General features: G+C 39.9%; 1 protein-coding gene across 2 annotated transcripts; it reads right to left on the bottom strand.

Annotated features, from left to right (window-relative positions):
- Positions 1-77,202: 77,202 nt before the first annotated feature.
- On the bottom strand, positions 77,203-226,492 carry LOC149266226 (zinc finger CCCH domain-containing protein 8-like). Of its 2 annotated transcripts, none has more exons than XM_089430174.1 (11): positions 226,311-226,492; positions 163,769-163,878; positions 144,878-144,928; positions 143,084-143,200; positions 142,528-142,845; positions 79,366-79,629; positions 78,831-79,181; positions 78,316-78,657; positions 77,844-78,120; positions 77,602-77,675; positions 77,203-77,489 (listed from the first exon to the last, which is right to left on the bottom strand). In XM_089430174.1, exons 1-9 carry the CDS (start codon positions 226,396-226,398, stop codon positions 77,902-77,904), a joined length of 1,860 nt encoding a protein of 619 aa, XP_089286300.1. In that variant the 5' UTR covers positions 226,399-226,492; the 3' UTR covers positions 77,203-77,489; positions 77,602-77,675; positions 77,844-77,901. The 2 variants fall into 2 exon arrangements, with proteins under 2 accessions (XP_089286300.1, XP_089286297.1); XM_089430171.1 differs by having other exon boundaries at positions 163,769-163,938; positions 226,311-226,491.
- Between the last annotated feature and the right edge of the window lie 61,866 nt (positions 226,493-288,358).

Below are 288,358 nucleotides of genomic sequence, written 5' to 3'. Positions count from 1 at the left end.
ATGAGATCAGTGAACAGCAACCTTATTCATGACAAGAATCACGTACAGCATGTGAAAAAAACATTATCAAAGAGATATAAACGCATGACTAACTCCTACCAATCCATCCTAAACATAAAAAGCTACTTCAACCATCAAAAGCAACCTAAGTAACAAAGCACGAATTAAATCTAAAGAGCAGATTTTATTTTAAGAATGCAGCGAACACACATAAAGATAAACAAGGGAGGTACTGGGCGCTTGAGATGGGCCCAACCCCAAGAGCTACAGCCTCCCAAGAGAGATTTAGAGCTGGTGCAAAGCTGGATTCATCTTTATTAATCAAGAATGAAGAGTTACATCAAAACTGTCCACAAGGAGAGCTTGAGAATGAGCTAAAAGAAAAGCTAATCTATTGCCTACAAATCGAATTACAAAATGACTACAACAAGGCTATGAAATGACTAACTACTAGCTACTATCTACTGGCTAACTAGCTAACATCCACTGGCTAACCAAAATGAGGCCCTAAGCCTTCTTATTTATACAAATTGAGGACCCAACAGTCCTCCTAAACTTTAGGGACTCGGCTGCCCAAAACTTGGAGTTAACAGCAGTCCTACTTGACTTGCTTGGCTGCCCTTGTGCTGATTGATTCGGTGGCCCTTGAACTCCGAGCTGATGGTGGAGAATTCGAGGTAAGGGCCCATAAATGAAGGGGACACCTTCCTACAAATCCTCTAGCTTGTTCTCCCACGAATTTGGCTGCCAAGTGCTCATTAAGACCTTCAATTTTGTCTCCAAGTTGACCAAAAAGGCTACACAAAGCACCCATTAGACTTGTTGGCATAATGACTAACCAAATTCACTCTATTAACATAAATATAATCAAAAACATGCAATAAACTAATGAGAATGGTGGATTAAGTCAAATTAGGAGGTTGAATGAGCCCAAATAATTGTCCATTTTTGGGGCTCATCAATGGAGAAGACACGATATATTATTGAACTCCTTTTAAATAATGTATCGAGCCCGGATATTGGAAGTGAGTGGATTATTGGAATTCAAAAGTCAGAGGGGTATGATTATCAAAGATTGGAAGGATTGGTTATCAGAAAATTGGCAGAGTGCCATATCAGAATATCGATGGGATATGAAAATCACTTATCAAAGATCAGATTTTTTAAAAGCTTGTTGAGTTGAAAATCTCAGATCACCGATACTCGGGAGCAGAAGTAATGATGTGGCAGGTGGGTCCTCCCATCAGCTATCTTATAATAAGGTTGGGCTTTGGATTATATGAATTTCAAACCACTTAATAATTTCAATTTTAATATGGTTTGGACTTTGGTCATTTGTTTTATTAAACTCCTCTACAAAATGGCTCGGACTTTAATCTCGAGGATTCTCAAAGGGATTCTTTCGATATCAAAATCCTAATCCCCCATAGCTCTGATATATGGTATTAATATATATGCCACTTGTTTTATGATTTAGGCTTAAAGCCTAGGTATGATTCTTGGTCTCGGGGGCTATGTAAGGGATAAAAATAAAAATACTATTTACAAATATAAATAAATATTTTACAAATAAAAGTAAAAATAAAGAAATAAAACCTATAAAACAAAAAGGTAAAATACATTATATACATATCATTAGGCCAAGGTAGTGAAAAATATTCAATCGACAATTAGACGCCATTTACAAACCAAATGTCCAAATGAGATCAAATGAGTTATAATATGAAGATAAGAACAGATCAAACTCATTGAAGCAATCTAAAATCTCAAAATCAAACAGTAATATGACCAACCATTCAATTAAAGGGTACCCATAATGAGAATTAAGTGAAAAATGGAGGAGTTGTGTTTTTACCACAACAAAAAGTTGTAGCTATTAAAGCTAAGATTGAAAAGCTACTTAAGGCGGGTTTCATATACCCCGTTCCTCTAATTGAATGGGTCTCGAATCCAGTCCCTGTTGATAAAGACAAAGGAACGATTTGAGTATGCATTGACTTGAATAATGCCTGTCCTAAAGATAATTTCCCCACTCGATTTATCGATCAGATCATTGATGAGTGTGCTGGAAATGACGTGTTTTCCTTCATGGACAATTTTTTGGGATATAATTAAATAACTATAGGTTCTGAGGATCAACCCAAGACAACATTTGTTTTCCCTTGGGGTACGTTTGTGTACAAGAAGATGCCTATTGGCCTCAAAAAGTTTGGAGCTACTTTCCAGCGGGTCATGTCTTATGCTTTCCAAGACATCAAGCACATAATAGAAACATATTTGGATGACCTAGCTGCTCATTCTCAAAAGATAATCGATCATCCAAAACACCTTTGTTTGGTTTTTGAAAGATGTCATCACTATAAGATCTGGTTGAACCCTAATAAATGCATTTTCGTTGTCACATCTGATCGTTTATTGGGATTCATTATGACCAATGAAGGGATTCGTGTTGATCCCTTCAAGGTTGAGGCAATACTTCAGTTGCCTCGCCTGTCGACAATTCGTCAAATTCAGAGTCTCCAAGGAAAAGGTAATTTATTAAGGAGATTTATCGTAAATTACGCCGATATTATGAAAGGATTTATGCGATTAATAAAGAAAGGACTTCCATATGTTTGAGATGATTTCACTCAGTGCTCCTTCGATGCTTTGAAAAATCCATTTCATTGACCTTTGCTCCCGTTTTGAGTCCACCCAATTATAGAAAGGATTTCCTCTTGTATCTCGTTGTGGAAAAATCAATCATTGGTATGGTTTTGGTTCAAGAAGACGATGCTCTTAAATAGCATGTTATTTATTATTTGAGTCGAGGATTAGTCGGTCCTAAACTTAGGTATTCTCATAAAGAGAAATTGGCTTTGGAAGTAGTTCACGTTGTCCAGCGGCACCGTCATTATATTCTACCTAGAAAATATTTTTTGTTGGCTGACGTCAACCCATTTCAGTTTGTCCCTAGTAGGTGATTTATTTGGGGAAAGTATAATAAATGGATTGTCATCTTATAGGAATTCGATCTCAATTTTATGTCAGCCAAGTCTAAAAAATATTTAGTATTCGCGGAATTGATTTTAGAGTTTCCTTGTGAAGAGGATGTTGTTTATGAAGAGTCATTTCCTGATGAACATCTCTTCCTAATCTCTTCACAGGATCCTTGGTATGGATACATCATAGTATATCTCCAGAATTTGAAGTTCCCTCAAACTTTTTCGACAGATGAACGTAGAAAATTGTGTCACCTAGATAAAAATTATATTATTATCGGTGACACTTTGTATCATTATGGGATTGACTCAATCCTTAGGTGTTGTTTAACCCTAGAGGAAGTTGATTTTGTTCTTAATGATTGCCACAATGGAGCTTATGGAGGTCATCTATCTAGGCTTGCTACAGCACAAAAAATCTTGCGTACAGGCTATTTTTTCCCCTCGATTTTTAAAGATGGCGTGGAAGCAGTCAAGAAATGTCATCCTTATCATGTATATACTCAAAAAATGTGTGCTCATCCAGCTCCACTTTTCCCTATCATCATTGTCGGTCCTTTCACCAAGTGGGGTATTGAGTTTACAACTTGTAACCTGGCCTCAGTTAAGGGTCATAAGTACATTATCGTAGTCATAGACTACTTTACAAAGTGGCTCGAAGTTATGCCTAATTTCAATAATGATGGTGAGACAACAGCTCTTTTCCTATTCAACCAAATCATTTCATGTTTCGGTATTCCAAAGGAGATTTCCACTGATCATGGTAGTCATTTTCAGAATAAGATGATGTCTGAGTTGGCTTTAAAATTGGGATTTTGGCAGTATCATTCGTCTTCGTAATATCCTCAAGCTAATGGACAGGTTGAAGCCATAAAAAAATCCCTCAAAACTATATTGTAAAGGACAATCAATAAATCTAAATCAAGTTGGCACATCATGCTATATCCTATGATTTGGGCATGCGGGATGTTTGTTAAAACCGCCATGGGTTTTACTCCTTTTCAACTAGTTTATGGTTTGGAATCAATATTCCCTATGGAATGTGAGATCCCATCTCTTAAATTAGCAGTTGAACTTCTTCCAAACACATATGGTCTTGAATAATGCCTTATTCATTTGGAACACCTTGATGAGCAGCATCAAGATGTAGCCACAATGAATGAAGCTCATAAAAAAAGAGTAAAGGCCCTATATGACAAGACTTTGCATCCTACGATTTTCTCTGAAGCTGACCTTGTCTTGGTCTATGACCAAGATAAGGTGTTCTTGGGGGCTGGCAAGTTCAAACCCATGTGGTACAGTTGTTTTATCATCAAAAAGGTCTTGAAGAAAGGTGCATATGATTTGGTTGACTTTGATGGAAATGTGTTTTCGGAGCCCAGGAATGGGCTCTATCTTAAGAAGTATTATGCATAATTTGTTGCCTATCATTTGCTTTGTTTTGTAAATATTGTACGTAGTTGTTTGTTTCTATCTATGGGTCCTATGGTGATGTTGGTAAAAACCCCCATACTTTAATTCAAAAAGAGTCAAGGGATCTCTACTTGAATGGTTCATGAGGCACAATACTTGCTAAGGTTTTGCAAATGGGGTAGCAAGCTAAGTGGGCTTGATTGTGGGGAAAAACTCCACAGTTAAGCGCGCTTGAGCCAGAGGAGTTCTGGGATGGGTGACCTCCTGGGAAGTCCTGGTTACCGGGTGCAAGCCCCGGAAGTGATGATTGATGCTATGTGATTCGTTCTCCACATTTCACTAGTTTCAATCCCACTTCTTCACCCCTGTGAGCATCACCCGATGCAATGAGTGCTAAGTGAACTATTCATTAGTCAGTTACGACTACCTCTCATGGAAATGGTCATACGTGAATGATCTTACTTAACGCAGTTGAATCCCAAAATGATATCTAATATAATGCACTGCGTAAAACCCCCATACTTTAATTTTTTATATTCTTTGGTAGGTTTCGATGGGTGATCTGGTGTATCTAGGATTCGCCGATGGTGCTAGTAGACATACTCGAAACTTAACTTCCGCCACTCAGGTAATATATTATCCATCTGGTCATTTGTTAGTCTCAAGACGCATATGTATCGGTCCTGCATCCAACAATATGGATGAATACAGTGTTTACATTAATTTACTAACTAAAGAAATATATTTTGGTATTGAATCGTTAGTGGTTTATTTGGATTCACAGTTGGTGGTGTCTCAATTAAATAGCATATATCATGTGAGAGGTCCTTTATTACATCGCCAATTTCTAAGAGTGAGATTATTAGAAATTTCGTTTGATGTTATTAATTTTATTCATATTCCATGATCATAAAATTCATTTGTTGATTCTATAGCTAATCAAGCATCAAATTGGCACATTAATCATTCATAAACTTTAAAATCCAAAAATATCATAAAATCATCTGTATATATGATCAAATCATCGCAAAACAATTTGTACATAGATAGGAAAAATATGTCCAAAATATTACAAAATGTGGAAAATTTTCTACAAAATTAGGGCTTCAACCCGATCATGTCCATATAAAGATAATCCATCTAATCTAAGTCTGTGGGCCCTGCCCTGGATGAGCATCACGGAAAAAGACGATGGCATTTTCCATCTGTCGAAAGAGTCGCACCCACTCTCGTGGTACTGCTACCACTTGTCTCTGAATGGCCTCAGGGAGATCTTCTATGGCTGTCATGGGAACCTAGCGAGTCAAACTCTCCAAGTTCCTCTAAACTGCATGAAGGACTCTCTCGATCTTTATTGTTTCTCTCTCCATGTCTCTTCCACGATGCCTATGCCTAGGTAGACCCTCAGTTCTCACTAATCCGACATCTGCATCATGATCAAATAAACTTGTAATATTTTTGTTTCACAGAAAAATAATTTTAACTTCTTAAGATCATATTTAAAATCCAAAAAAATCAAATAATGTAAAATTTTTAAAAAATTGCCCATGTCACCCCATGCAATGCCCTCGGGAAGTGCCAAATCCAGGTCCTCTCGATAATCTATACTTGCATAAGGGTAGCCATTTATAGCTACGACTTGTTGCTCCCACTAGAGGAAGAACTCATCGTTAAATGTTGCACGAGTGACTTCTCCTCCACCAAGTCGCTTGATCAAGTCTGCCCATCTAGCCATCCTCAGATCCCTAGGATTGCTAATGGTTGTAGACACTCTGGGTCAAAGTGCTAGTACTCTCTCAAAGAAAAAGGAACAAGGTATGCTCCCATAGCCAAAATGTGTCGTTTTCCCTTATCTCACTAAAGGGAGTTGCTTCTTCATGTAGGCCAAGAGCCCTGTGCACCAATCAAATACTTTCGGACAAAGTAACTCTACTGCCAAGAACATGGCAGTTCAAGAGGCTTGATGTAATGTTGTCGAGCCTGGTACCCTGAAAATGGTAAAGAGGATAATTTTAATTCGCAGGTTCCTTATATTTTTTATTGGAATTTGTGTGCAGTAGACATCTATGTAATCTGAAACATTCAAGCCTCCTTGGGCCCTCTCTTTCAGATCAACTGCATCCCCTCTTCGGGAAAGTACTATGATGAAGTAAATATCTTCCACATCAATCTGTAAGGGAATTATATCAATCATAAAATTCTCTTGCTCTGAATACCAGTACTGAACAAGCATTTCTAACAATTGAGTTTTGGTTTTCATATTTGACATCATAAACTTGAGCAATCCACGTCCTCTCAATGCATCCAATGCCATTGGATGAGTTAAAACCTCATTGTCAACATCATTGTGCTCCCTCTCTTTCTAAATAATTTCCATCCTACAAATTTAACAAAATTGATCCATTAGAAATCATATTTTTTTCACTCTTCTCTGCGTGTATGTGACTTTATTAAACAATAGTCGTGTATATACGCAGCTTTTCTTTTTGGAAACTCATGTATAAGGCTTTCTATACATAGTTTCCAAATAGCCAACCCATGTACATGTAGAGGCAAATTTTGAAAACAAAATTCCTACGGTAAAAATCGATTGAATTCATTCAAAATGCAATAAAATGGATGAGATTACGGATTTAGAATTACCTGGAAGCCTTCGGTTGAAAATTTGGTTGAGGAAATCGTGAAATGGAGTTGCCCAAGTTTTCTCCCAAGTTCTCAACACTTGCAAGTTAAAATTAATTTTTGGTGAGTTGAAATGTCTTTTTATATTAAAACTTTAAAACCCACTTTTATAAAGTTCATAATTTTTAACTTTATTATTTCATGAACTTTTTAACTTTTGGCTTGAAGTGTTGGGGGAGGTTGTTTTCCAGGGTAAATGAATACTTTGTGACATTTTTTCAACACTTCGACTCCACGATCGCAGACCTATTGTGGCAGGTATCATTTTCATCACTGGCATATAGGTTAGGACATATCACTTTTTTCGTTGCATTATGCATCTTAACCTCATACTGCGATATTTTTCCATAGGGTCGACCCCATTATGTTGCGGTTTTCAAACCACTTTCACTCGCCATCTTATAAAATCATAACATAGTGGTAGAGCCATTCCTTCCATGGGCTTCCTAGTTAGATCCTCACTAGCATATGTTTCCCATGCTGCAATAATTGTTTAGGCTCAAGAGTCCTCTTTAGTCCCACCATGACTTTGCGATGAAGCCTCATTCCTCTTATTCTTCGCTATCATTATGGATTTATACCCTAGAGGCTCCCATGTGTTAAGTTATATTTTTGCATTGCATATTGACTACTTGTACCATTTTGGCCTTAAGCCGGCTTCACTTGGACTCATGTATAAGCAACTTTTTACCATGACCTTTCTGCAAGTTCAAACCATGCATTCATTAGCCTCTATGACTAGACACCTTTTATTCGTGGAAAGAACCTGCCTTTGAGTGTTGACGACCAGTATTCGCCACCTTGCATTGAGCATAAAAATGTTCCAGTCCCAAGAACTAGTGAATCTTCCTTTAACCCTCATTCTTTCTGGTGTACTATTGGCATTCTTTTATTTTTTTCAGGCTTTAAATATGAAAAAGAAAAAAAAATTATGTATTCCAAAAAAGAACGGGAATGGGACATTTACTTCCATATTTGATGGCAGTAAGAGTCAGTTATGTCACCCTTGAACAAAGCACTCAAATTAAGTCTTTCCTCCAATGGGATGGGACTTAGTTTGACTCTAGGAGAGCCATAACCTTGTTCTTGAGCAATCCTCCTCCGGTTGGCTATATTTTCCAATCATATGGAGAGTTTGTTAATGCCTCCTGCATTGAAAACTTATACAAAGTTATTTTATGTTTCCATAGAGTCACATATGATTCATGCTCTTGTTCAAGGGAATTCAACCTATGTCGACCATTTTGTGGTGTCTCTTGACTCATTTTCAATCGGTCATACCCAGTCTGTCAAGTTATCTTCAGTATGACATCAATTATTTGGTCCCTCGCTCGTGCTAGCTATGAAAGTCTCTATTGAATTCTTGTTGGTGAATCTACTCTTATCGACTCCGACAAATTTCTCTGAGAGTAAGCCTAGAGCGTCACCCTGGCCCTATTTACATCATTGATAGGTGACCTTCTTCTCAGCATCGATCAGTATCATGGGTCTTTTACTGAGTGGTTTCCCTTGTGTTCGATGCCAGCTTACATTATCACACATTGGGATTCGTGTAGAACCTTGTTTTCCATTTTACCCTATTGGTGGATTCCTCGCCTCTATGTGAGTTGTCATTATTGGTAGGTTCAAAGGGTTTTTGTCGTGTGCTAGCCACATCTTGTGTACACCAAAAACATACTTTGGAATGGTGACTTCATCTCTATTCATCTGAGTTCTTCCAAATTATTGGCCTACGGGTTACACTCACGCTGGTTGATGTGGGACTTCAAGCAAATCTTTTCCCATCAACTCCAACTCATTGCTCTGGGAACAAGATCTAGAGTCCTTTTTCAGTACCATAGGGTTTTCAGTCGTCAGTGGCAGACTCCTTTACTATCGATAGTGAGAATATATCAATTTCTCCTTATTAATAGATTCTCTCAAGTGTTTGACTTCAACATATTTATTCGCATTTGTTAGATTGTACTAGGGTACCTTGACTCTCATCATCATTATCGGTGAGTTGTACCGTCTTTGTTAATGGTATACATCAATGATCGGTAATCAAACAATTTCTCACATGATAGACTTTAGCTCATTTATTCCCATGGTGTAGAAATGTACCATCTGCGGTAGGTTAAGACCTCAAGTTGTGTCAACATCTTGGTTCACTTGTCAGCTCCTTCAGTTTCCTGCCAGTGTTACCAGCCACCCTTAGATGTTGTAGTTCATCACAGCATAATCATGTATGTTCACACCCGATTTTATGTAGTACCACTATTCCACCTATATGATTTCGTACTATTATGAGGATCAGTTATGCAGCATCAATGATCACACATTCTTCGAGCATCATTGATCAGATTTTCTTCTATATGTGATATTGAAACATAGCTTCGTTGTGTTCTTTTGTGGCTATGATCAGATGATCCACTATGTATTCTTCAGTCTTCTCTATATACTTATGTATACATGATGGATCCACTTTATACCAGATCAGCAGACATGCTTTAATATTTATGAGCATGGGTATGCCTTGCCTCAGACATGAGTATTCGTTCAAATTCCTTCTATAGGTATTTAGTGAGCTGGAATATGGTGATCTCCTCTCAAGTCCTCAAATGATCTCTCTTTATACTTAATACATTTCAACCATCATGTACCCCTTCTGACCTCATATATTAGGGGGCATCTGTTATAGCATCATTTAGCACTCTTTAGTTCTAATGCTCTGATATGGCCTTGGGTAGCCCTTTCCTATGCAGATTTGATCATTTATTAAAAAATAATATTTTGAATTCCATACATGACTCAACCATTCAAAATCACATACACACCCTAGTACCATAATAAAAAACCCATGTATATGATTTAAAATATGAAAAAAATAAAAATATATCCTATTTTTCAGGTGGGGTTTACGGGTTTCACCAAAAGCCCACCTACAGGAGCCTGTGGCCTAACTGAATCAACTGATCTCTGGTGGTATTTATACACCTCATGGGAAAGCCTAATCATAGAAGGAGGTAGGACATCGACATTATAGTCATTTTTGTCCCCAGATCAAGTCCGATTTGTTGGAAAATCAAAAAGGAAGTAAATATTTTCTCAATCTTGATAATTACTTGTGATGTTACTTATTATTACGATTCTTTATATATTATTTCTTTAGTTCATCAAGTAATTACACAAAGCAGCATCACATAAAACAATGAACACAAGATGTATGCACATGAAAGGGCAAAACCCCCCTCAAGGGGAAAACCCACTCAAAGTAATTCTTCCTTTCAATAGTATTCTTTGAGACTCTTCACCCTAGACCTTGTCGAGACCTTCCCTCCACACCAAGTCAGCCTCCAAAAGATTGAACTCTTTCCAGCAACTTCTACAATGCAGCAACTTGCGACATCTCATGGATTTCGGCAGCAGTCCAACTTGGGAGACTTCATTCTCCCAATCCATAACACAAAATAGAGAGATACCACCACCAAAATTTCGATTTTCCTTGACTCCTTAGACTCCCCCAAACTCGCATTCACTTTGGCTTCCCAACAGCAAGCTTTCCCCACCTCCTACTTCGCACTTCTACCTGGAAAATGGATTTTCACACTTCTGCCCAGGAGAGAATGAGAAGTGATACTCCAAATGAATTCATAGTCCTTCCTTTTATAGGCTTCTTGTGGGGTAGAATGGGTCCTTAGGCCGACTTGATCTTCTCTTAGGCCAACATGGTGTGGAGGTTCCATAATTCATATTTGACTCAATACTAAACCAATTTACATGATTCAAAAGCCCAAGAAGGGTCTCTTTAAATGTACAATAATTCTATAAACTCATAATAAATCCTAGAATTCCTCAATGGGGAATTTGACCTAAAACATGGTGACCCAAGCATGAAACCCATGCTTTAATAAGTCACAACAATAATAATAATTATTATTTTCTTTATTCTTTTGACAAGTACATTACATGATGACTCAAGTACATTATTGAAGACCGAACATAGTTACTTTTTCCAACATGATTTTCCCTATGCCTCCTGCACTCCCAGCCATACGAAACCCTTGTTTACTTACATAGATCCTCATTCTTCATTATATGGCATCCTTTTGCACATGCTTGAGAGGTGATATTTGAAGCTTGGGCTGGATGGATCCAGAGGAAGGTTTAGTTGGTGTTGTGGTCGAATCAGGTTTATCTATCCACTACTATTTATTGATATCAATAAAGAAGATTTGTCTTGTTCCTAATATGTTATGATCTCATGTTTTTTACGATTCATGCGTAATATATCATAATTTATATGTTTATGCTTGATGATCTGACATGTTTATTATGCACACACTTTGAACTATTTTCTATGGATATGCTTCTCTGGATTGTGTTGCAAGTCTGATCACTTTGGAGGAAATAGAGGGTTTTGACCCTACGAGATCAACATCAAACGTAGGACCTACAGGTACTCCTCTTAACCCCAACTTTAGCAGTTTATATATTTTGCTTGCTTGAATGTATGCTTCTTGTTGATAGTCTGCCATCAATCTGTTGAGGTTGTCAACCCTTACCTTAGGTAATTTTTTCCCGCCAACACTAAGTTAATGGAGGATCTGTGTTATAGACAATTTTGTGCCTTACAGCAATAAGCATGAATTGTCAATAATCCAAGGGATCCAAAGTTCCCTAAACATGATGTTCCTACCCCTAGAGGAACAAGGTCAGCAAACCAACAGCTCTCAGATCAGTTCTCCACCTGAAAACACTCAAAAACAAGCAATCCTGAAATCAAAGCAGGTGCTCCACTAGGCTTCTGCGCTGAAACACAACTGCTCCATGGTGTACCTGCGTTGCAAAGCAGGTAGAACAAAGCCCACCTGCGTTGGGCGAGTTTGGACATGTGGCACAGTGAGTCATTGCTTTGGAATCTTCCAAAAATGACACTTGGGTCAGGTATTTCGCCTTGTGATGAGTCAGAGGCTTTGTTTCTCCAAGTGGAAGCAAGGTTCACCAAGTGGACTCAAGAACTGAAGATCAACTGAAGATTAACTGAAGAGAGAGAGGACACAAGGCAGCTACACATCAGTTGCAAGCTGACTCATCCTTTCTCAATTCATCTATATATTGAGCTCTCTCCTATGAGCTCAGGAGGCTGGAATTTGGTGCAAAGTAATGATATGCTGTTGGTTTCATTCTTGAGTTATTGGGTGATTGTTTGAGAGAGGTGAAGAAGAGCAATTCTTTCTGCTGGGAGGTGTTGTTGGGTTGGAGCCTGCAATGGTTGTAATCCTCTCAGAACCTTTATTTCTTCATTAATAAAAGCTATTGAGGTTCTTCTACGTGCTCTTGTTTCAGTTATATATTGTGATGATTGCATGTTTGGTTTACACTAATCCATGAACCAGTTATGATTGCATGCCTCTTGTAGTTTCCTTCTTTGTCATTGTGCAGGATCTCATTGTAGCTGGGCGAGCAGAAGGACAAAGAGCTAGGAACAAGCGGCCAAAGAGGAGAGTTTGGATTCGACATTAAGCGCAAGGCAACGGTTAGTGCTTTCTCCATCCTCTTTTTGCTTTCATAAAGAAGTAAACCTTCAGTAGTTTGTTTTACAGTTGTTGCTAAGGAACTGTCACCCTTAGAGTGGGTTAGGGTCATCCGAGTCGGATACTTTTCCCTACAACAAACTGGCGACTCCACTGGGGATCGTATCCATTTGATTGTGTTTGTAGTATTTCTCTATTCATTTCCTGAACAAAAGAGTACCAAATCGAAAAGCTTTTGACTATATCAAAAGCGAAGTAGAGGGCAGCTACTCTTGCTCATTTTCTGAGCAAATTCATGATTTGAAGAGCTGATCTACAAGGATCCTTGTAAGCTCTTAGTGATAGCTTTGCACCTTCCTAATCATCCCTTTGAGTGTGCTTGACTGATTGCTTCTGATTTGAGCAAAAACCGTGCATTTTTGAGAAAATTATGACCCGGAAACTATGAAAACGCAATTCTCGTTTTCCAAAGCAGGTAGTACACAGGCTACCTGCTTTGCAACGCAGGTCCCGAAGGGGCTACCTGCGCTGAGAGCCAGTTTGGCTGTGCAGAGCCTGCGTTGGCCCAAATTTGCCTAGTGCATTTGGGGTTTCCTCCTTTCTCTTGCCTGTTTTCACTTAGTTTTTGCTGCTAGGTGTCAGTCTTGTGCCTGTTTTGAAAACAATATTACTTGCCATCATTCTGCCTCTGTTATATAACGAAATTGTACTTGTTCTTTGTATTTCTTACTCATTTACAATTTCCCATAACGAAAAGTAAACTAGTCATGCTTTTGGCCTTTTAGATCTGAACCTGTATTAGGCATTTTGCTGGTCTAAAGAGTTAGCTTGTTTGCTGTCCATAGCTGATTAGTCTTTTTACTTTCGTCATTATGGTTTGATTTCATGTATTTCCAGTGATTAAACAAGTAAATCTTAAGGTGTCTTTTGATTTTGGACAAGCTTGTTTGTTTTCGCTTTAAATCGAAATCAAAGTTAAATAACAACTTTCTTTTTGTAATCCATCCACATTAAGAAAGGGAAAAGAAAATACATGCATTGTGCATTTTGCATTTGAAAAAGTTTGCATGATGATTTAGGAGAAAGTGCATTAGTTTGTGCTGTATGAACTGTGTGAAAAGATATGCCTTTCTTCTCCCTCAGTAGTTAAGATTTTCATCAGTCAAAAAGATTTGAAAAAGCTTGCTTCTCATCTTAGACTGCATTTAGGAATTTGTATCAAACATCTCGTGGTGATCCTTAAAGGCAAACTGCTAAACAAGATCAACATTAAAATAAATTCAATTTACATAACAACGCTTTGTAACATAACGCAAACACATAGAGGTCTAGGTAGAGACGTGTTCCGGCGTCGTTAAACATAGTGACTGTCGATCTCTACGAAGGTGGGTGATTCCTCCTGAGAGTCGGTGGCACTAATACGGACTTGTGCTCCCACGTACCGTCGCGTATATATTGGGAGACCCCTATAGGCAATTATCCTTTATCCATAGGAAGCCGTGTCGCCCGCCCTACTGATCGCGATGCAGTGAACACAGCATTCACGAAGATCGACCACCCGTACCGTAAAACGTATTCTGTGGTTTCGCGAAAAGTTTGGCACACCCTCTGCCTAGAACTCCAGAGAAGTTTCTTTTGGCCTTTTTCAAACTCTATAACTGAAAAAGTCCACCCGAGCATTTGTCACTTCGGGCTCGTTAAAACATCGAAGGAGACTAGAGTCATCTTTAGCTTTTTCTCGACTCTTAAAACATGAAAAAGCAAAGTTGTGTCTAAAGCGTCGTTAATAAAATTCATTTTAAACGGAACATAATCACCTCCTATTCCTGCGTTGATCTTCGAAGTTAGTCTTTTGGCATCGTAAGTTCTTGTAGAATCGCTAAAATCTTTTGGATAGACTCAAAATGTCTGAAAAACCGTCAACATCTAGGACTGTGTCATCCGACACAGCAACAGCAGAGCCTCCTGCTGCTACTCCAACGATGTTCGCTAGTATACCATCTGTCCCGGCAAATTGTCAACAACAAGCCGGAGTCCCATCAGGGACAACAATATGGTTAGTTCCTATTTCTTCATCCGGATTATCATCTGGTACTTCTTATGTTGAAACTCAACAAATTGATCCAATGTGTCTTCAAAGGCCAATTTACCCTTTAAGCACTGGATTTCCACCATGTGGAGGGCAGTATGCTCTTTCATTGTTCCCTCCCGGAGAACAACCAGGTGGGAGTTTACAACAAAGTTTAGGTCAAACTGGAATTACATCCAGCGGTTGGGTACCAATACTGCCTCAACGATCAGGAATTGCATATTCAGTGCAACCAGTACACCCTGTGTCGAATATTACCACTACTCCTACTATGGTGAATGTGTTGCATCAATCACAATCTCAGGGTAGTGCCTCCTTATCTGGAGCGACTCAGGCTCAAACAAGTACTGTGACTCCTAATCTTGGTCAATCATCCAGTATTGGTCAACAGCAAATGGTCCAACAACCAGAGCTGGTCCAATCTCAACAACCGCCATTCCATCAATCATATCAAGGACCTAAGCAACAAGTCTTTGTAAGTAATGGGCAACCATGCTATAATGGTTACGCCCATCAACCTTGTCAAAGTTGTCAGCATTATGCTGGTCTGCAAAGACCCATTGCTCAGGCGATACCATCTTATCCTGGATATGCTCCGCCTAATCTGAACCATCAGTTACCTTTTGTAGCAACTGTAGAATTACCAGATCTAAACCGGCTGACGAATGATCCAATTGCTTATGCCCCTTGGTGGCCAGCGATTCCGCATAAACTTCCATCGGACATTCCTAAATTCAATGGAAATCCAGGTGAAGACCCGTCGAATCACGTCATGACTTTTCATCTGTGGTGTTCATCGAACACTCTAAATGATGATTCGATAAGACTTCGCCTCTTCCAGAGGACATTGACAGGTCCAGCGGCTAAATGGTATATTGAATTTCCAAGAGCCTCTTTCGACAATTTCAGCTCCTTAGCCACGACTTTCTTAACCCATTTTCAGTTACCGATAAGGTATGAAACGGGAACAGAACTCCTTACCAACTTCAAACAGACAACGGCCACTCACATATCTGATCATATACATGAGTGGCAACGTCGTCGTAGGATGGTGAAAACTTACGTTCCCGATCAGCTGTTAGCTGAATGGTTTATAAAGTCGTTACTTCCGGCTATAACGGAAGATGTGGCCAAGGGGGGGGTCGTAACAGAGGAGCAGGTCATTGCTCGTGCTCAATATCTGGATTTAGTATATACTCAGTTTGGCACGCTCTACGAAAAAATACCTAACGCCCCCAGACCTGAATTTTCAATTCCTCCCCCTCCTAAATCGAATACTAACTCTCACGCCAGTAATGGCGTGACTGGCAAACGCAAAATTTCTAGTCAAAATGCAAATGAGGAACTTCTTGCCTCAGAAGTAAATGCCATGTCGACCGACAAGGGCAAACGACTGAAGCAACCAGGGGGCAAGAAGATAAAGAAAAGGAAAGGGAGACCCCCGACAGGGTGTCATATATGCGATGAGGATCATTGGACGAAAGATTGTCCACATATACCTGAAGTTAAGAAACTCTTCAAGAGTTCAAAAACCCCAGCAGTATTGACTGATCCGTTCCCTAATCCAAGCCAAAATCTGGTTGCCAATCAAAATGCTTCCCGATCCCAAGTGCTTATGTTGTCCACCTCAAAGCAGCAGAATAATGCTTTGACAAGGAATAAAGATTACCGACATCCAAAGCGGTCGAATAACAAGGCCGATAAACAACCTAGTAGTTCAACAGCAACTTCGACCGAAGTTGTGCCACCCATCGTTCCTGAACCAATGACAAAGTCGCCAAAGGGATTAGTACACAAATCGACATTTAATCCTCGTGCAAAAATAGCACAGAATTATAATATAGTAGAGGACCTGGCCCAATCGCCGTCCGCTATGTCGACACTTGAGGTACCGCAAAATTGCCCCTCCCAAGAGCAAGCTTTACTATCAGCGATAAGTGGGATTGGCCCAATGGATTCCAATCTTGTGGCCTTTGATCATAAAGGATATGACCCTCAGTTACCAGCTCAACTAGCTTTCCTTATTCAAGTGAAAGCCCTCAACAAAACTGTTCATCGAACAATTATTGATGAGGGGGCATCTACATGTCTTATGTCGATGAGTTGCTGGAAAAATTTAGGCTCACCACCCTTGTCAAAATCATCAACGACATTAAAAGCATTTGATGGACGATCATACACTCCATACGGGATCTTAAGTAACTTGCAAGTTGAACTGGGGGGCAAAACAGTAGAAGTTGATGTTGAAGTAATCGATGGAAATCTTGATTACAACATCCTACTGGGAAGGCCCTGGATATACGCCATGGCTGCAGTGGTGTCGACCTACTTCAGGAGGATTGTATTTCCTTTTCAAGGAAAAATTACAATCGTCGACCAACAAACATTTCTCCCCAACAGTTCTCAAGTTACGGGAAGCAGCACAATGATCCATGAAAGTAATCAATCGCTCCAAAATATTGGAGTAGGTCTCCTAAAAGACCCTGCCTTAATGGGTACTTTTGCCCTACCGCCGGCGGGTAATCTGGCGGAAGTAGCCGCAGTGGAAACCTACAATATGAAATCTTCTATATCCAACGGATTCGGAAGATTCCTAAATATTTTGTCAGCATGGATCATCGCCCTAATGGAAATAATGTAAATACAGTGGGCCCCGAGGACGGTTCTTATCTCATGTCAACCTCATTAAAAAATGAAACAAGGAGCCGCGAGGATGGTTCTTATTGTGTCAACCTCATTAAAAAATGAAACGAATCCCCTTTCCAAAATTCAAAGGTAAACCTTCATTCCAACCACCAAGTTGAATGCAATGAAGCTTGGGGGGCACCCTCCTTTGACATGCGTTATTAAGATGCTGGGGGCATGCAAAATCGAGCAGTTTTAGCAATGTTCATGCTCGTTAAAAAATAAACGCAAGAATTCGAGCAGTTTTTGTACAGAGTTCATGCTCGTTAAAAAAAAAATAAACATCAATCTTTCCCTACAGTTCAAGCTCATCCAGAAAAAATGAACCGGTAAATAACCTTGAGAAATGTAACCTTTGACTGCCATGTTAAAAGCCCTTGGTCGTGTTTATATGCCATCACCTCCATCCGTTCATTTGGCCAATCGTTCATCTCCATATGTTTGTTTACCCATTTTGAGGAACAGCTGCGAAGAGTGATTTCACTTAGCCATCCTTGTGACACTGCCGTGATTGGAAAATTCCAACCTGTACCTGGAATCTGCTGCTATCCCTGTTTATCACTCGTTCCTCAAAAGATGAGTCTTCTTTGAGCTCTTTTCACTGACTCGTAAAATATGAAAAGTTTGCCGAGTTTTGGCCTTCCAGCTCGTTAAAAGGACCGGAAGAGCTATCCCTCCTCTAGATTTTAATCTTTTTGGACCTGAGGGATTATTTCACAAAAAGATCGAGCGCTTGTTTTGTTCGGCGCGTTAAAGAAATCGAAGATTCATCCCTTTTGTATTGTTTTATACTTTTTCGGACTTAAGGGATTAGATGACGAAAAAGGAATTTTGGAGTTAACTTTCCGTACCTTTTCAGACTCTCTAAAAATGAAAAGGACCGAGTTTTCCTTGTCGTTAGACTCGTTAAAATGATTAAATAGCGACAAACTTGTCTTTAGACGAGAACGAGTTTCCCTATCGCTAGGCTCGTTAAAACATAGCGATGGGCTTGCCCGAAGGGCAGGTTATAGAACAAGCATATGTTATCCTCCTCAAGCTTGACAAAAATAAAGAGGTACTGGTCAGCAATGACTGGGGAAAAATTGGGAGAACCTCACAGCATTAATGGTAGCAAGTCGCTCTTGAACATGACACTTTGTCCTCCGTATCACATCGGGTTGGGTTGTTTCATTCACCGGTCTCATAACCATGGTCCTCGCCACACCATCCACAATTGGGGTAATGCTACCAATCCATCACATCAGTGTCGTTATATGTTCAAGAGATGTGGTTCTGCAAAGAGTCAACCGTGTCCCATCCACTGCCATACATTGTCCTTCATCCATTTCATGACCGCCACCCTGAATCATACATCACAGTTTGTTTTCACCTCATCACAATCACTAGCTCCGTTCCGTGTCACTGATGTGGGATTCATTAAGGCCCTCCTTTGACGGATCGCTCCTTGTCGACATCAGCTCATTATCCAAGGAGTTGATCGAGGAACACCCCCTTCAGTACTTTGAAGCTTGCATGCCTCAATGGCAAGTTTCTCACTTCCGGCGACAGGTATACATCAATGACCTTCGACCAGAAGATTTTGCATGGTGGTCGACGCCAAGTCCTTTATTCCCACCATGTGAATTGTACTGCCGTACCTTGAGGGTCATCATCCTTATCGGTGATTCCTCTCGCGTTTGTTAACGGTTTACATCATTGACCGGTAATCAAGCGATGTCTTTCCATGTTCGACTTCAAGAAATTCTCACATGGATCGACTTGTACATCGAGTGAAGATCGGAAGAGACTGAAGACCCCGGATCTAGTTTCATCCATCCGGGCTGCGATATATATTCAGGACATAAAGACATTTGATATGTACATCATTGCAACAGATGATCATCCTTTTCAAAGGATGATAATTTCGGCAGAGGAATATCAGTCTACATCAGACGATCGTCTGTTCTATGTACCAAAATGTATTCATAAAGCTGAGCATGGGAATGCCCGCCTCAGCTAGATCATGAAAAATGTATGAAAAATAATGTATTGTATTGTATCTTATTACAGGACACTTCTCAGCAGATTGAATGAACTTCGGATCCTCTCAATAAAGCATTTCGCCCGATAAACGACCTCATACTTTAGGGGGCATCTGTTATAGACAATTTTGTGCCTTACAGCAATAAGCATGAATTGTCAATAATCCAAGGGATCCAAAGTTCCCTAAACATGATGTTCCTACCCCTAGAGGAACAAGGTCAGCAAACCAACAGCTCTCAGATCAGTTCTCCACCTGAAAACACTCAAAAACAAGCAATCCTGAAATCAAAGCAGGTGCTCCACTAGGCTTCTGCGCTGAAACACAACTGCTCCATGGTGTACCTGCGTTGCAAAGCAGGTAGAACAAAGCCCACCTGCGTTGGGCGAGTTTGGACATGTGGCACAGTGAGTCATTGCTTTGGAATCTTCCAAAAATGACACTTGGGTCAGGTATTTCGCCTTGTGATGAGTCAGAGGCTTTGTTTCTCCAAGTGGAAGCAAGGTTCACCAAGTGGACTCAAGAACTGAAGATCAACTGAAGATTAACTGAAGAGAGAGAGGACACAAGGCAGCTACACATCAGTTGCAAGCTGACTCATCCTTTCTCAATTCATCTATATATTGAGCTCTCTCCTATGAGCTCAGGAGGCTGGAATTTGGTGCAAAGTAATGATATGTTGTTGGTTTCATTCTTGAGTTATTGGGTGATTGTTTGAGAGAGGTGAAGAAGAGCAATTCTTTCTGCTGGGAGGTGTTGCTGGGTTGGAGCCTGCAATGGTTGTAATCCTCTCAGAACCTTTATTTCTTCATTAATAAAAGCTATTGAGGTTCTTCTACGTGCTCTTGTTTCAGTTATATATTGTGATGATTGCATGTTTGGTTTACACTAATCCATGAACCAGTTATGATTGCATGCCTCTTGTAGTTTCCTTCTTTGTCATTGTGCAGGATCTCATTGTAGCTGGGCGAGCAGAAGGACAAAGAGCTAGGAACAAGCGGCCAAAGAGGAGAGTTTGGATTCGACATTAAGCGCAAGGCAACGGTTAGTGCTTTCTCCATCCTCTTTTTGCTTTCATAAAGAAGTAAACCTTCAGTAGTTTGTTTTACAGTTGTTGCTAAGGAACTGTCACCCTTAGAGTGGGTTAGGGTCATCCAAGTCGGATACTTTTCCCTACAACAATCTGTTATGATGATTTTGGGCTTAACTTATTCTACATCTTTGTGATATTCTATGCATCAAGGATAAGTTGAAATCTAAGCATGGAGGAGGGTCGAGGCCCTAGTTTGAGGTGGAATATTAGGCTAAATGAGCTTTGAGCCCCCTCAAGGAGCAGCGAATAGGCCTGTTTAGGGAGGTTTTTATAGTGTTTCGTGTAACTATGGAGTAGCAGAGCTATTCCTTTAACTATGTCAATGGCAAAATATGAGCATGCAAGAGGATTGATTTCTCTTGGGAATATTTCTGCATATTCTAAAGCTTGTTACAGGAGGGTTGAGCCCTAAATTAGATTAGGTCCTAGGTCATTCAATGTTGGAACAAACCTATGACATAAGACTAAATATGCCAGTGAAACTATAGGAAACAAGATCAATTTGCAAGTGGTAGAAAGGATAGAATTGGAGTTGTAGCATCAACTACAATTTAGAGGAAGTAGACTTTCAAATTAAATGCAACAGAGGGACGAGATGTTGTGAGCAATATGTCCTTCATGAAAGGACCATTCTAGATGATAAAGATGTTTCAGTGTCAAATCCTTCCATGAATATGCTCTCAAAGGGAGAGGACTATGATGAGATACTAGCACCTATTTCTAAATGCTCTATTATCACATATATTTGAAGTTGGCTTCCTACATGATGTATTTAAGGTAAATCATATTTGGAGCTACCTCAAGGAATTAAGGTGCACGAGTAGGAGACTCGTGATTGTGGATTGAAGCAAGTCCTTTGGGCTTGGTATATTTGGATTGTTGAACATATTATGTGAACACTAACCTCTCTTCAAGTTGGATTTTATATGCTAATAATTTATTTATAATAGGATCAAATCACATCATCGTTCAATGCCAAAGGGAGTTGACCTCTGAGCCTAAGGTGATCCATGTCTTAAGACTAGAAGTGTAATAGTGATATGATGAGCACTTTTTTGTCAAGGGGATTAGGTTTTTGGAGACTTGTCATGATGGATTACACTTAAGCATTTGAGAGACTCCTCTTTAGATTTAGATTGGGTGGATACCATGATGAGCAGGTAGCTATATGGATCCTTTCTTTATAGTGTGTACCCTGAGACAGATAGAGCCTTGAAATGTATATTGGGATGCTACAAAGCTGGTATTGAGTTGAGGTAGTGTTGTGACTGTAGAGATATGCCAATTCCATGAGAACCAGAAGTGGTGTTAACATGAAGAACACATTGAGGTGTTTCTTAATTATGGGTCTTACCTTAATTTCGTGGATGAGCAGGTAGAAAACTTCTTTGCACTTAATTCAAGCAGTGTGGCTTCAAAATCTATCCACGGGATTGATGAGGCTATAACACACAAGGAGTGATGATGCTCTAGCATAGAGGGAGCAGTGAGGTTCTAACATTGACTTGTTGGAGAATAGAAGCAGTGAGGCTTCAACAAATGAACTGGTTTCATACATTATTTAGAGAGAATCTTGGAATGCAAGAGAATGTATCATTCACAAATCATATGCCTTCCCCCATATTCATGTTTATCCATGGACTTGGTGAAGGGGGATGTGCAACGAGGTTGTCCCTCCCAAGATGGAACATTGTTGATCGAGAACATCGAGCTACACTTAGGCTCCTAGTCTTTTGACTAGCCATGGACTTGGAGAGGGGAGAAGAGCAAGAGAGCTCCTATGTGTGAGGGTACTCCTTAAATCCATGGACTTGGCTAAGTACATGCCCTAGTTTTCATCCTACTCACAATTCACCCTTATAAAGGGGTCATGGACTTGATTAAGCTTGTCAGGATTGTCTCCCATCTTGTCCACATGATAGACAATACTTACGTGTGTGTGTTATTTACCTAATGGAAGATACACCTACCTCGGACTTGGTTATGGTAAACTAATCTCCCTGATGTATTGGATACAAGCGTTCTACCACTTGATCGATGAGGATCAAATAGGGAGAGGGTCAGTCAGTGGACATAGGGTTTGGATGATCTCTACCAAGTTCATTTGTGACTTCCATGGACTTGGTTACGGTAGCTTGGTCTCCCTTGTTGTCATTGTGGATCATTATTCTTCGTATATGGAATAATTCATCATTGTTTAGCTAATATGATACAATGGAGCTTGACCTGAAGACATGTAGAGTGTGTGATCTTTACCAAGGTCAAACGTGACTATCATGGACTTGGTTGTGTTAAATCGATCTCATATACCATTAGTTATGGATTATTCTTTTTCTATGAGATGATATGAGCATCTCTTATGTTGAGACATGTACATCCGAGATGAGACACCTGGTACAGCCAGAAATTCCTCCCTAGCTAAGAGGGAGTGTTGAAATTTGGGGAAACTTTGGGATAAATTCCCCTAAGAAGATCCCTACTACCCCAAGAAGAAACCATCTTTCACCAAGAAAGAATTCAAATTGGTTAAAAGAAATATTATTATTGATGTGTTTAGCACTCATCTCTTTATTATTTGATGTGACAAACTTAATTTGGGCAAGTAACCAGTAAAGCATGTGGTATACTTATATTTAATATTATTAAAGAGAAATTAAAGTGGGTTTCCTTAAAGTTGGCTCCACTTAATGTAGGGTCATAAGGGACCCCTTGGAATGTCCAACACTTAATATAAATAGAATACCTTTGGAATTCATTTATTATCACATCAAGTTCTATCTTCAATGGAGCAAGACCTATGATTTGGCCACAATATAGAGGAGTGAAGGATGGCCAAGTTTCTTCGTTCTCTTTTGCATTTAGTCTAGGCCGAAATGAGCAGCTAAATATCCAAGTTAATGGATGATTTTTTATGATGATTTTGGGCTTAACTTGTTCCACATCTCTATGATAATCTCTACATCAAGGATAAGTTGAAATCTAAGCATGAAGGATGGTAGAGGCCTTAATTTGTGGTGGAAGATTAGGCTAGATGAGTATCAAGTCCCCTCAAGGATCAGCGATGGAATAATAGGTCTATTTAGGGAGGTTTCATAATGTTTAATGTAACCATGGAGCACCAGAGGTATTCCCTTAACTATGTCAATGGAAGATTCTAAGCATGCAAGAGGACTGATTTCTCTTGGTAATAAGACCAAATATTCTAAAGCTTGTTACAGGAGCGTCGAGCCTTAAATTGGATCAGGTCCTAGTTCATTCAATGTTGGAACATACCTATGACTTAGGACCAAATATGCTAGTGAAATTGTAGGAAAATATGTCAATTTGAAAGTGGTGTAAAGGATAGAACTGGAGTTGTAGCATCAACTACAACTCAGAGGAAGTAGACTTTCAAATTAAATGCAACAGTGAGATGAGATGTTTGGAGCAATATGTCCTTCATGCAAGGACCATTCTAGATGAAAAAGATGTTGTAGTGCATGATCCTTCCATGAATATGCTCTCAAAGGGAGAGGACTATGATGAGATACTATCACATGTTTTTAAATTCTCTATTATCATATATATGTGAATTTGGCTTCCTACATGAAGTGTTTAAGGTAAAATCATATTTGGAGCTACCTCAAGGAATTGAGGTGCGTGAGTAGGAGACTCATGATTGTGGATTGAAGCAAGCAAGTCCTTTGGGCTTGGAATACTTGGATTTATGAACATCTTATGTGGACATCAACCTCTCTTCAAGATTGAAGGCATGTCTTTGATATTTGATTTTATATGCTAATAAATTATTTCTAATAGTATAAAATCATATCATTGTTCAATTCCAAGGGGAGTTCACCTTTGAGCCCAAGGTGATCCACTTCTTGAGACTAGAAGTGTAATAGTGAGATGATGAGCACTTCTTTGTCGAGAGAAGTATGTTGTCAGAGACTTGGCATGATGGATTACACTTAAGCATTTGAGAGACTCCTCTTTAGATTCATATTGGGTGGATACCACGATGAGCAGACAGCTAGATGGATCCTTTCTTTACAGTGTGTACTCTGATATAGATAGAGCCTAGAAATGTAAATTGGGATGCTACAAAGCTGGTATTGAGATGAGACAGTGTTGTGACTGTAAAGATAAGCCAATGCCATGAGAACCAGAAGTGAGGTTAACATGAAGAACACATTGAAGTGTTTCTCCAGTATGGGTCTTGCCTTAATTTCCTAGATGAGAAGGTAGAAAACTTATTTGCAATCAATTCAAGCTAGGTGGCTTCAAAATTTATCCACAAGATTGTCATGCTGCCAAAGAGGAAGTGATTAGGCTCTAAAAAAGAGGGAGCATTGAGGCTCTAGCATATAGGAACCAGTGAGGCTCTAAAAATGACTTGTTGAAGAACATAGTTAGGCTTTGGCAGATGAGTTGGTTGCAGACATCATTCAAAGAGAATCTTTGAGTGAAAGAGAATGTCTCCTTCACAAAGCATATTTCTTCCCCCATATTTATGTCTATCCATGGACTTGGTGAAGGGGGGTGTGCAACGATGTTGTCCCTCGCTAAGAGGGAACACAGTTGATTGAGAACATCGAGATACACTTAGTCTCCCAATCTTTTGACTGGTCATGGACTTACTGAGGGGAGAAGAGAAAGTGAGCTCTTGGGTGTGATGGTACTCGTTAAATCCATGGACTTGGCTAAGTACATGCCCTAGATTGCATCCTACTCACAATTCACTATTATAAAGGGCTCATGGACTCGATTAAGCTTGTCGAGATTTCCTCCCATGTTGGCCACATGGGAGAGGAGACTTAGGTGTGTGTGATCCTTACCTAATGGTGGATGCACCTACCGTGGGCATGGTTATGGAAAATTGATATCCCCTATGTATTGGATGTAGGTGTTATACCACTTGATCGATGAGGATCAAGTAGGGAGAGTGTCATTTAGTGGACATAGGGTTTGAATAATCTTTACCAAGGTCATTTATGACTGTAATGGACTTGGTTATTGTAGATTTATCTCCCCTATTGTCATTGTGGATCATTCTTCTTCTTATGTGGATCGAGTCATCATTGTTTAGTTAAGATGATATCATGGAGCTTGGCCTAGAGACTTGTATGTTGAATTGTGTAGCTTGGGAGGTACTCCAAGCCCTAGGGTTCAGGGTTTGGAGGAAAAAGTGCCACAAGGGAAGCTTGTGTGCTTGGAACCCAAGTATGGGGTTTTGGCACCCATCATGTTTTTAGGGAAAAACCATGATATATTCATGAAATGTGATGGATGAGGATGATAGTGCTCAGAAAGATGATTCTAATGCATCGAAAATACTCTTAATCTAAGTTGTCATTAGAGAGATATGAATTTTTGAAGTTGACATAATTAATTTGGTTGTCAAGTAGGCCGACTTGATAAGTGTCACTTCAAGTGAGATGTTGAGCCATTATATGTGTATAAATACAAGGCATATTGAGGTCATTTAGAGCATCCATCTTTGGCAACACATCCTCTAAAGAATACTCTGTGAAGAGATAAGCCTAACTACAATAGAAAAGGAGAAAGATCAGCGTAAAGAAGTCTGCCCTAAATAATGTAGGAGTTGTAGGTGACAGTGTTTGGTTCAGGTTGTTCTTGGGCTAAGATGGATCTATATGGGCTGTTTCTAGGTGCGGTTTAGTGCGGGAAAGGAAATCAGTCAAGCCAAGGAGAATAGAAGCATAACAGAGTTGTTTAGGTCTGTTTGGAGGAGCTTTTGACGGGACTAAAGGCCTAAAATAGTTGTTGTACTAGGCCGCAGGCCATAGTGGGCAGCTAGGCTGTCTCATTGGCTGCATTTGGGGTCAAAAAGGAGCAGTGTAGGTTAGAGGGGTATTCTCTTGAAGGACCACATCCCTAAAGAGATTTGTTTTTATGATTGCGTGGAAGGTTGAGGGCTGAAGTTGTGACCTAACTAGAATTGCAAAAGTAGTAGTGCAGCATGGTGTAACAGCGATGTTTAGGAGGAGAGTTGGGTCACGATTTTTTGACTAGAATTGGATCAGACTTTAGAAGCCTATGGGAGCCAATTTGGAGGCGAGATTGGGTAATCGTGAAGCCTTCATCGGTGTAGATTCTACAGTGACAGTATTATGTGCCATAGTATTGTTGGAGGGCAGCGAATTGGCTACCCAAAGTAGCCCTAGACGAGCTATCTTGAAGGATGAAGAGAAGTCAAAGGTTGGGTGAAAGACGATGCCAAAGTGCAACACTTTGATGGCCTAAATTTGTTACTAGCATGGAAAATTGGAGCTCGGGAATCGACCAATCCAGAGAGAAATTGATGAGCCCATGTTCATTGTAGCAGATGTAGAAATTTTGAATAATTTAACACATATTCAATGGAGATTATCCTGATCATGTACTATTGCGGAATACATACACAATACATAAGCTCCTCTACGTTGATCATCAATATAGCAGCATCAATAACAATAAAACATCAAGAGCATTCACACATTAACACAGTATGTAACCCGGGGAAAGCATCTTGCTAAAAACCCCACACTATTTGTATATTAATGATTGAGATCATGTAACATTAAAAAGTACAATGCTTATCACAAGCAATCCAGTACCAGCTCCACCTGTTACACACAATACAGCTAAGATCTGATCTCCAAATCTATTCCACTGCTTGCCTGCCTCTCCAGCTCAATACCTGCTCAAGAACTGATGAGAATGGCTTACCAAACTCGTATTTGACCTCCAAAGAATCACTCACAATGTGTAAGACGTGAGAAAAAGCTACAAACTGGGAAAATACATGAGCACACTCATTGGCATACTCAATCCCTTGATTTTGAAAGATCTGATGCACAACTATAGTCACAACTGATAGCAATCTGATTCTCTAACACCTGTCCCTGCTGAACTGAACATGCACTGACATGCAACTGAGTTAACTGATGTATTCTATAGTTGTATTATGAGTTAATAATTAGTTTAACAACTCATCATTAGTCTATTTTCAGTTAGACTAACTACAACTAGTTTAACCAAGTCAAACTGAACACAACTCCATCAACTCCACAGTCAACTCCACCGAACTCAACTGATTGAGTTCTAACTGAAGTCATGCATGCAACAACTCAACTGACTCATAAGAAAAGCGTACTTCCTTCTGACAGCTGCATGGGCCACATCTGTAGCTCAAACTGAAGTGCTCCAAGAGAATAAGATCAAGTTTATAGTCCAAATATTATTATGAGACAATAATATTTGACTTTTCTATTTTTGACAACCAGTCTAAAAATAGACTTTGATCACCCACACTGTGGTCACCCACACTTTGGTCACCCACATTGTGATCACTCACACTGTGATCACTCACACTGTGGTCACCCACACTGTGATCATCCACATTGTGATCAAAAATAGAACTTGCGCCATAATTTGCCTGCGGGCCCACTTAGTGAAGGCAAATCTTTTCACTAAGCTCCATCATCTTGTTGCAATCTCAACACTCCCTCTCAAAAAGATATGGATTATCAGCAACCCCTATCCTGCCTCGGTGGTACTCGAATTTGCTCCTGGTGAGAGCCTTCGTCAGAATATCAGCATCCTGATCCTCCGTTGGAATGTATGAAAGCAACATGATCCTCCGCTGCACACAATCTCTGATATGATGGTACCTGATGTCAATATGCTTAGATCTATCATGAAATACAGGATTAGCCGAGAGTTTAATGCAACTCTGGTTATCACAGTAAATCACAATAGGATCCAAATGAGAATCGAACAAACCAACCAGGATCTTCCTCATCCATATAGCCTTGTACTTCTCCACACTCCCATCAGCTGCCTGCTTGACCTTGTAGATCCATCTCGAACCCACCACTGATTTCCCTTCCGGTGTAGGAACAATCTTCCATCCACTGTTTCTGACAATAGAATCATACTCTTCCACCATGGCCTCTACCCATGCGGGATCCTCCACAGCTTCCTCGAAAGAGGATGGCTCAGTCACAACACACTTGCTCATCAGAGCCATGTATCCAGTGTACCGATCAGGTGACTGTCTCTGCCTACGTTGGGCTGTAGGTGGTCCTACAACTTTCTCTGCATCTTGAGCCAGTCGCTCAGCTTTTGTCAAGCGCTTTCGCCCTCTGATGGTTGGCGCTGCATGAGTGGTCTCTTCCACTCCATGAACCTCGTCCTGTGGCTGATCCACGTCCTGAAGCTCATCCTTAGGAACTAATAGCTCCTCATCTGCATGCAAGTGTAGCTCCCTCTCAAGCGAACACTTCATGGCTTTCTCCTCCTGAAATTTTATATCCCGTCGCACAACAGTTTTACCATTGTCTGGCAAATACACACGATAGTTGTGGGGCGTATCAGTGTACCCCACAAATATCCCAACTTCTGTGGTCGGCTCTAACTTCATCCTGGCATCCTTCGTCACATGCATGTAAACGTTAGCACCAAAAACCTCAAATGAGAAAGATCAGGCTTCTTACCAGAATAAGCCTCCTCGGGTGTACTCATGCCAAGTATCCTATGAGGACAACGCTTCTGCACATAAACTGTTGTATTGCATGCTTCCGCCCACAAGTGAAGGGGTAGGCCCTGATCATGCAACATTGACCGTGCAGCACCCACAATCGTTCTATTCTTCCGCTCAGCTACCCCGTTCTGTTGTGGGTTATGGGGAGCTATGAGCTCTCTACGAATCCCTTCTGCCTTGCAGAAATCCTTGAACTCATCCGAGATGTATTCACCACCATTATCATTCCTAAGAGCCTTCACCTTCTTCTCCGACTCCTTCTCGACCAGTGCTTTGAATTCACAGAACTTTGAATATGTCTCGCTCTTCTTCTGCATGAAGAAGATCCAGCACTTACGAGAGAAATCATCAACAAAAATCACATAATACCTGTGTTTTGTTGTCGAAGCAACTGAGAAAGGTCCACACATGTCTGTGTGAATTCTCTCAAGGATCGTCGTGGTGCAACTATCCTTCTCGTGAAAGGTGGCTTTCACAAACTTCCCCAAAGTACACCCCTTGCACTGATTTGACTGCGCAAGTGTGCCTTTAGGAAGCCCTGTAGTGATCTGCTGCAGTATCTTCAAGGCTCCATGGTGAAGGTGACCCAATCTCCTGTACCACAACTCGCCATCATCCCGGCTCACCAATCCTTCTGCCTTGCCCACCATTGTTGCGCATCCATCTACATGCAACTGATAAAGGTTCCTCACTCGAACCCCTATCTTCCGGGTCTCACCAATTGTCTTGCTGCGCAAGAAAGCCTTTCCCTCGCTGAAAACAACATCATACCCCTTGTCTTCTAACATCGCCACTGAGATGAGATTCTTCGTCAATCCTGGAACATGCATGACTTCCTTCAATACGAAGGGTTTACTAGACTCCCTCTCAAAGGAAATGGTACCGATACCGGTCGCACTGTATCTACCATCATTTCCCATCTCGATGTGCACTCCAAGATCTTTTTCCTCCAAATCAGAGAACAAATCTCTATCTCCTGTCATGTGAAAAGACGCACCACTGTCCATGAACCACACTGATCCCATCACACTTGAAACCAAACATGCGATCAATGAAAAATCAAGCTCAAACTGTGAGGCTAGAGCCTCTCCTGCTGAAGATCCAGCAGCCTGCTTGTTCTTCTTCTTCTGCGGACAATTAGTGGCATAGTGTCCGTGCTGGTGACAGTGAAAACACTTCACCTTGGACATGTCCTGCTTCTTGCCTTTCGCACCGGAATGAGAAGCTTTCTTGTTCTTCCCCTTCTTTGCTTTGGCAGCCAAAGCGCAATTCTCTTCATCAGATACCTTTGATGAAGATCCATTCTCACCTTTATTGTTTCTGAGTTTATCCTTGAGCGCCAGGTTGCTCTTGCTTTGGAATAACATTTGCAATCTGTTGAAAGACATTTCAACAATACTTCTACAAATTCGAATTTCCACCAGCTCCCAACTCAACCACCTCAGATCTAAGATTCGTGAGAACACAATATTTCTCGTACAGAGATTTACTATATGGGCATTCACCGGATATCTCATCTTCCAAAGGAAGGATGAATCCAGAGGCTACCTGGCCCGATTACAGACTCTGCCTGAAGAAATAGAATGTAAACACTTCTTGAATAGTAGATCTGATGATCAACAGCTCCGGTACCATGTAGAAATTTTGAATAATTTAACACATATTCAATGGAGATTATCCTGATCATGTACTATTGCGGAATACATACACAATACATAAGCTCCTCTACGTTGATCATCAATATAGCAGCATCAATAACAATAAAACATCAAGAGCATTCACACATTAACACAGTATGTAACCCGGGGAAAGCATCTCGCTAAAAACCCCACACTATCTGTATATTAATGATTGAGACCATGTAACATTACAAAGTACAATGCTTATCACAAGCAATCCAGTACCAGCTCCACCTGTTACACACAATACAGCTAATATCTGATCTCCAAATCTATTCCACTGCTTGCCTGCCTCTCCAGCTCAATACCTACTCAAGAACTGATGAGAATGGCTTACCAAACTCGTATTTGACCTCCAAAGAATCACTCACAATGTGTAAGACATGAGCAAAAGCTACAAACTGGGAAAATACATGAGCAAACTCATTGGCATACTCAATCCCTTGATTGTGCAAGATTTGATGCACAACTATAGTCACAACTGATAGCAATCTGATTCTCTAACACCTGTCCCTGCTGAACTGAACATGCACTGACATGCAACTGAGTTAACTGATGTATTCTATAGTTGTATTATGAGTTAATAATTAGTTTAACAACTCATCATTAGTCTATTTGCAGTTAGACTAACTACAACTAGTTTAACCAAGTCAAATTGAACACAACTCCATCAACTCCACAATCAACTCCACCAAACTCAACTGATTGAGTTCTAACTGAAGTCATGCATGCAACAACTCAACTGACTCATAAGAAAAGCGTACTTCCTTCTGACAGCTGCATGGGCCACATCTGTAGCTCAAACTGAAGTGCTCCAAGAGAATAAGATCAATTTTATAGTCCAAATATTATTATGAGACAATAATATTTGACTTTTCTATTTTTGACAGCCAGTCTAAAAATAGACTTTGATCACCCACACTGTGGTCACCCACACTTTGGTCACCCACATTGTGATCACTCACACTGTGATCACTCACACTGTGGTCACCCACACTGTGATCATCCACATTTGATCAAAAATAGAACTTGCGCCATAATTTTCCTGCGGGCCCACTTAGTGAAGGCGACTCTTTTCACTAAGCTCCATCATCTTGTTGCAATCTCAACAGCAGACATGACTTGCAGTAGTGATAGGAGGTATCCCTCTTGGAGTCTCGATGTGTAGTGGCCTTGATGGACTAAGGCACTACTATTGAGAAATACAGGTGCAATGGACTGGCAAGACAAGATAAGACATAGAAGTGTTGTAGCCAGGTTTTTCATTATGTCTTGTAACCATAGACTATTGTGTTTATCATATTTGGATTAATATAACGAAGATTGGTGATTGTACATTATTTTGCAATTTTGTTTAAATCTGTGTATATTGTGCATATGTGATTTACTGCTTTATATTTCCGTTGTGCAAAGTAATTTATGGTTGAGATTCTTGGTTTGGTAGCGTTAGTGATTTTAAGACTCTGACCTAGAGCCAAGGTCATGGAAATTCAACATGGTATCAGAGCGTGTCTAAGCTACTCTAGAAGTAAGTAAATCATAGTTGTGTGCAGCGAAGTATAGCGTGAGAGGGAGTTGGTCACATTGTGAGTGAAGGGTTCACTACAATGTCGAAGTTGTAGGTAGGTATCTGATATGAGGAAAGGTTGGAGGGGTTTTCCAACTATAGTCCATAGGAGGAAAGGATCAAGTTGACCTTGTAGGTCAACAAGATCTGGGATTTTGTCAAGAAATAGATCAAGAAGCGAACCGACCCTAAGGAGCTGGAAATATGAGAAGATTTGGATGCGAGGGTGAGACTGATCATCCTAGATGGTGTGAGGAATGATATAATACCTCATTTTTCCGAGAAAAACACCGCACATGAGATCTGGGTGTCTCTTCAAAATTTGTTCCAGAATAAGAACAAGAACTGGGTATTGGAATTGGAGGATAAGTTGAAGTCCACCAAGATGTTAAAGGGTGAAAGTGTGACCTCGTATCTGACGAGATTGTCTCAAGTCAAGGATGAGCTTGCTTGCATCAGTGTGACTATCTCGGATGGAGATATGGTAAGGATTTCCTTGAAAGGGTTCACTGTGGAATGGAAACCCTTCATCAAAATAATTGTTGCCAGGGAGAAGCTGCCAAACTAAGATAGGTTGTAGGATGACTTCATTCAGGAAGAGTGTTGAGACGAGGATATTCAGCCGAAGCAGAAAGCTTCAGATGATGACATGGCACTTGTATCACAAAGGAAGGGTAAGCGAAAGGACTTGGGTAAAATCAAGTGTTTCAACTGTGGCGAGATGGGTCATTTTTTGTCGAGATGTCCGAAGAAGAAGAAGGGAGATTATAAGAAAAGAAAAGGTAAGTAGGCCACCCTTATTGCCAATAAAGTAGAGATGGATGATCTCACTAGAGGATTGGAAAATGAAGATGAGGATTTTGATATGATTTCTCATTTCTCGTAGAGTACTATCAAAGAGGATGGATGGTAGGTGGATAGTGGTGCAACGAAGCATATGACAGGGTCACAAGATATTTTTGAGACTCTAGATGGATGGGACTCAAAGTTGCACATGGTGTCGGGCGACAAGAGTTAGTTGGAGATCCAAGGATTGGGTGTTGTGCCATTCAGAATGGAGACAGGATGTATGATGCGGGTTCAAGATGTATTGTTTGAACCAAGACTCAGATATAATTTGCTCTCTGTCTTGATGATGGAGAAGAAGGGGTTTGAGATATTATTCCAAGATGGGAAGGAAAGACTCAGGCTCAGAGGCTCTAAGTCCGATGGGATTGTACTTGGAGTTAGAGAGCATGGTCTCTACAGGTTGACTGCCAAGCCTAAGGATCATGGAAAGAAGCAGGGACAGGTGCAGGTTCCAGAGAAGCAGGAGCAAGTGCAGGTGCAGGTGCAGGCTTCAGAGGAGAAGGCACAGGTTCCCGAGAAGAAGGTACACTTTTCTGAGAAGGTACAAGTTCCAGAGACTCAGAAGCAGTCTAGTTCGAGAGGAAGCTTGCAGATTCAGAGGGAGACTCTGTAGTCCAAGAAGAGCGTGTGGTCAATGGTGAGCAAGGGTGCTCCTACAACTGTCAAGAAGGAATCATGGAAAGAGTTGAAGGCATTACAAGATAAGAAGAAGAATCAGGTTTCTTCTAGTAATGACAACGACACTTTCGAGAAGGGCACAGTTCACCGTATAAGGATTGTTGTAATTGTGAGCACCAAGAGATGGGCAAGTGTTGCAAGCAGTGATGATGATGGCGAGATACTTCCTAGTCTTGGAAGTACCTCCCTCGCTAAGAGGGAGTGTTGAATTACATATCTTGGGAGGTACTCCAAGCCCTAGGTTTCAGGGTTTGGAGGACAAAGCACCACAAGGGCTGCTTGTGGGCTTGGAACCCAAGTATGGGTTTTTGGCACCCATCATGTTTTTGGGGCAAAACCATGATGGATTCATGGCATGTGATGGATGAGGATGATATTTCTTGAAAAGACAATTCCAACACATCAGAAATTGTCCGAATCCGAGTTTTCATTAGAGAGATACGAATTTTTGAAGTTGACATAATTAATTTGGTTGTCAAGTAGGCCGACTTGATATGTGTCACTTCAAGTGAGACGTTGAGCCATTGTATGTGTATACAAACAACATGTATTAAGGTCATTTATATCATCCATCTTGGGCAACACGTCTTCTAAAAAATACTCCATGGAGAGAGAATCATCTCCGTAGCAGAAAAGGAGAAATATCAGAGTAAAGGAGTCTGCCCTAGACAGCATAGGAGGAGTTGTAGGTGATAGCGTTTGGTTAAGCTTGTTCTTGGGCTAAGATAGATCTGTATGGGTTGTTTCTAGGTGTGTTTTAATGCAGGAAATGCAGGAAGCCAGGTTGAGGAGAATAGGAGCATAACGCAGTTGTTTAGGGTATGTTTGTGTTGAAAAGTGTGCAACAAGAAATTCTTGTTGAGATTGCAACAAGATGATGGAGCTTAGTGAAAAGAGTCGCCTTCACTAAGTGGGCCCGCAGGCTATTTTTGGCGCAAGTCTATTTTTAGACTATGTCTATTTTTAGACATATGGATCATGTCTATGTTTATGGATGATTGATCAAGTTGGGAAAAATAGATGGACTTCTATTTTTGATGAAAGTGTGAGTGATCACAGTGTGAGTGATCAAAGTCTATTTTTAGACTGGCTGTCAAAAATAGAAAAGTCAAATATTATTATCTCACAATAATATTTGGACTATAAACTTGATCTTATTCTCTTGGAGCACTTCAGTTTGAGCTACAGAGGTGGCACATGCAGCTGTCAGAAGGAAATACGCTTTTCTTATGAGTCAGTTGAGTTTTTGCATGCATGACTTCAGTTAGAACTCAAGTGAGTTGAGTTTAGTGGACTGGAGGTACAGTTGATGGAGTTGTGTTCAGTTTGACTTAGTTAAACTAGTTGTAGTTAGTCTAACTGCAGATAGACTAATGATGAGTTGTTAAACTAATTATTAACTCATAATACAACTAAAGAATACATCAGTTAACTCAGTTGCATGTCAGTGCATGTTCAGTTCAACAGGGACAAGTGGTAGAGAATCAGATTGCTATCAGTTGTGACTATAGTTGTGCATCAGATCTTGCACAATCAAAGGATTGAGTATGCCAATGAGTTTGCTCACGTATTTGGCCCACATTTTAGCCTTTTCTCACGTCCACAAAGAGTGAGTGACTATTTTGCAGGTGAAAAACGAGTTTGGGAAGCTATTCTCATCAGTTCTTGAGCAGGTATTGAGCAGTGGAGGCAGGCAAGCAGCGGGGGAGATTTGGAGATCAAATCTGAGCTGTATTGTGTGTAACAGGTGGAGATACTTGTGAGAAGTATTATGCTTTGTAATTTTACATGATTCAATCAATATAATATACAGATAGTGTGGGGTTTTTAGCGAGATGCTTTCCCCGGGATACATACTGTGTTTATGAGTTTGATTGATGCTTCTATGTGCGCCTGTGAATGTTTCTGCTTCTGTAAATTGATGATCAACGTAGAGGAGATTATGTATTATACATGTTCTGCTTATAATTGTATGATCAGGATAATCTCTGTGAATATGTGTTAAATTATTCAAAATTTCTACATGGTATCAGAGCTGCTTGATTTGTAGAAGAGATTTTACAGGATATCAAGCGAGGATTGATCATCAGATCTATTATTCAGAAAGTGTTTACAATTTATTTCTTCAAGCAGAGTCTATAATCGGGCCAGGTAGCCTCTGGATTCATCCTTATTTTGGAAGGTGAGATATCTGGTGAATGCCCATACAGTCGATCTCTGTACAAGAAATACTTTGTTCTCACGAATTCTAGATCGGAAGCGGTTGAGTTTTGAGCTGGTGGAATTCGAATTTAATTCCAAAGTAAGAGATAAAACTTAGAAACATTCAGTGCGAGAATGGAGATAGTATGCCCTAGTATCTCATGAAGTTCACCCAATGCCGGGATGAGCTGGGAAGTGTGGGGGTGACTGTCGGATGAGGATGGTGAGTCTAGGACTCCTTGACCTTCCTAAGAGTTGGCATAGCTACCAGGACTCGGTGAATGGAAGGGAGAAACTGCCAAATTGGGAACGACTATGGTCGGATTTGATGCAGGAGGAGATTAGACGGCGCACCAGAGACAGTTCTTCATCCATGCAGGATGAGGAGAACTGTGCCTTAGCGAGTAAGGCGAAGAAGGGGAAGGAGAAGGTTTCTCTTTTCGAATCTTGTTCTTCCAGTGATGGGAAGAAGGTTGACAAGTCGAAGGTGAGATGCTTTCGTTGTCATGAGATTGGTTCATGGGTCAGGAACCTGTATGGTCTTGAGATTCAAGATGCATGCAAAGCCTTGAGAAGCGAGGCAACTGATGGAGACTTGGTGGTTGAGAGGGAGCGTATATTACCTCTCAACATGCAGAGCCAGAAGAAGTCTCAGACGATTGTGGAGGAGCCACGATTGGTGCAACAGCTTCAGGAGGTTGTGGAGGAGCCACAACAGGGGAAGCTGAGAGGAGATCGAGTAGAGACATCTACTCATCCAGAGACCTCCAGTAGGGGGAAACTTCAAGCCAGGTGGGCTGAGGGATCGTATGCAGCCATACCTCCAGGCAGGAGGTGGGGTGATGTGGATTGATTGTCCCAAGGAGGAGGGGCAAGATCCTTGAGGTACCCAACCTCTTGGATGAGACCTTGCTACGGGAGCCCCGATGTGTAGTAGCAGGAACTGACTGATTGGGTAGAGACAGATGCGGATGGAGCGGCAGAGAGAACGACAGTGCAGGGAATCCCAGGACAGCGCATAGCTAGCAGGCTGTAGCAATGCGAGAGGCACAAGTGTTTTGCACAGTGCTAGGTGGCACAGAGAGGTGTGCAATGGTGCGAGATGCATGGAGATGTTGCAGTAGCGCAGATGTCAGAGAGGGAGCACTTGTCAGCAGCAGGTAGAGCTTCAGCATCAGAGGATGTTTCTATCCCAACAGGGAGGTCAGTTGGGAGGTGCAGTGTGGATGCAATGCTGGGAGATAGAACCAGCAGCAGCACGGATGCAGTCAGAGATCAAAGTGACAGAGGCTAGAGCAGTCAGATACTGAAGAGCACAGAGATGCAGAGTTTCAGTCGACAGAGGCAATAGCAGTCAGAGACTTTGATGACAGAGCAAGTGGACCGGCCAGATGTGTTGCATGGAGAACATTCCAGAGTTACAGGATCGGGTTTGAGAGGAAGCCTTTCTTGTTGAGAGGGAGTGTTGAAAAGTGTGCAACAAGAAATTCTTGTTGAGATTGCAACAAGATGATGGAGCTTAGTGAAAAGAGTCGCCTTCACTAAGTGGGCCCGCAGGCTATTTTTGGCGCAAGTCTATTTTTAGACTATGTCTATTTTTAGACATATGGATCATGTCTATGTTTATGGATGATTGATCAAGTTGGGAAAAATAGATGGACTTCTATTTTTGATGAAAGTGTGAGTGATCAAATTCTATTTTTAGACTGGCTGTCAAAAATAGAAAAGTCAAATATTATTATCTCACAATAATATTTGGACTATAAACTTGATCTTATTCTCTTGGAGCACTTCAGTTTGAGCTACAGAGGTGGCACATGCAGCTGTCAAAAGGAAATACGCTTTTCTTATGAGTCAGTTGAGTTGTTGCATGCATGACTTCAGTTAGAACTCAAGTGAGTTGAGTTTAGTGGACTGGAGGTACAGTTGATGGAGTTGTGTTCAGTTTGACTTAGTTAAACTAGTTGTAGTTAGTCTAACTGCAGATAAACTAATGATGAGTTGTTAAACTAATTATTAACTCATAATACAACTAAAGAATACATCAGTTAACTCAGTTGCATGTCAGTGCATGTTCAGTTCAACAGGGACAAGTGGTAGAGAATCAGATTGCTATCAGTTGTGACTATAGTTGTGCATCAGATCTTGCACAATCAAAGGATTGAGTATGCCAATGAGTTTGCTCACGTATTTGGCCCACATTTTAGCCTTTTCTCACGTCCACAAAGAGTGAGTGACTATTTTGCAGGTGAAAAACGAGTTTGGGAAGCTATTCTCATCAGTTCTTGAGCAGGTATTGAGCAGTGGAGGCAGGCAAGCAGCGAGGGAGATTTGGAGATCAAATCTGAGCTGTATTGTGTGTAACAGGTGGAGATACTTGTGAGAAGTATTATGCTTTGTAATGTTACATGATTCAATCAATATAATATACAGATAGTGTGGGGTTTTTAGCGAGATGCTTTCCCCGGGATACATACTGTGTTTATGAGTTTGATTGATGCTTCTATGTGCGCCTGTGAATGTTTCTGCTTCTGTAAATTGATGATCAACGTAGAGGAGATTATGTATTATACATGTTCCGCTTATAATTGTATGATCAAGATAATCTCTGTGAATATGTGTTAAATTATTCAAAATTTCTACAGTTTGGAGGAGATTTTGAGGGGACCAAAGGCCTACAACAGTTGTTGTGCTAGGCCACAGGCTATAGCCAGCAGTTAGGATGTCTCATTGGCTACGTTTGGGGTCAAAAAGGAGAATCGTAGGTTGGAGGGGTATTCTCTTAGAGGACTGCAGCCCTAAAGAGGTTTGTTTTGTTGATTGCATGGAAGGTTGAGGGGTGAAGTTTGTGCCCTAACCAGAATTGCAAAATCAGCAATGTAGCATGGTGTAACAACAACATTTAGGAGTGTTGGGTCATGGTTTGTTGACCAAAATTTGATCAAAGTTGAGAAGCCTGTGGGATCCAATTTGGAGGCAAGATTAGGTAATTGTGAAGCCTTCACGGGTGCAGATTCTGTAGTGACAATATTGGGTGCCATAGGAATGTTGGAGGGAAGTGTGTTGGCTACCCAAAGTAGCCCTGGATGAGCTCTCTTGAAGGACAAAGAGCATCTGAAGGTTCGGTGAAGGACGGTGTCGAAGTGAAACACTTTGATGGACTAAAGTTGTTGCCGACTTGGTAGATTGGATCTTGGGAATCGACAAATCCAGGGAGCAGTTGATGAGCTCGTGTTCATTGTAGAAGACGTGACTTATAGCAGTGATAGGAGGCAACCCTCCTAGAGTCTCGATGTGTAGTGGCCTTGAGGGACTAAGGCACTACTAGTGAGAAATATGGGTGCGATGGACCAACAGGAAAAGATACGACATAGAAGTGTTGCAGACAAGTTTTTCATTGTGTCTTGTAACCATAGATTATTGTATTTATCAGATTTGGATTAATATATCAAAGATTGGTGATTGTACATTATTGTACAATTTTGTTTAAAACTGTGTATATTGTGCATATGTGATTTGATGCTTTATATTTCTATCGTGAAAAGTAGTTTATGGTTAAGATTCTTGGTTTGGTAGCATCAGTGATTTTAAGACTCTAACCTATAGCCAAGGTCATGTAAATTTAATATTGTAGAGTGTGTGATTTTTACCAAGGTCAAATGTGACTACCGTGGACTTGGTTGTGGTAAATCAATCTCCTGTACCATTAATTATGGATTATTCTTTTTCTATAAGATGAGATGAGCTTCTCTCATGTCGAGACATGTACATCTGAGATGAGACACCTGGTATAGCCATAAATTCCTCCCTTGCTAAGAGGAAGTGTTGAAATTCAAGGCAACTTCAGGATGAATTTCCCTAAGAAAAACCCAACCACCCCGAGAAGAAACCATCTTGCCCCAAGAAAGAATTCAAATTGGTTAAAAGAAATATTATTAATGATGTGTTTAGCACTCATATTTTTATTATTTGATGTGACAAACTTAACTTGGGCAAGTAATCATTAAAGCATGTGGTAATTATATTTAATATTATTAAAGAGAAAATTAAAGTGGGTTTTCTTAAAGTGGATTCACTTAATGTAGGGTCATAAGGAGCCCCTTGGAACCTCCAACACTTAATATAAATAGAATACCTTTGGAGTTCATTTATGATCACATCAAGTGCTACCTTCAATGGAGCAAGTCCTCTGATCTTACCACAATCTAGAGGAGTGAAGGATGGTCAAGTTTCTTGGTTCTCTTTTGTGTTTGGTCTAGGCTGACATGAGTAGCTAGCTAGCCGAGTTAATGGAGGATTTTTTATGATGATTTTGGGCTTAACTTGTTCTACATCTCTATGATAATATCTACATCAAGGATAATTTGAAATCTAAGCATGAAGGAGGGTTGAAGCCCTAGTTTGTGGTGGAATATTAGGCTAAATGAGCATTGATTCCCCTTAAGGAGCAACGATAGCATAATAGGTCTGTTTAGGGAGGTTTTTATAGTGTTTCATGTGACTGTGGTAACCCTAACCATGGAGCAGCAGAGGTATTCCTTTAACTATGTAAATGGCAGATTTTGAGCATGCAAGAGGATTGATTTCTCTTGGGAATAAGGTTGCATATTTTGAAGCTTGTTATAGGAGGGTCGAACACTAAATTGGATCAGATCCTAGGTCATTCAATGTTGGAATAGACCTATGACTTAGGACCTAATATGTCAGTGAAACGGTAGGAAATAAGCTCAGTTTTCAAGTGGTAGAAAGGCTAAAATTGCAGTTGTAGCATCAACTACAAGAAGCCCTAACTGAGGGCTGAATCCTCAGAAGAAAAGAGGCACAAGACCAAGTTATTAAGTAAACTAGAAGAAGTATTGAAGGGGTATATATGACTGTTGATTTACGTAAAGTTAGTTTAGATAATGTAGCATGGAAAGATTGGTTTTGGAGCAGATTAAGAGTAGTATGTTTGGATTGTTAATGGTTGAACTAAAGAACCCTAGTTTTGTGCCATCTGAGGAGGTCTAATTGTAGAATGTTATGAATAAAATATATATACAAATAGTAAAAAATAATATAACTAATAATATATATTATTATTATTGTCTCCAATGCAATTTGTCATTTTCATTCTTCATTGATATTTTCTCCCAACTCTCTATATAATAGAGCCATGGGCTCTCATATTGTATCATGTAATGAGCTATTGGGCTTGAGGAAAGTTTTCCATTTTGTACTTGCATATTTTCTTAATACAATCAGAACTTTGGGGCTATCTGGCTGGTGTTCTCTTGGCGTTATGAGGTGATGTCCTTTCATACTACTACTATTGTGTTTAATTTATGTTGCATGTTGAATTAATATTAGTTTATGCTTGTCGTCTTCCTTGGATTGAAGTGTGCAAACTATCTTGCACATATCATTGATTTAGAGTAGTATTCTAGGGATAAGCTTGCCAATTCATTTTAGGAGGAATGCTTGGTTTATTTTATAAATTATATTGGTTTATACATTAAAAAAAAAAAAAAAAAACTTATTAATTAACTAATAATTAGTAGGGAAGAGCCATGTCTCTATAGACATAACCGTTTGTGAAAGGGTACTTACCTGGCTATATATGCAAGACTTTCACTCTCAATTGTATCATCATATATATATATAGGACCCTCACTCTCAATCGTATCATTATATGTATATACAGGACCCTCACTCTCAATTGTATCATCAATCTTATTCATACATTTAATATATATTATTGTATCTCAATGGAAATATTTATATTCCAAGTCTTCTTGAGTATTTAACTTGAAGAACGAACTTTGTTCGTTCCATTTGGTATCAGAGCCATGTTGACAGATCACGGCCTTTGGCCATCAACTCTTCGTTAACCTTGTTGTCATCACAATTCAAGCATTTCACTACACCAAATTTGGAGTTTCTCTATTTCGCTAGGCCTTTGGCCATTAAGATTAAAAGAAGAATATATATATATATATATATAAAATAAGGTAGAAGAAAAAAAAGAGTTATATTAAAAAAATTAATTTAAAAAAAAATACATTAAGAAAATATTAGAAGAAAAAAATTATAAAAAATAAAAAACAAAAAATTATAAATCAACTAATATTAAAAAGTGAAAGCACCTTACCTACTGCTACGACTGCCGCATCCAATAGTCGCCCAAGCAATTGACTGCAGCCACTGCTGCAACTCGACACCCTACTATCATTGTCATCAATAAACCGAGTCAACCAAACCACAGTGCACCCATATGCATCCGAACTTGCCTTCGCTTCCATTTGGTATACAAAAAATAAAAATAAATAAAAAGGATTGTCATCGCTATATGCAACCAATAGGCTTGCTGATGCAGAGAAGAAGTTGACACTCAGCGTCGTTTTTCCTTCGTCGCCCATCGATAACATTCACGTCACCACACCGACATCGGGACCATAGTCACCCATCATACCTCCACCCCCGCTTGCAACCTTCGACGCATTGTTCTGTTATGTTGTCATGCGAGCCCTATAATCATGCTCCCTCCATCAGATAACCATTTGACCGGCAAAAATCAGTCGTGCATTTCGACTCAACATGTTCACAGTTGATGAAATTAAGTTTAAATGCTCCATAGTTTAGTTGCTTTCATTGTTTGCACGCTAAAATATTATACAATATTATTGGTACACTTCAGCGACTATACAGTTTTGTCAATAAATCCCTTGCTTCCCATTCTTCGTACAACCCTCTCCATCATCATACATTTTACCAACCATCAAAGGGTGAGTTGTCCTCTCAAAGTGTTGCAACCATTCTTAATTCTTAAGTCATTTCAAAGGGTGAGGGCATAGTTCAAAAAATATAAACATACTAGGTTAAGTATATTGAAGGGTCTATAAGGGCATCTTGGTGTTTAAGGTAGTTTTATGAAGATATAAGGGTTATTAAGGTCCAAATAAAATTAAAAAAATTCAAAAGGAAATTATAAAGTTAATGGAAATAATAATAATAATATATTTAATTAAATTAAAAAAATATATATATATATATATATATATATATATATATATATATAACGATTGGAGAAAAGAATTCAAGAAAGGAACAGAAGATGAGTTCCACACAATAAGCATTATTTTGGACTAAATGTCTGTTTTGTATAACCAGCGACCCTTATATGTTGTAGTTCATCACAACAGAATCATGTATGTTCACACCCGATTTTATGCAGTAACACTATTCCACCTATATGATTTGGTATTATTATGAGGATCAGATATGCAGCGTCAGTGGTCACACATTCTTTGAGCATCATTGATCAAATTTTCTTTTGAGACAAAGCTTTGTTTTGTTCTTTTGTGGCTATGATCAGATGATCCACTATGTATTCTTCAGTCTTCTCTGTACACTTATGTATACATGATCGATCCGCTTTATACTTGATCAGAAGACATGCTTTACTATATATGAGCATTGGTATGCCTTGCCTCAGACATGAATCTTCTTTCTGATTCCTTTTACAGGTATTCAGTGGGCCAGAATCTGGTGATTTCCTCTCAAGTCCTCAAATGATCTCTCTTTGTACTTAATACATTTCAGCCATCATGTACCCCTTCTAACCTCATATATTAGGGGGCATTTGTTATAGCATCATTTAGCACTCTTGTAGTTCTAATGATCTGGTATGGCCTTAGGTAGCCCTTTCTTATGTAGACTTGATCATTTATTAAAAAACAATATTTTGAATTCCATACGTGACTCAACCATTCAAAAGCACATACACACATGGGTACCATAATAAAAAAAAAACCCACGTATATGATTTAAAATATGAAAAAAATAAAAATATATCCTATTTTTTGGGTGGGGTTTACAGGTTTCACCGAAATCCCACCTACATGAGCATGTGCCCTAACTAACTCAACTGATTTCTGGTGGTATTTATACACCTCATGGGAAAGCCTAATCATAGAAGGAGATAGGATATCGACATTATAACCCTTTTTGTCCCCAAATCAAGTCTGATTTGTTGGAAAATCATAAAGGTAGTAAAGATTTTCTCGATCTTGATAATTACTTGTGATGTGACTTATTATTACGATTATTTATATCTTCTTTCTTTAGTTCATCAGGTAGTTACACAAAACAGCGACACATAAAATAATGAACACAAGATGTAGGCACATGCTAGGGAAAAACCCTTGTCAAGTGGAAAACCCAATCAAATTAATTTTTCCTTTCAATAATATTCTTTGAGACTCTGCACCCTAGACCTTGTCGAGACCTTCCCTCCACACCAAGTCAGCCTCCAGAAGATTGATCTCTTTCCAGCAACTTCTACTATGTAGCAACTTACGACATCTCATGGATTTCGGCACCAATCCAACTTGGGAGACTTCATTCTCCCAATCCAAAACACGAAACAAAAAGAAACCACCACCAAAATTTCGATTTTCCTTGACTCCCCCAAACTCGCATTCACTTCGGCTTCCCGACAGCAGGCTTTCCCCGCCTCCTACTTCGCACTTCTTCCCGGCAAACTGATTTTCGCACTTCTGCCCAGAAGAGAGAGAATGAGAAGAGATACTCCAAATGAATTTGTATTCCTCAATTTTATAGGCTTTGTGTGGTGTAGAATGGGTCCTTAGTCCAACTTGATCTTCTCTTAGGCCGACATGGTGTGGAGGTTCCATAATTCATATTTGACTCAATACTAAACCAATTTACATCATTCAAAAGCCCAAGAAGGGTCTCTTTAAATGTACAATAATTATATAGACTCAAAATAAATCTTAGAAGTCCTCAATGGGGACTTTGACCTAAAACATGGTGACCCAAGTGTGAAACCCACGCTTTAATAAGTCACAACAACAATAATAATAAGTATTTCTTTATTCATTTGAAAATTACATTACATGATGACTCAAGTGCATTATTGAAGATCGAACATAGTTACTTTTTCCAACATGATTTTCCATGTGCTTCTGCACTCCCAGCCATAGGAAACCCTTGTTTCCTTACATAGATGCTCATTCTTCATTATATGAAATCCTTTTGCACATGCTTGAGAGGTGATCTTTGAAGCTTGGGCTGGACAGATCCAGAGGAAGGTTTCGTTAGTGTCGTGGTCAGATCAAGTTGTATCTATCCACTATTATTTATTGATATCGATAAAGAAGCTTTATCTTGTTCCTGATATGTTATGTTCTCATGTTTTTTACGTCTAATGTGTAATATATCATAATTTATAATTTTATGCTTGATGATCTAACATATTTATTATGCATGCACTTTGAACTATTTTCTATGTATATGCTTCTCTGAACTATGTTACAGGCCTGATCACTGTGGAGGAAACAGAGGGTTTGGACCCTACGAGATCAACATCAAACATAGGACCTACATGTACTCCTCTCAACCCAAACTTTGGTAGTTTATTTATTTTGATTGCTTGAATGTATGCTTCTTGTTGATAGTCTGACTTCGATCTTTTGAGGTTGTCAACCCTTACCTTAGGGAATTTTTTCCTGCCAACACTAAGTTAATGGAGAATTTTTTATGATGATTTTTGGCTTAACTTGTTCTACATCTTTTTGATAATCTATACATCAAGGATAAGTTGAAATCTAAGCATGGAGGAGGGTCGAGGCCCTTGTTTGTGGTGGAAGATTAGGCTAAATGAGCTTCGATCACCCTCAAGGAGAAGTGATGGCATTATAGGTCTATTTAGGGAGGTTTTTATAGTGTTTCATGTAACCGTGGAGCAGCAGAGCTATTCCTTTAACTATGTCAATGGCAGAATCTAAGCATGCAAGAGGATTGATTTTTCTTGTGAATATTTCTGCATATTCTAAAGCTTGTTACAGGAGGGTTGAGCCCCAAATTAGATCACATCCTAGGTCATTCAATGTTGGAACAAACCTATCAGATAGGACTAAATATGCCAATGAAATTGTAGGAAACAAGGTCAATTTCCAAGTGGTAGAAAGGTTAGAATTGGAGTTGTAGCATCAGCTACAACTCAGAGGAAGTAGACTTTCAAATTAAATGCAACAGAGAGATGAGATGTTGGGATAAATATTTCCTTCATGCAAGGACTATTCAAGATTATGAAGATGTTGCAGTGTCAAATCCTTCCATGAAAATGCTCTCGAAGGGGAAGGACTATGATGAGATACTAGCACCTGTTTCTAAATGCTCTATTATCATATATATTTGAAGTTGGCTTCCTACATGATGTATTTATAATGTAAAATCATATTTGGAGCTACCTCAAGGAATTAAGGTGCAAGAGTAGGAGACTCGTGATTGTGGATTGAAGCAAGTCCTTTGGGTTTGGTATACTTGGATTGTTGAAAATCTTATGCGGATACCAACCTCTCTTCAAGATGGATTTTATATGCTAATAATTTATTTATAATAGGATCAAATCATATAATCGGTCAATGCCAAAGGGATTTGACCTATGAACCCAAGATTATCCACGTATTGAGACTAGAAGTGTAATAGTGATATGATGAGCACTTTTTTGTCAAGAGAAGTATGTTGTCGGGGACTTGTCATGATGGATTACACTTAATAATTTGAGAGACTCCTCTTTAGATTTATATTGGATACCATGATGAGCAGGAAGCTGTATGGATCCTTTCTTTATAGTGTGTACCCTGAGACAGATAGATCCTGGAAATGTATATTGGGATGCTACAAGGCTGGTATTGAGTTGAGGTAGTGTTGTGACTCTAGAGATATGCCAATTCCATGAGAACCGGGAGTGATGTTAACATTAATAACAATTTGAGGTGTTTCTTTAGTATGGGTCTTACCTTAATTTCTTGGATGAGCAAGTAGAAAACTTCTTTGCACTCAATTCAAGCAGTGTGGCTTCAAAATCTATCCATGGGATTGATGAGGCTATAACACACAGGGAGTGATGAGGCTCTAGCACAGAGGGAGCAGTGAGGTTCTAAAAATGATTTGTTGGATAATAGAAGTAGTGAGGCTTCAGCAAATGAGCTGATTGCATACATTATTTAGAGAGAATCTTGGAGTGCAATAGAATGTATCCTTCACAGATCATATTCCTTCCCCCATATTCATGTTTATCCATGGACTTGGTGAAGGGGGATGTGCAACGAGGTTGTCCCTGCCCAAGAGGGAACATTTTTGATTGAGAACATCAAGCTACACTTAGGCTCCCAGTCTTTTGGCTAGCCATGGACTTGGTGAGGGGAGAAGAGAAAGAGAGCTCCTAAGTGTGAGGGTACTCCTTAAATCCATGGACTTGACTAAGTACATGCCCTAGTTTTCATCCTACTCACAATTCACCCTTATAAAGGGGTCATGGACTTGATTAAGCTTGTTGGGATTGCCTCCCATCTTGTCCAAATGGCAAAGGATACTTATGTGTGTGTGTTATTTACCTAATGGAAGATTCACCTACCATGGACTTGGTTATGGTAAATTGATCTTCCTGATGTATTGGATGCAGCCGTTCTACCACTTGATCGCTGAGGATCAAGTCGAGGGAGGGTCAGTCAGTGGACATAGGGTTTGGATGATCTCTACCAAGTTCATTTATGAATTCCATGGACTTGGTTATGGTAGATTGATCTTCCTTTTTGTCATTGTGGATCATTATTATCCTTATATGGAACAATTCATCATTTTTTAGCTAAGATGAGATCATGGAGCTTGACCTGGAGACTTGTAGAGTGTGTGATCTTAACCAAGGTAAAATGTGACTATCATGGACTTGGCTGTGGTAAATCGATCTCTTGTACCATTAATTATGGATTATTATTTTTCTATGAGATGAGATGAGTATCTCTTATGTCAAGACATGTACATCCAGGATCAGACACTTGGTACAGCCAGAAATTCCTCCGTAGCTAAGAGTGAGTGTTGAAATTTGGGGCAACTTCAAGATGAATTTCCCTAAGAAAAGCCCAACTACCCCAAGAAAAAACCATCTTGCCCCATGAAAACATTCAAATTGGTTAAAAGAAATATTATTATTGATGTGTTTAGCACTCATCTATTTATTATTTGATGTGACAAACTTAATTTGGGAAAGTAATCAGTAAAGCATGTGGTAATTATATTTAATATAATAAAGAGAAAATTAAAGTGGGTTTCCTTAAATTTGGCTTCACTTAATGTAGGGTCATAAGGGACCCCTTGGAACCTCCAACACTTAATATAAATAGAATACCTTTTGAATTCATTTATGATCAATAAAGTGTTATCTTCAATGGAGCAAGGCCTCTGATTTGGCCACAATCTAGAGGAGTGAAGGATGGTCAAGTTTCTTGATTCTATTTTGCATTTAGTCTAGTCCAAAATGAGCAACTAAATAGCCATGTTAATGGAGGATTTTTTATGATGATTTTTGGCTTAACTTGTTCCATGTCTCTATGATAATCTCTACATCAAGGATAAGTTGAAATATAAGCATGAAGGAGGGTAAAGGCCCTAGTTTGTGGTGGAAGATTAGGCTAGATGAGTATTGAGTCCCCTCAAGGAGCAGCGATGGCATAATAGGTCTATTTAGGGAGGTTTTATAGTGTTTAATGTAACCATGGAGCACCAGAGGTATTCCCTTATCTATGTCAATGGCAGATTTTGAGCATGCAAGAGGACTGATTTCTCTTGGGAATAAGACCGCATATTCTAAAGCTTGTTACAGGAGGGTCGAGACTTAAATTGGATCAGGTCCTAGTTCATTCAATGTTGGAACAGACCTATGACTTAGGACCGAATATGCCAGTGAAACTATAGGAAACTAGGTCAATTTGCAAATGGGAGAAAGGATATAATTGGAGTTGTAGCATCAACTACAACTCAAAGGAAGTAGACTTTGAAATTAAATGAAAAAGTGAGACGAGATGTTGGGAGCAATATGTTCTTCATGCAAGGACCATTCTAGATGACAAATATGTTGTATTGTCAGATCCTTTCATGAATATGCTCTCAAAGGGAGAGGACTATGATGAGATAGTAGCACATGTTTCTAAATGATCTATGATGATATATATGTGAATTTGGCTTCCTACATGATGTGTTTAAGGTAAAATCATATTTGGAGCTACCTCAAGGAATTGAGGTGCATGAGTAGGAGACTCATGATTATGGATTGAAGCAAGTCCTTTGGGCTTACTATACTTGGGTTGATGAACATCTTATCTGGACACCAACTTCTCTTCAGGATTGAAGGCATGTCTTTGATATTTGATTTTATATGCTAATAATTTATTTCTAATAAGATCAAGTCATATCATCGTTCAATTCCAAGGAGAGTTGACCTCTGAGCCCAAGGTGATCCACTTCTTGAGACTAGAAGTGTAATAGTGAGATGATGAGCACTTCTTTGTCAAGAGAAGTATGTTGTCAGAGAATTGGCATGATGGATTATGCTTAAGCATTTGAGATACTCCTCTTTAGATTCATATTGGGTGGATACCACAATGAGCAGACATCTAGATGGATCCTTGCTTTATAGTGTGTATTATGAGATAGATAGAGCCTCAAAATGTATATTGGGATGCTACAAATTTGGTATTAAGTTGAGACAGTGTTGTGACTGTAGAGATAAGCCAATGCCATGAGAACCAGGAGTGATGGTAACATGAATAACACATTAAAGTGTTTCTCCAGTATGGGTCTTGCCTTAATTTCTTGGATGAGAAGGTAGAAAACTTATTTGCACTCAATTCAAGAAGTGTGGCTTCAAAAGTTATCCACAAGATTGTCATGCTACCATAGAGGGAGTGATGAGGCTCTAACAAAGAGGGAGCGATGAGGCTCTAACAAAGAGGGAGCAGTGTGGCTCCAACAATGACTTGTTGAAGAACAGAAGCAGTTAGGCTTCAATAGATAGTTGGTTGCAAACATCATTCAGAGAGAATCTCTGAGTGAAAGAGAATGTATCCTTCACAGAGCATATGCCTTTCCCCATATTTATGTCTAGCCATGGACTTGGTGAAGGGGGATGTGCAGCGAGGTTATCCCTCCCTAAGAGGGAACACAGTTGATCGAGAACATCAAGCTACACTCAGGCTCCCAGTCTTTTGACTAGTCATGGACTTGGTGAGAGGAGAAGAGAATGTGAGCTCATTAAATCCATGGACTTGGCTAAGTACATGCCCTAGATTGCATCCTACTCACAATTCACTCTTATAAAGGGCTCATGGACTCAGTTAATCTTGTCGGGATTGCCTCCCATGTTGATCACATGGGAGAGGAGACTTAGGTGTGTGTGATCCTTACCTAATGGTGGATGCATCTACCATGGACTTGGTTCTGGAAAATTTATATCTCGTATGTACTAGATGTAGGTGTTCTACAACTTGATCGATGAGGATCAGGTAGGGAGAGTGTCATTCAGTGGACACAGGGTTTGGATGATCTCTACCAAGGTAATTTATGACTGTAATGTACTTGGTTATGGTAGATTGATCTCCCCTATTGTCATTGTGGATCATTCATCTTCTTATATGGATCGAGTCATCGTTGTTTAGTTAAGATGAGATCATGGAGCTTGACCTAGAGACTTATATGTTGAATTGTGTAGCTTGGGAGGTACTCCAAGCCCTAGGTTTCAAGGTTTGGAAGACAAAGCGCCACAAGGGTAGCTTGTGGGCTTGGAACCCAAGTATGGGGTTTTGGAACCCATTGTGTTTTTAGGGGAAAACCATGATGTATTCACGGCATGTGATGGATGAGGATGATAGTGCTCGGAAAGATGATTCCAACGCATCAAAAACCGTCTAAATATGAATTGTTGTCAGAGAGATATGAACTTTTGAAGTTGACATAATTAATTTGGTTGTCAAGTAGGCCGACTTGATAAGTGTCACTTCAAGTGAGACATTAAGCCATTGTATGTCTATAAATACAAGGCATATTGAGGTCATTTATAGCATCCATCTTTGGCAAGACATCATCTAAATAATACTCAGTGGAGAGAGAATCCTAGTCGCAGCAGAAAAGGAGAAAGATCATCGTAAAGGAGTCTTCCCTAAACAATGTAGGAGGAGTTGTAGGGAACAGTGTTTAGTTAAGGTTGTTCTTGGGCTAAGATGGATCCGTATGGGCTGTTTTTAGGTGTGGTATAGTGAAGGAAAGGCAAGCAGTTAGGCAAGAAGAATAGAAGTTGTTTAGGGTCTGCTTGGAGGATCTTTTGAGTAGACCGAAGGCCTAGAACAGCTGTTGTGCTAGGTTGCAGGCCATAGCCAGTAGCTAGGCTATCTCATTGGGTACGTTTGGAATCAAAAAGGAGAAGTGTAGGTTTGAGGGGTATTCTCTTAGAGAACCGCATCCTAAAGAGGTATGTTTTGTTGATTGTGTGGAAGGTTGAGGGCTGAATTTTGTGCCCTAACCAGAATTGCAAAATCAGCAGTGCAGCATGGTGTAACAGTAGCATTTAAGAGGAGTTTTAGTTCACAATTTGTTGACCATAATTGGATCAGACTTGATAAGCCTGTGGTATCCAATTTGGAGGCAAGATTGGGTAATCGTGAAGCCTTCATTGGTGCAGATTTTGTAGTGACAGTATTGGGTTCCATAGTGACAGTTGGAGGGCAGTGAGTTGGCTACCCAAAGTAGCCCTAGACGAGCTATCTTGAAGGATGAAGAGCAGTTGAAGGTTAGGTGAAGGAAAATGCCGAAGTGCAACACTTTGATGGACTAAAGTTGTTGCTAGCATGGAAAATTGGAGCTCGGGGATCAGCCAATACAGAGAGAAATTGATGAGCCTATGTTCATTGTAACAGACGTGACTTGCAACAGTGATAGGAGGCAGCCCTCCTCGAGTCTCGATGTGTAGTGGCCTTGATGGACTAAGGCACTACTAGTGAGAAATATGGGTGTAACAGACCAACAGGACAAGATACAACATAGAAGTGTTGCAGCCAAGTTTTTCATTGTGTCTTGTAACCATAGATTGTTGTGTTATCATATTTGGATTAATATAACAAAGATTGATGATTGTACATTATTGTACAATTTTGTTTAAATCTGTGTATATTGTGCATATGTGATTTACTACTTTATATTTCCACTGTGCAAAGTAGTTTATGGTTGAGATTCTTAGTTTGGTAGCGTTAGTGATTTTAAGACTCTAACCTAGAGCCAAGGTCATGGAAATTCAACATGGTATCAAAGCGTTTCTGAGCTACTTTAGAAGTAAGTAAATCAGAGTTGTGCACAACAAAGTACAGCGTGAGAGGGAGTTGGTCACATTGTGAGTGAAGGGTTCACTACAATGTTGAAGTTGCAGGCAGGTATCCAATATGAGGACAGGTTGGAGGGGTTGTCCAACTATAGTCCATGGGAAGAAAGGATCAAGTTGATCTTGTAAGTTAATAAGATCTGGGATTTTGTCTAGAAAGAGATCAAGAAGAGAACCGACCCTAAGGAGCTGGATATATGAGAAGATTTGGATGCGAGGGCGAGACTGATCATCCTAGATGGTGTGAGGGATGCCCTAATACCTCATTTGTCGAGGAAAAACACCACACATGAGATGTGGGTGTCTCCTCAAAATTTGTTCCAGAATAAGAACAAGAACCGGGTATTGGTATTGGAGGATAAGTTGAAGTCCACCAAGATGTTAAAGAGTGAAAGTGTGACCTCATATCTAACAAGATTGTCTCAAGTCAAGGATGAGCTTGCTTGCATCGGTGTGATTGTCACAGATGGAGATATGGTAAGGATTTCCTTGACAGGGTTCACCGAGGAATGGAAACCCTTCATCAAAGGAATTGTTGCCAAGGAGAAGCTGCCAAACTGGGATAGGTTGTGGGATGACTTCATTCAGGAAGAGCAGTAAGACAAGGATCTTCAGCCAAAGCAGAAAGCTTCAGATGATGATGTGGCACTTGCATCATGAATGAAAGGTAAGAAAAAGGACTTGATTAAACTCAAGTGTTTCAACTGTGACGAGATGGGTCATTTTTCATTGAGATGTCTGAAGAAGAAGAAGGGAGATTATGAGAAAAGAAAAAGTAAGCATGCCACCCTTATTGCCAATAAAGCACAGATGGATAAGCTCGTTAGAAGATTGGAAGATGAAGAGGAGGATTTTTCTATTATTTCTCATTTCTCATAGAGTACTATCAAAGAGGATGGATGGTACGTCGACAATGGTGTGACGAAGCATATGACAAGGTCACAAGATATATTTGAGAATCTAGATGGATGGGACTCGAAGTTGTACATGGTGTTGGGCAACAAGAGTCAGTTGGAGATCCGGGGATTGGGTGTTGTTCCATTCAGAATGGAGACAGGACGTATGATGCGGGTCCAGGATGTATGTTTGTACCAGGACTCATATATAATGTGATCTCCATCTCGATGATGGAGAAGAAGGGGCTTGAAATCTCATTCCAGGATGGGAAGGCAAGACTCAGGCTCAGAGGCTCTAAGTCCTATGGGATTGTACGCGGAATTAGAGAGCATGGTCTCTACAGGTTGACTACCAAGCCTAAGGATCATGGAAAGAAGCAGGGAGAGGTGTAGTTTCTAGAGAAGCAGGAGCAAGTGTAGGTGCAAGTGCAGGCTTCAGAGGAGAAGGCATAGGTTCCCAAGAAGAAGGTACACTTTTCCGAGAAGGTCCAGGTTCAAGAGACTCAAAAGCAGTCTAGTTCGAGAGGGAGCTTGCAGATTCAGAGGGAGACTCTGCAGTGCAAGAAGAGCGTGTGGTTAATGGTGAGAAAGGGTGCTTCTACAACTCCCAAGAAGGAATCATGGAAAGAGTTGAAGAAGTTATAGGATAAGAAGAAGAAGCAAGTTGCTTCCAGAAGTGACAACGACACTTGTGAGAAGGGCGTAGTTCACCATACAGGGATTGTTGCAATTGTGAGCACCAAGAGTTGGGAAAGTGTTGCGAGTAGTGATGATGATCACGAGATACTTCCTAGTCTTGGAAGTACCTCCCTCGCTAAGAGGGAGTGTTGAATTACATAGATTGGGAAGTACTCCAAGCCATAGGGTTCAGGGTTTGGAGGAAAAAGCGCCACAAGGGCAGCTTGTGGGCTTGGAACCCAAGTATGGGGTTTTGGCACTCATCGCGTTTTTGGGGAAAAACCATGATGGATTCACGGCATGTGATGGATGAGGATGATAGTGCTCGGAAATGCAATTCTAACACATTGAAAATTGTCCAAATCTGAGTTGTCATTAGAGAGATATGAATTTTTGAATTTGACATAATTAATTTGGTTGTCAAGTAGGACGACTTGGTAAGTGTCACTTCAAGTGAGATGCTAAGCCATTGTATGTGTATAAATACAAGGTGTATTAAGGTCATTTAGAGCATCCACCTTGGGCAACACATCCTCTAAAGAATACTCAATGGAGAGAGAATCATATCCGCAGCAGAAAAGGATAAAGATCATAGTAAAGGAGTCTGCCCTAGACAGCGTAGGAGGAGTTGTAGGTGACAACGTTTGGTTAAGTTTGTTCTTGGGCTAAGAGAGATCCGTATGTATCATTTCTAAGTGTGTTTTAGTGCAGGAAAGGAAGACAACCAGGCTAAGGAGAATAGGAGCATAACGCAATTGTTTTGGGTATGTCTGGAGGAGATTTTGAGGGGACCGAAGGCCTACAATAGCTGTTGTGCTAGGCCACAGGCCATAGCTAGCTGCTAGGATGTCTCATGGACTGTGTTTGGGGTTAAAAGGGAGAAGCGTAGGTTGGAGGGGTATTCTCTTGGAGGACCACAGCCCTAAAGAGGTTTGGTTTGTTGATTGTGTGGAAGGTTAAGGGGTGAATTTTGTGCCCTAACAAGAATTGCAAAAGTAGCAATGTAGCATGGTGTAACAGCAGCATTGAGGAGGAGTGTTGGGTCACGATTTGTTGACCAGAATTGGATCAGACTTGAGAAGCCTGTGGGAGCCAATTTGGAGGCTAGATTAGGTAATCATGAAGCCTTCATTGGTGAAAATTCTGCAGTGACAGTATTGGGCGCCATAGGAATGTTGGAGAGCATCATGTTGGCTACCCAAAGTAGCCCTAGATGAGCTATCTTGAAGGACGAAGAGCAACTGAAGGTTGGGTGAAGGACGATGTCGAAGTGAAACACTTTGATGGACTAAATTTGTTGCCAGCGTGACAGATTGGAGCTCGGGAATCGGCAAATCCAGAGAGTAGTTGATGAGCTCGTGTTCATTGTAGAAAACGTGACTTACAGCAGTGATAAGAGGTAGCCCTCTTGGAGTCTCATTGTGTAGTGGCCTTGATGGACTAAGGCACTACTAGTGAGCAGTACAAGTGCAATGGATCGACAAGACAAGATACGACGTAAAAGTGTTGTAGCCAAGTTTTTCATTGTGTCTTGTAACCATAGACTATTGTATTTATCAAATTTGGATTAATATAACAAATATTGGTGATTGTACATTATTGTACACTTTTGTTTAAAATTGTGTATATTGTGCATATGTGATTTATTGCTTTATATTTCTGTTGTGCGAAGTAGTTTATGGTTGACATTTTTGGTTTGGTAGCGACAATGATTTTAAGACTCTAATATAGAGCCAAGTTCATGGAAATTAAACATTGTAGAGTGTGTGATCTTTACTAAGGTCAAATGTGACTACCATGGGCTTGGTTGTGGTAAATCGATCTCCCGGACCATTAATTGTGGATTGTTATTTTTCTATGAGATGAGATGAGCTTCTCTTATGTCGAGACATGTACATCTGAGATGAAACACCTGGTACAGCTAGAAATTCCTCCCTTGCTAAGAGGGAGTGTTGAAATTCGAGGTAACTTTGGGATGAATTTCCCTACGATAAACCCAACCACCCCGAGAAGAAACCATCTTGCCCCAAGAAAGAATTCAAATTGGTTAAGAGAAATATTATTATTGATGTGTTTAGGACTCATCTCTTTATTATTTGATCTGACAAACTTAATTTGGGCAATTAATCATTAAAGCATGTAGTAATTATATTTAATATTATTAAAGAGAAAATTAAAGTGGGTTTTCATAAGGTTGGCTTCACTTAATGTAGGGTCATAAGGGGCCCCTCAGAACCTCCAACACTTAATATAAATAGAATACCTTTGAAGTTCATTTATGATCACATCAAGTGCTATCTTCAATGGAGCAAGGCCTCTGATCTGGCCACAATCTAGAGGAGTGAAGGATGGTCAAGTTTCTTGGTTCCCTTTTGTGTTTGGTCTAGGCTAACATGAGTAGCTAACTAGCCAAGTTAATGGAGGATTTTTTATGATGATTTTTGGGCTTAACTTGTTCTACATCTTTGTGATAATCTCTGCATCAAGGATAAGTTGAAATCTAAGCATGAAGGAGGGTCGAGGCCCTAGTTTATGGTGGAAGATTAGGCTAAATGAGCATAGATTCCCCTTAAGGAGTAGCGATAGCATAATAGGTCTGTTTAGAGAGGTTTTTATAGTGTTTCATGTGACTCTGGTAACCCTAAATGTGGAGCAGCAGAGGTATTCCTTTAACTATGTCAATGGTAGATTTCGAGCGTACAAGAGGACGGATTTCTCTTGGGAATAATGCTGCATATTTTGAAGCTTATTACAGGAGGGTCGAGCACTAAATTGGTTCATGTCCTAGGTCATTTAATGTTGGAACAGACCTATGACTTAGGACCAAATATGTCAATGAAACTGTAGGAAACAAGCTCAGTTTACAAGTGGTAGAAAGGCTAAAATTGGAGTTGTAGCATCAACTACAAGAAGCCCTAACTGAGGGTTGAATCCTCGGAAAAAAAGAGGCAAAAGACCGAGTTATCAAGTCAACTAGAAGAAGTATTGAAGGGGTATGTATGACTGTTGATTTACGTAAAGTTTTTGTAGATAATGTAGTATGTAAATATTGGTTTTGGAGCAGATTAAGAGTAGTATGTTTGGATTGTTAATGGTTGAACTAAACAGCCCTAGTTTTGTGTCATCTGAGGAGGTCTAATTGTAGAATGTTATAAATAAAATATATATACAAATAGCAAAAAATAATATAAATAATAATATACATTATTATTATTGGCTCCAATGCCATTTGTCATTGTCATTCTTCATTGAGATTTGCTCCCAACTCTCTATATAATAGAGTCATGGGCTCTCATATTGTATCATGTAATGAGTTATTGGGCTTGAGGAAACTCTGTCATTTTGTACTTGCATACTTTCTTAATATAATCAAGACTTTGGGGCTATATGGATGGTGTTCTCTTGGCGTTATGATAGGATGTCCTTTCATACTACTGCTATTGTGTTTAATTTCTTTCACATGTTGAATTAATATTAGTTTATGCTTGCCATCATGCTTGGATTGACGTGTGCAAGCTATCTTGCACATATCATTGATTTAGAGTAGTATTTTAGAGATAAGCTTTCCAATTCATTTTAGGAGGAATGCTTGGTTTATTTTATAAATTATATTGGTCTATACAGAAAAAATTATTAATTAACTAATAATTAATAGGGAAGAGGCAGGACTCTATAGACATGACCGTTCGTGAAAGGGTACTTACCTAGCTATATATACAGGACCCTCACTCTCAATTGTATCATCATATAAATACATGACCCTCACTCTCAATTGTATCATCAATCTTATTCATACATTTTATATATATTCTTGTATCTCAATGGAAATCTTTATATTCCAAGTCTTCTAGAGTATTTGACTTGAAGAACGAACTTTGTTCATTCCATTTGGTATCAGAGCCATGTTGGCAAATCTCGACCTTTGGTCATCAACTCTTCATCAACCTTATTTTCATCACAATTCAAGCATTTCACTACACCAAATTTGGAGTTTCTTTGTTTCGCTAAGCCTTTGGCCATTAAGATTAAAATATATATATAACAAAAAAAGTTATAAAATTATATATATATATTGAAAAAAAAATTGGTAAAAAAAAAAATTATAAAAAATAAAGTTGAAGAAAAGAAAGAGAGTTATATTAAAAAAATTAATTTTAAAAAAATACATTAAGAAATTATATTAGAAAAAAAAAATTATAAAAAATAAAAAACAAAAAATTATATATCAAATAATATTAAAGAGTAAAAGCACCTTACCTACTGTTGCAACTGCCGCATCCAATAGTCGACAGAGCAGCTGACCGCAGCCACCGCTGAAACTCGACACCCTACTATATCGTTGTCGTCGACAAACCGAGTCAACCAAACCACAGTGCACCTGTATGCATCCGACCTCACCTTCGTTTCCATTTAGTATACAAAAAATATAAATAAATAAAAAGTAGTGTCATCGCTATATGCAGCCAATAGGTTTGCTGATACAGACGAGAAGTTGACACTCAGCATCGTTTTCCCTTCGTCGCCCCTTGATAACATTCGCGTCACCATGCCAACGTCAAGACTACAATCGCCCATCGTACCTCCACCCCCTCTTGCAACCTTCGACACATTGTTCTGTTATGTTGTCACGTGGGCCCTATACTTATACTCCCTCCGTCAGACAACCATTTAACCGACAACAATCAGTCATGCATTTCGACTCAACATGTTCACAGTTGATGCAATTAATTTTAAATGCTCCATAGTTCAGTTATTTTCGTTTATTGCACACTACAATATTATTGGTACACTTCAACGACCATACAGTTCTGTCAATAAGGCCCTTGCTTGCCATTCTTTGTACAACCCTCTCCATCATCATACATTTTACCGACCATCAAAGGGTAAGTTGTCCTTCAAAGTGTTGCAACCATTCTTAATTCTTAAGTCATTTCAAAGGGTGAGAGCATAGTTCACAAAATATAAACATACTAGGTTAAGTATATTGACGGGTCTATAAGGGCATCTTGGTATTTAAAGTAATTTTATGAAGATATAAGGGTTATTAAGGTGCAAAGAAAATTTAAAAAAAATTCAAAAGGAAATTATAAAGTTAATGGACATAATAATAATAATATATTTAATTAAATAAATAAAAAAACATTAAAAAAAAATTTATATATATATATAAAAAAACACTTAATAAAATGATTGGAGAAAAGAATTCAAGAAAGGAATAGAAGATGAGTCCACACAATAAGCATTATTTTGGACTAAATGTCTGTTTTGTATAACATACATTGAATATCCATGGATTCATAAAAATTGTGAATTACGTTGTTCAACATGTGAAAAATTATTTAATGCGGAAGAATGTCAAGATGATGTATTGATGCAAATGACAGAACGAGAGAAAAAAATTGCAAAATTGGAACAAAAATTAACAGAAAATGATGAAGAAATTTTGTGTCTAAGGGACCATATCCAAAAATTACTTGTGAAGGTCAAAAACTCCAAAGAAAGAAAGAAAAAATACAAGAAGAAAAGGGACGTGTCGAAAAGAAATTCAACGAGATTATATCAGAGAAGGATGAAGAAAATTTGCGCTTAAAAGACCTGAATCAAAAGTTATTGGAACAAATCAAAGATCTAAAGGATGAGAAGCTTAAAAGTCAAAACATTAAAAATAAAGTTGATGAATCAGAAACCAAAGAACTCTTACGTCTGAGAAACCATAATCAAAGTCTACTCACTCAAATTAAGAAACTTAAGGATGATAAAAAATCATTAAAAGACAAGTTAGAACAACTTCCTCAAGAAGAAGTATCGAAATTTCCAGTCGTAATTGTCCAAGTTAAAGATAAGGGAACGAATACCGATTTAGTGAATATCACAACTCAAGAAGAGGATAAAGCAACTAAAGTGAAGATGTACTAGAAGTTGCAGTTCAAACATTAGAGATTTCAAGTGAAGATTCTATAAGTACATCAGTGCCTAACGTAAATCAGGGAATTACCACACACATGTTAAAGGAAGATCAAACAAAAAGAGCTCCTTATCTACATTTGAATCATAAGAACAAATATCTCAATCAATCTATGAATTTGTATCACTCAGAACATGAACAACAAACCTATTTTCTGAAAGCTACTAATGTCAATACAATTCAGTCTTGTGATAGCAATTCACACGAAGTATCCAGTAACCACAAGATTCCACAGCAGATTAATTTAGGATAGTCAAATCCATTCTCAATGCGACAATTTTGTTTATCACTTAGAGCATCATATCGTCTTGTTTTGACGAAGATGAGAGTTCCGAGACAAGAAAACATTCGAAACAGAAAAAAGAGATCAAGCCTTTCATTAGTAAGCTTTGAGGACAAAGATTTTTGAGGAGGAAGGCAATGTTATGAATAAAATATATATAAAAATAGTAAAAATAATATAAATAATAATAGACATAAACAATGATTAATTAACTAATAATTAGTAGGGAAGAGGCATGTCTCTATAGACATGACCATTTGTGAAAAGGTACTTACTTGGAGATATATATATATATATAGGACCCTCACTCTCAATTGTATCAGCGTTCTTATTCATACATTTAATATATATTCTTATATCTCAGTGGAGATTTTTATATTCCAAATCTTCTGGAGTATTTAAACTTGAAAAACGAACTTTGTTCACTCCATAGAAGTACGAGCTATGGATCATGCCCTAGATTAATTATTTATGTAGATTATGTAAAGGACAAATTTGGGTACCCTTGTTAATGAAATGCAAAGGTTATCTTTTGTGTTTAGATTGTTATGTATGACAATGATGTATGCAGTACACCTATGACAACATGATATATATAGCAGTGATATGACATTGATGAATGGCAACATCTTAATGACAATAATATGATAGTGTATGGTAGTGATACTTATCATGATGTATGACAGTGGTATGGCAGTGTATGGCAATGATACTTGTCCTTGTTTATGACAATGATATGATATTTTAGACAGAGGTACTTATGATTGTGATGATATGGTCATGACAGAGATATATGTTACCTTCAGTCTTGTATTGGACTCCCTGACAGACTTGTGAACTGCCATCTTATGAGGATAATATATGATCCTATGTTGACCCTGAAAGGCCTAATGTGTTTGATGTTGAAAGGCTTGTGTCTCATTATTATTGTACTTTGTATCTCATCTTAACATTTGATGAATATATAGTAGAAGAAGAAGAATTGATTATGGGTTTTCCCCCTTGTGGGGTTTTCCCTTGGTCTCTAACCTAAATCTTGATGTCTCTATTGTGTATGTTTTACTTTTGGTGTTTCTTAGTGTTCCATTGCAATGTTGATGTTATTGTTCTCTGTATATAATTGCTTATGATGATATGGGGTGAATGTAATGTGCATATTGTTGAAAAAGTTTTAAAATGTGATTATCTACAACAGAGAATAATCTAACCATAAAATTAACAACAAGATGAGGACGTACTTGAAAGTTTAGTGGTGTATTTAAATTAATATATGGGAACTTGATCATTTTGATACAATGACTATACATACCTCTTAATTTGTTGACTTGTTTGATGAAATAAGAAAAAGGTATTATGGGAAAGTAATCGGTATCTTGATGAGAACATGGCACTCAAAGTATTGATGATCTAAAACAAATCCTAGAAGGAAATTAAATGTAATAGTTGGTATTCATTGTTTATGCAGGCTAATGAATTTGATTTTACTAATGAATACTAATAAGAACTCTCATGAGGTTTTGTTGGTTTACATGTGATATGTGATTATAATTTTTATGAAGTTACGTTGTAATGTCAAGTTAACATGTGGTTCTAGTTATTGATGTAATGTCATATCTTTTGATAAATATATGTTGATGTTATAATAATATTATGATAGTTCATGATACAATGGCATGCAAATTCTTTAATGATAACATGCTCATGCATGTGGCACCTTCCTATTCAATATGTTGTGATATCAATGGTGTAGTATTCACATGATGGCATGCGAAGAATTAGCATGTGGATTATTTTCTATAAGATGGTGTTATTATGGTTATAATTAATGCATTTGGTTGGATGTTGTGAAGTGGTAATTGACACAATTCTATCAATGGGCCACAAGGGCTAGTTTATTTGATCTCATGGAAGCTCATGCCTATGAGGGAAAATATGTAACATCTTATGGACTAGGGACCAACTTAGACAAGCTATTTATGTCAACGTTTCTTTTGTCTTGTATAATTCTTGATGGGATATGGGACCATTTTAAAAATACCAAGTGCCTAATATTGGGGTTGTGATACACAAGTTAAAAAATGAATGAAGTTGTGTGTGAAACTTTGAAGCTTAGGGTTGTACCTTAGTGAGTTGTAGTAGGAGTAGGTCAACCTTTGCAAATGTTTGGGATATGTGAATACCAAACTAGACACTTGCCTTGGGGCAAATGAGGTCGCAAACCTTGGGACTCCAGATAAACAAAGAGGATTCTAGATAAACAAAGATTATTAACTCCTAGCTTTAGAAGTTGGGAAATCTGAGCTTGAGACTACTCATGATTTCCTTGAGGTTGTGATGTGACTTTCAATCCCTACTTTGGTCATTTCGGTGGTCCTTATACTAGTTACAATAGAGGGTATTGTGTAGAAGATATGAGAAAATAAATAAATGGATTATAAATTACATGATCAAAGTTAACTTTTAGTGAAAAGTTACTTGAAGAGGAAATTATAGCATACCCTATATTATTAATAAATAATAGTAATAAAAAAAATCATAATAAAAAAATAAAAAAACAAATTTAAAGATAATTTAGGAAAAAGTTAATCAAAGCTAAATAAAAAAATAGGTCCAAATGAGAATAAAAATGCATCATAGCAAGTGGAGCATGTGCATGATGTATTTCCTTCCATTTTTAAACAATCGATTTTTATTTAATGGAAGAAAAGAAGTGGGGCGTATTTCTTCTAGAGAATTGTTGGGAAGTAAGAATCAATCACTGGTCAAGGTAGTTGATTGAGGGTGTAGGGGTGACTAGCTATAGAAAGATATGGTGCAACTGAAACTATGGTTGGTTGATGAGTCATCCTCCACACATTGGTTTCGGTTCACTTGATCATAATTGGAATGCAACAATTTCAAATCACTGCATTATTAGTAAATTGTTTTCTTCATGTCACAGGTAAAGCCTCTCACAGCTTGTTGCTCTTTTAGATTATGTACTTATTAACAAAATTTTCTTTATGTTTATCAATCAATGTTTGGAACTTTGATTTACAATTATTTTCTATTTGATCTAGAAGTTTAGGCTATTACACTTTCAGTTCTGAACCCTCGTTTTTTTGTAATTATTTTTCTATCATTTCATTCTAATAATAGGTTTACTATACTTCCAAGGGTAGTTGCATACTATCTTAAGGTATGTTGCATTCAATTTTTCTTCATTTGATGTATATTTTTAGTGAATTGTACTACTATATTGTCAATTTGATCACCATCATTTCTCCACATCTTTCCTAATAACTAACGTCTTCTTTACTTTATTGGGTTACCTCAGCTAGTTTGACATATTATGTGATTGTATATTACTCCATGGTTGATGGCTTCTTCTTACTTTCCATAGTCAAACCTCTAAGTTTATACTATCAGGCACTTAATTTGCATCATTAATCTTATCCCACACATACCAATGTATGTTAACATAATTCTATTTCTTCTTTATATGATTATGAGCACTACATGTTATAGAAAAAGCAATACCTTCATATTGTATTGTTCTTGGTTATATTATGACTGTAATTTTAATGATACCTTCATATTGTGTCAAGCCTTCTATCCAAGGGCATAAGCAACATCTGTTATAATCTATATTGTCCTACATTCCCTGTCAATATTTCAAAACCATTCATACATTTTATGAGTTTTGGGATTTTCTTATCCAAACTTAAGTCTCATGGTATAACTTTTAGGTGCATATGACAATCAACCACCCATATTAATAATTATCCATATATGCAATAATCAATCTTTAACATTAATTTTTGGTGAAGTCTAATTGTTCTATATTTTGACCTTTTTGTTGAAATTCAATGATACAATGTTTAACGAGATCATAATTTTTCATTGTTTAAGTTGCATTTTAATGCATAAGGAATTCAATGCCCTGAAAACCCTTGGGGCACACAAACTATGCAAACTAAATATCTCAAATTTGCAATTCCAACAAATCCTTGCTGCATTTTAAGAAAAATTGACTAAAAAATATGCTTTAAAAGTGTCAAAATGTATAATAATTAGGCTACGCTTTAAATTTTTATTTTAATTTATAGAAATAAACTCATTGATGTTTATGAACCCAATATGCTTATAAAATAAATCTAAACAAAGATGACACTATTTGCTTATAATTAAATCATCTTATTATACTATTTTTCGTTCTTTTGGTCTTGGGACTTAACATCCAAGGAAAATCAACAAAATAACCATTAAATTACTCACAAATTATCCATCTTACAAAATTTACATTATTCATATCTTATTATTGTTAAATTGTCATTTCATTAAAAACTTACAAGTCATAGTCAATTATTGTTAAAATGGTGTTTCATTAATTATTTCTTCTCATAACTATTCGAGAAATCAAATGCCACAATAAAGGGAAAAGGGATTTGAAAATAACATTAATCAATATAAGTAGAAATGATACCCTATCACGAAATTATAACTTCAACATTTATTTTTAACTATATATCCAATCTTTATAATTTACATTATAATAAATATAAACTAAAAAGAAAAAGTATATATCATACCAAAATTTATTACACTATATCATAATCATATAATCATACTTCCATGTTCTTTAACTTTTAAGTTTAGTTTCACATTAAAGGAGTATCAAATTAATCATATTTCCATGTTCTTTAACTTTTAAGTTTAGTTTCACACTAAAGGAGTCAATTGCCTTATTTATTATACTAGGCAAAGATTTAATTTTACAGTTTTATTTTTAAAACTAAATATATATTCATGTATGATTATGATTTTATATAGATGAAAATGGATTACATATATACACCAAAGACTTAATTTTACATTGTATGATTATGATTTTATATAGATGAAAATGGATTACATATATACACCAAAGACTTAATTTTACATTGTTATTTTTAAAACTAAATATATATCTATGTATAATTATGATTTTATATAGATGAAAATGGATTATACAAAACATCCTCTAAAGAAATTAAAGTCAATTGCAAAAGTATCACAAATTTCCATTTCAATCTTGAAATTTCTATGCCTTTTTTTGTAATTTTTTCTCATAATAATATTCTACAAAGCAAGCTTACCACAAATTTCCTTCCAATAATATCCACTATGACAAGCTTACCTTCTTCCCAAAATGGATTGTTAAATTAATGCAATAAATTTTACACACCGTCCTGTTTTTACATCATGAATTTTTCATCTATATTTTCTATTTTCATTTCTTTTAATCATTTCCTAATCTAGTACATCAAACTAAATTCCAGCCACCTAACACAATATATATAAATCGCAACAAAGAATATCAATACTTACATATATCCTTGCATCCTTGATAACAAAAATGTATTTAGAAAGAAATTATATATTAAATTGTATTTCTCAAAACCACCCACCTAACACAATATATATAAATCGGATTTTAAAAAAAAAAAAAAAATCAATACTTAAATATATCGTTGCATCCTTGATAACAAAAATGTATTTAGAAAAAAATGATATATTAAATTATATTTCTCAAAACCCGATATATTGTATCACAAAACAAAGTTGAATTCATTAGTAGGTCACAAAATATCTATGAAAATATGTCTTCAGGAAAGTTTAATATATTGAATTGTATTTCTTCCGAAAAGCTAAAAAAAAACATGTAACAAAGCAACCCACTCTTAGCCTGTAGGTAAGGGCAAAGATATCAATAGCAGCCTGTAGGTAGGGCCAAAGATATCTATAGAACTCAAAATCATGACAATAACGTGATATGAGCTCAACTTTTCCCTTATAAGAATTTAAATTAGGTGGTGAAAATAACTAACAATCATTCCTCCGAACTACATGAAATAAACTCAATTAACAAATTTACTATGCCACAAAAATTAAATTTATTATGTTCTTAAAAAAAATATTACATATATATTAAAATAATAAAACAATAGGTAGTTTAGTTTTAATATACAGAACTTTAGACACTCTACATATTCCAAACTTTACAAAGAAAAGTTATTGCATAAATGTTAAAATAATAAATAATTTCGTTATAACATACAGAGCTTCAGACGTTGTACAGATTCCAAACTTTACAATATATATTCCGAAGCTTTCATTTTCAACTTTCCCATACAGGTTTGGCATAATACACTATTTTTTTATGGTGCCTAAAACAATTCAAATATAATATTATATTTAAAAATATGGATTCAAACATAATATTGATATTTAAAAATGCGAGCTCACTACTCATGGATCGGGGTCCCAATACCATTAATGGCATTACCCATGTTCCGAAGTTCGTATGATCAACAATACGAAATACAAACACATAATTAACCAATCCCATAAAGCATCACCACCCTTCCACAATCCAAATTTCACTTGCACAATGGATCACATCCTCTTTTATAAATAAGCGTTGAAAGAGAAAATAAGTGCACTGTAGAAGAATAAGTGGGTATCACAGTGAAAAACAAGCTGACTCACATAAAAAGCATACTAATTATGCTGGGAATAATCTACTGATGTGGAGTTTAGGTACCAGCATCTTGAAAGGCCAACATAAACTCCTTCAGTAATAGTCACCATCAACTTCACACAAATATTATTATCCCCCTATCTGTTTGATCCCCCTATTCAATTTTGGGTGGGATCAAAATCATCAAGAAAAATAACTCCAAATATAGAGTGTTTGGCCTTTAAAGTTTAAACACCTCCAAATTGATGTGAAAATGAGCTTATTGTAAAGCCACCCTTTCTAGTTTTTGAAATTGAGCCTTGGAATTGCAATGGACTCAATTTTGTCATCATGTAGAGACATTAATGGATGCATGACCATCCAATTAATAATTTCAATCAACTTTGACTCAAAAAAAATTCAAGACCTTACAAAATAACTATTGAAAGAGTTGTCTTCCTTATTTTGGGCTAATTTCTCTAAATTTGTCAATGATGATTAAAAGAATGCTCTACATCCCTGACGTTTTGTCAGCTTATGTATGTGTGCTTATTTCCAAAAAGAGCACTATAATAATGCACCAATAGTCACCACGGTGCACACAAAATATCCTAAGACCCCCTTGTTCAATCTCAGATGGCTCTACAACACTGTCCAGAAGGAATTTAAGATTGTATTATGGTTCTAGATCCATCCGTCTAGTTTTTTCAAGCGAGATGTCCTTATATCTCTAAAAACACCTTATATGCTCAAGCTCTATTATGCAAAATCTTATAACTAGAAGTACAAATTTTGAGATGTACATGTCCCTTTAATCAAGTTGAGGGGTTCTTTCAAATAAAACAAGGCATTTGAAAGCATAAAATCCTTGTAGCTTGTAATTAATGTCTAACATACAAAATAGCTTATATCACTATTGAAAAATACAATGAATTCCTAGCCAATCTGACTATTTCTAAAGAATACAAAGCTCCGATCTATGTTATCATCCAAATACTAGTCAACTGTTTTGCATCAACGACACATTTCGTCAAATGTTTTATGTATAAACAATAATTGGAAATAGCATAAATGAAATTAGCAAATAATGGGGTATAGCTTTGCACATTAACCCCAAAACATTTGAATAAGACATCATCGGATGTGTTACACAAATGAATTGCTCAAATGTGCGTAACCTCAACCCAGATCTTTCATGTGTTGCCTCTTGTTTCTCCCTTGGTCAATATCTACACAATAACATGTACACAACCTTTAACACCCAACAATGTTAGCTTCATATCACTTGAACCTGCCAAGAAACTTGCACCAATTTGAAGGTACAAATCAACCTTTAACACCCAACAATGCTAGCTTCAAAGTTTCAAACACTTCAAGAAACTTACACCAATTTCAAGCTACAAATCAATAGAAACAGCATTTTTGCAATGTGGGCTCCGCAACTAATACGCAACGTCAATGAAAACAACAACATTATTATGTGAATCTCCAACTTCTTCTGCCTAAGGTCCCTAGTGAAATTGTGTGTGAGAGGGGTGATGAGGGTAGATGTTAAAATTGTCAACTAGGGCCAAACTCCATGGGGGACTACTTATTCATGGCAGCTGATATTTTTCTTGGATTCCTCTCGTCGAGAGGTATAGGATTGATCTAAAGATCATCCGATTCCGACATGTATTCATGGAGATATGAATTTTTTTTGTGCTATGCGACAATTCGTCAAGGTCGGCCAGCAACCAAATTGCCCCCTCTTGTGCTCAATGTTTTAGTATAAAAAGAGGTGGCTTGCTAGTCATTTGCTCACACACTCTTCTTGTGATCTCTTCCTCTCCACTTGTCTTCGGGTTTTGGTGGGAGGTGAGATCTTAAGAGACAACGCTGCCCTAATGAAGAGATTCCCTAGATCTGAATGCTGCCATGGGAAAGAAGGAGCTACACAGCCCTAAAAGAAGATGACCTAGCTTCTAACGCTGCCCTAATAAACGCAGTTAATGGAGGAAGTCTCAACGCTGTCTTAGAAGAGAGTTCATGCCCTAAATGCAGACCCTAAGACACTGCCATACGCTGTCATACAAGGATTCCCTAGACTCTAACACAGTCATGGTGAAGAAGGATTTAATGCAGAAGAGAAGGCATCTATATCGTTGGTCTAGAACAGACCCTAAGCTGTCCTAAACGCAGGTCTAAGAGACCCTATGACGCTGATCTATGAGACCCTAAATTTGTTGTCAATGTGCCCTAGCTGCAGGCTTGTGAGAAGATTTATTAACAGAAAGAGGAGACATATATACAGCCTATCTAACGCTGAAAGCAGGTCTAATAAGAGACCTTAAGACGCTGTCAAAAGGAAGGCTATTCGTTGTCCTAGTTATCTACAGCAATCCTATATACAATCTCTCAGAGGAATGACTTCAGACGAGGACAGTATATGGATCTGCCTTCTTGCAATGTATATCAGTTATATATATGTGTGTGTGTGTGTGTGTGTGTGTCTGCACTCCTTCATGGTTTGATGAAAGTAAAGTTCGAAGACATTCTCTTCAGCATTGCTATGTGCTAGGCCGCAGGCCATAGCATCATAGCTAGGACTACCTTGGTGCTGCTATCTTAGTTTGAAGACAGCATGATGATGAATGCTGCAACATGATGTAAAGGGGTGCAGCATGATGTGATGGATGCAGCAGCATGGTATATTGCAGCAACATGGTGCAGTAAGGTACATGGAGCAACATGTTTAGATGCAGCAGTTGGATGCAGCATGGTGTTGGTTACAGCAGTATGATGGTGCAGCATAGTGCACAGTGATGGAATGGTGCAGCATAGTGCACAATGATCAGTACAGCAGTATGATGGTGCAGCATAGTGCACAGTGATGGCATGGTGCAGCATAGTGAACAGTGATGGAATGGTGCAGCATAGTGCACAATGATGGGTACAGCAGTATGACGCACCATGGGTACAGCAGTATATGCAAGATGGGTACATGTGCAAGATGTACCGAAGGAAAATCTTACAAGGGGACCATTCCCCTCATGTAGCAAGTCCACAATTTTGGAACAACCTGAGGGGTTTGAAATTCATGACCAGGAATCTCATGTATGCAGGTTGAACAAAGCTCTCTATAATTTAGAGCTAACACCTCAAGCTTGGTATGAGAGAATTGACAGCTATCTGATGAAGCTGAGATTCACTAGGAGTGAAGCCGATCCAAACCATTGCTTTAAGGTTGTGTATGATAGACCTCTCATACTAGTACCTTATGAGGACGACCTCTTTTTGATAGGTGCAGACCCTCTCATTTGCAAAAGTAAGAGGGAGTTGGATTCCTGATTTGGAATGGTGAACTGCAAGCCTGTGACTACCTCGATGAAGCCTAACTTTAAGAAGTTATGCGGTAGTGATGCCAAACTGACTTGGGAAATGCCTCCAAGTTTCATAAACTCATGCTAGCATTGATGTTCTTGGTGAACTCTCGTCTGAATATATGTTTTACAGTTAGCAGGTTGAGCTCATATATGGTTGAGCCTCACTGGATTGGTGCCAAGAATCATTTGAGATATCTTCAGGGAACAATCTCTCATGGATCGAGATACACTGTTGGAAATGTGAAGTTGCATGATTATTTTGATGTTGATTAGGCAGGCAATGTGGAGGATCGCAAGAGCACTTCTGAGTGTTGGTTCTCTTTGGGTTCTGCTTCGATATCCTGGATGAGCAAGAAGCAAAAGTCGGTTGCTTTGAGCACCAATAAGGCTGGATACATAGCTGTGAGTATGGTCTCCTGTGAAGTTGTCTGGTTGTGCAAGCTCTTCAGTGAACTGTTTGGACACATGTTGGATACCATCGTGATCTTCTGTCACAACAAGAGGGGGATTTGATAGTTGAGGAATCCCATGTTCTATGATCGCTCCAAGCATATAGACATCAGGTACCACTTTATCTCAGATATGGTACATCGAGGAGCAAGAAGGCTCCATTGCATTGCGACTGATGTGGAGGTCGCCAATATTCTATCGAAACCCCTGGGAAAAGTCAAATTCTTGACTTTTCAAGAACAAATAGCAGTCGTGGAGAGACTCTCTCCTAAGGGTCCTCTATGATATGGACATTGAGCTCTAGGAGCTCTGAGGGGCTTGGGGGTACATCTTAGAGCGATGAGCAACCATAGGGTGAATGGTTCAGCCCTCCCCTAATGGTCTGCTATGTAGGCAGGATGAGAGGTTCATCCTTCTCCTACCGAGACACAGTCATAGGGTGAGTGGTTCAGCCTTCCCCTAGTGATTTGTTGTGTACAGGGTAAGTGGCTCAGCCTTCCCCTGAGATACCCCTGGCGACATGTAGGCAGGATGAGTGGTTCATCCTTCCCCTGCTGAGACATCCTACCCATGCAGTCAGGGACTCATGGGAAGTTACCTCTCATCTGGCCAAAGAGTAGGGAAATGAGAATAGGGACCATAGTAGTACTGATGGACGCATCGTGTTACTACCGTACTCCCTATGCTAGGATGATATTGATCTGGGATCAATTGGAACTAATTTCGGGTCAATAAGAGTGATATAACTCACTCTCTTTTGGAACTGATTTCAAATCACTAAGATGGTATGATACACTCTCTTTATTTGGAACTGATTTCGGATCAATAAGAGTGGTATGACACACTCTCCTCATTGGGACTGACTTCGGGTCAGTAAGAGTGGTATGAGACACTCTCCTTTATATGGGACTGACTTCGGGTCAGTAAAGGATGGTATGATACATTCTCGATCACTTCTTCGTCTTCTTAGTTCAACAGAGCAGTGTAGGGCACTGATGGCAGAGATAGTACAGTCTGGCAGATGGATTAACAGATGGAGTTCTCCCTAGTTGAGAGGGAGTGTTAAAAATGGCAACTAGGGCCAAATTCCATGTGGGTCTACTTATTCATTGCAACTGATATTTTTCTTGGATTTCTCTCGTCGAGAGGTGTAGGATTGATCTAAATGTCATCCGATTCTGACATGTATTCATGGAGATATGAATTTATTTGTGTTATGGGACAGTTTGTCAAGGTCGGCTAGCAACCAAATTGCCCCCTCTTGTGCTCAACATTTTAGTATAAAAAGAGGTGGCTTGCTAGTCATTTGCTCACACACTCTTCTTGTGAGCTCTTCCTCTCCACTTGTCTTTGGGTTTTGGTGGGAGGAGAGATCCTAAGAGACAATGCTACCCTAATGAAGAGATGCCCTAGATCTGAATGTTGCCATGGGAAACAAATCTACGCAGCCCTAAAAGAAGATGACCTAGCTTCTAACACTGCCCTAATAAATGTAGTTAATGGAGGAAGTCTCCACGATGTCTTAGAAGAGAGTTCATACCCTAAACATAGACCCTAAGACGCTGCCATAGTGTTAAAATTGGCAACTAGGGCCAAACTCCATGTGGGTCATCTTATTAATGGCAGCTGATAATTTTCTTGGATCCCTCTCATCGAGAGGTGTAGGATTGATCTAAAGATCATCCGATTCCGATAAGTATTCATGGAGATATGAATTTATTTGTGTTATGGGACAATTCGTCAAGGTCGGCCAGCAACCAAATAAACCCCTCATGTGCTCCACATTTTTGTATAAATAAAGGTGCCTTGAATCATTTGAGAACACAACTCTCATGATCTCCCTCTCTCCACTTGTTTTGGGTTTGTCTTCTCTCAAGGAAGACGCAGTGGAGAGGGTCATCTAAAAGAGCCCTAGACGTAGTCATCTAGGAGAGCCCTAGACGCAGTCATCTAGGAGAGCCCTACCCGCAGTCTTGGAGGAGAACTCACTGCAGATCTAAGAAGCTCTAGCTGCAGGCAATAGGAGTTCTAATGCGCAGTAAGGGAGCCCTAATCCGCAACAAAGGGAAGGCTCTAATCCACAGCAAAGGGAGCCCTAATCCGCAGCAAAGGGAAGGCTCTAATCCACAACAAAGGGAGCCCTAATCCACAGCAAAGGGAAGGCTATAATCCGTTGCAAAGGGAGCTCGAACCGCAGCAAAGGGAAGGCCCTTATCCGTAGCTAATGGGAGCCCTAAACCACTGTCAAGAGGAAGCCCTAAACTATTGTCAAGAGGAGCCCTGAGTCAAGGCCTTAGCCGCAGCATAAGGACCTTGGAGAATCAATTGAAGCAGCATGTCTTCCACTGATCTCATGTAGAGATAATATATTAGTCGAAGTATTGACTTATGTTGTAAATGTACTATCTCTCTCTCTCTCTCTGCTGAACTATTGAAGAACATATAAGAAGAATTGATCAAGGGTTTCCCCACATTGGGGTTTGTCCCTGGCTAGCGCCACATCTTGTGTCCTCTTGTCTTGGCTTGTCTTTTGCAATTTATGTTTATGTTCTATCTGCAGTTTACTTTAACGCTGATGTGATTGCTAAAGATATTGAGTTAACTATGAAAATTGAAATAAATTGCTCTAAGCATAGAACATACCTAAACTTAACACATATGTTGTCATATAAGGATGCCCTAGACACTAACACAGTCATGGTGAAGAAGGCTTTAACGCATAAGAGAAGGCATCTATATCGTTGGTCTAAAAGAGACCCTAAGCTGTCCTAAACGCAAGTCTAAGAGACCCTATGACACTGATCTATGAGACCCTAATATATGTTGTCAACATGCCCTAGCCGCAGGCTTGTGAGAAGATTTATTAGCAGAAAGAGGAGACATATATACAGCCTACTCTAACACTGTCCATGTGCCCTAAAAGCAGGTCTAATAAGCGACCTTAAGACGTTGTCAAAAGGAAGGCTATTCACTGTCCTAAGGATGTTATCTACAGCAATCCTATATACAATCCCTCGGCGGAATGACTTCAGACGAGGAAAGTATATGGATCTGCCTTCTTGCAATGTATATATATCATGGTTTGATGAAAGTAAAGTTTTGAAGACATTCTCTTTAGCATTGCTATGTGCTAGGCCGCAGGCCATAGCACCATAGCTAGGACTACCTTGGTGCTGCTATCTTAGTTTGAAGACAGCATGATGATGAATGCTGCAACATGATGTAAAGGGGTGCAGCAACATGATGTAAAGGGGTGATAAGATTTATTAGCACAAAGAGGAGACATATATACCGCCTATCTAACGCTGTCCATGTGCCCTAAAAGCAGGTCTAATAAGAGACCTTAAGACGCCGTCAAAAGGAAGGCTATTCGTTGTCCTAAGGATGTTATCTACAGCAATCCTATATACAATCTCTCGGAGGAATGACCTCAGACGAGGACAGTAAATGGATCTGCCTTCTTGCAATGTATATCAGTAATATATATGTGTGTGTGTGTGTGTGTGTGTCTGCACTCTTTCATGGTTTGATGAAAGTAAAGTTTCGAAGACATTCTCTTCAGCATTGCTATGGGCTAGGCCGCAGGGCATGGCACCATAACTAGGACTACCTTGGTGCTGCTATCTTAGTTTGAAGACAGCATGATGATGAATGCTGCAACATGATGTAAATGGGTGCAGCATGATGTGATGGATGCAGCAGCATGGTGCAGTAAGGTACATAGAGCAACATGTTTAGATGCAGCAGTTGGATGCAGCATGGTGTTGGGTACAGCAGTATGATGTTGCAGCATAGTGCACAGTAATGGAATGGTGCAGCATAGTACACAATGATGGGTACAGCAGTATGATGGTGCAGCATAGTGCACAGTGATGGAAAGGTGCAGCATAGTGCACAATGACAGTGGTGCAGCACAGTGATGCACAGTGCAGTACGATGCATAGTGCATCATGATGATGAAGAGCAGCATGTTGGGCACAGCATGATGAATAGTGCAGCATGATGATGAAGAGAAGCATGTTGGGTACAGCATGATGTGGTACAGCTCAGTGATGGTGCAGCATGGTGCAGGAATGATGATGGACATGGTGATGGTGCAGCACAGTGATGATAGACATGGTATGATGGTGCAGCACAGTGATAGGTACAGCAAGGTGATGGAATCACTTGTGTAGAGATCAGCTACCTCATGTGACATCTTCTTAGAGAAGATCTCTGCTCTTATTTTGATAAGTCAACTGACTTCTGATGTATATATCCTATCTCTCTCTCTCTTGAACTATTGAAGAACATATAAGAAGAATTTATCAGGGGTTTCCCTGCATTGGGGTTTGTCCCTGGCTGGCGCCATATCTTCTGTCCTCTTGTCTTGGCTTGTTTTCTGCGATTTATGTTTATGTTCTATCTGCATTTTACTATCATGCTAAATGTGATTGCTAATCTGGAATTGATATTGAGTTAACATGAAAAATTGAAGTAAATTGCTCTCAGCATAGAACATACCTAAAATTAACAGTAGAACTCAACTGATAAGTCATTGGTGGACTATATGTAATCTTAGAAGGTTACCACAATTCCTGGTTGTAATTTTGGACTTGAAGTCCAAACATGTTGCCTCGATATGCAAACCATTGCCGATTTATACTCTAACGACAATATATATCAGCATAACAGTGCTTTTACTTCACTGCAATTAGCATATTTGTTCAGATACCGAAGGAAAACCAACACTTTAATTTAGATTTAATATTTTGTTGTGCACCAAGATATCCATGTGTTTGTATCTTCATCACCCCACTGGAATCATGTTGTTGATCTTAAAACTCAAAAAATGTGAAGCCCACTAGTTTGTGTTCTTTAAATCCTCGGAGCAACTCAACAATCTTCACAGTGACTCGTTTCCTCAATAATGTGGCAGTTAAGACTTTCAACAGAGGTGCAATAACATTTTGTATCAAAACTAACTCAAGAAAATATGCTCATCTTCTGCCAATGCACATACCATCACCAAAATCAACAAGGGAAAGCACCAAAAGTTCCCACAAACTCTGCAATAGTTTACAAGTTCCCCAACACCTACACAGTACATAGTGCTCTTTGGAATGCTCTCCACAACCATCAACACAATCAGTTTGGAAGTCGATCTTCTTCACAATATACTAGTTGTCATTTAGTTTCCACTAATTGATATGAAGTAATAATATCACACCAATTGTGATCTAACTGTTTTCTTCAACTTTCCCCACTCATACAATCTCTCCTTGAGTCGAATATCTTTGGAGCTCTGATTCTTCAAGTTTTCTTTAAACAAATAACAATTGTTTCCAAAATTGCATAATATACGGAACCTTCAAATTCTGACCCAGATTCTCTTTCTATTTCTCAAAGCGCAATCATAGCACATACGAAAATATTACATAATATCCAAACTATAACGTGGGTTTAAAAACCTCTATGCAAAATCAATGCTTCTTCCAATATTGAGAAACAATAGCGCTAATAAATCACTGCAACTCACACTCAAACAACTATAAAAATTGTATGCTAGGTATTAATGGATGTTAAAGAATGCTCGTATCTTTGGCACAACTCCAAAATTACAATATATCTAGCAATCATATATCGATTCCACTATTCTTTCAATTTACAAGAAACAAACAAGCCTCCATAAATTACACGAGCTGTGTCATTCTCATATGATATATCATATCCCATGAAATTTTAATAATATATTGTGACTCAACTATCATTCTACAACTTTGCCTCATAAATCATCTCACAAATAAACCCGATGAGCAAGAATACTTATCTATTCTTTGTCTTGTTGTGGGAGCCAAAGTCAACAAAATAGCATCCAATGCACAAAGGAATCAACTAACTCAAGCTACCAAAGTAACCCTTCGATGTCACCTCCATCAAAGTGGCCCGTTTACAGCTTCATCCATCCATTTTGGCCTACTATTTCCGTGAACCATTGGAGGCTCCAATATAGCAACAATTCTTCTTAATTTCTTAAGCACGCAAATATGTGTCTTCATCATCATTGATGACCTCCCATGGATCTCAACCATGATGCTATGATATCGATTGAAGGAATATAAATAACAAGAAGATAATTAATGAGACCAAGAAACACGGAAAGCGATAAAAGCCAATCTGCTATATTCAAAAGGTACTACAGTATGTATTACAATCAGGATAACAACCACACAACAGTCAATGGTACCTAGTCAAACAGACTAGACCCATAAGTTATAACCCTAAAACATAACTAGTAACATGTTACCTATGATAAGAAGTATGTCCTAAGCTATACAAGGTGGTCAAGGACTTAGAATTAGAGTGAACCAAAGGCTACCAAACTTCTCGCACTTTGTGAAAAGAGGATGGATTGCTAACATCAGTAAAATGCCCTTCATTCCTGAGATAGGCAATGATAGCTATTTCTTCCTGCTCCCTTTGGATAGAGCTTAGACACTTCTCCTTATGCACTCTCTAGTAATCTTCTTCCAGACGTCCCTTGAATTCACACTAATCACATAAAGGGGTATTTTTCTTCTTCAACATGACATGTCCTTGTTTCAACCACTAAGAGTCGATGTTCTGTTGCACAAACTCGTTGAATGGCTTCTTTATCACACCATCTTCCACAAGCAATTTATTTCCTGCACCGGAATTAGCGCCAACGATGCTAATTGGTTTCTTCCAATTATTCTTTGCCTTATGAAACTTTCCTCATATTGAACCAATCATTAGCTCTGTGTGTGTCCTAAAACCTTCATTTACATTAGTTCACTCACCTTTAATAGCATAATGAAAGTATACAACTAATCAAAAACAGTTCGAGAGAGACTCACATGTAAATAATGAAGGTTTTTCAGTTCTAACACTAAAATATGGAATTAGCCACTTATTATTATGCTCGGTGAAACATGACATAAGTAAGACTTAGCTACAAAAAAATATCCAGCACCACTTGCGCAATCAAGTTTATATTAGACATTATACAGCAATTAGATCTTTAAGCCTATCATAAAAATGACTTCAAAGCGAAAAAAACAGCAGCTCTAATTATCTAGTTCATTGACCATCTCTAATGTTGAAAGGTGCAATCAAGCACCCTAATTATCAACTCTAGTCAACATTGGCGTCGAGTAACTTGTTCCAGACATGCTGTCTGCAGAAAACAAAGTCATTCAAAATTGTCAAAAGACACACAAAGTGTTCCTCATGCAAAAATATATGCTTGCAAAAGGCAAACAAAACACGGGTGTAAATTAAAGCCTTGCCTGAATTCAGTCAGGACTTATTCATCTGACATCCAGAATACAACCATGGTATCAAAAATTTACAAAGAGAAGTCCTGCACAACAAATGAACATACACTTCACAAGCTTCATTACATAGTCTCAGACTCTCACATATATAATGAAGAACTCAAAAAGAGGGGACATGATATTAATTGTCCACTCAGATAATCCTCGGCAAACTTGAATAAAATATCTACTATAATTTGTTAATAAAGATTTACCTGGAGCATATTGTAAACAACCAGTAACTTGATTGAAGCCGCCGGGTTCTTCTGATACCTAAGTTAATCTTTGACATCTTTGCGACGACAATGAAGAAGCAGATGATGCCTGCATATCTGTGGCAGAAGTACAACTGGAATATGGATCCACAGGAAGTTCAGAATTTAAGGGAACTGATCGATTGCTTGTATGACCTGTTATTGGATGATCAAATTTGCACCGTGGTCCAAATTTGCAGATGCCACACCGACTGTAAAACACGCATGTTGGCTTACCCTTTTCATCAAAAAAACAAAATATCAGTGTCTGAAAAATGTGCTAATCCTTTATGCCTGCACTTACATCTCCTCATTTCCCATTTTGTATTGAAGATTTTAAAAGGAAAAATTATTAAATTTTCAAGAGTAAGAACATGGGCTGTCCACCACTGAACAGTGACTGAACATTGAAATTGGAATAGAAAGAACTTACAGGACGCAAGGGAAGCCCCATTTCACTAAGCATGCATTGCTCAATAATTTCCTTGGGATGGTTATATCTGCAAGCTGCACCAAAACTACAATCCCCTGTTTTCAAGTAATGCGCACAATCTGGCTGGCCAGGCCTTTCAGGAAAGGTCTCTTTCTTTGCGGCAAGCTCCCAAGGCTGTGGGGTAGGAATTGCTTTGGCTGCAGAACATATAGGCTCTGCAGACGTAAGAACAGAAGGCAAAGAACCTATAGCTAGATCAGTAGTTTGTTTTGTACCATTTAAAAGGCCTATTCCAGCAGTGTGTTGCTTCTCTTCTGATGATGACATTGGAGCTACATGGACCTGAGCAAAAGCATAGGAAAGTTGAAAAAAAAATTATGAATAACCACGAAAAGCTTTGCAAATAGATGGATCAATCTATAAAGGAAATTTCAAAGGAGCAGCTCAAGATTGAGAATCCAAAGTGTCAATATGGGAAACAAACCAGACATGCGATATTTTATGAAATCACTCACATAATGCACTGGAGGACCGGTTGGATTAAACATGGATTCAGATGACTTTGCAAACCATTCCTTAGGGTGGTTATATTGGCACATAGCACCAAATCTGCATTCTCCTGTTCTCAAAAAATGTGGACATTCGAACTGGCCAGGTCTTTCTGGAAATGTCTGCTTCTGGGGGGCACTTGCCTGAGTTTGCATTATAGGGAGTGGCATTGTTTCAGAGGAGAAAGGAGCAGTTCTGGGGGGAAAAAACTGCTTATTAATCTCAGCTAAATTATTGCATTGCACAGCAGTATTCCTAAAATCAACTCCAGGGTAATATCTTTTCTCTTCCGAAGATGGGAAGGAACGTACAGGACCCTGATCAACAGAATTGAAAATTAATTTATAATAGAAAATAACAATCTATGATATAACTAAAAAATGCACAACAATGAATTTTTCAAGCAGTGCCACCACAAAGTTAAAAATGTCCCAAAATAGAGTTTCCAAATAGCCAATGTAGAACTTGAATCTATTATTATTCCTTTGACAGAACACTTACAGATGGCAAGGGAATCCCCATTTGACCTGGCATGCAACTGGATGGGTGGTCAGTCCTCTTTGGATGATGATATCTGCAAGCTGCACCAAATTTACACTCTCCTGTTCTCAAATAATGTTGACACTCTGGCTGGCCAGGTCGTTCGGGGAACACATCTCTCTTTGTGACAGCTTGCAGACCAGTTAGATCTTCAGTTTGTGTATTCATGAAACTCACTCCAATGGGAAGTTTTCCTTCTGAAGATGACAAGGTATTTGCAGAACCCTGACAAGAACAAATGAAAAGCAATTAGTATAGAAAACAAAATGATATCAAAAAGAACTCAACAAGATCCAAACAGAATTTCAATCTATAAAACACAATATGCAAAGCTCTGAAAATGGAGACAAACATTAAATCTAGGAAATGGACTTCAAAAATAACTCTCCTGTTGCTAATAAAATTTAACTATGGAAACCACAATGTGCAAAACTCTGCAAATAGGGAAGACAATCAATTAATCTAAGTTGCTAGGATGAAGATTTATAAAACAAACAATAATCAAGCAATTACAATAATTTAACAATGAAGCATACTCAGCTCAATCTTATCCATTTTCAAGGCATATATTAATACATGAATGAAAGATATCTCATGAAACAACCAGCCCCTATAATCACTCAACAAATTACCACTTAAAGCACTAACAATAATTGTCTCATTCTCAAATTATTTCTTCAAGATATGAGCACACTAACAACTTCAATGGAGCATACAGCTCAGTAATTGACAGAAACATATATATATATATTCTTGAATTATGAAAATTACATAGAAGGGCCCCTGACTTATATACCGCCTTGGGTGCCTCTTGGTGAAAGGGCACGATCTTTTGATCGTCCCCCTTTGCCTAATTAATCTATAATTACGAATTTATTAATTTTTACATAACATTGCCTTCCTCTCAAAAAGATGCTTTGTCCTCAAAGCATACATAACGACGAGTGTTTGATGAAACGCTTTTGTCTCCCAGAAAGCTTCTTCTTCTAGGTCTTTCCACTTAATCCGGTATTCTTTGATTACTCGTGATCACAACTTATTTTCCCTAGTAGAGATGATACCTTGGTTCTAAAATGATCTTCGCTTCGTCATCTAATGGCGTAAGTGTTGTTTGTGCCATTTTAAGGCAGATCTTGTGAACAAGACTTTTATCAGGAAGGTTCAAACTGTATGCTACTTGGCTGATCTTTTTTTTAATCTAGTACAGTCCATAGAACTTTGGTGCCAATTTGTTTCCTCCCTTTTGTTTTAAGGACAACTTCTTGTAAGGTTGGAGTTTAAGAAATACCTATTCTCCAACTTCAAATTCTCTTTCTATTTTGTTACAGTCATCCTGTTGTTCCATATGATTTCTTGCAATATTTAGATTTTCCTTTAGTGCTTGGAAGAATTTTTGTGTTTTTTCTAACTAATCTTTAACTGTTGGAAACTTTGTCTCAATAATGGCAAGGTCCTTCCATTTAGGAGGTTCGTAACCGTACAAAGCTTGAAATGGAGTCATTTTTGCTGAAGTGTGGTAAGTGGAATTGTACCATCATTCCGCAAGATGTAACCATTGAGCCCACTTATTCTGCGTTTCTGTTGCATGACATCGTAGGTAGGTTTCTAAACATTTATTGACAACTTTTGTTTGATCATTTGTTTGAGGATGGTATGTTGAACTCATGTTGAGGTAGGTTCCTATTCCTAACAATGACCTTGGGAAAACCATGTAGTCTGTAGACATTCTTGCAAAATATCTCGGCGATTTGTTTTGTTGAGTCTAATTTCCTCATTCCTATGAAATGTGCATACTTGATGAATCTATCAACTACTACGAGAATTTTTTCCTTGCCATCAGACACAGGTAATCCTTCAATAACGTCCATTGATATTTCTTCCTACTTCTAATTTGGAATATTTAAGGAATGGACCAATCTGGGGGTCATAATGTTCTCATTTTTTTTCTCTAGCATTTATCGCATTCTGCTACATATATTTTAATATCATTATTCACTCCCTTCCAAAATAATGATTGGAATTCATTATAGTAGGTTTTAAAGAAACTTACATGTCCGGCTGACAATGAATCATGGGGCTCTTTGAGAACTTTGACTTTAAATTTTGAATTTGGACTTAGGTAAATTCTTCCCTTGTACCACAAAATATCATTTTTCCATTCAAATTTTGAATTTTAAGGAGGGTTATTGATTATAACACTTGTTTCTAAATCTACTGCATACTCACTTCAAATTTCATTAAGCCATTCTGGGACAGCAATCGAAATTGCAAGTAATGATGATTCTTCATCTTTCCTGGACAAAGCATCTACTACTACATTGTCTTTCCCCTTCTTATGTAATATATCCATGTCGAAGGCGGCAATTTTTTCAATCCACTTTTGTTGTTCTGTGGATAGTGTTTTCTGTTGGAGGAGGTGTTGAAGACTATTATGGTATGTTTATATTAAGAACTTACTTCCCAAGAGATATTGCCTCCACTTAGCTAATGCATGCATAATGGTGAGAATTTCCTTATTGTATGTAGACTTGAGACATTCTCGCTTGTTGAGCTTCCTGCTTTCAAACGCTATTGGATGACCATCCTGCATCAATATTGCTCCTATGCCAAAACCTGAAGCATCACATTCAATTACAAAAGGCTTTGAAAAATATGGAGTTGCTAATACAGGTGCCTTGGACATGATTTCCTTCAAGTCTTCAGAACATTTTTTCTGCGTTATCATCCCATTGAAAGGAGTTTTTTTTCAAAAAATTTGTTAGGGGTGCAGATACATGAGCATAATTTCGAATAAACCTTTGATAGTATCCAGTCAACCTTAAGAATCCTCTTAATTTGGAGATGTTAATTGGTCTAGGCCATTCTTTTATCACTTTGATCTTATTAGGATCTACTTTTACTCCTTACTTGGATATTATGTGTCTGAGGTACTCTACCTCCTTTTCCAAAGGTGCACTTGGACATCTTTGCATAGAACTGATGTTCTTCTAATATAGTGAGAACTTGCTCCAAATGTTGTAGATGCTCTTTCCATGTTTTACTATAGATTAGAATATCGTCAAAGAACACTAACACAAACTTCCTTAGATATGGACGAAATACCTCATTCATGGTGGCTTGGAAGGTTGTTGGAGCATTAGTTAATCCGAAGGGCATTACCTTAAATTCATAATGACCTTCATGTGTTCAAAAAGCAGTGTTCGCTATGTCCTCTAGCCTTATTCTGATCTGGTAGTATCTCGATCTCAAGTCCAATTTTGAAAAGTATTGGGCTCCATGAAGTTCATCTAGCATTTCATCTATAAAGGGGATCAAAAACTTGTTCTTAATCGTTACCTTGTTCAATCCTCGATAATCTACACAGTCTAAAGGATCCATCCTTCTTTTAGACTAGAACCACTGGAGCAACATAAGGGCTTCTACTCTTTGAGATGATTCCACACTTCAAAAGATCTTGGACTAATCTTTCAATTTCAATTTTTTTATGATGTGGATATCTATACGGCTTCATATTGACATGGTTTGACTCTGATTTGACTTCGATTATGTGCTCGATTTCTCTTTTAGGCAGCATCTTCATAGGGAGATCTTGGAACACCTTTTTGTGTTTTGAATCAATTTTTGAACTTCAGGTGGTAGTTCTTGAACTTCAAATGTTTCTTCGCTAACCAATCTTGCAGCCAGCATCTCCATTTGATGACACTGCACTACATATGCTGGTGCTCCCTTCCGGATCAGCTTCATCATCTGGTATGATGAAACGATTTGATTCTAAAGGGGTTGGAGACCATATAACTTGTATTTCTGCCCCTCCCAACTAAACTTTATAAATTGTTTTGATCGTTGGCAGAGTAAGTGCCTAGAGTTTGTAGCCATTGGATACCTAGGACCACACCCACTCCTAAATTCTAATGGTATAGTGTAGAACAGAGATTCTAAATTGTAGTCCTAACTCTACAATTTGACTTTATGGCATTTCCCTACCTTTTCAATTTTATTTCCGTTAGCTACCATCACTTTCATGTTGGGCATGGGTTATGCGAAAATGTTGAGCCTTTTCGCCATATTTGAGTCCAAAATATTGTGGGTGCTACCGGTATCTATTAGAACCATTACAATGCTCTTTTTGATATGTCCTTTTAACACTAATGTATGGAGCTAAGATATACCTGTCATGGCCAATAATGACACTAGTGGAATATTCTCATTATCTGGTTCTGGAGAAAATTGTGGAGAACCTTCAACTTCTATGTTTGGTTCTTCACTGTCTGAATCATTGGTTGCTTCACATGTATACAGGTTCTTGGTCTCTTTTTCCTTAGCACATTTATGTTTAGAATCTCATTTTTCGCCACAACATTTGCACTTACCTTCTTTCATTCTTTGCATTTCCAAATTAGTCTCCTTCACATAGCTGCGGTGGAACATATTTCGTATTATCCACGTTAGCAGTTTGGGGAAATCTTCGTCTTGAATATACTCTTTCAACTTTTGGCCATTGTATCCCTTCAAGCTTTTTTTTTCTGCAACTTTTGCTTTCTGTCTTGCTTCTTCTATAGAATTGATGTCATGAAGCTTAAGCTCAGCCTGGCAATGTGGTTTAAGTCCCGTGATGTATGATTGAATAAGACAAGTCTCTAACAACCCAGGTACTCGTGTCGCTAGAGTTTCCCATTCTCTAGTGTATTCGTCCACATCTCCTTTTTGTTGCAGCCTGGTGAGTGTTGCGAAGAACTCTTCTTCTTTAACACCTTGGAACCTCTTAAAGAATGCATTTTTGAATTTTTTCCAACTAATAGCATGTGTCATTTTCTTCCACCACATATACCAATTAATTGATTCGCCTTCCATTTGCGCATTTTTTAATTTCTTCCAACTGATAGCATGTGTCATTTTCTTCCACCACATATACCAATTAATTGATTCGCCTTCCATTTGCATGGATGCATGCCTAATCTTTTCATCATCATTGTCAATACTGTAAATCTCGAAGTATTCTTCTGCTTTATTGAACCATGCAACACTATATTTCTCGTTACCGTCAAATTTGGAGAGCTCAAGTTTTGCTCTTCATTGATATGTAGCAATTGGTGGGGTGAAGAAGGGGGTTTTGATTCAAGATCTTCATATTTGAGTATTGATTCCAAAGTTGCATATTTTGAAAATTCGTGTTACTATTTTGTTGATTGGGCATGGAAGATGCTTTTGGAGACTCAGGGGTCTAATGTGAGTCTGATGAGTTTGATGTATCCGAAGAATCTGGATGTTGAGTAGCTTCATTATTTTGGGGTAGTTGATCAGGTGTAATTTTCAACTTTTCACAAATACAATTCAACATCGCCATTGTTTGATTATGAGCTATTAATGTTGCATTATGATTTTGATCCACCTTATTTGAAAGGATTGCATGATCCTTTTTAAATTTGTTATGATTATGCTCGAGTTCATTCTCTATTCTCTTCGTTGTGTCCTCGAGCTCCTTGATTTCTTCAACTTGCCTGGTGACTTTAGTCTCAAGTTCTACCAACTTTTTATTATAACCGTTCATCGTCATTGACAACGACATTGAAGTGTGTGGTGGAGCATATTTATTCAGTTTTAACTCGACATTTATTTATTTTTATAAATATAAAACTCTCTTTTCTTTTTCTTTTTTTTAAAACACTTTATATATAATTAAATATTAATTAACATATATAGTTATTAGATATTAATTAATTATATAATTATAAATCATATAACAAATTAATATTATAACTACATAGTAATTAATATAACTATAAGTATGATGTGTTGAATTGAATTGTTGAATCGACGGAATAGCTTTGAAACCTCTTTAGCATGGGTTCGCAAACCCGGGGGTAGGGTTCGCGAACCTGTCCCGGGTTCCTGTCCCCACAAACCGAGTGCTGGAGCGGGTACTTCCCAGACACACCCTTACAAACCAGGTTCTTCCCATAAGAACCCGGTACTCAATACTTGTGGCCTGGGTTCGTTTGCTTAAACGGGTTCGCCAAACCTTGAAAATGAGTGCGTGCATTACAGGTTCTTATGTGGCGTCAGGCAAGAAAAAAAAAATCCTATCTTAGTAAAGCATTTCAAATTTAAAGTTTTGAGGTCTTAAAGTACCATCATTTTGAAAGAAGTGCAAGCCCCTTTAATTTATTTGCCATGTTCTTTTATCAAAATTCCTATCTTAGTAAAAAACATTTCAAATATAAAGTTCATAGGTCTTAAAGTCCCATCATTTCAAAAGTATACGTTTTTTAAATTTCTTTGCCATGAATTAGTTGCTAGAATTTATTTCTTAATGATATAAGCACTAATTAGTAATGCATACCTCTAATTGAAATACGACATCCTTTTATAGAAATAACATTACGTACAAGTCATTATGTAGAAATACCAATAAGTATAAGTCATTTTAACCCTGAAGGATATATGCACTAAAAAAATATGTTTTTTGCTATCTTAAACATTCACTGATTTCCTTGCTTTTCATCCACTCTGATAAATTTCTCCACAATGTCAATATCCATATAATATAAATGTTTCATCACACTCAACACAACACTTCGATACTAAGTTCTTTATTTATTCAATAGTATCCATATGAGAGGAATATGTTTTTATAGTTTAAAGTTCTTTAAATAGATATATTAATTTTATAATGTAATTTGGTTTTCTTCTTGAAAGGAGTTATTGTCTTCATTTCAATTTGTAAATTGCAATTTCCACTTGATATCAAATTTGAAATTTCAAAGAGAATGTTCATGTTTAAGTCTTTAAATGATTTATTTTTCTTGTTGTGAGTTTGAAGATTTCAAAATTCATATATATTATAATTTATAAAATATATAATATATATAAACTATAAGATACCTCCAACGAACCCACATACCTTGTTTCAAAAAGTGACGCACATACATTGTTTGAAACAAATTCGAAGGAGACAACGCAGTGGTCAACAGTGACGTCGGGTGGAACGCATCAAATGAGAAGGGTGATATGGTAGTCAGGCACGCTAGTGAGCAAGGAAATAAGTTGTCAGGCAAATTCGCAATGGAGGCGTTGACTATCGGGCGTGGACAAGAGTGGGGTAGAAAACAAACAGAAGACCTACGGAGCTAGTTGAGAATGGACGGGGGTGACACGGGGCTCGATGGAATGGGTGTTGGATGACACAAGCGTTGAACAGATACAGGGGTTGGGTTGAACGGGAAAGACACGGAGATGAGCGTTGAGTTAAGGGAGAGAATGATGACTGATATGCGATTTCAGGAGAACGAAGAGCAGTGGACAGTGAACCAATTAATCGGACAATGCAACAATCTTTGACGACCCGGCCAGAGGAATGAACCAGCTCTTATACTAATGTAACAAACAAAGTTCGTATACTCAGAGGAATGCTCTGATACCAATGTAACGAACAAAGTTCGTATACGCAACAATAATCTTCAAAATACTTCGAAGACAAAGACATCCATTGTAGGACAAGTAATTGTATATTGAATATTATATAAAAGAATTGATGAGATGATGTGAATGTTACAAATGAGGCCTGCTTATATACCTAGGAAGGTGCCTCTTCATGAATGGTCATGTCTTTAAGACATGCCTTTTCATTACTAATGACTATTTAGTTAACCTTATTATGATTATTATTGTTTACGTTAATTTTATTATTTTTATATAAGTTATCTTCATAACATTCAACAATTTTCTAATTAGACCAAGGACAATAACAAATGAATCATTAGCCCAACGTTTCTCCCCCATAATATATCATCTGGGGAGATTCAAAGTTCATTTCTGAATTCCTAGAATTTATCCCTTGGTGGTGCCTTGGTGAAAATATGTAGAATTTATCTTCTGTACTGCAATACATACTCTCAAGCGCACCTTGATAAACCAAATCTCGAACAAAATGATACTATATATCTATGTATTTAGTCTTGTTGTGGAAAACTGGATTCTTAGTGATTTGAATAGCACATGATTATCACAAAATCAACTATTGGAAGTCCCTGTTGTTCATGTAGATACTGCAAAATTCTTCTTAACCAAAATGTTTCACATCCTGTTAGAGTTGCTGCTTCTGCTGTGAAGAGTGAAACTATAGGTTGTGTATTAATACTCTAAACAATTGTTGTTGAGCCCATATTGAATGTATAACCTGTAGTAGATTTCCTCTCATCCATACAAGCAACACAATTTGAATCTATTTAACCAATCAATCTGAAATCCGCTGTGGATTTATTGTATGCATGCCAAACAACAACCAACTGTACCACACAGATATCTCAAAATTCTTTTGGCTGATTTACAATGCATCTCCCAAGGATCTGACATAAATCTTGAACCATGCTGATTGCAAAAGCTATAATTAGTCAAGTTGTTGTTAGGTAGATCAAACTTTCATTCTTCATTGATATTTTCTCCCAACTCTCTATATAATAGAGCCATGGGCTCTCATATTGTATCATGTAATGAGCTATTGGGCTTGAGGAAACTTTGCCATGTTGTACTTTCATATTTTCTTAATACAATCAGGACTTTGGGGCTATCTGGCTGGTGTTAGGGAAAAACCCCTGTCAAGTGGAAAACCCAATCAAATTAATTTTTCCTTTCAATAATATTCTTTGAGACTCTTCACCTTGTCGACACCTTCCCTCCACACCAAGTCAGCGTCCAGAAGATTGATCTCTTTCCAGCAACTTCTACTATGTAGAAACTTACGACATCTCATGGATTTCGGCACCAGTCCAACTTGGGAGACTTCATTCTCCCAATCCAAAACACGAAACAAAAAGAAACCACCACCAAAATTTCGATTTTCCTTGACTCCCCCAAACTCGCATTCACTTTGGCTTCCCGACAGCAGGCTTTCCCCGCCTCCTACTTCGCACTTCTTCCCGACAAACTGATTTTCGCACTTCTGCCCAGAAGAGAGAGAATGAGAAGAGATACTCCAAATGAATTTGTATTCCTCAATTTTATAGGCTTCATGTGGTGTAGAATGGGTCCTTATTCCGACTTGATCTTCTCTTAGGCTGACATGGTGTGGAGGTTCCATAATTTATATTTGACTCAATACTAAACCAATTTACATCATCCAAAAGCCCAAGAAGGGTCTGTTTAAATGTACAATAATTCTATAGACTCAAAATAAATCTTAGAAGTCCTCAATGGGGACTTTGACCTAAAACATGGTGACCCAAGTGTGAAACCCACGCTTTAATAAGTCACAACAATAATAATAATAAGTATTTCTTTATTCATTTGAAAATTACATTACATGATGACTCAAGTGCAATATTGAAGATCGAACATAGTTACTTTTTCCAACATGATTTTCCATGTGCTTCCTGCACTCCCAGCCATAGGAAACCCTTGTTTCCTTACATAGATGCTCATTCTTCATTATACGAAATCCTTTTGCACATGCTTGAGAGGTGATCTTTGAAGCTTGGGCTGGACATATCCAGAGGAAGGTTTCGTTAGTGTCGTGGTCAGATCAAGTTGTGTCTATCCACTAGTATTTATTGATATCGATAAAGAAACTTTATCTTGTTCCTGATATGTTATGTTCTCATGTTTTTTACGTCTTATGTGTAATATATCATAATTTATAATTTTATGCTTGATGATCTAACATATTTATTATGCATGCACTTTTAACTATTTTCTATGTATATGCTTCTCTGAACTATGTTTCAGGCCTGATCACTGTGGAGGAAACAGAGGGTTTGGACCCTAAGAGATCAGACCTATAGGTACTCCTCTCAACCCAAACTTTGGTAGTTTATATATTTTGATTGCTTGAATGTATGCTTCTTGTTGATAGTCTGACTTCGATCTTTTGAGGTTGTCAACCCTTACCTTAGGGAATTTTTTCCTGCCAACACTAAGTTAATGGAGAATTTTTTATGATGATTTTGGGTTTAACTTGTTCTACATATTTTTGATAATCTATGCATCAAGGATAAGTTGAAATCTAAGCATGGAGGAGGGTCGAGGCCCTTGTTTGTGGTGGAAGATTAGGCTAAATGAGCTTCGATCACCCTCAAGGAGAAGTGATGGCATTATAGGTCTATTTAGGGAGGTTTTTATAGTGTTTCATGTAACTGTGGAGCAGCAGAGCTATTCCTTTAACTATGTCAATGGCAGAATCTAAGCATGCAAGAGGATTGATTTCTCTTGTGAATATTTCTGCATATTCTGAAGCTTGTTACAGGAGGGTTGAGCCCCAAATTAGATCACATCCTAGGTCATTCAATGTTGGAACAAACCTATCACATAGGACTAAATATGCCAATGAAATTGTAGGAAACAAGGTCAATTTCCAAGTGGTAGAAAGGTTAGAATTGGAGCTGTAGCATCAGCTACAACCCAGAGGAAGTAGACTTTCAAATTAAATGCAACAGAGAGATGAGATGTTGGGATAAATATGTCCTTCATGCAAGGACAATTCTAGATTATGAAGATGTTGCAGTGTCAAATCCTTCCATGAAAATGCTCTCAGAGGGGGAGGACTATGATGAGATACTAGCACCTATTTCTAAATGCTCTATTATCATATATATTTGAAGTTGGCTTCCTACATGATGTATTTAAGGTAAAATCATATTTGGAGCTACCTCAAGGAATTAAGGTGCAAGAGTAGGAGATTCATGATTGTGTATTGAAGCAAGTCCTTTGGGTTTGGTATACTTGGATTGTTGAAAATCTTATGCGGACACCAACCTCTCTTCAAGATGGATTTTATATGCTAATAATTCATTTATAATAGGATCAAATCATATCATCGGTCAATTCCAAAGGGATTTGACCTATGAACCCAAGATTATCCACGTATTGAGACTAGAAGTGTAATAGTGATATGATGAGCACTTTTTTGTCAAGAGAAGTATGTTGTCGGGGACTTGTCATGATGGATTACACTTAATAATTTGAGAGACTCCTCTTTAGATTTATATTGGATTCCATGATGAGCAGGAAGCTGTATGGATCCTTTCTTTATAGTGTGTACCCTGAGATAGATAGAGCCTCGAAATGTATATTGGGATGCTACAAGGCTGGTATTGAGTTGAGGTAGTGTTGTGACTGTAGAGATATGCCAATTCCATGAGAACCAGGAGTGATGTTAACATGAATAACAATTTGAGGTGTTTCTTTAGTATGGGTCTTACCTTAATTTCCTGGATGAGCAAGTAGAAAACTTCTTTGCACTCAATTCAATCAGTGTGGCTTCAAAATCTATCCATGGGATTGATGAGGCTATAACACACAGGGAGTGATGAGGCTCTAGCACAGAGGGAGCAGTGAGGTTCTAAAAATGACTTGTTGGATAATAGAAGCAGTGAGGCTTCAGCAAATGAAAGGGCATGGAGCCCACTACTTTTCAAAATTGGACTTGAGATCGAGATACTACCAGATTAGAATAAGGCTAGAGGACATAGCGAACACTGCTTTTTGAACACTTGAAGGTCATTATGAATTTAAGGTAATGCCCTTCGGATTAACTAATGCCCCAACAACCTTCCTAACCTATATATCAAGGTGGTCCATAATGAACCGGTTATCATACTCTTGTATGTGCATGATCTACAAGTTACAGGTGTAGAGCATCAGATTCAGGAATGAAAGAACCAGTTAATAGTCAAATTCAATATGAAGGATCATGGGATTTTGCATTATTATTTGGGACTAAAAGTATGGCGAAAGCCAATAGAGATTATCTCAGTCAAGGTAAGTATGTGATCAAGATGTTTCAAAAGTATGGCATGATGGATAGTAAGCCTATGATGTCTCCTATGATTACCAATTTAAAGAAGTTGAGGAGTTCTAAATCTAGTCCGGTGGATCCTACTTGCTATAGAGTCTAGACAATTAATTGGGTCCTTGATGTATCTAATAAATGCAAGATTGGACTATATATCACTGCCTCCGGTACACTGGTAATGAAGTCCACTCATGGGATAGACAGATTCAGATTGGGGTGGCAATGAGACAGATGGAACAAGCACGACAGGTGGATGCTTCAGCCTAGGATCTTCCATGTTCTCATGGATGAGCAAAAAACAGGATATAGTTGCTTTGAGTAGTGTTGAAGTTGAATATGTTGTTACAAGCGAGGTTTGTCAGGAAGCAATTTGGCTCAAGAAGTTGCTATCAAACTTGTTTGAAGGACCGCTATATGGATACATTGTGATAATCAGAGTTGCATAAGATTGACAGAAGACCCGGTGTTTCATGCTAAGACGAAGCATATAAACAACAAGTATCAGTGCGCTAGAAGCTTGGTACGAGATGGGTCGTGGTGCTGCACTATCTACCTATAGATGAACATGTAGCAGACATTCTGACTAAAGCGTTACCAAACAAGAAGCTTGAGTACCTAAGAGGTAAGGTTGGTTTGGTGGATATCTCCTCCCTAATTGAGAGGGAGTAATATCAGATAGTTCTTGTCTTTATGGGTCAGGCACTAGACTAGGACTAACAGTTGTAAGTATTAATGAAGGCCATAAAGAAAGAAAGGAGTCTGGAGGATTGGATAAGCATCTAGATTGGAACTTCTTATGGATTGTATAATCTAGGGAGAGAAGTTGTTGACCGATACTCTTTGAGGATGAGGTAGGGCATCCAAGATAAGAGTGGTTGAAGAGGACCGATATTCTTTGAGGATCCAGGTTTGGGAATCCAAGATAAGAATAGTCCTAAAAGGACATACCTTGTAGACATCTGGATGGGGTATGTACCTTGAGAGGTAGTGTGGCAGCTCACGTAAAGCCTCCCAGCATAATGCTCATAATTAAATATGAGCTTGTCCAGTTAAGGCCTTCAGGGATAGTGTTGGTTATGATAAAGATGCTTGACAAAAGATGGCTTATCAATTTGACTCTTCTTATGAGAATGCTTCAAGATTGAGATTCCTTGTACCATGAATACCTCCCTAGTTAAGAGGGAGTGTTGAAAATTGTAACTAGGTTCGGTCTTCATTGTGATGTAATTGTCTTGATTATGTTTATGGATGAATGGAATTAAGCATTTTTTTGTCTGGTCAGGATTATTTTCCCATTCCTTTGTCTTAATTATGTTGAAGGCACTGATCTTCTACCCTCCACTTATTTTATTTCAAAATCTTTTAAACTAATTACCACTCCAATGATCACAAACTTGAATTAAGAGATCTGAATCAAGCCCTGTGGATCCTTCTAGATATAGATAAATGATTGGCTCATTAATGTACTTGGTGAATACTCGTCTGGACATATCTTTTGCAGTAAATATACTTAGTCAATTCCAAGTGAAGCCGAAGCATGACCACTGGATAGCAGCAAAACATATCCTAGGATATCTGCGGGGAACCATCAACTACTGTTTGAAATATGATAGAAGGAATAATGCTCAATTGATTGGTTATACAAATTCTGATTGGGGAGGAAGTGAACAAGATGGAAGAAGCACTATAGGAGGATGTTTTATTTTGGGATCATCTATGGTCTCATGGATGAGCAGAAAACAAAACACCATTGCCCTGAGTAGTGTTGAAGCAGAATATGTTGTAGCATGAGAAGTTAGCTAGGAAGCAGTTTGGTTAAGGAAGTTGTTGTCTGACTTATTTGAAGGACCGATGAACCCTACAGTGATATGTTGTGATAACACAAGTTGTATCATTTGTCTGAGGACCCAATGTTTCATAAGAAGACAAAGCATATCAACAAGAAGTATCACTATATACGAGAGCTAGTGCAAAATGGTGTGGTGCAACTACAATATATTTCTAATGATGAGCAAGTAGTTGACATATTGACAAAATCACTTCCAAACAAGAAGCTTGAATACTTAACAGACAAGCTGGGTTTGGTGGATTTGTCCTCTCGGATTGAGAGAGAGGGATAGACAAGCATTCTTGTCTTCATTTGGGAAGAAAGAATAGAGGGTTGGGTAACCATCTGCCATTAGATACTCTTTGAGAATGTGGTAGGGCATTCAAGACAAGAGTAGTCGTGGACCGATATTCTTTGAGGATTAGCTACCCAAGATAAGAATAGTCCAACGAGAGGTCATACTATGGGAACACCTAGGTGGGGTATGTACCTTGGAGAGACAATGATGTTGGTGTCTACATATCATTGGTCTCGCCAGCATTGTGCTTTGATCTTGTGGAGAGATAGAGCTATTAGTCAAGGCCTTGCTATATAATAAGGTTGGTCATCATGATGCTTGACTGACAGATGGGTTATCGATCTGACTCTTCTTATGAGATCTCTTTAGATTGAGAATGACCATGTACCTTCTATGAATACCTCCCTAGTTAAGAGGGAGTGTTGAAAAATGTGTAACTAGGTTCGGTCTTCATTAGTATGAAATGTATTCTTGTATATAAAATGAAAAAGAAATTATTATTATTATTGGAGCATGGGTTTCATGCTCAAGTTCTTTTATTTTATAAGTCAAGCACCCATTAAATGCATCTAGGGCTTGTCCTAGGTATAAGAGTCATTGACATATATGGAAGATCCTATTGGCACATTGTAAATTGTAAAAGAAATTTTATTTTGTCTCGAAAATGTCAAAATACCTCCAAGATCAAGTCGGCCTACATGAGCTGTCAAGTCGGCTTAAGTGAACAGAGATGTCCACCCTTGAAGGAAAGTTATATATAAGAGGAACTCGTCCTCCATTTGGAACATTCACTCATTGATCTCTCATACGAAGAAGGAAGCAGCAGAAGGACGAAGAAAGAAGTGCGAAGAAGTCGAAGTGTTTTTGGGTCTCTCTGCTTTCATCTGGGCACGCAAAGTTATGATTTCTGCACTGGGGAAGTCTGAAAGTTCGATCATGGAAGCAAGAAGAGCGAGACAGCAAGCGAAGGTCTCTTAGGGTTTCTTATTAGCCCTAAGATTCAAATCAAGGAAAGTGAGGTCAAGGGAAGAGCAACAAGAGGGAGATCGAAGTCTCCTAGTGAAGCAGCAGCAATTGTTGGGATACAATTTCGGATTTTAAAGGGAAGGTCAAAGATATTGCAGCAGGAAGTCAAGGAAGACTTGATCTTGGAGGGTACTTGTCTGAGTCTAGGTCATGGTATTCGTCAATTGAAAAGTGAGGTCAAGGGAGAAGCAGCAAGAGGGAGATCGCAGTTTCCTAGTGAAGCAACAACAGTTGCTGGGATAGAATTTCAGATTTTACTGGGGAGGTCGAAGATATTGCAACAGGAAGTTGAGGAAGACTTGATCTTGGAGGGTACTTGTTTGAGTCTAGATCATGGTATTCATCAAGTGAAAGATCTAAAAGATAAGAAGAGATTTTACAATTTTCCCCTCAAGGGGAAGGGTTTTGGCCTTGGCTTGGAGCCTACATATTGTGTCATTGTTCTTAATGTTTTGGTACTTGTTTGATATATTGCATATTGAACTAACAAAGATCAAAGCTAATAAGTAAAAAGCTAACACAAACAATTATCAAGTTAAGATAATCAACATATGCATTGCCCTACTGAATTCTCAACATGAGGTGCCCATGTTGGAGGAGTCACCTACATGGTTAGAGGAACCATTAGTACAGGAGCAATAAGAGGAGGAGGACTCAGGGGATGAGCAACATGAGGAGGAGGAGGAGGAGGAGGTGGAAGAGACTGTGGGAGCGTCAACGTCAACACCATATGCTATAGATATAGGAAAGCACAACCCCACACCCATTAGTCATTATTTGACATTAGGTGCAGGTTCAGGGTCTTCTATCGCTAGGGGCAAGCCTAACAAACAACCCATCATGTTTTCCCGTAAAAGGGGGAGAGGGCACTGAAATAAGATAGCTAGCTACTAGTTTTATTTGTTTTGCTACATATAACTCATGATGATGAGATACTTTTATATATGTGATGTTCTTTTGTATTGGTTCTCCACATTTGAGTCCTTAATTGGACAATTATCAGGGATCAGCAGGATTTGGTATCGCCTTTGATGTATCATTTTTCTTAACATGCACTACATCATATATATCATTGTTTTCTTCATATTTATGTGCCAATGTGTTTATTTAATGTTATTATTGCTTTATGTGTTTAAAAATCTTAAAAAAAAATGAATCTATCATGCACTTTTTTTATCTTTGCCAATATTTTCCGATATTATGTCAATATTTTCACCGATATTGCCGAAAAGATGTTTTCAGTACCCTCACTGATATTTTGCTAATACCGATATTTTCAACACTACTCCCTACAAACAAAGAGGCACTTGCTGTCATTATATTAGGGTTGGATTATGGGCAAAATCCCTTTGTAAGTCCATTAATGAGCCAATTAATTGTCTGGTCGAGTATTCACCAAGTACATTAAAAATAAAATATGTCATTGCATTTCAAAATAAAATAAGTGGAGGGTAGAAGATCAGTGCCTTATCTTGCCAATATATTTTTGGGGCATATGGAGTTACAAGTTCAACACACTTGAGGAAGATTGGAGTAGATCTCGGTTCAAAAGAATAGGGTAAGCCCACTCACTATCCCCAAAAATTTGAACCAAGGCTTCTCAATCTTCACGGATGATATAAGGGAAACAGCGCACTTGCTCCTTCCTCAAAGACTTAGAAGAAAGTTTGGTTTAACAACGATAATGATAATAAAATGCAATGCCCACTTGCTTAATGCTTAATTCCATTCATCCATAAACATAATCAAGACATATGTCTAGTCAAGTATTCACCAAGTACATTAAGGAGCCAATTAATTGTCTATATATGGAGGGATCCACAGGGCTTGATTCAAAACTTCTTAGTATTTTCAAATTTGTGATCATCAAAGTGATCATAGTTTTACAATACATCAAGTCAAAACTTCTTTAGCATCTCGATGACATACTTTCCCTGACCTAATTAGACTTCATTAGGTTCTTTCCAGAGTTCTAGTCCCATATAGTAATGCATTAGGCCAGATCCTTCATGTCAAATTCTGTCGCCAATTGCTTCTTCCATTCTTCAATTCGACCTTCTACACATGTTAAGAGAAGATAATATACATATAGAAGAATGATTATAGGTTCATTGTTTACAACCTTAATATAGAGGTTTGAGTTAGCAGAACTTTTTGTGAAGCCTAGAATTTGTAGATATGCATCCATTCTTGCATACCATGCCCTTGGTGCTTGCTTGAGGCCATATAATGCTTTCTTTAATTTGCAAACATATCCCTTCCTATCTCTAATTTCGAATCCCAAGGGTTGTTCTATGTAGACTTCTTCATCTATTGTGCCATTCAGAAATGCAGTCTTGACATCCATTTGGTGGATGTTCCATCCCATTGATGTTGTCAGAGAGACTAATGATCGAATTGTTGTGTATCTTGTTGTTGGAGCAAAAGTTTCTTCATAGTCGATGCCTTCAAGTTGAGAGAACCCTCTTACCACAATCTTGCTTTATACTTGTCTATGCTTCCATCGGCTGCATGCTTGATCTTATAGATCCACTTGGAAGTAACTACAAATTTGTCTTCAAGCCTTGGTACGATCTCCCATACTCCATTCTTCATTATAGATTGATATTCTTCATTCATGGCATATTTCCATTCTTGATGTTCTATAGCCTCTTCGAAAGTGGATGGTTCTGCTTCTATTAATTTTTTTCATGCATGCAGCACACCCAGAGTATCTCTTGGGTCTTTTACTTTCTCTAAATGATCCTTGAGTTGCTCCATGACCTTCTGCATCAATTAGTGTAGATTGTTGCCTTAGTTGCATCACCCCATAGAAACTTTGGTAGATCTTGATCATGTATCATTGCTTTTACACTTTCTTCAATGGACCTGTTCTTTCTTTCTGCAGCTCCATTTTGTTCGAGATTGCATGGAACTACCAGCTTCCTCTTAATCACAGATTCCTTACAGAATGTTATGATCTCCTTGGATGCATATTCTCCTCCATTATCAGATCTTAGTATTTTGATCCTTCTTTCTATAAGGTTCTCCACTTCAACTTTCAATTCTTGAAATTTGGTGAATACTTCATCCTTGCTTTTCATTAAGTAAACCCAGGTCTTTCTTGAGTGATCATCTATGAATGTGACATAATAAAGATGTACACCAAGTGATTTTGGAGTCATAGGGCCACATATGTCAGAGTGAGTGAGATCCAAGATTTCTTTCGATCATGAAGCACTGCTTGCAAATGGTTTCTTGGTATTTTTGCCTAATGCACATCCTTTGCAGACACCTTCATGATCCTCCTTTAGACTTGGTATTCCATCTACTATAGAATTTAGGGTTGGAAGAATTTTGAAATGTAGATGAACAAACCTTCTATGCCAAAGTTCACATGGACTAATCTCAGTGTGAACTAGGGCATGATTTACATGAGATATTAATCTGTAGAGTCTTCCTTCTCGGGTACCAATTACTTTAGCTTTTTCTATGCTTGAGTCTTTTGCCCAAACAACTACTTTTCCATCAATGAATGCTACTCTATCTCCTTTATCTTCTAAGCTTGAAATAGAAAGTAGATTTTTGTGCAAACTTGGAACAAACAGTATGTTGTTGAGGTGGATGTTGCTTCCATCTTCTAACTTTATGGATGATGATCCAATGCCTTTTGCAAGATAGCTCTTTCCAACTTTCACTGAGTATGCAGATTTTCCTTTTGATAAGGTCTTCAATTGGTGAGAGTGACCAGTCATGTGCCTTGATGCACCGATATCAATTACCCAGATGTCTTTGTCTTGAAATGTTCCAGAGAGAGCAGAGAAGAGTCCTTCATCTTTTTCTATGATTGGTTCCTTCTTTGAAGAGAATATGAGACTCCATACCTCTTTGATGCTTTTCTTGAAATGGCTTGCAATCCTTTTGATGACCTTCTTCATTGTAGAGGAGATCTTCATGATGCCCTTAGATAACCAAAGCTTTGATCCCATAATAAGAATTCAGTAGGGCAATGTATATGTTAATTCTCTTAACTTGATAACTGTCTGTGTCAACTTTTTACTTATTAGTTTTGATCTTTGTTAGTTCAATATGCAATACATCAAACAGCTACCAAAACAGTAAGAACAATGACACAATATGTAGGCTCCAAGCCAGGGCCAAAACCCCTCCTCTTGAGGGGAAAACCCGTAAAGTCTCTTCTTATCTTTTAGATCTTTCAATTGACAAATACCCTGACCTAGACTCGGACAAGTACCCTTGAAGATCAAGTCTTCCTCGACTCCCTGCTGCAATATCCTTGACCTTCCCAGTAAAATCTGAAATTTTGTCCCAGCAACTGCTGATGCTTCACTAGGAGACTTCGATCTCCCTCTTGTTGCTCTTCCCTTGACCTCGCTTGCCTTGATTTGAGTCTTAGGGCTAATAGGAAACCCTCAAAGACCTTCACTTGCCTTCTTGCTCTTCCTGCTTCCAAGGTCCAACTTCTAGACTTCACCAGTGCAGAAACCCAACTTCGCATTCCCATAAGAAAGTAGAGAGACCCAAAAACACTTTGACTTCTTCGCACTTCTTTCTTCGTCATTATGCTGCTTCCTTCTTCGTATGAGAGATCAGTGAGTGAATGTTCCAAATGGAGGACAAGTTCCTCTTATATATAGGCTTCCTTCAAGGGTGGACATGTCTCTTCACTTAGGCCGACTTGACAACTCATGTAGGCCGACTTGATCTTGGAGGTATTTTGACATTTTCAAGACAAAATAAATTTTCTTTTACAATTTACAATGTGCCCATAGGGTCTTCCATATATGACAATGACTCTTATACCTAGGACAAACCCTAGAAGTACTCAATGGGTGCTTGAAGCCTTGACCTATAAAATAAAAGAGCTTGAGCAAGAAACCCATGCTCCAATAATAATAATACTTTCTTTTTCATTTTATATATACAAGAATAGATTTCATACTAATGAAGACCGAACCTAGTTACGCATTTTTCAACCCCTCTGACTCCACCCTCCACTGAGACAATACATCAATACTCTCTAAGGAAATGGCATATGGATCCATTGGTTTTTCTATTTGCTTCACTCGAAGTCGGAGATTATAATGCACATACACTAAATCATTGAGGTGTGAGAATTCCAGCTTGTAAGAGTGTAAAATAGCTTTTTGAGTTTTGACTCTTGACACTTGAGGGTCATAAATTAAAATTACAATAAATGTAATTGCTCAACTGAAGGCTAAACCTCAAAGTTACTTGTTGCACTTTTTTGAGTGTATTTTCTCAAATACACTCCAATTGCACTCACACCCTAAAAAACTACAAGTTTGACTCAGGATTCTTATCGCCAATTTCTGCAGATTTGTTGAACTTTCAAATAAAACATAATTGAATTTTAAAAATCTAGAATTATAAATAAGCAAATTCTAAATTGAAAAGTCTAATGAGTCATGAATTGTCACTAACGTGACATGAAGACAGTCATTTCCTTAATAGCATCATCAAATCCAAGTAGGCCAACACAATCCCAATAAAACTGTATCTCGCAATTGATTTTGCTACGAAGCTCAAGATCAGGTACCATCCTATGAATAAAAAAATGGAGCCCTTCCATCACCTCGCCATCAAAATCAAAGTCGCATTTGTATGAAAATGCGGTGTTGAGGAAGAGTGTTGTTGCATGAATGGGTCTATGAAGCATCCCTGTCCACCGACTATCAATCACATCCCATAATATCATCTGTCTATTAAGCCCAACAGAACCCTTGTCTGCATAATAAGCACAAATGGCCTCCTTGGCCCTATCCATGGCCTCATACAAATAATCCATTGCAGGCTTCTCCCCATCTGCCAATATCAAAACCTTTACTATAAGTTTACTAACTAAGCACACTTCTTATTTTGCAATGGCTCTCCCATCCTATCTCATGTTGTATCTACAATCACGCCACTCATCATAAACAAACATTTGCTTCAACTCAAACTGGTATTGAAGCAAAGGCTGAAGAGTAATAAAGTTGGTAGAAAAAAGTGTGATTGCAGGACGCCACAACTCCTTGTTTCTAGTGTATCTCCTCATGAGGCTAAGAACAAAAGCATGGATATATATCAACTTGGAGACGCTACTAGCCATATCAATCACCTCCTTGGTGAAGGAGAGTTTCCCCATATCCTCAAGCAACGAATTGATACAATGTGTTGCACATGCAGTCCAGAACAATGTGTGGTGCCTCTCCATAAGTATCCTGCTGACAGACACATAATTAGCTGCATTATTTGTTATGAATTGCACCACATTCTGCACACCAATCTCCCGGATGAACCCATCTAACAACTCACATATCAATGTTGCATCTTTTATATGTGTTGATGCATGCACTGATTTAAAAAACATGGTACCTTTAAGACAATGTACCAAGAAATTTAGAAGGGTCCTACCCTTCCTCTCTGTCCAACCATCAAACATCATTGTGCATCCAGACACCTCCCATGTTCATTTCAACTCCACCATTCTAGAGTTGATGTCCTACTTTTTTGCATGAAGGATTGGCCCCTGCAACTCCTCATATGTAGCACTTTTGTACCCTGGGCCCACAATAGTAATAGCATCACACATTGGTTGTCAAAATGAACTCCTCATATGTAGCACTTTTGTACCCTGGGCCCATAATAGTAATAGCATCACACATTGGTTGTCAAAATGGATTGGTTTAGTGATGTTGAGAGGTAAGTCACTTTAGAAAAGACACCTCCCCATAACTCTATTTGTTTCTTGCTTCTCCATTCTTTTAACAACTGGTTTTATGGAAGGTTGTGCTCCAAGTCCGATTCGTGGAACAAAAAAGCATGACCTCCCACTCCCAATAACATTAACACTAGCAGATGATGTCGTGGAGCCCCTCCTACTACCCTCAACCTCAAAATCAAAAGAAGATATCCCAAAAGATTTACTTGAACATTCAGGCTTGTTTCTTTTTGCCTCACCTTTCTTTCTGTCTTTTTCATCAATTGCTTGAAGAGATTTTTGTATAAGCTCTGCGCTAGATTTCGAACAAAGCCCAACTTCATGTCCAAGTAGTCTAGCCAAATGGTAGTTCAATCGCATAACCCCTCCTGTCATCTTGTCCCCACACAATTTGCATGTTACATATGTCTGCCAGTGTTGTTAAAATCGCGATTTTTTCAAAAAATCGCGATTTAAACCATATGCCGATTGTATCGCGATTTTTATGGGTAAAAATCGCGCCTTTTTTTTATACCGATTTTTATCGAAAAAATCGTGATTTTTAATGAAAAAATCGTGGAGGGCGCGGGCAGCGGGCTTTTATATGGCAAATTCGATTTTTTTTTAATTCATTGTGTTGTCGCCGCGCGGAGGAGGAGGAGAAGAGGTGAGGGAGAGGAGCTGAAGGGTTTCCGTCGGATTTGGGAGCGAATCCAAGCGTTTTTAGGAGGAATCCAAGACAAGATCACCAATTTGTCCATAAAAAAGGTATGTAGATTAATTTTTTTTTGTTTTGCTTCTATAAAAACTTTGTTTTTCATTGTTTTTAAAGAATTTTTTGAAATTTTTCATTGATTTGGGATGGGTAATTTGTTATGACTATGAGAACCAATTTTTTATTTTTATTTTCTCATTTTTTTTAAACATTGTTTATTTTTTTTGAATTTTCATTGTTTTTTCATTTTTGGCATTTGCCATTGGCATTTGGTTGGGTAACTTGGGTTTGGAAATTGGGATTTTGGAAATAATTAACTTGTAATTTTGTAAATGCTAAATTGTAATTTGTATTATGTAATCCTAAATTCCTATTTCCTAATCCTTATTTTTCCATAGGTTTGCAAATTCAAAATTCAAAAACAAACATGCCAAGGAAATTGGATCCTTTCTGGGAATATGGTGAACCTAAAACTCCGAATGATAGACAAAACTTGTATTGCAAGTTGTGTGGAAAGGAGATATTCGGGGGGGTGTACAGGTTGAAGTTCCACCTTGCACAAATCACTGGACGTGATGTGGGGCCCTGTCTAAAAACAAATGCTGAAATTATCCAAAGAGCCATGAGAGCATTGGGAGAATTAGAGCACACTAGAGATGCCAAAGAAGAACTCAAAAGGCAACTAAAAAGGTCAGCTGAAGGAAGTGGGCCAAGTGGCACTGGTTCTACTGCAGCGTTAGTCAATCCGGTAGCTGCATCATCATTTTTTGTTCCTCGAACCACACCTGGTGCACAACCAACTATCGGTTCAATGCTAAAAAGAAATGAAAAAGAACAAGCTGACAAGATGATGACAAAATTTCTCCTCTGGAGTGATATTCCTTTCAGCATTGTAAGGAATAATCCATTTTTCCAACCTACTGTTGATGCTATTGCCAGTGTTGGTCCGGGGTACAAAATCCCTTCTCTTCATGATTTCAGAGGCCGGCTTCTTCAAGATGAAAAGCGTGACTGCACCCAAAGATTGGAGGATTTTAGGGCATCATGGGCACAAACAGGATGCACTGTTATGTCAGATGGTTGGACTGACCAAAAGGGGAGAACCCTTATAAACTTCTTGGTTAGTTGTCCCCAGGGGACTATGTTTATCAAATCTGTTGATGCAACTCATCAAATCAAAGATGCAAGAACTTTATGTGATTTGTTGGATGTGTTTATTTTGGAGGTGGGTGCAGAAAATGTTGTCCAAGTCATAACGGACAATGCTGCAAATTATGTTGTTGCTGGTAGAATGCTTATGGACAGGCATCCTACTTTATTTTGGACACCTTGTGCTGCCCATTGTATTGATTTGATGTTAGAGGACATAGGGAAAATTCCCTTTGTCAAAGAGATTGTTGACTCATCAAAAAGCATCACAAAATTTATTTACAATCACACATTTGTGCTTAGCTTGATGAGACAATGCACCAACAACAAAGAGTTGGTGCGCCCCGCCATTACACGGTTTGCGACGAGTTTCATATCTCTTCAATCCCTCTTGAATTCTATGTGGGATTTGAAGAGAATGTTTCTTTCAGAGGAGTGGCGTGCTTCGCCAATGAGCCGCAAACTAGAAGGAGAGGCCGTGTGCAGACTTGTTTCATACCAAGAAGACTTCTGGGCGGGAGTGCAGGAGGTGTGCGCTGTCACTGAACCTTTGGTAAAGGTTCTTCGGTTGGTAGATGGTGCGAAGCCCGCAATGGGCTATTTGTATGAAGCCATGGACAGGGCCAAAGAAGCCATTCGGTCCTACTATGATGACAAGGGAGATGATGGGTTCCAGAGACAAGTCCTTCTATGGGAAGTCATTGATGAGCGATGGAACAACACACTCCATCGTCCCATTCATGCTGCTGGGCTTTTCCTGAACCCTGCATTTTCTTATGCATGTGGGTTTGATTTTGATGCTGAGATCGTGGATGGATTATTAACCTGTGTCCAGAAGATGGTGAGATCTCCAGAACAACGTATAGAGATCTCTAAACAAATTGAGACGTATAAGATGTCAGGTGGCACATTTGGCTTTGAGATGGCTGTCACTGATAGGACGATCAAAATGCCAAGTATTTTTTAGTTTGTAACTTTGTACTTTGTAACTTTGTTTCAAATTTCATTGTCTCTTCAAATTCCATTTTTTTCTTATGTTTATTTAAAATTTTATTTGTAATTTTGTTGTAGACGCATGGTGGAAGATGTATGGTACCAGAGTACCCCTTTTGCAAAAGCTTGCCGTACGCATCCTCAGCCAAACATGCAGCGCCTCGGGATGTGAGCGCAATTGGAGTGTATTTGAAAAAATACACAACAAGAAGCACAATAGGTTAACAACTTAACACTTAAACATTTAAAATATTGCAAATTTCCAAATAAATTTTTGAATTCATTAAACAATATTTTTTTTATAATATTAATTATTAATTATTATTTCATGAACTTTGTACAGGTTGGAGTCCCGTAGACTTAATGACATGGTCTATGTCTACTACAATCTTCGATTGTGGGTGAGGCAACTAGAGAAGACACCTGATATGGATGCCATCTCATTGGATGGGATTGACACCACTGCTGAATGGAGGGTTGAGACCGAGAGGCCTCTCATGGATCCCACTGAGGATTGGTTAGTGCAGGATGAGGGGGAGGAGGAGGGGGAGGAGGAGGAGGAGGAGGAGGAGCAGGAGCAGGAGGAGGAGGAGTTGGAGGAGCAGGAGGAGGAGGTGACACCGCCTACCCGGGCTACCACTACCACCAGTAGAGGACGTGGTCTCCATCTACCTACAGTAGCTGCTACTTCTACTTCTTCAGCTTCTAGAGCACGTCAGACTCCACTGCCAATTCCACCAGCACAGGCACCAGCATCTTCATCTAGGGGGAAAGGGAAAGCAGTGGCATTTTCTCGCAAGAGGGGCAGAGGAAATCAATAGGATTAGAGTCTTAGACTTTCATTTTATTGTATATGACATTATGACATGATGAGATACATTATCATATTTTTTGTTGATATTTTGAGGCTGAGTTGGGACTCAGGACTTACTATTCAGGACATGATTCAATGTTATGTGTGATTTTAGCGCTAGAAATGATATTAAACATCTTATATATTAGTTTTTTTATCATATTTATGTGTCAATGTATTTATTTTATGTTGTAGATGGTTTAGATATTAAAAAAATTGAAAAAAATGAAAAAAAATGAATATTTTTGTGCCAAACGATTTTTTCCCGCTTTTTTCCGCTTTTTTCCCGCTTTTAACGATTTTTTCCGCTTTTTTCCCGGCGCCGATTAAATCCCGCTCGCGCTTTGTGCAACATTGATGCCAGCTTTGTCCCACCATCAAGTACCCCATACTCCCAAAATGGGTCCAAGGGATTTGGCATATTTGTAGTGGAGTAACTCAAACCTAGGGCACCAAGAAAACAAAAAAGTGGCATTAAACCCCCATACACAAAAACTAATAGCCACCTCATTTTACATTACTTGCAATGAAAAATGCCAATAAGAGGGTGCATAAGAAAGTTAAAATAGAAAAATAAAGCTTGTTGTCCAAATATGGAGAAAACCTTTGCATTGGCTCATGGGCATGAAAATCATGGCAAAAGGAAAAAAAAAAAACAAATAAGCAAAATGTTGGTAGGCAAAGAGGCAAGCGAGCATAACCCTAAATCTAGGAAAAAAATCTTTAACATAGAGGATTTTAAGAACATACCTGTTAATGGAAGAAATGAAATTTGTCTCACTATTCTTGAATCTTTAGTCCACAAAAAAAAATTGGTTGGTGATGATAATGGTTGTAGTCTTGGGCTAGCTTGCCCAACAATATTTTAGGTCATCGCATAATATTTTTTCAAGATATTGTCGATATTTTCAAAACATAAAATATCATGATATTTACTCGGTGATATCTCATTTTGCTGAAAATATCACGATATTTCTGAATATCGGCAATATCTCAACGATATTATCAACACTAGTAGGGAGGGGTGCTTATCTTCCTCTAAAATAATAATTTCCTAAGTGAAATCCCCCAATCTAGCCTATGGAGGGGGTAAAATCCCTCTTTCTTAATTAAATAATCTTAAAGAGCACAATTTAGGGGCTTTTCAAGCCACATGTACAAAATCTAAGGGGCATGAGCCCTGAAAGTTGAGATAAATCATCAAAAACTCTTATGCTCGCAGCATCTAGCCTCCAAAGGCCCTTTTAGATCACTTTCTCCATAAATATCCTCCAAGTCCTAGTTTAACACTCTATCCAAAGGGTTTCAAGTCCCAGTAGCACAACCCGTTGAGGATGGCCCTCGTCAGCAAGGCGACCTAGGATCAAACCTCACGGGGGTAGTTGTGTCTGTGCTAGGGGGAGGATACATGCTAAAAAATCCAGTCAGCTTAGGGTTGGTGTGGCCCAGGCCAAGTGCGATCGCCGAGTGACTTTGACAAAGATGCCACTGGGTCGCAGTTTCTCAACCCACAGGTTAAGCCTAGGAGATCAAACTTTATATACAACATTAACATAAACCTCGGGTTTCATTTTCCCAAATATATTACTTTGTTAATATTTTTCCCAAATATTTGGGATTTGCACCATCACATATGCCATACACCATCCATGTGCCACATAAGCTCTGCCAAAAGGTCCATGTGGTAACACCTCTTTGGTCCACGTGGAAACCTCTAGTCAGTCCATGTGGGGCCACATGGTAACATCCATTTGATTCATATGCCAATTCTTGGTGCCTATGTGTCAATATGTGATTGAGCTTGTGTCAACCTATCACCATGCCACCTAAGTCTCCTAACACGAGGACACGGGAAACGCAAGACACGCAAATTTGAGTGTGCTACACAAGCACATAGACCCCCCAGAATAGGCCACGTAGGACATGTTATATATCATTTTATTAAAATAAAAATAGAATAATATATATATATATATATATATAAAAATTAATACTAAATAGATATTTCTTACACAAATTCTCATTCATGATACAAATTCAGACATAGATCTAGATTTTACATTGTAAATTTAAAATTTGTAAGTTGTACAATGTAACATTATGCATACAAATACAATTGTGACAGATTCATCCATGAACCAATAGGAGAAAGACAAAAAACAACAGTTTTCTCATTAAGTCATCAAAATCAAAATGTGTTACATAGGTAGTACCAATGCCAACGGTAAATAGAAATAGAAAATACAAAACAACTACAAGGTAGTAGCTAGCTCATAAATCATCATCATCAAAATCAGCATCATTGTCATGGTCACCACTACTCTCTTCTGTTGCATCCTCCCCCTCTATATCCAATGTAATCTCTACATCTATTGGTTTGGAGGATGACCCCTCAAGAGTATCACCATCATCAAAAGTGACAGACTCTAGCACTGGGTCATTAAGATCCAAGTTGGCCAATGCCAACTCAACGCTATTGTCCAAACCCATATCATCAGGAAAGACATCCCACATCTTTGTCTTCCCTTCAACCACTCATCCCTCTACCTGTAAATAAGACGAAGGTTGGTGTGCACATACACCATTGTCTCTGACCTGCACTGCTCAAGCCTGCTCTTCCTCACACTATAGAAATTCCCATATGTGCTCCAATTCCTCTTGCAACAAGAGGATGAAGTCACCAGAGAGGAGCCTCGTGGCTAACTTTTGTAGAGATGGGCTTGTTGCCCACCAAGAATAGGGCTTCTTAGCCCTCCTGTCTCCAATCACATCATAGCCTACAAATCGCCCAATGCCAGTGGAAAACTCTACAAAGGCATCCTCCACCTCATCAAGGGATGCGCCATCCTGAAATATCTGCCTTAATGCATCCTTCCTCCCCCATGAAATTTTACCATCCATGTGAGGAGGGAATCTGCGAGAAGTTCCACCATTCAGCCACTCATGGTTGTAGTATTTTGGGTTCTGAGCCAAACAATGCAAAGATGCGCAATTCGTGTCCCATCTACTGACAAGAATATCCTGTATGGTGGTGAAGAAGGCCTCTGATGGTGTCTCATACTCAGGGAACTCACTCTGCAAAATAATGGTCATTACGGACTCAATCATGGAATCTTATCCTTCATAAACCTCTCCTAGGATGGGTTGGTCTATATCTACAAATCGTAGCAAAGCAATGATGGGGTCTACGATCTTAATAGTGAGATCTACCCTCAACCACCAAGCATCATCTAACACTATGTCCTTGCCTCTTTTTGAGGCTGCTTGATCTTTATTTCTCCAAAAAGACCAAAACTCTAAAATAACCATGGCCCCAAGAGAGGTCTTGAGCTCCCTCAACCTCTTCAACATGATGAATGATGAGGCAAACCTTGTATCTGCAATCTTCAACAATGATAGATGTATGTACTCCTTGTAGATTGTGAGGGCATTTGTATGATTTTGTACAAAGTTGCGGATATGTCGTGTAGCGTCAATAATACTTCCAATCCAAGGCACGTCAAAAGCAATAGTTTTAAGTGATAAATTCAAGGAATGGACAATGCAAGGAGTCCAAAATACTTGTGGATATTTAGCTTCCACAATCATGCCAGCAGCCTTGCAAACAGGTGCATTCTCTGTAATGATTTGCACACAAGAATCAACACCTACATCTTCAATAACTTTAATGAACAACTCACCAATATATTGTGCATCCTTGTATTGTCCAGGTGCATCCATTGATTTCAAGAAAATTGGTCCATGAAGTTAATGAGTGGGTGGCGTGTTGATCTGTCCATCCATCAGAAACAATACTAACCCCAGATGTTGACCATGTTGATTTAATAGGCTCAAGCATTGTGTTTGCCTCTTTCTTTGCCTTAGTCAACAATGTGGTTCTAAGCTTCTCTGACCCAGGAGGCACATACCTTGATGGAGCCCCTTGAGTTAGATTTCGGCACATCTCAAGAAATAAAGGTGAGTGTGCAACATTATAGTATATGAAGTTCAGATAGAAAAAGAATGCAATGGTGATATCAAGCTCTTCCCATCTTTCTTTCATAAAAATCTTGTCCATTGGACCAAGTGCCACAGCCTTTCTTTTTGTTGCTTGAACCACAACCCCACCAAAACTCTCAATTGGAAATTTGCTATTGTTTTCCTCAAGAATGGAAGGGGATAATCATTCTTGTTTTTTTAGATGATACAGTCTTTTTCCATTTCTTTCCTATTAGCTAAAGACACATGTGCACATGCTCCAATTCTGCAACCTAGTAAGGCCAACAAATGAGCTTTCACACGGTAATAAGTGCTCTTGAAATGATTGTTGCAATAGTTGCATTGCCAAGCAACATTGCCTCCTCCATTCAAAGTGTTGCCTGGCCCTTGATCTCTTGTGAGATACTTCCACAAGGGATATTTACTTTGTAGGGTTGGTTGTCTTTCTAAATTTATTCTGCCCTCAACGTTTGAAGTTGTTGTTGCAGACCCACTTCCAATAGAGGGAACACTTGCAACCCCTGATGAAATTGGAATAGGAGGGGCATCACCAATACAGACATTCTTCCCCTTCCTTTGCCCCTTCCTTGTTCCCCTTGATTGAGCCATGAATGCTGTAAAAAAAATAAAGAAAAAATGAACAAACTTGTAAAAAAAATGGACATGCAAACTATTATAGCAAAAACGGAAAAAAAAAAAAAAAAAACAAAACAAAACAAAAAAAATAGAAGCAAAATTCACTTACCTATTACTTGAATCACCTTAAAATTGCTCCCAAACCCTTTGCTAGTCGCTCCCACACACCCATAGCAAGAAAGACACTCAAGAATGAGTGAGAAATGAGCCCAAATTTGGCTTTAAAGGCCGCGCGGCACAATTTTCAGAGGGACATGTGTCCCAAAATCGAGACGCGCTAGCCTATCAAATCAGACTTGCGTGCCCATCGAATCCCACATGCCAAGGCACAATGGACTCGTGAATTAGTCATGGGTCCTAGAGAATCGCGTTTGATTCGTGGGATTCGGGACACGAGGGGGTGTGAGAACGAATCCGGTTTCTTAGCATGCCACATGTCAACCTATCATCATGTCATTATGCCACACACATCAATATGGAGTGTGTCACGTTTCAATCTATCGCCATGCCACATGTCATCCTGTCACCATCCATGTGCTAATATGGAGTGTGCTAAGTGTGGGTGTGCCACCCTTGTTTTTCCTTCAATTATCGAAACCTGTGAATTTTGCACAATATATGTTTGAGCTCGTTCAAATTGCATCGAAAAGCTCTTGACGAGGTCTTCGACATGGAGACACTTTCATCAACACTCGAGATCATTAATTTGAAATTGTGGAAATCCTCCTAGATCATGTGTTGCATAGAGCTCTCTAACACACTTGCAAACCTCCTAAAGCCCAAAAGTAGCAAAAAATTGAAGTTCTAACACACATGCAAGCAAAAATGACAAATTCCAATTCATACATGGGAATATTGAGGGTGGCCTAGAGGTAAAGCTCTACGTCAAAATTGGTCAAGCAATAGCTCATTGGAACCTCAAAGATGTGGACCACATTCCTCAAGAAAAATGTTTCCCTCATCATGCAACGCGTTCCCTCGAGACAATTAGTGGATTGTCAAAACACCCTCAAAATCCCACATGGGAACCAAGTAATGAGTCAAACTAGTCATTGGAGACTCCTAAGCTGGTCCTTAGGCTATTATTCATCTCATCTAGCTTGGCGAAGGTCAAATCAAGTGACATGAGGGAATCCTCACTAGAACTGACACTTTATATCCTCATCTCTAAGTTAGGGCCCAAAAATTTGTCCCATGAGGTTGATGCGGCTAAAAGAAAGCTAAAACCATATGAAGCCACAAATAAATTGAAGAAAATTGCAAAAGGTGGTTAGGACTTACCAAGCATGTGGAAAAAACCAAAAGGTGGTTAGGACTTACCAAGCGTGTGGGAAAAACCCTCGCATGAGCTCTACCCCCTTCATTAACCATCACCCAATTCCTCAGCATTTCATGCTCTATACTACTTCAAGGAATCTGAAGTAAAGTGATGCTTGTATTTGAAGCATAAAAAATGGTAGCTTGTTGACTTAATGTAAAAATACACAGAAGTATTTGTAATAATAATTTATTATATATATAGAAATGTATAAGTGATGAATGTTACAATGAGGACCCGCATTTATATACCTAAGCAGGTGTCCTTTCGTGAATGGGCATGTCTTTTAGACATGCCTTTTCACTTAACTTAATGACTATTTAACCTAATTAATATTTGATTATTTAATATTTATATTTGTTTTATTTATTTACTTGTTATGAATTATATTAATAACATAGCCCCTTCCTTCATAAGCTTTGTCCTAAAAGCTATATTGTTGGCAATTGTCTTTGCTGTTGTCGTCTCGGCATATGGAAGGTGGAAGGTCTTCGTCACTAGTGACTCCCTAGTAACTCTATTTTGAGTCCAAGGTTGTCTTTTTTCCTTTTTTTTTCCTTTTTTCTTTTTTTTAAGAATTTTTTTTTAAATATATATATTTTTTACAACTCTAATTATTCCCTGAGACCCGCATCTGATCACATCGTACATATGCACGAGAGGACTCTCTATCAACGTTGGCACAGCTACCATGCACACCCGTGGCTCTTGCTGAATAATGAAAACCAGCGTCATGGCTATCCCCCCATTTCCATCTAGTACAACCAGAGTGTAAAAATAACCGTCGCAAAAAATCAATTGATATATTACATGCACATGCGCTAGAAAATGTCCCACGATCCTCCATGATTTTGTAGAGGAATCGTATATTTCAACGCTGGCTATGTTTGTGTCACGGGCAAAGCCGATTATGACCACATTGTAGATCCCCGCTCCATCGATATTGTTGGTAGCCTGGCCTTCAGAGATGTCGCAGATACGGATTGTTACAATGGATAGGGGAGGGGGGAGTTTGAGGAACCTTTCCGCGAAAGGATTAAATACAAAGATGGAAGCACATAATACTCCAGGCCAGAATAACAGTATTCTCCCTCCAGCAGATCCTCCCAGAGACACGTCACCATTTAGGAAGGAAAGGGAGAAACAGAGCTTCCAAGTTTGCGTGTAGAAGCAATAAGCGTAACATAGCTGTGAGTGGCTCTGGTGCAACAAAAGTAGCCACAGGTTCCTATTAATCGGAGCCTTAACCCAAAGCCCACTCAAGAATTTGCTGGATGAAAAGAGGTCATTCCATTCCATGCACACTGTCTGATATACAGTAAGGTATTTTGTAGGCAGCCAAGCCAAATCTTCCTCTTGCAAATCTTGAGGCAACCCATTCCACCACGCATCGTCGGCAGAACCTGAGCAGTCCTCCTCCCGGTTTGCCATTTCAGCTGTCAATACAATTTTGACAAGTTGGGCATCGACAAAGAATAGAGGAATACAATCATTAAAGGCCTCCCCAAGAGGCACTTTGGAAGGAATTAAGTTTGCAAGAGGTTGACCAAGCTTCAAAACACCTTCCTTGAGATTCTCTTTGTCTTCTTCAAAGTCAGTGTTATATTCATGATGGAAATGAAGAAGCTCCTTATCATGTTCTTTTAAAAAATCCAAAAATTTAGGATCTTTTTGTTTAAGTATCACTAACTGTTTCTTGTGCTCATCAATCTTTAACTACAATGTCTTAATTTGGCCTTGCAAAGCATTACAGTATCATCTTCTTTTTTTGAATTATCCTCTGCAAATTCACTTCTAAATATATCTAAGAAGTCATTCTCTTCCGCCCAAGGTAGACCACTCCTTCCTAAATGGGAGTATCATCTTCAGTGCCTTGTTCTTCCATCTTGACTTTTGCCATAGCTGCAGCTTCTTCAACCTTACCTTCTGAAATTTTGGCTCCAGAATCTTCTGCAACACTCTCATCCATATCAAGATTAGCTTCATCGGAATCATTATCTTGATCTAGATCATCCTTGTTATTATTTTCCTTTCGACATGCTTTAACTTCTGCAATTGATTTTTCTAAATGCTAAAATGCTTCTTGAATTTCACTAAACTGTTGAACAAATTCAGGACGTGAACGTAATGGCACATTGTGCGGCAAACAACGTTCAAAGACCCGCATGATTATATTGTGCGCCATGGCTCCGATACCATTGAAGCATAAAAATTGGTAGCTTGTTGACTTAATGTAAAAATACACAGAAGTATTTGTAATAATCATTTATTATATATATATATATATATATATATATAAGTGATGAATGTTACAATGAGGACCCGCATTTATATACCTAAGCAGGTATCCTTTCATGAATGGGCATGTCTTTTAGACATGCCTTTTCACTTAACTTAATGACTATTTAACCTAATTAATATTTGATTATTTAATATTTATAGTAGTTTTATTTATTTACTTGTTATGAATTATATTCATAACAGTATCCTTGGTAAACGGAGCAACACTTCAAGAGCATGTAGAAAGCTCATTGAATCTGCATGTAGCCCCATGCCCATTGCATCTACTTTTAGCAATAAATATATCATGAATTTTATTGATGATTACACCAAGATGTGTTGGGTTTATTTGTTGAAACATAAATCTCAAGCATTTGAATCATTTGAAAAAAATTCAAGTATGGATTGACAATGAAGCACATTCCCATAATGGCACTCTTCATGCCAATAATGGAGAGCAACATACATTTAATGAGGTTGAAAGCTATCTTTGCCAACATGGGATTAAGCATCAAACCACTATTCCATACAATCCTCAGAATGTTGGCCTCAAAATGATGGTGTAGCAAAAATAATAAATAGGAGACTCTAGAATATGGTATGTTCCATGCTATTTTTCAAGGATGTGAAGTTGATGTTTTTGAGTGACGCAGTTTTGCATGTAGTGTATTTGAAAAACAAAAGTCCATCTCATGCTCTTGGGAACAATAATCCTTACGAAAAATGGTATGGCTACATTCCTTTAGTAGGGCATCTCAGGATTTCTAGTTCCACTTGTTATGCCTTAATTCCTAATGCGAAAAGAAATAAACTTAGTGCAAAGAGTCAAAAGTGCATCTTCTTGGGGTACTCAAATACCCCCAAGACATATCACCTTTACAATGAGGTAAATAAAGAATTGGTTCCTTCCAAAGATGTGACTTTTCTTGAATCCACTAAAAAATGACAAGACTATTGAGTAACAGCTTGATCACTTAATAGATTTACCCATGTAAAGACATATCATGAGTTTGAAAATGAGATTCCACATCTTGAAGGGAGGATCCCTATCTTGGATCAATCTCTGGAATCTCTTTTTGAAGTGCCATCTCCCCCTCATATAGAAGATCTAGCCACATCATTAGAATAATAGCTTCAATTGGGATGTTATGATTGAGAGGATTAAAAGGTTGAATCTTAACGAGAATGCAACACCATGTAAATCAGTTACGCAAGTTAGACCATCACAGAAATTTCAAAGTGGTCATGATTCATGAAGACACTTGAGAATGTTCACCCTAATCAGGTTGAAAAGACAGCAATTAAAATTTCAATAGGACAAGCCAATGGAGGTAATGTAGATGATTCAAATTCATGTGATGTCAATGATATGGATGTTGCATATGATTGTGAATTCAATTTATCTACTAACTTTAAACCAAATTCCTTTTAAGAAGTTGTTTCTCATCTTTGAATGGAAAGAAGCTATGCAGAAAGAGTATGATGCTCTCATCAAGAATGGGACATGAAAGATCATGGAATCTCCAATTAACTACAATTTAAAGTCTCCATTTTCAGTTTACCCTACAGTGCAACCGGGATGGATTTCCACGGTAAATGATGGTCAGGTCACAGGAGCAAGATTACATCATCAGAGGTCCCAGAAGGGGTTTTGAGTAGTTTTAAGGGGTTTGACGATGTTCACTTCGCATATTCCATCATCAAGGTCAATTCCGCACAGCTTGTTTTTTGTTCCATTGCATTCTGATAATTCCCATAAAACTAAGCTATTATTGAGCCTAATTTAATTAATTACGCTTAAGGTGGCATTCCGGGAGGAATATCTGATGCGACACCTTAGTGTAATAGCTCATTCAAATCAAAATGAGAAGATCTAAAGGGTGGGGTGATGAGAAGTGACTTCCAGCGGCCAAAGAAAGTATTGTGGGCGATTTACCATTTTCCCAGATTAAAAGTGACTTTAATTAGTCACTTAATTAAATAAAAGAAGGGGAAATGCTTAATTGAATAAAAAAGGCCAAAAGTGACTTAAGTAAAATAAAATTAAATTAAAAATCACTTAGATGAAGTCAAAGGGGAGCTTCTACAATAAATAAAAAAATAATAAAAATAAAAAACTTCTAGAAAATTGGAGATCTATCTATCGAGCCTTTAAAAGGAGAGGGATGAGATCATTTGGGACATCTTGGATTTGTTGTATTTTCTGGCTGGTGAGGTTTAGAGAAACAAGTTATTGGCTTCAGTAGCCTCAAGACGAAAACCCTTCAGTGATTCGGTGAGATTGAACAAAAACCCAACTCATCCCTCGGTGAATTCATCCAGAATTCACAGGTGCACTTATTGATTTCCAAGTTCTATTTTGGAGGCCCGATTCAGTATTGTAGCAATCTTTAAGAGGTCGTCATCTCAATCATTTCCAGTGTTTGTATCAGCATGTAATCTCTGATTCCATAATAATCAAACAAGGCTGAGAATTACTGCATGTTTCTCTTGTCTATTCTGATTTGCAGTCTATGTTTCTTACTTTGTTGTGGATTTTATATTATGATTTATGTAATTTGGTTAATAAATTTTACGGCATAATATTATCTTGAAGAAAAATCCCAAATATTTAACGAAATATCAAAGCGGGATATTACATACAAGTGGGTCTACAAGTTCAAGTACAAATCAGAAGGCATAAGGTGAGGCTTCTTGCGAAAGGATATGCACAAAAAGAAGGCATAGACTTTGAGGAAACTTTTGCCCCCACAGCAAAATGGGCTACGATTTGTGCTTTGTTGTCTTTGGCAACACAAAATAGGTGGACAGTTCATCACGTGGATTTGAAGACATTTTTCTTGAATAGAGATTTGAAAGAGAATGTCTACATGTGTCAACCAAAAGGAATTGTTCTGAAAGGTCAAGAACATAGCATATGCAAGCTCATCAAGTCTTTAAATGGCCTAAAGCAAGCACCTCATGAATGGTATGAGACGTTAACATCGTTGGTCCATGACTTTTTCCAGAGGTTATTTCAATGGATGAAGGTATATGGCAGTTGTAGAGAAATCAAGTGTTTCACGCAGTGTGTTAGGTACCTTCAATGCAACTTTTCTGGCACTCATTCCTAAGAAGGATTAACCTGATTATTTTGCTGATTTTGTCCCATTTCCCCATGTAACTCTATAACAAAGGTGATGGCTCAAAGACTCAAGCCAATTTTGTCTGATGCAATTTCAATGAAACAATTTGGTTTTCTAGAAAATAGACAAATTCATCACATGGTGGGAGTTGCCCAAGAGGACTTATACTCTAGACTCATCAATGGTTACAACGCTTGATCAGTAGTCGGTTGTTTATTCAATTAATTTTAATTCATCCTGGGTTTGGTATCCCATTCATCAATTGGATTGAAGGTTGCTTGAGCTACAAATATGGTAGTAAATATGCAGATATCTTCTGTTTCTTTTAATCGTTTTTCCTTTTTCAAATCTTAAAATTCAGTCAAGGGGGGCTCAAATACTTGGGGTTCACTCTCAAACCCGATATAGAGAAAAAAAATTCAGGTTGCTGTTCAAGATGGTAATCTATGGGGTTCATTTAATTCTCATAAAGTCAGTGTTGGAAGCTAATCCTGTTTATCGGCATTCCTTAGCGTATATTCCAGTTCGGGAAAATCAGAAGAAAATGTTTTAGTTTTCAGTTGAAGGTCTACAAGGAACAAGGGATGACCGTAGTTAAGTGGACAAACATATCAAGCTAAATGGTCTTGGAGACTGGAGCTTAAAAGACATACAGCACTTCAGAAAAGCCTTAGCAGCGATGAGCTTGTGGAGATTGAATAAGACTGCAGGTATGTGGCAGCAGGTCATTGGAACTAAATATTCATCGATCCCGTCTGTACTATGTAGAAGAATGGAATAGGAAGCAAAATAAATCCTATTCTAATGCCTCAATTATGTGGACGGAACTGGTGCCAGATTTCCCTCTTCCAGGGAACACAGTGGCTTGGAAGGCTGGCAATGGTCAAACTATTAGACTAGGGATTGATCCCTGACAGGATGTGACAACGGGCATGTTCTCTCCTAAGGTATCAGAAAAAGGCCGAGTCAGCAGGATATTTATCTTTCTTGCTGATGCTAAAGAGTTGGGCACAAGTACCCTATGGCAGCATGGCTGGAGGACAGATAGAATAAAAGCTTTAAGGGAAAGGAAGCCATCCAATGGAAATCATTGATAGAAAAGCTTGTTGGTATGATCTTGGAACCCAACAGCTGAGTACTTGGCCAGTCTCGGGTACAAAGCTATGCTTCTCGATGCCGATCCAAATAAATGATGGTAGTCGAAGCCACTGTGGAAGTTAAAAGCCCCATTCAAATCAACGATTTTTCTTTCATTAGCTTTGTGTAATCAAGTCCAAACTCAGAATAATTTTCAAAAGAGAACTTGGCATCAACCAGGATTCTATTGTTTATGCAGAATGGACAATGGGACCATCCAACTTATACTTTTGGATTGTCCACTTGCAAAATAAGTTTGGAAAGACGCATAATGTTTATCTGGAGAACCAGGCAATGCCACGGAAATTCTTTGCTCAAATGCTTAAATAACTGCATGAATGATCCTGCTGTTACAGATCATAAAGCCCACCCATGTATTGTTGCTTGGGCACTATGGACCACCCGAAATGCTGTTTTGTTTGAGGGTAAATTTTTCTCTCCTCTGGATATCTCCTGTTGTACCCTCCTCTTCTTTCAGTTATTCTTCATATAACAAAGGGGTAAAGATGCAAAGGATAGCAGAGTTTGGAGCCGTTTTCAGAGCTGCAGATGAGTTCAAAGACCACATAGGACCGACTCGATCAAAAAGTGCTTTGGAAGAGCTTTCCAATGGTATAAAGAAGAATGCAAATGGCCTCCTGAGTCAAAATATAAGGTCAGTCAAAGTTAGGCCCATAAAAGTCAAAATCCCAAAGATCATGTGACCCCGGAATCCCGTAACTCATTAGAAAATCAATTTCAAAAGCTCTAGGGACCAGGAAACCCTTAACTGTTGGAAGTCGAGGCCATCTACTTACAAAACCCGGTAACAGAAATTGGAGACTTAAATCCTATGACCCCAGAGCCCCGGAACCTTTGGTTAAATGAATTTTCGAAGGGGTCGGTATAGAACCATTTACAAAGAAATCAATCGCAAAACAAAGGATCAAGGACCCTTTCCTCTCTCCTCCAACCGGACAAGTGGCAACATGCCATTGGGCAACGGTAACATCAATAACCACCCACTAGGAAGTGGACATGTGGCAAGCAGTTTTGAAGTTTTCGGGTGCCCAAACGGCCCCCATATATTAATGACATGTGGACCAATCATGGGCCGACATGTCGCTTGGCTAATGTCAACATGATGTCATCCCGACAGCATACCCCGGAGGGTCAAAACCCCGTAATAATTTCCAATTGCATTTCAAAAGGAGTCTGGCTTCTGGGACCAGCGAACCAGAGCATGAGGGCATCTGGGTTCCAGCTCAAGGGTGAGGAAGTCCTAGGCAGCACCATTTTCAAGTGCGCAGGAGTCGCCAAGTGGCAGTGAGCCTTCCCCCACTTTCTGAACATAAATGACTAAGTTACAACCACCTATGGGGCAGATCCCCCATCCATCTTGCAACGGCCTCACTCAAGAGAAGCTCTGGCGGGTAAACAAGCGCGACAGTTAAGTCGGCGCTTGCCCTCAGAAAGTCAGAGTCAATAAAGTGGAAATCGCAAATCGATGATTGTGATGAATTTTGGGGGTCGAGCCTTGCCTCCCAATCCGCCCAGGCACCCCGCCAGAGGAGGTAAAATGGCCTTGTCGCTCTTTAGGCTAACGCGGCAACCACATCAACGATCAGGACCGCTATCAAGCGAGCTTGGAAAACGAGTGCGAGATCATTTGATACATCACCCTACTCCCTTGCCCTCCACCCAATCCAATTTCGCCATGTGTCCCCCCCCCCCCCCGCACCATCTCTTCCTTTTTCGTCCTAGAAACCCCTGCGAACTGACCATTGCACCCCCGTGCGCCGACCATTGCAATTTAACTTGCCTATTTTAACCTATTTTGTGTCTAAGTAGCTCCATCTGTTTGCAGCTACCTCTGTCCCACTGTTAGCTAGCACAAGGACATTCGTGCACCCTTTAAGTCCAGTTGCTCCCACTTACCAGGTAATTCACAATCTCCCTGCCCTTAAACAATTATCACCATGCTCAAATTAAAAAGGGCTCATCAAAAACCCCGAAAAAATCAAACCAAACCCTCGGGCCATGAACCCTTCGAGTCAGGACTGTATCACTTAGTCACCCCGACGGTATACCCTTTCCCATAATTCATATCCTGGCTCATGGTCACCTTTGTTAAAGAGAAAAATTGTTGTGTTTCCTCCAATGGGAAGATAATTCTAGAGGTCACCCCTAAATTAATACACAACACCTACCTTTATCTGAAATCCCCAAATTTACAAAATTTTACACAAACCACACTCTTAGATGATTACATTGGGCTCTCTACAACAGAGAAACAAGTCTTTCTCCAACTAATCCGCCCCAAATTCACAATTTCCTGCCAACTCAAAAAAACTTTCAATTTCCTTGTTTTCAGAGTCTATGTAGCCCATCCTATTTGTTATCCTATGGCTATTTGCCATTTGGTGAGGACAAGACAACATCTGTTTCCAAAGCAGCCTTAGATCTTTTACATAAGATAATGAAGCCAGACATTGTCCTTGACATTCCCTCTTTCCTAGCCGAAACCATCAAGTTCCAATGCGATCAATAATACCTTACCTCCTCCTTTAGTTATTATTCCATATTTGTTTACTTGTTCCTTTACACTCATATGAAAGAATTTGAGAAACTAGGCCTCAGCATTATAGACTCCTATAAGCAAAGGAAATTTGGGGTTGACTGGTACAGTTCTCTAAAGAAAAAAACGGACAATGAGTGGTTTTCACACTTCCTCTCTACTTTCATGGTGTCCCCTCCTAGATTCTTACCCCAACAGAGGAGAATCCTTCAACTCAGCAAAGATGCTAGGGTGGGTAACTGGCATTTGTTTGAAGTTTACATCAAAATCAGAGTATATGGGTTTGAACTACCTCCTTACCAGTTCCCTGTATTTATGCCCATGAGAATTTTTGCCTTGGATTTCATTAGGCAAAGCCTAAACACAGACCAAATCCATTTTGTCTCTGCCAAAAAGGGATATATGTTTAAGCTTCCCATGACTGTAGGTCCCTTCGTTGTGAACTCTAGACAAGCTTTCCAGCAAGTGGAACTTATGTTAAAGGAGTTGAACTTTGAAATTAGAGAAGTGTGGCATTATGATCCTCATGGTATTATTTCTAGTAGAAGGAAAGAGATTAATGCCTCTACCTATGAACATGAATCTAGACCAGAGTTAGAATGGAAGGCTAATCTTGATTCATGGCCTATCAATACAGAGATGGAAATTAAGACACCAAGCACAAAGGAAAAATCTCAGAAGAGGAGTATTGATTAGGCAGGAGACACTGAGATGGAGGATGTGTCCTCAACCAAGAAGGCAAAGCTTCAGGAGCAGACAAAGGAGGAGATTGAGGTAAAATTGACCGAGAAGAGCCTAAACCAGCCAAGCTTCCAAGTGCAACTAGAGCATCCCCAACAAGCTACCACCTCTAGTTCAACTGAGGTAGCAATTATGGGTTCAATTGGACGCACATTAGCCGTAGGCCCTAAACGGGAGGAAGGGAAACTAATGAAGGAGAGGAACAAGAAATTTGGAGACAAAATGTCGTCACAGCTAGCCTCTATCTTTGTTCATCTGAGCAGTGATATGTGGAGTGTGTGATTCTATCTTTGTTCATCATTTTCATGTGTTTCTTTCCTCTTAGAAATCGTGTAATTATAGTTGTTGGAACTCAGTCGTGTGTGTCATATTTATCTATGTCATGCTATGGCAAATGGTACCTATAATATGTGAGATTAAAGGCCTTAAATGCGCTCCACAATTTCTCATTTTGTTATCTTTGTCTATTCATGATTCTATTGAAATTTAGTGCATAGGATTCTATCATTAGCCCTCTGCACCATATTTTCTTCTTTTATTCCTTCCCTCATGATCTGAAATGGGGCACTAAACGCTTCTTGTCATGCTTACAAGAACCTCTCCCACTCCAAAGCTTATATATTCCAAAGATCTAGCTTGTTCTTGACAATTTGTGGAATTAAAAGAACTTGAAATAGGTGTATGCTTGTGTTTGTCTTTAACTGTTTATTTGCTTTAAGTTTATTTGCTTAAAACCGATATGTAGCATATAACAGTGAAACAGTGCAGCAAATAAACATCATACACATAGCAACAAGATGCAGCAATTAAACAAACCATAAGACAGCAAGCTTAATATGGAGTTCACCCAAACCTGTTGGGCTACGTCTCCTTGAGCTCTAATCAACTCAATTAGGCTCTTTGGGATTATGGTTGAATTCTTTTACAAGTTCCACACTCAACTCCAATAGGTTACTACTGAACCATTGGGCTTAGAATACCATTTTTATCCCTGGCCGTTTGGCTCTCTAGCTCTAGCTCTCGGCTTTGGCTCTTGCTCTGGCTCTTGGCTCTCGCTCTCGCTCTAGCTCTAGCTCTAGCTCTGGCTCCCGCTCTTGGTTCTTGGCTCTTTGGCTTTGCAACTCTGTTGTGCTCAAGCTCTCCGAAGAAAGACTTTGTTGCACTCGACTCCTGAGGAATCACCCCTTTGCCATCGCCCCAACCTCTGGTGGCTTCTCTGGCTTTCTCGAGCTCTCTGGCTCTATGGCCTTGTGGCTCTCGGCTCTGTCAGCTCTACGAAGGGGGAGAGAGTACTATGCAATTTTGTCTCTGCCCCCAGCTGTGAGTTCCCTCGAGAGAGAACTCACTTCTCTACTGCTACATTTTTGTGAGCCCCCCTTGTGAGAGTCATACTCTCTGGCTTTTGTGGAATCCTCCGACTCTGCGACATCCATCCGTTCCTCTGTGTAATCATTCCTTTGTCTCTTCGACTGGCCCTCTGGCTCTCTGGCTGTGGCTCTGCGACTGGCCATCTGGCTCTGTGGCTCTGTGGCTCTCTGTGTATAACGCATTCCTGTTACAACGCATCATTGTTACAAAATGCCCGCTTACAACGTGGCACAATGATTTTAGAACAGGGATAGTTACAAAGGAATTGGCAGGCATGGGAAACCCGGTCGTTTGGCCTTCCTCCTGTATAATTCCCGCGTTTGAACACATAACGTAATACGCAGGAAAAACCGGCTAAAACACAGACTTCAAATAATATAGAATCGCCCCTATAAATATGTCGGGTCCGTGTTCATCATCGCTCATCGCATATCGGCTCACTCGGGGTTCTGATATCGCATGCAAGCCTACCTCTGATGCGATATATCGAAGATCGCTAATCAGGAGTTCGTTCGGCTTTTGGTCTAAGTCCTCCCTTTTACCTCTTTCGATGCAATTTCCTTAAGGAACGCATATAAAGCCTTAAGCCCATTTTTATAAGAATTTCCTCCTTTTCTAAGGATAATGGGCAATCTTCTTTTTGCAATAACTTCTTCATACAAAGTCCATTTTAGCCCATTCAAATTGCGTTAGATTCAAAATGAAGAGATCTATGCAATGAGACTATTTCCAAGAGCATCCAATGACTTTCATTTTCCTCTGTGAGGAATATTTTTAGACTTAGAAGTCTATTACTAGATCCATTTTGGATCACCTCACCTATACTACAACAGTTAATTTTAGATAACAATGGTATGTTCTATGCTTGAGAGCAATTTACTTCAATTTTCTTATTAGCCCAATATCAATTTCCAGATTAGCAATCACACTAACATGATAGTAAATGCAGATAGAACATAAATAAAAACAGTAGAAGACAAGCCAAGACAAGAGGACACAAGATGTGGCACATGGCAGGAACAAACCCCAATGTGGGGAAACTCTTTGATCAACTCTTCTTATTATTCTTCAAAAGTTTAGCAAAGAGAGAGTACAATATGCAAAATTCATTTGCCCAATCAAAGTCAAATATGTCCAGTCAAACAGCAGCCACATGAAGCCTTAACCAAAAAGTCAATGTTGGTCAACAGAGCAGAATTTCTCCTCCATAACAGCTTTGTCAAACCTAGTCAACTCGGCCTCCAACAATCATCTAAATAGCCCAAAACAGTCCCGAAAAACTCAATCACACTTGATCAACACAGAGTCAAACCTACAGTCAAACCCTCATGCAGTCAACGTTGGTCAAACAGCTACGATTGCCTCGATTTATGTCCCCATAAATGCATCCTGCCCAAACAAAAATATCCTCAAGAAAAACGCGATCAAATCAAGTCAACAGTTTCCCAGTCAACGCTGGTCAACCCCTCCTGCAATTCGATCAATGCCCAAACAGAAAATTACAATCTTCTTCTTCGCACGTGTGGATAGAGAGTCTACCCAGAAATCCATACCCAATCAGATGAGGAGAGAGAGATGTGTGTGAAGATGAGTGAGCAAATGAGGAAGAAGCTCCTTCTATTTATAAGCAACGTTGAGGATGAAAAGACATGTCTTGTGGGCTTGTGAGCCTACATTAATCTGTTGACCGACCTTGACAATTTGTCCATAATAGAAATAAATTCATAATTCCATTTGTACATGTCAGAATGAGATGATCTTTACATCAATCCTACACCTCACGGAAAGAGGAATCCAATAAAAATATCAACTGCGTCATATGAGTTGTCCAAGGTGGAGTTTGGCCCTAGTTGCCAAATTTAACACTGTCTCAACAAGGAAGAACTTCACCTACCAAACCATCTGACAATCTGTACCATCCCTGTCATCCCCACTCTGCTCTGTTGAACCATGAAGAAATAATGAAGAAGAAATGATCGAGAATGTATCATACCATTCTCCACTAATTCGAAGTCAGTGTCCAATAATCGAGAGTGTATCATACTACTCTCCACTGACCCGAAGTCAGTCTCCATTGATCCCAGATCAATATCAAACATCTTAGCATAGGGAGTATGATAGTACACAATGCATCCATCGGTAGTACTACGGTCCCTATCCTCATTTCCCTACTCATTGGCCAGATGAGAGGTACATCCCATGAGTCCCAGAGTGCATGAGTAGGATGTATCAGCAAGAGAAGGTGAACCACTCATCTTGCTCATATACCATAGGAGAAGGTGAACCACTCATCCTATGCATATATCAACATGGGGTATCACAAAGGAAGGTGAACCACTCACCCTGTACATCGCACACCATTAGGGGAAGGTGAACCACTCACCTTATGGTCGCTCATTGCTCCAAGAAGTACCCCAAGCCCCCCGGAGCTCGATATCCAAATCAAACGGGACCCCATAAGAGGGTCTCTCCACGACTCCAAGTCGTTCAAAGAAGGTAAAGAATTTGACCTTCCCCAGGGGTTTCGCAAGAATATCTGCGACCTGATCATCAGTCCCAATCTCTTTTTTTAAACCCGGCCGAATCGACTCCAAAACGGCCAAGTCAGTCTAAGTTGAAGGGTGATCGGTTGACACAGTGGGCAACTTGGTTTGGCCAACCAGGTTGTTACCAAACCGACCGAGTCAGATACCGACTCGGTAACAACCCGGTCGACTCGATGGGAGCAGTCGTAATGCGACTTTTTTTTTAACTTTGGGTTTTGGGGACCCCAAAGCCCATTCTAATGTGCCTTTGGGTTCTTTGGGGTCCATTTCCCTCTCCTAACCCCTATAAAACCTACCCAACCCCTCATTTCCTCACAACAATCTCATTGCATTTGAGTGAGAATTTGTGAGGAGTTTGTGAAGAGATGTGGAGTTTGTTTTTGGAGCAGCAATGACGAGTCTTGGGCAAACATTGGAACAGAAATGAGGAGCTTCTTGGGCAGCCATTGGAGCAGCAATGAGGAGTTGGTTTGTTGGAGCAACTTTGAGGAGGCAATTTGTGCCTAGAGGTATTTTTTTCACTTCTAAAAAATTGTTTTTGCTTTTTTTTTTTTTTGCAAATCTGGAAATTGAAAAGAGTGTTTTTTGTGAAAGAAATGAACAATGAAGCAATGTTATTTTTTTTGTTTTCATTTTCGGACTTTTTCCTTTCATTTCCAAGTCAAAAAATGCCACCTAGAGTGAAAGATGTTGCTTAGGCATATGTTGAAATGGTTGATAGTCAAATGAATTGCAAATTTTTCCATAGAAATTTGAAGATGGTCCTGGGGGCATTAATAGGCTGAAACAACACATGGCAGGGATTAGAGGCCAAATTACTCCATGTGAATCACCACAAATTGGGGAGATTAGGAAGGAGTTGTTAAATAGCTTTGAGAAGTTTAAAGAAAAAAAGGCTAGGCAAGAAGAAATACAGCTGAAATTGGGAGGAAGAGGAGTATACAAAAAATGATGGCTACCGACCCCCATTTTGATTTTGAGCGTTCTTCTTCTATCCCTTGTATTGATGCATCCAACCCCTTCCGATATGTTCCTCCCTCTTTGGAGTCTATTCAAGAAAAGGGTAAGGGTAAAATGAAAAAGAAGGGTGATATGAATATCAAAAGTTATTTCACTGTCACACCCTCCTCTCCATCAGATGCACATGGTCCTGAAGCTAGTAGAACTTTGCACCCAGTTTAGATGACCTTTGGAAGAAAGAATTGAGGGACACTGCTTGTGATTACATATGTAGATGGTGGTATGATGTTGATATCCCCTTCAATGCTTCCCGTTCACCATATTATGAGCCTATGTTTGATTCCATATTTGTTGCTGGAAAAGGCTTCAGAGGCCCTACTATGCATGAGATAACGGGGTATCGTTTGCAGAAAGAAATTTCCTCCATTAATGAGTATTTGAAAGATTTCAAAGACTCATGGGCAAGAACAGGATTTACCATCATGTCACATGCATGGACTGATCAAAGGAACCGTACCATCATAAACTTTCTTATCTTTTGCCCGCAAGGAACCATGTTTCTAAAATCAGTTGATGCCTCTGATAGGGTGAAAGATGGACAATTGTTGTTTCAGCGTTTGGATGAGGTTGTTGAGGAGGTGGGGGTGGCTAATGTTGTTCAAGTCATCACAGATAATGCCTCTAACTATGTTCTTGCGGGTAAATTGTTAGAGGAAAAACACAAAACCATATTTTGGACCCCATGTGCTGCACATTGCATAGACCTCATGCTTGAGGATATTGGCAAAATTAGATTGGGTCAAAAACACTGTAGATCATGCCAAAAGCATAACAAAATTTATCTACAATCATTCATGGATTTTGAGCCTTATGAGGAGACACATAGGGGGCAGGGATATTATTAGGCCTGCCATCACTAGATTTGCTACTCATTTTTTGACATTGCAATCTATGATTTCACAACATAGAAACTTGCAAAATATATTTTCCAGTGATGAATGGAATCAAAGCCAGTGGTCTCTCAAACAAGAAGGCAAAGAATTGAAAAGGAAAGTTAATGAAGAAATATTTTGGAGAAAGGAAGCAGAGATTGTGAAGGTTGTTGAGCCATTGGTTAAGGTGTTGTGGTTGGTCAATGGGGAAAGATTGGCTATGGGCTTCATTTATGAGGCTATGGATCAAGCAAAAGAGCAACTAAAGAGAGCATACTAGGATAAAGTGGCTAACTATGGGCCCATTTCGACAATCATTGATGAAAGATGGAACAATCAACTCCATCGCCCTATACATGCAGCTGGGTATTTTTTGAACCCACGGTATCATCATAAAGCTTTGGCGGCAGGAGCTTTGAGTGGGGAAGTTTGAGAAGGATTCATTGACTGCAATGATCGCATGATCCCATTGGAGTGTGATCAGCTAGAGATACATTGACAGGTCACAACCTTCAGCAAAGCCACAAGTACCTTTGGGAAGAACCTAGCAAAGATTGCAAGGGAAGCAGATGAGCCAGGTAAACAAAAATTTCAATTTTCAAATTCTTAATACTTATTTTGTTAAATTGTTTATAATTTTAAAGTTGGATAAAATTTGTTGAGCTAACTCATTACACTACTATGTTTTTTGCAGCACAATAGTGGGAGGCTTTTGGTAGCCATTGTCCTCAATTGCAGAAGTTTGCAATTCGTATTTTGAGTCAAACTTGAAGTGCTACTAGGTGTGAGCGCAATTGGTCCATCTTTGAGAGGATTCACACAAAGAAGAGAAACCGTTTGGATCAGAAACGGTAAAATGATCTAGTTTATGTCCAATACAACCTCTTGCTCAGACGTAATCAATTGCTGAACAAAAGACCTGATTCAGATCCCATTGTGTTGGAAGACATTGATCCAACATTAGATTGGGTAGTAGAGAGTCATCCAGTAGAGTTTGATTCTGATGAGGATCTTTATTTGGATTTATAGGTGGAGGCATCATTCGAACATAATGTTCAGTTGAATGCAGATCCACTTGTACCAGCCTCAGGGCCAGCCCCAAGTCCTCCAGTTGCAGGCGCTTCCTTTGCTCAGCCACGACGGAAGCACATATCTCGTCTATCTCAGCTTGCAGCTACTGCACAGCCTGCTAGTGCTACCACTTCTATAGTTGCAGTTGAATATGATGATGAGGAGGAGCCATGGGCTTCCCCGTCGGACTCTAATTCAGAGGTTGAGCCAGATGATGTTAGCTCCTCTAGCAGTAGCCAGTAGTATTGGTCAGTGGTCACTAGTGATGTTTCACAATTTACATTTGTTGTAGAGGCCATTTCTAGCCTCCTTGGTTATGTGTTTTTGTTTTGATCTCTATATCATCATCATGTATGTATTGGACAGTGCAATGGGTGCCATTTTGATATAATGGATATATTCATGAGCCTACTTTGATCATATATTGTCTTCTATTTATATTCTAAATCTTTGTGTTTGGAACATTACTGAAAATCTTTAAAATTATGTTTTTTTATAAAAAAATAAACATTTAATGTATTTTTTACAATGACCATGTCATTGAAATCAAACAGGCCAAGTCGATACCGAGTTCGAGTCGACCCTCGGCCGAGTCAGAGTTTTAAAACATTTGTCCCAATATGACAGAGCCTTATTTCTCTGCATTGTACCATATCCCGGATAAAGTGGTACCTAATATCAATATGCTTGGAGTGGCCATGAAACACAGGATTCTCAAAAAGACGAATCCCACTTTGGTTGTCGCAATAGATCATTGTGGTATCCAACACGTCCAAACAGCTCACTAAAGAGCTTCCTCAACCGAATAGCGTCACAGGAGGCCATACTAGTAGCAATGTATTCAGCCTCAACGCTGCTCAAAGCAACTGACTTCTACTTCCTGCTCATCTAGGATATCGAAACAGAACCTAGAGAGAAACAACATCCAGATGTGCTCTTACGATCCACCACACTGCCAGCCTAGTCAACATCAGAATAACCATGGAGCCTCAAATTCCCGGCAATGTATCTCAGTCCATAGGTGATTGTGCCCCAGAGATATCTCGAAAGATTCTTGGCACCAATCCAGTATAGGTGATGAGGCTCGACCATAAACTAACTCAATGTATTCACTGCAAAACATATGTCCCGACGGGAGTTCACCAAGAACATCAAGGCCCCCACAAGTTGACGATACTCAAAAAGATTTCCCAAATTGGGCCCAGTAGCACTTTCACATAACTTCTTCAAGTTAAGTTCCATCAAAGTAGTCACGGCCTTGCAGTCCACCATCCCAAATCTTTCAAGTAGCTTCACAATGTATTTTCCTTGAGAAAGGAAAATCTCACCTGGTTTTTGCTAGAGCTCAACCTTAGGAAATAATGCATCAGTCCTAAGTCCTTCATCTCGAATTCAGAAGCCAACTCCCTCTTACATTGTGATGAATAAGAGGGTCTGCACCTGTCAGAAAGAGATCGTCTACATAAAGTACCAAGATGAGAGGTCTATCATTTTCAACCTTAAAGTAAATGTTTGGATCAACTTCACCTCTTGTAAATCCAAGCTTCATCAGATAGTTGTCGATCCTCTCATACCAAGCGTGGGGAGCTTGCTTCAACCCATAAAGGGCTTTCTTCAACCTACATACATGTGTCTGACAATTTTAAACTTCGAACCCCTTGAGTTGTTCTACATAGACTTCCTCCCTAAATGAACCATGCAAGAAGGCGGTCTTGACATCCATCTGGTGTAGATTCCATCCTTGCGAGGCAGCAAGGGCTATAATCGAACGAATGGTGGTATATCAAGCAACAGGTGCAAATATCTCATCGTAGTCCACACCTTCCTTTTTAGAGAAGCCTCGAGCAACAAATCTAGAATTGAAGTTTTCAGCACTTCCATCAGCTCCATGCTTGATCTTGTAGAGCTATTTCAAGGTGACAACAGATTTTTCCTTGGGTCTAGGGACCACATCCCAGACATCATTCTTGATAATCGACTCAAACTCTTCGTTCATAGCATCCTTCCAAACTTGGTGCTTCACAGCTTCTTCAAATGTGCAAGGCTCAGATTGAACAATGTGTTGATTTTGGGTAGCATCAGATGTGATCTAGCCATGAAAATTGGTGGAGAGGCTACAACACATGAGATATACAAGACCCAGAAATGGTTTGGACAAATTGTACCCGGTTTGGGAGATATTAAAATAATTAATATTTTTAATGGAGCTCCTAAACTTAATAAAAATAAAATATTAATGGGTATTAATATAAAACTGGGTTAGAAGGTTCCAAAAGTCATGGTTCAAGCCAAATCTAATCTTAGCCATTGTTAAAGATTAATCTCGGTCGTTGAGGAACCAACGAGAAAAGTATAAGAAGAGGCTTGAGGGTCAGTTGGAGAAGACACCAAACTGATCAGTCATCCATTTTGCTAGAGCAGAGTTGCTAAGCAAAGTTGAATCAATGATCAGCAACAAGGGGCAGTGAGTATGAGGCAAAGAGGCAAAGACAACACCAAGAGACCAACGCAAAAGCAGAGAGAGCGAGAGCAGCAGCCAATCCAGGCTACGCAGAACCCAGCAAAGATAGCACAGAGGCCAGAGGAACTACGTCACCCATGCAGAGGTTGCTGGAGTGATGCAGAGGGTCCCAGAAGCTACGAAGTGCCTCAGAGGACTGACGCAGAGGGTCAGAAGGCTGACACAGGTCAGCAGGAGGTTGACGCAGAGGCCAGAAGGGCCAAGGCTGAGCTTCAGTTGTGCCGGAGAGGGTTTCGTGGGACAGGTTTTCTAAATACCTGTTTCCGAATATAAAGGTATTGTTGCTGTGTATTTTTCTCTGTTGGGTGAGCCGGTTAGGCACCAAGTTGTACTCAGATAGACTGCATAATAATATAACCATTGAATAGTTGCACCAGTTTTCCCGCATTGGGTTTTTCCAGGGACATTTGTCCAAAAATAACGGTGTCACTTGTGTGCTTGTTTTCTTTTAGTTGATGATCTGTAGATGTTGTGACTGTATTGTGTTTGTTATGGTATTTAAATGTATTAAATAACTTCTTCGAATTTAAACAAGTAGAAGAAATAAAACCAGCAGAATACAGATTAATTTTCTAACAGATAGATTTAGAAAATTCAACATGGCATCAAAGTGTGGTTGCAGATCACATGAGAACTGAAGGCATCAATTGAGTAGAGCATTTACAATAAAATCAGCTGTCCCAAGTGACAGTAGCTGATCCTTGCAAAAGCGACAAAGGAAGGGTTGACACAAAGGGACTGCGTCATCAGTCTGGGCCAGAGAGAGGCCAATGCAGAGGCTGAAGAGGGCAAAAAGAGACTCACGCAGAGCCACGCAGAGGCCAGGAGGCTGACACAGTTGGCTGAGGGAGCTGTTTTGTCGGTGTCGAGATTGCGCAGAGCCAAGAGGCTCAATCCTTCAGTTGCTGGGGTGAAGGAAGGTGTGGGAAGTTTGTGGGGGCGAAGCTAGGGGGGTAATGTGGTTAGAACAGTACCTACTAGGGCAAGACCAGGGTAGAGGGAGTTGTTGCCGAGGCAGGTTTCTAGCCAAGGAATCCAGATCAGTGTTGCAGTTGCACAGACGATCGAAGAGGAGCAACTTGACAATTGGTGGAAGGATTTCCAGGAGGGAAATCAGGACTTAGAGGGAGTCCAGACGAGAACTTCCAGACGGGAAGTAGAGAGACTCGGAGGAATCGAACCAAGAACTTCCAGGCGAGAAGTAGAGAGACTCGGAGGAATCGAACCAAGAACTTCCAGGCGAGAAGTAGAGAGACTCAACAGGAGTCGAACCAAGAACTTTTGGTCGAGAAGTAGAGAGACTCGAAGGAGTCGACAGAAGAGAAATGAGATGGGCCATGAATGGCTGAGAGATCAGGACAGGCTGGACGGAGCATCCAACTTTGTGGTCTGGAAGGCCAGGATCTTGTCCATTCTAGACAGACATCGTATCAAGGGCTTCCCCTTGAGAGTGATGGCTATCCCAGTTGACCCGGTAGCTAATGAAAGGTACGAGGAGGCAATGGCTACGGCAAAGTGTATTATCCTTGATGGGGTCAAGGATCATGTGGTCCCACACATTGCCGAGAAGGAAACGGCAAAGGAGATGTGGGACACTTTGAAGACATTTTACCAACATACTTCCGTGCAGAGGAAGATGCTCCTGCAGAAGGGAGAGCAAATAGATGTCTTCCTCGGTCGGTTGAAGGAGATACGTGACCAACTAACTTCCATAGGGGCCACGTTGGATCAAGAGTTGATGGTAAGGACCACACTTAACACAGTCTTCGAGGATTGGGAGACATTTGTCCAGAGCATACTAGGCAAGACGAGTCTTCCAGATTGGGAAGAACTATGGGTTGCTCTTCGTCAAGAAGAGATCAGAGGGTTGACCAAGACGGGGAGTAGTGGCAAAGGGGTTAAGGAAGAGGGTGCAGCTCTAGCATTTGCGGGAAAGTAGAGAAGAGGAAGAAGAAGGACCTCTCCAAGGTCAAGTGCTTCCATTGTGGGGAACTGGGTCACTATAAGAACCAGTGTCCGAGGAAGAAGAGTAAGGGAGAGGTTGCTGACTCGAAGGCAGCGCCAGCAAGGGTGGAGAAAGAAGTCGAGGAGGATGACGATTATGTCATGAGTGCTCATGTGCCACTTGAGGAAAAGTGGGGAAACATCGAGCTGTAGTCATGAGGACTACAGGCGATGAGGAGCAGGATCCTTGAGGTACCCAATCCCTTGGATTATACCTTGCTACGAGAGCCACGAAGAGGGGTAGCAGGACTAGCGGTTGTAGGTAGAGATGAATGTGGATGAAGCGGCAGAGAGTGCTACAGTGTAGGAGTCCCCGGGCAGCGCGAGGCTGGCAGGTTGCAACAGTGCGAGAGGCACAGGAGTGTTCCACCAATTGAAGATGGCATAGAGAGGTGTGCAGCAGTGCGAGATGCAAGGAGTTATTGCAGTAGCGTAGAGATCAGTAGAGGGAGCACTTGTTAGCAGCAGCTTTAGCATCGGGAGTGTTTCTAGCCTGACAGGGATGTCAGAAGTTGGGTGGATCAGTTACTTACTTCTTAGTAACTGAGTTGCAGTGCAGTAGCAGTATGCAGTAGCACGATGTAGCATGATGAGAGGGGGATGCAATGCAGATGCAATGTTGGGAGGATGGACCAACAGCAACACGGATGCAGAGGGAGCTGCCGTACGGATGCAGCAGTGGTAGTCGCAGGGCCATTAGCATCAATACAGGATGCAGCAGTGCAGAGGATGTTGGGCAGAGAGGCCTAGCATCAGCACAGGGACCGGTGCCGGATAATCAGTGTGATACTCAATGAGGAGTATTACTAGAGCATAGTCCTCGCTAAGAGGGAGTGTTGATTTGGGGTAGCATCGGATGTGCTCTAGCCATGAAAATTACTGAAGAGGCTAAAGCACATGAGATCTCCAAGACCCAAAAATGGTTTGGACATATTGTATGCAGTTTGGGAGATATTAAAATAACTAATATTTTTAATGGAGTTCCTAGGTCTAAAATTAGGAAAAATAAAATATTAATGGGTATTAATATAAAACTAGGTTAGAAGGTTCCAAAAGTCATAGATCAAGCCAAATCTAATCTTAGCCTTTGATTAGAGATTTAATCTCAGTCATTGAAGGACCAACGAGAAAAGTATAAGAAGTGGCTTGAGGGTTAGTTGGAGAAGACACTAGAGTGATCAATCATTCATTTTGCTAGAGTGGGGTTGCTAAGCAAAGTTGAATTAGTGATCAACAATGAGGGGCAGTGAGTACAAGGCAAAGAGGCAAAGACAATACTAAGAGACCAACGCAAAAGAAGAGAGAGCAAGAGCAGCAGCCAGTCCAGGCCATGCAGAGCCCAGCAGAGATAGCGCAGAGGCCAAAGGGACTGCGTCATCCATGCAGAGGCTGCTGGAGTGACGTAGAGGGTCCCAAAGGCTACGCAATGCCTCAGAGGACTAACGCAGAGGGTCAAAGGGCTGATGCAAGTCAGCAGGAGGCTGACGCAGAGGCCAGAAGGGCCAGCGCCAAGCTTCAGTTGTGTCAAAGAGGGTTTCGTGGGACAAGTTTTCTGGATACCTGTTTCCGAATATAGAGTATTGCTACCATGCATTTTTCTATGTTGGGTGAGCCGATTAGGCACCCAATTGTACTCAGATAGACTGCATAATAATATAACCATCTGAATAGTTGCACCGGTTTTCCCGCATTGGGTTTTTCCGGGGACATTTGTCCAAAAATAACGATGTCACTTGTGTGCTTGTTTTCTTTCAGTTGATGATCTATAGATGTTGTGACTGTATTGTGTTTATTTCGGTATTTAAATGTATTAAAAAACTTGTTTGAATTTTAAAAAGTAGAAGAAATAAACTAGCAGAATACAGATTAATTTTCTAACGGATATACTTAGAAAATTCAACACAATGGTGCTCATGGCAATTAAGTACGCTTGATACCTATTTGGCTTCTTACTTTCACGAAATGTCCCCCTTAGTGCAACATGTCTCTCAACATCTTCGAGAGTTTCCCTAAGCCATGAGGATCTCTTTTTCGAGGAGGGCTCATGAGGAGGTGGATCAATGGGATCCATTGGTCCTTCAATGTCGGGCATCGGCTCATCCTGCAACTCTCCCTACTTTCCTGAATTTGCTTCTTTGTCCTTCCTTGGAATAGGAAGATTATTAATCTTCCCAAGGGTAGCATCTTCATCGAAGGTGACATCATGACTTATCACCACTTCTCTTTGACCAAACACATAGATTCTATATGCCTTAGAAGTTTCACTATAGCCCACAAATGTTCATTTCTTCCCAAATGCATCCAATTTGCTTCTTTTTTCTTTCAGCACATAAAAATATACAGGCCTGCCAAAAATTCTAAAGTGAAACATTAGGTTTCTTACTAGTGAAAACTTCTTTGTGAGGTTTGGAGTCCAATGCTTGATGAGGGCATCTATTTTGAAGGTACACGACAATGAGAATCATCCACAAAGATAGCATAATATAAATATCCTCCCAAAGAGTTCACGGGCATCATACCAAATAAATCAAAATGAACCAATTGCAATATGTCGGTAGTCTTGCTATCACTTGAGGGGAATGGTCCCCTTGTATGTTTTCCTTCGACACATACCTGACAAACACCTTCATGTTCTACTTTAAATTCAAGCATACCTATCACCATCTTCCTCACATCAGGTTGAGCTTTATAATGTAGATGAGCAAACCTTCGATGCCATAATTTGGATTGAAGAGATGTGTTGCAAGACATAGCTCCTAATGGACTTCCTCCAACTTGATATAGGCTGTCAACCCTGAATCCAAGAGTAAATGCTTCTTTGAAATTTATTTTCCAGACATGTACCTTTCCATCAATGAATGCCACCTTGAATCCTTTGTCTTCCATTGTCAAGATAGATACCAGGTTCTTCTTTAGATCGGGCACATATAGCACTTCTTGTAGATGAATGGTGTTACCTTGATTCAATTGAAGAGTAACATTCCCAACTCCCATCACGGGATAGGTGGCATTGTCCCCAAGAATGATTTCCAAATTTGTCTCATTTTCTATCAGATTTGAAAGAGCTTCCTTATAACCAGTGAAATGCCTTGAGGCACCACTATCAATCAACCAATTTCCCAAAGTATCCAGAGGAGAGGCATTAGAGAGGGAAGATATAAGATAAAATTCTTTTTGCTTGTTATCAACAACATTAGATTCATCATACCCAGAGTTTCTTGATCTTTTGGGAGGTCAACCATTTCCATGTTGAGTAGTGGGAGCATTCCTTTTTTCTTTGTTGTTGAATCTTCCATTCCTTTGATTGTTGTTGCCCCTGAAATTGTTGTTGTTGTGGTTGTCATCATCATGAGGTGTATCCCTTCTATTAGGACACTCCTTCGCATAGTGGCCAAACTTGTTGCAAATGAGGCATCTTCCCTTCCTTCCATTTTTTTAATCCCGACCTTCCTTGACATTGCTTCTTTGAACCTGCATTGTTCTTCTTTTTAGCATGAGCAGAGAATGTAGTGGAATCATTCATATTTGAAGGCATATCGATTTCCATCATCCTTGTCTCTTCTTGAGAACATCTAGTCAGCAATTCTTCAAAACCTGGAATCCTGTCATTGTTGAGAATAGGAGAGTTGAACACATGCCATCCACGAGGGAGTCCATCAATGAATGCCACCTTGAATCCTTTGTCTTCCATTGTCGAGATAGATACCAGGTTCTTCTTTAGATCGGGCACATATAGCACTTCTTGTAGATGAATGGTGTTACCTTGATTCAATTGAATAGTAACATTCCCAACTCCCATCACGGGATAGGTGGCATTGTCCCCAAGAATGATTTCCAAAGTTGTCTCATTTTCTATCAGATTTCAAAGAGCTTCCTTATAACCAGTGAAATGCCTTGAGGCACCACTATCAATCAACCAATTTCCCAAAGTATCCAGAGGAGAGGCATTAGAGAGGGAAGATATAAGATAAATTCCTTTTGCTTGTTATCAACAACATTAGATTCATCATACCCAAAGTTTCTTGATCTTTTGGAAGGTCGACCATTTCCATGTTGAGTAGTGGGAGCATTCCTTTTTTCTTTGTTGTTGAATCTTCCATTCCTTTGATTGTTGTTGCCCCTGAAATTGTTGTTGTTGTGGTTGTCATCATCATGAGGTGTATCCCTTCTATTAGGACACTCCTTCGCATAGTGGCCAAACTTGTTGCAAATGAGGCATCTTACCTTCCTTCCATTTTTTTAATCCCGACCTTCCTTGACATTGCTTCTTTGAACCTGCATTGTTCTTCTTTTTAGCATGAGCGGAGAATGCAGTGGAATAATTCATATTTGAAGGCATATCCATTTCCATCATCCTTGTCTCTTCTTGAGAACATCTAGTCAGCAATTCTTCAAAACCTGGAATCCTGTCATTGTTGAGAATAGTAGTGTTGAACACATGCCATTCACGAGGGAGTCCTCCAAGGGCAATGAGAGTGAGCTCCCTATCAACAATAGCTTCTCCAATCGAAAGAAGATCATTTTTTATCTCGGTAATCCTCATGAAGTAGGATTGAATATCTTCACCTCTTCCCTTCTTTATGTCCTTCAATTTGTTCTTGAGAAAGAGAACTTGGTTTGCATTGCTAGCTTTGAACATGCCAACCAACCTATCATATATCTCCTTTGATGTGTTCAAATCGAAGACGTAAGCAACTAAATGCTTATGTATAGAATCTCGAATGATCTTCATGGCTTTGACTTCACCTTTCTTGTACTTTTTCTTAGCAACATTCAGTGCATTTGAAGAAGGTTTAGTAATCTTTCTTTGCACATAGTCCATAACATCTTGCTCTTCTAAAGTCAAATCAAGAGACATCTTCCATGCATGATAATCAGACTTATCATGAAGCTTGTCATCAAATTTGAAGTAAGATGTGGAGGCCAATGGCTCTTGTCCTTGTCCAACAAATCTCAGCGATTGCTCTTCCTAGTCATTGCTCTTTTCACTCTTGCTTGGGCTTTGTCTTCACCTCAACTCTGATACCATGTTAATTTTAAATAACAATGGTATGTTCTATGCTTAAGAGCAATTTACTTCAATTTTCTTACTAGCCCAATATCAATTTCCATATTAGCAATCACATTAACCTGACAGTACATGCAGATGGAACATAAATAAAAACAGTAGAAGACAAGCCAAGACAAGAGGACACAAGATGTGGCGCATGCCAGGGACAAACCCCAATGTGGGGAAACCCTTTGATCAATTCGTCTTATTATTCTTCAAAAGTTCAACCAAGAGAAAGAGTACAATATGCAAATTCACTTGCCCAATCAAAGTCAAATCTGTCTAGTCAAACTGCAGCCACAGGAAGCCCTAACCAAAAAGTCAATGTTGGTCAACAGGGCAAAATTTCTCCTCCAAAACAGCTTGGTCAAACCCATTCAACTCGGCCTCCAACAGTCATCTGAATCAACCCAAAATAGTCCCGAAAAACTCAATCAAACTTGATCAATGCAGAATCAAACCTGTGGTCAAACCCTCCTACAGTCAACGTTGGTCAAACCGCTCGAATTGCCTCGATTTCTATGCCCAGAAATGCGGCCTACCCAAACAGAAATGTCCTCAAGAAAACATAGTCAAATCAAGTCAACAGTTGCCTGATCAACGTTGGTAAACCCTCGTGCAATTCAGTCAACGCCCAAACAGACAATTACAGTCTTCTTCTTCGCACATGTGGAGAGAAAGGTTGCCCAGAAATCCATACCCAATCAAATGAGGAGAGAGAGATGTGTGTGAAGATGAGTGAGTAAATGAGGAGGAGGCTCATTCTATTGATATGCAGCGTTGAGGATGAAAAGACATGTCTTGTGGGCTTGTGAGCCTACATTAGTTTGTTGGCTGACCTTGACAATTTGTACATAATAGAAATAAATTCATAATTCCATTTGTACATGTCAGAATGAGATGATCTTTAGATCAATCCTACACCTCTCGGAAAGAGGAATCCAATAAACATATCAGTTGCATCATATGAGTTGTCCAAAGTGGAGTTTGGCCCTAGTTGCCAAATTTAACAACAATAGTCAAAGAAATTTCACTATTTGTGTGTAGGCCACCATGGCTGAACTTGAACTCTTTGGAACGAAATACTACTAATGGGTGTGTTACCCACGACCTGTTGCTAGTGCATATATAAGAGAATTTTCTCCTAGATGCTCCTCAATCAGCAGCCAGCAGCCCCAAGATAACTCAATGTGCCATTTTCTCCGCCACTTAAGCTAGCCATGTGGTCCCTCACCCATATGTTATGAATGTATGTTTGAAAGTGGGCCTCCCGACCCCAAAAGTATGACTTTTCATTGCTTTGGTTGAGTAATTTTGTTTACTTTTCATGGGTACTTTTGGGCATGGATGAGTGGGGAGATTCGGCGAAAAGAGTGGGTTAGGATTGTATTCTTATCTCCACTCCGCTGCCCAATTTCGTGATTACCCTTGTATCCTAGTCCCATGGGATCTTCTTCACTGGCCAGTTGATTTGGGAATGGCACTACATGGGAAATCTCAATTTTGGTTGCGTGGCCCCGCTTCCCGGTACCACCTACGTTACTCCCCTTCCACTCATTTTAGCCCCATTCATCTATTTTCCCATCCGGGTCCACATGTGTCCGTTGGGTCCACATGGGGTTAGCCTCCCCCTCCCATTATCCACTCCTTGGCCCGTACTTGGAGCGATGCCCCAGAGGTTGATTCAACTAAAAAGAAAAGAAAAAGCATAATTTGGCCACTCTCAATAGGAAATGTACCACAAAATGCAAAATATGGTCGGGACATACAAATTTAGCGTGTGGGAAAAAGCCAAACATGAGCTCTACCCCTTATCCATGGCCATCACCTTGGTTCCTATGGGCCCTAGATGAGCCCCCTCTATCATTAAGGAACTCATGATTGTCCCAACCCCTGGTGGGCAATGAACTGCCCCATTGCACATCATGTTCTCATCCCCTGGGACCCCGAGCAGTGATGAAGAAAAATCAATAAGAGGCAAAAGGCATATGAAAAAGGGTGGAAAAACAAAGGTCAAGGTAACCCATGTACCACGATTTGCTCCCTCCCACACTCACATACCCAAGTGTGGGTTTCCCTTATTATAGTTACCCATGAACCTTGACATGTGGTCTAGATGATTCCCTTGATCCCCACTCCATTCCATTATTATATCATTTGCCACCTGCCACTTAAAGGATGTACCATGGACATGTCCCTCGTTGTAGAGGTTGAAACCACCTAATAGGGTCCTTGGTTAACACCCTATTGACTTGGAGACACTTGTACATGCCAAACCCCACTATGGAAGGGCAGGCCACAAAGAAGTGCCCCATTGATCTCATGATTTGTAAGCTTTATTATTTGAGTATTCCAATGACTTATTGTATTGGAGGGCAAGGGGACGCATTGGATCTTATGCAGGATTGCAGGTGGGTCTTCATTTGGGTCTTTGTCTCCCTGTATGGGGTCCTAGCCCTCCAAAGGGCCACATTGGCACTTGTAGGGTGAGCGTTGAGAGCCATGGGTCTCCACCATAGCAAATATTACTTCATGGATCCCCAACATCGATAATTGATTTCTTGTGTTCCACCTTTTTAGATGAAAATGATGCCCCTGGTTCACCATGCCCAGTCAGCTCCACACTTGCACCATACACTTGGCAAATCATCCAGGGTCTAGAGTATGTCTCCTGCTGCAGAGGGAGGGCTTACATCACCATCCTAGCCCTTATAGATGGTCTACAGGCATTTTCGATCCACTTGGAGACCCATGAGGATGTCCTTGTGCCCCCACACCCACTTGGGAGCACCATAAGTTCTTGCAAAGAAAACAACAGACCACCCCCTTGTCCATCATGTTGGGAGTCCATTTCTACACCATGGCACCCCTTGGACTTCATTAGTCCTCCTTAAAATCCCAACGACTCACTTTATTGATCATTTGACCCTCTTAAGAGGCTTATTCATGTATTATTGAGCTATTTGGCGGGCTTGTCACCAAAAGTATTATTATTATGCACATTATTTTATTTTAGGGGCTCAATTAGGCCAATTTAACTAAATCGAATTCATTAGAGAGTGTATAAATAGAAGAGAGATGATTCATTTTGATCATCATCACAAGGATTGGGTTATCTTCTCTTGTGAGATTTTCGCTATCCTTCTTGGAGGACAAGTTTGGATGAATGGATGAATTTTGATGTTTGGAACTCTTTCATTTGGTCTTGGAGCTTCACTATTCGCATATGTTGATGACTGGATATACTCTTTTTTACATATAAGTACTCTTTAAATGTTATACTTGTTATTTTCTCTTGTCACATGCATGTTGCTGGGATTTTTGCTATACTAGGCTGAAATTTACTACTTTTCTAATGCAAAATTGTGGAAATTTGATCTTTTATAGCGTTGCATCATGTCATGGGCCATGTATGAATGAGTGAATATTCCTAGAGATATTTTGTGTCAAAATTTTATCTTGATAAGTCATCAAATATTGCAAATCGAAGTATAAAGACCTTGAAGCAGCTATTCTCATGCCCTAATGCCATGCAAAGTTGTTTCTAAGGCCTCCTTGACTAAGTGAATCCATTCCAAATGTTAAAATCTCCTTGACTCCATCTCTCCCAAAGGACAAGGCACTAATCCTCCATAGGTGATCACTCAAAAGCATATTTTTCCTCACCTCTCTCCCTTTCTTTCTAGGCCTAGCCTCCATAGGTGACCTAGGGCATCAATTTTCTCACAATTCATCCATCCAAAAAGTTTGATCTCTTGCCCACTACTACGTTGTTGTGTCTTCTAGAGGCCCTCCAAATTTGAAGCAATTCCGACAGTGGGATCTTGAGATATTTCAAGCCCTAGCTCTGAGATCGATTCTTGCCCTTGGTTTCCCTTGGCTAGTGACCTCATTGGGATCATTGCATCAAAATTACCAAAAATTTCTCCTTTGATCCCCTTCTCCCCCTCAATTAGGTCAAGCACACCCCTGGTTGATCAATTCCATCCCCTTGACCTAATTTTGGGTCCACTTGGTCCCGTGTGGTCCCACAACCTATTGAAGTTAATTTCATAAAGACCACTTGGAAACCAAGTTTTCAAGACTAGGTATCTTCCTTACAAGTCTTATCCTCAAACCCTAGCCCTTGAAATCCCCTTGGCCCTTCCTAGGGAGCCTTATACCTTGCTTCTCAAGCAAGCAAACCATACAATTGAGTCTCTCTTGTGAATAGGCCTTAGGAATCATTCTTCATCCTTTCACTGGATCATTCATCTAGTGATCCACTTTATATTGGGCCTCCTCCCATCGGTGAAAGTTTGTAAAGAGCAGGGAGCCTTAGCCGAGGTGATAGTGGGCTATCGCTCCAATGTTGCCCTTGACCTAGAAGCTGCCCTTTTAGGATCTCCTCCTAGCACCCTTGTTAGTTTGAGCGGTAACATGGTTAATTGTGGTTTGTTTCTAGGTAAGATAATTGAGCCAGATTTTATCATTTTATACTCAACTCTTGAAAAACATTGATCTATCTTCAAGAGACACTATGATGTCCTGGGCACTGACCCTTCTCCTCAACCCGGGGGTTGTCTCTTTGATGCTGTCAGCCAAGGCAACCATGGTCTATGTGATGCTGAAGGCATTTTGTATTTACCTTACAGGATTTTTTTTCATTCAAGTTGTCCTTACACCATGAAACTAATAATTGGTCTGAGATATTCTACTTTTAGACCTTCTCAAATTGGCATTAGAAAAAAATCTGGACAATTTGCAGGTCATGTAAGAATCCAGATTGTTTATTGAATGTGTCCAAGGGTCTTTCAATCTTCAATACCTCATTCTTGTGCCCTTGCTGGATCAGATACTGCTGCTGAACTATTCATACTTTTAAGCTTCAAATATATCTATTTCCAATAAAGCTCTTAGGCTGATGGTCTATCCAATGCTGCTGTTTCAAATAAAATAGGGTTGCTACAGGTGGAGGAGCTCAGAAAAGGGGGTCACCCAACTACAAGTCGAATGTTGAAAATGCTGTTATTTTTTATGTCTAGATTATCTCTGAAAACAAGTGAATATTTTTTTTAGATATGTTTATGTATTTGGAATAGACTCCCCCTTCATATTTTTGTCAAATGATTTAAGGGTTAAGCCAGTTTTTAATATCAATTTTTTAAGATAGTTCAATGTCTAGCAATACTTTTTCAACTGCCTCGGCACGTGCCTCTCAATAATATAAAAATTTTACAATTTTTCCTCCGGCAAATATATATATATATATATATATATATAGAGAGAGAGAGAGAGAGAGAGATCACGAACATTAAATCAAGAAGCCAAATATGATCAAAATCATCATATATATATATATATAACACGAACATGTGTGTGTGTGTTTCCTTCTTTTAAACTAACTATGACAGACAGGGCAATTAACATCTCAAAAAACTGGAAATCAAGGTACAAACATGGAAATAGACAACATATAGAAAATATATTCAGCAATCCCGATTGCCTCTGTGACCATCAAGCACCGTGAAATGGCAATGATAAAATAAGGACAAAATTCAGAAACTCACATGGTTGTCAATGTTCCACCCTCGCATTGGTGGCATGCCTTGAGGAGGAGACGGATTCATAGTGTGCATGTTAACTGTATGTTCCTGCAGGTGAGCACCCGGAACATGGGGAGTTCTCGGTGAAGGCCTTGACAGATGCACCGGTGAATATGGCATCTCAAATGATGATGCTGAAGAAGATCTTGTAGTTGCATCTATTGGAAAACTTGATACAGGGGAAGCCATTCCTTCCTCTGTAGGCTCTGGATGATTGAATCTGCATGCAACCCCATATTTGCAAGAACCTATACGCATATAAAATGGACACTCTTTCTCTCCCTGTATCACGAGATGCCCATATTATTACAAACTCTTTATTGATTCGATATCCTTACTCCATAATCAAATTAAGCTTCCTATGAAGACATTTATGAAAACACAAAAAAAAGTGAAATTCTCAAACATATTAACCAATAATAGAACACTCCACTATGTCATGGCCATTGGACAATTTTAAAGCTCAAGAATATGCAGTATAAAATGAAATCAATAAAATGATAAACTACAGATAACCAACCTGACGAATGGGAAGGCCCAAAAAGTTAAACTGTGCCTGTCCTGCAGACCCTGCTTTATCATTGCAATGTCTGAATTTGCATGATGTCCCAAACTTACAGGTTCCTTTCAAGTAAAACTGTGCATGGGCTCGCAAAATCAAATTCAACAGTCAATCATGGGATAACAAAACAAGCATTGTAATATGGCAAATTGAACAGAACATGAGCAAGAGACAAATCTCAGTAATTCAGATGGTAGACAACCAGATACTCAATAGGTGCCAAACACAAGTTTGTAATCTGCCAAAGCAAACCACTCTCATTTCAACTACAGGATGCCAACCACTAAAACTGCAGTAACAAAGAAAAATAAGAATTCGGCAACTACAACAGATTGATCTTTTGTGTTCTTATTATAAATTAGACTTGGCCTCAGATATGTAGAGCACTATATAATAATATATGCAACCAATAGACATGACAAAAACGAAAATCATAACCACAAATCCAAAATGTGCCTGTCCTGCAGATCCTGCCTTGTAATTGCAATGATTATATTTGCAGGATGTCCCAAATTTGCAAGTTTCTTTTAAGTAAAACTGTGCACTAACTCTCAAAATTAAATCCAAAAGCAGATCACAAGATAACAAAATAAGCATAACAGCATAGCAAATTGACCGAAAAATGAGAGAGGTAAATCTCAGCCATTCAGATGGAAAACATCCAGACACCTACTAGGTACAGATCATGACTTTGTAATCTGCCAAAGAAAACCAATCTCATTTCAGCTAGAGAGTCCCATCCACTAAATCTGGAGTAACAGAAAAAAAGTCAACCAGTCAACTACCACAAGCTGATCGTTTGTCATTGTCAACTTATTATAAATTAGACGTGGCCTCAGATGTGTCAAGTATTACATATGCAACCAAATGACACAAGAAAAATTAAAATCATAACCACAAATCCATGCCCGTCCTGCAGATCCTGCCTTATCATTGCAATGATTGTATTTGCATCATGCCCAAATTTACAAGTTCCTCTTAAGTAAAACTGTGCAATGATGCTCTAAATCAAATCCAACATCTTAAGATAACAAAATATGCATGATAGAGTAGCACATTGATTGGAACAAAAGCAAGAGACAAATCTCATCAATATAGATGGGAGACAACCAAACTGCTTATTAGGTACAGATCGCAAACTTGTGCTCTGTCAATGGAAACCACTGTCATTTCAACTACAGAATGTCAAACACTAAAGCTGGAGCAACAGATAAAAGTGACAATTGGTCAACTACCACAAGGTGATCTTTTGTCTTCTTATTATAAAGTAGACTTGGACTCAGATGTGTTCGAATACTACATATCCCACCAAATGACATGGAAAAATTAAAATCATAACCATGAATCCAAAATGTGAAGTCCGTTATTCAGTCTTCTTCAGTGTCATGAAGAGTTGACATCTCCACAGATTTTAATTCATATGCACAGCTGGACAAAAAAACATTAGTGAATGAAAGTAGACACTCCCAAAAACTCTCTCTACATAAGCTTACACTAAAGACCCTGTATTAAGGCTTTTTAAGTGATCATATTTTGGACCAACAAATACAAACATGCAAAAACAAGGAAAAATTAAGAATAATGCCTGCAAACTTCGTAGGTGAGAGCATTGCAGAGTTTATCCACAACTAGTGACGTAGAAATTACAAACAAGTAAAAACCTATACTGAAGGTTACCATCACTTGTGTGTGCTTGCATTGTGTCTTTCAAATTTCTCATCAAAATGACCAAATTATCAAGCACAATAATACCTGGCATTCAAGCTGTCCAACCTTCTCAGGTAGCTCACAGGTTTGAGGAACCTGCATAACATAACTTTTTGCTTCAGTAATATCAAGGCACAGGAATTACGCACCTTCTATGAAACCCCAATATCATAAACTGACTAAAGAATAAAGTAGCGGCAAATGTACTAATGTACTATCTTTTCTTATATTTACAATTTTTTTATCTTCTACTTCTTGTCAACTGTTCTAGAAGAATATCAAACATGAAATTTTAAAAGAATTCAAAAGCTGTAATGAAGTTAATAGAATTTAAAAATTGTAGTGATTCTATTGTCAATAACATGTTTACAATCACATAATGTGCATCCCCATTAGCAAACTTGGTACCACACTTTTTACTAGGAAATAATTTTCAAACCCAACTATAAATTAAGCTCACAACTTATTTTACTAATTCGTGAACCCAAGCACACCCAAAATATATTATTGACATAAATAGGAAGCAATAGCATCATGACAGGACCTGTTACCCCTCATTTCAACAGGGGTTCATACAGACATTTTTCACTTTGCATAACCATTGTAAGCCCAAGGATGCAAATTAAAGCCTTGTAGACCATGTGAATCTTTGTATTGAAATGTCCTAGGCTTATTATGGTAGCCATGGCCAGTCCCTTTGGTTCTCGCTCTTAGCTCCTTTCGTCCTATATAGGATTGGAGGACTTGGAGTAGATCACATTAGGGTTCATGGTTTATGAAAGCATCTAGTTTTGTAGGGGCGATCTTAGTTGTAGGGCCGGTCCAACCCATGTCATGCACACCTATGTCTTACCACATGGTCATGTCATATAGAGTCAATATGCATTCTTTCCCTTGATGCAGTATTAATCAACCAGATCTCAACGTGGCAGTCTCATAAAAAATAAAAATTGTTGGGAGCAGTCTTATAATTTTAGCAGATCATGTTTCTCGAGGTAGTGTATGTTTCCCAATGCATTTGGTCCCAAAAGTCAAAAAGTCAACTTGATCTCAAATTGCTCAGACCAAAATGTAGATGACATGCGACATACAAATTTTCCCAAAAAGTGAATGCATCATCCAAAAAAATCCAATCAAAGGTGGTCCAATGACACGTGGGGTCAGGGTTGCGGGGGAGCGTTCCCCCAACCAAGGTTACTTGGGAGCGAGAGCAGAAGCAGGAGTTGGGAGCGACATTTTCAAAAGCTCCCGGTTTGGGAACAAATTTTTATATAATATATATTTTTATATATTTTGATGCATATATGTCAACAAAGGCATGTAAAATGATGAATTAGATATAAAAAGCATAAAAACATGGATTGAACCATATAACATCAATCATCTAGAAGTTATAATCTTCATCAACCACGTCCACAAGTTAGTAACATACCAAATATCGAGTCTCATGATTCATCAATCTTAAAGTTTCAAGCTTTCAAAATTCGATATATAACATTTACCATCAATGATCACAAAAGTTGTAACTTGTACTTGTAACCATTACTATTACCAAGTAACTAAATGATACCAAAGAATGTCTAACTTGAAATGAAATGTTTCAACTTTCAACTTTCACGAAGCATCATATTCAATATTCATTACCAATGAGTTATAAATGCCAACTTCAAACTTCAAACTTCAAACTTAAATTGTCATATATTGTTTACAAAAATACCATAATAAATATGAAAGAGTCAATAGTTATAAAATGTACTAGAAACTAGAAAAGCCAAGTAAATCTATTATCTACTGCTTGACCCTCTTACCATAAGAGATTTCTAATTTCTTGTCTCGTGCTTTATTGAGAATCTCCTATTACATAGTCGAACGACCTTGGTGCACCTGATTAAATACAAGTTCCATACCCTAGTACCCTAGGTGCTCTTGATTATTGGGAGTCTCCCCCTCATAAAGGGCTTTGTGCTCTTGATTAAATACAGATTCCATACCCTAGTACATGACAAAATCCAATGGAAACATTGCAATCCCTCCAATTCTGAAATCCTGAAAAAAATTGTGAAAATTCGAGAATCTCTGAATCACTACTACAGCAACTGATTATATCTCCTATTGAATCAAGTTATTTATAGTATTATACAGTAAACATCGAAATAAATACCACTGCAGCCTTCACAACTTAAATAATATGCGGAAACAAAAATCTGAGCAAGAAAGAAATAACACAAACAAGTGACACCGTTGTTTTTGGACCAATGTCCCTAGAAAAACCCAATGTGGGAAAACTGGTGCCGCAGCTAAGGGTTTGTATTAATTAAAATCTTTGGGTGCCTTACTGGCTATCCAATACAAAGAATCTGACTTACAGAGAGATGAGTGAGAGATACCTCACACTATCACTGGAGATTCAATACTGAACCAGACTCTGGATGGCAAGCCCCACACTACTTCTATGCTACCTCTGCGTCAACCTACGCAGCTCAGCGTCATAGCTACTAGGCTCTACGTCACCCTTCTTGCTAATCGATTTGCCTTTGGAACTTCGACTTTCAGCCTTCCCGGTCCCACACCCCAACTCTTGGCTCTAGAACTTGATCCTCCAACAAATTTCGAATCTCCTCTCAGGCTTTGCGCTGCCTCAGCGTGGCTCTACGCTCCCCAGCGTGGCTCTACGCTGCCTCTTCTGGATCTCTCTCTGCCTCCTCTTTGATGTATCCCCGGATCAAGAAACCTTCCTCGGAAAACTATCCCTGCCCCTCACTGGAAGAAATTACTTCGATCACTCCTCTGGCCACTGTTGTGTTGTTCTCTTCAAAAATCGATCTCTTGATAACTCGACGTTTCTTCCAAATGCCTATTACCTACCACTTTGTGCGTGATATCCCCAAGAGAATTTTTTCTCCAAGATGAGCCTCAACCGGCAGCCAGCAGCCCCTTGATGCCTCCTACTAGCTCGTTGTGCCATTTATCTGCCACCTGAGCCAGCCATGTGGTCCCACACCCACCTGTATTGATCGTATGTTTGAAGGTGGGCCTCCCAAATCTAAAGGTATGTATGTTCATTTGTTAATTGAGAATTGAGTTTACTTATCATGGATACTTCTGGGTATCGATTGATGGGGGGATTTGGCGGAAAGAGTTGACTTACTTTGTGCTCTTGTCCCCTTAATCTCTTTTGGTTGCTACCCTTGGATCTTAGTCCCATGGGATCTCCTTTATTGACCATTTGGTTCTATGGTGGTACTACTTGGGAAACCCTGACATTGGGTGTGTGGTCCCGCTACCTTTCCCGCACATATTACTCCCTTTCCACTTATTATACCCCCATTCATCTTTTCTCCCGCTACCTTTCCCGCACATATTACTCCCTTTCCACTTATTATACCCCCATTCATCTTTTCTCCCGCTTGGGTCCACATTTCCATTTTGGGTCCACATATAGTCTACCTCCCTATCCCCTTGCCCCCACCTTGGGTTGGGCCTAGAATGATGCCTTGAAGGTTGAAGCAATTAAAAGGAAAAGTGAAAAGCATAATTGGCCACATTTAACAGGAAATTGTACCACAAAATGCAAAAGATGTCCGAGACAAAAGTAATTATCACGTGGGAAAAAACCTTTATGTGAGCTCTACCCCAATCCATGGCCATCACCCCGGTTCCATAGGCCCTAGATAAGCCTCCTCTATCATTCAGGAACCCATGATTGTCCCAACCCCTAGAGAGAAATGAACCACCCTACCTAAAGGGAGTAATCACTGCGATATCTTACACATCATGCTCTTGTCCTTTGAGCACAGAGCAGATAATTAAAGAAAATTCATAAAAGGCAAAAGGTATATAAAGAAAGGTGGAAAAAATCAAGGTCGAGGCACCTCATGTACCACGATTGCTCCCTCCTATACATTACATACCCAGGTGTGGGCTTCCCCTTATCTAGCTACCCCTATGCCCCACTATGTGGCCCAGGACTGCCCCTCTCATTCCCTATTCCATCTCACTTATTTGTCACTTGCCACCCCCATTAGAGGGATGTACCTTGGACATACTATCCCCTTTAAGGGTTGAAACCACCTAATAAGGTACTTGGCTAACCCCCTTTGGAGCTTGGAGACACTAGCACATGCCAAAGCCCACTACGGAAGGGCATGCCATTATGAAGTACCCACTTTGTTATCCATGATTTGTAAGCTCTTTTACCTGATTATTTTAATGACTGGTTGTACTGGAAGCCTAGGGGACACATTGGATCTTATGCAGGATTGCAAGTGGTTTCCATTTGGGTTTGGTTTCCCTATATGGGATCCTAACCCCCAGAGGTCTACATTGGCACATGTAGGGTGTGCATAGAGAGCCATGGGCCTCCACAGCAGCAGACAACACTCCACGGATCTTCATAGATGCTTAGAGACTACTAGCGATCCAATTTTGGGATGATATTGATATGTTTGGCACATTATGCCCAAATGGCACCCACAAGAGCCAGACACTCTTGACAGGTGTCCCAAGACTTATACGATGACACAGTAGCATTTGTTCCACCATTTGGACCCTTACAGAGGATCTACAGGCATCTCTGATTCATATGGAGACCCATGGGGTCATTTATGTGCCCTCAGACCCACTTGGAGCACCAAAGGCCTACTACTTGGAGAACAAGGAGCACCCCATGTCCATCATATTCTGAGGAATTTATTCCTCAATATGGCACTTCAGGATATTATTGAAGCCTTTGGAGGGCATTACGACACGTACATATTATTATTTGGCCCCTTGTGAGGCTTATTTTTACACTGGTGAGCTATTTTGGTGGGCTTGGCACCAATAGGGGTTTTATTTGCACATTATTTTATCATTAGCCGCTAATGTAGGTCCATAGGCTAATTCGAACTCCTTAGGAGGCCATATATTGATGTTATATACATTCATTTGGATCATCACTTGATTTGGGATCTCTCTAATCATAGAGAACTTCAAACCTTTTCCTTGGAGGATATTTTTGAGAGATGAATGAATTTTGACGTATGGATTTGGGTTATTTATCTTGTCTTGGAGCTTTGTCTTGTAAACGAAATGTTAGCTGGATATACTCTATAACGTTGTAAGTAAATCTTGATGTTGTTATTCTTGTTGTTGCATATTGCTAAAATTAGGGCTAGTTGTTGCATAATCGAAATGTGGGATTGAGCATGTTTTAGCTAATTTAATGTATGGTCCAATGTTATATGAATGAAATGTCCTAGAGATTATTTGTCTCAATAGGCTCGCATCATTTTCTTTGAAGTATAAATGCTTGAAGATCACTTTTCTTTTCTCTCTCAACATTAGATGAAGTTGACTTTCTGGGCCTCCTTGACTCCATATCCCCAAGTGAATTAGGCATTGATCCCTAAAAAAGGGTGGTCATCTCTATCACCTTTTTCATCTTTTACCACTTTTTCCAAGGTCTAGCCTTCAAAGGTCACCTACGACATCAATTTCCTGGGAATTGACCCAAGGAAAAATTTCAATCTCCTACAGGCTACTGAGCTGGTGAGTCCCCTCCCTCTCCTCCAAATTTGAGGCAATTCTAACAGTGGAATCTCTGGGAATCCCAAGCCCTAGCTCTAGGATCGAATTTTGCCTAGGCATCCCCAAGGCTACCTCAACAGGATCAATCCAACCTTTTGAAGTAAATATTATTGTTTCATCCTTTCCTTCGCCTCGTCTAGGATAGGAACATCATTGGTTGCTACATTCTATCCCCAAACCTAGACTGGGTCCACTTGGCCCCGTGTGGTCCCACTTCTCAAAAAGATTATTTGTCAAGAACCATTTGGGAATCCAAATTTCCCAAGGATTATAGGGATTGAGAACCTCGTCTATAAGCATATTCCTTCTCCCTCAACACTCCAGTCCTCACCCCTTACCCCTGGAGGACCAAGTCCCTTGCTTATAGAGAAAGCAAGTTCCATTCTTCACTCTATCCTTGGGAAAGGGTTTCCAGGGTCACTTTCCACCTATCCATTGACATATACTTTACAAGTGATCCCTACACTACCGGGACTCCTCCCATCGGTGAAATTCTGTAAAGAGCAGGGGGACTTAATTGTGGTGACAGTGGGTTAAACCTCCACCGTTGCCCTTAACCTAGCAATTGCCCTCTTAGGAACCCCTTTTAGGTCCCCTGCTAGTTTGAGTGGTAACATTTCTGGCACCGTTGCCAGGGACACGAAACGTGTGTTTTTTCCCCATACGACATATTGACATATCATTATTGGCGACTCCATTGGAAGAACGAAGCCCTGGTTCTTCATTGAACTTTACCGTCGATGCTTGGAGGTGAAGTAAGCAATTTTCTAGGCATCTTTAATTTCACCTTGGCAACTCCTACATGTATTTCATGTATACCTCAAATAGGTTGTCATTCTTTCATTAATTACCTGCTTTGGACATTGCTAGCATCCCTAGTCATCCTAATCATGTTGTGGGAAGGATGCTACATGGTATGCTCATGTTTGATGGTGATCCACTCTCCACAACTAACCACGTAGAAATTTTTAATGCACATGCTTCAAGAGAGAAGGTTGTCCACCAAGATGTCCTTATGTTGTTGTTCATGGGGTCGCTCGGAGGTCATAACTCATGGTTGCATGATCACAAACCTAGAAGCATTTCATCTATTGAAGAGTTCGTTGAGGGCTTTCTTAGACATTTTCAAGTACACCCTACATTAAGCATTCAAGAGGAAGCTTTCATCGAACATCATCGACATTGAGAATCTGGGTAATGAGCAAGAAAACGAGTCCCCCTTGGGTCCACATAATGAAAATGATGATTTTGAGGACGCATGTGCTGGGAAGGATGAATTTATGGGAAGTGAAATTGAGACCAACCCTACCTTTCTCAAGGATATTACTCTCGACAAATCTTCTTTGGAAAACCTTGAGAGAGATGATCCCATTATCCCCTTGGAAGATGACATTGAAGATTATTTCCACATTGAAAAGGGGAAATCGGAAATTGTTGGTCCTCAAGTTGTTTGTGCTCCCCATTTATGACACCGACAAGGAGGATGAGGATGAGATTGGTCTTCCCTTCCCCTCAGGCACTATTTATGATGACATACCCATTGATACCCTTGGGAAGGGGAATCTTCATTTTCCTTTGCATAAAGAGGGGCAATTGGAAGTGATCAACTTTCCTTTTAAAAAAGACTCGATCTTCGATACTAAGGGAATTGATAAGGTTCCCACTTCTCCTGAGTATGATAATATGTTCAAATCACTTGAGCCTTTAGATTATAACTTTGAGAAAGCACAACTTGTCGAATACAATATTTATTTCTCCCTTTTTCCTATTGGTCATCATATTGAGTCTTCGTCAAGTGATTCCCTCACTTCTGGTCATATGATGTCAAGTAACTGTGAGCCCTTCCCCTTGCCCAAGTACAGTATCAAGGAAAATCCCTTCATCAATTATACTTTTCCTCCTTGGATGCACCCTCAAGTTTTTGATCACTCCATAGTCTCTCCTCTCCAGTGTAATCATCATGTGCAACCTACTTGTGTTCCTCCATCTTGTTGGCCTCCCTTTCCCACTAATCATAACCCAATCAAGGCCATAAGCCATGACGTGAATAATAAGGACAAAGGTGGAAGTGATATGCCAGAGGTTGCCATCCATCAAAATTTTATGAGCTTTGTTGTTGACATCTCTATAGTCTAGTTGCAAGAGAAGATCTCACGGAATAGATCACATCCTCTCCTCACCTCTTCTCAAATAGTCATCCATGTGTGAGCATCATATTTTCCCACCCCCCGCCCACAGTATCCTCCATGTGTTTGGGTTTTCGTTCACTCTGGGATTTGCTACATGAGCAGTCATACTGGCAGGCATATGTATATTGATATGATGATATGTTGTTTGCGATAGCTTTATTATTACACTCAGCATTAGCATTATCACATCCATGTTAGGGTAGGATGCATTACATGATGATTTTTCCATTAGAACTAACTGCATATGATGTTTCTCATGATAGATTAGATTACATATATATACAAATAAAAAATAAAAATTGCATATAATATTGGTTTATGGGCTAACATCAAGCATGGGTGATCATCAGATACTGTGAAAAACATGTTGCCCACATGGCTTTGATCTTTAACATGTGCAGATAATAGGTCTACGGTGACCAAGAGATTGTCGGAGTTCTCGTGCATCCCGTTCGAGTACCCTCGTCCACTTCTTCGAGAGATCACGTCCCGATTGGAGCCAGAAGTTACCCACCACTTTGTGGGTGATATCCCCGAGAGAATTTTTTTCGCCATGATGAGCCTCAGTTGGCAGCCCCTTGATGCCTCCTACTAGCTCATTGTGCCATTTCTCTGCCACCTAAGCCAGCCATGTAGGTCCTTCACCCACCTGTATTGAACGTATGTTTGAAGGTGGGCCTCCCAAATCTAAAAGTATGTCTGATCATTTGGTAATTGAGTATTATGTTTACTTATCATGGATACTTCTGGGTATAGATTGATGGGGGGATTTGGCAGAAAGAGTGGGCTTAGTTTGTGCTCTTGTTCCTTTGATCTCTTTTGGTTGCTACTCTTGGATCTTAGTCCTGTGGGATCTCCTTTATTGACCATTTGGTTCTAGGGTGGTACTACTTGGGAAACCCTGACTTTTGGTACGTGGTCTCGCTCCCTTACCCGCACATATTACTTCCTTTCCACTCACTATACTCCCATTCATCTTTTCTCCCACTTGGGTCCACATTTCCATTTTGGGTCCACATACGTCTAGCCTCCCTATCCCCTTGCCCCCACCTTGGGTCGACCCTAGAATGATGCCCCGGAGGTTGAAGCAATTAAAAGAAAAAGTGAACAGTATAATTGGCCACATATAACAAGAAATTGTACCACAAAATGCAAAAGATGGTCGGGACAAAAATAATTATCACATGGGAAAAAGCCATTACATGAGCTCTACACAAATCCATGGCCATCACCCTGGAGGTCAATGAACTGCCCACTTAAAGTGGGTAATCAATATTATATCTTACACATCAAGCTCTTGTCCTTTGGCCCCCAAGCAATTAATTAACAATAATTCATAAAAGGCAAAAGGTATATAAAGAAGGGTGGAAAAAATCAAGGTCAAGGCACCTCATGTACCACGATTTTTGCCTCCTATACATTACATACCCAGGTGTGGGCTTCCCCTTATCAAGCTACCCCTATGCCCCACTATGTGGCCCAAGGCTACCCCTTTCATTCCCTATTCCATCTCACTTATTTGTCACTTGCCACCCCCATTAGAGGGAAGTACCTTGGAAATACTATCACCTTTAAGGGCTAAAACCACCTAATAAGGTACTTGGCTAACCCCCTTTGGAGCTTAGAGACACTAGCACATGCCAAAGCCCACTACAGAAAGGCATACCATTATGAAGTGTCCACTTTGTTATCCATGATTTGTAAGCTCTTTTACCCGACTATTTTAATGACTGGTTGTACTGGAAGCCTAGGGGACACATTGGATCTTATGCAAGATTGCGGGTGGTTTCTATTTGGGTTTAGTTTCCCTATATGGGATTCTAACCCCAAGACGTCTACATTGGCACATGTAGGGTATGCATAGAGAGTCATTGGCCTCCACAACAGCAAACAACACCCCACGGATCTTCATGGATGCTCATAAACTACTAGAGATCCACTTTTAGGATGATGGTGATATGCTTGGTACATTATGCCCAGATGGCCCCCACAGGAGCCCCACACTCTTGACAGGTGTCCCAGGATTTGTACGATGTCATGGCAGCATTCATTCCACCACTTCGACCCTTGCAGAGGATCTACAGGCATCTCTGATTCATATGGACACCCATGGGGTCATTTATGTGCCCTCAGACCGACTTGGAGCACCACAAGTCTACTACTTGGAGAACAAAGGGTCACCCCCTTATCCATCATATTCCGAGGAATTTATTCCTCAATATGGCACTTCAGGATATTATTGAAGCCCTTGGAGGGTATTACGACACGTACATATTATCATTTGGCCCCTTGTGAGGCTTATTTTTACACTTGTGAGCTAGTTTGGTGGGCTTGTCACCAATAGGGGTTTTATTTGCACATTATTTTATCATTAGAGGTTAATGTAGGTCCATACGCCTAATTTGAACACCTTAGGAGGCTATATATTGATGTTAGATATATTCATTTGGATCATCACTTGATTTGGGCTCTCTCTAATCATAGAGAACTTCGCACCTTTTCCTTGGAGGATATTTTTGGGAGATGGATGAATTTTGACTTATGGATTTGGGCTATTTATCTTTTCTTGGAGCTTTGTCTTGTAAACGAAATGTTGTTTGGATATACTCTATAACGTTGTAAGTAAATCTTGATGTTGTTATTCTTGTTACTGCACATTGCTAAAATTAGGGCTAGTTGTTGCATAATGGAAATGTGGGATTGAGCATGTTTTAGCTAATTTAATGTATAGTCCAATGTTATATGAATGAAATGGCCTAGAGATTATTTGTCTCGATAGGCTTGCATCGTTTTCTTTGAAGTATAAATGCTTGAAGGTCACTTTTCTTTTATTTCTCTCAAAATTGGATGAAGTTGACTTTCTGGGCCCCTTGATCAAGAAACCAAGTTCTTACTCATCATCATCCTTGACTCCATATCCCCAAGTGAATTAGGCATTGATCCCTAAAAAAGGACAGTCATCTCCTTCACACTTTTCACCTTTTACCACTTTTTCAAAGGTCACCTACGACGTCAATTTCCTGGGAATTGACCCAAGGAAAATTTTCAATCTCCTACAGGCTACTGAGCTGGTGAGTCCCCTCCCTCTCCTCCAAATTTGAGGCAATTCTAACGGTGGAATCTCAAGGAATCCCAAGCCCTAGCTCTAGGATCGAATTTTGCCTAAGCATCCCCAAGGCTAGACCTCAACAAGATCAATCCAACCTTTTGAAGTAAATATTCTTGTTTGATCCTTTCCTTCACCTCGTCTAGGATAAGAACATCATTGGTTGCTAGTAGCTACATTCTATCCCCAAACCTGGACTGGGTCCACTTGGCCCCGTGTGGTCCCACTGGAGGACCAAGTCCCTTGCTTATAGAGAAAGCAAGTTCCATTCTTCACTCCATCCTTGGGAAAGAGTTTCCAGGGTCACTTTCCACCTACCCATTGACGTATACTTTACAAGAGACCCCTACACTACCGGGATTCCTCCCATCAGTGAAATTTCGTAAAGACCAAGGAGACTTAACCTAGGGATTCCTCCACCATTTCCCTTAACCTAGCAGTTGCCCTCTTAGGAACCCCTTTTAGGTCCCCTGCTAGTTTGAGTGGTAACATCATCAAGTCCCTATTATAATCTTCTTGGTGAGTAACCAACAACCCAAGTTAGATTTTAATCAACGGCTCAAATCATTTTGGCTTGATCCTCGTCTTCTTCTAGAAGTTTCGCCCTCAATTTTATTAATACCCTTTAATTATTTTAATTTCCTAAGTTTGAACTTGGCATCCATTAAAAATAATTAATTATTTTAATAAAACCTTTTCTGGGTGGAATTTCCCAAAACGATTTCTGGGTATTCTGAAATACATGTGTCCTAGCCTCCCTACAAATTTTGAGGCTTAGAGCACATCTGGTGCTACCAGAAATCAACACTCCCTCTTAGTGAGGAATATGCTCTAGTAATGGCTGATGAAGCATCACCCTTCTCTGTAACATCTCCCTCTGCGCCATTGATGTCTGACATCACTGTCGACCAACTATTGCGCAAATGTTGCATCTGTGTTGCTGCTAGCCTTGCCACTGCCAATATTGTAACCCTCTCCTACTGTTGTTGTTGCTGCAACAATGGAAAAGCATCCCAAATACTTAACCAAAGGTGTTCAGTGTGATGCATCTTCTGCTGGGGTTATGACTGTTGCTAGTCTCTGTGTTGTCACTAAAGCCACTGTATTATTGTTGACTCTACTATGTGCTAACTGCACCGCTGCCAACACTAGCTCTGCGTTGCTCAGACTCTAGCGCTCCTAGCCACTGCAACTGTCACTCTAACACTCCTATGCGCCAACTGACCCTGGTCCATCCTGCTACTTCTGATATGGGCTCCCGTAGCAAGGTATTGATCCAAGAGCTGGACTCCTAAACGATCATGCCCATCTGCAGTTCTTTTGAACTACAATACTAAATCTCCCCACCTCTCCCCTGGAGGTATTCTTACACTTCTATGAATGTCGAGCTATGCTCAGTTGTGCTCAAGTGTTGAAATGTTGTCTATTGACACCACCTCTCTTGGAATACTAGCTCTTTGATCTACCTAATCTCTATTACATAAACAAGCTAGATCATGCTTAGTGTGAAAACCATATTTAGGTTTATACCACTAAGCATTAGAGAGATTACAATAACAAACTTCAATATTATGAATGACTAGTATGTTTGCTGCAATGAAGTTAACCTCTTTATATATGATTGCCCATCAGGGAAATTATTTCCACTTATGAATGTGGGATAGACCGCTTTGCACAAAAAAAAAGCATAAATAATAACCTGAAGTCACAAAGTGACTTTATTACAAACATAAGTCTTATATCTTAACACCCCCTCTTAAGGCTTACAATACTAAAATAAAAATATTCGAATCGAAGATAAAACAGACTAACTAAAAACTACTATATTAAAAACAAACATTCTGCAAAAGTGACTTGAATCTTCTTTGGAAAACTGTTCTTGGACCATATATAGCTCCATCAAGCTACCTCATAACTGTCATAGAGGTGTGGCTCGGGAGTTAACACTTCTCAAGTTCTTGGATTCCACTTCCCTGAACTCCCGAATTACAAATCTTCCAAATTATTGGACAACCATCCATGATGAATCGCATCCAGAATGCTCCATCTACTTATCTCACAACACTCATAAATGTATTATTCCCAAGATACACATAATTCTAAACTATCTAAGGCAGCCATCAATGCTGATCAATATTACATTAGATCCCTTCCTGTCTTCAAAGTACAAGCCTCTTAAAATCGATAAAATGTCACTTCTTCAGTAGGGTCATCACAAATATTTGCATATGGTGGATCTTCCACAATGGCTATATTAGCTACATATGGTTTTTCCTTGAGCCTTCCCTTGAGAACATCATCGAATGGAAATCTACAATTTCAATTCGTGTGACCCATTTTCTTGTGATAATAATATTCCTCTTCCCCTTTATCTTTAATTGATCTGCTAAGACTGTATCTTGAGGATAATTTAGTCTCAAGTTGAAAATCATCCTTTGCTGTCACCTGCAATGGTTCTCTTTACTTCAGCTCAGAAAATAGCAATCATGTCTCCGAGAGTTTGCAAAAACATTTGACTGGGAGTAAAAATAACAGTGTTGTATTTAGAATAACAGTGTTTTAACAAGATGGCATTGGTATCCTCTTCCTCCACCATAGCTTTGACGTCTTCTAGCTATCTGAAGAGAGATCTGATATTGCTTATGTCGTTAGACATTGGACTTCAACAAGCATCTTGAATCTAAATAACTGAAGCTTCAAAGAAAACTTTGCACTCAATGCTTCTGCTCCAAACATCTTATTCCAACTATCCAAGATTTCCTTAGATGATTTTCTAAATCAACGTGATGTAACTTTGAATCTGAAAGGGCAAGGCCAACAAATGACTTTGGCTTTATCATATCTACTTTACCATTCCATCCACTTATTTTTATGTATAGGTGGTTGTCTATTCTCTTTTACTATTTGCCATGGGTTCTTGTTCATTAGTTGCATCCGTATTTTTACTTTCTAGGTATGAAAATTGAGACTAGAATATTTTACTAATGGGATTTCCTTTGAAATCACAAAATTGTGTCAACCCTATGAACAACATAGTCCAAACCAATCAAATATGCTCAAAAACAATGCTACACAGATAATATCAGTGAATAAAATCAGATTTCCGCTCAAAACAATGAGAACTTCTATTGAAATTTGTAACGAACAAAGTTCATATACTCAGAGGAATGATCTAATACCAATGTAACGAACAAGGTTCGTTATAGCAGGTTAAACACTCCAGAAGACTTGGAATATGAAGATCTCCATTGAAGATACAAGCATATATATTAAAACGTATGAATAAAAATGATGTTACAAATGAAATTGAGGGCCTGCTTATATACCCTAGGCAGGTGTCCCTTTATGAACGGTCATGTCCTTAGGGACATACCTCTTCATTAACTAATTAATCATTATTTATGTTGTGTTATTATTATTTATATCTATATTTTATTCATAACATTGTCTTCCTCCTAAAAAACATTGTCCTCAAAGCTTGTTGATGAAAAGGCTTGATCTCTTTTTTCTGTTTCGAATGTCTTCTCGTCTCGGAACCATTTTCTTCGTTGATACAAGTTGATATGATCCTTGGAGTGATAAATAAAATTGTCGAACCTAAGTTGCACGAAACGGGGAAATGGGTACGAGTTTCCGAAACGGGCACAAGTACAAAACGTGACCCCCCCCCCCAAATTTTGAAAATGGGGAAACGCAATATATATATATTAGGACATTTAAGAAATATGTGAAATCATAAAGCATATATGATACATTCTGATTTATTACATTATGATTAAATTGTCAATTCATAAACTATAAGTCTCTAAATTTACATCACATTTACTCATGAATAATCACATAATGAAAATAGCAATATCCAAAATCAGCTACGAGAAATTTCTAATTTCTTGTCTCGTGCTTGATTGGGAGTCTCCTCCTACATAGTCGAACAACCTTAGTGCTCTTGTTTAAATACAAGTTCCATACCCTAGTATCCTACGTGCTCTTAATTATTGGGAGTCTCCCCTGCATAGAGGGCTTGGTTCTCTTGATTAAATACAAGTTCGATACCCTAGTACATGACAAAATCCAATGGAAACATTGTAATCCCCCCAATCCTGAAATCCTGAAAAACAGATAAGTCTGCTAGATTTTGAGTGAGATCTAAAATTCTACTTTCTCCATATAAAATCCAATGAGGGCGAAACCACTCTCAAACATCCTGAGTCATTTCATGGTAATGTTAAAAATTTAAGTAAAGGATGAAAATGAAAAGTAAAGGAGAATGTCACTTTTACTTTAAGAATTTAACATTACCATGAACTGCATATCAACACTAGGGCCATAGGCTTGAACATTAGGCTGCCCCACTCAAAAAAATCCTCTTTTTTATAACTTGAGAGGCATCTAGAAGATATTTTAGTCGCCCAATAAAAAATTAGAAGCGAAAAAATTAAAAAAAAATACAAGAAAAAGTCAATTTAGAAGTGAAAACTCCGTCGTACGACCTAGAAACGTGTTTCCGGTCATACTTGCCATGTTTCCTCCATGAGAAACGGGCCAATACGGCCGGAAACGCGTTTCCAGTCCATATGGTACGAGTTTCCTTGTTTCCGTTTCATTTCCAGCCGGAAACGGGCCCTTCTGCAACGTTTCCTGCAACTTAGTGTCGAACTAAGAAGGGATCTGACCATCCTAAATCAATCTTTTGTGGAATCTTGCAGTCGCTAGATACTTCGTGTGAACTTTTATCACAAGAATGAATGTTTCTGATCTAAGTGATACAAATATGCAGATTGATTGAGTTGTCTGCTCTAGTCATTCAGAGATGTTGATAGAGAGTTCTTGTGCTTTGATTTTCCCTTATCTTGTGTGTGACAATTTCCTGATTTACTTCAAATATTGATGTTGTTGGGTTGGTTATAGAATCTTCATTTGGATTTTTCATCATTTGAACTACAACATTTGAATATGTTTTTCCTTCAACTGGTTTGTCCTCTTTTTGAGTTGTGATATTGACTAGATTAGTATTCGTTCCCTTACCTTCAATTTGGATGGTTACATCTGACGACTTCGATACATCTTTCGTGATGAATTCTTCTAATTTATTTTTCAATGATTGCTTATCATTTTTAAGTTTCTTAATTTAAGTGAGTAATTTCTCGCTATGGTCTTTAATACGAGTAAAGGGTGTGTCCCTTAGGGTAAATGCACCCATGAAAGGGTGTGTCCCTTAGGGTAAATGCACCCATTTGATTTGTATATATACACTTGATGTGACACTTCATTTGACTCACTCACTCATCATCTCTCTTATATAGAAGACACGTGGGAGTAGAAAAAGGATGAAATGGCTAAAGTTTGGACTTGGTTTTTGGCACAAATTTCTAGATATTTTATTGTAAACCTTGTTGAAGAAGAATTTCTCCTAGAAGAGAAGTTGTTGGATTTTCTCCCAAGTTTGGGTTTCCCAGGGAAAATTTGATGTCTCTATTGTGAATGGTTGTTTCTTTGTAATCTTTATTGTTTCTATTGTTTTCGCTACATTACTCTTGAGATTTTTTGTGTATAATTGCTTAATGATATCAGTGGCATAAGAAAAATTAATTGAAGATCATTAGAAGTAATTATCAGATCACAAAAATATTTTTCTATTGTGCATCCTTGTAGAAAATATAACAAAACCTAGGGTTTTCCCCTTGCTCCATGCAAAAATTTGATATCTCTATGGTTTAAATCCCTAAGACTCCATCACCCAAGTAGGGAAAGTCGTTTTGATCCCATTGATGATCAAAACTCTTGAAAACTTTTACTTTTTTCTCTCTCTCACTTTTTCAGCCCTTCAAGGCAAGCTACTAGGGCTAGAGCAAGGGCTGAATTCAAATAGGGCTTAAGCTATTGAAGCGTTGGGGCTGATTTGGCATCATTTCACCTTGTTATACCTCACAAACTCAAAATATAGCTTTGTTCAGCATGGAAATTGCCTCATTAGGGCTGACATCATAAACTCTAGGTAGTTTAGGGCCTCATAAAATCGTAGTTCTGCAAGAGGCTTCAACTTAGGGCTTGTTGAGGGTTCACCATTCCCTATTGCTGATCACACCATTTAAAGTAAACCTTTTCCTTATGCTTGTGTGCCTATATGCTCTCTTATCGAATCATATCTTGAAACCCTAGGCTTATTTTATGGTATGTTATTCCTTAACATAATGAATTGAGCCCTGATCCAAATAAGTACCTTGATCAAGCCTTTCACTTACATCACCTTGAACCTATTGACTTAGAATACCTTTTGGGTGATATACACTGGGAAACCTCCCATGTGGTGAAATTCCAATAAAGAGCAGGAGGAGGGGTGCTAAGGTGATCGTGGCAACCACCTCATTGTTGTATCTTAATCTAGTTCTTGACTTGTGAGGCTTCTCCTGAGGCCTACTAGATTTTGAGGCAACAAGTCCCATTAGACTAGAGTAAAAAACTAACGTCCCAAGTGAAGTATCGGAACAAAAATACAATTGAGATCAATCAATCATTGAGTTTCCCAGGTGATCGATATCAATATGTCCATCACATTAAATGAAAGCACATGATTGCAAGAATGGTTAGAGCACCAGAGATGACCCATCTTCCTTCAAGAAGAAATCCCAGATGGGAGAGAGACCTAACTGGAGCAATGGGTGGAGAACTCTGGCATAGTATTTATGCTGACTATCATGGTGCTGCTAGCTGGCTGGCTGTGAGATGAAGAGAACAATTTTCTCCTATGGGTCACCCACTTTTGGTGGGTAGCAGTCCCCATTATCTTAAGTGACTCATATGTCTATTGCTCAATTCACCCAAGAACTTTGTCATCGAGTTTTGTCAATTAGGCCTTGATTTGACAGGTTTGTCCAGGAAACACATCTAGCCAAAAGTATAAGCCTGGAGCCTAGATACACTTTGATAAAGCATGATAAAACACTCATAATAAGTAGGTGCATATTGAATCAGGGAAGAGGAAGCCCCAGCAATTAAGCTCCAAAGCAGAAATAGAGATGAAAATAAACTAGGATCATGAAGACATTCCCCTTGTATCATCGACAACAGAGGAGCCAAGACATTGTCTAGCAATGTCATCAGGGGGCAGTCCAAGGCTGAGAAAACCTGGCTGTGAAGGCCTGGGAGGGAACTGGAAATAATCTGCCAAGGCTCTCATCATTCACTTGTGGGCACCAAAAAGAAACTGGTGATGACACACTAGTCTCCTTGAGTGGGGGTTTGGGAAAAAGATCTGTGCTGAGAATGAGAACAAACTCCTCAAAAGCCTCACTAGGGCAGGTCTGCCAGCTAAAGGTCTTCTGGTTGAGAATGTGGACAAGAACTACTCAAGAGCCCATTAGGGAATGTCTGTCTGCTGAAAGTCCACTAGAGTAGATTAAAAATACAATATTGAAAAGAGGTATTGAAAGTCTACCAGAAAGTAAGGTAGAATACAAAACAGGAAAATGCAAAATCTGAATCATCTCATTAAGACACTGTAGAAGGGAAAGGAAAATTTAAGGTAAAAGATTGCTATGTTCATGAATGAAAACCTTAAATAAAATACAAAATTTACATGAATCAAATCTAGGTTGCATCTTTCTAGTCAATGTTTTGATGTCAAGTACTAATATGCCATATACATACAGCTCCATCAAGAAATGAAGAAAAGTCGTGGTTATCGAAAAAATGGAGTATTTTCCGACTATGCACTAGAGGTTCATCTGACAATATTTAATTCTAAATCCTTTAACCATTGAGGCCTTCCTTCTAAGATTGTTTGTAGTATCTCAACCTCTTAAATCCTTTTCAAAAGTTGACCCTCTACATTAAGATGGACTGTAGTTGTAATAGCTGCTAGTATGTATACTGGCCAGTAATTAGCGAATTGAGGCCAGATTATGCAGTTAGCAATATTAAGAAAAGCTTTTTGCAATTCTGTGCTACCTGACATTCTATGAATGTATCGACTACAGAGCCACAACAATTTCAATCTAATCATTTACCAAGGCAATCAAGATTTCATTTCACAAATGTATGTTGAAATGTTAGCATATGTTTAAATAGAATCACCTGTTTCCGATTGGGAGGATGATTGAAGTGGCAATTCAAACCAAACGCACAGCTGCCTGTACGGTTATAAAATGCGCAGTCAGCAACACCTGGCCGCTCCGGATAAGGCCCTGAAAAGGCTTCCGACAAATTAGAAGAATCTCTTGCTTGCAACGGCATCTGCATTGCTTCTGCATCAAAAATACGGCCTTGTCAAAAAAAGCATTTCATAAGCAATGTAGAACATCTTTTAGCTTTCTGGTCCCTGATGATGGGTGGAGTGTCCACCCGAAACGTCAGACAGTCAGACAGGGTTAATCTAATACACAGTTTGCTTCTGGAAAATTTCTACAATGTAGAACATAAAAAATACATATAATTTGCGATTCTAAAAAACAAACAAGAAATTGCACCCCACAAATTGCGGTTTTTAGGGAAATGGGAAGAATCACTGTTTTTCCTTCAAAATCATGATATTTCCTCAAAATTGCACGAGGCACAAAAATCACCAAGCAGCAGCAGATCACTCATAAAGTGGCAAAATCCAATCCTTATGGGGTTGTTTGTCTTCAAGGCAGTTGGGAATTGAAAAGGAAGGATTTATCATCATCAACAGTAGATCATAGAGGAACCAAATAATCGTTGTCATCGCCATGAAATATTTTTTTCTTGATATGGGGATTTATTTCTATCTACCTACAGTTTTCAGACTCCAGGGATTTCATAAAATTCCACCCTCTAACTAGTTTTCTTTTCCAGATTTATGCAAGGGTTTTCACAGTGCTTGTTGCTTGCTTTTTACAATCTTTTTCTCATGGCTCATAGACAGATTTAAAGGTCTATTTTTCTTACAAGCCGTATGTGTTTTACGAGCATTCTTTGGTGTTCATTTTATTTTTTTCGTTTGCTTTTGTCTATGTTTGTAGTTCAAAGTTGAATAATGCGCTGCCAATATACCACAAAATTTTAGACCCAGTTTGGCAATATGGAATTTCACTCAGGCTACATGCCCCCTAAAGGTTCTACAACAACACTTCAACTAGGATAAAAATCCAATAATTAGGGTTTCAGGTGGTTGAAGGTATAATTCCAAGAAAGTGAGTTCAAGGGTCCCTATGCTTCAATCTAAATGTTAGGATATTCCAACACATAGGAAATAATTAAGTATAACTTGGTCTAGTGTATAGTTAGGTAAAGTGTGTTTCTTTAGTATGTACTTTTTGTAACTTACAATCTGACGGTCACGATATGTTCTAGACATGAAGTGATCTGATGGTTCATTCTCTACTCGGTATCACCAACACTTGATCCGTGGCTTAACACCCGATTGGTCCATGATCTCTATTTAAAGAGCATGGAGGGTCATTTGTTAGGTGACTGTTCATGAGAGAAGCTTACGTAAATTTTCTTTCTTTTACATTCATAAATTCCCTGAAGTGGCCGTGTTGGCTCAGGGCGTGGACTGTTTCCCTCTTTGAGGGTTTTAACCACGTCAAGAATACGGTGTACTAATCTGTGATCTGTTTGTGAGCGGTGTCCTTTGCTGTTCAATCTATGGAAGCTACCCTGTAAATTCCTACACTAAAGGCTTAGGTGGACCAAGAGAGACTCAGATAAGTTTCTAAACACGTACAATCACGAAATTCTACTTGGTTATCATAAACGAGGGTTTAAAAACTAGAAATTGCAGCAAACAATTAGTTTACAACATCAATAAGAAAAAGCCCTAGAATCTAGGATAAAGATAATAAATTACAGCAATTTTCCATGGTGGAAAACAAATATAACAGCACAATAAACTCTAGACCTCAGCTCTAATTTATGGCTAAAAAACGCATGTAAAATGATATTTTTTATTTTTCAAATAAATGCATACAAATTCTAACCCTAGGTCAGTGATATTGAAGGCAATAATGTTGAAAATTGCTGATTTTTCTATAATTATTAATTAAACCCTAATTTACCTTGGAACAAATAAAAGAAGAAAATATTTAGGGTTTTTTTAAGGATTTGCACAAGAGGTAAGACTAGTGTCTTCCTCAATCTAGAGTTATCGAGTCTAGAACTAAAATCTTTGGAAGAAAAGAGATGGATGTGGATTCAAGGAAATTGAGGGAGACAAACCTCTATCCTTCAACTCTTTAACCCTAGCACCCCTCTATCTTCTTTGGAGATTGAAAGGGAGGGAGCTAAACCTAAGTCACCTCAAGAGAAACTTGATGAAAATCTTGTGGAAGGAGATTTTGGAGCTACAAAACATCAACAAAACCTTGGCAAAAATTTCATTAAACCCTAATTCATCAACAAGAAAAAGATAGCAGAAGATAACTTACATTAACATAGCACATATCATCAAAGAATCACCAATAATCATCCAAGAGAGAGAACCATCCATGCAAAAACCTCCAAGAGAAATTCGCTATACTAATGCTCCATAATAGTGCACAAGAGGTAAATGACTAGTTACTAGTGCAAGATATCCAAGTGTGACAATGAACGAATGAGAGGAATTGACCTCCTATTTATACAAGACTAGTAGGTCAATTTCTTCTGATTTGGCCTTCAGAAACCTTGAAATACAAGTAATCCATGACACAAATGACTAGCTCATTAATCCAACCGCAAAAATAGCCAAAATTACATGATAACATGGAATTATACCTCAAAATAACCCAAACACATGAGCAAAACGTCCTCCAAGGGTGACATCATCCTCCAAAAGGTATGTATCTCCATGCAAAGTGTGATATGTGGGTCCAAAGGGTGCATCTCATCCCAAAAGTCATGTGTCCTCATCAAATGGATGCCTAATCATCAAGCAGGGCCATCCTCAACCCAAAGCCACCCATAAGGGTGCCCATGTCATCCCTTCAAGCATCAAGAAGAGGATGTCATAAGGCTAGAGAATTACATCATCATGGTGAACAATGTATCACCCCCTCCAAAGGCGTCCCATGTCATCATCATCATCATCAAATATACTCAAAAATAGGGCAACATCAACCAAGTAGGTGCAATGCCAACCTAGGGGTGTGACGTGTCCTATCATCTCTGGGGTACATCTGCTCTCAAGGTAAGGTCCTGGCTCTAAAGGACAACGTCCAAGGTCCTAGAGGTAGGTGAGGGTGTCATCAACTGTGTCAAGTCATCCCAAGGTCAATGCTCCCCAATAAGTTCCCAACATCCGCTATCAAAGTGCCCTGTGTCATCATCCAATGGGGTTGGATGTCCTCTCTAAAGTGTTAGAGAAGCATCACACAATCCCTCGAGAGATGGCGGTTGTACATGGGAGCAAATATCTAACACATATTCACAAAATCAAGTGAGATCAACATCATGGGTGCAAGAACCATAAGAGTATCAAAGTGGGCCATATTTAATGTTAAAGGCATCAAAGTACTTCACACAAGCATCATCTTCAAATGTCTTCCTAGGTTATGATTTATATAGAAGCTACCGTGCTTATGCATGGAAAGGTTATTACATGTCTTTATTATGTGCTTCCAACCCTAGTTCCTAGGCCAACCCTTTCTGAAGATAGGTGTTATGGATTGGGGTTTACTTCTTGAAATGGAGTCATAATCTTATGTTAGGTTATATCAAGCCATCCTCCATAATCACCTTTGTAGAGGACGCACCTAGAATTGCTTGAGTTACCTTCCTCGCTTTTGCTTTTCCAAGCCCCCCATATTTGCCTTCTTTTTTTCTTTAGATAGCTTGTTTAATAAGTGTCATTAATTATCATCTAATAATGAGATAATCCCCTCTTGTGATGAGAAGTTTATCGTTTCATCATGACTAAGATGTTCATAGAGAACTCATTTTACTTTGATAGGTGTGATATGTATGGATACTCTTGGGGATGAGTGGCTAAATAAGAGGGGGTGGAGCTCAAGCTATAATTTGGCTTTTTCTTTCTTTACATCCATTGAAATTCATTTCCATTTTAACAATGGCTCATGCTCTTTCTTTTCTTACAGTTGCATCAAACATGAGTATATACAACCCCTTCTTCTCACAGGACAAGGCTAACAATAAACCAGCACAAGAGATTGACAACAAGCAATCAAAAGATAGGGCAACGGAGTATGAGAATGTTGATAAATGTCAAGTATGGATATCATGGAATGTTATCATCATTAGAGCCTCCTATTTGTGCCCCTCCTAGATAATGAAAGTAAGGCCCTAAGGAAGGTCAAACTAGACTAGGGCAAGTGATAACCACCAAGGTGACACAATGGAACAAGTATACAACCAATACCAGTTTGTCATCTAATTCAACCGGTGATCCATACTAGAATTTCCCTTAAACATTAAATGAAATATGTGAATACAAGAATGGTTAATGTACCTCCCAATTGATGACAACCCCCATCGAATGAGAAAGCTAGATGAATGAATGCACTGACTAAAGAGTGGATGAGAGGCATTTGAGGGTGGCTATTTATGCATCATGATAAGAGTTGCTAGCTAGAAAACTACCTTATAGGAAAAAAATTTCTCGTAGGGTTACCTAAACATGTGAGCAAGTAGCAGTACCAATGGACATGAAAAATATATGGTGATCTGGGATTTGATTTATGACCAATGGACCATGAAGCTCCACTACCCCATCATGTAGTAGTGCTTGTCCTCGACATTTGTTTTGCTTGCTCATGATCTTGATTTCGATGGGGTTCCTTACACATCTTTAGAGGATGGTACCTAATTAGGAAGCTCGTGGGACAATTAATCACGAGAGGATATGCCATGAATAGAAGATATTAATGCCAAGTAAGCCATTAGAAATTAGAATCAAAAATGCATGTTTTAATTGAAATTTGAATTATGTTTTCTTTATTTCCTATTTTCTATTGTAATAAAATGTAATTTAAATCATTTTTTTCTTATTTCTTGTACACTTTAGATGGAGCAATTATAATACCACTTTTATGGAAATTTGTTGTTCAAGTGTTGATCCAAACTTGTAGCGCTTCAAGTTGCGAGCACAATTGGAAGCACAAGAAGTTCAACCTTAGCAATTATAATTATTATTATTATTGACCCTTTTAAATATCTATGGCCCTCAAGGCTCATTTAATTTATTATGACCCTCATCCAAGTTATCATTTCAATGTCTAAATGATATGGCCAATGTCCTAAATGATATGATAATGTCTCAATAGATTGTGAAGTACGAGATATCTATCACAAAGCAGGCACCTAAGTGGTAATGAGAGGAGCTATAGCAAAGCCCTACAACATCAAGTAGATGGGGCAAGGAGGAATGACCCACAACCATTATGAGAGAACGACCTTGACAATGAGGATAATGTGCCAATGTTAGCACCACCTTCTATACAATTTGATACATAAACACCCACAACTCACCATTTGAAGCATGACGCAAGACCTTGTAGTTGGAAACAAACCATTACCATTTCTCATAGATGGGGGAAGGGAATTTATAGCTAGCTACTAGATTTCTCATAGGAAATAACTCATGATGATGAGATACAATTATATATATCTAATGTCATTGTGTATTGGTTGTCTAATATTGAGTCCTTGATTAGACATCTATCAAGATTTGGTATTGAATTTCATGTATCATTTGTCATCCATTATATTAGATATATCAATGTTTTTTTCCATATTATGTGCCCATAAGCTTATTTGATGTTGTTTTTGGCTTATATCTTTTAACAAACTAGAAAAATAAATGAATTTATTGTGTTTTTTTAATGCTTCTCACACATTGTTGAATGAAGAAAACTCAAGATAGAATGGTGCCTTATGGGAGAGCTAGGGGAAGATCTGGAGTCTCCGTCGTGCTATGCTCAGAAAGAAGTAACACACCTCTGGTATCCAAGGGACCTTAACTACCTCCTAGTAAGAGATTTGTTTTGGCAATGTCTCTGAGGTCTTTGGGTAAGGGTAATGGTCGCTCAAGTCCACACCAATCTGGAGTCTGAGCCAATGCTACTATTAGTCTATCTCCTGATGCCCCTAGTTGATGGGAGCAATGTAAAGAAGGACATAATTTGCGAAACAAGATCTGGTCCATGAGGAGGCTAGAGAATGTGGGAACAAAGTCTAATGGCCACCTGTATGTAAAGGGCTAAACATCTCTAATCAGAGTATAGGAAGAAACTAGATAGGGTCTAGATCCCCCTTAACAAGCAATGAAATCTCCCACAAATCCCATAATAAATGGGGAAACAAAATATGAAATGCTCCACAATCTCAATCTCTTGGAGATGGCACAACTAGTAAATCTTGTCTGATCGATCATCTGGTGGTCAATCTCGATCTACATTCCATGAGAGCCAAGTTTGAACTATCTTAATGGGATTCGAAGGGCATGCATCCAATGGCAAAATGTGTAATGGGGCCGAATAATGAGTCCATCCCTTATCATCATGAAGTGCTCAACATAAAAATCCATCTTTGGACATAACACACCCAGAGGGTTTGTTCAAGTGACCTGAACATATTTCTTGTAGATATCCTCTCAAATGATTTTATTTATCTCCTGTTTGGTTCATAAGAGATGGTCAAGCAAACACAGGGAGTATCTGAATGGAGGAAGCTAGTCTATTATAATACCAACTAAAGCAAAGAGATCTAAGACTTTGGTGTACAAACATCGATATCAAGCCAAAGGAATAGTCACTGCAATGGACTCAATGAATGACAGACCAAGTATGGATATCAATCATGCCTCTTCACTATATCCACGAAGTTGCGAACACATTGTAGAAGAGTAACAAGACCAAACACTAACTCAAGGAGGACGGGCTAAGCTCCAAACACTACGTGAATGATGCTTGAGGAATTGTATGCTTGCACTGGATTTCTAGTGAACTAGGTCCCCAATCCTCATAACCATATAGAATTGTGGATCGGACAAGAGTTTCCATGAGTGACATCTTGGCAGATGTGCCTTGAAAATGATTCCAGAAACATTGTCTCTCAAGAAGGGCCAATGATCCAGGGTCTTGTGAATAGTACCTATTACCCGGTATCTCAACAAGGGTACATAAAAACTTTTGCAACATTTATCATTACCATTGTAAGCCCAATGTCACATGTTAAAGCATTTTAACAACCATGTGAGGTTTTGGTTTAGCTATCCTAGGCATGTGTCTTGTTCTGGACTCTATATCTTGTTGTCTTGGTCGGACCATGGCTAGTCCCTTGTAGTTCACTTAAGTGTCTCTCTGTAGAATTCTCGTGAAATTCTGTCACTGCTTGAATGACAAATCTGAAAACAATTTCGTTGCACCAAGACACAAAATTTCCCTACTTAAATTTGCAGCAGGATAGAACCAGAAAGAAGGAAGCAGTCACACACAATAAAATAGTAATTTTTCTAGGGAACCCAACTAGGAAAACCCTCTGCTTCGTTGTAGAATTTTATTGACAGAAATTGGACAAATCAATTTCTTTACAAGGCAATATGTTTCAATAGAGAATAGACTTATCTCACTGCTTGGACTATGCTTGAAACCTCCCTGCAAGAAACTCGACCCACCTCCTAAATCCTTGCGTTGTCCAGACCCTATTTCCTTGCATTGGAAATCTCCTATTTCATAGCGCAATAGTGGCTCCTATTCGCTAGGAATTTCCCGTAATTCGTAGCGCACTTCCACAAGGAATTGTCTCAAATCTGTGTATAGGCTACTCCTTGATACGCTCTTCCCACAACAAGCTCTCACACAAAACTCGTGCTCAACAATAATGATTACAAAGGTGCCTTTGTCCACCTTTTATGCAATTTGATCATGCTAAAACTGGTAAGTGTAAATTTAGAACTCGAACTTGTGATTGATTTGTAACTGATTCAAACTGACTCTTCTAACTCGTCCTTCCTCAATTTGAAACTAAAGCTCTCTAACTCGTCCACTTCCAAACTTGAACTAGCACTTGGAGATCGACTCAACTGCCTCTCCGACTTTGCGCATGAGTCAAACTGTCACCATAAACTCGTCCTATCTGCTCGAACTCATGCATGCTAAAGGAAGGACTGCTTGCACAAGTCAAGAAGACCTTTCTCGCTAATATTTTCAACACTCCCTCTTAGCGAGGAAGGGATTTTGTACAACTCCCAACTTATCTCTGAAATGGACAAAACTGCTTCTTGCCAATGCCTTGGTCAAGATATCTGCTATATACTCCTCAGTTGGAATGTACAGTAGTTTTGCGCGATGATTTGAGATGATGATACCTGATCGCGATATGCTTTGCGGGATCATGAAACACTAGGTTCTTAGAGAGTTTGACGTAACTTTGATTATCACAGTGTGTCACAGTAGGCTCCATCCTCTCTTTGAAAAGTCCCACAAGCAACTTCCTCATCCAAATAGCCTTACGCACTGCCAAACTAGCAGCCATGTACTCGAACTCTGTTGAACTGAGTACAACTAATCTTTGCTTCCTGTTGTACCCAGTGTTAATGGAAACGGCCGGTCCGACCGGTTTAGGGGCAAAATTGGTCCAAACCAGTGAATTGAACCGGAAAAGACCAGTTCAATACCGAACCAATCTGGACCGATTCAGAGACTGATTCCACCGGTTCACAAGGCCCACAGGCGGGGGGGCTAGGCATTAAAAAAAAAAAAAAAACTTTTTTTTTAGTTTCTAACGCTACTCTAGCACCCCCTAAAGCTGTTTAAACACCCCCTTCCCCTCTATTTCACTCACACTATTCATTCGATTCTCTTGCAATTCTTGAGCTAAGTTTGATGAGGAGAATTCAGAGAGTATTTTACATGGTTGTTCTAATGGAGAATTTTTGCAGATTTGAAGAGTTGATTGGAGTCTTAGAGAGTTGTTGGAGAGTGTGTTTGAGCGTATACACACTAAGAAGAGGAACCATTTGGAGCAAAAGTGGTTAAATGATACAATTTTTGTTCATTACAACCTTAGGTTGAGGCGAAACCAATTTCTGAATAAAACCCCTAAATCAAGCAACATTGTCTTGGGTGACTTTGATCCAACATCAGAATGGGTTGTGGAGAGTCAAGCACCAACATTTAACAATGAAGACCTTTCTTGGTTGGACTTGGACCCACTTCCACAAGATGCAAAGGCAGATATATCAGAAGCCCCAGTAACAGCTTTAGGGCCAGGGGAATCAAGCCATAATCCCATTGCAGACTTGGATGCTACTCATTCTTCAAATGAGGATGAGAGGAGGATGATCAGGAAACGAATGATGATTGATCATTTGATCATTGATTTGTCGTCGTTGTAGCTTGTAGTTTTGTAGGTTGTAGTATAATATTGTGATCTATCATGTTATTTTGGACTATAAAGGCCTTTTAGAGCCTGCTTCTTGATGTTTGTAACATTTTTGGTTCAACAATGTTTTGCACTAAGTGCTATTTTGGTTATATGCACTATTACTTGCTATATAAATGATAACTTTTGCATATTTGTGTATAATGGTTTGGATTCATATGGATACACATGAATTTATCTGTTTTTTCTTAAAAATACTAAGTTGCAAGAAACGTGGGCAGAGGGTCTGTTTCCGTACAGAAACGAAACGAAAACAGGGAAACCTGTATGGTACGGCCCTGAAACTCATTTCCAGCCGTACTGGCCCGTTTCTCAAGGAGGAAACATGGCCAGTATGGTCAGAAACGAGTTTCCAGGCCGTACGGTGGAGTTTCCCCACGCAGATTGACTTTTTCTTATTTATTTTTTTATTATTTTGTTTTCTATTTTTTAATTGGATGACTAAACTGGCTTCTAGTTGCTTCTAGATGCCACTCTCAAGTTATAAAAGTGACCTTCGCCTCATTCTCTCATCACACAATTGAGCAAGTCGTTTCATTTGGAGACTAGCGATTTTAGCAAAGGAGAAGAGAGGAAGAGAGCAATGGTTTCAGCTACGGTGTTTTCAACAGTGAGCAAAGGAAATTTCAGCAGCAAGAGAAAGAGATTTTAGCAACAAATTTGGAGTGCAGAGTTTCCGACTACAGCATTCTTGGTTTTTTGGCTCACCTACAGCCATATTTCTCGTCTTTTCTCGCATTTTGGGGTAGCTTCAGCTACAGAAAATTAATTTGGGTAAGCAACATTCATTTTCTTAGTTTTTTCCTACTATTTCTTCAATTTTTCAAGGGTTTATGCTGCCAAAAATATGAAAAACGTTTTTTATTTACAGATTTGTTTTTTTAATTTATTTTTGCAGCAATGGCTTCCAACCAAAGTGCAGCTGCAAGTTCAAGCCCTAGGGCCAACCCAAGGGCTGAATATTATCCTCTTTGGAGGCATGTTCAGAAGCTTCAAAAATGTGGAGGTGGTGGCTCATGGGAATGGCGATGTAATCTTTGCAATAATTCATACAAGGGCTCCTACCCAAGAGTGAAGACACATCTTTTGCATGGAGGAGGACAGGGAGTTATGGGTTGCACAAAAACAACAGATCCATTGGCAAGGAGGGCATATCAAAGAGAGCAAGATGAGGCAGATGTTATTAAAAGAAGGCATGATGAGCTTACTCAAGCTACTCCTCAAGCTCCATCTAACCTTGAGCCAAGGATTGTAGTTGAAGCAAGAAAGAGGAGAGTCGGTGCCACTCAACAACATGAACAACCAGCACCCAAAAATACCAGAGGGGCATCCCCTTCAATTCAGGGTAGCAGAATTGCTACATTGGTGATTGTGCAAGCGAGAGAAGAAACTGATTCCAGAGTGGCTAGGTGCATTTATGCATGTGGTATCCCATTCAATGTTGTTCGCTCTCCTTACTGGCAAGATATGATAAGGGCAATTAACAAAGCTCCTCAAGGGTACAAGGAGCCCAACTATGAGAAAGTCAGAACTCAGCTTCTCAAAAATGAGGAGCTTGAGGAGGACATTTTATCCCCAATTCGTTCTTCCTGGAGTAGCTCTGGGGTTACCATAGTCTCAAATGGATGGACAGATACAAGGCACAAACCATTGATAAATATCATTGCCACTTCCCCCAAAGGAGCAATGTTTATCAAGGCAGAAGACTGCTCAGGAGAGGTAAAAGATGCACAGTTCATTGCTGACGTTATTATAAAAGCTATTGAACAAATAGGACCTAACAAGGTGGTGCAAGTTATCATGGATAATGCACCAGTGTGCAAAGCTGCAGGTTTAATTATTGAGGGGAGATATGACCACATCTTTTGGACGCCATGCATTGTCCATAATTTGCATCTGATCATAGAGGAGATCGACAAAAAAGTTTCCTGGATAAAGGAAATCACAGGGGAAGCAAGGGAGATTGTCAAATTCATCACCAACCACCACCAATCTCAGGCCATATTTCGAGAGTACTCCAAACTGGACTTGTTAAAAGTTGTTGAGACAAGATATGCCTCAAACTTCCTGATGTTGGGCCACCTTGTTGAGGTTAGGCATGCATTAGTTTCTATGGTGGTGAGACAACTTTGGATTGAGTAGAGACAAGCAGATTCAGAGCGGGGATATATGGTGCGTAGATTGTGCCTTGATGAGGATTGGTGGAGCAAGGTAGATTTCTTGCTAAAGTCCACAACCTCTACATTTGAGTTTCTTTGGAGCGTTGACACTGACCAACCTTTCTTAGGAGAGATATATGATGGCATGGATTCCATGGTTGAGAAAACTATGCAAATCATTTCGCAAGAGTCTCCACAATTTTTGTTTGTTGATGATCATTTTCCTGGTTTACTCAAGAAAATCATTATTGATAGGTGGAACAATTTCAACACTCCATTGCACACTTTAGCACATGCCTTGAACCCCAAATTTTATGGTGAGGAGCTTATTGCTCAAAGCAATGGGAAGAGGAAGGCACCCCATAAGGATAGAGAGGTGGCTAATGGGGTGAAAAAAGCCCTTATGAGAATGTTTCCTTCTGTTAATTTTTGGTATGTTCTATGCTAGAGCAATTTATTTAAATTTTCACAATTGGCAATCACATCAGCATTATGATAAACTGCAGATAGAACATAAATATAAAACGCAGAAGACAAGCCAAGACAAGAGGACACAAGATATGGCGCAAGCCAGGGACAAACCCCACAATGTGTGGGGAAACCCTTTGATCAAATCTTCTTTTATCTTCAAAGTTCAGCAGAGAGAGAGAGATAGAGTACAATGATTTTAAGTCAATACTTGACTTGCCAAATAGGAGATCAGACATCAGAGATCTTCACCTTGAAGATGACACAATGAGGTTGCAGATCTGATCCCAAGGACTGAAGATATGTAGCAGATGAACAGCTCAGTCAGTTACCCATATTACTTAAGCTTTCCTTCCATGAGACTCTCCTTCCTTTGCTGCTTCACTGATCATGTCAAGGCTGCTAATCTGGTACCTTTCATAAGGACTGGTGCATGGCAGACCTGGTCATTTGTTAGGGCACCCTCTGAGAGCCACAACACCTTAACCATGCCCCACAGTTCACCTGATTACTGCAGCTAGCTTTCATACAATCCTCCAATGATACGCTGCCTTATAGGGCTGCTTACCTTCTGAACGCAGCTACTAGATAAAGGCCTCCAACTGCTGGCTATGGCCTGCGGCCTAGCCCAGCAGTGGACAGTTGGACTGCAACTACGTTCCTTCAAACAGTGATTCAAACAGCCCTTACATAGCAACCTCAATCTCCTCTTTATAACGGATTCTCCTTCCCTTTAAATCGAGCTTAGGAGCAATACTAACATGCTCAAACAGCCTTGCTGTCACCTACAGCAATGTGACATTATCATTGATCCTTCGTGCTGTAATATAGTTACCTTGCTGCGTTTTAGATTCACTTTCCTGCTGCGTCTAAGGGTCCTTTCATACTGTGATAAGGTCTCCTTTAACTACAGCCTTCCTCCTTTATTTGCTGCTGATTATGACCTCCTTTAGGACTGTGACTAGGGCAGCACTAGGGGCTTATTCATGCTGCACATAAGTCTCCTCTTATCTGCATTTAGATCTTCTTATAAGCCTGCGGCTAGGGCATCATCTGCACTGCGGCTAGGGCACAACTGAACTGTGGCTAGGGCATCAGCTACTGCGGCTAGGGCATCAACAAATGTATATTTTAGGTGTCCCTCCTTCTCCAAAAACCCAAGACGTGGAGAGGAGGAGAACACACCAAGAATATGTGTTAAAATGACTTCAAATCCTCACCAATTTATACTAGAACGTAGATGATGAATAGACACGTCTATTGGGCTTCTGAGCCTACTCAAGTTGCTGGTCGGCTTGGTAATAATTATATAAACAAAATAAATTCATATCTCCATAAATACTTATCGGAATCGGATGATCTTTGGATCAATCCTACACCTCTCGACGAGAGGGATCCAATAAAAATATCAGCTGTCATAAATAAGCTGATCCACATGGAGTTTGGCCCTAGTTGCCAATTTAACACTCCCTCTCAACTAGGGAGAACTCCATCCAGTGATCCATAAGTCCAACTGTACAATCTCGGCCATCAGTGCCCTGCACTGCTCTGCCCAACTCTGCTCAGCTCTGCTGGCTCTGCTAACTCTGCTTTGCTCAGCTCTGCTGGCTCTGCTCTGCTCAGCTCTGCTGGCTCTGCTGGCTCTGCTCTGCTGGCTCTGCTAGCTCTGCTCTGCTTAGCTCTGCTGAACTATGAAGAAGAAGAATTGATCGAGAATGTCTCATACCATTCTCCACTGACCCGAAGTCAGTCTCAGAGTGCGTACCACTAGTCCCAAACTAGTCTCAGCCGACCCGAAGTCAGCTTCATAGTAAGTACCACTCCTACCACTGGTCCCAGACTAGTATCGCAGTCTCAGAGAGTGTACCACTGGTCCCAGACCAGTTTCAACCGACCCGAAGTCAATGTCATAGTATGTACCACTCTCACTGGTCCCAGATCAGTACTGCACTGACACAAAGTCAGTCTCGGAGTATGTACCACTGGTCCCAGACCAGTCACAGCTGTCCCGAAGTCAGCGTCATAGTATGTACAACTCCTACCACTGGTCCCAGACCAGTATCATTGATCCCAGGTCAATGGAGGTCATCCTAGCATAGGGAGTACGGTAGATACAACGATGCGTCCATCGGTACTACTATGGTCCCTAACTTCATTTCCCTGCTCATTGATCAGATGAGAGGTACTTCCCATGAGTCCCAGACTGCATGGGTAGGATGCCTCGACAGGAGAACTTAATCAATCCTGTCCTAACAGGAGAACACATCAATCCTGCTACAACCGCCATGGAGAACATATCAATCCAGGCCTCACAGGAGAACTAATCATCCTGCCACAATCGCCATGGAGAACACATCAATCCAGGCCTCACAGGAGAACTAATCAATCCTGCTACACAGGAGAGCGAATCATCCTGTTCCACAAGAGAGCGAATCATCTTGTCCCACAAGAGAGCGAATCATCTTGTTCCAGTGCACACCACCAGGGGAGGGTGAGTCACCCTGTGGTCATATGTTGCTCCAGTAGATTCTGTAAGCCCCCCAGAGCTCCCAGAGCTCAATGTAAACAACATGTAGGACCCTTCTTCAAAGGTCTCTCAACGACTCCAAGTCGTTCAGGAAAATCACAAATTTGATCTTTCCTAGGGGCTCTGTCCTGTGCATCATCCTAATGCGATGGAGCCTCCTTGCTCATCGACTTACCATGATGTCTATCTGCTGGAGCAATCGACGAATACGGGATTCCTCAATAATCGAATCCCACCTCTGGTTGTCACAGAGAATCACAGTGGTACTCATCATGTGAACAAACAACTCACTGAAGAGCTTCAGCAACCAGACTGCCTCACAGAAGGCCATACTAGCAGCAATGTATTCTGCCTTGGTGGTGCTCACAGTCACCGACGTCTGCTTCCTGCTCATCCAGGGTATCGAGGCAGATTCCAAAGAGAAAGAGCACTTAAAAGTGCTTTAGTGATCCTCCACACTGCCTGCCCATTCAGCATTCGAATAATAATGCAATTTCATCTTTTCGGCAGTGTATCTCAATCCATGAGAGATTGTGCCCTGAAGATACCTCAGAAGATTCTTGGCACCAATCCAGTGAGGCTCAACCAAATATGAGCTCACCATGCTAACTGCAACACAGATGTCCGGACAGAGGTTCTCCAAGAACATCAACGCGAATGAGTTTATAAAACTCAAAGGCATTTCCCAAATCAGGTCCGACATCACTACCATATAACTTCTGAAAGTTAAGACCCTTGAGGTAGTCACAGGCTTGCAGCTTATCTTTTCACATTCAGAATCCTACTCCCTCTATCTCCTATAAATGAGAGGGTCTGCACCTGTCAGACATAGGTGCCGGTATGAGAGGTTTATCATCCACAACCTTCGAGTAATGGTTTGGATCAGTTTCACTCCTGGTGAGTCTCAGCTGCATTAGACAGCTATCAATCCTCTCATACTATGCCCGAGGTGTTTTGCTTCAAGCCATAGAGAGCTTTCTTCCACCTGTATACATGAGATTCCCGATCATGAGTCTTAAACTCCTCGGGTTGTTCCAAGCCTGTGGACCTGCTGCATGAAGGGAATGGTCCCCTTATAATATTTTCCTTCGGTACATTTCAGACATGTACCTACATGCTCCTCTTTGAATTCAAGCATCCGAGTCACCATCTGACTCACAGACCTCCAGTGCTGAGTCAACGGACATGGTCCCCAGTGGACTTCCAACAACTTGATACAACCCAGAACTCAAAACATCTTAACAAGATATATTTTCAAACACGTACCTTTCCATTGATAAGTGCCATCTTGTAACCTTTGATTTCCATTTCCGAGATGGTCATCGGGTTCTTCTTGCGATCAGGTACATAAAAGAGATTCAGGGGTTTCTTGCTTTCGTGGAGGAGTCGACCACTTCCTTGATGACCTGCATTACCAGTCATTCCTTTGATTATTGAAGATGTCCCAGGAATGATTGTTATCTTCATCAAGAGATGTGTCCCTGCCATTCGGACACTCCTTCGCATAACCGCCGAACTTATTTCAACAAGGCATCTGCCTTTCCTTTCACCCTTAGAACCGAACTTCCCAATGAAGGGATCATTAGATGGGCCATCAGAAACTTCTGTTGCGTCATTCTGATAACATTCTCTGCTTTGACTTCACCCTAGGTGAATTATGGGGAACCCATTGATCCTTCTGTCTTGTCCCAACTGCCTTTGGTGATTGCTCTTTCACTCTTGCTTGGGCATTGTCTTCACCTCAGCTCTGATACCATGTTAATTTTTGGTATGTTCTATGCTAGAGCAATTTATTTAAATTTTCACAATTGGCAATCACATCAGCATTATGATAAACTGCAGATAGAACATAAATATAAAACGCAGAAGACAAGCCAAGACAAGAGGACACAAGATATGGCGCAAGCCAGGGACAAACCCCACAATGTGTGGGGAAACCCTTTGATCAAATCTTCTTTTATCTTCAAAGTTCAGCAGAGAGAGAGAGATAGAGTACAATGATTTTAAGTCAATACTTGACTTGCCAAATAGGAGATCAGACATCAGAGATCTTCACCTTGAAGATGACACAATGAGGTTGCAGATCTGATCCCAAGGACTGAAGATATGTAGCAGATGAACAGCTCAGTCAGTTACCCATATTACTGAAGCTTTCCTTCCATGAGACTCTCCTTCCTTTGCTGCTTCACTGATCATGTCAAGGCTGCTAATCTGGTACCTTTCATAAGGACTGGTGCATGGCAGACCTGGTCATTTGTTAGGGCACCCTCTGAGAGCCACAACACCTTAACCATGCCCCACAGTTCACCTGATTACTGCAGCTAGCTTTCATACAATCCTTCAATGATACGCTGCCTTATAGGGTTGCTTACCTTCTGAACGCAGCTACTAGATAAAGGCCTCCAACTGCTGGCTATGGCCTGCGGCCTAGCCCAGCAGTGGACAGTTGGACTGCAACTACGTTCCTTCAAACAGTGATTCAAACAGCCCTTACATAGCAGCCTCAATCTCCTCTTTATAACGGATTCTCCTTCCCTTTAAATCGAGCTTAGGAGCAATACTAACATGCTCAAACAGCCTTGCTGTCACCTACAGCAATGTGACATTATCATTGATCCTTCATGCTGTAATATAGTTACCTTGCTGCGTTTTAGATTCACTTTCCTGCTGCGTCTAAGGGTCCTTTCATACTGTGATAAGGTCTCCTTTAACTACAGCCTTCCTCCTTTATTTGCTGCTGATTATGACCTCCTTTAGGACTGTGACTAGGGCAGCACTAGGGGCTTATTCATGCTGCACATAAGTCTCCTCTTATCTGCATTTAGATCTTCTTATAAGCCTGCGGCTAGGGCATCATCTGCACTGCGGCTAGGGCATCATCTGCACTGCGGCTAGGGCACAACTGAACTGTGGCTAGGGCATCAGCTACTGCGGCTAGGGCATCAGCAAATGTATATTTTAGGTGTCCCTCCTTCTCCAAAAACCCAAGACGTGGAGAGGAGGAGAACACACCAAGAATGTGTGTTAAAATGACTTCAAATCCTCACCAATTTATACTAGAACGTAGATGATGAATAGACACGTCTATTGGGCTTCTGAGCCTACTCAAGTTGTTGGTCGGCTTGGTAATAATTATATAAACAAAATAAATTCATATCTCCATAAATACTTATCGGAATCGGATGATCTTTGGATCAATCCTACACCTCTCGACGAGAGGGATCCAATAAAAATATCAGCTGTCATAAATAAGCTGATCCACATGGAGTTTGGCCCTAGTTGCCAATTTAACACCTTCTCATCTACACAAGGAGGTAAAGGAAGAATTTGCCAATTTTGCTACAGGAATAGATGATTATGCAGATATATCAACCTTGGAGGAGAGAGGCACCATGAATCTAGTTAGGTGGTGGATTTGTCATGGAGCAAATGGTGTGCATTTGCAAAACCTTGCCATTCGTATTCTTTCACAAGTGGCAAGCTCTTCATCGGCAAAAAGGAATTGGAGCACTTACGGTTTTATTCATTCTGTGAAGTGCAATAGGTTGGCCTCACAGAAGGCAGAGGATCTTGTTTATGTGCACTCCAACCTTTGCCTTGCATCTCGTAGGGGTCCAGAATACAACAGTGGTCCTTCTAAAGAATGGGATGTGGATGCAGAAAGTCTTGATTTGGATCTCTCTCTTGCTGCCCTGAATATTGAGGTCCAGCCTGGAAGTGGAATTGGCCCATCATCTTCTTCAGCACCACCATCCACTGTTGAGCATTGTTCTGCTTCTATTTTTTGTGGATTATGATGATTAGTCTTTTGTCTCTATAGTTCTTGCAGCCTTATAGTCTTTATTGTACTTGCAGCCTCATATATTACTATATAATAAACGTTGATTTTGAGATTTGGATATATAATAAAGGTTGCTTTTGGATATTCCGATATTTTTATTTTCATTATGTGATCATTCATGAGTAAATGTGATGTAAATTTAATCATAATGTTTAAATGTAATAAATTATAATGTATCATGTATGCTTTATGATTGCACATATATATATATATATATATATATATATCGCGTTTCTCTGTTTCCAAAATTTGGGGAGGTCACATTTCGTACCCGTGCACATTTCCCCGTTTCGTGCAACTTAGTTAAAATATGAACATTTTGTGTTTTTGGTAAACCGATTTTTTCCAACCTTTTTCCGATTCCCGGTCCACGAGGCTTTTCGGTTCAATGATCGGTTCGATTCTAATAACATTGGTTGTACCAAGAAACACTGTTGACCCAATGCTAAAGATTCCACCTGAAGTACTCTTCCAATTTGTGGAGCACCCTGCCCAATCTGCATCTATGAAGCCCTCAAGACTCACTCCATCAACCTGCCTGTACCACAATCCATAATCCATTGTGCATCTGAGATACCTCAAAACCAGTGTTGCACCACTCGCGATTTTATCGTAAAATTGTGGTTTTTTAAAACCGGCGATATTATCGCCCGATAAATACAAACCAACAAAACAAAGGGAACCAACCAACAAACAACAACAACCAAAAAAAAATTAATAATAATAATAATGAGGAGGAGGTGACACAACCTACCCAAGCTACCCCTGTCACCAGTAGAGGATGTGGTCTACCTCCTGTAGCTCCTAGTTCTTCAGCTTCTAGAGCACAACAGAGTCCAATGCCAACTCCACCGACATCTACATCTAGAGGGGCAGAGGAAATCAGTAGTATTAGACTTTAGTTATTTGGTTCATTTCATTGTATATGAAATTATGACTCATGATATGAGATACATTATTATATTTTTTGTTGATATTTTGAGACTGACTTGGGACTCAGGAGTCAAGCTTACTATTCAGGACATGATTCACTATTATGTGACACTGTGATGTAACACTAGAAATGATATTACACATCTTATATATTAGTTCTTTTATCATATTTATGTGTCAATGTATTTATTTTATGTTGTAGATGCTTTAGATATTAAAAAAATTGAAAAAAGATTAATATTTTTGTATATTATGATTTTTTCCCAATTTTTACCGATTTTTCCCTGATTTTTACGATTTTTTCTGATTTTTTCCCCTCGCCGATAATATCCCGATAACGATTAATGCAACATTGCTCAAAAAATGCTTTATAGCAACCCAGTGAACTCTACTCGGTTCCATCATGAACTAACTCAGTTGGTTGACTTCAAAACAAATATCAAGTCGTGTGTTGACCAGATACATGAACGACCCAATGAACTACCTGTATACTGTAGCATCTACTCATTCTGCTCTGCTAGCATCCACCTTCCTCCAGTTTGCAACTAGAGGAGTGGCCATGGGCCTGCAATCCTACATACAAAATCTCCAGAGAAATCTTTGTAGTGTACTTCCCTTGTCCGACAAGGATCTCACCATCACCCCGCCAAACCTCCAATCCAAGGAAATAGTGCATATGCCCCATATCCTTCATCTCAAACTCCCTTGCCAGGTCCTCCTTGCAATCCTAGATCAAGTTGTCTGCTCCAGTCAATATAAGGTCATCAACACAGAGCACTAGAATGAGTGGAAGCCCTCCAACCATGATATAGTACAGGTTGGCATTCGCCTCACTCTTAGTGAAGCCCAATCCTAGAAGGCAGTTGTCAATACAAGTGTACAATGCTCTCGGAGTTGCTTGAGCCCATAACGAGCTCTCTTCAACCTACACACATGTGTATCCCTGTTGAACTACTCAAACACCTTTCGTTGCTCGATATAAATCTCCTCCTCAGCCACTCATTAAGGAATGTTGTCTTCACAAGGTCGTGGAGGCGGCATAGTGGTAAAGTCGGCCTCGTCATGACGGACCGGTCTTGTGTTCGATCCCGAGCAAGGTCGTAGCTCGTCGTGCGAGTAGTAACCGAACCGGGCCAAGCCCACTACCTTTCAAGGTCGTGGAGGCGGCGTAGTGGTAAGGTCGACCTCGTCATGACGGACCGGTCTTGTGTTCGATCCCGAGCAAGGTCGGTGCTCGTCGTGCGAATAGTAACCGAACCGGGCCAAGCCCACTACCTTCAAGGTCGTGGAGGCGGCGTAGTGGTAAGGTCGACCTCGTCATGACAGACCGGTCTTGTGTTCGATCCCGAGCAAGGTCGGTGCTCGTCGTGCGAATAGTAACCGAACCGGGCCAAGCCCACTACCTTTAAAGGTCGTGGAGGCGGCGTAGTGGTAAGGTCGACCTCGTCATGACGGACCGGTCTTGTGTTCGATCCCGAGCAAGGTCGGTGCTCGTCGTGCGAATAGTAACCGAACCGGGCCAAGCCCACTACCTTTTGTTCAAGTAAGTAATGCTGAACAATACATGAGGTGCCTGATCGAGGCGAAAGAGACGAACATGGATAGCGAGCTCCCGCTCCCTGTCGCGCCCCTGACCTCCTGAGCACGCCTGTGCCTGGCAGCCCCGCTGCTGGGCCGCAGCTCTCCGCTCCTGAACCTCTCGTCCAGGGCCTCCCGCCCTCTCTGCGCCCGGGCCTCTGGCCTTTCTTGTCTGATCGGGCCTCCTGCCCTATCCGCTTTCGGGCCTCCTGCCCTTTCCGCGACAGCCCCGAGGCTGGCTGCGGCTTCTTGCTGCTTTCCCTCCTTTACAAGGCCTCCTGCCTTCTTCTCTTTCGGGCCCCTTGGCCTCCTAACGAGCTATCTGCGAGCCCCTGCGAGGAACTATGGAACCGCCTTCTCATGAGCAAGCAGAAATGGAGAAAGCCTTCGCCTCTCTCATTCCAGAGAACAACAAAGAAAGGATCCGCCCTTCAGCCTCAAAGTTTGTCAAGAAGTTGGACGAAATCCCGGAGGTCTCTCTTCCCCCAGCACTGCCAAGAAGAGCTGCTGTGGCTCTAGCAGATCGTGGCTTAGTTGGACAGTTCACGGGGTTATGGCCTTCCCCCCGCACGGTCCAACGTTGGGTGGAAAGAAACTGGAACGCGATGGTCCAAGGAAAAATCGCAATAAGGTTTTGTGGAAGGGGATTCTTTACCTTCCTCTTTGAATCAGTGGAGGATCGCAATCTCATCTTCAGAAACGGCCCTTATTTCATGGACACAAGAGGACTTTATCTTAACCGCTGGACCCCTGACTTCGATCCAGAAATGGACGTCCCCAATGCGGTCCCTGTATGGGTTCGTCTTCCGCACCTACCACTCCACTGTTGGGGAGACGAATCTGTACGGGCTATCGGGAACGCAGTAGGGAAATATGTAGACAGATCGGAGCCAAAGGAGAATATGCATGCTTGTGCAAGGATATGCGTAGAAGTAGATCTGGGCAAAGGCTTACCAGAGGCAATCAAACTCAAAGTAGACCAGTGGACGCACATTCAGCAAGTGGACTACGAGCAACTCCCCTTCAAGTGTAAGGTATGTCATGAATACGGTCATTTTGCTAATAGATGCAGCAAATCTAGAACAGAAGATATTAGCAATAACGAAGCCCCTGAGGAAGCATGGGAAATAGTCAGAAAAAAAAAAAAGGCAAACCCTCCCCCGGAATCAGTTGAGCCATCATCGGAAACACCTTTCCCCTCCATTCATCCATCCAGTTCTGAGCCTCCCATCCCCTCATCTTCTAACCCCTTTGAATCCCTGGCTTCAGAGGATCCTCCATCCCCTCCTCCGTCCCCCAAGGGCCCCAGAACCTCCCCCTCTTCTCCCCGCCCGGCCTCTCCCCCTTCAACAGTGGAGCGAATTCTAACAAGAAATAAAACAAAGGAAAACAACTCAGCCACAGACCCTCCGAGAAAAGTAGGAAGGAAATCAAACAAAGAAATAAGAGATGAGAACGCGGCAAAAGAAATGGCCACTGGGACCCAGCAACCAATGGACACCTATCTTGATAAAAAACAAAGGAAGCGGGGAGAAACTAAAGGAGAAGAGTGGGATCCACAACAAATCAGGTAAATGATGATTTTGGTCTCTTGGAACTGTAGGGGGATGGGCTCCTCCCTAAAAGAAAACGCAGTCCGAGACCTTATCAAAGCAGAACATCCAAACTTCCTCCTACTCCAGGAGACCAAAATCAGTGAACAAGAATTCCAAAACAGCCTAATAAGAATTAGAAAATATGAAGGAATAGCCACAAGTGCAATAGGAACATCAGGAGGAATAGGGGCAATATGGAACAAGAGTACGTGGAAACTCATGGACAACAGGCAAAGCAGATGGTGGATCAGAATGGATATGCAAAGCACCGACAAGAAGGAGGAATACACAATATACAACGTATATGCTCCCACACACTTCAGGGACAAAGCTTCATGTTGGGACTCCCTAACTGAAGATCTTGAGACAGCCCGGGGGAGGAACATTTTCCTAGGCGGGGATCTCAACTTAATAAGAAATGCAGAGGAGAAACTAGGAGGGAAATTTATGATGGACCCCTACAGAGAAAAATTGGAGGAAATTATTCAAACCCACAACCTCATTGACATACCCCCTCAAAATGGCCGTTACACTTGGTCAAACAAAAGAACAGGTAGAAATAACATCAAAGAGAGACTTGACAGAATTTTAGTTCAGGAGAGAACAGTCACCAGCTTCCCGAGGATCCGCAGCACAATAATACAGGGCTTCATCTCAGATCATAAACCAGTGGCGCTGTACTTAGACAAAGGCGAAGACATGGGTCCGTTACCTTTCAAATATAACAGAGCTTGGGATTCCAATGAAGACTTCAAAACCACGATAAAAGAAGCATGGACAACAGAAGTAACAGGCTCCCCCCACTTTGTCTGGGAATCAAAGATCAAGCTACTGCGGATTGCCATAAAAAAGTGGGCAAGAAACCACGTGATCGAGGAAAAAAAAGAAAAAAATGAATTGCAAAGGAACTTAGAGCAGTGGAATCAGGAAAAGGAAGTTGTCCAAGAAACGGAGGAAGATCAGAAGAAAGAAAGCGAGCTGTACAAAGCACTTTACAAACAGCATCGCAAAGAAGAGGAAGAATTTAGGCAGAAGTCGAGATGTTTATGGCTCAATTCGGGGGATAAGAACACTAAGTTTTTCCACAACAGCCTCAAAATGAGGAGGGCAGGAAATAACATAGAAAGGGTAATGTTCGAAGGCAAAGAACTTACGAACCAAGAGGAAATCAAGGGGGCTGCTTCTAAGCACTTCCAATCCCTTCTCACAGATGATCCTCTATATCAAGACAATCCAGATTTCGCCAATATCATAGAGAGAAAGGTCTCAGAAGATCAAAATCGTGAGCTGGACAAAGAAATATCTATAGAGGAGATCGAATGGTCAGTCAATAGTATGCCTCTTGACAAAGCCCCAGGGCCTGATGGTTTTACTGTGAGCTTCTACAAAACCCACTGGGACATCATCAAGAAAGATTATATAAGAATGGTGAAAAATTTCCACTCAAAATGCAAGATGGGTAGCAGTATCAAGTCTTCGCATTTAGCGTTAATCCCAAAAGAGCCCAATCCCAAATCCTTTGACAAGTTCAGACCGATTTCATTATGTAATGTCTCTTACAAAATTATCACCAAGATTCTGGCAAACAGGCTCAAGAAAATTCTTCCCTCTCTTATCTCGGATAACCAAGGAGGATTCCTCCCCAAGAGACATATAACTGATAATGTAATCCTGGTACAGGAGGCGATTCATAGTAGCGTGGCTAGAAACGAGAAGGGCATGATAATCAAGCTGGACATGGCGAATGCCTTTGACAGGGTAAACCACACATTTCTGAGGAATGTCCTTGGGAAGTTCGGTGTCTCAGAGCTATTTATTAACAGGGTAATGGAAAGCATCTCACAAAATTGGACAGCCCCGTTAATCAATGGTAGGCCTTGCAGCGCCTTCAAAAGCACAAGAGGCTTGAGGCAAGGATGCCCTCTTTCTCCTTTCCTCTACATCATCATGGCAGAAACTTTGAGTTTGCATTTGGAAAACAGGCGAAAGCTGAAGGAAATAACAGGAGTGGACATCATCCGAGGAGCAAAAGGGATCAATCACTCCCTATTTGCAGACGACACTTTATTAATTGGGGGTGCATCAAGCCTCATGGCCAGGAGATTCAAGACCATCCTAGACCTTTTCGTTCAAGCCTCGGGGGGCAAATTAAACAACAATAAGTGTATGATATACACCTGGAATGTAACAAGATACATAACTCAACGAATCTCCACAATAATGGAAATTCCAGCCCAATCTAATTGGTCTCACTTCATGTACTTAGGTCTACCTCTTGCTAAAGAGGCTCTCAAGAACGAAGTTTGGATCAAGCTTATTGAGAAGCTCAGAGGGAAGCTGCAAAGCTGGGGGATGTACTGGCTTAACTTGGCGGGTAGATCAATTCTCATTAAAGCCATTCTATCAGCCCTCCCTATCTATCAATTTGCCATCCTCGTCGCCCCTTCAAGCATACATAAACATATGGAACTGATTCTCAGAAGCTTCCTATGGAAGGGTGGAAAGCAAAACTCCAAAAAATTCAGCTTGGTGAATTGGGAAAAGGTCATCCTTCCGATTGAAAAAGGAGGGCTAGGAATTAGAGTACCTAGGCTGGCAAATATGGCAATGGGATTCAAGTTGATATGGAGAATCTTAAAAGAGAAGGGGACATGGTGGACAGAGATCATCAAAAGGAAATATCTGAATGGGATCAACAGCAACATCCTCTCAGAAATAATCACTGATAGACAATGCACCCCTGTCTGGAAGTTAATCAAAAAAACACTTCCCCTCCTCAAGTTTCATATCTCCACAGTCCCAGGCAATGGCAAGCATATCAACGTGTGGAAGGACAGAATAATGGGTACTGAAGCAAAGGAAAACTCCATCAATCTCAGACCTCTACAACAGTGGATGACAGAAGCCAACCTTGAAACTCTGTTCGACATATCACTATGGGATCAAAACAGTTGGAAAGGATGGAAAACTTTGCAACTACCTACTGGTTTGGAGAATTTATGGAAAGACCTCAAGCTCTCTCTCTCAGGTTCAGCTCCCACTTCCAAAGAAAAAGAGGATAACTATGTTTGGGATCCAACCGGAGGCAGTTACACAGTGAAAGAAGGATACAAGGCACTCCAAAACTCAACAGCAAACAATAACTGGCATCTATACAAAGCAGCATGGAGAATTGAAAGCCTTCCTAAGATAAAATTTTTCAATTGGACCTTGCTTCATGGCAAAATCTTGACAGCAGAAAACCTTAGGAAGAAAGGAATTTATGGTCCATCTCTTTGTTACATGTGCAGGGAGGCGGAAGAAACCATCAACCACCTATTCATTGATTGCCCAGTTGCAAGATCCTGCTGGAAACTCATAGCCAGCCCTGTAATTATTGGAGCTCTACCCAATCAGATCTCCCTCCTTCAGAAAGGTTGGGGGAAAACCTTCCCTTACGCCACCAAGAACATGAATTTAGCTAAGAGGATATGGACCAGCATCCCTTCAAATCTCTGCTGGCAGTTATGGTTAGCCAGGAACGAATGCATTTTCAAAAACAAGAAACCTAACATCACTAGCATACTGGCTAAAACAACTGCTCTTATCGCTGAAACAATTGAAGCTAATGGGATTTCTCAGGCAGACCCGGATTACAAAGAGGATAGGGTAAAGGAATGGATAGGGAGATTCAAATGCAAAACAAGAACAAAAAACATAACAAGAATAGGAGCAGGACAGAATGATTGGAAACTCAGAGGGTCAAAGGAGGAAATCCACAGATGGATTCAAAACCAAAAGAGTTTCACGCTCTTCTTCGACGGGGCTTCGAAAAATAACCCAGGCAGAGCTGGAGCTGGGGGAATAATAAAAGACCCTCAAGGGAAAACAATAGTTATTTACGAGTGGGGTTTAGGCAGCATGACGAATAATAAGGCTGAGGCCTATAGCCTCTTGTTGGGGACCTCCATCGCCCTGAAGTTAGGCATTCAAAACCTCTTAGTCGTGGGAGACTCAGCGATCATCATAGCAGCAATGAACTCTGGAAAAGACTTCAGTCAAATTGCCTTAAACAGAATCAGAGGCAGAATAATGGATCAACTCAAGGGCATCAGCAAAGTGACTTACAAACATGTTTTAAGAAACAGCAATGGAGAAGCTGACGAGCAGGCAAACAAAGCCAAGGGAAGACTCACGGGCCAGGTTAAAGAAAATAATGAAATATATGATAGGGATATTCCATAGTAAAGACGCCCTCCCTTTGCACCGGACAACAGGTCACCTCAGGCATTCGTATCAAAGCCGCTGGATCGAGATCACCCTATCTTCATCATTCCATATCCTCCTCGACTGTCAAAACAGGCGATTTGGGACAATGCATCAGTCATCGAACTCGAGGAAGGCAGGCACGACGGGGATCCTTACAAAAACCAATCCAGACAAGATCTCAGGGAATGATCTCGCCCATGCTGGAGACAGGCCTCAAGGACAGCAAAAAAGCAATCACAAAGATCTCTCGGACTTCAAAAACAGATTCACCACTGCTCGACTCAAGCATGAGCGAGCCCTCCTCGTCCCTATAAAAGACAGCGGCTCGTTCAGGACTCTCACAACTCATGGTAAACTGAGACAGAGGCGAAGGGTTTTCTACAGGCGGGTGCTTCAGCTAGAAGGATCACCTCAGGAACAAAAGGGCAGTTCCTTGCTCAAAGACAACACCGAGCTCCTCTCGGTTAGCAATCACGATTTCCAGTTTCTCAGAGATTCCAGCGCTCCTCTAAATCTCAGGAAACGCTTGAAGAAGCTCGACTTGACTTGGAACGCAGCTACTCAACCACTACCCAGGGTAAACGCTTCTTCCCATTACAGTGCTTTTATATATGCTAACAGTCTGGTGTTTGTCTCCAGTTTTGTTCTGAGGCCCTCGGCAAATAATCCAGTGAGCAAGCAGACCAGTGGGATCGCCCTCACGCCCACTGTCATTCCAGAAGTTCCTTGGGATACAGCTGATTTAGATTTCCACTTTAGAATGGCGGACCAGCACAACCAACCTGCTAATCAGCCTCAGGCCAGGAATACAATGGGAAGCATCTTCAACAATAAGGATTGCCACATGTGCAAAGCGCATGTAATCATGATAAATGCACTGAACAAGCAAGTTAAGGAGCTAACCGAGGATTATCATGCTGACAGAAACTCCAAACGAAAGAAATTGGAGAAAAGGAAGAAAGAAATCGAAGATTTAAAGGATCGCTGCATACACATGGAAGCTGCCATAGATCACCTCCGCTCCCTCACCGAAAGCCAGCAGGCTGAAGCCTCAACTAGAGTAAGCAGGAGAGGTCCTCTCCCGGATGACTCTGTTACCCAGCACTCCCCTTGAACCTTATGCATTGTAAATTTCGTTGGTTAGGAGGGTCATATGTCAGGCAATACAGTCGTTTATTTTTAGTTTTGTGGTTAATCTATAGAAGCTACGAGGACTATGGGTCTGCGAACCCAATTTTGAACCTCAGCTCCCGAAATCTCCCTCTTTTGTACCAGATCACTGGACTGTTGGTTTTATAATATATGAGTAGACGACATTGTTAAAAAAAAAGGAATGTTGTCTTCACATCCATTTGGTGGATCTTCAAACCTAACTTGTCAATCAATATGCTCGAATGAGAAATCTGCGGCAATTCCTCCTTAGATTGGCTAGGGTGTATATTTTAAACATCGAAACCAATTTTCCTTAGGATACGGTTTTACCCCTTCATTAAGCCAAAAGTGTTCAAAATCAAATAAGGGAAGTCATCCATCCACCCCTAAAGAATGATCTTGAGCTCCCTTTTATGATCCTTGGCCATCCTGATACCATGGGTAAGTATTCCATGGATACCAATAACATGGGCAAGTATTATGTGGGCACTAATACCGTGGAAACTAAATACATTATAATGTGACTTTATAATGTTCACCTTGTTCTCATAGCCACATTTTAATCTATTTAAGTCAATCGTTTCCCTTGTGGTGATCACTCGAAAAGGAATAGACATCCATGCCACATTGAATTTTTCCAACCAAAGGTGGTAATGACATGTTACAACTTGTTCAACAAGTCAAGCAAGTTTCCAGATGAAAAAATAGGGGCAATGATGGACAAAATGATGCATGCATTATGTCAAAAGTGGTCGACTCAATGAGAGAAACAAAACCCACGCTTCATATTTTCCAAATCCTCAAGGGCGTTGGAGATCCTCAACTTGGGCATGATGATGTCGCAGACCAATTTGCTAGGTGGCATAACAAGGGCAAATTTTGCCAAAAATTGACACACGATATGTCAAAATTCACCTACAAAACGAGAGGAACAAAATCAATGTCTTAGTTTCTAAAAATCCCCAAGGGCGCTAGATATCCAACACACATAATGATGATGTGGCAAATAGTGATCATGTGGCAACACAAAGCATAATTTGTTCAAATGAAGCAAGACCCACGTAAAATCTGTTAAGAAAATTGGTACCAAGAAAGTGTTTCCTAGATATATCCTTTTGGCCTAGGAAAACACATTAATAATCTTTTTGTCTACCAACATTATGACTCTTCTGATTCTGTGTGGTGGATGATATGGGTGGTAATTTAGGGGCATTGATGTTGACGTGTGTGGTGGATGATATTGATGGGAATTTAGTGGCGTTGATGTATGAATACATCATCCCTCTTCAGAATTTCTTCCTCTAAAAAGTTTCCATCATCCTTTGAATCAATATTTTGAACATTCACAATGGGTCTCTTACCATTTCTCTTGTCATTCAAATAAATTTCTAAAAACCCATTTTTCTCAAGATACAATGTCTCTCTGGACCAACAAAACTTCTTTTGTCTTGCCACTTGCAATTAATATTTGCTTCTAATAAATTTTGATTCTTTTCAAGTTGTGTAAGTGGACTAGAGCCAATATTGCCTATATGTGCAACTACTTTTATTGGTGTTGTCTTTATATGTTCTCAAACAAGAGTTTCAGAATGTCTGACCTTTCTTCTTTTATAGATACGGTTGTTTTGTTTATTTGATTTGTCTTCTAATTGATACTTTGCGTTTAGAGAAGTATTCAACTCCATAATTTCCTAGATTGCAATGTCAATTTTTTATCTTCAACAGTTTCCTTATTAATGGTGCTCTTGGACACTTCATTGCTGGTAGAGATGAATGTTTAGGTTACATGGTCCCAGACCTCTGAGATACCTACATTGTTCTGTATATCTTTATTATTTTCTTCTACGCTTCCTTCGCTGGCGATCTCAACTTTATCTTTAAGATAACCCTCATTCTCATCATAATCTGAAATTCCCATAACCTCTTCCTGATCTTCTGCGGAATATGGTGATTTGTCATGAATAATTTTCGTAGTTTCCTTTTTTCATCTTATTCAACAGTCTTATCTATCTCACCTTGAGGAGTTCCTTACCCAACATGTTCAAAATCTTTTTCCATGTTAGAACATTCTTCATTGTTAGTTCCTTTCATCTTAACGTATTCTTCCTTAAACATGCTGAAAAATTCTACAGATAATTTTTTTAATCGCTGAAACGATTCTCAAATTTCACTTAATTGCTCAATGAATTCAAGACATAAACTTAATGGCATATTGTGTGGCAAATAACGTCCAAAGGCTCGCATGGCCCTAATACCACTGAAGCAACAAAACTTATAGATTGTTGACTTTAAATGTAAAATACACTAAGGTATTTGTAAACAATATTTTATTAATAATATGAAATGTACAAGAGATTTTGAATGTTACAATGAGGCCCTGCTTATATACCTAGGCAAGTGTCCTTTCATGATTGGGCATGTCTTTTAGACATGCCTTTTCATTTAACTAACGACTATTTAAGATAATCATTATTTTAATTATTTGTTATTTTTATTTATTTATATTCATTTTATTTTATATAAATTATATTCGTAACACAGAAGCTAAGAAGCACCAAGATGACCAAGACCAACAATGTGACCTCATACCTCACCAAGATCTCACAGGTGAGAGATGAGTTGGTTGTCATGGGAGAGGCTATTCCCAAGAACCAGTTGGTCAGGATTGCACTAGATTGTTTCACCAATTAGTGAGATGGATTCATACATGACATTATGGCCATAGAGTGCTTTCTGGACTGGAGGAGGATGTGGCATGATTCCATCCAGAGGTAGATCAGGAGGAGTATTAAGGCTGGAAGCCAAAGTGGTGGAGTAGTTGAGGAGGAGAATGTTTCCCTTGCGACTTAAGGTCAAGAAGAAGAAGCAAGGGTCCAGCAATGGGGCCAAGCAACAGAAGGAGGAAGTGAAGTCTGAGGACATGAGCAAAGTGTAATGCTTTGCTTGTGGGAAGATGGGTCACTATGCATCCAAGTGTCCCAAGAAGAAGGAGAAGAAGAAGGATGTGGCAGCATCAACCAAGGTGGAGGAATTTGCCTCTAGGTTTGATATAGAGTTTGCGCTGGTGGTGAGCTTAGCCACTAGTCTTATATCCACGAGTGTCTGATTTATAAACAGTGAAGTATCATGTCGAATCACTGGAGTGAGGGAGGACTTTGCGAGTCTTACAAAAGGTGTAGACTTGGATGTGATACTTGGAGATGACATCAAGGTTAGAGCAACAGGAGTGGGGACTATATCCTCTCAAAGGGAGTCATTGCCTTGCACTTCATATAGGATAGATTTTCATTACGCAACAACTGTTCATTCGGTAGTTGGAATTTTAATTCATATTGTTCAAGTAAATTGACTCCTAAGGCACTGGTCTCTAATTGATAATTTCAATAAATCTAATCAAGTGGTGCTTAATAATTATATTTGTCTTTAATTCACCATGTTGCTAGGACATTTAGTTGCGTCTCCTCCACTTGTTGGCTACCAATAAATGGTTCATCTCTTCATCCATATGGACTACCCCCCTTAGTCTGCAATTAGGAGACAACTTAAACAATGAGGACAGGGATCAGAGTGACAGCCCCTGTCCTGAGCGTTGTCAAAATCTAGTGTACAATTCGAGCAACAACACTAGGCGAAGTGACCTCAACATTCTAGCATTTGAGGGTGCTTTGGGGTGTCAATCAACTATCAAGATCATCAAAGTGCCCAACGCTCTTCTATAGAAGGGTGACGCTGCATCTGCAAAGTCATCATGCTCTCCGGAAGTGTAATATGACCTGGGCATCATGTGGAGCATGAGTGGAATAGTGTGCCTTCAAGGCCTCTACTGCTCTATGAAATCCCACCTAGAAAAACCATCTAGCAACCATTCACTAGAGACAAGGACCATAAATGTAACATAGTGAATTATATTTAATTGTTAAGGGCATAGCAAGACTTCAAACTAGGATCACCTTCGAATATCTAACTAAACCAAGTCCTGTAAAAGTGTTCCCTAACTTGTTAGAGGTGGCTAGGTAATCAACGCTATTATGTTTTTTGATCCCCCAAGGGGAGGTGGTATTTCCAAGGTCAACCCTTCAATTCATAGGTGGCAACGAAGGGGAAAGACTTCGCATGGCTAGGTGCCATTGTTAGAGGACCAGTTGATGGAGGCCCACATCCAAGTGTATAGATGTAATTGAGGGAGCAATCATGGGGGCATGAGATACGCATTTTCTCGGTTTTCTTTTTCTACCCCTATGATGCGCCTTTTACTTCTTTTTGATAATGTTTTTATATGGTGCATAGCTTAGAGATCCAAGCTTGCTTTTTATGATTAGGATTTATTTGGCCCTTTAAGATGAGGCATTTGTTCACTCATCAATGTTGGGACATGCAAGGATTCCTTATGATGAGATGGAGCATTAAGTGCTCAAGAACCAGGTGATGGCTAATGATGGGGATAGAGCTCAAGCAAGCCTTTTTCCCACGTGCTAATTGTGTCCCAACAATCTTTTGTATTTTAACTTTTCTTTTTCTTTTGTTGTGGTCATCTTATTCTTTTATCATTCTTGTAGTAGAATCAAACCCCAAGGCAAAGTTTTCCAACCCTACTCAAGGATGTGGATGTGTGAGTGCCAAAACTCAATGAGTCAATGACAACTAACCCCAAGGATGGTTGTGGAATGAAGGAAATGATGAAATATGTTAAGTATGGAATGGTATGGAGACGTTATTTCAATCCAAGTTTCCCAAGTAGTGCCCCTCCTATAACCTTTATGCCATAGAGCAGGTCCCATGGGGTTGAAGACTAAAACCCCTGGTAAGGTGAGAGAACAAGTTTACAGTCAAGATCGATCAATCATCTAGAACACCCCTTTATCCATGTTAGAATGCCCAAATCTTTAGCTAAAAGCACTTGATTGCAAAATGGTTAAAGTACCTGCTGAGTGGTAGCTCGCCTTCATTTAAGAGGAATGTCAGATGGTGAGAGGTGAATGACCCATGTAGACAGTGCAAGAATGTGGCATATCATTATCACTAAGCAATGTGTAGGGCCACTGGCTGATTGTCCACGATTAGGAGAAAAGTTCTCCCATAGGGTTACCCATTTTGGTGGGTAAAACGGATCATTTGAGGTATCTTACAAAATCCTCCCTTGAATTTAGAAGGTTGTCGGGCCTAAGCAATGAGGGCTTAAGCCAAGGTGACAGTGAGCCCTCGTCCTATGTTTGTCCATCTAGCAAGATACCAGACCTTAGCAACCTTGCTAATGGATCGGTAATAGTACCCCCTAGATAGTTATATGAGTTGGTGATCTCAATCTTCTCTCCTTTGAAAAAGAACCGGTCATCAAAGAGGGTCTTCTTTGACATGTTGAAGATCATGACCTTTGTTTTCCCTAGGTTGACCATCCATTGATGAAGATTATAAAGAAGGGTTGGGGAATCTAGTTGTCTTTGCAAGTAGAATCATCAACAAGGGAGATGCATGAAGAACTTCGAAGCGAAGTGGCAGAAATGAGAACTTGAAGAGGGAAACTTGCTTGAAGATTCATGAACAAAGGAGTCAAAGGAGTGTTTTGGTGTGTGATAGAGATTTTTGCTTAATTTGTTACGATGATATTTACTCTGGCCACCCCTTAACACTTGAATCAATTCCTTGTTATCTAGTATGGAATAATACTTGTGCACTAAAATTAAATGATTGACTCATTTGGATTGTTGAATCAACTAAAGGGCTTGTTTGGTTATGTTGCTAAGTAATACCACTACACCTCAACATCTCAATTCCCAGCACTGGTCATTCTTGCATGGTATCTATAATGTGATTGCATCATTGGTTTATTAACCATTGTGTAAAATTCCCACTTGGAAATATTACCAAATGACGAGTAATTTTCCGAGTTTTTAATGAATTTTCTAGTGAGAACTTTTGTCAAACACTTTGTTGGCATAGAACTCTAGATGTAGTTTTCTCTTATTCAACTTAGATAATAAAAAAAAATCTAGTGATAATATAATACCATGACAGTGCTCTGTAATGTTCTTGACTAATTTATAAACTCAGAGAAAAAGGCAACACTGACATAAATGTATTGGACAATGAATTTTTGGCATAATTTAATTTACTATCAAATAATACACAGTGAGCAAGAGATTTAGATAACATGGTAGAACAGTAGCTATCCAAATTTGTGTGTGAATTCCAATCAACTCCAGTATGCTTCCTCCAGTAAATTGATAACTTTCACATCTAATATATAATATAAACATAAGCCCAGAAATGTACAAAGATTGTTCTAGATGATATACCTCATGTGTTTGTACATTAACTCGCCGGTACATCCTCCAAATAGGTGTTGAATGCAAGCACGGCCATCAAGACAACTCGTGGGAGCCTAGAATGATAAACGAGGGTCCTTGTCCATCTCTTGTGCTACTCGTCCCACTAGAAAGTGAACTCTCCCACAACACCCATGTTATACAGAGAATGGTATACGGTCCAGATAACAAATGGCATCGACCTCCTATGAAGAAATAGCAAGCACAGTGAGCAAAGATAAATCACGATCCTTGTGGTGACAGGAAATCGACTCCTCGTTCAAAACTCAGGCAACAATGACATATGCTGCGGATAATGAACCTAGCATTGGTTTCAATCCCCTCTTTAAGGCAATTTGATTTCTCTGTAGCTAAACTAGTCCAAGTTGATATAATAATAATACGGTCACTCGACCCAAATATTTGAGGAACTCGACCAGATTGATGAGTAGGGAGCTAGACTTCCTTATTGTTCGAACCCACTAGCAAATAGGCTAGGGAACTCAACCTCTTTGATGGGTATTCTTCCAATGACACAAAGATTCAATATTTGGACATGGCTTCAAACTGGAAGAAGTTAATGAGAAATGTAAAGTCAAGAAATCAATTGATAACACGTCTTCTAGATTAAATCTCCTGCAAACCATTTTCTCCATGAAAGCACATCGATGAAATCTGAGTGATTTCACTCCTTTAACAAGTTAGAGTGGTATAGTTTCAACACTGAAACCAGCTTTGGTGGCTAGGGTTTCTCAAACCCCAAACTCCTTCAAAACTCTCTAAGAGCTCCTTTTCTCCAAAAGCAAGTGTAAGAATGAGGGGAGTTTCCTAACTTTTCTATTTTATAAAGTTGTAGCCACTTTTGCTGCCATTTTACCCTATAAACTTTTATAAAGTCACTTCATGACATTTTCACTTTCTAAAATTTAAGTGACTTTCACTTGCCTAGGAAGTGTCCCCCTTTTCACCCCTTAGACTTTTATAATGTTTCCCTAGGCGAATTAAGTTCCCTTATTAAATTTTATCTCGCCTTAGCCTACAAGAACTGTGTTAGGCTAGCAGCCTATGTCATATGCTTCCTAAGTGGTTGGGGACATTACAGTCCTCCCCACCAAAGATTGCTTGTCCTCAAGCAATTTTAACTCAAGATGTTTGAGCACCTACTCACCTTCCCAAGTGGCATCCTCCATAGGTAAATCCTTCCATTTACCATGTATTCCTTCATTGTCCTGATTCGCAGCTTCCTCTCCCTGGTTTCTAAGATATTCTCTAGGACCAAGATCAACTCTCTTTCCTCATCCAATGGTGGGAGTTTTGCGGAAGTGACAACATGTTGTCCCAGGGCCTTTTTAAGACACGAGACATGAAAGACGTTGTGAATCTTACATCCTTCAGGAAGCTCAAGCTCATAGGCCACTTCTCCTACTCGTCTCACAATTTTGTATGGCCTGTAGAACCTAGGTTTCAACTTTTTTGCCCCCTTTATTTTCAGTGACGGTTGCTAGTGAGGGTGAAGACAAAGGTACACCGTAGCTCCCACTTCAAAGCTACACTCCACTTTGTGCCTGTCCACGTATAATTTTTGTGGATTTTGAGTCATCTATAGCTTGTCCTTGAGGACCTTCAAAATATCTTGGCTTTCTTGAATCGAATCCTTGGCCAGCGGTGCCCAACTACCCCAAAATATCCTATTTGCAAATGTCGAGGCCCCATACCCATATAACGCTTCGAAGGGTGTCATGCTAATGGACATGTGGAAAGTGGTGTTGTAGCAATGCTCCCCCAAAAGCAACCACTTTACCCATGCCTTGTGGTCAATTACATAATTTCGAAGATAGCCCTCCAGCCATTTGTTGACTATATATGTATGTCCATCAGTTTGTGGATGGTAGTTAGTGTTCAATGCCACCTTCGTCCCCACAAGTCTAAATAGCTCTTGCCAGAAGCACCCATGAACCTACTGTCCATGTCACTAATGATGGTCTTCGACAACCCATGTAATCTGAAGACCTCCTTGAAGAACACCTATGCTACTAAGTATTTTGATGGTATGGCAAAGATATGAGTGAATTTTGTGAGTCGGTCTACTACCACATATATACAGTCTTTGCCCTGCACCAGAGGTAGCCCAATGACAAAGTCCATGGAAATGCTCTCCCACTTCTGCTCCGAGATAGTGAGTGGTTACAGTAAACCTATTGGATGAGCGTGTTATGCTTTGTTTTGTTGGCAAAGTGTTGCATTCCTTCGTGAACCTCAATACATCCATCTTGAGGCCCTTCGAAGTGAACCTCTCCCTAATTTTCCTGTAGGTCTTTATGTACCTTGGGTGCCCCACTAAGGGTGAGTTGTGAGCTGCCTACATAATTTTCTCCTTGAGTTGTGATTTCGACACCAGATAGATCTAGTTTTTGTAGTAAACGATATCATCCACAACCTAGTACCTGTCATCATGAATCAACCTCTCCAAAATCTCACAGACCAATTTATTCTTCGAATACTCTACAAGTAGTAGCAACTTCCAATCATCTACCATCTCTGAGTGAGAGAGTGGGAGGCATCCTCAAAAGAGCATCAGCCACTATAATGTTTTTGCCTTTGACGTACTCTATCTCGAAGTCGTAGGCCTGCAATTTACTAATCCACTTTTGTTGCCTCTCACTCAACTCCTACTGCTCCATGAGGAATCTCAGGCTGTTATGATTTGTCTTTACTTTGAACCTATTCCCCACTAGATATTGCCTGAATTTGGCCAAAGCATGCATAATGGCCAACATTTCTTTATCACAAATCGAATAGTGTCACTCATAATCTCTAAGTTTGTGGCTCTTAAACGCTTTGGGGTGATGATCCTGCATAAGAATTTCCCCTATCCCTATCCCCGAAGCGTTGCATTCTAGCACAAATGGATGGGTGAAAACTGGTGGTGCAAGCACTAGGCACATATTCATCACCTCTTTCATCTTCTCAAATGTTTCACGTGCTTTCCCTAGCCAGTCGAAGGCTCCCTTCTTGGTGAGGTTTGTAAGAGGTGTTGTTAACTGTGAGAACCCCTTAACAAACTTCCTGTAGTAAGTGCAGAGACCAAGGAAGCTATTCAATTTTGTTATGTTCTTTGGGGTGGGCCATTCAATGAATGCCTAGATTTTCTCCTAGTGTACTTGAACCCCATCATGCCCAATCACATGCCCTAAGTCCATGTCATAATGTAAAGAACCCTTCTTGGGAATTATTTGTCAAGAAAGAAATTTATTTTATATTAAAATAAGTATTCTAGGCCTCCTCCACCAAGTAGGCCTCAAAATTGGACAAGTCGGCCTAAAACTAGGTAGCAAAATCACTATATAAAGGCAGCAACTCGACCTCATTTGTCACTCACTTACAACAAGTTTGATCTGCAGTTACTGGGCCAAGAAAAGGTGCGAAATTCAAGGAAGAAGGAGAAGAAGGATTGCGAAGAAGGAGGACTCTTTCAAGCATAAAAGTCGAAATTTTCTCTCTTTCCCACACGTGTGAAGTTGTCCCGCTGCTAGAAGAGGGTCAAAATTATGCAGTCGCTGATAGATCGAAATTCTACTACAAGGGGTCGAAATTTTGCAACCGGAAGTCGAATTGTTGGATTGTTGTTGGGCAGACGCTGGTAGATAAGAAGAAGACTACTACATCATCTTCGAAGGCTGACTTGGTGGAGGAGGAAGGTTTATTAGTCTAGGGTCTTGGTCCATCTCAATTTGAATTACTAAAGGAGGGGTTCTTGACTAGGTTTTCCCCAATGTAAGGATTGTAGCCCTGGTTGAGTGCCTATATCTAGTGTTCTTGATATTTGCATTTTGATTTTGGTAATTGCTTGATGAACTAAGATAAAAAGGGAACATAAGAATGATAATAAGAATTCAAAGATATCACAAGTAATTATCAACTTGAGAAAATCTTTTTGCCTTTCTGATTTTCTAACATGGTATCAAAGCCAAGGTAAAGAAGGAAGAAAAAGACATCCTGGAGATCTACTATAAGGAGAATAAGGAGTTTTAAGAAGTTGAATAAAGGTCATCAAGAAAAGGGATCATATAGAGAGACAAGCCTACTATTTACAGGAATAATGACAAACTCAATGAAGGGAGAAAACAAATTAGAAGGGGCCTCCAACTACACGGCCTGGAAAAAGAGAATAGACCTAATTCTTGAAAAGAACAAAGTTTTAGATCTTGTTCTAGAAGAATCAAGTAGATCTTGTTCGAGAAAAATCAAGTAATGCAGAGAAAGCAAAGTTTAGAGAAACTGAAATCGTGGCTATGAATCTAAAAGTGGATGGAGTTAAAGGCAACCTAATTCCATACATATCCAACATAAATTTCGCACAAGAATTCACAATTCACAATCAAGAATATTGGTCAAATAGCAAACCTCAAGAATGAACTAAGAACTGTTAAGATGACAAATGATGATACCGTCTCATCATACTTTACAAGGATATCTAGAATTAGAGATGAACTCCAAGAAATAGATGAAGTTGTCCCAGAAAAGGAGCTCGTAATTACCACCCTTTTAGGACTACCTAAATCTTGGAGTTCCTTTGCATCAAGACTTAACTGTTGGAAGGATACTCCAACATTTGAGCAAATGTGGAATGCATGTAGTCAAAAAGAAGCCAGAACATCAATGGTAAACAACAAGGAGGATGAAGAAGAAAACACCTCAAACGCCTATAATGCTCATCACAAGAAAAAGGGAACCTTCAAGAAGTTCAAAGTACCAAAGAAGAAAATGGACCTATCCAAAGTCGAATGCTACAATTGCCACAAAATGGGACATTACAAGAGTCATTGTCTTGAAAATCCAAGGAATAAGAAGAGAAATAGGGATCAAGCAAATATCACCGATGAAGCTCCATCTAAGAAGAACAAGAATGAAGAAGAGTTGGAAGTCAAGGACTTATAATACTAAGTCCTCCCTTTCACATATCCTCCCTCCATTAATCTATGGTGGGACCTTTTATGCCGAGATGAGAAAACAGAAATCCACTACACCATTTTAAAATTTAGGCCAACATTTGTAAATCGACTTTTATGACGACCAAAATGGCTGAAAACTTGGTGGATGTGGTTCGGAGTCAACAAGACTGCTATGGATCCTAGATATTTTGAAAATTATACTCAAAGAGATTGCATGACATGTGCTCAAAATTCTCATGATTGTTTCCATTATCCTTGTAAAACCATAGCGGGCCTAAATTGATACTCAAATGACTGGATATTGAAGACCATTATGAGTGGACACTTCCAGTGGATTGTGTTAACCAAGATCAAGCATCAAATTATCTTGGGCAAACCAATGATTGTTAGAAGAATTTACTCAAAGGCTTGGGACACTTGTGGAGCATATGATCATCCAACACTTGGAATATTCCCTGGTACAAACACACTAGGGACATGATTAAATATTCACAGGTTCACGTGGGCTCCTGATATAAAGCATCCACAGTGTACAATAAAGTCTTGTCTCTTGACTATGACAAAGACCGAGTTTTTTCTTGAGATTCCCGACAAAAATCTCCCATATCTGTATAAAGAAATTATAGTTTTGTGGGATTCCCTTAAATCTCCACTTTGTATAGTTGTCTTGTACTATTCCGAGACTCGGAGCACTTCTCCGACTTTTGGTGTGATTTGATCCACATCTCGGAATCATTGTACAAAACACGAGTTGTCAGAAAGTTGTCCCCTTCTCATCCTATATAAGGAGAGGAGTAAGGCTCATTTGGGCATCCGAGTTTGGAGAGAGTTGAGTCTGAGTCTTAGAGAAATTTCTAGCTTTGTGTGTTTTGAGTTTGAGAGCTATCTCCCTGCTCTGCATCTGTGAACACTCTGTTCAATCTGCTTGCATCACAGAGCAAGATCTCTTTAGAGTTGAGTTTGGAAGCCTACGCATCAAGGCCTAAAAACCTTGGTGAGAACCTGAAGTGGCTGAACTCTATAGGTAGAGTCTTTAAATTTTTATATCTTCTTCAAAGACAGAGTCTGTGTCAGGCCAGGAAGCCTCCAAATCTCATCTGCAGAAATTTCTGCTTAACAAATGATATAATTGGTAAATGCCCCCACAGTCAATCTCTGGATTGAAAAAATTGAAGATTTTCAAAATTGTAACCATCTTCTAAAATCAATAGAAAGAAATATTTCTGCATTTGATATACCCATCTGTGTCATAACTCTGAGTAATACTTTTTCTTTATGAGTATTGAGTTGTTTCTGAGTAAAAATCTTCATATTCTGTGAGAGGAGAGGTTCGCCAGAGGTTTGCCAAGTGTCTAGGGACGTTCGCTCGCTGAGGCAAGGAGGCCGTTGAAGAGCATTAATACGTGACGACATAGAGGTTCGTGTATCACGACAGAAGAAAGGAGATTTTGAATCAACAAGCTTCGAGAACTCTGAGGAGGAAGCCCCTGCTAAAAATTGGTATCAAAGCCATAACTTTGGTTCTATCGGGTATTTATCCTTAAAACTTTTTTTGATAAAATGGATTCAGAAAGAAAATCTGTTTCATTCAGAGAACTTCAACAGGAGGCACAAGACGACAACTTTAATATGGCAAATCTTTTTCAATCTGCATCTTCTAGAGAAGTTAACTCTGTAGAATTAGAAATAGTTGAAAGTCAGCCTTCAACCCGATGGGCTTTACCATCTATAAATCCATCCACTGTATATTCAAATCTATCTATCTTTCATCTTAAAGCAGTCACTAGAGTAACTGTAAAAGAATGTGTGTCTCAAATTCAAGAAAATGTTGAGTCTATTCAGACTATTTCTCTCTTAGACCCGAAGAAGCTTCAGGAAGAAGCTAGAAGACATGGCACCCAATATCTACACCTTGGTTGTATAAGAATCGGCATAAATGCCCTCACCCACAGAGGGTTAAATACATATGTGTTGGCCACTATTAGGGATCTCACACATAACAGATATACAGATTCATTAATCGGAGGCATTGTTGCTCCCTTGTCAAACGACCCTGTTTGGTTTGACTGTCATCCAAATTTTTCTGTCTATGTGTTTGATGAATGTATAAAGGATATCCTACAATTGCAAATCAAAACAACTGGTTTTGATATGAAGAGAAAAAGAACAAATATTGCAATTCATACTAGAGGGTGTTTTAGACACACAAACACATTGTATCCGGCAGTACTACATACTCCCAACCAAGAATCCAAATCAAGCACTCTTGTAATTACTGATGCTCATAACCAGAAAATAGAACATCAGACAATCAGATGGGAAGACCTAAGTTTTCCTGAAAATTGGGTCATAGATCTCCCTCAGTCGCCAAAAATCCAAAATATTACGACTACACAAATCCAAGAAGGATCTTCTTCAGCTACCCTATCTTTTCCTCAAAGATCAATTATTAACCATCAAAAATACAAAAAGCTTGCCATGCCATTCAGCCAAAGTCAAGTCTTGACCTTTGTCAACCTTCTACTTCTACATTTGTACATAATTCATATCCAAATTGTTTACATGTCGCTTTATTTTAAGTAGCACAAATTTTGCATTTCTTTGATCTCGAAGTTAAATGTCCTAGATGTTGTTCAGTAGTCTAGGGACATCCGCTCGCTGAGGAAAGGAGGCAGTTGAAGAGCATTAATATGTGACAACATAGAGGTTTGTGACAACAAAATCATAATCCAGCCACATGAGAAGATCCACCAACCACAAAGAAAATTATTTTTGACGTAAATGGGTCATATAAACCCTCCTCCACCAAGTCGACCTGCAAACTTCAATTCGGCCTCAAAAGGAGCTTCAAACCACTATAAATAGGCAGCTACTCAACCTTATTTGCTCATCCATTCAAGCAAGTTCAATTTGCAACTTGAAGAGAAGAAAAAGATACGAAAAAGGCAAGAGAAAAAGGGGAAACTATAAAGCAAAGGAGGAGAAACCCTAGCGAAGGAAGAGGATCAATTTTCTTTTGTTTATGCTCCACACGTGCAAGTTTCTAAATTGTTGGAAGGAACCGAAGTTATAGGACTGTAGTAGGGTCGAAAATTCTTGATGCAAGGGGCCAAAATTTTGACTGATGCAATATTGATGCACTTTGACTTGAGTTGACTTTTGGAGTTTGTCTAATCATCTTGGGAGGCTGAGTTGGTGGATTGAAGGAGGTCTTTGTCTTAGTCAAAATGTCTTGGTTGTCTCATTTGATTTGATTCTAAAAGAAGAGAAGAGAATTTTTGCGTTTTCCCTTGAAGAGGGGCTTTTTCCCTAGCTGAGAGCTGACATCCTAGAACTTGATCTTCATGTTTATGTTTTGGTAGTTGCTTGATGATAAGTGTTGGAATTTCTAAGTCTATCCGTAGAAACCCTTCATGTTTCTGATTTATTCCTACCTACTTGTTCTATTAATTAACAATTTATTTACCATGTAAATATTGGAAATAAAAACAAGCACATGCTCAACACATTACAGATCATCAACTGAAGGAAACAGAAACAAGCACACAAGTGACACCGCTATTTTTGGACTAATGTCCCCGGAAAAGCCCAATGTGGGAAAATCGGTGCAGCAATCTGAGGGTTTGATTTATTAAGCAGTTTCATAATACAATCTGGGTGCCAAATCCGTCTCATCCAATAGAGAAAAATCTCAGCAGTAGTACCTCTCTACTCGGAAGCAGATATTCTAGCTAAAACCCCAGATAAACACTCCAGCAGCTCCATAGCTCCAATCTACCCCACGAAACCCCAGCGTCAACCTCTAGGGATTACGTCAGCCTCCCTCTGGCCCAGCGTCACTCTGGTTTGGCCTGCGTCAGCCTCGAGAGGCACTGCGTCAATCCTCTAGCCCTCTGCATCACCCACGCTAGCCCTCAGAGGCACTACGCAGCTCCTGGCTGCCTCTGTGTGATCCCTGGCTGCCTCTGCAAGAACCCTTGGTTGCTTCTGCGTCCCTCTCTCCAGCTACTACGTTGATCCTCTTGGTGTTCTTTGCCTCTCTGCTTTTGTATTCACTGCCCCTCAGTTGCAACTTTGATCACTCTCTCAACTTTCTCAGCAAACCCAGCCCCAAAAAGTCCAAATCTTGATCTCTTGGTGTGTTCTACAGTGACCCTCAAGCCTCCTCTTATACTTTTCTCGTTGACAAATCAACGGCCAAGATTAAGTCCCTAATCAATGGCTAAGATTAGATCTGGCTTGATCCATGACTTTTGGACGATTCTAACACAGTTTTATATTAATTCACATTAATATTTTATTTTCCCTAAGTTTAGACTTAGGGACTCCATTAAAAATATTAATTATTTTAATATCTCCCAAACTATTTAGAATCTGCCTAAACCCTTTCTGGGTATTGGAGATCTCATGTGCCTTAGCCTCTCCACCAATTTTCATGGCTAGATCACATTCGATGCTACCCAAATCAACAATAAGAAGCCAAAAAAGAACTAAAAGAAGATAACTAAATATCACAAGTAATTATCAAGATAAGAAAATCTTTTTGCCTTTATGATTTTCCAACATGGTATCAGAGCTAAGGTGAAGTAGAAGAAGAAAAAGGTAGCTTGAAGATCACTTAGTAAGGGTTCAAGAAAGGATTTAAGGAGAAAGAAGAAGTTTTGGACTCTTGAAATGTTGAATGAAGGAAGGAAGTCTTGAAAGACCGCAAATCTAGAAGGATGAAGAAAGTATAAGTGTCGAGAAAGCACTCTTTAGGCATCATTTCTCATCATTTCAAGGAATTTGAAAAGAAAAGATAAAATCAAAGATCCTGTGAAGAATATCTTGAAGGAAAAACTAAAGTATAACTTGGGAAGCAGTCACTTTCAAGAAAGGGTAAGTAAGGCTACTACAAGGTACGTATAACATAACATGTTCATTTGTGAAGTTTTTGTTTAAAGGTCTATATATAAATATGCATTAAGGTTTTGCTACACAAGTCTAGGGTTTGTAGTCTTATATTTAAAGATTTTTGAATATCTAGGATTATAAACCTTAGATGGATATTAAATTAGAGATTTCCATTCAAAAACCCTAACCCTACTCAATTTTGTTCCCTCGTAGAAACCTAGCCTTTGGTCTCTGTGGTTTGTAGGTAGTCTAGGGGAAAATAACAATCCCTAGTGAGGGTAGAATTGGATTTGTGATTCAAACTCTAGAGTTGAGGTTTCGAAAGGTAACATCATGAAACTTAGGGTTTGCATCTAGATACCCTAGGAATGAAACCCTATGTGTATATGCTTCTGTATAGTTGAAACCCTAACTTGTTTTAGTTGATTTTATATTAAAGTTTCGATGATTATTTCCAGGCTTTACGACAAAACCCTAGTAGAGTTTGATATAAGATTTTAGGGCATGGTAATGAAACCCTAGATGTAAAATGCTTTCGCTATGATTGAAATTCTAACTTGATTTAGTTGTTTTAGTTTTGATAATGGCATCTACAGTTTGTGGCAAAACCCTGGCAAAAGTTTGTTGTAAGTCTAAGGCATGAAAATGTAACCCTACTTTATTGCTTCTCTTTTGATTGTTATCCTATCTAAGTTTAGAATTTGATATTTAGAGTTCAAGTTCAAAGTTTTGATAACCCTAGATGCTCTCTCTTTGATAATATGATAATCCTAGTTTGACTTTTCATGTTGCTATATATTTGTGCTTGGTTGTACTTGTTGATGAAGATTTGCAAGTACATAGTCTTCAAGATATTGAAGATGCTTACCTACCTCATACTTAATGATGACTTGATGATGATGTTGAGCATGATGGAAAGAGGGAGTTGTAAGAATCTTGATAGCATTGAAGTGTACATTGTTGATTAATAGATGACCTTGTTGCCATGTGAGGATAGAAGGAATGATGTTCTAGAAGGTTGATGTTCTCCAATGATATGATGATAAAGACTGTGTAGCTGAGTTGTTGATGGATTTGTCCTCTAGTAGAGAAGAAGCTCGAATAAACAAAATGTATAACTCCCCAGTTAAGAGGAAGGACATATTGTGACAACTATAGTAAAGATCTTGAAAAAAGAATAAGATCGGAGTAAAGCTAAAGCATTGCACTTGGTTATGCTGATAGCTGGTTGTCATTGATGTCAACCCAAGCAACATTGGGAGCTACCTTGATATTTGTCAGCGAATTTGCCATGGAAATTCGTGGTTTTTCGTCGCCTAATCACTCTAGTTAGATTCTCCTCAAAAAGATCTTTCTGGTGGTATGTGGCACACCACGTAGTTCCTTACAGTTTGTAAGTTATTCACATTTAAAGACGAAGACTCTAATGAGTGGGCTAAAACCCCATGAGGTGGTATCTTGTCACATAATTATTGGTTAGAAATATTAAATATGGGTTATTTAGTATTATTATTGAAATAATGTTATATGTGATAGGGTATTAAAGTTTTTTTATTATAGGAAGTGTTCCTTAGTATTTTTAAATAGCAAAAGGCCTCATTTATTCTCCCTAAAGTCAGTGGCCCTCTTTACTTAATGCAAAAGGCATGTAATTTCTAATGTTCTTGTCTTCAATGTCTATTTTGTGAACCCTCTCCTAACTCTTCAATGGTCACTCTTCTAGATCTATAAAAAGTGCTCCATATACCTCATTTCTTATGCTTTTTCAACGATTAATTTGGAGAAGGCTCTCTAAAATATTTCTGCCCACCTTAAGGAGCTACCAACACAGTATCACAATGATTAGGGTTAGGTTCTTTTATGGTTTGTTAAAGGTATGTTTAGAGAAGGTTCAAGCTTTAAGGCCAACGAGGAAAGTAGAGCCTCCCTTGTGGAATTTGAAATGGTTTGAAAGGCTATCTAGGTTAGGTTCTTTTATGGTTTGTTAAAGGTATGTTTAGAGAAGGTTCAAGCTTTAAGGCCAACGAGGAAAGTAGAGCCTCCCTTGTGGAATTTTGAAATGGTTTGAAAGGCTATCTATACCAAGGATGCTACAGGAGGCCCAATTATTTTTCGAACCTGTGGAGATTGGGTGTTTTTGATATGAATTAGGAGTGTGAGTTAAGAGAAGTAGTTAGGGGCTCCTGCTTAGTCACATAGCATATCTTGTGATTTCTTTGTGAGTGGATTTCAAAACCTTAACTCAGAATTGGATCTATGGTATATAAATTCATTCTCTCTGCGATCCCTTCAAATTTTCAGGCCTAATCAATGTATGTCTCAATATTTATATTATTGTTGATTTGATCTTAAGGCTTAATCTAGTAAAATATTGAAATAATTTTTGACGTTGGTTAGGTCAGTTAAGGCACAATGATATGTCTGGTTAGGGCACAATGTAAGGTTTTTTGTTTTAAGTCTATTAGGTCCGGTTTTAAGTCATTTCAAGACTGTAAAAGTTATGTCTTAGGTCTGGTAGATCACCATCTTAAGGACAGTGTATGGTATTGTTCTAGTTCGAAGTTTTAGATTTGTTAGGTCTATCTAGGGTCTATATTAGGACCAATTTGCACAGGGCATCAAGGCAGTGAGGTTTGGATAAGTCCTGAGCATTCTCAAAGATTTTAGTGACATCAAGAAAGGACCAGGTAAGAATGGTTGTGCTCCTTTTATTGTTGCATTGAAATTTTTTGTATGTCCCTTGTTGTAGGCAGAAGATCTCAGGTATGTTTTATGGTTGTTATTGCAACATCATTATAGCCAACTTTTGCAGGGAAAGGTAAGTGATTTTTCAGGTTAAAGGGTTATTTGCATATATTTTCTTTTGGGTATTGGGATTTGCCTTGGGTATATCTCAAATAGCAAGTACAGACTTTCTCCAAGCATCCTCCAGCAGTGTGAGCACCTACAACAGTGCAGGACAAAATGGCGATCTCAAAGAGCAGCATGAAAGAGAGTTTCTTATAGTGAGGGTAGTACAAAAACACAAGGCACAAGCCATGGACCATTCCTCTAGTGACAAACTGGAGGAAGGTGGACACTAGCAGAGAAAAGCGAGTTGATGCCACACTTTATAGACAGTTGATTGGGTCGTTGATGTATCTTGTGAAGATATGACCTAATATTTGCTATGCAGTGAACCAGTTGAGCCAGTTCATGGTTGAACCTACTAAAGTGCACTAGGTTGCTGCCAAACATGTCCTTAAATACCTCAAAGGCATAGTAGATTACGGGTTGTTGTACAAACATGTTGATGGAGTGAAGTTGGAAGGCTTCACAGATGCAAATTGGGTAGGAGGTTCCACAGACAGAAAGAGTACCTTAGGTTGCACCTTCGATGTTGGGTCAGCAATTATTTCTTGCCTCAACAAGAAGCGGAGATCAATGGCACTGAGCTTAGTCGAGGTTGAAAACATGTCTACCAATCTGGCAACTTGTGAGGCCATCTGGTTGAGGAAGCTACTTGTTGGGCTTTTCAGTTAGAGGTTGGAGCCTATAAACGTATACTATGACAATCAAAGTTGCATTAAGCTCTCTAATAATCTAGCGTTCCATGACCACTCCAAGCACAACAAGATTTGGTACCACCATATCAAAGATTGTGTTCAGAGGGGCGAGAACAGACTTCAGTACATTCCTACAACAGAGCAGACAATAGACATATTGAACAAAGCTTTGCCTAGAGGGAGCTTTGTCTATTTCAGGGACAAACTAGATGTAGTTTGGAACACCTTCCTCTCTAAGAGGGAGTGTTAAGTGGAGTTAGAGGAGGAAGGGTTCTGCTAATTTAGAAAGTGCACTAAATTTGGCAGAGGGACCCACAAGTGGGGCCAAGGTGCATATTTATTTTCTCATCATTTTTTACTAAGGAAATTTTTAATTTTCCTACATTCAAAAAGTGAAATGATCTTAGCCATCCATTGAGATCTAATCTTCGACATTCGTGGAATTGGTGGGGTCGACTTCAAGGAGGGAAAAGAGCACAGACTTGGCTCATTATGCACTAGACAACTTTGGTGTTCTGCTCAGCAAAGAGAATGGTGTTCATTCAACACCTAGGTTTCCAAATCAGCAGATTAGGGCAGAAAGAGAGGTCGAACAACTTCAGATCACTTCCAGCCAGTGCATACTTCAGCTAGAGGCCGCATTTAGTTGCGGTAAGGGGTTTTACAAGCTTGTAAGAGTTTGAACAGTGCGCACGCAGGGAGGCTTAGTTGTAGAGAAGTGTGCAGACCACTTGTGTTGAGGATTAGCTAAGTAAAGGGAAGTTTTCCCTCACATTTGTAAACATTTATTTGAAGACTTTGCTAAGCATAATAAGAACACCAAGATCGCAAGTTTTCCACCAGTTGGGGTTTCCTAGGTAAAATTTGTTGTATACTATTTTATCATGTGTTTGTCTTCAATTACTCCTTATTTTCCATTGCATGCTAGTTAGAAAACTCAAGTAAATTTGTGAAGAGAAATTTCATGCTACAACACCTCGAAATCTGTGCCTCTGCCTCAAAATTCATGCCTATTGTAGTTGTTGTTCCCTCCTCAATTTTCGTGTCTATTGAAAGTTCTCCTTGGGATTCGAGCTCCTCTTCTCTAGCCACAATTTATCTCCTCCTTCATGAAGTTTCTCTTCTCCTCATGCTCTCTCTCAAGTGTGAAGTGAAGAATGAGCCTCCCTTTTCCTCTTTTGTCTCCTTGGAAAAGATTGAATCCCTAAACCTACACCATCCAATGGTTGAGATTTCATCCTCAAATCTCAAGATGTGTGGTCGAGATCAATTCTCCCAAATGCCCCCCTCATACATTAGCCCCGTCACTTAAAAGTTTCCTAGTACCTTTTTCAACTTGAGTACCTTTTCTAATTTTTCTCAGAAAGTGATTTTTCACCTCACTTTAATATTAGAAAAGCACACTGAGTACTTTACACATAAAGTCACTTTATAAAGTACAATTGACTTTAATATTAGAAAAAATACATAGTACAATACTTCTAAGTACCTTTTCCACCCATGACATTAATATAACTCATAAATGTCATCAAGACAAAAGGCATTAATGTGCTCACTAGGCTAAAAGGGATACACTCCTAGTAACACCTCTCCTTGGTACTATTTTCAACATAATGTGTGCTTCAACCCATGAAGGGCCTTGTTCAACCTACTCATCACTATCTCACCCGTGCACCTCAAAACCCCTTCAATGATTAAACCACACCTCCTCTTCAATGACACCATTCAGAAAAATAAACTTTAAATCCATCTGGTATAAAGGCCAGCCAAAAACTAGTGCAATTGTTAAATTTAGATAACAATGGTATGTTCTATGCTTAGCACAATTACTTCAATGTTCCTTTAGCAGTGAAATGACAATTTCAATTTAGTTTTCCAATAGCAATCACATTAACCATTAATCACATTGACAATAATAGTAGATAAAACATGAAACAAAATGTAGAAGAAAAGCCAAGACAAGAGGACACTAGATTTAGCAGATGCCAAGGAAAAACCCCAATGTGGGGAAAACCCTTTGATCAAATCTTCTTATTATTATATCAAATGTTCAATAGAGAGAGAGAGTACAAAAAGTCAAAATTCACTTGCCAATAGAAGATCAAAACAACCCTATCAAAATTCTGCAATACTATCCCAGCCAACAGCAGTGAAATCATCCCTAACCAAAAAGTCAAATATGGTCAACACATGAGTCAAATCAGCCCTAACCAGAAAGTCAAAGATGGTCAACGCATCAGTCAAATCAACGCTAACCAGAAAGTCAAAGATGGTCAACACGACAGTCAAACTTCTCTTTTGAAGCTCAGTCAAAGGTAGTCAAACTCGACCTCCAACAACGGTCAAAGTCATCCCAAAACAATGATAAAATTTGCAGTCAAACTTGGTCAACATGCGGTGAATGCAAGTCAAAGTCCTCCTTTTGCCTTATTTCTTATGCCCAGAAATACGACCTGCAGAGACAAAAATCCACCCTGAAAATTGAAGTCAAAGGATGCCCATAAAGTCAAAGTAAACGCTGGTCAAATTGCAAAATTTTCTGAGATTTTCGGCCCTACAATTATGTGTTGTAATTCGACCTCCTTGTGCCACACGTGGGGGAGAGAGAATGCCCAATGTTGTGCGAACCAATGAGAGAAGGAGAAAGAATGTGTGACTGATGATGATGCCAAATGAAGTGAGACTCTGAGAGGTCACTTGTATTTATAAGAGTAGTTGAAGGTGAAGAGTCATGTCCATTGGGCTTCATGAGCCTACATGATGATGTGGCCGACTTGAACAATTTGCACATGTGTGGGCATAAATTCAAAATCACACTTCTGCTTGTCCAAATGAGATGATCATTATATCAATTTGGTCCTCTCAAAAAGAGGAATTTAATGCAATCATCATCTCCATCAAATGAGCCATCCCAAGGTGAAATTTGGCCCTAGTTGCCAATTTTAACTCTCTCTTAACTAGGGAGAATTCGACCTGCCAATCATCAATCACCATGCCATCCTGTCGTCATGTACCATCTTTGTGTCTCATCTCATCTCTACTCTACTGAACACTGATATGAATAATGAAGAAGAATTGATCGAGAGTGAGTCACAAGACCTTACCACTCTCCATTGACAAATGTCAGTCATGATCCTAGATTAAGTTGTTGAGCACCATGCATCCTAGACATAGGGAGTACGGCAGTACACAATGGATCCATCGATAGTGCTATGGTCCCTATCCACGTTTCCCAACTCGTTGGCCAAATGAGACGTACTTCCCATGAGTCTCGGACTACATGGGTAGGATGCATGCTAGGGCATCAGCAAGAGAAGGTGAACCACTCATCCTACTCATATGCCATAGGAGAAGGTGAACCACTCATCCTATGCATATGCATATGCCAATCATAGGAGAAGGTGAACCACTCACCCTACACAGTCAACCATCATGAAGTATCACAGGGGAAGATGAACCATTCACCATATGGTCATTCATAGCTCTAAGAAGTACCCCAAGCCCTCAGGAGCTCCCAGAGCTTAATGTTTAACTCAAACAGGGCCCTCATAGGAGGGTCTTTCCCCGACTCCAAGTCTCCCTCGGAAGGCTAAGAATTTGACCTTCACTAAGGGCTTCATGAGGATATTTGCGACCTACTCATCAGTCTTGATGTGTTGGAGCCTTATTGCTCCCTATTGTAACATATCCCGGATAAAGTGGTACCTGATATCAATGTGCTTGGAGCAGTGGTGGAACATGAAATTCTCTGAAAGACGAATCCCACTTTGGTTGTTGCAGAAGATCACGGTTGTATCTAGCACGTGCTCATATAGCTCACTAAAGAGCTTCCTCAACCAAATAGCTTCACAACAAGCCATACTAGTTGCAATGTATAAGACCTCGGTGGTGATCAGAGCAACCAATTTTTGCTTCCTATTCATCCAAGAAATTGAAGCAGACCCCAATGAGAAGCAAAATCCAGACGTGCTCTTATGATCCACCACACTGCCAGCCCAATCAGCATCAGTATATCCGTGTAGCCTCAACTTCCCAACAGTGTATTTCAATCCATAGTTGATTGTGCCACAAAGATATCTCAAGATATTCTTAGCAACAATCCAATGTATGTGATGAGGGTCGACCATAAATTGACTCAACATATTCACAGTGAAGCATATGTCGGGACGAGAGTTGACCAAGAACATCAAGCCCCCCACAAGTTGTCTATATTCAGAAGGGTTTGTCAATTCGAGCCTAGCAGCACTTCCACATAGCTTCTTGAAGTTGAAAACCATCGAAGTAGACACAGACTTGCAATCCACCATCCCACATCTCTCGAGCAACTTCACAATGTATTTTCCTTGAGAAAGGAAAATCTCACCTGCCTTTTGCCAGACCTTCAAGCCCAGGAAGTAGTGGATTAGACCTAGAACCTTCATCTCGAACTTGGAAGCCAACTCCCTCTTACATTGATAAATGAGAGGGTCTGCACCTGTCAGAAATAGATCATCCACATAAAGGACCAAAATGAGAGGCATGTCCTTTTCAACCTTGATCAGCATCGCTCCTCGTAAATCCCAGCTTCATAAGATAGCTATCAATCCTCTGATACCAAGCCTTAGGGGCTTGCTTCAACCCATAGAGGGCTTTCTTCAACCCACATATGTGTGTCCTTTAATCTTGTACTTTGAACCCCTGAGGTTGTTCCAAACATACTTCCTCCTTAAGCGAGCCATGCAAGAAAGCAGTTTTAACGTCCATTTGATGTAGGTTCCACCCTTGAGAGTTAGCAAGAGCAATAATCGATCAAATAGTAGTATATCTGGCAACTGGTACAAATATCTCGTCAGACTCCACTCCTTCCTTTTGAGAGAAGCAGTGAGCAACGAACCTGGCCTTATATTTTTCAGCACTCCAAGTATGATTTTCAAATTAGTCTTCTTTTCAACCTAATTTGAGAGGGCCTCCTTGTACCTAGTGAAGTGCCTTAAGGCTCCACTATCAATCAACCAATGATCCAAAGTATCCGGAAGAGAAGCAGTAGATAGAGTGGAAATAAGATCAAATTATTTTTGTTTTCCTACAACATTACTTTCCTCATACTTGGAAATTCTCGTCCTTTTGGGAGGTCGGCCATTTCCATCTCGAGCAGCGGGAGCATTCCTCTTTCCTTTATTGTTGAACATGTTGTTCCTTTGATTGGCATTGCCTTTGTGGTTGTTGTTGTCATCATCACTTGGAGTATCCTTCTTGTGAGGACACTCTCTAGCATAATGGCCAAACCTGTTGCAATTGTAGCACCTTCCTTCTTCCTTCTTTGAATCCTTGCTTGAATCCTTGACCCTATTTTCTTGGGCTAGCATTATTCTTCCTCTTTACATGAACGGAAAAGGCAATGGGAACATTTCCATTTGAGGGCTTGTCTCTCTCCATCATCCTTGTCTCTTCTTGAGTGCATCGGGCCAATAATTCTTCGAAACTCAGAATCCTATCATTATTAAGAATGGTTGTGTTAAACACATCCCATGATCTTGGAAGACCTCCAAGTGCAATGAGGGTGAGCTCCTTGTCAACAATAAATTCTCCAATAGATAGAAGGTCATTCTTGATTTGTGTGATATTCATGAAGTAGGATTGGATACACTCCCCTTTTATCCATCTTGATGTCCTTCAACTTGTTCTTGAGAAAGAGGATTTGATTTGCATTGTTGATTGTTCACTTTGAACATCCCAACCAACTTATCCTACACCTTCTTAGATGTTCCCAAATCAAAAATATAGGCAACCAAATGCTTTTGAATGGAGTCTATAATAATTCTTTTAGCTTTGACCTCACCTTTCTAGTATTTTGTCTTTGCAGCAGCAAGTGCATTTGAAGGAGACTCCACCACTCTTCCCTTCACATAGTCCATGGCATCATGTTCTTCCAAAGTCATCTTCCATGAATGATAGTCAAATTTGTCCTTGAGCTTATCCTCAAATTAAAAGTAAGATGAAGTAGCCATTGAAACTAGACCAATAGTCTCGAGTCTTCACCAATAGATCTTTCTTAGTGATTAGTTTTCTCTCTCTTGCTTAGGCTTTGTCTTCACCTGAGCTCTGATGCCATGTTAAATTTAGATAACAATGGTATGTTCTATGCTTAACACAATTACTTCAATGTTCCTTTAGCAGCCCAATGACAATTTCAATTTAATTTTCCAATAGCAATAACATTAACCATTAATCACATTGACGGTAACAGTAGATAGAACATGGAACAAAAAGCAAAAGACAAGCCAAGACAAGAGGACACCAGATTTGGCAGATGCCAGGGAAAAACCCCAATGTGGGGCAAACCCTTTTATAAATCTTCTTATTATTATATCAAATGTTCAGCAAAGAGAGAGTACAAAAAGTCAAAATTGACTTGCCAATAGAAGATCAAAACAGCACTATTAAAGTTATGCAATATTGTCCCAGTCAACAGCAGTCAAATCAGCCCTAACCAAAAAGTCAAAGATGGTCAAAACAGCAGTCAAACTTCCCCTTTGAAGCTCGATCAAAGGTAGTCAAAATCGGCCTCCAACAACGGTCAAAGTCAATCCAAAACAGTCATAAAATCTGCAATCAAACTTGGTCAACCTGCGGTCAAACAGGCCTGCGGTCAATGCAGGCCAAAGTCCTCATTTTGCCTCGATTCTTATGCCCAAAAATGTGGCCTGCTGAGACTAAAATCCACCTTGAATATCAGAGTCAAAGGATGCCCATAAAGACAAAGTCAACATTGGTCAACGCTGGTCAAACTGCAGAAATTTTTGAGATTTTCGGCCCTGCAATTTTGTCCTATAATTCGACCTCCTTGTGCCACATGTGAGAGAGAGAGAGAATGCCCAATGTTGTACGAACCAATGAGAGAAGGAGAGAGAATGTGTGAGTGATGATGATGCCAAATGAGGTGAGAGGTCACTTGTATTTATACAAGTCGTTGAGGGTGAAGAGTCATGTCCATTGGGCTTCATGAGCCTACATGATGATGTGGCTGACTTGAACAATTTGCACATGTGTGGGCATAAATTCAAAATCACACTTCTACTTGTCCAAATGAGATGATCTTTATATCAATTTTGGTCCTCTCGAAAAGAGGAATTTAATGCAATCATCATCTCCATCAAATGAGTTGTCCCAAGGTGGAATTTGCCCTAGTTGCCAATTTTAACAGCGATAGACATGATAACTTGAACAAAAGAGTAACTACCAACTTGAGCAAGTCTCACAATAGTCAACTTCCACTCTCTAGGAGAATCCTCTCGCCACAAATTTGGACTTCTACTTATCTATGCTTCTCAAAAAGTGGGTGATTTATCTTGAACAGCCACTTGGAATTTATCACAAATTTCCCCACTAGTCTTGGTGATCTTCCAAACATCATTCTTCATGATTGAGTTATACACCATCATGGCATCCTGCCACACTCAATCTGCATTTGCCTCCCCAAAAGCTAGAAAGCTTTGAATCAATGATAGAAGATATCAATGCAACATATGTAAAAAAATTCTTAGGGGGGTGTCTTACTCAAAAAGAAGATTTGATGTTCCAACTTGGCCTTCTGCCTCTTGCAAAGTATGGGTAAACCATATTGGCTTCCTAGCTGAACTAGATGGTAAAGATGCCTCAGTTTGTTCACTAAAACTTTGCTGATCTAAGCCTAATTTCTCTTTTTCTTTCTAATCAATGTTTGGAGAGCAATCTTTTCTCTCTCCTCCATCTTCATGTACATCTACAGCATCTAGGCCTTTTGTACATGATGGCATTGCATTGGTTGATGAAATGGTTGCAATTGTATTTACCATAACAGTTTTGGATCACCAACACATGCATAATGACGAAATTAGCCTAAGAAAGCACATAAACACAAGGGGAAATGTCCACACATTAGGACATCCCATGTCCAAAGTGTTGACTACGATACATGATTGATGTGTTTTATATTCGTAAGCATTGATGTGAGACACTGTTATGAAGTGTGTGCTCTTACATAATAGCTTTGCCCCAGACATACTCCTTTGTTTCGCACTTGAAAACTCATATGAGATGTTGGATTTGGTCAAATCATCAAAGTATATTGCATTGTTATGTTATGGTCTGTTTTTGGGAATACCACTACTACTATAAGTATGTGATATACAGTGCATTGGATTTGATCTCGGGAGAGCACTACGTGTATATATTCATCCTTACATTTGGTTGCTTGGCATTTGAATTAGGCCTTTTGTCTATGTTTATCAGTTTGGTCTTCTCATTCCACAACTATTAACCTACGTCTTGGTTGGTTCTTTGTTAGTCATGGTGGCACTTGCATGTGCTTTATGGTGTACTAACCTAGCAACTAATGACCCTAGCAAATATTGTTTTGACTAGGAATGATTGCAAACTATTCAAAAGTTGTTCCTAAAGTTCTCTCACCCTTAGGATGTTTTTTCATTCCAAGTTAATACTCTCCTTTGTTAAAAAATTTCTTAACTTAAGATGACTGTTGTCCCAGACCTTGAATTACTTCTCAAGATGACTTTTGTTTCAGATCTTGAATTACTTCAATAACAAAATTAAAATTCTGAACTTGAAGCAGTCACATATATAGCTGGAAAATATAAACAACAGAAACAAACTAACTATTAAAATACACATATAATTCTGTTCTTTAAATCAGCTTAGTTTAAATGATCAAAATTCATAAGGACACCTCAAAACCGAGGTTTTCAACCTTATGAACACTCAGATTTGTGCTAGGTCTGCTCGTTGTTCACTTAGATCTGTCAGATCTGTCTGCTTATCACTCAGATTTGCTAGATCAGACTACTGGATATGAATGTGAGTACTTTAAATTCTTTTTCAGCCTTTCGATCTGAATATCAACATGCATAAGTAACTGAAATAAATTGTAAAATACTCAAACACATCAGTACACAAGATTTACCCTGGGAAACCCAATAAGGGAAAAAACCCCAGCAAAGACCTTACCTTATTGCTCTTGAACAAATTTGCAGGTACAAAACCCTTCTTGAGGGTGCTACAATACAGTGCGCTGGGAGAGAAGACAACTGGAGACAAATGAAGCCTTAACTGACTTGAAACTTCTTGCATGCAGGTGCAAATGACTTAGATCAACTCGCCTTGAGCCAAAGATGTCAAATCTGAAGCAACCCGGACTAGATCTGAGCTTGTATGAAGTAGATCTGAAGATTACTTGAGCGTACTGTACTTGAGCGCACTGCAGAAATTTGACAACATTAGTCATGTCACTTTAGCAATGTAGATGTCTGCCTTAAAGTCTGAATCTGACTGAGTGTTCCATGGATCTAGTAACGCCCTCCTCTTAGCTTCCAGATCCAACTGGAATCACCTTGATTGGACCTTTGTAGGTCAAGTTATGCTCACCTTTGTAACTTGCCCCAGAAAACCTGTGTGCCAATGAAAAACTGCAAAAAAAGAACTTGTGTAGCGAATTGCTTTCTCTTGGTCCTTTTATCATTTCTCTTGGCTAGAATGGAGCGCCCAGATCTAATCTTGGATTGACATTGGATAAGCTTCATGATCCTTCTAGAAGACTCCATGGAAGAGGGGTTAACAACTTAAGTTGTTCTCCCTAGACACAAGTGCCCCCCCCTCCCCTTCAAATTTTACATTGACATCTTTAATATAATAATGTATAAACTTAGGCAAACTTAGGCTTTTAGCCTTTTCATCATAACATTACATTATAACATCTAAACTAGTCACTAGGACTAGGAGTTTACATGACTCAAGGCTTTTACATAGACATTTTATCACTCTCTCAACCAGCATGGTCCATTCACCTGCAATTACATTTAAGTACTTATGTTCAAGTTAACAATAAGAAAAAGGTATTTTCAATGTGATCATTAAGTACTACAACTTGGACACTTGTTGGAGTAAAGCCTAGTAGGGGCCAGATCCTAGGTAGTCACATCACAACAAGCCAAGGAGTCCATCACACATGCCAGTACTAGCTCAAAGGACTTCTTCATTCGTCCTGACTCTTGCTAGACTGAGTCTTGACTGTTGCTCAAAGAGCTCACAAGACATTGCCTTGGATTTTGCACATGGCTCACCAGGCATCCACTAGCAGCTCCTTCATCCTAGCTCTTGTCAAAGCGCACAAGGCTTTTCTGCCTTCGACTTGACTTTTGCAGTGACTCACAGGATTTATTGATTCTCCAAATCTTCCCTGGCTAGCCTCAGGGTGGCCATTTAAGGCCTCTCATTGGAGAATGACTTCCGATGCTACTATTTTCAACATCCTTCATTTTGTGTGTCATGAATAATCCCAAGTGGAGAACTATTGTGGTGAGTCTGGTGACCATTCATATTCCCATAATTCGTCCTGACTGGATTGTTACAATCTATGCAAATATTTTCCAAACATGACATTAATTTATTAAGCATCAGGTGTTAGCATTAACCAGTTCAATGAGCTGTAACATTGATCTAATGTCTAGTGTCATGGCATGTTGCCATTGAACTTCCCCATGGCCCACACTAGGTGTCATTTCCTACTTTTACGGGAATTAAGACCAGTTGAAGAAGTTTTTATTTAGTCTATTACTAGCTTCGGATTGTATACTGTAAAAACTATGCGACAGCAATCTTTTCTCCCTCCTCCACCTTCATAGGAGGGTCTTAAGACTAAGTCCATGCATCATCGTCAAGTTTAACAAGTTTGCTTACCACTTATGTTGTTATGGATTATAGATCAAGTAAACCTTGAAAGTGTCACTATAAGCAACAAAAATACACTTGATAGTTGAGGGTTTAATTTTAGTCCTCTTCTTGTCAAACACGTGAACATAAACAAGACAACCAAATGTTGACGTGTGTAGCTTGGGAGGTATTCCACAAGCCAGATCTGGGGTTTATGTGAAGGTTGGTCACAAAAGAGGTTTGTGGGCAAAAGACCCAAGTGAAGGGATTTTAGACCCAGGTGGGGTTTAATTTTAAAATTCTAAAAGGAAATTAAAAACAAAAATTAAATCCTAAGTCTAAGTGGATAAATCCTCTAAGATCTAGAGGGTTCTAAAGAAGGCTTAGGAAATCAATTTAAGGAAGGCCTTAGAACAAGGCTAGATAATCAAGTGAAGAGACCATTTGATCAAGAAAGGAGGTCGAAAATGCAGTTCTACAACTGCCCTAGTTTGAGGGCCGAGAGGACTGCTAAAGGAGGCCTATCCTAGTGCAAGACGTCTCAAGGAAAGAACTCATGAAGCCGCAGAGGAGGAGGGGATGATCCTTAGCAAGTTTGTGGAGTTCTTGAAGGTTTTTGGTAGCCATAGAAGATAAAGGTTTATCACTGGTTGAGGAGAGGCTGCAGGCCTAAATAAGGCAGGGAGGAGAGACCATAAGGCCTAGACTTTGCAACAGGAGAGAGCCACAGCCCTAGTGTCTTTGCTGCCTGTGTGAGAGGGCCACAGAGAAGGTCAGATCTGGCCTAAGAGGAGGTCTGCATGCCTCAAGTTGCCTGCTGGTTGAGGGAAGAAGGTCACAGCCCTGTTAGGACTTCAATACGAGATGGTAGAGAGGCCGAGACCTCTGTGTCATGGACAGACCTGTAAGAGAAGGGGCCGCATATCCTGGGATTGCAGAAATGAGGCCTAAAAGCCAAGGAAGATGCGGCCAGATGTTACCTCCTCAGCATGAAAAGAAAAGAGGCCTGTGTGGCCTAAAAACCAGTCTTGTCTTGAAGGTCGCAGAAGTGTTTAGAGGTGGAAGGTTTTGGGTCCTTGTGACATGGCTGGTAAAGTTGATGGATAGCCAAAGCAGTGAGAAAAGTCTTGCAGAGATGGAGGGCTGTCCAAATTATTTGGACAGAGCATTGATGCCCTAGTTAGGGTTGTTTCCAGCGCATAGAATCAGCCTAAAAGATCTGCTCCTGAGACCTGGTTTAGTGGTCTATACTTATGCAAAAGAGAGAGCCGAGACCCTACAAGTGGAGACATAAATCTTTGTGGTAGACTTGGTAACCTTAGGGTATTTGCACAGGTGCACCGTCAGCAGAAGATGACAGATTGGTGGGTTGATCATGCAAGGAAATGTATGCATCGGATTCCGGAAGCCTGTTCATAGTGTATGGACAGCAGATGGAAAAGGGCCCTAGATGAGGGCAGATCTATGTGCCCAAGTTCTCTGGTTTGGAGTTGAATAAAAAGAGATAACAGCGCTAATTGCAGAGATCCAATGGAGGACTGGAAGAAGCCCTAGAAGAAGGCAGATCCATGAGTATGTTTCAAGGAATGGAGCAGCAGTATGTGGGAGCCCAAGTACAGTGATGAGGAGGCAGCAAAATCACTGTTAGAGGGCAGATCTACAAACCCTAGGTGAGGGTAGTCCTGTGGGTCAAAGATCAGTCAAGCATTGACTGAAGAATGGGCATATCTGGAGATGGAGTTGCAGTGCAGAATTAGTGTCCAGATGAGACAGTTGAATGGCAGCTAAAGAGCAGATTGGAGGACTGCAGAAGTTGTCACATTGGTGCCCTAAGTGCAGTGCTTGAGATGGACATCAAGCCTGCTAGCAGTGGCAGAGAAGTTGAGCTCAAGGTCTGATCAGCCAAGAGAACCAGATTGACATTCCTAAGTTGACTGTTGAAGAAGGATGTTTGACAGTCATAGTGGCCAGCCTCCATGCCCAAAGTTTGTCTTCATTGGAGCAGCGCAGGAAAGCAATAGAGGGAAGAAGACCCAAAGGAGCTGGGGAGCAGCAGTGGGCAGTCTAGAATTATTCACAAACAGAGTTGTGAACAACTCAACAGTCCCTAAGTGTTGAGACATTGAAGGACTAATGTTCAGCTAGAGGGCAGATTGATAAGCCGTGTTCAATGACCTAAAGGAGCAGGACCATTGATAGAGGCAGAGTTGCAGATTGGGAGCAGATGTACCAGCAGATGTGTTCAGGACACATGGACTGAAAGGGCTGCAGGGTGCCACATCAGCAAGTAGGTCAAGGATGTCTTGTTCAGGGTAGATTAGTGGTCAACATGACAGACACCAAGCCCTAGTTGTATGTACTTGTATCAGTGATTGTATGAGGGCCATGATCCCTGGCACAGAAGCACTAGACAATTGTATAAAAGTTTGTTAATATAACGAAGAAGGGTTGAAAATTTTAAAAATTGTCGTGTGTGCTAGTTCATTCACTAATGTGTAATTTTCCACTGTGCAAAGTAGGATGGTTGAGGCACTTGAGTAGGTTTGTGTCAGATTTTAAGACCTAACCCAGATTCTCATGTGCCATGGAAATTCAACACCAAATACATGAAAGTGTGATACCTAGGGCTTCTCACCATTGAAGACTGCTTTTGGCGTCTTGTCCTTTAATATCCTATTAGAATATCTATTCAAAATGTAGAGAGTTCTGTTACATGCTTTGCTCATAGACACATGGACAAATCCAAACAGTGATGTGGTTTCTTGCACATTCTTTCCTTTTCTTTGGTTATAATGATCTTGTTGGCACTTCATGGATGCATATTCACATTGATCATGTCAATAAATGGTGTTGGTTATATTTCTTTCTTTATGTGTTGATGATCATGTATGTCTACAGCATCTACGCCTTTTGTACATGATGGCATTGCATTGGTTGATGAAATGGTTGCCGTTGTATTTACCATAACAGTTTTGGATCACCAACACATGCATAATGACGAAATTAGCCTAAGAAAGCACATAAACACAAGGGGAAATGTCAACAAATTAGGACATGCCATGTCCGAAGTGCTGACTACAATACACGATTAATGCGTTTTATATTCGTAAGCATTGATGTGAGACATTGTTATGAAGTGTGTGCTCTTACATAATAGCTTTGCCCCAGACATACTCCTTTGTTTCGCACTTGAAAACTCATATGAGATGTTGGATTTGGTCAAATCCTCAAAGTATATTGCATTGTTATGTTATGGTTTGCTTTTAGGGGGAAACACTACTAGTGCAAGTATGTGGCATAGAGTGCATTGGATTTGATCTGGGAAGAGCACTACGTGTGTACAATGTATATTAGTCCTCGCATTTGGTTGCTTCGCATTTGAATTAGGCCTTTGTTTATGTTTATCAGTTTGGTCCTCTCATTCCATCACTATTAACCTAGGTCTTGGTTGGTTCTTTGTTAGTCATGGTGTCACTTGTGGTGACCATTCATATTCCCATAATTTGACCTGAGTCGACTGTTACAATTTATGCAAATATTTTCCAAACATGAAATTAAGTTATTAAGCATCGGATGCTAGCAGCAACCAGTACGATGAGCTATAAAATTGATCTAATTATGTCTAGTGTCATGGCATGTTGCCATTGAACAATTTGAACCTCTCCACAGCCCATACTAGGTGTCATTTCCTACTTTTGCAGAAATTAAGACCAGTTGAAGTTTTTCTTTAGTCTATTACTAGCTTCGGATTGAATACTGCAAAAACTATGCAACAGAATTTCCTTTAAAATGCAGCTGATATTCCATTACGAAACAATACAAAAGTACATCAAAAAATATCCATCATGGAGCCAAAGCATGACCATTCAGGTTCCCAATCCCTACATTTGCAGGGAGAGCTAGTATGTCAACTTTGGCTCCAATTTCAAGAGAATCCTTAAAATGCCAATCTTGGCTGCGAACTGTATAGCTAACTCTGATCTAAAGTTTCGACATCTCGCAAATGGATGTAAGGGTATGTTTTTATAGCTAATTAGCCTTCCAGACGATTCTTACGAACGCCCAACAAGGTAATTTATGGTATATATACATACATTGTGAAATTTAATTGCAGAACCTACTAAAAATAATGCGTTACAGAAAAAAAATGAGCTGCATTCTGCACACATATTTACTGTAGTCATTATTATGCTATCAAATAAGGACCACTTCTCACAGTCTGTAATATGCAAATTTCAACTAATAACCATGAAATGATTCGCCTGGCGCGCTATTTCAGAACTTTGTTTAAAGACAAACTAGGAATTCAGGGAAGCAGCCGTTGCAGAGCAACTAAAACCCTGAATTCAGATTAACGGTAATTATAGCAAATTTTAAGGAATCAAGAAATCGAGTTTCTTACCATTGAAGTTCTGGGTTGCAGACGTTACTGCAGGCTGAAACGACCAATTCGGATCAAAAGCTGGTTTGTTTGAAACCTCCGAGCCCATTCTATCGGCTCTGTGATTTTGCAGTTAGTCCACGAATCATCTAGTCGAAATAAAAAGGGGAAATTATATGTAGAGAAGTGCTTTGTGGGTCTCAATAATATTCGGAATACATTTATTTGGCACGTATTGTGGTGGGTTTTTCTAGTAATATTTAAATTTTATTTATGGTAATCCGAACACTATGTGCAATTACAATTACTAACTATAATAGTTCATAATAATAACGCATTTGTTATTACTATTTATTGCATTCCATGATACCACTTGGTGTAGTTAAAAACCTATAATAGTTGATAAAACGACTTATTACTTAGTCCCTTTGCCTTAGTGTTGAAAAAATGGATTTAAAGGGGTAGCCCTTTTGCCCCAAGGTTTTGGAATTGGTTTAAAGAGGATTGAAAGGTCAATTTTCCATGTACATGATGTTAGAGTATTCATTTCCAATGTTTCAAAGGTGATTTTAGCTAGCTCTTTAGATTGTTTGCAGTTGATAGTGTGTGGATTTATTCTATTAAATAAAAAGAATTAATAGTTTTTATTAGTGAGGGTGGCATTATCATTGAACATCGTGAGACACCCTCATTAATAATAATAATAATTTCAGTTATAATGTAAGACTTGAAAGGATCCCAAATAGTGATCAAAATTGAATCCTTCCTAGCCCTTCCAAAGGGGTCTAGTCCTTCCCACAAGTATATTTTCTAAATTATCTTTAAAAAAAAATCCAATGTTGGTTTTAATTAGGGTGTATACTCTGGTCAATCTTCTTTTTCTCGGTACTTGCTAGTGGAGGTTTGCAATGGATTGTTAATCTGGCACTCTTGGCGTGGTGGAAGTATGAAGGACCTAGAGGTTGTTGACTATGACTCAATGAGCCCTTTAGGGGGGCTATTTTTGTCTCTTCTAGTGGTTTTGGCTCCTTTAGGGAGGGTAATAGTTCTTTTGTTGGAAATGTTGAAGGGGTCTTATTTCCTTTTGATGGGCTTTGGACTGGGAACGCACTGTTTCCTGGAGATTCCCTGCTCTTCACTGTGATGTGTCTAGGAATTACACCAATGATTTCACAAGTAAATCTTTTCACCCCATCTAATGATTTTTCACAAATTGGGGGGGGGGGGGTGTGTTGGCCACCCATATTCGGTAATTGTTTGTTAGGGTTTTGGGGGTTTCTTCCAACGGGTTTCCCAAATTTAGGCTTTCCATTTCCCTCAAATGGTGGTTGGTTTTCGTCGTTTTTGGTTTATGGAACAAGAATTTTTTTGTTCATTTATATTCGCAAACAAATTACACATTTGTATGTAAAACAATATATTTTATTATTTAATATTTGATGATGGTTTTACAAGGCTAGGACGATTCTCCTTTATAGGAGTTGACTACCCACGAGCCCAAAGACACGTTCTTTTGAACTAATTTCTCTTCAAACCTAATTGAATAACTTAGCTTAGTTTTAATTTATTTACTAATTATTAATTAATATTTATTTATTATCATTTATATATATATATATATATATATATATATATATATATATATATATATATATATATATATATATATATATATATATATACATGAATATTTAATTCATAACATTGCCTCTCCCTCAAAAATGCTTTGTCCTCAAAGCATAGGCAATGTTGGGTGTTGCTGAAATAAATGTTTTGCCTCCCATGATGAGTCTTCCTCTAGTAGTTTTTTCCAAATGATAAGGTACTCCTTAATAGTTTTGGATCGTAGTACCTTCTCTCTAGTAGCGAGTATGCCTTCAGGTTCTAAGATGATCCTTCCTTCTTCATCAGTCTCAGGTATCTCTATTTGAGTTGTTTTATTTTTCCCTAATACTTTTTTAAGACTTGATACATGGAATGTGTTGTGGATTTGACAATTGTCTAGTAGCTTCAATCCATAAGCCACGCTATGTTTTCTTTTTATTTGGTGTGGTCCATAATATTTAGGAGATAACTTATTTTTCTCTTGTTCGTTTTAATGATAACTGCTTGTAGGGTTGAATTCTAACAAAAACCGAATCTCCTACTTCGAACTCTCTTTCGGTGCGATGTTGGTCAGCTTGTTGCTTCATTCTATTATGTGCCACTGTTAGATTTTATTTTCACAAGTTAATAATTCTTTGGTTTTCTTCTACGTGGTCCTTTACTGCTTGTACCTTAGAATCGAGTAGCACAAAATCCTTCCACCTGGGTGGTTCATAGCCATATAGGGCTTGGAAAGGAGTCATTTTAGTTGAAGTATGATAGGTGGTATTATACCACCATTCTGCCAGGTGTAGCCACTGAGACCATTTGTTTTGTTTGTCGGTGATGAAATAACAGAGATATGTTTCCAAACATTTATTAACTACTTCAGTTTGACCATCTTTCTAGGGGTGATAAGCTGAACTCATGTTGAGAGATATTCCCACTTGGTGGTAGAAATTTTTCCAAAAAGTGTTTTTAAATTTTGTGTCTATATCACTGACAATAACCTTTGGAAAACCATGTATTTGTAAATCTTTTTACAAAACATATTTGCAATTTTCTTAGTTGTGTAAGTTTTTTTTTTTATTGCCATGAAGTGGGCATATTTGGTGAGTCTGTTGACTATGACAAATATCTTGTCCTTACCCTCAAACAGAGGTAGTCCTTCAATGAAATCCATCGAGATTTCCTCCCATTTTTTATTTGGAATGTGTAATGGGTGTAGTAAACCCAGAGTTGGGATATTTTCACTCTTATTTCCCTTACAAAGATCACATTCCTTGACATATTTTTGGATTTCCTTACTCATACCCTTCCAATAGAGTGATTATAGAATGTTGTAGTAAGTTTTGAAGCATCTGACATGCCCAGTTGCAAGAGAACAGTGAGATTCCTTTGGAATTGTTATTCTAAATTTAGATGATGGGATTAGGTAAATTCTACCTTTGTACCATAATATGTCATTTTTCCATTCAAAATTAGCATATTAACTAATATTTTCAATCATAGAACCACAGTCCAAATCCTTGGCATACTCAGTTCATATTTTGTCTAACCAATCAGGAACAACTACCAAGGTGGCGCATGTTGTGTTGTCATCATCCCTACATGATAGTGCATCGGTTACTACATTTTCCTTTCCGTTTTGTGCAGTATTTCTAGGTCGAGTGCTGAAAGTTTCTCCATCCACTTTTGTTGTTATGTTGACAATGTTTTTTTTTGAAGTGGGAATTGAAGACTATTGTGATCAGTTCGAATTGAGAGCTTACTTCTAAGCAGAAATTGTTGTCATTTAGTTAAAGCGTGTATGATGCCAAGCATCTCCTTTTGATAAGTTGATTTCAAGCTTTCCCATTTGTTAAGGTTATTTCTCTCGAAGGCTATAAGATGGTTGTCTTGCATTAATACTGCTCCAATTTCGAACCCTGAAGCATCACATTCGACTATGAATGGTTTGGATAAGTCTGGAGTTGCCAGTACCGGTGTGGTTGACATCACTTCTTTTAGATTTTTGAAGCATTCGTCTGCAAGGTTATTCCATTGAAAAGTGTTCCTTTTTAACAAGTTGGTCAGGGGCGCCGTCAAATATGCATAGTTTTTTATGAATCTTCTATAATACCCAATTAAACCTAGAAATCCTCTTAGTTTCGATATGTTCTTGGGCTTAGGACATTCTTTAATTGGTTTTATTTTGTTGGGGTCCACTTTGACTCCTTCCCTGGATATAACGTGTCCCAGGTATTCAACTTCTCTTTAACCAAAGGTACATTTTGATAACTTGGCGTAAAATTGATTCTTCTCTAATATTGTAAACGAGAATATCATCAAAGAAGACTAATACAAATTTTCACAATTATGGATGGAAGAGTTCATTCATGGTTGCATGGAAGGTGGTTGGCACATTTATTAAACCAAATGGCATTACCTTAAACTCATAATGTCCTTCATGAGTTATGAATCCAGTCCTTTCAATGTCTTCTAATCTCACTCGAATTTGATAGTAACCTAATCTCAAATCTAATTTTGAGAAATATTTTGCGCCATGGAGCTCGTCTAGCATCTTATCAATGAATGGAATCGGAAATTTTTGTTTAATAGTAATTTTATTTAATCCTCTGTAATCTATACACAACCCGAAAGATCCATCTTTCTTCCTGACCAATACTACAGGTGCAGTGTATGGACTTCTACTTTTTATAATGACTCCATGCTTTAATAGATCTTGTATTAATCGTTCTATTTGTGTTTTATGATGATGGGGGTAGCGATATGACTTTACATTTACCAGTGTTGAATCTGTTTTGACTTCAATGATATGTTCATTTTTCCTTTCAAGGAGAAATTCTATTAGTAGATCTTGAAAAACCTTCTCATATTTATGCATTAGGGATGAAACTTCATACTGTTAGTGGGCCCCTTCCATCAATAATAACTTTAACTGTTGACATTGTGCAACAAATACTGGGGCTCCCTTGCGAATAAAATTTTTCATTTGTTGAGCATAAATGACTTGGGTATGTGGGGTGTTGGCTTAAGGGGTCCTAACCCAGGTTTAGAGTTAGTTTCTCCAACAAAACCTCACACTACCCTTTTGGAAACAACCAGCATAGCACAAGCTGCAGTCTCACCCGAAGCAGTATTAGGGGATGCAAGAACCAAGTTTCTGCATCCAAAGACTAGTGTGATGTCTTCCAGTGCCTCGGATCTGCCTCTGCGCAGATCGTTAAACTTCTAGAGCACGTCACTACAACTCAGTAAAATCGGTTTCTAGACCTTCGTGAAGGTCCACGATCAACCCTTGCGGACCTTTAACAGTCGATTTACCTACTTATGTGCATCAAAAAGTAGTCCTAGATTAGAGTTTATGAAGATCTACTTTATTCATCAAAAAACATAAGAGAAATGATCTGAAACTTCACGGAAGTGGCTAAACATTCATTTCATACATTATTAAGACAGATTGAATAAATTTGCGTAACATTCAATCATTATTTCATTAAACATGTCATTCATCAACATCTTATAACATAAACATAAACAAACAGAAATACTCAGTAATTCTTTGGAAAATTGTCTTTATCGATCTTCAATTCAATGATTACAAACTCAAACTACCATGTGCACACAACTGCAAGGGCCTATGCACTCAGTTGCGGACTCTACCCAACCCTCCACGCACTCAGTTGTAGAGCCTTCCCTTCTCTACCTAAGCACAGGAAGCAAAGCCTTCTTGCCTTAGCTCCTGCCCAAAACTCTTCAATGAACCCAATTATCTATCCAAGTTTAACTTTTTTTTCTTTTATAAGACTCGCTAACACTCATCTATTTATACCATTTCTTTATATAATACCATGGTCCATGGACCATGGGAGAATCCAAAAGCCGACCAAAAACAAGGGCCTAAGGCCCCTTTGACTCTATCTAACTATGCGCTCTGCATCCACATTTTGCGAAGACTTTACATATTTTACAAAATTTGTTACAAAAATGACTAATTAATTCCATTCTTCCCCTGGGGACCCCATCCCAATAGGCCCCCAACACAAAGATCACACTCGAGTCACTCAGATGGTTGTTTTACTTTCTGGAAGAGTTCGTTGAATGCCTTGGTCAATGCTTGTAGCTTCGCGGTACTCTGTTTTGCTGCTTGTTACACCTCCTGGACCAGTTTCTCTATGGTTGGTCCCTCTACTACCAGTTGCATAGTCCTCTGTGTCTATTGCATGGCCTTCAGCTTCTCATGAAGGTTCTGTGAAAACTGGCAGGCTTCCTCCATCCAAGGCTTAAGTCAGGTTCTGAGCAAGGACTGCTTCTTCTATAATTCCTAAATCTGTGCCAATTTTGCCTTGCCTTCCTGTAAGCGCGTGAAGTGCTGGACTGGTGCCAATGTTCGCGTTGTTGTGCTAATCTCGTCATACTGCTACTGCGCTTCCCTGATTTTTGTGGTTAGATGTTGCAGCGTAGGATCCTCCTGCAGTGTATCCCATAGGTCCATTGCCTGACTGAAAATCTTGTCGCACCCTTGAACAATGACATCTATCTGAGCCATGGACTCTCTAATCGCTGCACCTCTTTGTTCCCGAACCTCCAGTGGTGTGGTCGGCTGCAACTTCAACTACAACTCAACTATTTGCATCCGTAGGTCGAAAGTCACCTTATCAACCTTCTCCTTTGAAGTGTGCACTGCAACAACCAATTTCCTTACCTTGGATGAAACCTCTGCATCATTGGGTATACCCAACTCAAGTACATATTTGCAGGCTTGTTCAATCGTTGTGACCAGGTTCTGCCGTTGTGTCTGCAACTCCTCATGCTCCTTCAGGGCCTGAGTCTTTTCTACGAACAGAATTGACTGCAACTCACTGACAGATGAGTTTAGCTCATGTTGTTTTCTAATCTTTACATGCTCAGAGACCTCCCTGGTAGTGCAGAGACTCAAGTTCAGCATTCAAGTTCAGCCCCATACCTTTTACTGCATGAATCATCGCGCGATCCTCATTTGATTCCACACGAACTGACCCTTTAGGTAAAGGAAAGACTCTGAGGTCTTGAGGCCATTCAATCTCTGATACTACACTCCTTCCCTATGTTAGGCTTGCTCACGCACCGCCCGCCTTCCCAACATCCGCCTTAACTCTGTTTGTCTGGATCTGTAGCTTGTGCAGATCCTTCTAGATGCTCCCAAGCGTCTGCATGTATTATTGCTTGAATTGTTGCAGTACCTCTATCGTCGTCCCAAAATTTGTCGGCGATCTCATCAAGATCTCCCTCTGTTAGCACCATGGGATCAACATGCGTATGCTTATCAGACTTATGTTTGTTTTGCTACCCACCTTTCTACTCATGTGCATGCTTCTTCAGGTTGAAAGGAGTGGTTTGCTCCTCACCGCCACCTCCTCCTTACTCTGAAAAATCTTTCTCATCAGTGTGGTGGGAAGCAAACTTCTCGTTTTCCTCTACATCCTTATGTTCTCACTCTTCCTGTGCTTTGGCAGCGCGCTTTTCCTCCATACAGACCTTCTCTGCAGCTGTCGTAGCATCCTCCTTCTTCTTTTGCTCAGCCAATGTGCTTGCAGCTTTCTGAGTAGCGTCCTTCCGCTTCTGCACAACAGAGCTTTATGCGCCTATGCTTGTTCCTGCATCTAACTCTGTAGGCGTGCACCATTCCTATGGCCAAAGCCTGACAACTTCCTGTATATTTGTATTTGTTACCATATGAGGCAATGGGTGCCATTTCTGCTCAAGGTCTTTGCGCGCTTTGATCGAGACCCTATGAAAATTGGTTTTGAATTATGCATAGGCCGATAGTTGCGCATACGAGGTGGGAGACAACCTTGGTCGCTAGTTAACCACCATGCCAATATGCATCAAAACCCAAAATATCATTGTCTCATTAACACGCTCTGGATCTTTTGAGGCCCATAACGAGGCAAACTGCACTGCCTTAGACAATTCTTCTTTGTGCGGAGGAAATTGGCTATCCTCCGGTAACCTCCAAGCAACCAAAACAATCGACAATAATAGCCAAGCATAATGAAATGGCTTTCTCTCCTCCTAGGCCTCTCGACAGTTTGCGAGGAACTCCTGACAAAGATACTTGGCCCAGTTGTACTGTACCCCCTTCGCGCACTGAGATGCAAGCTATATGACCGGCGCTGGAACTTCAGCCGCACGACATTTTCTCATTACTTTTCTTGCTAGAATTTGGGCAACCAACTGTACTACCGGGTCTAATATGGACGTGATAGAGTACCCTTGCGACTTTTTGATCAGACTAAACTCCTTCTTCATCTTATTTGCCAACTCTTTTTCTCTGGTTTTTCCTCCAAACTCTTTGGCAGGGTTCGCCCCTTTGTAAGGTAGCTTTGTGATCCTATGGATCAACATGTCAGTGATGGGGATAGGCTCTCCTAGCCATAGGCACCCATCATGCACCAGCGCAAGGAGTTGGCGCACAATGACCATATTAATGGGGGAGCGATGATTACAACACTAACAGCAGTTTGAGCAACCTTGACTGCTCAATACCACTGACCCACTTCATGGGCTCCAAAATTGTAACCCCCTGTGTCATAATAGTATATTTTCTACATATACTTGTGAGTCACCAAGTGCAGAAACTTTGTATGGTCCGCGAGGTCCCAATCTTCCATTTTAAGCAACGGAATGCGCGCCAGCCTAGGACCCTCGAACACAACCTGCTTAGGCAGCAAAGGTGTCGAAACTAAAAATTTCCCTATATTGGGATCCTTCGTGACTTTAGTTTTTCCCTTCTGCGAAGGGATATACTCAGGCAGCCTCGTCATAGGCTCCACCCCTTCGGCATCAACATCCTCGATACCTTGGAATTCTTCCTCTTCTAGGTCCACTACTTTTTCTGGTTGCTTATCCTTTTTCTGCTTCACTTGTGTCTCGGTATGCTTCCTCGGCGATGCACGCACCGGCACTAGCTTCTTTTGTTTTTCCTTCACGACTGGTTGCTTTTCTTTCATAGCAGGCTTCTTTTCTTTCGCCACAGCTTATTTCGGCCTAGACGACTGTGGTGCTGTGGGCACAACAGGCGTAGCCTCCACAGTAGACACTTCTGGTCCTGGAGCGTCGGACACAGCTTCTTCTAAACTAAGGGCTTCGGCAGGGTTAGTGGCAGTCATTCTTTCCATAAATAACTCTCGAGTTGTGGGAGAACAATTCACGGGTGACAGAAACTCTTCCCAGAGCACTTGGCTCCTATGTGACAGACAACAAAATGCACTAGCAAGTCTTAGAGCGCAAAGTGTTCTCTGTTGGACTAGGCAATTTATAGGGGGATTTGAATTCAAATCCGACCGTTACCCTCAAATTCTGATAATAAATGTTGTTTTAGCGGTAGATCTTCAAAGATTTCCACCTTAATTGTCGCCTCCCCGTGCTTCTTAACCGCTTTTTGGCCGTCCCATAATGAATAGTAACTCCAATAGTCATTTTCCTGTTGGGCTGTTCAGTACCATTCCCTCTCGCACAGCATCATCTGGTGTATCCTCGTCAGTCTCTGCACAACCTTGTCGCTGCCTTGTTCTCCAAACCGGGCAATGTAGTTTATAGTCCCACGATCCCTTGCAACTGCCTGGAGCACTAAGACTATCTTGCTACCATATAGTCATTACGCAGGATCCCCCATATATAGCTTCAAACTACTCCCATTCACTTTTCCCCGAAGGGTTCCCCATTCAGCTTCGCAATTTGAATTGCGCCACCATCTGTAATTTCCTTGACAATATATGGCCCTAACCTATGCATCTGGAATTTACCCAGAAATTTAGTGAACTTACTATCATATAACAGTACAAGATCGTTTACCTTGAATGTGTGAAGCTTGATATGGTGATTATGCCATGCTTTTTTGCATTCCTTCTGTGCTTGCTGATGGAATCTTGCCAAAAATCGATCCTCTTCGAGCTCATGAGCTGCGCGAGCCGTTCTTCCAAGGCCTTTCGATCTACCATTACCGTTAAAGCTGTTATGCGCAGACTAGGTACAATGTATTCCATTGACATTATGGCTTCGACCCCATATACTAATCTGAACGACGTTTGTCCTGTTAGCTTCTTACAAGTAGTCCTATAAGCCCATAACACTGCAGGTACACGTACATCCTAATCATTTAGCTGCACGTTACAAATATTTGTCAGCGCGTTCTCCAAAATTTTGTTAAAATCTTTGATAGTCCCATTTGCCTGCGAGTGATATGGTGTACTCTTCTGATGGTAGACCTGGAATTCATTAGGCGACACGCTAATCGTTTCATTCATAAATTACATACCCCTGTCACTCATCAACACTTTCGGGCATCCAAACCTTGTTAAAATCTTCGATAGTCCCATTTGCCTGCGAGTGATATGGTGTACTCTTCTGATGGTAGACCTGGAATTCATTAGGCAACACGCTAATCGTTTCATTCATAAATTACATACCCCTGTCACTCATCAACACTTTTGGGCATCCAAACCATCTGGTTAGATATTTCGTCACAGTGATAATGTAGTGCAACATCGTTTTCTTTCCTGGGGGCTGAATTGGCCTAATAAAATCAACCGCCCATTTCTCAAATTCCTACAAAGATACCTGAGGATGTAGTGGTAGCTCATCCCTTCATGACGGTCTGCCAATTCTTTGACCTGCATCGCATGCCTTAAAGTGTGCCTTGGAATCCTTATGCAATGTTGGCCACAATAGACTTGCGTGCAAAGCCTTCTACGCAGTTGCATTGCTTGCATAATGGCCTCCTGCAACTCCTCCATGAGCCTCGGTGAGAATGTTATCTCGCTCAAAGTCCGGCACATATCTTCGCAATATTTCATTTGCACCCATTTTGTACAAATGCCCTGCAATGACTGAAAAATCGGCTGCGTGCACTACTAATTCTTTCTTCTGTTGATTGGTATACCCTTCCGACGCCATCCCTGTAGTTAAAAAGTGAATAATTTCTGCAAAATGGTCATCAGCTATGCGCACTGCAAAGAGCTGTGTGTTTGGCATCCCTTCCTCCAAGTTACTGGGTTCTTCGCATGTTTCAATTTGTGACAGATGGTCAGGTATAACATTCAACCGCCTTGGCTTCACAACGACTTCAAAGTCATACTTCTGAAATAATAACAACCATCTACAAATCTTCCCCCCCAAACACAAGCTTGTTGACCAGGGATTTTAAGGCAAAATGATCTGTATACATCTTGAAATGCCCTCCTAATAGATAATGCCTGAATTTTTGCAGCGCGTAGACCATGGCCAACCCTTCGTGCTCAGTCATTGAATAATTTTTCTCGGCCTTCGATAACTTCCTACTTGCGAAGGCGATAGGATGGTCCATTTCTCCTTCACTGGCCTGTGTTAGCACTGCACCCAACACAATGCAAGAAGCATCCACATGTACATGAAACTCCTTTTTCCAATCGGGAAATACCAATATTGGCGCAGTTACCATCTTCTCTTTTAACACATCTAAACTACGTTGACATTCTTCATCCCAACAGAATGTCACATCCTTCTTTAGCCATTTTTCCATGGGTGCGATATTTTGAGCGTAAGCTTTGATAACTTTTCTATAGTATCCTGTATGCCCCAACGTTGCGCGCAGTTGCTTGATGCTCCTAGGGGCCTCCAAGTTCACAATTGCCACAATGTTTGCAGGGTCCACCATCAATCCTTGCTTGCACACAACATGACCCAGCAAGATCCTAAAAGGAACACAATATATGCATTTTTCAAATTCAGCGCTATCTGGTATATGCGACATGTATCCAACATAAGGCGCAGACTTGCTACATGGCGCTTCACCAAGCCAAACACCATCCAGTCATCAAAGTACACTTCCAGGAACTTATGAATGAATTCCTAGAATGCTGCTATGAACATGCAGGAAAATATCGCAAGCGCGTTCTTTAATCCAAATGGCATAATAATGTACTGAAAACAGCCCCACTCCATCGTGAAGGTAATTTTGCTTCTATCCTCTAGCGCAATCTTGATTTGATGATACCCGGAAAACCCATTAGTAAAGGAATAGGTCTCCTACCCTCCCACATTGTCTAACACTTCGTTTGTAAATGGCATTGGAAATGGATCATGAACACATGCATCATTAAGCTTCCGTAGATCTACGCAAATCCTTATTTCGCCCTTTTGTTTCTTCTCTTGGACCACCATCAGGCTCACCCAATTAGATTCTTCAATAGGTTCTATGATGCCTACCTCCAACATTTTATCCAGCTCTTGGTGAACCTTTTCCTTATACTTAGGGTTAAGGCGATAAGGCCTCTATTTAACAGGCTTCGCGTCTGGCTTCAACGTGATCTTCATAACACCCAAGTCACCAAGTATGCCTTTCAGATCCAAAAACTTAGTAGGGAAGAGATCCTGATATTCGCGAAGTAATTCAGCAACTTTGTCTACTGTAACGTCATCCCAATAGTCTCCAATATTTACGAACTTCGGTTCCTCTTCAATGCCTATGTTTACTTGCTTTGTTTTCAAAGGTGCGTTGATGTTTGGGTTCTCTATTTGTGGGCCTTCGACTTCACGATGCCCTCTACCTCCAGAATATTGATATTCCTTGGGTCTTCTTCCTCCTCTTCAGTGTCACATTATAGCATTCCAATGTGTGACGCAGCTGGGTGCTCTAGTCTGGTTGGGTCCATTCCATAAGTTCCTTTGGTGTTCTGAAGATAATTGCTTTAATCTCTTGCAGCGCTTCATCGATGCTTGGAAATTAGTCTTCAAAGCTAAAAGTCAATAAGAAACCTTCCTTCAATACATCCCATTCCATAGTGCCATGGTGGAGCTCTGTTTCAAGATACCAACTCATGGGACTTGTATCCAAGGTATGACAAAATATGTGTACCCATTCTGGTTATAGTTTTGTCCCCCATGCCTTAGTCCATTTTGCCAGGTGAACGTGCAGATTATCCTTTCCATTATACTTATTAGTTATTCTGGTATTAACACGCCCAAACCATAGCTTCATCATTCTTCTATAATCTCACCATCCTGCAAAACTATCATTATGTGTACCCCACCATCGTGCAAGCATAGCGCCAGCTCCAATGCTTGAAAGTGATGGTCCTCAAGGACTTCGCATTCAAAGTCATCTAAAAACATATCTACGTCAGTTAAACCATCGTAATAAGGTAACATTCTTACTTCTGACATAACACAACGCAATGACTTTATCATCATATTACATCGCAATGTAGAAACTTCATGTAAGTGATTTTGTCAATGCTCTAGTTCCTCGTTTGAATCAGAGGTGCAGGAACTCCCCCGGTCCCATTCAATCAATCCATCTGCCATTGGATTGATCCAGCCCTGATCTCGCACTATTAGCTTATAAATTTGATCCAGCTTGTCGTCACTTTCTACATAATCTCATACTGGTTCAGTATAGCGCGCTCCTTCTACAAGACCTAGTGGCACTATAACCCTAAGTGGCTTTCTTTCAAACAACATTGTCCTCTTCTTCAGATTAATAACCTCGTTCATGTCAATAGCCCAGTCAATTCTCAGGAGCGCAGGGTAGGGATTACTGTCATTGACAATTTCTATAACTTCAAAGTCCGTTACCGCACCTGCACCGTCAATATCAACCGTTACTCCATATAAGCGTCCCATGGGGATGATTTTTTGTTGAGTCTCCATCCTGAGCTGAATGGGAAACCACTGCAGCGCAGGTCTCCCCATCCTTTCCCATGTTTGTTTCAGTAGAACATTCGCATCGAACCCCAAATCCAAGATGACCTGGTCCATTTCATAATCAGCTATCTACGCTGTTAGCCACATTTCATGCCCCGCTCGCGCCTTATACCTACCAATCTTCCTAATTGTGCGTTGCTCCGAGGGATTCTTTTCCTTATTGGTGCACTTGTCTATTAAGACCTGCAATTCGTCTACAACCTTCCTGTCACACAATAGCTTTATGCAGGTCTCCACAAATGTAGTAAGTACGGAAGGGTCGACTTCTTGGGTCACACTGATTTCCTGTGTCTTGTCTTGGCTTCCTGAGGTGGAGGGCTCAGCGAAGCTTTTCTTGGCTTCCATGAATGTCTCCTTCTTGCGGTTGAAGTCAAATGTGACTTCTTTCTCCGAAGCTTTGCGAACCCATCCATCGTCTTCGGGTTGCTTGCCCTTATCTGCACCAGTCGTCACACCACTTTGTAGTACAATATTAATGCTCTAATCCTCCTCGCAAGGCTCAACCCTCATCATCTGTAAATTTTGTGTAGGCTACCGAGGCTACGTTTTCTTCTCTTACATGTTAGCTATCAACATCGGACATTCTTTGATGGTATAATCAAATTGTCTACAATATTGACACGAAGGGTGTGTTGGATTCGGGCAATCCCGCGTGAAGTACCTCGGTTGTCCGCAGTTGTAGCAAATAATTTGTTTGCGACCTCTACCAAGTCCTCCTCGGCCCTGAAAACCTTCACGTGCTCCTTTGGTGCCTTAATCTAGAGGTCACGTCTCTGCTTGCATACAGTAAGTAAGGGTTATTTCCATCATCAACTCATAGCTTTGACAGTGGCGCTCATCGTGGCCCATAGATTTGCAGAAATTACAGAACAACTATTGAGGTGTTTGAAAAAACCTCTAAAGCGAGTGGCAGTTATGCGTCGCATGTTGCCCAGTGACCTGACAAATGGCACACCATAGCGCGACCCCGTGCTTGGCCCTGCTGGGGCTTTTGGCCTTAGGGGAATTTCCACCCCCCCTTGTAATATAATTAGTGAACATGGGATGATGATCCTTATCGTACCTGTGGCCCTTGCACTCCAAGCACTAAACTTCTGCGTGCACTTCTGGCTTAGTCTCCCTTTCTTTCTTGAAACTCTGTAATTCTAGGTGTAGGCTTGCTAATTGCGAGTGGATCTGTTGTACCCCTAGGTTCGTATCCTGAATAGGCGATGCGTGCAGCCTCATCATGAACTCCAAGGCTTCTATCGGTGTTGCTATCTTCTACTATGATAGGGAAATTCTCAAATGGGGCAAAAGAGACACTATAAACCATTTATGACGCTGGCTATCTGAGATTTGCATGTTAGCTTGTCTGATCTGGCACTTCAACCTCTGATCAAAGTCCCAAGGCGTTTCCTCAACCTTCATCATGATCTCTTTAAATTCAATTGCCGACTGCGTCTCAGATTTAGGCTTACTAAATTCCTTATTCAAAGTTGTCTGAGTCTCTATCAACGAGGCACGAGGGTTATCAGTACAATACTTAATATACTAGGTTAGCATGCGATCCTGCGAGGTAGTAACCAACTGCGCCTTCTTTATATTATCATCGGTGATTTGTTGCATTTTCCACACAACGTTCGCAACAAACCAGAACTATGTTGGATCTTCACTTCCTATGCCCTTGAAGATCAGCATCTTCATTGCGTTCGTCATGTTGAATGGTGGTGGTGAAGGTGGAGGTGTGGGTGAACGTGTATGTGGTGGAGGCAGAGTGGATGGATGATTTGTCCTAGGAATACCCTGAGTTATTAGCTGAACAACACTTCACAGCGTAGTCTACACTGCCCCTTCGTCGTCGCTTGAGGGAGGTCCAACCAATGGGCTATAATCTGGTCTTGATCATGCGCGATTTCTAAAGAATCTTCCACTTCATGTTGCTCCGAACATCAAGGTAATGGAATTACTTGTTTTTCACATAATAGAATTTTAATTCAAGTATTCAATGATCTTAAGAACTTACCTCGCGGTCCTTTGAAGAATCTTCGCTATAGCTGACTGAGGTATCAACTGCAAATTCTATAGCAAATCCTCCCAGAATTCAATCAAGCCAATGATCAACAACTCGCGCGATCTTGCTTTCAGTGGCTTCTAGTCATCACACTAATTCTGGAGTCCACACTATAGGACTATTGAGCTTCCACCTTCCTTGATTGTCTGTCAATTTAGCTAACCACTCGTATAGTTCAGTTGGGAAGGTGCAGAAGAAGATTTCGTGTATCTCTGTATACATATATCTATTTAACCAATCCTCCTTTGACATGCGTGGATTCCTATTTTATTGAGTTGCAAACTCATGAATCTTCTGATGTAACCACTTTTCAATCTCTTTCTTAGTCAAATTCCAATGATGCGACATCACACATCTCTTTAAGAAGATCCTGTCCTGGCGACGGAACCATTTGTTGGCTTAAAGGGTCCTGACCCATGTTCAGAGTTAGTTGCGCCAACCAACAAAACCCTACACTACTAGCCCTTTTGACAACAACCCGCATAGTGCAGGCTGTAGTCTCACATGAAGCATTATTGGGGGATGCAAGAACCAAGTCTATGCATCGAGAGACTAGTGTGATGTCTTTTAGCGCCTCGGATCTTCCTCCGCGTAGATCGATAAACTTCTAGGGCACATCATTACAACTCAGTTAAAGCAGCCTTCAGACCTTCATGAAGGTCCACGATCAGCCCTTGCGAACCTTTAACAATCGATTTACCTACTTACGCACATCAAAAAGTAACCCTAGATTGGAGTTCGCATAGATTTGCTTTATTCATCAGAAAACATAAGAGGAATGATCTGAAACTTCACGGAAATGGATAAACATTAATTTCATACATTATTAAGATAGATTCAATAAATTTGCATAGCATTCAATCACTATTTCATAAAACATGTCATTCATCAACATCATAAGAAAAAAAATAAAAAAAAAACTAAGTAATTCTTTGGAACACTGTCTTCATTGATATTCAATTCACTAATTACAGACTCGAACTACCCTGCGCACACAGCTTCAGGGGTCCATGCACTCAATTGCAGACTCTACCCAGCCCTCCACGCACTCAGCTGCGGAGCCTTCCCTTCTCTACCTAAGCGCAGGAAGTAGAGCCTTCCTGCCTTAGCTCCTGCCCAAAACTCTTCAATGGACCCAATTCTCTATCCAGGCTTAACTTTTTTTCTTTTCTAAGACTCGCTGACTCATTTATTTATACTATTTCTTTATACAATACCACGGTCCACAGACCATGGGAGAATCCAAAAAGTGACCAAAAACAAGGGGCTAAGGCCCCTTTGACTCTATCTAACTGCGCGCTTCGCATCCACATTTTGCGGAGACTACATCTTTTACAAAAAATGTTACCAAAAATAAATAATTAATTCCATTCTTCCCTTGGGGACCCCATCCAAACATCGGGCTTGGGACCCAAACAACTTATACTTCCTTCCATCCATTTTGAACTTAATGAACTATTTTTGGTTACTTGTCAAATACGTCCCTAGTGTTTGCAACCATTTTACTCCTAAGACAACGTCTACTCCTCCTAAAGGGACCATGTAAAAAATGGACTCCATTTCATATTCATTCAGTTGCATTTTAACTTTATGGCACTTTCCTACTCCATCTATTCCTTTTCCATCTGCCACCATAACTTTTAATTCTGCTACGGGGTAGGCAAAAATGTTTAGTCTTTTTGCGACATTGACATCTATAAAGTTGTGCGTACTTCCTGAATATATTAAAACGATAATTGTCCTTTAAGATTTAGTGCTTATGGTTGAGCTATCCATGTGATGGCTGCTAGAGAAATTCGTGGCATATTCTCTTCTTTTGGATCTGGATTAGGGGTCTCATTTTCTTCATTGTTTTCTTCATCGAAGCTATCTTCTGAAGATTCTTCTTCTTGTTCTGTTTCGCAGTTGTAATTTTTTTGCGTAGTGCATATGTGCCCTAGGGCATATTTGTCTATGCATGTCCATCACTTGCCATCCCTTTTTCTTTCAACATTTGACTGTTGTTTTCCTCCATTGAGCATTGGTGGTGGAACGTACTTACCATTGTTTTTTGAAGACAATTTATTTGACTTCCCTTTTGAGTAGTTGTTTTATTTTTCATTACTGGCATATGGCGCTTTATGGAGTTTATATTTTCACTCAATAATTATTGTTGCATGTCTAGCTTCTTCAATGGTTTGGGATTTATATAGTTTTAATTCTTCCTGAATATAATCCTTAAGGCCACATCGATACATTTTTAGCATCTCTTCGTCTAAGAATCCCCTTTGCCTTATAGTTAATACTTCCCACTCATGGGTGTATTCGCTTACTGATCCTTTCTCTTTGAGGTGAATGAATTTTTCGTAAACATCTTCTTCTTCCTTGTCATGAAACCTTTTTAGCAGGGCATTTTTAAATTTTTCCCAATTGAACAAGTGAGCTGCACATTTGTTGGACCACCATAGGAACCAATCATATGATTCCGCTTCCAGGTTGTTGGATGCAGTCATGACCTTCTCTTCTTCACCTATAGGCGGGTTTGCTCCGAAAATGGCATCCATTTTATTTACCCATACAATGACGCCTTTATGGTCCTTACCATCGTACTTAGGTAATTCTCTTTTAATTTTAAGGTAGTCTTTGTCGAGAAACTTTTTATGGTACTGACTTCCTTCGAATTGTATATGTGATACTCGTGGATTTTCGTGCATCGATGGAAATTCAATGTCTTGGACAAATTTTGCCTTCCAGAGTCTTTGAACTTTGCGTGGTTAAGGGATTAAAAAGAGGATTGGCTCCTCCCATAAACTGGCTCATCATGCTCTTCAATTCTTTGATATCATCTGCCATTTGGTCTTGATTACTAACTATATTCTCAACATTACCAAGGCGCTTGCGCATCTTATCGAGTTCTTCTTAGAACTTCTTAGAATTTGCATCGTCACTGCTACTCCCCATTTTGTTCTTCTCTTTCCTAGGAGACCCAAATATATATATTTTAAATAATTTAATTATATAAATTAATTAATAATATTTAATTAAGTTATATAGTTGTAATATAATGTATATATATTAATGGTTAATTCCTTAGATATATATATATATATATATATATATCAGCGTTTACTGGTTTTCATTGGAATTAACAATCATAATGGTTGAATTAGAAGGAAGGTTTGGTTTCGGAGATGGAGCAGGCAGGAGAATACAACTAGTAGTTGCATGTCTGCAGCTCGATGATGCAGCTGGCTGTACTACACAAGTACACGTTCCTCTGCACAAGGTAGACTTACCTTCTATCTTCCTTTACTGTCACCGTAACTAGGTTTTTTTACTGTTTCACTGTGCCCGGTTTTTACCTGCTTCGTGGCAGACGCATAAACCCTTGGCTACCATCACCTATTTCTCCTAGCTACTGTCTCCCTTGACGGTTACCACATGCAATTGGTGTTTTGAGGTAACTGAAAGCGATGGACCTCGATCTGGAGGATTACTCGGAAGAACCGCTGGTGGAGGGTTCTATCTGGACGACCCCTCATATTGTCAAGCTACGTCTGCATTCATATAGCAAAAAGCTGAACGAGACCATTTTCGGTCTCCCCTCTCTCTCAGGCCCATCTGATCACCAGGTGATACCGTCGGATGACCCTCCAACCTGGCCGTCCCTCTCCACTCCTCCATCGTCTCTGTCATCTTTATGGTTTGCAACAGGTTGTCTTAACCCTAACCCTCTTACTCCTAGCCCTAGTCACACCTCCCATCCCCCTCAGTCTGGTTATCCCCCGACACAATCGGTTCCATCTTCCTCAGTGATCCCCCTGATTATGCCGTGCACATCTAACCCCCCCCGGGTAGTCTCACTAATATCCCCCCTTTATCGGATGCCCTCCCTGTCAACCCATCCCTTCCCCCTGTGAACCCCCTGAACCCAAGTACAACTTTGACCGTCGAGAAGACTCTGCCACTGAAGCAAGTCCTCACAAGAAAACCAAATTCTTTAGGACTAAAGTTGTTGAGACCTTTCTCAGGCTCGAAGAGGATATCCAGTTAGGCGACACAATGGATTTTGCAGATAGGGTTTTAGTCGGAAGAATTGGGGGATGGAACTACATGGCAGCTCGCTTAAAATCTTGGGTCTCAGAAGTCTGGGGACATCATTTAGCCGACATACCCACAGTACAGACTTTTGTGAAGGGGTGGTTTACCTTACGTTTCTCCAGGCCAGATCACACGAACTGGGTCCTATTGTCATACTGGCACTTCGAGCATGCCCCTGTCCTCCTGAAGCGATGGTCACCGCTCTTTGACCCGGACACAGAGCAGATAGGCATTGGCCCGATCTGGATTAGATTACCAGGGCTCCCGTTACACTTCTGGTCTGAAGACATTTTCTGCCGCATCGGGAACTCACTTGGCACATACATGGAATTTGATAAATCCTATTTATCCACTGGAAAGATGGCTTTCGCTAGGATTCTGGTGCACATGGACACTAGGGGAGGCTTACATGAATATATTACCATACAATGGAGAACATTTACTTGGAAGAAGCCACTGGAGTATGAAGGTATACCCTACAAATGTCGTAGGTTCCACAAGGTCAGACACGTATACAAGGATTGCCCCCTGATCAATAAGAGGGGCCATTAATCGGCGGAAAAAGACCAGGATGCTCGTACTCATCAGGATCAACCTCAGCCGGCTATGGAAGTGGAAGAACAACCACAACAAATCCAAGCAGATGCAGACAGGGCGCACGAGAAAGAAGCATGGGAAAGCTCCACTCAGGCCTCCCTACCCACCTCTGACAAGAGCTCGGGCGGCTATAGGGGGCACTTATTCCACGGGTACGAATAACTCTCCACTCTCTTTTGCACATTTTGCTTATGTTTCTCTTAGATTGCCTACTTTTCCACTGCAAGACTAGTTTACAGACACTTCGGCTGCTCCCCTCAAAGTCACTCATCAGTTGTCTCACCCTCCCTGGCTCTTCCATCAACCCCCTATCATTCAACACTGCCCCTTAGCCCTCCCCCCTCCCGCTTACTCTTTCCCCTATCCTTCCCTTTCCGATACTCCCTCCGCCACATCTACCATCCACCCCTTCCCTTCAGAATCCCGCTACCCCTTTCGCTCTAGAATGCGCTCACAGGGCCTCGATATCATAGGGTTCAGGATTGATTCTACTCCCTCTCTTCTTAAATCCTGGGGGCACCCCTCCCATCTATCCAAAGCCAAGCATCAGGTAGGGGACGAAATTGCATCAAGAAAACAAAAAACCATTGACGGGTCCTTAGAGCAAAGCAAACCCCAAACATTCCCTCCCCGCTGCTCTCTTTCAATTGTCACGGGATGGCTAACCCGGATAAAAAACAAGCCCTAAAGCGTCTATTTGGTACAGAGCTTGTGGACATTATTTTCCTTCAAGAAACCCTTGGCCCTGCGAGCAACATCACCCCCTTACTCGAGTCTTGGCTACCCCGCTGATATTTCCACTCCCTTGATGCCATGGTTAGATATGGAGGGTTAACCTTGGGCATATGCAAAAGAACCATCAAGACTCTGAGAGTTTAGGGAGGATAGGGGTATTTGGGAGTGGACATCTACTCTCCTACTATCGAAGCAGACTTCAGAATCATTAATGTATATGGTCCCTGTTGTTGGATACCTATAGTAATAGGTTTCATATTTCATGATTGGCAAGAGAAAAGCCAAATATGCTCTGCTCTGGTATCCCAAAGATCCCATATTTCCTAGAAAGCAAGAGCTGGGTAAAGTGTTTCAAGTATTGAGGACCTTATTTCAAATTTTGTGGATGATTCAACAGTCTAATCTGGATCATGCCATGTTTCAATTTTGAGTTGTAGAATAGAGAAAGAGGTCTGTCCAAACAGCTTAATCTTGGCAGACAAGTAGTTCAGGTAGAGAAGCAAAGGTTCCCAAAAGTTTAATCTGGGACCTTGGAAGACATAAGGGTAGAAGTAGATAGAGAGAAAAGGAAAAAGCCAAAGAAAAGAAAAGGCAATTGAGGGTTGCAAGTCCAAGTGCCCCTCCAAGAAGAAACAAAAAATGCTAGGCAAATAGTTGGGTAGGCAGTTGTGGTTGCAGAAAGAATATGATCACCATTACACAGGCATCAATAGGTCTCTTGCCAAGGCAATAAATCTATCAGCAAACAAAGTGGTGAATTCCATGAACTCACAGCAAAGAGCATCACTAACTTCTTTTCTTTCCCTCTCTAGTCTATCACTAACACCCCCTGTCTAATTCCCCTCCTTCATTCATATTAACTCCTAATTCTACTATATAACCTCCCTTATCTTACCCCCACCCCTAATATTATTAACACTAAGGTGTATAAAACCCCAAATCTTATGTATATTCCCTCCCCTAGGCATAATAGCCGTGTATTGTTCAAAAGGGACCAAAATGGCATCTGGCCACTTTGGTGAACCTATTCCACCCTATTTCCCCTTTGCTGCAAGTCAATTTGCCCTCAAATCACCTCTGCACTGATATAACCCCTCTCCAAACCCCTTTGGCATATAAAACCTTTGCAAAGGCTAATACCCGCCTCTGGCACGTTTCCCAATCCTACCGCATGGTTGGTTAATCAAAACATTTGAAAAAACCCATAAAACCCACAAAGTTTGATTTTTCCGCCCGCACTATCAAACGCGCCTTTTTCTCCTCCGCCAGCCGTCGGATCAAGCCCATCAGATCCGACGGCCCACATCAATATCGGAGTGCTTCCTGTGGCGGCACGTTAACCTCCGGGAAAGTGACGTTGCGCCTTGTCACGCCTCCTCCACGCGTCAACCGATGGACCATCTCGGAGCCCGCTCTGACAGCCTCTGCGCCGTACCTAAACCGCCCCGAGAAACCGCGGCGGTTAAGGCCTTAACCGTGACCGCTGCAGTTTGACCGCCACCTACCCGCCGCTGACTCGCCGCCACGTCATTGCCTGCTCGTACCTGCCTCTCGTATGGGTCCACCTCACTGCTGACTGGACTGCCACCTCGCCGCCCCTTGACCAGTCACCCACTGCCACGTCGCCCGATGACGTCAACTGGCGTCACCTCACCATGACCCACCAATGACGTCATGCTGACGTCAGCGGAAAAAAGCGCCAAATTGGTAAAATAACCCATATTTACCAATTTTCCCGTGTTTTTACCATTTTCACTGTGATTTCTGCTGAATGCTCTGCATGACCGTTTGAACTCAAATTTTTGCCAACCAGTCAATTAGCCCGGGCGACCTCCTCAAACAGCAACTGTGCACCTGTGTTTCAACCTCTGCTCGTCGAATTACAGGTATTTAGACCGTCTTGCCCTCCATACGACCTTCATTAAGCTTAAAATTGCTCAGAGGGATAATAGAACCATAAAAACGATATTTGCACCGTTCATTTCCATTTGTTCATCCACCATTGTCATTGTGAGGGCCAAGAAGTACCTGCAGAGCTTTAGAAACCTGCAATCCTCATAAAACCTCTGTAATTCTGCGTTTTCCCGGCAGAGCTCCTAATAGACATAATTCACCCGATTGGAGAGTTCAGTTAGGCCACAGAGAAGTTCTGTCACTAGACTCCAGTAGTATTTCAATTGCTATTGAGAGAATTCCCCTTGAATACTCAAAACCTCAACTGTTTCCACAGAAAACTGCCTCCAGACTGTGTTTTACCATTCCACCTGTCTACCTACAATTATTGCAACTTGAAGAGCTATGGAGACCCCTATTGCACTGAATATTAAGCCCATCAATGCCCCTCACCAGGAATTAGCATGGAAAGCCCTGGGGGACATGGACTACCAAATGCTGGATTGGTTCCCCATGGGAACCAAGTACAATGTGCTAATGTTGAATGAATTAAGAGCCCAGCACCTCAGTGGGGCAGATATCTTGGGGATTTGGGAGTCAAATTTGCCCATATACAACCTTCCCCAAGTCAATCCTATGCCAGAGCTCATTTATAGCTGCCAGGAATGCTATGACCCCAGCCAAAGAGCAGTCATGAGCCCCACAGGCCTAGTCCTGTTCCAGATCACCCCAGAGAGCATAAACCAGATGCTGTGCTTCAATACAACCAAGAAATTGACCCCTCTGTCCATGCAGAATCTGATTAACACAGGGATCAAGCTGTCCAGTGACCAGATTGTCAAAATCAACCAACTGTTTGTCACACCAGGCTCTGAAACAGTCAGAACCCCTCCTATTGGGTACCATTGTCTGAATGAGTTGGGCAGAATGTTGGTGGATCTAATTGGCTATGTCCTAGGATTCAGGGGGCTGGAAGATGTAGATGAAAGCATAATGGCAATGCTGTCCATATTTGCCCCTGGTAAGCCTCCAGCTGTGCAGTATGATTATGCAACTTACATAGCAGAGAAAATCCATGATCAGTTCATGAATTTGAAAAGGGAGAGACTGTTCAGGTACTCCTCCTATATATATCATTTATTCCTTTTCTATCAGCCAGCTACCTTCTCTGTTCCTTTGAGGCCACTCAATGCCCAAGGAAGCCCAAGATCAGTTGTTTTCTGGACCTCTGTTTTTCATTTTACCTCAGTATCACCCTATACATACTGTGAGTTTATTGATTTATTTGTTCATCCGGCCCTAACAGCTCTGCAAGGTACTCCTCCTCCTAGATTAACCGATGAAATGAAGAGGATTCTACATTTGAACAAATCTTACAATATTGGCAACTGGTACTTCTACCAGAACCACACAGTCATTAGGATATATGGCTGTGAATTGAACCCATTTAGATTGCCAAGGTATGTCCCCATGAGGCTTTTTGCCTTAGAGTATTTCAGGCAGTTTGGGAACTCAGATTACCTTCACTTTCAGAGTAGAAACAAGAAGTCACAATTGAAGGTAAGAAGTCAGCTAGGTTCCTTCCTGTATAACAAGAAAGAGGAAGGGTGGAAAGAGGCACACAGCATCCTGGAAGGCCTCAGATTGCAGACCAGTTTTGAATGGATTCCCTATGACCCCAATCATACTATCTCCCTCAGGAGAATTAGATACAAATTGGGCAACTATGCACATAAAAGACAACCTGAAATTGAACAGTATGCCAATGCACTAGATTGGGAAGAGGGTACACTAGTGGAACAAGTCACTGAGGTAGAATTACTTGAGAAAGAAGCTAGGAATGTGCAAAAAGAAGCTGACTTGGAAACTTGTGGACAGGTGCCCCTCTCCTACAGAAAGCAAACTGGAACAGCTGCTAGATCTTCAGCAGCACAGCAGCAAACTACTGACAAGACATCCCAGGCAGCAGGCAAAGACAAAGGTAAACAGGTGGAACAGCCACCTGTATTGACAGAGGAACAAGTTGACACCTTGCTACAGCAGCAAGAAGAAATGGAACAGCAAGAACTGGGGCAGCAACAAGAAAAAGCACAGTCCAGTGAACAGCAGCCCTTGCAGCAGGAAAAGGGGACAGATCAACCTAGTAACACTGAGCAGCAGCCCCAAACAGAGGTGCCTCCCAGCACAGACACCAATGTAGACACCTCAGTCCTCCAAACACCACAGAAGGAGGATGTGACTAGGAAAAGGGAGAGAGAGACCCCCCACACCTCATCCTTCATCAGAGGAGAGAAGAGACAAAGACTGAATGACTCCCAAGAGGAGGACATAGCAGTAAGGCAAGCCATGGGCATGGGCCCACCCAGTGGAGAACTTTCGGCCAGCTCATCTCAGCGTGGACATGACATGACTATGGGTGGAGAGGTCAGCTCCTCCGGTCAACATAGAAAGGGGCAGTCAAGTATAAAGCAGCAATTCATTGACATCAAAAGGAGGAGTGATCCCATAAAAGTGCAGCTGTATGATCACTTGTTAAACTTAGCTCCTAGCAACCAGCAGAGACTCATGTCTGCTTTCGATGTGAGCGAAGGCAAAATGGTAATGAGCCACTTCATGCCCACAACTTTGCAGCCTCAGTCCACCTCGGACTATCTAAGAACCAACATGGAGGTTCTTGCCAAAGACATACACCCCATGGACAAGATTGAATTACATAAGCAAACTGGTGAAATGGTGTATGCCTCCCTGGCAGATGAGACATTGGAGAATTATAAACTAAAGAACAGCCTGGATAACACAGCTTCTCAGCTGGAGTTAGAAAGAGCATCATCACAAGCCAAGGACAATAGGATCAAGTCCTTGGAAGAGGTAATTATAGAGATAGGGCATGATCCTAAAGATGTCAAAGGCATCCAAGAACTTCTGAAGATAAGGGATGCAGATATGGCAGCCCTAAGAAAGAAAATCAAACTCCCGGCCACCATCCATCCACAAACAGATGAAGTTGCCCAGCAAAGGCAAGAGAAGGATGCTACAGATCTGCTGGTATCCCTATACAAAGAGCTGGTTAGGACTCAAGACCAGCTAGGACAAACTGAAGCTGCAAAGGCAGCACTACAAGAAACACTGAAGCAAAGAGAAGGGGACCAACCCTCCCAGCCTCCTCCTGTGATAATAAATCTTGAGGAAATCCCTCCAAAGACCACTCCTCCTCCTCAGCAAACAGAAGCTACAGCACCAACTACAGCGCCATCCACAGCAACAACATCTACAACATCAGAACAGGCTACTAGTTTAGACATGCAAAAGCTGCAAGCTGAGATCCAAGCTATGGAATCTCAAATGAAAGAGCTGGATGAACTTAAGAAAACCTTGACCAAGGTAAATGAAAAGTTTGACAAGAGCAAACAGAATGAAGCAGCCAAGGAGAGAGAGGTAAAAGCTCTTAAGAGGAGAATTGCTGAACTAGAGAAAGAGCTTGCACTAGAAAAAGTGACAGCTGAAATGAAAGCAGTGCTATGGAGCAACATTGGGCGGTCCATCGCCAACCAGTGGCAATATATTGAGACCATGGATGAGCAAATGGTGCTCATCACTAAAGCAAACAGAGAAATACAGAGGGCCAGGGCAAGCCTTGGACACATGCCAGAAGCGGCTACTAGGATAATCAATACTCTGAACTATAAGACTAGCTCTCAATTAGCTGTCATGGGAATCACCAACAGGACAGAAACAATTGCTGTAGCAAAGAGAGTCATAACATTGAGGAACCTGGTTGGAACACTGGAGAGGAGGACACAGGATATGCAAACTGAAATCAACAGATTCCTGGAAAAGTTCGTGGCACTACAAAACAGAGGCCTCCCCAGCATTTTAAGCAGTGTAGGAAGACTGCTCACCCTGGACAATTACAATAAGAGAATTGATGCCCAGGCAGTAGCAGAGATTGCACAACCGCCCAGCACTTCAGCAGGACCATTGACTCACCACAAGCAACAGTCACAATCACAGGTGACAAGTCCAGGATACAGCGTACAAAGCCTTAAAGACAGATCTTCCAGCATTTATTCAAAATATCTCGACCGACTTAGCTGTCTCCAAAGGCTAAAATATCTTCTGACAGAGCATTAAAATGCCTGTACTCTGTAATCAATGCTGCATTAAATTTTGATCATAATATCTTAAGTAGTTGGTAAGAATGTAAAATCTGAGATAACTTAGAACTCAGATATTTTGTAAATGACCGCAAGTATATATTCACCCTTCACAGCAGTTGAATGGGTTGTTGCAATTCTCTTTTGAAGAGCTCTCGCTCATTGTAGTATTTTCAGAGAAGTAATACAAAGGAATAATGGAATTTCCAAGGCTTGGTGTTCTTTGATGTATTGTGGTGAAAGATGAATGTTACAGGATTCCAGGGTGTTGCATAAAACAATAAGTATTCTCAAATCTCTTTGTTATATGTTTTCGAGTCTTTTGTTCTCTTTTGTTGTTCAAATGTTTTACACTTGATAGCAAGGTGAAAGGATAGTTCCAGGATTTAACCATGTTTACCCTGGACTCAAACTGAGCTATTATACATGTTTTCCTCAGATACAGTGACAGAATTGTAATTCTTAATTGCTGCATTTCAAAACTGTGTCTTTTACTGTGACAGGCATTCTCAGGGATTCAATTTTTGCCCCTGAGACCTCCGTCTTTCTCCTCTTAAAGTTGTCTGTTGGAAATATATAGACAATAAGTGAAAATTCTTAAATGCTTTCACTGTTTGTGTTACCTGTTTCCAGTCATTTAATCAAAAATCTGTTCTATTAAACACTCAAATGGCCCTGTAAGTTCCATCTTTCATCTCAAAATTTCAAACACATATAGCCACAGACTCCATTGCCCAATGGTACTCAACCTCTATGAAAACTACATCACTAGAATCTAAAAGGAGTTTCATCAACCAAAACATAAACAAAACCAGTGCATAATAGCTAGCCTAAAACCCTATCGTAAACAGTTACAAATCATAAAGAGAGAGCCCTCTCTGATCACAGTTTGGCTAGAAACAGTGATCCAAAGATTGGTTAGTGGTTACCCCGGCCGTATTCCCTTGGGAGTCATAGGGAACAACCTGGGTGTTAACACCTGTCAGGACAGAGTCGACTTTTGGAGAAAATTGCTTAACTCAACCCTCCTCCAGCAAGATAACATAATCATCGGGGGGGACCTGAACTTCTCCTTGGGATATGCAGAATCTTGGGGCAATCAAGCACAGGTGGATGCGTTGTCTGCTTACTTTGAAAATCTCCTGGAGGACGACAACTTAATTGACATCCCCTTAGCCAAAATACAGTCCACCTGGAGGAACATTAGAACAGGGGACACAAGCTTGACCAGACGGCTTGATAGGTTCCTCGTGAAGGAATATATGATTAACAGGGTATCCCGTATCAGACAATGGGTTGGCTCTGGAGGCCTATCTGATCATAGACCCATCTAGCTAGAGCCGCAGGAGCAAATCGACAAACCAAAGACCCCATTCAAATTTAATTCTGCATGGCTACGGGATGTGGACTACATTAAAATGGTGACTGAATTCTGGAAGGCTAACCCTCCCGGCTTAGCAGGGAACCTCATGCACGATTTCGCGCAAAATATGAAGGAGTTGAAGGCCCTCTCCAAGATCTGGGCTAAGAGGAAAAGGGAAGTGGAGGAGCAGCTCCTCAGAACAGCAGAGGAAGAAATACACTCTTTTGAGGAGGACATGGGAGGATACACAGTATCACAAGAGCAAAAGGAAAAATACACTGCTATTTTGTAGAAGAGGACTCAAATCTTAAAAGATAGAGAAGAGAGCTGGAGACTTCGTAGCCGGGCTATTTGGCTGAAGGAGGGGGACGACAACACTAAATTTTATCATAAACATGCTAACGTGAGGAAGGCCATTAACACAATATGGGAGCTTAAAGATACACAAGGATAATCAGTTCAATCTTTCTGAGGGTTGGAAACACTGGCGTGTACACATTTCAAAGACATCTACAAGGCTCCTTCTAAAACTACCCTGGCTAAAGTGATGCGAATTGCACAGCTCTTTCCCGGTTATGTAGACCAGGAGGCAGAACAATAACTCTCAAGAGAAGTCTCACTAGAAGAGCTAGAAGCTACTTTGAAGTGGCTCAAGAAGGACAAAAGTCCGGGGTCTAATGGATGGACAACGGAATTTTACATAGCCTTCTTCGAAGCTTTAGGGACAAACCTCCTAGGAATCATAGAGGAGAGCAGAAGGAGTGGAAGGATATCAAACGACTCTAAATCCACTTTCATTGCTCTCATACCCAAAGTTGACAAGCCCTCCTCCTTCGATGACTTCAGAACTATATCCTTATGCAACTGCATATATAAAATTATAGCCAAGATCATTGCCAATTGGATAAAGCCTATCTTGTCCCTTCACATATCCCATGAACAATTTTCCTTTTTGCATAATAGACAGATACATGAGGTGATCGGTACAACTCAAGAACTCCTTCACTCTGTACAACCCAGGAAACTAAAAGGTATGATTATGAAGATAGACCTATCTAAAGATTTTGACAAAGTTAACTGGCTATACCTCCGGATCATGTTAACTCAACTGGGATTTCCTTTTAACTTCATCAAGTGGATCATGAGCTGTATTACCAATGTCCCTTATAGTGTCCTCATTAATGGATCAACACCCCCTTCTTTCATGCTGAGCGGGGCCTCAAGTAGGGATGCCCCTTATCCCCCCTTATGTTCCTTCTTATCATTGATCCGAATTGGATCCATAAAGAATGATCAACAGAACCATGGCTATACCAAGTCGGGACAGACTTCAAAGAATTAAGAGCAGTGATCAAAAACACCTCTAAACCAGTGGCAGTTGGCAGCCAACATGGAACGACGAGGAACTTGGTCAAAGCGCACTGACCGAGGCCCATGGAGACTACGCAGGAGGCGAAATTAGCCCCTTGGAAGCCCGGATCGGGAAACGGAGGGAGTTTTTGATGCACGATTAGCGCTGGGCGAAAACCCTCAAAATGGAGGGGCCCCGAGCGCTTGATCACATGGGAGCTGGGAAAACCGTGGGGAAAAAGGCGAAAGGCTAAGGCAAGACCCGCGCTCTTAAAACCAGCGGTATTCATCGGGGGCACCCTTGGGTGGTAAGCAGATTTGGTGAAAACGGAGCGATTCCACTTAGTGCCCGACGCGTGGCAAGCAGAGGAGAGAGAAAACTACCGCTCATCGCACGCTAACGATCGAGCAAGTCAACTGCGCGAAATGAGCGAATGGCGTCGGATCTAAGGGATCCAGATCTAACGGCTGAGATCGCACCCGATGGGAAAACCGGAATTGACAGGGGATTAAGCCGCGACCTATAAGAATTTGAGGTCCGATTTGACCGCCAAGGTGGAAAATGACTCATTCCATGACGTAATTGAAGAAACGAACCGACAAAGCAAGTTGGCGCAGGTCGCAGGAGAACAAGTGGCCACTCCTTGTGAGTCTGAGGACGACGTCGAGACAGGGAACTCCAAGCAAAGCTGTAGCAGGCGATCCGACGGAGTTGGAAGAGGAATCCAACCGCCATGAGCTGGAGTGGCTTTAAAGCCATGCACAGACCAACAGAAGGGACAGACCGACTGATGAGCCCCAAAAATGGATAATTATTTGGGCTCATTCAACCTCCTAATTCGACTTAATCCACCATTCTCATTAGTTTATTGCATGTTTTTGATTATATTTATGCTAATAGAGTGAATTGGGTTAGTCATTATGCCAACAAGTCTAATGTGTGCTTTGTGTAGCCTTTTTGGTCAATTTGGAGACAAAGTCAATGGTTGAAATGAGCACTTGGCAGCCAAATTCGTGGAGAGTAATTTTAGGAAGGTGTTCCCTTCATTTATGGGCCCTTACCTCGAATTCTCCACCATCAGCTCGGAGTTCAAGGGCCACCAAATCAATTAGCATAAGGGCAGCCAAGCAAGTCAAGTAGGACTGTTGTTAACTACAAGTTTTGGGCAGCCGAGTCCCTAAAGTTTAGGAGGACTGTTGGGTCCTCAATTTGTATAAATAAGAAGGCTTAGGGCCTCATTTTGGTTAGCTAGTGGGTAGTCATTTTGTAGCCAATGGTTAGTCATGTTGTAGGCAGAAGTTAGCTAGTTTGTATTTCGATTTTTAGGCAATAGATTAGCTTTGCTTTCAGCTCATTTTCAAGTTCTCCTTGTGGACAGTTTTTGGAATGTAACATTTCTTTTGATCAATAAAGATGAATCTAGCTTTGCACCAGCTCTAAATCTCTCTTAGGAGGCTGTAGCTCTTAGGGTTGGGCCCATCTGAAGCGTCCAATACCTCCTTTGTTTACTTTCATGTGTCTTTGCTGCATTCTTAGAATAAAATCTGCTATTTAGATTTGAATGTTGTGTTGTTGTTAGGTTGCTTTTGATGATTAAAAAGGCTTTTCCTGTTCAGATTTGCTTGATAGGTTAATCATAGGGAAGATCTTCAGAAAAAGGCTACCAAACACCTTGGATCTCACCTCCCCCTCAGTGGAATCATGAACTGGGACCAATGTGACTTTACTGCCAACAAAAACGCTGTTTTGCTTTGCCATTCAATTCTTAGTGTTGTAATCCTCTTTTGTAGATGCTGATATTAGTAGTGTTTAAATGCTTCAGTTGATGATTTCTTAGTGCCATGAGTTAGTTCACGCATTTCATTTCAAATAAACTGTTGTTCATTTCCTTTTGTTGTTACTTAGGTCAGAATAGAATAAAGTAACTAGGTCATAGGTTTTATAAGTGTTTGTTTGTTCAGTTTGAAAAACCACTTGCAGAGTACCTATTACCCATCCTTACCTGCACATACTCCATCCAACCTACCTGTTTCATCCTTCACTCAGAACCCTTACCTTACATTTTCCTCATTCGCTTACTTTGCCATTATTCTCATCTTCTTGTGCAACATCGTTTCATCCCTCCTTGAACAAATCTCACCATCTGTGCCACTCCTCAACTCCATCCTCTAAGTCTTGAATTCCCCTACACCCCTATTTCACCTCCATACTCATTCCTCCACCTTTTTCCCTCCATCCATGCTCCAAAATTCCATTTCTAAACATCCTGTAGAAAAATTACAGAACATCCTGCAGAAATCCCAGAACATCTTGTAGAACCCCTGCAGACTTCCTGTAGAAGCTCACGAATGAGGTTTCTTGATAGCCAAACTCTGTGAAACTCTCTGGAAGGGTGCTAAGGGCCCCTTAGGCCCTCTCTGTACCTTCCCAACCTTTTCCAAGCATTTCTCCTCCTTGATCCACTTCTGCACAGTAAAAAGCTAGTTAAAAGCACATGCACGATAATTCTAATAACTGATTCAAAAATACAAAAAGATGTTTTCTTTAGGTAGAGGTAGTCTAGACACATGTATTTTACCTTCATAGAAGTAACGACATCTCTTTTAGTAGTTTGCATTCTCATCTTTGCATCAGTAGGACTAACTGGTAGAATTAGGGTTTTCTAGGGTTTGCGTTTCTGTTTGGCTTTCAGTTTCTTTCCGCAAGTAGATTAGCTTCCTTTGAGTTAGATTTCATCCATCAATTAAAAAGCTTCTTCTAAGAGCTCATAGAAGTTGGCTTAAGCTCCTAGCGGACTTGTGCCAGCTGACCAAGTGACAATTGCGGCAAGAGCTAGTACTTGTGCATACAACACCGTCGCTTTCAAGTTTGTTACGAACTACCGGGTTGATAAAATTAAAGAAGGGAGTCTCAGGAGTTGCAGCATTATTGCTGCAATACTGGGGCCCACCACCTTTTTGGCACCGTTTTTGGGTTGTGTTATATTCTTTCCACGTAGTTAATAGGGGGTTTGAAGGGCACCCATAACCCCAGAAAATTTTGGTTTTGGACCATATGTTAGGTTGGGCGGACCCACCTATGGTTTTGTGCATGATTTTCGCACATGGTTTTTGGACGCGATGGTTTTCGGTCCATGGTATTGGATGCTTCGGCATGTATAAATATGTATTGTAACATTGAAAGGAACATAATGAAAAATCAAGCTGGTAGTCTCAGTTTTGGGATCCAGGGAAAAATCTCTGTGCGTATGTGTTTTATGGGTTATGCTCTCGCATTGTTTATTTTCTTTGTTTAAGAATTCGTATGCAGGTAATTTCTGTACAGGGTTAAAACCTACATTTGGTATCAGAGCTGTTTTGGCTTCAAGGGGACGCCTTTGTTGCTGAGGGGTTTCACTCGGGCCTGTGGTAGACCCTGTTCAGTGGGAGATCTGCGAGATCGATTCTGGTGGTGAAATAAGATGGCGAGCAGTGGAAAGATAGAGATTGAGAAGTTCAATGGTCAGAATTTTGAGTTGTGGAAACTCAAGATGGAGGATCTGTTGGTGGATAAAGATCAGTGGATCGCGGTAGATCCGAGTACTAAACCATCGGGAGTGACCGATGAAGAATGGAAGAAGTTGGATCGAAGGCAAAGAGCACAATACGATTGTGTGTCTCGGATTCAGTATTGCTGAATGTATCAGGGGAAGCTATGACAAAGGCTTTGTGGGTCAAGTTAGGGACTTTGTACCAATCTAAGTCTCTGGTGAATAAACTATTCCTGCGGAAAAAGCTGTATAACCTGAGGATGAAATATGGAGACTCGGTGACAGAGCATCTGAATGCGTTTAATACTGTGGTAAGTCAGTTATTATCTGTTGATATTAAAATTTCAAATGAAGATAAGTGCATCATTCTGTTGTGTTCTCTACTATATTCGTGGGATAGTCTGGATATTGCAATAGGTAGAAATGCAACTGCTTTGCAGTTTGATGAAATAGTCTCAGCCTTGCTGACGGAGGAGATGAGACGGAAAAATATGGACAACCAAAATGGTGATGCCTTGTCTATACGAGGACGGTCCCAGAACATAAACAAAAATAAGTCATCGAGTGGGAGATCTAAATCTAGAGGAAGATCTAAATCTCCAGGAAAACCTACAAAGGTGGTGTGCTGGAAATGCGGAAAGGAAGGGCACTTCAGAAGGGATTGTAAATCTAAAGCTCCTGATAAAGGAAAGGGATCTGATGATGCTCCTTCTGCAGAGGCGAAAACCACCTCAGATGAAGGTGGGGATGTATACTTGGCTTCTTCAAGTACACATGTAGATCATGAGGCATGGTTGATTGACTCAGGTGCATCCTTTCACTTCACTCCCCATAGAGAGTGGTTCTGCGAGTATGAGAAATATGATGGTGGTGATGTCTTCTTAGGAGATGATAGGAAGGCTAGAATCATTGGTCGGGGAAAAGTAAAGTTGAAGTTGCAAGGTGGAAGGGTTAGAACACTTCCGGGTGTTCTACATATTCCTGCATTGGCCAGAAATCTGATTTCTATAAGCAAGTTGGATGATGCAGGTGTAAAGACGGTGTTCGAGAAAGATACCTACAAGATGATTTGAGGAGCACTAATATTAATGTATGGAGTTCGAATTGGAACTCTGTACAAGCTGCAAGGTAGCACTATTGTTGATGGGTGCAATAGTTCTATAGTTCCTGAAAATGGAGTAGAGAATCTAGTGGTCTCTGGAGAGAAGACCATGTTGTGGCATCAAAGGCTTGGACATATTGGAGAGAAGGGCCTTCGAATACTTCATGGTAAAGGTATGGTAGAAGGTATGAATAATAGCTCTCTGGATTTTGATTTCTGTGAAAATTGTGTATATGGGAAGCGGAATCGGGTGAGTTTCCCCTCTGGTGGTAAGAGGACGAAACAGATACTAGAGCTTGTGCACAATGATGTGTTTGGACCTGTGAAGGTTCCATCACTGGGTAAGTCTGTGTAATATGTATCATTCATAGATGACTTCTCAAGGAATACATGGATATATTTTCTTAAGAAGAAATCTGAAGTTTTTGACAGGTTTAAAGAATTTAAGGCTCTGGTGAAAAATCAGACAGAGAAGAAGATAAAGGTGCTGAGGACAGATAATGGTGGAGAATTTTGCAGCAAGGAATTTGAAGAATTTTGTAAGAAGTGTGGTATAGCACGGCAGAAGACTACTCCATATACACCTCAGCAAAATGGAGTCGCAGAAAGAATGAACAAGACGTTGATGGAAAGGGCAAGAAGCATGCTCAGTGGTGCCGGGTTAGGACAGGAATTCTGGGCAGAGGCAGTGGATACTGCATGTTACCTGATCAACAGATCACCTTCATCAGCGTTGGAGGATAAGACTCCACAAGAAGTATGGACTGGTAAGAAACCCTCTCTTTCACATCTAAGGGTATTTGGATGTGATGCATATGTACATGTTCCAAAGGAGAAACGAACCAAGTTGGATAGTAAATCTGAAAAGTGCATCTTTATTGGGTATAAGGATGGTTTAAAGGGTTATAAGCTTTGGAACCCAGTCACACGGAAGGTTGTGTACAGCCGAGATGTGTTGTTCAGAGAGGTAAAAGATGTTATTCAACATGAAGTCCAACCAAAGGAACCTGAGAAGATAGAGTTTGAGCCAAAGGAGGAAGAATCAGACTCTGCAGCAGAGGAGGAATTAGAAGATGAAGAGCCACAAACTCCGGCTATGAGAAGATCAGTTCGAGAAAGAAGGCAACCAGAAAGGTATAGTCCGTCTGCTTTCAGTTCAAATTTTGCCTTGTCTGTTACTGATAATGATCCCAGAACTGTGAAGGAAGCAGTGGATTCAGAGGATGGAAAACTCTGGAAAGAGGCCATGGTCGATGAAATGGCATCTTTGCACAAAAATGAGGCTTGGGATTTGGTGGAGTTGTCGGCTGGAAGGAAACCCATTGGCAGCAAATGGGTGTTCAAGAAGAAGACAAATGCAGAAGGAAAGGTGGAGAAATACAAAGCTCGGTTGGTAGCAAAAGGTTATTCCCAGGTGCCGGGAATTGATTTTGGTGATATTTTTTCTCCTGTTGCCAAGGTAACTTCTATTAGATTACTTTTATCTATTGATGTTGCTTTTGATTTTGAGGTAGAACAGATGGATGTGAAGACAACATTTCTTCACGGGGATTTGGAAGAGGAAATCTACATGAAGCAACCTGAAGGCTTTGCGGTGAAGGGTAAGAAAGAACTGGTATGCAAGTTAAAGAAGTCTCTGTATGGGTTAAAACAGTCACCAAGGATGTGGTATCAGAAATTTGATACATTTATACGGGGACTTGGCTTCACCAGAAGCAAAGCAGATCATTTTGTGTATTTTAAATTAATTGGTGACCGTATTATTTATCTGGTCTTGTATGTGGATGATATGTTGCTGGTTGGAAATGACAAAGAAATTATCCAGGATTTGAAGACCCAATTGTCCTCCAAATTCGACATGAAAGATCTTGGTGCTGCAAACTATATTTTGGGCATGGAAATTAAAAGAGATCGGTCAAAGAGGAAGCTCTGGTTAAACCAGAGAAAGTATGTCGAGACAATACTCTAGAGGTTTAATATGCAGGATAGTAAACCGGTGAAGGTTCCTATTCCTGTAGGTGTGAGGTTATCTGCTGAACAGTGTCCCAAGACACAAGAAGAGGAAGAGGACATGTCCCGTGTTCCATATGCAAGTGCAGTGGGTAGCCTGATGTATGCAATGGTCTGTACTAGACCAGACATTGCACATGCAGTGGGAGTATTGAGCAAGTTTATGTCAAAACCTGGGAAGGAGCACTGGACAACAGTGAAGCGGGTTTTCAGGTATTTGCGTGGCACTAGTGATTATGGTTTGTGCTACCAAGCAAGACCAGGATTGGACAGAGTGTTGGATATTCATGGCTTTGTTGATGCAGACTGGGCTGGAGATTTGGATCAGAGAAGGTCTACAAGTGGGTATGTGTTTAACCTATTTGGAGGTGCAGTCAGTTGGATGAGTAAGAAACAATCTGTAGTGGCACTATCAACTACAGAGGCAGAATACATGGCAGCCACTCATGCAAGCAAGGAAGCAGTTTGGTTGCAGAGATTGTGTTCAAGTATGGGGTTAGTACAGGGAGCTATAAGAATAGACTGTGACAGCCAAAGTGCAATTTTCTTGGCAAAGAACCCTGCTTATCATTCAAAGACAAAGCACATTGATGTTCAGTATCACTTTGTGAGGGATATGATAGAAGACAGAAAGGTGTTGCTGGTAAAGGTGGACACTTTGAAGAATATTGCAGATGCATTGACAAAATCTGTGAACTCTAAGAAGTTCTCTTGGTGTAGAGAAGCAATGGGAATCTCAGGGCTAGAAAAATGACTAAGCTCTCCTGTGGCCCCTTGTGGAAAGAAAACAACAAGTGGGAGATTGTTGGGTTGTGTTATATTCTTTCCACGTAGTTAATAGGGGGTTTGAAGGGCACCCATAACCCCACTTTATGGGGTCCAAATTTTGGTTTTGGACCATATGTTAGGTTGGGCGGACCCACCTATGGTTTTGTGCATGATTTTCGCACATGTTTTTTGGACGCAATGGTTTTCGGTCCATGGTATTGGACGCGATGGTTTTCGGTCCATGGTATTGGATGCTTCGGCATGTATAAATATGTATTGTAACATTGAAAGGAACATAATGAAAAATCAAGCTGGTAGTCCCGGTTTTGGGATCCAGGGAAAAATCTCTGTGCATATGTGTTTTATGGGTTATGCTCTCGCATTGTTTATTTTCTTTGTTTAAGAATTCGTATGCAGGTAATTTCTGTACAGGGTTAAAACCTACAGCCGTTGCCGGGGAAGCGTCAGAGTATTGGTGATTGTTGCTTTTCTTCTATTTTCCATTACAATCTTCTGCTAAGTAGTTTATTTCATTTCCATTATGCAATTTCGTTTATGCAAAAGTAGATTATAATTTCCCGCTTTCATAGATTAGCATTTCAATTCCGCAATTTCATTTCTGCAAGCGTAGATTAGCATTTCAATTCTGCAAGCGTAGACTAGCATTTCGTTCCTGCAATTTCATTTTAGCAAGATAAATTAGTCCTTTCCTGCTTTCATTTCAATTCCACATTTTCATTTTCGCAAGATAGTTAGTTGCAGTTCAATCTATTTCAGTTTTGTAGGTAGAAGTAGAAAAAAGCAAAAATCAACCAAAAAGATTTCATTTCATGCCTTGTAGGAGTAGAGATAAGTTAGAAAAATGATTGCACAACACCCCCACTGCTTCACACAGTCAACCTTCTCTCTTCTTCGATGGTTGTGATTAAAGAACCCTTAGGTGGACAACAAGACATATTTGAAGAACCTCAAGGGAAGAAGAAGAAGAAACCATTCCTCTGGAGCAAATGGCTACAAGCAGAAATGTTGGGAGCAGTCCCTTGTCCAAAGACGAATTTGAAGATCAGATAGAAGATTTCAAGAGTGATATGAGGCAGTTTCTTGCCAGGCAATTGGATACCCTGCAGATCCAAAAGAAGCAAGAAGAAGCCAAGAGGGCTTTGGTCATCTTTTGTCCCAAGTGCACTAGAAAGCATCCTAGGAATGAATGTCCATTGCACTCCATAGAAGTGTGTTTTGTCTGTGAAAGAGATCATCCTACGAATCAGTGCCCTTCCTTTCCCATAATCAAAGCTGCATATCAAAGAGCCAAGGGAGCCACTGAATCACTCTATTATATGAGCCAAAGGAGGCCACATGGACCTAGATCTTACCAGCAGGAACTGCAAGGGACATTCGAGACCTATTATGACCCCTATCAAGCCACTTTCATGCCTTCTTGGGGTCCCCCTGCTCATCCTTCCTGGTTCACACCTCCTCCTTGTTCCTTCACAGATCCATATTATGCCCAACCAGCTGCTCATTCGTTTCACTCTTATGCTCAGCCACAGCCTCAGTGGAATGCACCTCATCAGGGGTGGAGGCCCCAATACAACACTCCTCCCACTTATTTTCCTCCACCACCTGCTTGTCCACAACCATCGCCTCCTGCTCCACCAAGGCAACCCCAAATGCCTACCCAACCACAATCCCATACACATCCATCTCAAATCTACGCCTCCACTCAACTACCCGTACCACCATTTCCAAAACCATACCATGGAGCAACTCAACCCAATTGCAAAGTTAAGGCACAACATGTCCAAACAACTGCTCTTGAGCTCAATGATCTTCACCATAGCTCAGGAAGAGTATTGCAAAAAAGAGACTATATTGAAAGCATTGAAGGACCACATCAGGCAAAAGAAGATTCAGAAGAGGAAATCAAAGAACCATGGGCTTTACTTGATGAAGAGAAGACATCAGAAGCAGAGATAAAGAAAGATCCTTCATGGTTACCATCAAATCTTCCATGTATTCAAGAGAAAGATCAGCAAAAAGAGGAAGATGAGGAAGTCATAGTAGAAAGTGACATGAAACATGACCCAGATCAGCAAAAGGACCAAGGATATCAAAGCTATATTGAGATATGGTTCCAGACAGTCACTAAGTTGCAACAGTACTCTCTTCCTCAGCTATGTTTGATCCCTTCAAAGTCAGATCATTTTGTCTCTGAAATCTGGATCGCTGTCAAAGCATGCATTTCGAGCCTTCACATCATCTTGTCTCTAGTCTCGATGTGCACATGGCTCCATTGGAAGTATTCTTATACTTGAAGATGATTTTGTTTTTCAAGTAGGGTAGGGTAGAAAAAAGAAAAAAAGAGAAAAAATGAAAATAAGAAGAAAATAAAAATCTAAGGTGAAAACCTCCTCGGAGGCGCCTTAGATTGGCTCATTGATTGAAAACCTCCATGAGGCGGTCAATGGGTTGGGAAAAAAGAGAAAAGAGAATAAGGTCTCTGGGTGAAAACCTCCCTTGGAGGCGCCTAGGGCAGGCAATTAGGGTGAAAACCTCCATGAGGCGCCCTAGTTGTTTTTAAAAAAAAAAGAGAAAAAGAAAAATAAAAATAAATCTAATTTCCATTGAATAATTTCAGGTTGCAGCAATGACATTGCAAGTCAAGAGGATCACTCAAAACAAAGACAAAGGAGTTTTTGTGCTTTCTACAGGAAGTTGTGTGTCTTCTACAGGAAGCTTACAAAAAATCCAAATTGATCTCCGAAGAGGACCCGAAGGCTGGGAATATGTCCATGAGACCTACAAGCATCCATGTTTCCATTCCTCACCCTTTTTCATCATTTTTTCCACCTCATTGTGCTTCTTTTATGAAAACTGTGTTTTCTACAGGAAGTTTTGAATTTCTACAGGAAACATCCTATAGAACCTTTGGACGAACCAAATTCAATTTTAAAAGGGAATCTGATGGTGGGAATCTGTTGGTTAGGCCTGCAAGCACCTTTGTGTCCATCCCTCGCCTTGCTCCATCATTTTTCCACCTCATTGTGCTTGTCATTGTTCTTCTACAGGAAGTTCCTGTAGAAATTGTAGGAAGCTAGAAATGGATTTCAAAAAGGTGGTTTGGCGAACATGGTAGCTTCCTCAAGGGTTCAGAAGTCCTCCTGCAATCTTCAAACTCCTCCTCCATCATCTCCATACCTGCATCACAGCCCAAGTTCATTTTTCATACCATGCAACAAAATTGCAAAATGCCTTGAAGCAAAAATACCTAGAACAGAATTTGTTTTTTCCTTAACTTGAAAACCATGCATCCATTTGAAAAACCGTTTTACAGAGAATCATACAGGGGTGATGGCAACATGCTTGAGCAGTTTCAGCCAATTCCGGTGCACGGTTTCCAAGAAATCAACCTCCATCTCCTTCAGCCATTTTTGAATTTTCTCCATATCCATGCATCCGTTTCAAAACCTGTTTCATGGGGAGATGCACATGGGTGATAGTAGCCTACCCAAGTAGTTTCAGCCAATTCAGATGCACGGTTTTCGAGAAATTGATCTCTGAAATCTTCAGCCAATTTCCATTTTTCTCGAAATCTGTGCATCCATTGATCACGATTTTGCTATGGGAGGTGCATCATGATGATAGGAACATGCTCAGCAAGTTTCAGATCAATCCGGTTCACCGTTTGGAAGCAATGGCGAAAACAAGTTCTGGTCCGGTGAAAATTCAGCAGCAGCAGCTTGAAGGTGCAGATTTGAACGTGGAAACAAATGCCTGCAGCTTAGATCTGGTCAGAGGACACCTGCACAAGGAAAAACAACCAAAAATCATCAGCCAATCCCTCATGCAACCAAAGGATCCAGGCATGCAGCAGCAGAATATGAGCATGCAGCAGCAAAAAGCACTTCACAGTAGCCATTTGACTTCCAGGTACGTGACTGAAACTCATTCCTCTAATTGCATGAATGTAATTTAGAAACTGCATGAGCAATGAGATGGTTGGGATTAAAAAAATCGGTGGCCAGCTAACTGACCACCGTCATCCAGTTCAATAGCGCTCGGTGGGTGAATGAGACACGTGCGCTCAGCCATCTCAGGAGGGAATCAGAAAACAGGTAGTGATGGATAGTTAAACTTCAGCGTGATTGATGGACGAGATTACAGGTAGAGAACAAATAGTTAAGCACTCCAGGGGACCAACAGTTTGCATGGGCCAACGCACGTCTTTGCCACCTCACCACAAATCACGCCATAATTAAAAATGCTCGGCTGACTCTCACCACCCACTGATTAATTTGCACTTGCAACATTCTTAGCTGAAGGATGCATTCTCTGCTCCCACAATTGGTTAACCTATCATCCTTCGCTGATTTTTTTGGCCTGTTCAAAATTCTCCCGCATACCAAGATCGTGCAGAGGCGCAGAGACATCCTACAGAATCCGGCTAGCATTCTACATGAAGACATTTTACAGGAAAGTACAGTAGAGTCTTCCAGAGCAGAGAAGCCCAAGTTTTTCTTCATCCAGTTTGAAGCTTGAAGAAAGGTAGGATCAAAAATACCATTCCCATGCATGAAATTTTAAAAGGTGGTGAATTAGCTTGTTTGAAGTGGGGAAAATTGGAACCAGTCTGCCTGTGGGTCAAGAACGGTGGTTTGCCGATATAATACACAGAATTTCTTTTGAATGGTGTTGCGTCATATTCACCTCCATGGTTCCTGCCAAGAAAACTCTCCCCATTTTAAATGACAAACCGCTGTAATGCTCACCTGTGCACATATCCAATCTCTGTTTTGCGACTGTTACATGGTTGGTGTAAACATTAGCTCTGCACTCTGTCTGTGAGAGCTTAATTCTTGTTGATCAGTCGAGTTTTGGTGCAACAGCAGTATTATAACCCGAGAATTGGTGAGAGGAGAGGTACACAGTGATGAAACCCTGTCCTAAGAACCAAGGAGAAAAACCACATATGAATTTCCACCTTAACCAGAGATCAAGCCAAAAATAGGGTATTTTCACCATGCCTGAAGGGTTTATAAGAAAGGAACCCTCAGACTCCAAGAAGTTGAGAGAAACTCCTGAGGTGGTAGGCCTATTTACCTGTGCAAAGTGGATGACCTTCTGTGATAAAATTCAAGGTCACGATGATGAAATCACAGAGGAGTTCCTTAGGTCCCTGTAGAAGCCAAAAAGGAATTCTTCCTACCAGAAGAGCATTATTCAGAGGATAAAAATGGGATCTGGAGAGCTAGCCTACAACCATTTTGGAGTGAAGTCAGCCTTCAAATTATGAAGTATATTACCTATGAGGGGCAATTTAGCATTGTGTATGGTTATCAATTCCGCTTGTTAACAGAGCTCAGGTACACGATGGATTTGCCCTCAAAACAAAAATTGAGCATTCCATACTTCCTCCTATAGTCATTGGTTGAGTGTTGCACGAAACTGAAGGAGGTTTTCCACAATATGTCCAAGGGTGATGACATCCAGACTCTGGCCGAAGGATTCACCTCATCCAACAGCGAGGACAAGGAGCACATCGAGGCAGAGAAGAAAACAAAGGGGAAGAAAGCTAAGGTTAAGAAAACCTAGGGCAGACCATCACAGGAAAAATCACAGGAAAAGCAAGAAAAGGACAAGTTGTTGAGGCAAGCGGGTGAAATAAAGACACAAATGCCAAAGGAGAAGCGGTTGCAAACCCGGGCAGAGAAGACTGAAAAAGGCCAAACAAGTAGGGATACACCCAAGGCAACCACAACACAGGTCAAGGAGAAGGCACCCCCAGCCAAGCAAGCCAAATCAGAGAAAATTGGTTCTACAGGAAGCCAACAGACTGTTTCTACAGGAAGACAGAGAACTGTTTCTACAGGAAGTCCTGAAAAAGGGAAGCAGAAAGAGAAATTGGCTGAAATCCTAGCTAGGGAGGCAGCAACTGTGCTGGCCGCCCTAAGTACCTCTCCCAAGATGAAGGAGAAGTGAAAGAGGGAGCTTCCACTATATTTTAAGTCAAGAAAGGGCATGCAGATAGTCTAGAAAAAGAAGCACAGGTAGTGGGAAGAAGCAAAGAGAAAAGCATGGTTTCATGACTAAGAAGAGGGCATCACTTTAGAAGCTTGGCATGACAGGGAGGCCACCAGGGCCATCAAAGATAAGGAGATAGATTGGTTGCTTAGAGGATGAGCAACACTTTCAGTAGGGGAGTGATGATGAGCCCCAAAAATGGATAATTATTTGGGCTCATTCAACCTCCTAATTTGACTTAATCCACCATTCTCATTAGTTTATTACATGTTTTTGATTATATTTATGCTAATAGAGTGAATTGGGTTAGTCATTATGCCAACAAGTCTAATGTGTGCTTTGTGTAGCCTTTTTGGTCAATTTGGAGACAAAGTCAATGGTTGAAATGAGCACTTGGCAGCCAAATTCGTGGAGAGTAATTTTAGGAAGGTGTTCCCTTCATTTATGGGCCCTTACCTCGAATTCTCCACCATTAGCTCGGAGTTCAAGGGCCACCAAATCAATTAGCACAAGGGCAGCCAAGCAAGTCAAGTAGGACTGTTGTTAACTACAAGTTTTGGGCAGCCGAGTCCCTAAAGTTTAGGAGGACTGTTGGGTCCTCAATTTGTATAAATAAGAAGGCTTAGGGCCTCATTTTGGTTAGCTAGTGGGTAGTCATTTTGTAGCCAATGGTTAGTCATGTTGTAGGCAGAAGTTAGCTAGTTTGTATTTCGATTTTTAGGCAATAGATTAGCTTTGCTTTCAGCTCATTTTCAAGTTCTCCTTGTGGACAGTTTTTGGAACGTAACATTTCTTTTGATCAATAAAGATGAATCCAGCTTTGCACCAGCTCTAAATCTCTCTTAGGAGGCTGTAGCTCTTGGGGTTGGGCCCATCTGAAGCGCCCAATACCTCCTTTGTTTACTTTCATGTGTCTTTGCTGCATTCTTAGAATAAAATCTGCTATTTAGATTTAAATGTTGTGTTGTTGTTAGGTTGCTTTTGATGATTAAAAAGGTTTTTCCTGTTCAGATTTGCTTGATAGGTTAATCATAGGGAAGATCTTCAGAAAAAGGCTACCAAACACCTTGGATCTCACCTCCCCCTCAGTGGAATCATGAGCTGGGACCAATGTGACTTTGCTGCCAACAAAAACGTTGTTTTGCTTCGCCATGCAATTCTTAGTGTTGTAATCCTCTTTTGTAGATGCTGATATTAGTAGTGTTTAAATGCTTCAGTTGATGATTTCTTAGTGCCATTAGTTAGTTCACGCATTTCATTTCAAATAAACTGTTGTTCATTTCCTTTTGTTGTTACTTAGGTCAGAATAGAATAAAGTAACTAGGTCATAGGTTTTATAAGTGTTTGTTTGTTCAATTTGAAAAACCACTTGCAGAGTACCTATTACCCATCCTTACCTGCACATACTCCATCCAACCTACCTGTTTCATCCTTCACTCAGAACCCTTACCTTACATTTGCCTCATTCGCTTACTTTGCCATTATTCTCATCTTCTTGTGCAACATCGTTTCATCCCTCCTTGAACAAATCTCACCATCTGCGCCACTCCTCAACTCCATCCTCTAAGTCTTGAATTCCCCTACACCCCTATTTCACCTCCATACTCATTCCTCCACCTTTTTCCCTCCATCCATGCTCCAAAATTCCATTTCTAAACATCCTGTAGAAAAATTACAGAACATCCTGTAGAAATCCCAGAACATCCTGTAGAACCCCTGCAGACTTCCTGTAGAAGCTCACGAATGAGGTTTCTTGATAGCCAAACTCTGTGAAACTCTCTAGAAGGGTGCTAGGGACCCCTTAGGCCCTCTCTATACCTTCCCAACCTTTTCCAAGCATTTCTCCTCCTTGATCCACCTCTGCACAGTAAAAATCTAGTTAAAAGCACATGCATGATAATTCTAATAACTGATTCAAAAATACAAAAAGATGTTTTCTTCAGGTAGAGGTAGTCTAGACACATGTATTTTACCTTCATAGAAGTAACGACATCTCTTTTAGTAGTTTGCATTCTCATCTTTGCATCAGTAGGACTAGTTGGTAGAATTAGGGTTTGCTAGGGTTTGCGTTTCTGTTTGGCTTTCAGTTTCTTTCCGCAAGTAGATTAGCTTCCTTTGAGTTAGATTTCATCCATCAATTAAAAAGCTTCTTCTAAGAGCTCATAGAAGTTGGCTTAAGCTCCTAGCGAACTTGTGCCAGCTGACCAAGTGACAACTGCGGCAAGAGCTAGTACTTGTGCATACAACACTGTCGCTTCCAAGTTTGTTACGAACTACCGGGTTGATAAAATTAAAGAAGGGAGTCTCAAGAGTTGCAGCATTATTGCTGCAATACTGGGGTCATCACCCACACACACGGAAGAATAGAGAAAGCAGACAGAGAGAGCAAAAAGTAGTAAGAAGATAGAGAGCCAAGCTGACCAAAGGCAACATCGAGCACCAGAGGGCTAGAGAAATTCGAGCCATCCCAAAAGGGGATCTGTCAGGACCGAGCACCACATTGGGCTCCTTCCATTGTAGACCCGAGAGGTCAAAAAGCTGGTAAGACCAAGAGTCTGTTTACTCTAGTGGCTTGGGAAATCCAAGAACCACCCTACCAAGCTATCCTGTGACAAGAGACTCATATTGAGCTCCTTCTTTGTAAATCTCTGCTTTAAGAAACAAATAAAGAAGGCCACCATTAAAAGCTGGACCGGAGATGTAGCCCTGGAGGATAGGGTGAACTCCTTATTAATTTCTTGTGTTGCTTACTGTGTTTCTCTACTGTTTTCCATTTCAAGTGTCTATCTATTTGCAATCCGATCGATCCGTTGCTTAACTAACCTAGACACATACCGACACATGAGTCTGTAATACCTCTATTTAATAATTCTTAACTGAGATCACTCATAAGGTGATTATCAGATCAATCATGGAGGGTCTAAGAAGAATTATAGGAGAAGACCACAGACAGGGGTGAATCAAGGGTATCAAGATCACTGACACAATGATATTGACATTTTCTTTTTGTTGATGATGTTCTCATATTCTTCAACGGGGGCATCAACGACCTCATATCTCTTCATCAAGCTATTGGTACCTTTCAAAAAGCCACGGGCATGGTACTGAACGAATCCAAATCCACTTTAATAGCCTCCGGGTGCTCCCATAACAAATTACAATTTGCCCTAAGGAGATTCCCCTTTACTACCCAACCTATTGAGGAAGGTTTGAGGTACCTTGGCTACTGCCTGAAGCCGTTTGGTTACAAAATAGCTGACTGGTTTTGGCTAATTACCAAGGTAGAAAAGCATTTGAACATATGGTACCATAAATATCTGTCAAGGGCAGACAGATTGATTTTGATCAAAGCGGTATTAGAAGCAATGCCTGTTTATTGGATGACCTTGGCCTGGATTCCCAGGGGCATACTAGATAGGCTGCAAAACATTTGTTGTCGTTTTCTATGGAAGGGGAAACTGACAGGGAGAATATTTTCCTAGACAAGATGGGAATCCCTGGCACTGCCTAAACGATGGGGAGGATGGGGGATTAAGATATTGGACACCTTTTCCAAAGCACTTACAGCAAAGATGGGTTGGCAGCTACTCAATAATTACAGTTTATGGATGAAGGTGGTTGTTTCTAAATATATCACCCCTTCAAACCCACTTGATTGGATTATACATGCCCACCGACCTAGTGGAAATATATCTAACATCTGGAAGGTAGTAACAAAAGCTATGGATCTAATAAGAAATGGGCTGACTTGGAGAATCCGATTTGGCTCCCTAGTGCACATAGGTGAAGACCCCTGGGTTGGTTATGGCAATGCACACAGACTTCCTAAGGAGCTGAAAACACACCTCACTGATCAAGGTATAACACACGTTTGCAACATAGCTGATAATGGACGATCCTCTTTGACAAGCACGCTTGGAAAACAGGATCTGTATTAAACATTCCCCCATCCTGGCAACAAGACTATAGAGACTACATTACTGCTTTAACAGAGGCCCATATCATGATCATAGAAGGAGACGATGAGCTCATTTAGGCCCATGCTAAACATGGATCTTATGTCCCCAAGATTGGATATCTGGTCCTGATGGATCCCTACAAGCCGCCAGCCTCTGAGCCTTGGTGGAATCTCATATGGAAGTTAAAATCAACCCCAAGAACGAGTTTGCTTTTGTGGTCTATACTAAACAACAAAGTCCCGACAGGAGCAAACCTGATGAAACATCCTTCCAAGGGCCTTTTTGGTGTTATTTGTGCAAGAATAGCAATGAAGATACTGAACGCCTCTTTTAGGAGTGCCCTATATCACAAGAGCTATGGAATGTTTTCTCTCAACGCTCTCCATCCACAGTCGGTGGCACGGCAACAATATAAAGGATGCATGGAATAATTGGTGGAAAGACAACAAAGGCAAGGAAAGGAATATACCTCTGCTCATTTGCTGGGCTTTGTGGATAGCCAGGAATCAAATGATATTCCAGCAAAAGCCCCCCTTTTGGCCTTCCATACTAAACAGAACCTTAGCCGATTATTATTCGATTCCTGATGATACCTCTAAAAAACAACACAAAAATATTGAGATAGAACACATCAACACCTCCATACCATGGGCTTACTTTGATGGATCAGCACAGGAATCGGGCTGTGGGGGGGGGGGGGGGGGCTATATTACACCTATCTAGTTCTTATTCTTACAAAATACAAATGGGTTTGGGCAGAGGAATAAAAAACTATGCCGAGCTTATAACTACTAAATACCTCATACAATATGCTTTATATAAACAATGTACAAACCTACAACTATTTGGTGACTCAAAACTGGTTATCAACTGGATCAACAAAAAACACATCTACAATGCATATACATTGAAGCACATTCTAGATGAGACTCATAGACTTATTATGTCTTTTGACTCTTTCACTTGTCATCATATTTATAGGTAGCGAAACACAGCTATCGATCACTTATCCAAGGAAGCAGTCCTCAGGGATGGCGATTCTTGGTTGATATGCGAGGAAAAGGATGGTGCTGCCTACCAGCACTATCACAGACCTTTCATAGACCCAGAATCTTTTTGAAGCATCATCACAAGGGATAAGATTTTGATATTATCATAATACTTATTTTGTAAATATTTATACAGAACTTTTTTATAGCACCATATCCTCTCTGTGAAGAGGTCAGTAACTCTCTATTTTTGTTATTCTCAATTAGCAGGCTCCCTGCGTGGAGGAATGCACAAAAGGTTTCACCTTTTTTTTTTTTTTTGAATAAGGCAATGCCTTACTTAAGTAATGCTCAGCATATACAAAATGTAATTTTCTCCTTTAATGAAAATTACAACTTTTTCCACGGGAAAAAATATATCAGTGTTTAATAATTAATTATTGTATTATATGCCACACCATATATTAATAATTATATGCTCGAACCAATATAGCGACCCACGGTAGCGAACCATATATATATATATATATATATGGCTGTCACGACTCCCACTGTGTATTGACCTGGATGTATATAATTAATTCACCAATTATATGCACTGAGCTCGTATGAACCGACATCATCGTTGACATTTCGAAGATAAGATGCTTGACAGCGGGAGGGGGAGGGGGGTGGGGACAACATTTTTAACTTGTATTGGTCTGTTGAAAATAGCGGAAAGGTAGGGTGTGACGGGGAAGTAGAAAGGCAGGGTGTGACGGGGGGAAGCGGAAAGGCAAGATGTGACGGGGAAGCAGAAAGGCAGGGTGTGACAATGAGGCATGATGGAATAGTGGTCTCAGTTTGTGTTATGCAGTAAGGAAAGGTTGCAGCGAATGACAGGTTCGATGACGGGGGAAGCATAGTTGTGAGAGTGGATGTAGGAGCACGACAGGGACGTGGGTCAATAGGTGGAGCGGTTGATGTGTGTGAGCAACAAAGCACGTGAGGTGAGGGAATTGACAAAAAACGAGTTCTCGAACGATGAACACAACGAAGCATGGGGGAACATATGGCAACAAGTGTTGGAATGATGAGCAGAGTGAACAGTAGAAGAATACAACGAATGGCTCTGATACCACTGGAACACTAATTTTTCTGTTCACTTATATTTGGAAATGAATTACACATTTGTATGTAAAACAATATATTTTATTATTCAATCTTCAATGATGAGTTTACAAACTAGGGTGGTTCTCCTTTATAGGAGTTGACTGGCCACGAGCCTATATATATATATATATATATATATATATATATATATGAGACTAAGTCTCCGTGCTCTGCATCTATGAGAAGTTTTCTCGATCTGCTTGCATCACGGAGTGCTATTCTCATATTTGGATGTCTGTAATTACCTGAAGTTAATATGAACTGAGCATGTTTTATTCTGGGTTATAAATTTGGTATCAGAGCCATCTGGTACTTTGTCCAAGCTATTTGATAGTGTCTGGTTTTTCCATTGAGTTGTATTTTTCTGAGCTACTGTCCACGAATCTAAGTTGGCGATAAGGCACTGGTAGAGAGCTGTGAAGGCGAAGGACTGCCTAGTTCATATTAACTTCAGGTAATTACAGACATCCAAATATGAGAATAGCACTACGTGATGCAAGCAGATCGAGAAAACTTCTCGCAGATGCAGAGCAGGGAGACTTAGTCTCAAACAGACTCAAAAGACTTGAACTAACATCACAGCATATAGAGTTAAAACTTCGTGGTGCAAGCAGATCGAGAAAACTTCTCGCAGATGCAGAGCAGGGAGACTTCACTCAGACTCAAACTTCTCAGACTCTCTAAAACTCTCCAAAAAACTCCTGCCCCTAATGAACTTACAATGCTAGTATTTATAATATCCTAGCAGGTCATCTAGTGAAAACTTTTACCGGGAACTTGAAACCAAAAGAATCCAACTTTCGACTAGAACATCATGCAAGATGTCTATCACGAAAGTACCTTGTACAAAAGTAATGACCAGTTCTAAAGATTCAGGCAAGTGGGGACAACCACTTGTTATCTCATCCCTTGGAGGCTAGGCCATATGGGGACCGAATCATGATATATCTAAAAACGAAAAAGATGGCCAGAATTTAGGACATCGGCTCTTTTACAAAAGCAGTTACATAGTGGAGATTTTATTCGGACTAAATCCCACGGAAACCAGAAAACAATATATGTACAAATAAAGCAGGATATGAAAAGATATCATCTGAGATGGCCAGAATCTAGGACATCGGCTCTTTTACAAAAGTAATTACACAGTGGAGATTTTATTCGGACTAAATCCCATGGAAACCAGAAAACAATATATGTACAAATAAAGCAGGATATGGAAGGATATCATCTGAGTGATCCTTCCAATCAATCACTGTTAGCTCTGTCATCATAATCATGTGCATGAGTATCTGGGACAGCTGGATCAATATGACCAAGTCTGGTTTGGTCAAGTTCTATGAATTCATTAATTAGTTCTTCATTATCTAGAGCAAGCACTTCGTATGGTACAAATTCATCTAGCCAATATGGTGCGGCATCTCTGGTACAACAAAAGAATGGAAATGTGTACATGAATGGAGGCCTGTCTTGCTCGTCCACTGATATCAATCCTCTAAATCTGATGGAAAGCTTAAAGGATTCATCTTCTTCATTTGGAATGACAATTGTGTGGCGGTGGATGAACTCAAACTCTAAGACATAATCATTCTGGACAGCTACATGCATTTCCCAATGGAGAATTCTGACAAATTCAACAAAAGTCCTATAAAAAATACTCTTAGATCTGGGCAAATACCTAAACATAAATAGCTTAAACCAGGGACTCCACCAATTATCAGCAGGGTCTATAGCTGCTGCATAAAATATGACCTTAACCGAACCATGTATCCTAGCTCTCTGATGAATAGAGAAATAGTCTAACCATGTCCAGTCAGTATTTTGAATGCATCCAAAATAAACAGGATCTGGTTCTCTAGACAATGCATAATAAACACACCATGGCCTAATCCTATATGGTAACTCTTTTGTATATGACCATCTAGACTCTTCAGAGTCAAACCATTTTTGCAAAATGATCTGTCTCAGGCATAATGGTAAGGTTAGGAACTATTTTGAAAGACATTCTAGACAAAACTCATAATGGCAGTTACTACAAACTGTGACATATGTGACTCTGCTAGACTTGACATGACTGGACTGGCTTGTAGAAGCTTCATGCTGGTGAAGAGGTCTGAACATCTTGATCTCTTTGATTTCTTGAGCACCTTCTGTGGTAAGCATGTCAGCAAGATAATTTTCTGCACCAGACTTGTAAACAATATCAAAATCAAAACCCTCAAGCCATAGTGCCCACCTAAGCACTCTGGTACTGCCTTGTTCTAACAATCTTTTGTTTGCCAACATCTGTTTCATATGCTTTAAGTCTATTCTAACAATAAATTTAACACTTTTCAAGAACAAGTGAAATCTCTTTATTCCTCTCTTTACTGCAAGTATTTCCTTATGAGATGAAGGATACTTTTTCTCTGTGTCATCAAAAGATCCCGAGGAATAGGCACAAACCAGTTCTTTTCTTCCATGCTTTTGTAACAAAACTGCAGCCCAAGTGTGATCAGAAGCATCTGTCTCAAGTATAAAAGGAATATTAGTATCAGGAAGCTTAAGTTTTGGCAAATCATTAAGCTTACTCTTAATACTAATTACTGTTGTTGTCATCTCATCTGTCCAATTGACAACTTTCTTCTTTAGTCTGTTCAGTAGTATCTTTGTGTCTTCTGATTGCTTAGCATAAAAATTCCTTATGTAATTCAGACATGCAAGAAATCTTTGCAGTGTTTTCACATCAGTAATAATATTAGGAAATTTCAATAGATGGGTTAGCACACGTGGCTGAAGTTCTACATGTCCTTTTTCTATGTGTAAACCCAAGTAGTCGATCTTGACTTTCCCAATTTGAAAATTTTCTTCTGTATCTGAAAGTACCAAGCCATGCTTATATACAAGTTGGTAGAAGTATTCTAAATGGACCTTGTGCATATTTACATCTCTACTAAATACAAGCAAATCATCAATATATATAATAATGTACTCTACCCCACCAAAAATGTCTTCCATTCTTTTTTGGAATTCAGATGGAGCATTTTTCAGACCAAAGGGCATCACAGTCCATTGATATTGGCCATGAGGAACAATGAAAGTTGTTTTATATCTGTCAGCAGGAATAATACCAATCTGCCAAAATCCACTTTTAAGATTAAACTTGCTAAACACATTAGCATTAGCAATCTTGGCAAGTAACAGTTCCTTGTTAGGCAGAGGATATCGAATAGGAAGAAGAGCATCATTCAATGCTTTATAATTAATCACAAGTCTTTTCTTACCTCTTTTCTGCTCACTGTGCTTATTGACATAAAAAGCAGGGCAAGCCCAAGGGCTCTTACAAGGTTCAATAAGCTTCTGTTCTAACAGCTGTTCAATTTCTGCTTTGCACAATTCTTGCTTTTTTGGACTCATATGATTTGCACTAGCTTTTTGTGGCCTCAGAACATATCCTTCTTTGTAAGGTAGTGCAACAAAATACTTTTCCCGTACCCAAAAGGCATCTGGCCTATTGGAAGTACAATCTGCATGAAGCCTATCAGAAATCTGTTGCAAAGTTTTGGGACCATGTAACTCTACATTTTTGACAATCTTATTAATCTTGGTCAGATCTTGTAGACTATACTGGAGAGGATCCTCATCTTCAGGCTGCACATTGATTTTGTAGTCACTGGAAGCAGGGACTGTGATAGGACCAACAGTGGTGGAGAATATAACATAATCTTGCCCAAAAGTAACTGGCAAATATTTCTTCAGAAAATCTTGTCCTAACAAAATGTCAGCACCAGTGTCAAAACTATACAAAGTGACAAAAACCTGTACATCATTCAAGGAAATGGGAAATTTAGGAGCTATGTGACCTATTTCCATTAAATCACCAATGATAGCCCTGAATTGGAGTTTAGTAGGCTGCCAATAATAATGTGGAATGGCTTTGTATTTGCAGCAGCTACTCATAGCACCAGAATCTATTTGAGCATCCAAAGTATAAGGTTAAATTCTAGGGACTCTAATTCTTATTGGAATAACCACTCTATCTCCAATGCCCATAACATTAAACAACTCAACATTTTTCTTTGGGGATATCTCTTCAATAACTGGAACATTTTTCATCAGTAAACTTGTTAATTTAGAATTACAATCATCATAATCAGAAATAAGTATTTGAAGATTGGACGACAACTGTATCATTTCTGACCTTGTATGATGAATTGAAGATTCCAAATCTGTGATCTTTTTCTTGAGAGCATCAATTTGATTCATACCTGGAGATACAGAAATCTGCAAAGGTCTGAACATTGAATCAAACTCTCTTTCGATGAATTCATCCTCATCTCTTTCTTCTTCTGAAAATCTTTCTTTCTTTTTAGACGACAGTTGTTTCTCAAGATTCTCAAGTTTTTCAGTCAATCTTCTTCTTGCTGTAAACTGGACTGGATCTAACTGTGCGAGATCAGCTTTGACTGCTGCAATCTTTGCTTGTATATCTCCTGAAGATTTTAAACTGAACATTTTAATATCAGGAATGAATGTTTCATCAGAATCAGATGATTCTGAATCAATTGTTAAGTTCCTGATTTCAGGAATTTCATTATCTGAAGATTCTGAAGAAGAACTGGAAACTTCAAAATATTCTCCCTCAGAGTGAGATATGAGATCCCAATCTTGCGGATCATGGATTGTCAAAAAGATATTCATTACCTTCATCTGCTTCCTATCCTTTCTTTCTCTGCAAGTGTTAGCATAATGACCTTCTTTACCACAAGTAAAACACACAACTTTTTTAGAAGGTTTTGATCTTTTCCTAAATACTACCCTTCTTCCTTTAAATGATCTTTTGGAAGGAAAGTACTTTTTCTTCTTAGGAAAGTATTTATCATTCTTACAAGAGCAGGACTTGTCAAACTTTGTCTTTTTAGAAACCTTTCTTTCGCTTTGCTTATGACAACCAAAATTATAGGTTTCTTTGAAATTATTGCAAAGCTTTGTGCTAAAGTGCATTTGTTTGGAAAAATTCTTCTTAGCTTTGCTTCTGCACATTCTTTCTGCAAAATTCTGACAATCATTTGGTGAATAGCTGCAAGTGATTGTCCTTCCAAATTCACTTTATGATCTGCTATGTACTGATTAATGAGATCAGGAATTTTACCAGGCATAGACTGAATGTAATACCTCAGATAGGCAACATTATGTGGATCACTAGCCTGATACAGAAGTTTCTGCATAACACAAAAATACTCTTGCAAATAATCAATGTTGCATAATTTCTGGGAGAGAAATAGCTGTGAATGATGGGCTGAGTCTTCAGGGACTAATCCAACAAATTCATGTTTTAAAGCTTCAAACAATGCTCTTAATGGATCAGTACTATGTTCAACTATTTGATCTTTCTCTTCTTCTGCAAGCCTTTCCCACCATTGCTTTAGTATGCCAGTAAAAGACCATACAATTTGAGTGACTATATCAGACCATGGTGCTTTGGTTTTAGCTTTTCTCTGTAGTGCCCAAGCATGGACATTATGCAATACAACAATCACTTCATAATAATCAAGGCAATCAATATTTACTAACAATGAATTTCCATAGCCTCTGGAAGCAGGATTGTTTAATCTTACAGATGTAGATTGTATATTTTTAGTATATCTACTGAACGGGCTTGATGCTGCTGCTTCATGTGCAGAGGTATGCCCAACACCTCTTTTTCCTTTGTTAGAATAGAAAAAGGAATCAATTATATCTCTTAGAGAACTTGGTTCACCTTGTGATTGTTCACCAGTTACTCCTGACATGGCCATTATTGTAGGAGCATATGATTGGCCATTTTGTTTCATTAAAGAACTAAAGCTGACATAGTTCTTTGGCAATCTTAGACTTTCTACAGAAGGAAGATCAGCTAGTCTATTCTTCATCAACTCTGTTTTTTCTCTAGCTAGATTGATTCCTTTCTGGATTTTTTCAAGTCTGACTTTATCTTTATTCTCTACCCCCTTTAAAAAAATATGCTTCAATTCATCAGAACTGGAGGAGAATTTCAACTTTGAACTTGAAACATCTACTTCTCTATAATGAGGTGGAGAATCAGGAGTGGGGAGTGCATCTTTAAGATGTTCCAAAGACTTGGAGATGATACCCATATTTGACTGAATATTATTTAACTTCTGTGTGTGTGCATCTTGAGTTCCCAATGTCTCAATATAACCAGTATGCATCTTTTTGATGTGTTCTTTAATTTCTAAAACATCCCAGGCTATATCATCAATATTCTAAAGCATACAAAATATTTGGTAGTTTGTATAATTATGCAGCTTTTCATTTTCATTCTGATCTGGATCAGAAGTTGCTCTCATAGATAACAATTGGAAATCTGCTTTCTTTGTTCCATTGCTAAATGTCCTTCTAGAATTTTCAGATTCTAAATATCTTTCTGGTATTTTTGCAGCGACTTCTAACTGAGCTCTAGGAAGTGAGAAACTTTTAATATCAAGTATAAAGACTTCAGAGCTAGGGGAATCATCAGTCTGGAATGTAGAAGATGAAGATGGAACGCAGAACTGACAATCATCAGGTTTATGAGAGGTAGACTTTGTATGATCCTCTCTTGGAGCAGAATGTCTTGATGATAAATTTCTGGGAACAGAGGGTATATGTGGATTCCTACCACCCAAAATTGTAGATCTAGGGAAGGATGACATAGATCTAGTAAGTGAAGGAGTGGTAAATTTAAGACTAGAGGATCCGTCAGGATGTTGGATGAGAGACAATTGCTGAGGAACTTTAGATGTTTGCAGTTGAGGATATTTCTGTGAAAGTGGAATATATGTACTATTCCATTCATCTGGAAGAGTACATTCTGCAAAACCAATCTGTAAGGGAGCAGTGTTACCAGGGCCAACAATAACGCCTTCTTTTAAAGCTCTACCAGCTAACTTTGGATTGAGAGGAGGCATGGAGGTAGAGACAAATCTCAGGCATATAGAAGCACGGAGCTGAGAAATCTGTGACTGTGGGGCAACATTAAAACCATAAATTGAATATAAGCGTTCAAGAATTCATTGATATAAGGGTCTGTCAGTGAAACTTGATATCTGGGGATAACTGATGACCAGACAAGGCCATTATTGAGGGGACTTTGGAATCCTCCCAATAAAGTGTCGTTGAAGTTATTCATTCTGGTATCAAGGACACATGTCAAGCATGAAGTATTTAGACCAGGACAGACTAATGGATTAATTCCAAATTGTATGATACCTATATGGATATATCTATAACCATTTTCCAAACCCCATTTGATATTTGTGGCTGTATTAGTGGGATTTGATATACGGACTGGCCAGTAGAAATAGGAATATTCACAGATGTAAATCTAAATAACTGAGCAGCTCGAAACTGGAATACAGGCATTTTATAAAGCTTATCAATATCAATCTCTGGCAATGTCCAGTTTGGTTGTGGTTCAGACTCTTGTACTAACACTTTTTCATCATAGAGAACATCTTCATTTCTGGATTTATTTAAAAACTTATTCAGAAAATACCATCGATTCTTATGAGCTATCTTTTTGTCTTCGGGCTTCTGAAGAGAAAACTCATTCATATAACCAACCATTGAAAGAAAGTATGAGTAAGCACCTGAACAGAGGAGAAACAAAGTCTTTGTGCACCAGGAAAGCAAACACGACAGTCCTTCGCCTTCATTGCTCTCTACTAGCACCTTATCGCCAACTTAGATTCGTGGACAATAGCTCAGACAAATACAACTCAATGGAAAGACCAGACAATATCAAATAGCTTGGACAAAGTACCAGATGGCTCTGATACCAAATTTATAACCTAGAATAAAACATGCTCAGTTAATATTAACTTCAGGTATATATATATATATATATATAATTAGTAAATAAATTAAAACTAAGCTAAGTTATTTAATTAGTTTTGAATATGCATTAGTTCAAAAGAATGTGTCTTTAGGCTCGTGGCCAGTCAACTCCTATAAAGGAGAACCACCCTAGTTATATATATATATATATATATATATATATATATATATATATATATATATATACACACATAGATTTATAATTAGTAAATAAATTAAAATTAAGCTAAATTATTCAATTAGTTTTGAATATGCATTAGTTCAAAAGAATGTGTCTTTAGGCTCGTGGCCAGTCAACTCCTATAAAGGAGAACCACCCTAGTTTGTAAAATCATCATCAAAGATTGAATAATAAAATATATTGTTTTACATACAAATGTGTAATTCGTTTCCGAATATAAGTGAACAGAAAAATTAGTGTTCCAGTGGTATCAGAGCCATTCGTTGTATTCTGCTATTGTTCACTCTGCTCATCATTCCAACACTTGTTGCCATATGTTCCCCCATGCTTCGTTGTGGTCTTCCAATGGTTATGGGGCCTTTTTATAAGGCCCCCTTGTCTGTTGTTGAGATCCCCTTTGTTGAAGTCATTGTTCCTCACGTTGCAGCTATACAAGAGGTTACAGTTCCTAGTCTGAATAATGGGTCCAGTCCAACGGTTCTTGAGGAGGAGGTTAGAATCCATTGTATGCAAGATTTGGTTGGTAAGGGGACTCCTTTAAAAAGGAAGGAGAATAAGGTGTTGAAAAGTGAACAATGCTTCACTACTTACAATCTTTGCTCGGGGGATGATGTAGAGATGGCATAAGTAGTGGAACCCACAAAGAAATCTTTGGTGGGTAGAGCTAGAGACCGCAAGTTTTGTGTAGAGACTCTTGTTGATCTGAATGTGTAAACTTGAAGATTTTTAACAATTTTGAAGTTAAATTTATACGTGTTTTGGGTATAGGATCAGTTTACTAAACACATAAACAAGTAAATTTTAACCACAATTTATAGCCAAAACAAAGACAAAACCAACATATCTGAAACACATAACATAAGCATGGTAAAGGAGTTCACCCCCCTCTTGGGCTACATCTCCTGGTCCAACTTCCAATGCAAGGCCTCTTTCATTAAAAATGCTCAAAATGTGTTTTCATTCTTTAATCAACTGAAATAGTAGAACTGATGCCTCCAATGGATCAAACACTGTCAAAAACCCCTATTTTGGTTCTTTCTACACCTCATTTGGCCCAAAACTGAGAAAGTTATGATTATTTCCTCATTTTCCCAAATTCTGCAGCTAACCATCCTACAATTCAGCCTAAAACTGGCTTGAGTGCCCCGAACGCAAAACTGGGGCACTAAACCTGACATAATTATCGCTTGGCAGGTGAATTTGTAGGACTGTTAAGGGCGCCATTAAGTCCCCAGTCTTGAAATTCCTGGTTGCATGACAACCATATGACCGTGAAAAGCACTGACCTTTGGGGGATCTATCTAGCCCTTGTCTCCATGTGCCCTTGGTTCTATCATCTCGCATGTGACTATGGTTCGGCCCGCTAGGGGTTGGCCCCTCTTAAGTCTGTCACGCTTGTGGTTCCATGAGGGTCATATGACTCGGGGCTGGCCCCCACCATTTTTTTGGTCATGGTTATACAGTGTTGGCATGTGCCTATGCAAAGGTCGTGAGGGCTGGGCTAGGCCCTAGCCCTTGCCCCCCCACTCGCAGTCCTGTGGCGTAGGGTGGCCATGGGCTAAGGCTTAGCCCCACCCCTCCCTGATATGGTGTGTTTACCAACTTTAAATGTAATTCACATTACTTGTATAACAAGTGACATAATAGGGCGTGATGGTATGGTTCTTAGTTGCTTGGTATGTGGTCTTGGTTTCGAATCTTAGGGGTGTTGTTCGGCCTCCATAACAATTTTTAGTTGGCCATGAGGAGGCCACGTGGAAGCCACTGGTTGGCCCACGTGGCACTCCCTCATTGGGATACTACACCAAACAAACAACCAATGAAAACTAACCACGAATCAACCAATAGCCTAATGCCAAGTGTCGAACAACCATTGGTCGATAAAGGATCCAGTCACTTGCCAATTCATGGCCCAATCAATGTACGAACTATTGATTGGGTGTACCTACAACTCTTTTTCCAAAAAAATTAGTTGTTTCCCAAATCGATCAGAATGCGATTCTAGGAGCATCCGATGTCATATTTGAGTGAAACAAGTTGCGTTGGATTCATATCATTCAGATCTATCCAATCGTATAGGTTTCAAGATCTATCGCACACTTTCAATTTTGAGCATTATTTTTAACCACCGGATCACTCCTCCCATTGGAATCTTTTGGACCTCTAAAATGTCTTTATCAATCAACAAATAGATGAGGGTACATTTCCCTCACCCTTCTAGTCTTAGTCCACCGAAATTTGCTTGAATTTGACATATTGAAATTTTCATGAAAATACATCATTTTCCTTGATTTTAGAGTCCTTGTCTTGTTGTCATAGATGACATCTTGCTGCAATTTCCCATAATATGTAGAACAAAAAACCGACTTTGAAGGAATAAACACATTCCCTCCTCGGTCTCCAATCAAAGGAAACTTAAACAATCTCAAATTCTTCTCACTTGAACAATGTCGTCATGACGATGCTTACCATGTTTAGCCTTGTACTTGGCTCGAATCTTGACCAAATGTGATCGCCATCACCATGCACTGTCCCTTTTTAAAGCCAACACATTATAAAACCCACAAGAAGAAGTTTTGGAACCAATGTCCTCTTTGTCAATTTGCTTTTGCATTTTCTCTTTGACCTTTGCACTCTCTAACACTGGCATCTTGTTCACACCAATGTTCAACAATGATGCATGTTGCTGCAAATTTACTTCATTTTGTTTAGCTCTTTTAGGAGGCAACATGTTAGATCCTGAAACATCTTATCACATTAATTAGAAACATCAATGAAATAAAATTTCAAACTTGAATCATATCCTTGAAAGGCTTTAGATTCTTCAACATCTTCATGTTTGATCATTAACAATGCAAAGTTCTGACTAGCATTAACAATCCTCTTCATTTGTCCTGCATTTACAAGAGATGCATTCAACTTCTTGTTGTGTGCTCTAACAATGTACTCAATCCCATTCTTGAACAAATGATATTTTTTCTCATGGCGATGAAAAATATCTCTCCTATCATATAGATATGGGCTTCCCAAAAAAATACCGCATATATCAATTGGAATTACATCAAACTCTACCTAATTTAAAAAGTTTGTTATGATTGCAAATTTCAATTTACATCTTTTTGTCACATGCAATTTTGCATTGTCACATATCCAACCTAAAGGATAAGGTTTAGGATGAGGAATGGTTTCTAAATTCAACTTCTTGACAATGTCTTTTGAGATAAGATTTGCTTGTGAACCACTATCAAACAGTGTATCTATCTTGGTATGTTTTGAAATAACTCTAATGTGGAAAAACTCTATTCTTGTTTTTTCATCTTGAGTTTCATTGAGACAATTTGAAGAATTAGTACTTGCAATGTCCTTACCTTTCAAACCCATGGCTGTGATCTTTGTTTCATCTCCAGAATCTGAACCTAAATCATGTTGTGTAGTTGCAGTTGTCTTCTCCTTCTCCTTGTTCTTAAACTTTTTGGGTCTCATTTCTGGATGAAGTTTCCAGCAATGATCTTCATCATGGCCCTCTTTGGAACAATGTTTACATGTGATTTTTTCTTTCTCCATCTTGATGGTAACATTCTTCTTCCCTTTTCCTTTGAACTTACCCTTTCCTTTTTCTCCTGACTTAAAGTAACTCTCACTAGTTTCTTCAAAAACATTTTCCCCTCTTGCCTATAAATGAGTTGCCTGAACATAGGCTTCATCTAGTTTTGTAGGGTTAAACATGAGAATGGTATGCCTCAAATAACTATGCAATCCTCCAATATATTTAAGCAAAGTATCTTGTGAGGACAAATATATACCCAAAATAAAATCTCTTTTCCTAAATTCTTGAGTATAAGATTGCACATTTTGCCCTTTAGCTTGCTTAAAGTTCTGCCAATCCATAATAGCTTTTGCATGTATGGTAATTGATAAAATTGCCTTCTTATTACAACAAAAAATCATTCCAAGAGGATAAAACCTTACCATGTTTCATCATTTCCTCTTGAGTTTTCGCTTCCCACCAAATTAGTGTTGCACCTTCTAATATAAGAGAAGCAAGCTAAATCTTGGTTTCATCATCTTTGATTCTTTGTATCCTGCAATACACTTCAATATGACGTATCCAATTGTCTAATATTTCTACATTTACCTCTCCATTGTACATAGGCAATTCAATCTTAATATCAATCTTAAGCAAATGAGTTTTACCATGACCCCTTGGGGAATTTGGAAGTGTTTTTGAAAGGGTAGTAATAGTAGAAGAAGATGAGGCTGAAGATGAAGATGAGGATGATGATGGAGGTGAAGGTGGTGGTTTGTCACCATTCCCTCCATTCCCTTTTGGAGGTTGTCGCATTTTCCTCCATGAGGTTTTGAGCTTTCTCCATACAATATGGAATTCCTCTCCTCGTACTAAACCTTAACCATCTTAGACATTTCAAAGAATGCTTTTCTGAAAGTCTTCTCATCTTCAAACATCTCTTCAGGACCTTCTTCATGTGCCGTGACTATTGAAACCTGAGGTGTGTTTGTTCTCGTTTAAATAATTTGAGATCTTAGCTCCACAAGTTCTCCTTCTCCTCTTTTGAGCTTCAACCTTGTAAGCATCAGAAAAAAACTTGAAAACAAATCAAATCTTCACAATAAACCTGTTGCTCTGATACCAAAATGATTTGAATGTGTAAACTTGAAGATTTTTAACAATTTTCAAGTTAAATTTATATGTGTTGTGGATATAGGATCAATTTACTAAACACATAAACAAGTAAATTTTTAGCACAATTTATAGCCAAAACAGAGACAAAACGAGCATATCTAAAACACATAACACAAGCAGGATAAAGGAGTTCACCTCTCTCTTGGGATACATCTCTTGGTCCAGGTTTCAATGCAGGGCCTCTTTCATTAAAAATGTTTAAAAGTAATTTTTCATCCTTTAATCATCTCAAATAGCATAATTGATGTCTCTAATGGATCCAACA

This window comes from Pinus tabuliformis, chromosome 6 (genome assembly GCF_031772625.1).
Source record: "Pinus tabuliformis cultivar Carrire ecotype Pingquan chromosome 6, CPIR1, whole genome shotgun sequence".
NCBI lineage: Eukaryota > Viridiplantae > Streptophyta > Pinopsida > Pinales > Pinaceae > Pinus > Pinus tabuliformis.
Note: the sequence above shows the minus strand (reverse complement) of the source record. Positions and strands in the feature narration are given on the sequence as shown.

What these genes read in the sequence shown, in the direction of transcription:
- LOC149266226 (XM_089430171.1), bottom strand. Translation starts at nt 226,398, where the DNA reads ATGGGCTCGGAGGTTTCAAACAAACCAGCTTTTGATCCGAATTGGTCG. An exon ending in ATCCTCCCAATCGGAAACAG is followed by an intron (nt 144,929 to 163,768) that starts GTGATTCTATTT and finishes TATGTTATGCAG; the next exon opens with GTTCCTCAAACCTGTGAGCT. An exon ending in TGGGCCTTCCCATTCGTCAG is followed by an intron (nt 142,846 to 143,083) that starts GTTGGTTATCTG and finishes CTCGTGATACAG; the next exon opens with GGAGAGAAAGAGTGTCCATT.